Here is a 283,617-nt window from a genome sequence, read left to right on the forward strand (position 1 = left end):
GGAAATGGTCTCCTCAAACAAACCTGATAGGATTTCGCATACAGACGAGTCCGAAACAGCATTTGAGAGACTTAAACAGTGCCTAACACAGGCACCAGCACTAGGTATGCCAGACTATGGAAAACCCTTTGAACTATACGGAACAGAAAGTGCTGGTTGCGCGGCAGGTGTACTAACCCAAAAACACGGTGATGCCAGTAGGCCAGTTGCATACTACAGCGCTCAGCTAGACACGGTAGCGCGATCCCTCCCCACATGCTTGCGAAGCGTTGCTGCGATAGCATTGCTAGTGACAAAAAGCGAAGATGTCGTGCTAGGCCACAACCTCACAATCCATACGCCACATGCAGTATCAGCCTTATTGAATTCTGCCCAAACCAGACACGTCTCATCAGCGAGGTTTACAAGATGGGAATTGGCACTAATGGCCCCCGTAAACATCACCATAAGGAGATGCAGTGCATTAAATCCTGCAACGTATCTCCCAGGTGTGCCTGGTCAGGCACAAAGGGTGGAAGGTGAGAGTGATGGGGAAGGAGGATTTAATATAAAGGAAGATACACATGATTGTATGGAATATTTGACCCAAAATTTTACCGCAAGGCCTGACATCAGTGACAACCCACTGGAAGATGCAGAACTCACGTTCTACACGGACGGTAGTTGTCATAGACAGTCAGACTCGGGAGACTTGTGTACTGGATACGCAGTCGTAGATGACCAAGACACCATAGAAGCGGAACCGCTAGGCCCACCTCACTCAGCCCAGGTTGCTGAACTGGTCGCCCTAACCAGAGCATGTGAATTGGCTAAGGGTAAGTCAGCCAATATCTACACCGATTCTAGATACGCATTCGGGGTAGTCCATGATTTCGGAGCCCTATGGCGTCTCAGAAATTTCATGACGGCCGCTGGTACACCGGTAGCGCATGCAGCTCACATAAAAAGGCTTCTAACAGCGATACAGGAACCCGACAGAGTGGCTGTTATCAAATGTAAAGCACACACATATAGCCAAGACCCGGTATCACTTGGTAACAGCCGAGCAGACGAAGCTGCTAAGTTAGCAGCTGCTACCCCCATACAGACAGACACCACACAATTGATGGTATTTAATACCATTAACACACAGAAGTTGTGTGAAATGCAAAATTTGTGTTCCACACAGGAAAAGGCAGTCTGGAAGGCAAAGGGATATGGCCAGGAGTCCTCAGGACTCTGGACGGATGGACATGGTAAACCAGTGGCCCCCAGAGCATATCTTCCATGTCTGGCTGAAGCAGCTCACGGGCTGACTCATCTAGGCAAGGAAGGGATGTGCAAATTGGTGAGGGCATATTGGTGCGCCCCAGGATTCTCCTCTCATGCGAGTAAAAGAGCAATGTCATGCCTTACCTGTTTGAGAAAGAATATTGGAAAGGCAATACCTACAGAACCATCCCATATCCCACCTGCCGGCGGCCCTTTCCAGGTAATACAAATTGACTTTATACAATTACCCCCTTGTCGGAATTTGAAATATGTACTTGTTTGTATAGATGTTTTCTCAAATTGGGTCGAAGCATTTCCTGCGGCTACAAATACCGCTATGTTTACTGCTAAGAAAATTGTGCAGGAATTTGTATGTAGATATGGTATCCCTAGAATAATCGAAAGTGATAGGGGTACCCATTTTACAGGTGATGTCTTTCAAGGAATGTGTAAGTTGATGGGAATTGATAGCAAGCTGCACACTCCGTACCGTCCACAGGCGAGTGCGAAGGTCGAAAGAGTGAACAGCACTATTAAAAATAAATTGAGTAAAGTGATGGCAGAGACAGGATTGACATGGCCAGAAGCTTTACCCATTGTATTGTACAGTATCAGAACCACTCCCAGGTCCCCCCTTAATCTGTCTCCCTTTGAAATCTTGTTTGGTCGACAACCGCATGTCATGATTAACCCTCAGGATGATTTGAAGTGTAACAATGAAGTAACTGTAAAGTACTTGATTAACATGAGTAAACAGTTAAGGAATCAAAATGATAATCTGAAGTTGGTGATTCCTGATCTACCTGATAGTAATTGTCATGACATTGAACCTGGGGATTATGTAATGATACGGAATTTTCTACGCTCAGGTTGCCTTATTGACAGATGGGAAGGACCATACCAGGTCTTATTGACTAGTACTACAGCATTGAAGGTTGCTGAGAGAGAGACTTGGGTCCATTCATCCCACTGCAAGAAGGTTGCTGATCCAGAGAAGTCCCGTGATAAGGAACAGACGGTAGAGGTTGTATCACTGGAGTGTCTGTTCCAGGAGGACTGAGGCGGCACCTGAGCCTTGAAGACCGAGAGCTGTTGTCGACTCCCCACTCCCTTTTATTGTTTTTCTCCACTTCCCATCCCCTCTCCCTCAAATTTCTTTTTCCTCCTTCTCATTCTTCTCCGTTTCCTCCTATAAGATGGACTTGCCCCAAGAGACTGTGATCCGGATTTTCCTGTTAACCATGATGTTGACCAGAGCAGTCTGTTCCGGCGAGAGTACCATGGAGGTCGATAGAGGTTCTGGAATGGGTTCTGATGATAAAGATGGAGGCGTAGTTTTCCAAGATCAACCTAACCAACAAGCAAAGGCGAGTATCAGAAAACGATCCAATAGCATTGACCATAGAAGGAATTGTGACGGATTGTTAGCTGAGGAAAACTGTATCTGTAGGCTCTGTAACAATGTCATTGAAGATGGGTGCATTAAGAAATGCCAATCCAGTTTTAATATCCATATGGACCGGCATCCATTGAGTGACTATCACTCCTTAGTGGGTAATGTGCTAAACAAAACAGATTGTTGGGTATGCTCTCAAGTACCTCAAGGTCATAGCAAATCAGGGCTAGTACCATTTCCTTTAACGATAGGGGAGGTACTTGGGTTAAATGGTGGGAGACCGGTGGACAGGAGGTTTAATATCTCCAGCCCTCCTAGTTTGAAGCTCCACCAATACCATGTGGATAGGTCCCTATTATGTTTCAACATCTCTAATCCCAGAAAGCCGGGAAATTGGGAAGTGTCATGGAGTAACCACACCATGACCTTTTCGCATAGAGCAGATAGAATGCCTACAGATACAGAGCTTGTACGCCACATAGCTAGTAGAGAAAAATCTTTCCGGTATAGGTACACCTTAGGAAATAGGATTACGAGAGTTGGAGAAGTATCACCAGGATACTGTGCACATATCGTACAACCTGATACGTGTATTAAGCAGATGGAAGAATTAGGGTTAGGAGATTTCACCTGGAAGGTGTGTAATATGGTTATGTCCTTCTCCGTCCCATATGTTCTCCCCGATGATGCATATTTCATATGCGGGAGAAAGGCGTACAAGTGGCTTGCCCCAAACTCTGAAGGATTGTGTTATATTGGAAAAGTATTGCCTGAAGTAATGACTGTAACACATGATAAAATGAAAGACATACATCGTGGTGCCCAAGCTCCTTATACTCACACCCATTACGAGCACGTTGTTAAAAGGCACCTGATAGAGAAGACAGAGCATCCGGCCTCTGATCTGATAAGTGAATCCACCGGGATTCAATTCTTAATCGCGTTAGATTTCACCCGCACCGCTAGAGGAGTGCTAAATTATAAATACATATCGGCGCTCGCAAATTTGTTGGATAATATCACTGAAATGTATGATGACACGTTTAGATATACTGGAAGGGAACTTCAAGCTTATAAAACAGAACTGGTGCAGCATAGAATGGTTCTTAATTACCTCACAGCAGTGACAGGCGGATATTGTGTTACATTGGCAACACAGTACGGCGTGAAGTGTTGCACGTATATCACAAATAGCACCGAGGATCCGGTCGAGGTCATAGACCAAAAGATGGACGATATTCTCCAATTGAAGTGGGAATTTCGCCGAAAACACCATCTCACTCTTGCTGCTGTAGGTAATGAGCTGACTGGTTGGGTGTCATGGTTGAACCCGCGAAATTGGTTCTCCGGTTTGGGAGACTGGGCTCAAGGAGTCATAATGGATGTTGGGAAGTTTCTCCTATGTATCTTAGGTGTTGTCATATCGATTGGATTGATATTTAGATGCGGTCAGGCTTTAATGAAGTGCAAACATCGTACAAGGGTAATGAGTTTGAGGAGTGAGGAAACTGTAATTAACCTGGATTTGATTTATGACCCAATGATAGAAACAATGATGTAATGAAAATGCGATTATACGGTCCGTTTCTTTCACCTGTTTTTCTGGCTTTTCCCCAAGATAAAAAGACCCCCTTGGACGAGGAAGTTGACAAGACGCTATACAGACAACGGATAGACCAAAGAAGAAGTTTTGACCACTTGAGATACGGACATTTGATGAACTTTGCCATGGATCCCCAGTTTCCCTAGAATTCTTAAACTTACGCTAGCCCAACATTTTTTGTAAATCTAATGGCATTGACAAAGCTTTTTGCTCACACCTAATGGGCAACACAGCGCAAAGAAGACGACTTTCAACTGATACCGAACAAAACTTCAACCGACAGATGTACATTAACCTGACATAGAATACTACTGCATTTTCCATAAGTGTTCTTTATCTTTATCTCTACAACCCTCAGGTAATGACACACATAGTCGATAGGGAATACAGGTACAAATATCAGCGACCACATACCTCCCCTGATCATGTATCATCAACTAAAATGTGCTTCCCCATTTTGTTACAACCACAGCCGAAAAGAGCTCGGTAGAGTTTGACAGCCCATCCACAGACCCTTAATACGGGATAAGAAGGAATTCAAATGTATACTTCGCAATACCTCGAAGCTTGATTTACAACACGTACGGCACGATGATACATGACCCCCCAAACATGGACTCATACACACATGCTTCTGCTATCTCACTAGGTCATACCCTCTTCCCACCTACTCCTCTCTCCTCCCTTACCCAACCATGGAAATGAATTAACCCCTGATATATATTTTTCTCCTTTTGAAATGTTTTAGAAGGTGGCAGTTATTATTGACTGCCAAAGGGTGGACTGTCAAAGTCAGAAAAATATCTCTATGCACACTGCCATATTTGCACCTCATTCAGGTCCGCGCTGCGCATGCGTGCGCTCTCCCGTGAGTGCGCATACCCGCTGTTGCGTGCACCCGCTGGTGCTCGGTATGCGTATTTACGGTAAAGTTTGTGTAGTCGTAGCGTGCGACTCAATCGTTACATATTTTCACTAATAAGGTATTTTATAGATCATGGTCCCTTTGATAGATTCTGAAAGTTTGGTTAACATAGCATGTTCCTGAACGGAGAGATTCCTCTTTGTATTGTACGAAGGGTCTAACAGGGGTCATACAGTAGTGTTTGGTACCCATCGGAAGAGTATTTAAATAGCAATATTCCGGTGTTGGTTTGGAGCGGATTAATCGCTCGTGCGAATAGTTATGGACATATGAAGTTTATGTCCATTTACTATTATTTGTTCTTACTTAGTCATGCGGCGGGAAACCCAGTATCCCACCCACCTGAACAGTTGGAAACAGTCACAGCCCACCTGTATGAATCAACCTATGACCTTTTGTTATAATGCGAAGCCGAATTCCTGTGTCCAATGGACAATGAGATTGTAGGGACCATTGAATTGTATTGTGTGTGGGGCATAAATAGGCAGGCCGACCATATCCAGATTCACTCTCATCAACGGTTCTCATTGCTGATAATCGGGAGCTGGATATCGAGGCGCATGCGATCGTTCCCCTTGTGCGTAAGTTTTCTCCGTAATCATATTGTCTTACTGTGAGCCATCTCTCTCTCTCTCTCCCTACTCTTTCTCTCGTATATTCCTTTAATTGTATTGTATTGTATTTCCTGTGTAGTTATCTGGTTAGTTAGTCTATGTTATATTGTAGTGTATCATTTGTACTGTGATTCCTTTTGCAAGTATAATAGTTATAATACATATAATAGGTTTTGGACCCTAAGCCCAGGTATCTGTGTATTCTTTATAGTGTTAAGTATTCTCTGAGCGTCGGTGACGCTCAAGCAGCTTTGTAGTTAATCAGGTTACACCAGGTTGCACTTACACTCTGTCTCTACACTAAGGTATACTGTGTATCTCAGTGTTAAAGGTATAGATATAAAGGTTTTAACGTTGTAAGCGTCTGCACCGCTGGTGATCTCCTCGTGGTCCCGAGCGTACGCTACGCTATAGCGAATCATTACGTTAGTCGGCAGCCAATAGCGTGCCTGCCTGTGATCACTGGGCCGTAAGCGAACGTGACGCTTGAGCGTCTCGACTACGGTTGAGCGATCGCTACGCAACTTGCGTACCCTTACGGTACTTCTTACGTAGATAGCGTACAGTGTTCTTAGACCTCTTGAAGTGTTTTATATACGATAAATATTTAGCTTTATCACTTTACGCACGTTGTGTGAACACGCCATGTGCGTATGTCTTTACGTAGCGTACGCAGTCTCGTACTCTGTCCGAGACACGTGTACAAAGACCGTACGTCCGCAGTAGTACAAATCCCACACTTCTCTAAATGTAAGCGATATTAACTACAATTGCTCACTTAACACCACACACAGTTTCTTCTGCATAAACCTTTACAACTAGGCCAGGCTGCGTGTGCGTCTTACACTTACTTCCTTAAATATTAACTCTATATTTTAACTAAATAGCAACAAATTTTTCAGTACAGGTCTAAATGAATCTAGTAATCACTACTTATGGCAACAATGCGAGCAGATATGCAAAGTACAAAATACAGGTGTATGCGTGTGTTGTGTGCGCATTTGGCGCCAAACAGAAACTTACAGACTTTAAAAATAGCTTTGCGTTCTTACCTTACGGATCCCACCAGCATCCCTACAAACCATGCAGAGCAGACGCCATCATATCAGCAATTGAGGTAGGGTTTATCAGTGTATTCCATGACCAGAAAAAGGCTTACGTGGGATACCTGGATACCTTTCTGCCCTTTGCTGATAGATGATGTCTGCTTTAACCTGTTAGGTTGTGGGTATGAGGAAAAACTGGACGATGCCCCCAATTGATGTCGATATTATCTTAAACCATAAAGCTATACCTCTAATTACACTTTTACTTTAGAGCCGCTACGGCCGCTAGACTGAATATACACGCTACACACTTTGTATGCTATTTGCATACAGAGTCCCATAAGTTGTACGGTCTTAGCGTACAAACGCCGCGCTGGGGGTACAAAGTACACACTCAATTGATAACCTTTTAACCTTATTAGTAATACAATGTAATGATATAATTACACTTTAAACCTTTATGCAGCAAAGTACTGCAACTATGTTATACCTTAAACCTTAAGTAGCGCTAAAGTACCCGCAGTGCGTACACCTTATCAATATACTCTTAAACCTTATACAGTTAAATACACTTTAAACCCTAGCAGGGAAATGAGAACACAACACCGATAATAAGATTTTACTCACCGGTAAATCTATTTCTCGTAGTCCGTAGTGGATGCTGGGAACTCCGTAAGGACCATGGGGAATAGTGGCTCCGCAGGAGACTGGGCACAACTAAAGAAAGCTTTAGGACTACCTGGTGTGCACTGGCTCCTCCCTCTATGACCCTCCTCCAGACCTCAGTTAAGATACTGTGCCCGGAAGAGCTGACACAATAAGGAAAGGATTTTGAATCCCGGGTAAGACTCATACCAGCCACACCAATCACACCGTATAACTCCTGATATTATACCCAGTTAACAGTATGAAATATACAGATGGCTCATAACAATAATCTTTTAGTTAAGCAATAACTATATACAAGTATTGCAGACAATCCGCACTTGGGATGGGCGCCCAGCATCCACTACGGACTACGAGAAATAGATTTACCGGTGAGTAAAATCTTATTTTCTCTGACGTCCTAGTGGATGCTGGGAACTCCGTAAGGACCATGGGGATTATACCAAAGCTCCCAAACAGGCGGGAGAGTGCGGATGACTCTGCAGCACCGAATGAACAAACTCAAGGTCCTCCTCAGCCCGGGTATCAAACTTGTAGACTCTTGCAAAAGTGTTTGAACCCGACCAAGTAGCAGCTCGTCAAAGTTGTAAAGCCGAGACCCCTCGGGCAGCCGCCCAAGAAGAGCCCACTTTCCTCGTGGAATGGGCTTTTACAGATTTAGGATGCGGCAGTCCAGCCGCAGAAAGTGCAAGTTGAATCGTGCTACAGTTCCAGCGAGCAATAGTCTGCTTAGAAGCAGAAGCACCCAGCTTGTTGGGTGCATACAGGATAAACAGCGAGTCAGTTTTCCTGACTTCAGCCGTCCTGGAAACATATATTTTCAGGGCCCTGACTACGTCCAGTAACTTGGAGTCCTCCAAGTCCCAAGTAGCCACATGGAACCACAATAGGTTGGTTCTCATGAAAAGCTGATACCACCTTAGGAAGGAATTGGGAATGAGTCCTCAATTCCGCCCTATCCATATGAAAAATCAGATAAGGGCTTTTGCATGACAAAACCGCCAATTCTGATACACGCCTGGCCGACGCCAAGGCCAACAGCATGACCACTTTCCACGTGAGGTATTTTAGCTCTACGGATTTAAGTGGCTCAAAACAATGAGACTTCAGGGAATCCAACACCACGTTGAGATTCCACGGTGCCACTGGAGGCACAAACGGGGGCTGAATATGCAGCACTCCCTTAACAAAAGTCTGAACTGCAGGCAGTGAAGCCAGTTCTTTTTGGAAGAAAATGTACAGAGCCGAAATCTGGACCTTAATGGAAACCAAGTTTAGGCCCATAGTCACTCCTGACTGTAGGAAGTGCAGAAATCGACCCAGTTGAAATTCCACCGTTGGGGCCTTCCTGGCCTCACACCAAGCAACATATTTTCGCCATATGTGGTGATAATGTTTTGCGGTCACATCTTTCCTAGCCTTAATCAGCGTAGGAATGACTTTCTTCGGAATGCTTTTTTCCTTTAGGATCCGGCGTTCAACCGCCATGCCATCAAGGTGTTACCAGAGCGTCCACAGCTATCGCCTGAGGGTCCCTTGACCTGGCGCAATATAATTTTAGCTTTTTGTTGAGGCGGGACGCCATCATGTCCACCTGTTGCCTTTCCCAAAAGTGTACAATCATTTGGAAGACTTCTGGATGAAGTCCCCACTCTCCCGGGTGGAGGTCGTGCCTGCTGAGAAAGTCTGCTTCCCAGTTGTCTACTCCGGGAATGAACACTGCTGACAGTGCTAACACATGATTTTCCGCCCATCGGAAAATCCTTGAGGCTTCTGCCATCGCCATCCTGCTTCTTGTGCCGCCCTGTTGGTTTACATGGGCGACCGCCGTGATGTTGTCTGACTGGATCAGCACCGGCTGGTGTTGAAGCAGGGGTCTTGCCTGACTTAGGGCATTGTAAATGGCCCTTAGTTCCAGAATATTTATGTGTAGGGAAGTCTCCTGACTCGACCATAGTCTTTGGAAGTTTCTTCCCTGTGTGACTGCCCCCCAGCCTCGTAGGCTGGCATCCGTGGTCACCAGGACCCAGTCCTGTATGCCGAATCTGCGGCCCTCTAGAAGATGAGCACTCTGCAGCCACCACAACAGCGACACCCTGGCCCTTGGAGACAGGGTTATCAGCCGATGCATCCAAAGATGCGACCCGGACCACTTGTCCAACAGATCCCACTGGAAGATCCTTGCATGGAACCTGCCGAATGGAATTTCTTCGTAAGAAGCTACCATCTTTTCCAGGACTCGCGTGCATTGATGCACCGACACCTGTATTTGTTTTAGGAGGTCTCTGACTAGAGATGACAACTCCTTGGCCTTTTCCTCCGGGAGAAACACTTTTTTCTGTTCTGTGTCCAGAACCATACCCAGGAACAGTAGACGCGTCGTAGGAACCAGCTGCGACTTTGGAATATTCAGAATCCAGCCGTGCTGTTGTAGCACTTCCCGAGATAGTGCTACTCCGACCAACAACTGCTCCCTGGACTCCGCCTTTATAAGGAGATCGTCCAAGTACGGGATAATTATAACTCCCTTTTTTCGAAGGAGTATCATCATTTCGGTCATTACCTTGGTAAATACCCTCGGTGCCGGGGACAGACCAACGGCAACGTCTGGAATTGGTAATGACAGTCCTGTACCACAATTTTGAGGTACTCCTGGTGAGGAGGGTAAATGGGGACATGCAGGTAAGCATCCTTGATGTCCAGTGATACCATGTAATCCCCTTCGTCCAGGCTTGCAATAACCGCCCTAAGCGATTCCATTTTGAACTTGAATCTTCGTATATAAGTGTTCAAGGATTTCAATTTTAGAATGGGTCACACCGAACCGTCTGGTTTCGGTACCACAAACATTGTGGAATAGTAACCCTGGCCTTGTTGAAGGAGGGGTACCTTGATTATCACCTGCTGGAAGTACAGCTTGTGAATTTGCCGCCAGTACTACCTCCCTTTCTCTGAGGGCAGCAGGCAAGGCTGATTTGAGGTAACGGCGAGGGAGAGTCGCCTCGAACTCCAGCTTGTATCCCTGTGATACTACTTGTAGAACCCAGGGATCCACCTGTGAGCGAGCCCACTGGTCGCTGAAGTTCCCGAGACGCGCCCCCACCGCACCTGGCTCCACCTGTAGAGCCCCAGCATCATGCGGTGGACTCGGAGGAAGCGGGGGAAGATTTTTGATCCTGGGAACTGGCTGTCTGGTGCAGCTTTTTCCCTCTTCCCTTTTTTCTGTGCAGAAAGGAAGCCCCTTTGACCCGCTTGCTTTCCTGAAGCCGAAAGGACTGTACCTGATAATACGGTGCTTTCTTAGGTTGAGAGGAAACCTGAGGTAATTTTTTTTTCTTCCCAGCTGTTGCTGTGGATACGAGGTCCCAGAGACCATCCCCAAACAATTCCTCACCCTTATAAGGCAGACTCTCCATGTGCCTTTTAAAATCAGCATCACCTGTTCACTGCCGGGTCCCTAATACCCTCCTGGCAGAATGGACATTGCCTTAATTCTGGATGCCAGCCGGCAAATATCCCCCTGTGCATCCCTTATATATAAGACGACGTCTTTAATATGCTCTATGGTTAGCCAAATAGTATCCCTGTCGAGGTAACAATCTGACAGGGTAACAGACCACGCTGCAGCAGCACTATCCATGCTGAGGCAATTTTAAGGTCTCAGTATAGTACCTGAGTGTGTAAATACAGACTTCAGGATAGCCTCCTGCTTTTTATCAGCAGGCTCCTTCAAAGTGTCCGTATCCTAAGACGGCAGTGCCACCCTTTTTTTTACAAACGTGTGAGCGCCTTATCCACCCTAGGGGATATCTCCCCACGTGACCTATCCTCTATGCTTCTTCACACACTTCATTCACTCATCTGATGGGGGAACAAAACACTGGCTGCTTTTTCTCCCCAAACATAAAACCCTTTTTTAGTGGTACTTGGGTTAATGTCAGAAATGTGTAACACATTTTTAATTGCCGAGATCATGCTACGGATGTTCCTAGTGGATTGTGTGTATATGTCTCAACCTCGTTGACACTGGAGTCAGACTCCGTGTCGACATCTGTGTCTGCCATCTGAGGTAACGGGCGTTTTTGAGCCCCTGATGACCTTTGAGACGCCTGGGCAGGCGCGGGCTGAGAAGCCGGCTGTCCCACAGCTGTTACGTCATCCAGCCTTTTATGTAAGGAGTTGACACTGTCGGTTAATACCTTCCACCTATCCATCCACTGTGGTGTCGGCCCCACAGGGGGCGACATCACATTTATCGGCCTCTGCTCCGCCTCCACATAACCTTCCTCCTCAAACATGTCGACACAGCCGTACCGACACACCACACACACACAGGGAATGCTCTGACCGAGGACAGGACCTCACAAAGTCCTTTGGGGATACAGAGAGAGAGAGTATGCCAGCACACACCAGAGCGCTATATAATGCAGGGATTAACACTATAACTGAGTGATTTTTCCCAATAGCTGCTTGTATACACAATATTGCGCCTAAATTTAGTGCCCCCCCCCCCCTCTCTCTTTTTCACCCTTTGAGCCTGAAAACTACAGGGGAGAGCCTGGGGAGCTGTCTTCCAGCTGCACTGTGAAGAGAAAATGGCACCAGTGTGCTGAGGGAGATAGCCCCGCCCCTTTTTTGGCGGACTTCTCCCGCTTTTTTATGGATCTCTGGCTGGGGTATTTTACACATATATAGCCTGTATGACTATATATTGTGTAGATTTGCCAGCCAAGGTGTTTAATATTGCTGCTCAAGGCGCCCCCCCCAGCGCCCTGCACCCATCAGTGACCGGAGTGTGAGGTGTGCATGAGGAGCCATGGCGCACAGCTGCAGTGCTGTGCGCTACCTTGGTGAAGACCGAAGTCTTCTGCCGACGATTTCCAGGACCGTCTTCTTGCTTCTGGCTCTGTAAGGGGGACGGCGGCGCGGCTCCGGGACCGGACGCTCGAGGTCGGGCCCTGTGTTCGATCCCTCTGGAGCTAATGGTGTCCAGTAGCTGAAGAAGCCCAAGCTAGCTGCAAGCAGGTAGGTTCGCATCTTCTCCCCTTAGTCCCTCGTAGCAGTGAGTCTGTTGCCAGCAGATCTCACTGAAAAGAAAAAACCTAAAATATGCTTTCTTTTTCTAGGAGCTCAGGAGAGCCCCTAGTGTGCATTCAGCTCAGCCGGGCACACGATTCTAACTGAGGTCTGGAGGAGGGTCATAGAGGGAGGAGCCAGTGCACACCAGGTAGTCCTAAAGCTTTCTTTAGTTGTGCCCAGTCTCCTGCGGAGCCGCTATTCCCCATGGTCCTTACGGAGTTCCCAGCATCCACTAGGACGTCGGAGAAATGTAGTTAACCACAGGGTTCTAAGGCCACAGTGGATTATTTCAAAAGGGATAACAGTACAAATTATACACTACAGGCTAACAAGATAAATCTACAACAGAATAATGGCTACAGAAAATGTACATACGTGAGAATGTTCGCTTACGCAACCTGGACCAGTCCTCCGCTCATCAGGTAGATGGCGTTCAGAGTCTTCTGGCCGGCCAGGCAACAACGGGCTCTTTATACACAACTTCCATACACAATACAATGGTTACTGTAATCTCATTGTCCATTGGACACAGGGATGCATCTTTACATTACAGGAGAGGTCATAGGTTGATTTGAAAAGGTGGGCAATGTCTTTCTCAACTGCTCTTGGGAGTGGTATCCTCTGGATTCCCGCCGCATACATAATATACAGTAAATACAGTTTATATCTATATTCTACTTCTGCACATAACTATACGCTGGAACATGCGATCTTATGCATACCAACACCGGAATGTTACCCTTAAAATACCCTACAGCTGGATACTAGACATCACCTTCTAACCTTAGTCTGTCCCTTCCTATCATGCAAAGGCGAATCCCTTATCCCTGGAATCATTTAAACTGTTGATACTTGCTGATGTGGTGCGGGCTATGTGTAAAATGTGCACTATTTGGGTTAAATATGTAATATTCTGATAACCCTCTATGCGCTCACAAACCCCGCTGTAAATACCCATACCACGCGCAAGAACGCGGGAGCGATCGTACGTAAATTGCGGATACGTGCACGCACGGCAGAACAAGTGCACGCGCAGCATTACAATATTTTTCGACTTTGACATTCTTTCACCCATGCAGGCTCTTGGTGTGCCGGCAGCGCCACCACATTACACTTCTGTGTCCCTAAAATGGTTTCCTCCGGGGAGGAACTGCCTGCCTCTAACATGTCTTACACATGTGTACAACACACACACAGACACACTGGGACTTATAGGGGACAGACCCACAGTAAAATCTGTCATAGGGACACAGTTTAGGAGCAGCCAGTTCACAACCCCAGTGCTAGTATCTAATGCCTGTGAACACAGAATACCCACTGAGATGCGCTTTTTACACAGTAAAACACACTTGTAAAGCACCAAATTCGCTCAGAAGTGAAGGAGGACCAGCGATGTCTCTGCAGCCTGAGAGAGAAAATGGCACTGAGCAGTGTGCTGGCTGCCTGAGGAAGAAGCTCCGCCCTTTTTACCTCAGACACTTTTCATAATATTTATACTGGTGGGGGCAGGGCTGTGGCTGGGCATCTTATGCCCCCTTTTTGCCAGTTTAAAGCGGTGTTTTTGCTGCCCAGGGCGCCCCCCCCCTCCCTGTGCCCTGCACCCTGCAGTGCCTGTGTGGGCAGCAATGGCGCGCTGCGCACCTGCCAGCCGTGCTGTACCTCAGCCGTCACTTTTCTTGATAGAAGATATGTCTTCTTCTACTCACCTGTCTTCTGACTTCTGGCTCTGTGAGGGGGGTGACGGCGTGCTGTGGGAGTGAGCATCTAGACACGGATAGCGTTCAGTACCCTTCAGGAGCTAATGGTGTTCTGTCAGCCAGAAGCAGAGCCATGAAACTCTTCAGGAAGTTGGTTCCTACTTCTGCCACCTCAGTCCCACGAAGCAGGGAGACTGTTGCCAGCAGTTCTCCCTGACAACAAAAAACCTAACATAAGCATACTTGCCTACTCTCCCGGAATGGCCGGGAGGCTCCAGAAAATCGGGTGACCCTCCCGGCCCCCCGGAAGAGCAGGCAAGTCTCCCGATTTGCGGGGTCCCCCTTGCCCGTCCGCCCACTTAGTGTGTAAAGTGGGCGGTCCGGGCAGTTAATGACACGATTCTTGCTGAATCGCGTCATCATAGCCACGCCCCCTGCAGTGTAATGCCGGTGATCGCGGCATTACAGAGCGGGGGCGTGGCTTAAAGGTATCACCTTGACCCCACCCTTTTCACCCGCCCCACCCTTTCTCCACCCCATCCCGCCTCCGGCCCACCCCCTCCTCTACGTCACAGCCTCCCCTGCCCGCCCTCTGAGCCGACCTGGCTGCTCTCTCCCGCAGAGAGCAGCCAGAATGTCGGTAAGCATGAACATAAGTCTTTTCAGAGAAGCTCAGTAGAGCTCCCCTAGAGTGCATCCAGTCTGCCTGGGCACCTGTCTACAACTGAGGTCTGGAGGAGCCAGTTCACAGCGATTGAAAAGTCTTGGGTGCTCATGGCTCCTGCGGAACCATCTATACCCCATGGTCATAAAGTGGACCCCAGCATCCTCTAGGACGTATTAGAAATATACATTAAATACTGCTAATGCATGCATGATAGTGTACCAGAAAGGCAAGGTAACATATGTATAATGTATAATTCAAGTGCTCAATCTGGAACCTGATCCCAAGATGAGGAGGAGGGCCCACAGGCAGTAGGGCCCACCGGGGTTTCCCCCTGTACCTCTGTGGGCCAGTCCAACACGGCCTGCAGTCCTGGAGAGCAGACGCAGCTACTGTAAGAAGATGGCGCACAGCAACTCAGTCAGGGAGTGAGGGAGAGTGTGAGGCAGCTCCAGGGCGGGAACACCAGCAGCAGATGGCGCCTGGAGCTGGGGAAGGGCCTACAGGTCAAGCGCCTTATCCCCTATGTTGTACCTCACCACCCGGTACTATGGAGCCTTATTAAAAATGGATAATGTATTATTCGACCTGTGCTTCCCTGCCCCGGTGGATATATTGGGGTCCCTGTACGGCCACAGCGTCCACGCCAGCGTCGCGGTCCATCTCCTAAGACCGCGACTGGAACACAAATTAATGGTGGGTCCCGTCCGGGAGACCCTCTTACATCCTCCCTGAGAAGCAGCCAAGCGATCCAGGAGAGCGTCTGCAGTGTTGTACCTAGGAACTGGCGCAAGTACCAGGGAACAGAGCCAGCGGGAGTATGCGACGCCGCTGGGGAGGTGATGGAGCCGTAGCACAGTATGTCACACTGACATATGAAGTGCTGCAGCCCTTGAAGTCTTCTAAATAGATTTTTCAGGGCTTATGCAGGCACCAACTCTAAATTTGAGCTCACAGTGCCTGGAGGCAGGGTTATATAGAGGAGGCCCTGCAATGCATCCTGGTACAGTCTAAAGCTTTAGCCTGTTGGACCCATCTCTACACCCCAATGTATTCCCTGTGGAAGACAGTGTACCCCGCTGCAGAAAATAATGTTTCACACTACCAATACACTATTACTGGGGGTACAGGGGAATATATGGGTGAGACACAGCTTTGGCCCTATTATATACATATATAATATGCCTATGTATAATAATATATCACACTACCATCATACCCTCCAACATTTTACACAGAAAAATCGGTACAAATCCGAAAAGGGGCGTTGCCGCGTGCAAAGGGGGCGTGGCCATGCCCCTTTTCCTATACTTTCAATGGAAGTTTGGAAAGGCAAAAATCGGTACAGACCATGAAAAAAAGGTACTGTACCTATTAAAAAGGTACAGTTGGTATGTACCATTACACTGTTACTGGGGTTACAGGGGAATATACAGAGCCGGCCTTAGGTATAGGCAAACTAGGCAATTGCCTAGGGCATTTGATATGCTTAGGGGCACCAGCAGCTTCTGCTGATTAAAATGATATGCGGCATGCCTATATTCTGTGTGTGACTGAGGCTGTATCTGCATACGAAATGCTACGTTGCAGTGTATTCCTGCAAATCACTGTAATGTAGTATTTCATATGCAGATACAGCCGCAGTCACACACAGAATATAGGCATGCTGCATATCATTTTAATCAGCAGAAGCTGCTTGTGCATCTTAGCCACATAGTAATGCAAATAAGATGTATTTTCATAAACAAAAGGCACCCGACGTTAGCAGAGCTGCCAGCTGACTCATGCCAGGCATCTCCTGCAGAACTAGCGGCGGTGCTAGGGGGCACCAGCCAAAATCTTGCCTAGGGCATCATATTGGTTAGGGCCGGCTCTGGGAATATATGGGCGAGACACAGCTGTGCACCCTGTTATATTACACACACACACACACCATAGTTGCCTACCCTCCCTCATTCTGCAGGAGACTCCCTGAAATAGCAGCAATCTCCCTCACTCCCTGAAAAGTCCATCAATCTCCCTCATTCTTGGGGGAAAAATAAATCAGAGATACATACATTCAAATGGGATCCTTAGTGCCATTTCCCTGCATTGGTTATAAGGCACAATGGATCCCTATGGCCACATACAATATATGGAACCTCTTGTAAGACACAATACACAAACAAATCCTGCAAAATATCACTGTCTTTTCTTCAACAAATAGATCTTTCTAACTTTGGGGCTCATTTACATTTGGATGTAAGTCATTTTCATGACACGCCTCCCCGCGCTGTTAGGTGTTACTTTCACAATCTCCCTGAAATGCTTTTTCAAAAGTAGGCAAGTATGACACACACACACACACACACACACACACACACACACACACACACACACACACATAATATGCCTATGTATACTAATGTATCGCACTACCATCACACACACATAATATGCCTATGTATACTAATGTATCGCACTACCATCACACTGCCACTGGGGGTACAGGAGGAATATATGGGTGAAACACAGCAGACATCACAAGCAAGGGTGTAGCAAGTGCAGGGTATTGGGTGCCAGTCAGTGACTGTGGGGCCAGTCAGTGACTGTGGGGCCAGTCAGTGACTGTGGGGCCAGTCAGTGACTGTGGGGCCAGTCAGTGACTGTGGGGCCAGTCAGTGACTGTGGGGCCAGTCAGTGACTGTGGGGCCAGTCAGTGACTGTGGGGCCAGTCAGTGACTGTGGGGCCAGTCAGTGACTGTGGGGCCAGTCAGTGACTGTGGGGCCAGTCAGTGACTGTGGGGTGAGGTTTCCTCAGTTGCTCTGTCAGTGGCTTGCTGTCTCTATGTAGCTATGGTTACTGCCTCTCCTCACAGTGATACAGCCGTCCCGTCCCTCACATATTCCACTTCAACCAATCGTATGTTCAGACTTAAAGGAGGCTCCTCCCACCTACTGTCACTGGTTGTTTTGCTGTTGCCTAATCCCTCTTCAAGGTAATGATTGACGCTCCGAGTAGCCAATCAGGACGCGTTATTAATCGTAGCAGGTCTAGTACATTGCAAAAACGGTATCTGACTGGTCATAGCTTTATCACTAGAGGAAAAGTGGTGCTTAACTTCACTGTCCATAGTGTCAACGGCGGCCATGTTCTTATGTTTCCAAAGACTTTAACATCATTTCCTCTGCTTCTACCAAGTGACGCTCTGGAGGGGGCGGGATAACAGTTTTCAGCCGCCATTTGAGAGACACGTCCAGAAATACAGGAATACAGGTAACTTGTTCAATAATGTGTTATTGTCATATACATATAGAGTACAGTTATATATGATGGGGATAACACAGTCCACACTGATATGTGGTATTATATAGGGGAGAGGGGACTGTAGTGTACAGTGATATATGATGGGAAATAACACAGCTCCCAGCACACACTGATATGTGGTATTATTATATAGGGGAGAGGGGACTGTGCAGTGATATATGATGGGGGATGACACAGCTCCCAGCACACACTGATATGTGGTATTATTATATAGAGGAGAGGGGACTGTACAGTGATATATGATGGGGGATAACACAGCTCCCAGCACACACTATGTGGTATTATATAGGGGAGAGGGGACTGTAGTGTACAGTGATATATGATGGGGATAACACAGCTCCCAGCACACACTGATATGTGGTATTATTATATAGAGGAGAGGGGACTGTACAGTGATATATGATGGGGGATAACACAGCTCCCAGCACACACTGATATGTGGTATTATATAGGGGAGAGGGGACTGTAGTGTACAGTGATATATGATGGGGATAACACAGCTCCCAGCACACACTGATATGTGGTATTATTATATAGGGGAGAGGGGCAGTGGCGTAAGTTTGTCCCAGTTGCCCGGAAGCAAGATAAATATTGGTGCCCCCCTCCTTATATTTCAATAAGTGTGTGTGTGTGTGTGTGTGTGTGTGTGTGTGTGTAATGTTCTGAAAAAAATGTATATACTGTGTATATATATACATTTCATTGTCTTTTATTTTAAATCACACATTTCTTAGCAGTCATACCCAGGATTAGAACCCATGACCTGTTACACTGACAACAGACACTACACTGATGGAGCTCTTTGCTCCTGTAGAGGAAGCATGAGAATACTAACTATATGAAGTTACATGTAATTGTCAGAGAAGTAACTTCATATAGTTAGAATTGTCATTTCTCTATCGTCCTAGTGGATGCTGGGGTTCCTGAAAGGACCATGGGGATTAGCGGCTCCGCAGGAGACAGGGCACAAAAAGTAAAGCTTTAGGATCAGGTGGTGTGCACTGGCTCCTCCCCCTATGACCCTCCTCCAAGCCAGTTAGATTTTGTGCCCGGCCGAGAAGGGTGCAATCTAGGTGGCTCTCCTAAAGAGCTGCTTAGGAAAGTTTAGCTTAGGTTTTTTTATTTTACAGTGAGTCCTGCTGGCAACAGGATCACTGCAACGAGGGACTTAGGGGAGAAGAAGTGAACTCACCTGCGTGCAGGATGGATTGGCTTCTTGGCTACTGGACATCAGCTCCAGAGGGACGATCACAGGTACAGCCTGGATGGTCACCGGAGCCTTGCCGCCGGCCCCCTTGCAGATGCTGAAGTAAGAAGAGGTCCAGAATCGGCGGCAGAAGACTCCTCAGTCTTCTAAAGGTAGCGCACAGCACTGCAGCTGTGCGCCATTTTCCTCTCAGCACACTTCACACGGCAGTCACTGAGGGTGCAGGGCGCTGGGAGGGGGGCGCCCTGGGAGGCAAATGAATACCTATTTTGGCTAAAAATACCTCACATATAGCCTCCGGAGGCTATATGGAGATATTTAACCCCTGCCAGAATCCGTTAAGAGCGGGAGACGAGGCCGCCCGAAAAAGGGGCGGGGCCTATCTCCTCAGCACACAGCGCCATTTTCCCTCACAGAAAGGCTGGAGGGAAGGCTCCCAGGCTCTCCCCTGCACTGCACTACAGAAACAGGGTTAAAACAGAGAGGGGGGGCACTAATTTGGCGATATGCTTATATATATATTAAGATGCTATAAGGGAAAACACTTATATAAGGTTGTCCCTATATAATTATAGCGTTTTTGGTGTGTGCTGGCAAACTCTCCCTCTGTCTCTCCAAAGGGCTAGTGGGTCCTGTCCTCTATCAGAGCATTCCCTGTGTGTGTGCTGTGTGTCGGTACGTGTGTGTCGACAGGTAGGAGGACGATGTTGGTGAGGAGGCGGAGCAATTGCCTGTAATGGTGATGTCACTCTCTAGGGAGTCGACACCGGAATGGATGGCTTATTTAGGAAATTACGTGATAATGTCAACACGCTGCAAGGTCGGTTGACGACATGAGACGGCCGACAAACAATTAGTACGGTCCAGACGTCTCAAAAACACCGTCAAGGGTTTTTAAAACGCCCGTTTACTTTAGTCGGTCGACACAGACACAGACAGGGACACTGAATCCAGTGTCGACGGTGAATAAACAAACGTATTCCTTATTAGGGCCACACGTTAAAGGCAATGAAGGAGGTGTTACGTATTTCTGATACTACAAGTACCACAAAAGAGGGTATTATGTGGGATGTGAAAAAACTACCATAGTTTTTCCTGAATCAGATAAATTAAATAAAGTGTGTGATGATGCGTGGGTTCCCCCCGATAGAAAATTATGGGCGGTATACCCTTTCCCGCCAGAAGTTAGGGCGCGTTGGGAAACACCCCTTAAGGTGGATAAGGCGCTCACACGCTTATCAAAACAAGTGGCGGTACCGTCTATAGATAGGGCCGTCCTCAAGGACCAGCTGACAAGGCTGGAAAATATAATAAAAAGTATATACACACATACTGGTGTTATACTGCGGCCAGCGATCGCCTCAGCCTGGATGTGCAGAGCTAGGGTGGCTTGGTCGGATTCCCTGACTAAAAATATTGATACCCTTGACAGGGACAGTATTTTATTGACTATAGAGCATTTCTATATATGCGAGATGCACAGAGGGATATTTGCACTCTGGCATCATGAATAAACGCGATGTCCATAACTGCCAGAAGATGTTATGGACACGACAGTGGTCAGGTGATGCAGATTCCAAACGGCACAGTATGGCCGTATAAAGGAAGAGGACTTGTTTGGGGTCGGTCCATCGGACCTGGTGGTCACGGCAACTGCTGGAAAATCCACCGTTTTTTACCCTAAGTCACATCTCTGCAGAAAAAGACACCGTCTTTTCAGCCTCAGTCCTCTCGTCCCTATAAGATCATATCTGCCCAGGGATAGAGGAAAGGGAAGAAGACTGCAACAGGCAGCCTATTCCCAGGAACAGAAGCGTTCCACCGCGTCTGACAAGTTCTCAGCATGGCGCTGAGACCGTACAGGACCCCTGGATCCTACATGTAGTATCCCGGGGGTACAGATGGGAATGTCGAGACGTTTCCCCTTCGCAGGCTCCTGAAGTCTGCTTTACCAAGTCTCCCTCCGACAAGGAGGTAGTATGGGAAAAAATTCACAAGCTGTGTTCCCAGCAGGTGACAATTAAATTACCCCTCCTACTACAGAAAAGGGGTATTATTCCACACTATATTGTGGTACTGAAGCCAGAAGGCTAGGTGAGACTTATTCTAAAAAAAAATTTTTTTTTGAACACTTACAAAGGTTCAAATTAAGATGAAGTCACTCAGAGCAGTGATAACGAACCAGGAAGAAGGGGACTATATAGTGTCCCGGGACATCAGGGATGCTTACCTCTATGTCCCAAATTTGCCCTTCTCACTAAGGGTACCTCAGGTTCGTGGTGCAGAACTGTCACTATCAGTTTCAGACGCTGCCGTTTGGATTGTCCACGGCACCCCGGGGTCTTTACCAAGGTAATGGCCGAATTGATGATTCTTCTTCGAAGAAAAGGCGTCTTAATTATCCCTTACTTGGACGATCTCCTGATAGGGGCATAGTCCAGGGAACAGTTGGAGGTCGGAGTAGCACTATCTCGGATACTGCTACAATCAGCACGGGTGGATTCTAAATATTCCAAAATCGCAGCTGATCCCGACGACACGTCTGCTGTGCCTAGGGATGATTCTGGACACAGTCCAGAAAAAGGTGTTTCTCCCGGAAGAGAAAGCCAGGGAGTTATCCGAGCAAGTCAGGAACCTCCTAAAAACAGTGCATCATTGCACAAGGGTCCTGGTAAAAATGGTGGCTTCCTACGAAGCAATTCCATTCGGCAGATTTCACGTAAGAACTTTTCAGTGGGATCTGCTGGACAAATGGTCCGGATCGCATCTTCAGATGCATCAGCGGATAACCCAATATCCAAGGACAAGGGTGTCTCTCCTGTGGTGGTTATAGAGTGCTCATCTTCTAGAGGGCCGCAGATTCGGCATTCAGGATTGGATGCTGGTAACCACGGAGCCCAGCCTGAGAGGCTGGGGAGCAGTCACACAAGGGAAAAATTTCCAGGGAGTGTGATCAAGTATGGAGACTTTTCTCCACATAAATATACTGGAGCTAAGGGTAAATTTATAATGCTCTAAGCTTAGCAAGACCTCTGCTTCAAGGTCAGCCGGTATTGATCCAGTGGGAAAAACATCACGGCAGTCGCCCACGTAAACAGACAGGGCGACACAAGAAGCAGGAGGGCAATGGCAGAAACTGCAAGGACTTTTCGCTGGGCGGAAAATCATGTGATAACACTGTCAGCAGTTTTTCATCCCGGGAATGGAAACTGGGAAGCAGACTTCCTCAGCACGACCTCCACCCGGGAGAGTGGAAACTTCATTGAGAAGTTTTTTCCACATGATTGTAAACCGTTGGGAAATACCAAAGGTGGACATGATGGCGTCCCGTCTGAACAAAAAATGGGACAGGTATTGCGCCAGGTCAAGGGACCCTCAGGCAATAGATGTGGACGTTCTGGTAACACCGTGGGTGTACCAGTCGGTGTATGTGTTCCCTCCTCTGCTTCTCATACCTAAGGTGCTGAGAATTATAAGACGTAGAGGAGTAAGAACTATACTCATGGCTCCGGATTGGCCAAGAAGGACTTGGTACCCGGAACTTCAAGAGATGCTTACAGAGGTCTTATGGCCTCTGCCGCTAAGAAGGGACTTGCTTCAGCAAGTACCATGTCTGTTCCAAGACTTACCGCAGCTGCGTTTGTCGGCATGGCGATGGAAAGCCGGATCCTAAGGGAAAAAAGGCATTCCGGAAGAGGTCATTCCTACCCTGGTCAAAGCCAGAAAGGAGGTGACCGCACAACATTATCACCACGTGTGGCAAAAATTTGTTGCGTGGTGTGAGGCCAGGAAGGCCCCACAAAGAAATTTCAACTCGGTCGTTTCCTGCATTTCCTGCAAACAGGAGTGTCTATGGGCCTCAAATTGGGGTCCATTAAGGTTCAAATTCGGCCCTGTAAATTTTCTTCCAGAAAGAATTGGCTTCAGTTCCTGAAGTCCAGAAGTTTGTCAAGGGAGTATTGCATATACAAACCCCTTTTTTGTGCCTCCAGTGGCACTGTGGGATCTCAACGTAGTTCTGGGATTTCTCAAATCACATTGGTTTAAAACCAGTCAAATATGTGGATTTGCAGCATCTCACATAAAAAGTGACCATGCTCTTGGCCCTGGCCTGGACCAGGCGAGTGTCAAATTGGTGGTTTTTTCTCAAAAAAGCCCATATCTGTTTGTCCATTCGGACAGGGCAGAGCTGCGGACTCGTCCCCAGTTCTCTCCCTAAGGTGGTGTCAGTGTTTCACCTGAACCAGCTTATTGTGGTGCCTTGCACCTACTAGGGACTTGGAGGAATCCAAGTTGCTAGAAGTTGTCAGGGCCCTGAAAATATATTCCAGGACAGCTGGAGTCAGAAAATCTGACTCGCTGTTTATACTGTATGCACCCAACAAGTTGGGTGCGCCTGCTTCTAAGCAGTCGATTGCTCGTTGGATTTGTAACACAATTCAACTTGCACATTCTGAGGCAGGCCTGCCACAGTCTAAATCGGTTAAGGCCCATTCCACAAGGAAGGTGGGCTCATCTTGGGCGGCTGCCCGAGAGGTCTCGGCATTACAACTCTGCCGAGCAGCTACGTGGTCAGGGGAGAACACGTTTGTAAAATTCTACAAATTTGATATCCTGGCAAAAGAGGACCTGGAGTTCTCTCATTCGGTGCTGCAGAGTCATCCGCACTCTCCCGCCCGTTTGGGAGCTTTGGTATAATCCCCATGGTCCTTTCAGGAACCCCAGCATCCACTAGGACGATAGAGAAAATAAGAATTTACTTACCGATAATTCTATTTCTCGGAGTCCGTAGTGGATGCTGGGCGCCCATCCCAAGTGCGGATTATCTGCAATACTTGTACATAGTTACAAAAAATAAGAATTTACTTACCGATAATTCTATTTCTCGGAGTCCGTAGTGGATGCTGGGGTTCCTGAAAGGACCATGGGGAATAGCGGCTCCGCAGGAGACAGGGCACAAAAAGTAAAGCTTTCCGATCAGGTGGTGTGCACTGGCTCCTCCCCCTATGACCCTCCTCCAGACTCCAGTTAGGTACTGTGCCCGGACGAGCGTACACAATAAGGGAGGAATTTTGAATCCCGGGTAAGACTCATACCAGCCACACCAATCACACTGTACAACCTGTGATCTGAACCCAGTTAACAGTATGATAACAGCGGAGCCTCTGAAAAGATGGCTCACAACAACAATAACCCGATTTAGTTAGCAATAACTATGTACAAGTATTGCAGATAATCCGCACTTGGGATGGGCGCCCAGCATCCACTACGGACTCCGAGAAATAGAATTATCGGTAAGTAAATTCTTATTTTCTCTATCGTCCTTGTGGATGCTGGGGTTCCTGAAAGGACCATGGGGATTATACCAAAGCTCCCAAACGGGCGGGAGAGTGCGGATGACTCTGCAGCACCGAATGAGAGAACTCCAGGTCCTCTTTTGCCAGGGTATCAAATTTGTAGAATTTTACAAACGTGTTCTCCCCCGACCACGTAGCTGCTCGGCAAAGTTGTAATGCCGAGACCCCTCGGGCAGCCGCCCAAGATGAGCCCACCTTCCTTGTGGAATGGGCCTTAACAGATTTAGACTGTGGCAGGCCTGCCACAGAATGTGCAAGTTGAATTGTGCTACCAATCCCACGAGCAATCGACTGCTTAGAAGCAGAAGCACCCAGCATTGTTGGGTGCATACAGGATAAACAGCAAGTCAGATTTCCTGACTCCAGCCAACCTGGAAACTATATTTTCAGGGCCCTGATAACATCCAGCAACTTGGAGTCCTCCAAGTCCCTAGTAGCCGCAGGTACCACAATAAGCTGGTTCAGGTGAAACGCTGACACCACCTTAAGGAGAAACTGGGGACGAGTCCGCAGCTTTGCTCTGTCCGAATGGACAATCAGATATGGCTTTGTGAGATAAAGCCGCCAATTCTGACACTCGCCTGGCCGAGGCCAGTACCAACAGCATGGTCATTTTCCATGTGAGATATATCAAATCCACAGATTTGAGTTGTTTAAACCAATGTGATTTTTTAGGAATCCCAAAACTACGTTGAGATCGCCCAGTGCCACTGGAGACATCAAAGGGGCTGTATATGCAGTACTCCCTTAACAACTTCTGGACTTCAGGAACTGAAGCCAATTTCTTTCTGGAAGAAAATCAACAGGCCGAAATTTGAACCTTAATGGACCCAATTTGAGACCCATAGACACTCCTGTTTGCAGGAAATGTAGAAATTAACCTAGTTGAAATTCTTCCGTGGAGCCTTCCTGGACTCACACCCTGGCACATATTTTCACCTAAGTGGTGATAATGTTGTGCGGTCACCTCCTTCCTGGCTCTGACCAGGGTAGGGATGACCTCTTCCGGAATGCCTCTTTCCCTTAGGATCCGGCGTTCACCCGCCTTGGCGTCAACGCAGCTGCGGTAAGTCCCGGAACAGACACGGTTCTTGCCGAATCAAGACCCTTCTTAGTATCTCTTTAAGTTCCGGGAACCAAGTCCTTCTTGGCCAAACCGGAGCCACGAGTATAGTTCTTACTCCTCTCCTTCCTATCATTTTCAATACATTGGGTATGAAAAGCAGAGGATGGAACACATACACCGACTGGTACACCGACGGTGTTACCAGAGCGTCCCAGCTATTGCCTGAGTGTCTCTTGACCTGGCGCTTCAGGTGGGACGCCATCATAACCACCTTTGGTCTTTCCCAACGGTTTACAATCATGTGGAAACTTCCAGATTAAGTTTCCACTTTTCCGGGTGGAATTCATTTATGCTGAGGAAATCTTCCCAGTTGCCCACTCCCGGAATGAACACTGCTGACAGTGTTATCACATGATTTTCCGCCCAGCGAAGAATCCTTGCTGTCATTGCCCTCCTGCTTCTTGTGTCGCCCCGTCTGATAACGTGGGCGACCGCCATGATGATGTCCTACTGGATCAGCACCGGTTGACTTTGAAGCAGGAGTCTTCCTAGGCTCAGAGCATTGTAAATTGCCCTTAGCTCCAGTATATTCATGTGGAGAGAAGTCTCCAGACTTGACCACACTTCCTTGGAAATTTTTTCCCTGTGTGACTACTCCCCAGCCTCTCAGGCTGGTATCCGTGGTCCCCAGAACACAGTCCTGAATGCTGAGTGTGCTGCCCTCTAAAAGATGAGCACTCTGCAGCCCCCACAGAAGAGACACCCTTGTCCTTGGAGACAGGATTATCCGCTGATGCATCTGAAAATGCGATCCGGACCATTCGTCCAGCAAATCCCCTGAGATCTGCCGAATGGAATCGCTTCGTAAGAAGCCACCATTTTTCCCAGGACTCCTGTGCATTGATGCACTGATACTTGGCCTGGTTTTAGGAGGTTTCTGACTAGGTCGAATAACTCCTTGGCTTTTTCCTCCCGGAGGAACACCTTTTTCTGGACTATGCCCAGAATCATTCCTAGGAACAGCAGACGTATCGTCGGAAAACAGCTGCGATTCTTGGAATATTTAGAATCCAGTCGTGCTGTCGTAGAACTACTTTAGATAGTGCTCTTCCGACCTCCAACTGTTCTCTGGAACTTGCCCTTTTCAGGATATCGTCCAAGTAAGGGATAATTTAGATGCCTTTTTTCTTTGAAGAAACATCTTTTCGGCCATTACCTTGGTAAAAGGCCCGGGGTGCCGTGGATAATTCAAACGGCATCGTCTGAAACTGATATTGACAGTTCTGTACCACGAACCAGAGGTACCCTTGTTGAGAAGGGCAAATTTGGACATGGAGGTAATCCTTGATGTCCAGGGACACCATATAGTCCCCTTTTTTCCGGTTCGCTATCACTGCTCTGAGTGACTCCATCTCGATTTGAACCTTTTATGTAAGTGTTCAAAGATTTCAGTTTAGACTATGTCTCACCAAGCCGTCTGGCGTCAGTACCACAATATAGTGTGGAAAAATAATACCCTTTTCCTTGTTGTAGGAGGGGTACTTTGATTATCACCTGCTGGATATACAGCTTGTGAATTGTTTCCAATGCTGCCTCCCTGTCGGAGGGAGCCGTTGGTAAAGCAGACTTCAGAAACCTGCGAGGAGAAGATGTCTCGACTCTCCAATCTGTACCCCTGGGATAATACTTGTACTATCTAGGGGTCAACCTGCGAGTGATCCCACTGCGCGCTGAGACTCTTGAGACTACCCCCCCACCTTGAGTCCGCTTGCATGGCCCCAGCGTCATGCTGAGGACTTGGCAGACGCGGTGGAGGGCTTCTTTTCCTGGGAAGGGGCTGCCTGCTGCAGTCTACTTCCCTTACCTCTATGTCTGGGCAGATATGACTGGCCTTTTGCCTGCATGCCCTCATGGGAAAGGAAGGATTGAGGCTGAAAAGACGGTGTCTTTTTCAGCTGAGATGTAACTTGGGGTAAAAAGGTTGGATTTCCCAGCTGTTGCCGTGGTCCCCAGGTCCGATGGACCGACCCCAACTAACTCCTTCCCTTTATACGGCAATACTTCCATGTGCCGTATGGGATCTGTATCACCTGACCACTGTCGTGTCCATGACATCTTCTGGGTGATATGGACAACGTACTTATCTTGATGCCAGAGAGCAAATATCCCTCTGTGCATCTCACGTACATATATATAGAATGCATCCTATTAAATGCTCTATATGAATAAAATATTTTCAGTCAGGGAATCCGACCAAGCCAACCCAGCACTGCATCTCCAGGCTGATGGCGATCGCTGGTCGCAGTATAACCACCGTATGTGTGTATATACTTTTTAGGATATCTTTCCAGCTTCCTATCAGCTGGCTCCTTGAGGGCGGCCGTATCTGGAGACGGTAACGCCACTTGATAAGCGTGTGAGCGCCTTATCACCCTAAGGGGTGTTTCCCAACGCGCCCTAATTTCTGGCGGGAAAGGGTATAACGCCAATATTTGCTATCGGGGTAACCCCACGCATCATCACACACTTCATTTTATTTTATCTGATTCAGGAAAAACTACCGGTAGTTTTTTCACTCCCACATAATACCCTTTTTTGTGGTACTTGTAGTATCAGAAATATGCAACACCTCCTTCATTGCCCTTAACGTGTGGCCCTAATGAGAAATACGTTTGTTTATTCACCGTCGACACTGGATTCAGTGTCCGTGTCTGTGTCTGTGTCGACCGACTGAGGTAAATGGGCGTTTTTAACGCCCCTGACGGTGTTTCTGAGACGCCTGGACCGGTACTAATAGTTTGTCGGCCGTCTCACGTCGTCAACCGACCTTGCAGCGTGTTGACATTCTCACGTAATTCCCTAAATAAGCCATCCATTCCGGTGTCGACTCCCTAGAGAGTGACATCACCATTACAGGCAATTTCTCCGCCTCCTCACCAACATCGTCCTCATACATGTCGACACACACGTACCGACACACAGCACACACACCGGGAATGCTCTGACAGAGGACAGGACCCACACTAGCCCTTTGGGGAGACAGAGGGAGAGTTTGCCAGCACACACCAAAACGCTATAATTATATAGGGACAACCTTATATAAGTGTTTTCCCTTATAGCATCTTTATATATATCTCAATATCGCCAAAATCAGTGCCCCCCCTCTCTGTTTTAACCCTGTTTCTGTAGTGCAGTGCAGGGGAGAGCCTGGGAGCCTTCTCTCCAGGCTTTCTGTGAGAGAAAATGGCGCTGTGTGCTGAGGAGATAGGCCCCGCCCCTTTTTCGGCGGGCTCGTCTCCCGCTATTTAGTGAATCTTGGCAGGGGTTAAATATCTCCATATAGCCTCTGGGGGCTATATGTGAGGTATTTTTCGCCAAAAAAGGTTTTCATTTGCCTCCCAGGGCGCCCCCCTCCCAGCGCCCTGCACCCTCAGTGACTGCCGTGTGAAGTGTGCTGAGAGGAAAATGGCGCACAGCTGCAGTGCTGTGCGCTACCTTTAGAAGACTGCAGGAGTCTTCAGCCGCCGATTCTGGACCTCTTCTTACTTCAGCATCTGCAAGGGGGCCGGCGGCGCGGCTCCGGTGACCATCCAGGCTGTACCTGTGATCGTCCCTCTGGAGCTGATGTCCAGTAGCCAAGAAGCCAATCCATCCTGCACGCAGGTGAGTTCACTCCTTCTCCCCTAAGTCCCTCGTTGCAGTGATCCTGTTGCCAGCAGGACTCACTGTAAAATAAAAAACCTAAGCTAAACTTTCTCTAAGCAGCTCTTTAGGAGAGCCACCTAGATTGCACCCTTCTCGGCCGGGCACAAAAATCTAACTGGAGTCTGGAGGAGGGTCATAGGGGGAGGAGCCAGTGCACACCACCTGATCGGAAAGCTTTACTTTTTGTGCCCTGTCTCCTGCGGAGCCGCTATTCCCCATGGTCCTTTCAGGAACCCCAGCATCCACAAGGACGATAGAGAAATCGGGTTATTATTGTTGTGAGCCATCTTTTCAGAGGCTCCGCTGTTATCATACTGTTAACTGGGTTTAGATCACAAGTTGTACGGTGTGATTGGTGTGGCTGGTATGAGTCTTACCCGGGATTCAAAATTCCTCCCTTATTGTGTACGCTCGTCCGGGCACAGTACCTAACTGGCTTGGAGGAGGGTCATAGGGGGAGGAGCCAGTGCACACCACCTGATCCTAAAGCTTTACTTTTTGTGCCCTGTCTCCTGCGGAGCCGCTAATCCCCATGGTCCTTTCAGGAACCCCAGCATCCACTACGGACTCCGAGAAATAGAATTATCGGTAAGTAAATTCTTATTATTTCTTACACAGGAGCAAATAGCTCCCATTCTGGTGTCACAGAATGGGAGGAGAGGTGCCCCCCTTCAGAGCAGGAGCCCGGCGGCAGATGACTCCGTTGCCTCCCAGAGTTACGCCCCTGGAGAGGGGACTGTACAGTGATATATGATGGGGAATAACACAGCTCCCAGCACACACTGATATGTGGTATTATATAGGGGAGAGGGGACTGTAGTGTACAGTGATATATGATGGGGGATAACACAGCTCCCAGCACACACTGATATGTGGTATTATTATATAGGGGAGAGGGGACTGTACAGACAGTACAGTGATATATGATGGGGGATAACACAGCTCCCAGCATGCATAGATATGTGGGATCATTATTAATATAAAGACAAGCAGGATCTGTATAGTCTAATGATCAAATATAAGACAAGTACACATATCCTGCCAAATTCTGTATCCAGACCTTAATTTTCCACTTCTTGGCTTAATTCACAAGACCAAGATAACCTATCGGTGTTCAAAAATACCTCATATGTGGCACAAACTTCAATCCATAAATAGGCCCAAATGGAGAAGGCCAGAGAATGAGGACAGTGTATGGTTGGCCACCGATGGTTTGATACCCATGGTGACTAGTTTTATCATCAGTGATAGACCACAGATAGTGTACTTTGGATGGCACCAGCAGTGGGCACCATTGATGGTAGAACCGTTAATGAACAACTCTAGAACAGTGTGTAGCACATAGAGAGTAACTAAATGGTGGACGATTGGTATAGTCCCAGAAGCTCATAGAGCATCAACAGACTAGATGCTTGCACAAGTCAGTATTAACTGATACATGGGCACTTCATGTCTTTATAGAGGACCCAGCTGATAATTCAGCTTGATGATGAATGGGCCAGAGGAGAAAAAGTAGAGCCAGCTGTCAGCAGAGATGGAAGTATAAATGACTGTGTGAGCTTTACAGAGGCAGTTGGGTTGGTGAGTTGGTGTATAATGATGTGCGGGAATTGTTGGAGGTAGCACTGACATGCAGCAGTAGTGATGGACATGGGAGACTGTCTGGAGTCATTGGGACGGAGTACTTGGAACATATGTGTATTGTAGGTGTGCTAATTGTCATAAGTGTGCACGTGCTTGTGTGATTAGTGTGCCTGTATTAGGAGATAGGTATCCATAAGCTTCTGTATTGGTTACAATTTGCCATTTAAACACCTGACATTATAAAGTGTAATATAAGCTCTCTGTGTAGGGTCTTGGTGTAACCTTGGGCTGGTGTAGTGTTTGGGGTACCGATGTGCAGGACATGTGTTACAGTGTGTGTATATGGATAGTAATCTGGCAGTGTGATGCCCTCCAACTCTCCTTCAGCGTCACATTGTCTGCTCCAGCAAGATGATTGGTTGGTGGGTGCAGGGTGCCGTGCTCGGCTCCTGGGTAACACCTATCACCCTCCCCCCACGGGTCCTAACCCTTACATTAGCCCCGATACTTACCTTTGGCATGTCTGTGTTTTCCAGCCCCAGGATTCCGAGTGGTGTCGGGATTTTGGTGCCGTTCACATGACTGCTGGCATCCCAAATGATGGGATGCTAACCGCATCCCGGTGAAACAATATCCTTCAATTCTTTCACTGCACTTGTCCCCACCACACCTGCTGGGGGACTATTCCATTGATAATATGTACTAGTATTAGGGGGCAGATGTATTAAGCCTGGATAAGTGATAAAGCGTTAATAAGTGCAAGATGATAACGCACCAGCCAATCAACTCATAACTGCCAATTTACATATTGAAGCTGATTGGCTGGTGCGTTATCACCTTGCACTTGTCATTGCTTTATCACTTCTCCAGTCTTAATACATCTGCCCCTAGGTGTTTACTTTTTATAGGGTGAGTCAAAACTTACCTGCGCTGTAGTTCTTTAACCACTTAACTTGCATGGTCAGATTTCATGCAACTGTGCCGTCCCACCGTTTTTGACGAGGAGATCCGTTCTGCAGGGGTGGTCTTCAGGTTGCCGGCTGTCGGGATCCTGGCGCACAGTATACCGCCGCCGGAATCCCGACAACCGGCATACCGACACTTTTTCTCCCTCGTGGGGGTCCACGACCTCCCTGGAGGGAGAATAAACAGCGTGGCGCTCGTAGCGCGCCACCACGTCCGCAAGGGGCTAATTTGCGTTCGCCACGCTGTTATGCCGACGGTCGGGCTTCCGGCGCTCTTATGCTGGTCGCCGGCATACCATACTATACCTGTTCTGCAGATGTGCATAATGTAATGTTTAAATATTTAAAAAAATACTTTTTCAACTTTATTAAATAAAATACATTTTAAAAAACAATGTTAAAGCTTTTGAAGGTAAAAATCGTCAAGTTAAGTGGTTAAAACTTCTGTTGTTCGCACTGTCTTATAAGCGTTTTCTGTAGTAGGTCGCTGTCTCGCCAGTCACCGCGGTTCAGGTTTGAACGTGTTACGTCAGTTAATTTGTGGCAAGAAAAAAAATGTCTGCCCCACTTGTGATTTGCACGAAAGAAAAGCAGCGTGCAGTGATCGTTTTTTGTGGTCTGAGGGTGTGTCTGGTGCCGATATTTATCAAAGACTGTGCACAGTACAGAAAAAGTGTTCTGTCGCGAAGAAGTGTGTATGAATGGATAGAGACGTTCAAAGAAGGTCACACAAGGGTCAGCCATGAAGAAGGAGCCGGACGTGAACTGATTCTGTTAGATAGACGTGTGACAGTGGATTATGTTGCTAATCAGCCATGGTTTTGCTTATGCAATAATCCATGACAGACTTGGGTTTCGAAACATTTGTGGTAGATGGGTATCGAAGCAACCCACGGAATGAGGGAATACGAAAGATTGTTGACAGATGGATAAAGTGTATTTAAAAGCAGGGAGAATACGTTGAAAAATAATGTTTTTATTTTTTCCGAAAGGTGATCAAAATAAATTCTACAGCCAGAGTGCGGATAATTTTTGATTCTCCCTCGTATGTATTCTAAGGGGTCAATCCAGTCAGGTGCGAGTTGGGTACTACAAGCCATTCACCCAGCGACTTGCAATTCATTTCTAAACCCACACTGCTTTTTCAGAGGAAAGTTTTAGATTTCTCTTACGTCCTAGAGGATGCTGGGGTCCACATTAGTACCTTGGGGTATAGATGGGTCCCTTGGGAGCCATGTGCACTTTAAGATTTTAATAGTGTGGTCTGGCTCCTCCCTCTATGCCCCTCCTACCAGACTCAGTTTAGAAAATGTGCCCGGAGGAGCCAGTCACAGCTTTTATTATTTTTTAAGAGATGTTAGGTACAGGGAGGCTGCTGGCAGTAGGAGTAGGACCTAACCCTAGAGGTTAAGGGCTCCTATCTCCGCTGACAGGACACTGAGCTCCTGAGGGTGATGATCGCAAGCTCCCGAGGCGACCGCTTGCTTCCGCAGCACTGCCGCCACCCCCTGACAGAGCCAGAAGGTGCGGTGGTGAGTATGACGCCGGCGTCCCGGTAAGCGTGGCACCGGTGGGAATGGCGGCACAAGGGTGGGAGCTCAGCTCTGAAGCTGCGCTCCAGAGGGCTCAGAGGTACACGTTGTGCAGTGCTGTGAGGGGCACCCTATGCCAGCGCAATACCCTAACACTGGTCAACTAAGCTAACAGGGGCTAATCCCACTGTTAGCTGCAAGCACACCTCAGGCCAGTACAAAATAATAAATGCGGGAAGACGCGCCATTGCAGGGGGAGGGGCTTCTCAGAGCGGATCCAGCACTCGCCAGCGCCATTTTTCTCCCTGCAGATCACACTACAGAGACGCTGACAGGGAGCGCTGCCCTCCACTTGTCTCCAGTTATCCTCTGCGGTACCAGGGTGTTATAGAAGGGGGGGGGAAGCGTGTTATTAACTGTTTGCGCTATTAAGCTTACTCAGTCAGCGCCAGGCATTTATTGTAATAACTGCCTACTGGGGCGCTGTGTGTGCTGGCTCCTTATACTGTGTCTCTCTGAAGGTACTTTGGGGGAAACTGTGTCTGACATTTTCCCGCGTGTATGTGTATATATCTCACATTACCATGTCTAGGGACTCTGTATCTTGTGCTGCAACGTGTATGTTTTCTCCAGAGGAGTCTGCTCCATGTACTCAGGAATGCAATATACTGTCTCAGCCTTTTAAATCCGAACCCCCATAGGGTGGCTTCTATTAAGGGAATGATATCCCAGATTTCATCTAGAATTGCTCATAATGAGACTGAAACACGGGTTTTGAAAAGATCTGTAGAGGTTTTGTCGTATTCAGCTCCAGCTACTTCATCCAAGACCCCTGCTATATATCCTAAAAAGCGTGCTCTTGCCCCAATAATGCAAGCCGACACGGATACCGACGGTGAGGAGGATATACTGGGGGTGAGGCATCCCTTGCTAAGGGGGTGCAACTCATGAATGAGGCCATTAGGGACATTTTACATATTTCTGAGAAGGTACCTGAGAAAAAATTCCAGATCCCTAAAAGGGTTCTCATTGCTTTTCCTTATCCTGAGGAGGATAGGAAAAAGTGGAAAAATCCGCCGGTAGTAGACGCTTCTGTTTCTAGGTTGTCTAAGAAAGTGGTTTTACCTGTCCCTGGGTCCACCGCTTTAAAAGAGCCGGCCGACCGCAAGATTGAGACTACACTCAAATCTTTATACACAGCAAATGGCGTAGCTTTAAGACCCACTATTGCTTGTGCATGGATTTCTAAAGCCATAGTAAAGTGGTCAGGCACCTTACTAGAGGAGTTAGATTCTATGGATAGAAGTGACATTGAATTGTTTTTACGTCACATACAGGATTCTGCAGGTTTCCTGGTGGAATCCATGAAAGACCTTAAACATCTGAATGCGAGGGCTTCTTTTGTGGCTGTCTCGGCACGCAAAGGACTCTGGCTGCGCCAATGGTCTGCGGATGCGGAATCCAAGAAGAGTGTGGAGAACCTACCCTTCACAGGTAAGGCTCTGTTTGGGGAAGCGTTAGATGCTTGGATCTCCACAGCAACTGCGGGTAAGTTAACTTTTCTTCCCTCTGCTACACCACCGACTAGGAAATCATATCCTACGTCTGCGATGCAGTCCTTTCGGACGGCTAAAGTTAAAAAGTCCAAATCCCCCTCCACTTTCTTAAGAGGTGGTTGGGAGAAATTCCGAAAACCTGCACCCGCAGGTTCCCAGGAACAGAAACCTGGTTCTGTTTCCTCAATATTCTCGGCATGACGGTGTACATCCTAGCCTGGAGATTGGGCAGGTGGGAGCAAGACTAAGAAATTTCAGTCATGTCTGGGCGTCCTCATGCCTGGATCCCTGGGTACAAGATATTGTTACCCAGGGGTACAGACTGGAGTTTCAAGAACTCCCACCTCACAGATTCTTCAATTCAGACTTGCCAGCTTCGCTGACAGAAAGTGCTATCCTACAGGAAGCCATTCAGAAATTGCTAAGATCAAATGTCATTGTTCCAGTTCCACCTCTCCTACAACTCAAGGGTTATTACTCAAACTACCTGTTTGTGGTGCTGAAACTGGACGGTTTGGTTTGACCGATATTAAACCTAAAGTCATTGAACTCCTACTTGAGTGAATTCAAATTCAAGATGGAATCTCTGAGAGCAGTGATCTCAGGTCTGAAAGAGGGGGAATTCCTGGTATCCCTGTATATCAAGGATGCGTATCTTCACATCCCGATCTGGCCGCCTCACCAGGCTTATCTCACATTTGCACTGCTGGAATGTCACTATCTGTTCCAGGCACTGCCGTTTGGCCTCTCCACAGCACCAACGGTGTTCACCAAGGTAATGGCGGAGATGGTGCTACTCCTCCGCAAGCAGGGTATGAACATAATTCCTTATTTGGACGATCTACTAATAAAAGCATCTTCCAGGGAAAAGCTGTTACAGAGTATTGCTCTCTTAACTCGACTGCTCCAGGATCATGAATGGATCCTGAACCTTCCAAAGTCAAATTTTGAGCCGACAAGGAGGCTGTCCTTCCTGAGGATGATCCTCGACACGGAGGTACAGAGGGTGTTTCTGCCGGAAGAGCAGGCGTTGGTGATACAAGCAATGGTCCGGGTTGTTTTGAAGCCAACCCGGGTATCGCCTTCTGGGGAAGATGGTAGCCTCCTACGAGGCTCTACAGTATGGAAGATTTCATGCACAATTTTTTCAACTGGATCTCCTGGACAAATGGTCGAGATCTCACCTTCACATGCACCAGTGGATACGTCTGTCACCGAAGGCTAGAATCTTGCTGCTCTGGTGGCTGCAAACCTCTCACCTACTAGAGGGCTGCAGGTTCGGGATTCGGAATTGGATCCTAACCACGGATGCAAGTCTCAGAGGTTGGGGGGCAGTCACCTAAGGCGAAAACTTCCAAGGTAGGTGGTCAAATCTGGAATCCATCCTTCCGATAAACATTATGGAACTAAGAGCCGTGTACATCTGGCTTCTACAAGCGGCACATCTTTTGCAAGATCAGGCCATTCAGGTTCAGTCGGACATTGTAACAACAGTGCAAAAAAAGTTTTTGTATGTGTATTCTGGCGCAGTGTACAGGTATCAGCCCAATCTCACTCCTCTTGTGATCCGCCCAACCCCGGATCACACAAAATGGTATCAAGCAAAAGGGTGATGAGGCGCTACTCAACAAAATATAATGATAAAAAGATTAAATATACATCACATGAGTTCTTTGTGTAAATTTCTCTTTCACCAATGTCAAAGATGATTTCTCTGACGTCCTAGTGGATGCTGTGGACTCCGTAAGGACAATGGGGAATAGACGGGCTCCGCAGGAGACTGGGCACTCTAAAAGAAAGATTAGGTACTATCTGGTGTGCACTGGCTCCTCCCTCTATGCCCCTCCTCCAGACCTCAGTTAGGGAAACTGTGCCCGGCCAGAGCTGGGTGCTCCTAGTGGGCTCTCCTGAGCCTGCTAGTTAAAGAAAGTATTTGTTAGGTTTTTTATTTTCAGTGAGCTTCTGCTGGCAACAGACTCACTGCTACGTGGGACCGAGGGGAGAGAAGCAAACGTACCTGTTCACAGCTAGGTTGCGCTTCTAAGGCTACTGGACACCATTAGCTCCAGAGGGTTCGAACACAGGCAGCTGTCCTCGATCGTCCGTTCCCGACCCCGTGCCGTCGTCCCCCTCGCAGAGCCAGAAGATCAGAAGCTGGAAGACGGTCAAATCGGCGGCTGAAGACTCCTGTCTTCATTTAAGGTAGCGCACAGCACCGCAGCTGTGCGCCATTGCTCCCACTGCACACCACACACTCCGGTCACTGTAGGGTGCAGGGCGCTGCAGGGGGGGGGGGGGGCGCCCTGGGCAGCAATTAGAGTACCTTTGGCAAAATCTACACATAATACAGTCTGGTGCTGTTTATGTGAAAAATCCCCCGCCATTTTCCTGTCACAGACAGCGGGAGAAGCCTGCCGCTGAGGGGGCGGGGCCTTCTTCCTCAGCACACCAGCGCCATTTTTCTTCACAGCTCCGCTGGAAGGATGGTCCCCAGGCTCTCCCCTGCAGTCTCCTGGAAGCTAGAAGGGTAAAAAGAGAGGGGGGGGGGGGGGGGGCACATAAATTTAGGCACAAAAGGTGTTTATTAAGCAGCTATTGGGAAATCACTTCTTGTGCTGTATATCCCTGAGTTATATAGCGCTGTGGTGTGTGCTGGCATACTCTTTCTCTGTCTCCCCAAAGACCTTGTGGGGTCCTGTCCTCAGTCTGAGCATTCCCTGTGTGTGTGCTGTGTGTCGGTACGGCTGTGTCGACATGTTTGATGAGGAGGGTTACGTGGAGGCGGAGCAAGGGCAGATAGATGTGGTGTCGCCGCCGTCGGTGCCGACCCCTGATTGGATGGTTATGTGGAAGGTCTTAAATGACAATGTAAACTCATTACACAAAAGGTTTGATGATGTTGCTGCCTGGGGACAGCTGGGCACTCAACCCGGGCCTACCCAGGCGCCTCAGAGGCCGGCAGGATCTCAAAAACGCCCACTATCTCAGTTGACACGGATGCCGACATGGAGTCCGACTCCAGTGTCGACGATGATGAGGCACAATTACAGCCTAAAATGACCAAGGCCATCCGATACATGATTATTGCAATGAAAAATGTATTACACATTTCAGAGGTTGACCCTGTCCCTGACAAGATGGTAAATATGTTTGGGGAGAAAAAGCAGCCATTGACTTTTCCCCCGTCACATGAATTAAATGAGTTATGTGAAGAAGCGTGGTCTTCCCCTGATAAGAAAGTGGTGATTCCCAAAAGAATACTAATGGCGTACCCTTTCCCGCCAACGGATAGGTTACGTTGGGAATCCTCCCCTAGGGTAGACAAGGCCCTGACGCGCTTATCTAAGAGGGTGGCCTTGCCGTCTCGGGAAACGGACGCCTTAAAAGAGCCTGCGGATAGGAAGCAGGAAGGTATCCTGAAGTCAGTGTATACACACTGGACAGGGATACCGTATTACTAACCCTTGGCCACATTAAAGACGTTGTCTTGTATATGCGGGATGCCCAGAGGGACATTTGCCTGCTGGGCTCTAGAATAAATGCAATGTCCATTTCTGCCAGGCGGGTCTTATGGACTCGGCAATGGACAGGGGATGCCGACTCTAAAAAAAACACATGGAGGTTTTGCCTTATAAGGGTGAGGAGTTGTTTGGGGACGGTCTCTCGGACCTCGTATCCACAGTAACAGCTGGAAAGTCAACTTTCTTGCCACAGGTTTCCTCACAGCCTAAGAAAGCACCGTATTACCAAATGCAGTCCTTTCGTTCTCAAAAAAGCAAGAAGGTCAGAGGGGCGTCCTTTCTTGAGGCAGGGGTAGAGGAAAGAAGCTGCACCATGCAGCCAGTTCCCAGGAACAAAAGTCCTCCCCGGCTTCCACTAAGTCCACCGCATGACGCTGGAGCTCCACTTCAGCAATCGGTGGGTTCGCTCACAGGTGGATCCTTGGGCTATACAGATTGTATCGCAGGGATACAAGCTGGAGTTCGATGTGACCCCCCTCCCCTCACCGTTAGCTAAAATCTGCCTTGCCAGCTTCTCCCACGGAGAGGGAGGTAGTCCTGGCGGCAATTCACAAGCTGTACCTCCAGCAAGTGATAATAATGGTACCCCCCCTTCAGCAGGGAAAGGGTTACTATTCCACACTGTTCGTGGTACCGAAACCGGACGGTTCGGTAAGACCCATTCTAAATGTCAAATCCTTGAAAATTTACATGAAAAAGTTCAAGTTCAAAATGGAATCGCTCAGAGCGGTCATTGCGAGCCTGGAAGAGGGGGATTTTATGGTATCTCTGGACATCAAGGATGCGTACTTGCATGTCCCCATTTATCCACCTCACCAGGAGTACCTCAGGTTTGTGGTACAGGACTGTAATTTCCAATTCCAGACGTTGCCGTTTGGTCTGTCCACGGCACCGAGAGTTTTTACCAAGGTAATGGCGGAAATGATGGTACTCCTTCGGAAGCAAGGAGTTAGTTATCCCGTACTTGGACGATCTCCTCATAAAGGCGAGGTCCAGGGAGCAGTTGTTGATCAGCGTAGCATACTCTCAGAAAGTGTTGCTACGGCACGGCTGGATTCTGAATATTCCAAAGTCGCAGCTGTGTCCTACGACGCGTCTGCCCTTCCTGGGTATGATTCTGGACACAGAACAGAAGAAGGTGTTTCTCCCGGAGGAAAAGGCTCAGGAGTTAGTGACACTGCACGCGAGTGCTGGGAAAGATGGTGGCGTCATACGAAGCCATTCCCTTCGGCAGGTTCCATGCCAGGATCTTTCAGTGGGATCTGTTGGACAAGTGGTCCGGATCGCATCTTCAGAAGCATCGGCTGATCACCCTGTCCCCGAGGGCCAGGATGTCTCTTCTGTGGTGGCTGCAGAGTGCTCATCTTCTTCAGGGCCGCAGGTTCGGCATACAGGACTGGGTCCTGGTGACCACGGATGCAAGCCTCCGCAGATGGGGGGCAGTCACTCGAGGAAGAAACTTCCAGGGCCTGTGGTCAAGTCAGGAGACTTGTCTGCACATAAACATACTGGAATTAAGGGCCATATACAATGCCCTGAGTCAAGCGGAGCCCCTGCTTCGAGACCAACCAGTGCTGATTCAGTCAGACAACATCACGGCAGTCGCCCATGTAAACCGCCAGGGCGGCACAAGAAGCAGGGTGGCAATGGCGGAAGCCACAAGGATTCTGCGTTGGGCGGAGAATCACGTGCAAGCACTGTCAGCGGTGTTCATTCCGGGAGTGGACAACTGGGAAGCAGACTTCCTCAGCAGACACGACCTCCACACGGGAGAGTGGGGACTTCATCAAGAAGTCTTCGAGCAGATTGTAAATCGGTGGGAACGGCCACAGGTGGACATGATGGCGTCCCGCCTAAACAAAAAGCTAAAAAAATATTGCGCCAGGTCAAGGGACCCTCAGGCGATAGCTGTGGACGCACTAGTAACACCGTGGGTGTTCCAGTCGGTATATGTGTTTCCTCCTCTTCCTCTCATTCCCAAGGTGCTGAGAATAGTAAGAAAAAGTGGAGTGAGAACAATACTCATCGTTCCGGATTGGCCAAGACGGTCTTGGTACCCGGAGCTACAAGAGTTGATTACAGAGGACCCATGGCCTCTGCCTCTCAGACGGGACCTGTTGCAACAGGGACCCTGTCTGTTTCAAGACTTAACGCGGCTGCGTTTGACGGCATGGCGGTTGAATGCCAGATCCTAGCGGAAAAGGGTATGCCGGATGAAGTAATTCCTACGCTTATAAGAGCTAGGAAGGATGTGACAGCAAAGCATTATCACCGCATATGGCGGAAATATGTTGCTTGGTGTGAGGCCAGGAAGGCCCCTACAGAAGAATTCCAGTTGGGTTGTTTTCTGCATTTCCTACAGTCAGGTGTGACTATGGGCCCCAAATTAGGGTCCATAAAGGTTCAGATCTCGGCCCTATCCATTTTCTTTCAAAAAGAACTGGCTTCACTGCCTGAGGTTCAGACGTTTGTAAAGAGAGTGCTGCATATTCAGCCTCCTTTTGTGCCACCAGTGGCATCTTGGGATCTTAACGTTGGGTCGGATTTCCTGAAATCCCACTGGTTTGAGCCACTTAAGACCGTGGAGCTAAAATATCTCACGTGGAAAGTGGTCATGCTGCTGGCCTTAGCTTCGGCTAGGCGTGTGTCAGAATTGGTGGCTTTGTCATGTAAAAGCCCCTATCTGATCTTCCATATGGACAGGGCAGAATTGAGCACTCGTCCCCAATTTCTCCCTAAGGTGGTGTCATCGTTTCATTTGAACCAACCTATTGTGGTGCCTGCGGCTACTAGGGACTTGGAGGATTCCAAGTTGCTGGACGTAGTCCGGGCTTTAAAAATGTATGTTTCCAGAACGGCGGGAGGCAGAAAGTCTGACTCGCTGTTTATTCTGTATGCAGCCAACAAGGTTGGCGCTCCTGCTTCGAAGCAGACTATTGCTCGCTGGATCTGTAGCACGATTCAGCTGGCTCACTCTGCGGCTGGATTGCCGCATCCAAAATCAGTAAAAGCCCATTCCACAGGGAAGGTGGGCTCTTCTTGGGCGGCTGCCCAAGGGGTCTCGGATTTACAGCTTTGCAGAGCTGCTACTTGGTCGGGTTCAAACACATTAGCTAAGTTCTACAAGTTTGATACCCTGGCTGAGGAGGACCTTGAGTTTGCTCATTCGGTGCTGCAGAGTCATCCGCACTCTCCCGCCCGTTTGGGAGCTTTGGTATAATCCCCATGGTCCTTACGGAGTCCCCAGCATCCACTAGGACATCAGAGAAAAAAATAATTTACTCACCGGTAATTCTATTTCTTGTAGTCCTTAGTGGATGCTGGGCGCCCGTCCCAAGTGCGGGCTTCTTCTGCAATACGTGTATATAGTTATTGCTTACTAAAGGGTTATTGTTATGAGCCATCTGTTGATTGAGGCTCAGTTGTTGTTCATACTGTTAACTGTGTATGGTTATCACAAGTTGTACGGTTTGATTGGTGTGGCTGGTATGAGTCTTACCCTGGATTCCAAATCCTTTCCTTGTAGTGTCAGCTCTTCCGGGCACAGTTTCCCTAACTGAGGTCTGCAGGAGGAGCATAGAGGGAGGAGCCAGTGCACACCAGATAGTACCTAATCTTTCTTTTAGAGTGCCCAGTCACCTGTGGAGCCCATCTATTCCCCATGGTCCTTACGGAGTCACCAGCATCCACTATGGACTATGAGAAATAGAATTACCGGTGAGTAAATTCTTATTTTTTCCTTTTTTGGTTTTCAATTCAGCAACTCCCAGATGTTACATGAATAGAGAAAACAACAGAAGCACAGAATGTGTAGTATTGTTTGCCACAGTATAATGATTAAAATGTCCCGTGACTTCCTCCAATGGAAACGGAGCCCTGTATGGTGGGGATCTTGATAGTAGAGAAAAGGATAGTTCCTCACCACCTCCTCATATCAACGTAAACGTACCAAGACTTACTTAAAGGGATATAAAATCATGTCTATCAAGGTATCTTTTATGTTTCTCAATGGCACCAGCAAAATAGAATTATGCTGTTTTCAGATTGCAAATGCCGGATCCTACCCGGTAAGAGAAACGTGTACTTTGCGCTCCGTTGCTGGCTTTCCGACCCGGTATATTGCAATATACCGGGTCGGTTGCATTAGCAGCGGGGGGCGCAGCAGGGGCGGGGGTGGAGGCGGCGCTGGGAGATGAGCTCATCTCCTGCGCCGCCTCTGCCTATGCTGTGAATGGGAGCCGTGTCGCATCGGAACGGCTCCAATTCACACTGCACCTGACCCGGTAATAACCCTTCTTTTTTACCGGGTTGAATTACCAGGTCAGGCGACCCGCTAATTCAGAAAAGGACCTTTCACATCGCACACTGACCCGTTTCGACACGGCAATATGCCGTGTCGATACCGGGTTTTAGTGCGATGTGAAAGGGGTATATGATTCGTTCAAATTGAACGTACCACACTTGCGTTCTTGGTAGATGGATATCCACACGTAGCGGTTTCTTTGAAATGGATACAAAAGAACTTTTCTCCAAAAAATAATTTATTATCATAAATACATCAGTTATACAAGGTAATAAATTCTCCTTAAAAGATTCCACAAAATGGTATAAACAAATACTGTGGGTCAGATGTAAAAAGACTGCCACAGGTGAATTCCGGACTAACACCTATGTACCACACATGAGATATACCTTGGGAACTTTTGAAGATAAAAAACACGAATGGATCACTGTCTGGAAGCTCCAACGCCGTTTCGACACAAGGTCTTTTTCAAGGTGTATGTCCAGACAGTGAAAAGCAGGAAATTTATACCATGAGACAGGAAGTATAGGGGGAATGTGGGTAAATGTTTTAAAATGGCAAATAAAGTTCCAATATGCCATTATGACTTGTAAACACACATACGTTCATTATAAAGTAAAAAAACACACCGAAGAATAGTGGTATGTTCATAGGGAGCCGCACTTCCGTGTTCCATTTGCGTTTCACGAAACCGGAAGTACGGCACCAGCATGCCTGCTCGCGTCCCTCTCAACTCCAAAGTCTAACAACTATCCACCGCCCACCCGGAGACACCGCCAAAGCACTTCAAGCGGCACATACAGTGAGGACACACCACGGGACTGGGCAGAGACATAACCGCGATTGCACTCACTTCCGCGTTCCAACTTGCGTTTCACGCAACCGGAAGTGAGCCGCGATTATGTCATACTGAATCCTCTCCCACTAAAGGAAGCTTTCTAGGCAATCTAAACCCGGAAGTATGCGTTCCACGGGTTCTGCCGTTGTGGGTCAATGAATGAAATGGAAATTTACTACTGCATATTGCAAAATGAGAGTAACACAAAAAATATACTAATAAAAAAATAAATATAAAACGTAATTTCTATATGCTATCCTATACAGGTTGCCCCATAAGAGTTAAAGTCATGATAGTAACAATGAAAAATAAAATAAATAATGATAAAGAGAAATAAAGAGTGATAAAGAAAAATAAATGAATATCTCTTCAGGGTGCGGATATGAAAACATTTTTTTTTACATCTGCCCATATAGACACCCACCTGTCACAATAAAACTTGTAACGAGAATAATTTCACATAAACCATTTTAGCTCAAAATTTCAGCATTTCATTTTAGAAAGCATCCAATTTGTACTTGAGAATAATTTTTTCTTTTTTAATGGGGATTATTTTCTGCAAAAAATAGGAACAGCAATGGGCACCAAGTTCGCACAAAGCTACGCAAACCTCTTCATGTCAAGATGGGAGGAGGAGCATGTGTGGAATCACACTATGGCAGGTGCGTACTTGGTGTCATGGTGCAGGTACATAGACGACATCATATTTATGTGGAAAGGGGAACGTCAAAATCTGGAGGATTTTTGCTCCAATTTCTCTGACGTCCTAGTGGATGCTGGGAACTGCGTAAGGACCATGGGGAATAGCGGCTCCGCAGGAGACTGGGCACAAAAGTAAAGCTTTAGGACTACCTGGTGTGCACTGGCTCCTCCCCCTATGACCCTCCTCCAAGCCTCAGTTAGATTTTTGTGCCCGGCCGAGAAGGGTGCACACTAGGGGCTCTCCTGAGCTTCTTAGTGAAAGTTTAGTTTTAGGTTTTTTATTTTCAGTGAGACCTGCTGGCAACAGGCTCACTGCATCGAGGGACTAAGGGGAGAAGAAGCGAACTCACCTGCTTGCAGAGTGGATTGGGCTTCTTAGGCTACTGGACACCATTAGCTCCAGAGGGATCGAACACAGGCCCAGCCTCGGAGTTCGGTCCCAGAGCCGCGCCGCCGGCCCCCTTACAGAGCCAGAAGCAAGAAGAGGTCCGGAAAATCGGCGGCAGAAGACATCCTGTCTTCACCAAGGTAGTGCACAGCACTGCAGCTGTGCGCCATTGCTCCTCAGCACACTTTGGTCACTGAGGGTGCAGGGCGCTAGGGGGGGGCGCCCTGAGCAGCAATAAAAACACCTTGGCTGGCGAAAATACATCACATATAGCCCCCAGGGCTATATGGATGAATTTTAACCCCTGCCAGAATCCATAAAAAAGCAGGAGAAAAGTCCGCAAAAAAGGGGCGGAGCCTATCTCCTCAGCACACTGGCGCCATTTTCCCTCACAGCTCCGTTGGAGGGAAGCTCCCTGGCTCTCCCCTGCAGTTACTACACTACAGAAAGGGGTTAAAAAAGAGAGGGGGGCACTAATTAGGCGCAGTATTAATAAAACAGCAGCTATAAGGGGAAAAACACTTCTATAAGGTTATCCCTGAATATATATAGCGCTCTGGTGTGTGCTGGCATACTCTCCCTCTGTCTCCCCAAAGGGCTAGTGGGGTCCTGTCCTCTATCAGAGCATTCCCTGTGTGTGTGCTGTGTGTCGGTACGATTGTGTCGACATATATTAGGAGGAAAATGGTGTGGAGGCGGAGCAAATTGCCTGTAATGGAGATGTCACCCCCTAGGGAGTCGACACCTGAGTGGCTGAGCTTATGGAAGGAATTACGTGACAGTGTCAGCTCTTTACAAAAGATTGATGACATGAGACAGCCGGCTACTTAGCCTGTGCCTGTCCAGGTGTCTCAAAAGCCATCAGGGGCTCTAAAACGCCCGTTACCTCAGATGGCAGATACAGACGCCGACACGGATACTGACTCCAGTGTCGACGATTAAGAGACGAATGTGACTTCCAGTAGGGCCACACGTTACATGATTGAGGCTATGAAAAATGTTTTACATATTTCTGATAATACAAGTACCACTAAAAAGGGTATTATGTTGGGTGAGAAAAAACTGCCTGTAGTTTTTCCTGCATCTGAGGAATTAAATGAAGTGTGTGATGATGCGTGGGTTTCCCCCGATAAAAACTGTTAATTCCTAAAAAGTTATTAGCATCATACCCCTTCCCGCCAGAGTATAGGGCACGTTGGAAAACACCCCTTAGGGTGGATAAAGCGCTCACACGCTTGTCTAAACAGGTGGCACTACCGTCCCCGGATACGGCCGCCCTTAAGGAACCTGCTGACAGAAAGCAGGAAAATATCCTAAAAATAAGAATTTACTTACCGATAATTCTATTTCTCGTAGTCCGTAGTGGATGCTGGGGACTCCGTCAGGACCATGGGGAATAGCGGCTCCGCAGGAGACAGGGCACAAAAATAAAGCTTTAGGATCAGGTGGTGTGTACTGGCTCCTCCCCCTATGACCCTCCTCCAAGCCTCAGTTAGGATATTGTGCCCGGACGAGCGTACACAATAAGGAAGGATATTGAACCCCGGGTAAGACTCATACCAGCCACACCAATCACACCGTATAACTTGTGATCTGAACCCAGTTAACAGTATGACAAACGTAGGAGCCTCTGAACAGACGGCTCACAACAATTAACAACCCGATTTTTTTGTAACAATAACTATGTACAAGTATTGCAGACAATCCGCACTTGGGATGGGCGCCCAGCATCCACTACGGACTACGAGAAATAGAATTATCGGTAAGTAAATTCTTATTTTCTCTAACGTCCTAAGTGGATGCTGGGGACTCCGTCAGGACCATGGGGATTATACCAAAGCTCCCAAACGGGCGGGAGAGTGCGGATGACTCTGCAGCACCGAATGAGAGAACTCAAGGTCCTCCTCAGCCAGGGTATCAAATTTGTAGAATTTTGCAAACGTATTTGCCCCTGACCAAGTAGCAGCTCGGCAGAGTTGTAATGCCGAGACTCCCCGGGCAGCCGCCCAGGATGAGCCCACTTTCCTTGTGGAATGGGCCTTGACAGATTTAGGTTGTGGCAAGCCTGCCACAGAATGTGCAAGTTGAATTGTGCTACAAATCCAACGAGCAATCGTCTGCTTAGAAGCAGGAGCACCCATCTTGTTGGGTGCATACAATATAAGCAGTGAGTCAGACTTTCTGACTCCCGCCGTTCTTGAAATATATATTTTCAATGCCCGGACCACGTCCAACAACTTGGAATCCTCCAACTCGTTAGTAGCCGCAGGCACCACAATAGGCTGGTTCAGGTGAAACGCTGACACCACCTTAGGCAGAAAATGAGGACGCGTCCGCAGTTCTGCCCTGTCCGTATGGAAAATCAGATATGGGCTCTTATATGATAAAGCCGCCAATTCTGATACTCTCCTGGCTGAAGCCAGGGCCAGTAGCATGGTTACTTTCCATGTGAGATACTTCAGCTCCACCGATTTGAGCGGCTCAAACCAATGGGATTTGAGAAAATCCAAGACTACATTAAGATCCCACGGTGCCACTGGGGGCACAACCGGGGGCTGTATATGTAGTACTCCTTTTACAAAAGTCTGGACTTCAGGAACTGAAGCCAATTCTTTCTGGAAGAAAATCGACAGGGCCGAAATTTGAACCTTAATGGACCCCAATTTGAGGCCCATAGACAATCCTGTTTGCAGGAAATGTAGGAATCGACCCAGTTGAAATTCCTCCGTGGGGGCCTTCCTGGCCTCACACCACGCAACATATTTTCTCCAAATGCGGTGATAATGTTGTGCAGTCACCTCCTTCCTGGCTTTTACCAGTGTAGGAATGACCTCTTCCGGAATGCCTTTTTCCTTTAGAATTCGGCGTTCAACCGCCATGCCGTCAAACGCAGCCGCGGTAAGTCTTGGAATAGACACGGTCCCTGCTGAAGCAGGTCCCGTCTTAGAGGTAGAGGCCACGGATCCTCCGTGAGCATCTCTTGAAGTTCCGGGTACCAAGTTCTTCTTGGCCAATCCGGAGCCACTAGTATCGTTCTTACTCCCTTCTGCCGTATAATTCTCAGTACTTTTGGTATGAGAGGCAGAGGAGGGAACACATACACTGACTGGAACACCCACGGTGTTACCAGAGCGTCCACAGCTATTGCCTGAGGATCTCTTGACCTGGCGCAATACCTGTCCAGTTTTTTGTTGAGGCGGGACGCCATCATATCCACCATTGGTTTTTCCCAATGGTTCACAATCATGTGGAAGACTTCTGGATGAAGTCCCCACTCTCCCGGGTGTAGATCGTGTCTGCTGAGGAAGTCTGCTTCCCAGTTGTCCACTCCCGGAATGAATACTGCTGACAGTGCTATCACATGATCTTCCGCCCAGCGAAGAATCCTTGCAGCTTCTGCCATTGCTGTCCTGCTTCTTGTGCCGCCCTGTCTGTTTACGTGGGCGACTGCCGTGATGTTGTCCGACTGGATCAACACCGGCTGACCCTGAAGCAGGGGTTTTGCCAGACTTAGAGCATTGTAAATCGCTCTTAGCTCCAGTATATTTATGTGAAGAGACATCTCCAGGCTTGACCATACTCCCTGGAAGTTTCTTCCTTGTGTGACCGCTCCCCAGCCTCTCAGACTGGCATCCGTGGTCACCAGGACCCAGTCCTGTATGCCGAATCTGCGGCCCTCTAACAGATGAGCACTCTGCAACCACCACAGAAGAGACACCCTTGTCCGTGGCGATAAGGTTATCCGCTGATGCATCTGCAGATGCGATCCGGACCATTTGTCCAGCAGATCCCACTGAAAAGTTCGTGCGTGGAATCTGCCGAATGGAATCTCTTCGTAAGAAGCCACCATCTTTCCCAGGACTCTTGTGCATTGATGTACAGACACTGTCCCTGGTTTTAGGAGGTTCCTGACAAGTTCGGATAACTCCCTGGCTTTCTCCTCCGGAAGAAACACCTTTTTCTGAACCGTGTCCAGAATCATTCCCAGGAACAGCAGACGTGTTGTCGGGGTCAACTGAGATTTTGGAAAATTCAGAATCCACCCGTGTTGTTGCAGCACTACTTGGGTTAGTGCTACTCCGTCCTCCAGCTGTTCTCTGGACCTAGCCCTTATCAGGAGATCGTCCAAGTAAGGGATAATTAATACGCCTCTTCTTCGCAGAAGAATCATCATTTCGGCCATTACCTTGGTAAAGACCCGAGGTGCCGTGGACGGGTTCACTACGGCTGGCCGGCGGTCGGGCTCCCGGCGACCAGCATCCCGGCGCCGGGAGCCCGACCGCCGGCTTACCGACAGCTTGGCGAGCGCAAATGAGCCCCTTGCGGGCTCGCTGCGCTCGCCACGCTACGGGCACGGTGGCGCGCTACGCGCGCCACACTATTTTATTCTCCCTCTATGGGGGTCGTGGACCCCCACGAGGGAAAATAATTGTCGGTATGCCGGCTGTCGGGCTCCCGGCGCCGGTATACTGAGCGCCGGTAGCCCGACCGCCGGCAAACAGAAGACCACCCGCCGTGGACAATCCAAACGGCAGCGTCTGAAACTGATAATGACAGTTTTGCACCACGAACCTGAGGTACCCTTGATGTGAAGGGCAAATTGGGACATGCAGGTAAGCATCCTTTATGTCCAGGGACACCATAAAGTCCCCTTCTTCCAGATTCGCTATCACTGCTCTGAGTGACTCCATCTTGAACTTGAATTTTTGTATGTACAGGTTCAAAGATTTCAGATTTAGAATAGGTCTTACCGAGCCGTCCGGCTTCGGTACCACAAATAGCGTGGAGTAATACCCCTTTCCCTGTTGTAGGAGGGGTACCTTGACTATCACCTGCTGAGCAAACAGCTTGTGAATGGCTTCCAATACTGTCTCCCTGTCTGAGGGAGACGTTGGCAAAGCAGACTTTAGGAACCGGCGAGGGGGAGACTTCTCGAATTCCAACCTGTAACCCTGAGATACTACCTGCAGAATCCAGGGGTCCACCTGTGAGCAAGCCCACTGTGCGCTGAAATTCTTGAGTCGACCCCCCACCGTTCCTGAGTCCGCTTGTAAGGCCCCAGCGTCATGCTGAGGGCTTTGCAGAACCCTGGGAGGGCTTCTGTTCCTGGGCAGGGGCTGCTTGCTGCCCTCTCTTACCCCTTCCTCTGCCCCTAGGCAGATATGGCTGTCCTTTTGTCCGCTTGTTCTTATAGGACCGAAAGGACTGCGGCTGAAAAGACGGTGTCTTTTTCTGTTGGGAGGGGGTCTGAGGTAAAAAGGTGGATTTTCCGGCAGTTGCCGTGGCCACCAGATCCGATAGACCGACGCCAAATAATTCCTCCCCTTTATACGGCAATACTTCCATATGTCGTTTGGAATCCGCATCACCTGACCACTGTCGCGTCCATAAACTCCTTCTGGCAGATATGGACATCGCATTTACTCTCGATGCCAGAGTGCAAATATCTCTCTGCGCATCTCGCATATAAAGGAAAGCATCCTTTAATTGCTCTATAGTCAATAAAATACTGTCCCTATCCAGGGTATCAATATTTTCAGTCAGGGAATCCAACCAGACGACCCCAGCACTGCACATCCAGGCTGAGGCGATGGCCGGTCGCAGTATAACACCAGTATGTGTGTATATACTTTTTAGGGTAGTTTCCAGTCTCCTATCTGCTGGATCCTTGAGGGCGGCCGTATCCGGAGACGGTAACGCCACTTGTTTTGATAAGCGTGTGAGCGCCTTATCCACCCTAGGGGGTGTTTCCCAGCGCGCCCTAACCTCTGGCGGGAAAGGGTATAATGCTAATAACTTTTTTGAAATTAGCATTTTTCTATCTGGGTTAAACCACGCTTCATCACATACATCATTTAATTCCTCTGATTCAGGAAAAACTACAGGTAGTTTTTTCACCCCCCACATAATACCCCTTTTTGTGGTACTTGCAGCATCAGAGATATGCAAAGCCTCCTTCATTGCCGTGATCATATAACGTGTGGCCCTACTTGAAAATACGTTTGTTTCATCACCGTCGACACTAGATTCAGTGTCTGTGTCTGGGTCTGTGTCGACCGACTGAGGTAAAGGGCGCTTTACAGCCCCTGACGGTGTCTGAGACGCCTGGGCAGGTACTAACTGGTTTGCCGGCCGTCTCATGTCGTCAACTGATTTTTGTAATGTGCTGACATTATCACGTAATTCCATAAACAAAGCCATCCATTCCGGTGTCGACTCCCTGGGGGGTGACATCACCATTATCGGCAATTGCTCTGCCTCCACGCCAACATCGTCCTCATACATGTCGACACACACGTACCGACACACAGCAGACACACAGGGAATGCTCTTATCGAAGACAGGACCCCACTAGCCCTTTGGGGAGACAGAGGGAGAGTTTGCCAGCACACACCCAAGCGCTATAATATATATGGGAACAACCTTATATACGGTAAGTGTTGTTCCTTTATAGCAGCTTAAATATATCCAGTATATCGCCAAAAAATGCCCCCCCTCTCTGTTTTACCCTGTTTCTGTAGTGCAGTGCAGGGGAGAGTCCTGGGAGCCTTCCTCACAGCGGAGCTGAGCAGGAAAATGGCGCTGTGTGCTGAGGAGAATAAGCCCCGCCCCCTATTTCGGCGGGCTTTCCTCCCGTGGATTTAGATAAGTGGCATGGGTTAAATACATACATATAGCCTTAATGGCTATATGTGATGTATTCTTTTGCCTTAAGGTAATAAAATATTGCTGCCCAGGGCGCCCCCAGCAGCGCCCTGCACCCTCCGTGACCGCTTGGTGTGAAGTGTGTGACAACAATGGCGCACAGCTGCAGTGCTGTGCGCTACCTTCATGAAGACTGAAAAGCCTTCTGCCGCCTGTTTCCGGACCTTCAATCTTCAGCATCTGTAAGGGGGGTCGGCGGCGCGGCTCCGGGACGAACCCCAGGGCGAGACCTGTGTTCCGACTCCCTCTGGAGCTAATGGTGTCCAGTAGCCTAAGAATCCAATCCATCCTGCACGCAGGTGAGTTGAAATTCTCTCCCCTAAGTCCCTCGATGCAGTGAGCCTGTTGCCAGCAGGACTCACTGAAAATAAAAAACCTAAAAAACTTTTTCTAAGCAGCTCTTTAAGAGAGCCACCTAGATTGCACCCTGCTCGGACGGGCACAAAAACCTAACTGAGGCTTGGAGGAGGGTCATAGGGGGAGGAGCCAGTACACACCACCTGATCCTAAAGCTTTATTTTTGTGCCCTGTCTCCTGCGGAGCTGCTATTCCCCATGGTCCTGACGGAGTCCCCAGCATCCACTTAGGACGTTAGAGAAATGTATATACACTCACACGGGTGTGATACTGCGACCAGCAATCGCCTCAGCCTGGATGTGCAGTGCTGGGGTGGCTTGGTCGGATTCCCTGACTGACAATATTGATACCCTAGATAGGGACAGTATATTACTGACTATAGAGCATTTAAAAGATGCATTTCTATATATGCGTGATGCACAGAGGGATATTTGCCGACTGGCATCAAGAGTAAGTGCGCTGTCCATTTCTGCCAGAAGAGGGTTATGGACAAGACAGTGGTCAGGTGATGCTGATTCCAAAAGGCATATGGAAGTATCGCCTTATAAAAGGGAGGAGTTATTTGGGGTAGGTCTAACAGACCTGGTGGCCACGGCAACGGCTGGGAAATCCACATTTTTACCCCAGGTAGCCTCTCAACATAAGAAGACGCCGTATTATCAGGCGCAGTCCTTTCGGCCCCATAAGGGCAAGCGGGCAAAAGGCTCCTCATTTCTGCCCCGTGGCAGAGGGAGAGGAAAAAGGCTACAGCAAACAGCCAGTTCCCAGGAACAGAAGCCCTCTCCCGTTTCGGCCAAGTCCTCAGCATGACGCTGGGGCTTTACAAGCGGACTCAGGCACGGTGGGGGCCCGTCTCAAAAATTTCAGCGTGCAGTGGGCTCACTCACAGGTGGACCCCTGGATCCTTCAGGTGGTATCTCAGGGGTACAAATTGGAATTCGAGACGTCTCCCCTTCGCCGTTTCCTAAAGTCTGCTTTACCGACGTCTCCCTCCGACAGGGAGGCGGTATTGGAAGCCATTCACAAGCTGTATTCCCAGCAGGTGATAATCAAGGTACCCCTCCTACAACAGGGTAAGGGGTATTATTCCACGCTTTTTGTGGTACCGAAGCCGGACGGCTCGGTGAGACCTATTTAAAATCTGAAATCCTTGAACACTTACATAAAAAGGTTCAAATTCAAGATGGAGTCACTCAGAGCGGTGATTGCGAACCTGGAAGAAGGGTTATATGGTGTCTCGGGACATCAAGGATGCTTATCTCCATGTCCCAATTTACCCTTCACACCAAGGGTACCTCAGGTTTGTGGTACAGAACTGTCACTATCAGTTTCAGACGCTGCCGTTTGGTTTGTCCACGGCACCCCCGGTCTTTTACCAAAGTAATGGCCGAAAGGATGATACTCCTTCGAAGGAAGGGAGTTTTAGTTATCCCTTACTTGGACGATCTCCTGTTAAGGGCAAGATCCAGGGAACAGTTGGTAGTCGGGGTAGCACTATCTCAAGTAGTGTTGCGGCAGCACGGTTGGATTCTCAATATTCCAAAATCGCAGCTGATCCCGACGACACGTCTTCTATTCCTAGGGATGATCCTGGACACAGTCCAGAAAAAGGTGTTTCTACCGGAGGAGAAAGCCAGGGAGTTATCCGAACTAGTCAGAAACCTCCTAAAACCAGGCCAAGTGTCAGTGCATCAGTGCACAAGGGTCCTGGGAAAAATGGTGGCTTCCTACGAAGCAATTCCATTCGGCAGATTCCACGCAAGAATGCTGGACAAATGGTCCGGATCGCATCTTCAGATGCATGAGCGGATAACCCTGTCACCAAAGACAAGGGTGTCTCTCCTGTGGTGGTTGCAGAGTGCTCATCTTCTAGAGGGCCGCAGATTCGGCATTCAGGACTGGGTCCTGGTAACCACGGATGCCAGCCTGCGAGGCTGGGGAGCAGTCACACAGGAAAGAAATTTCCAGGGCTTGTGGTCAAGCCTGGAGACATCACTTCACATAAATATCTTGGAGCTAAGGGCCATTTACAATGCCCTAAGCCAAGCAAGACCTCTGCTTCAAGGTCAGCCGGTGCTGATCCAGTCGGACAACATCACGGCAGTCGCCCACGTAAACAGACAGGGCGGCACAAGAAGCAGGAGGGCAATGGCAGAAGCTGCAAGGATTTTTCGCTGGGCGGAAAATCATGTGATAGCATTGTCAGCAGTGTTCATTCCGGGGGTGGACAACTGGGAAGCAGACTTCCTCAGCAGGCACGACATCCACCCGGGAGAGTGGGGACTTCACCCAGAAGTCTTCCACATGATTGTAAACCGTTGGGAAAAAGCAAAGGTGGACATGATGGCGTCCCGCCTAAACAAAAAAATTGGACAGGTATTGCGCAAGGTCAAGGGACCCTCAGGCAATAGCTGTGGACGCTCTGGTAACACCGTGGGTGTACCAGTCAGTGTAGGTGTTCCCTCCTCTTCCTCTCATACCAAAAGTACTGAGAATTATAAGACGGAGGGGAGTAAGAACTATACTCGTGGTTCCGGATTGGCCAAGAAGGTCTTGGTACCCGGAATTTCAAGAGATGCTCACGGAGGACCCGTGGCCTCTACCTCTAAGAAGGGACCTGCTCCAGCAAGGACCCTGTCTATTCCAAGACTTACCGCGGCTGCGTTTGACGGCAGGGCGGTTGAACGCCGGATCCTGAAGGAAAAAGGCATTCCGGATGAAGTCATCCCTACCCTGATCAAAGCCAGGAAGGATGTAACCGCAAAGCATTATCACCGCATTTGGCGAAAATATGTTGCGCGGTGCGAGGCCAGTAAGGCCCCGATGGAGGAATTTCAACTAGGTCGATTCCTGCATTTCCTGCAAACAGGAGTGTCTATGGGCCTAAAATTGGGGTCCATTAAGGTTCAAATTTCGGCCCTGTAAATTTTCTTCCAGAAAGAACTAGCTTCAGTTCCAGAAGTTCAGACGTTTGTAAAAGGGGTACTGCATATACAGCCTCCTTTTGTGCCTCCAGTGGCACCTTTGGATCTCAATGTAGTTTTGGGGTTCCTAAAGTCACATTGGTTTGAACCACTTGAATCTGTGGAGATAAAATATCTCACATGGAAAGTGGCCATGCTGTTGGCCCTGGCCTCGGCCAGGCGCGTGTCAGAATTGGCGGCTTTATCCTGCAAAAGCCCTTATCTGATCTTCCATTCAGACAGGGCGGAATTGAGGACTCGTCCTCATTTTCTCCCTAAGGTGGTTTCAGCGTTTCATCTGAACCAACCTATTGTGGTACCTGCGGCTACTAGTGACTTGGAGGACCAGTGATCGCAAAAACGCGGCATAGCGCGTATTTTACCCAATATTAAGGTCCAAGGACTCACTTTTTCTAAATGGGTGGGTCCCCGGGGACGCGCTGCACTGGGATTGGCTGCAGGTGTAATGATTGATTTCTACCTTGTCCGGCTGCAGAGAGAACTAAATATGTGGAGAAGGAGCCTCTTGGTCAAGGGAGACATCAATCATTACACCTCTAGCCAATGTGAGTAGAGCGCGTCCCCAGGGACACACCCCTTCAGAAAAAGTGTATTTGACTCTTCCCTGCTTCCCGGGCGCTCTGGCCGCGACAGTGAGTGACCGTCTGTGTATTCATAACCCAGCAGCTACCAGCATGTTCAGTGCTGGCGCTGCTGCAGTTCTGATCGGCTGCTGCAGTGTTTTAGATACGAATCACATGGGGGAGGGGGCCACGCACCTCTGATGTCCTGCATGCTTCAGTAAGCGCAGCAGCAGCGGGGATGGGGTTGGGGAGTATGTCCAGGAGCACACCGCACAGGAGGATCTGGCAGTGAAGGGGGGAAAGGGCGGCTACAGTGCACTACCGCACGTCATTGCTAGTGTTCACATTCCCTAGCAAAGTCCGTCCTTGATCCTCTCCATGTAATCCATCACGAAGCTCTCACTGTACACACTCCCTTACCACCCGTGATTTATGTAGATCAGCGGCAGCCTCTGCTTGATTTATTAGGCTGTGCTGGGAACGGAGCTCGGAGGTGCTGGGGGAGGGCTGCAGTGTCCATACAGTTATTACTGTGTGCAGCCAGCTCCCAGCATAGGACAGGTCTAGGCACAAGCCAGGGGTGAGGGCTGCTCTGAACATTCAGCTCATGGAGCCCAAGAGGCTGAGCTGCAGGGAGACATGTAATAGTAGCCAGTAGCAACAGCAGGTTGGATCCTGTCCCCTCTCTCTCCCTGGTGATATTACACCATCTCTAGCCTGCACAGCCAGTAGTGGGGGTCTGAGGTGGTGTCTGCAGTGTGTAAGTGATCCTCTACCTGGTGCAATGTGTATAACGTGCTCTACCTGCTGCAATGTGTATAACGTGCTCTACCTGCTGCAATGTGTATAACGTGCTCTACCTGGTGCAATGTGTATAACGTGCTCTACCTGGTGCAATGTGTATAACGTGCTCTACCTGCTGCAATGTGTATAACGTGCTCTACCTGGTGCAATGTGTATAACGTGCTCTACCTGCTGCAATGTGTATAACGTGCTCTACCTGGTGCAATGTGTATAACGTGCTCTACCTGCTGCAATGTGTATAACGTGCTCTACCTGCTGCAATGTGTATAACGTGCTCTACCTGCTGCAATGTGTATAACGTGCTCTACCTGCTGCAATGTGTATAACGTGCTCTACCTGCTGCAATGTGTATAACGTGCTCTACCTGCTGCAATGTGTATAACGTGCTCTACCTGGTGCAATGTGTATAACGTGCTCTACCTGCTGCAATGTGTATAACGTGCTCTACCTGGTGCAATGTGTATAACGTGCTCTACCTGCTGCAATGTGTATAACGTGCTCTACCTGCTGCAATGTGTATAACGTGCTCTACCTGCTGCAATGTGTATAACGTGCTCTACTTGGTGCAATGTGTATAACGTGCTCTACCTGGTGCAATGTGTATAACGTGCTCTACCTGCTGCAATGTGTATAACGTGCTCTACCTGGTGCAATGTGTATAACGTGCTCTACCTGCTGCAATGTGTAAGTGATCCTCTACCTGGCGCACTGTGTGTAACGTGCTCTATCTGGCGCAATGTGTGTAACGTGCTCTACCTGTCGCATTGTGTATAATGTGCTCTATCTGGCGCAATCTGTATAACGTGCTCTATCTGGTGCAATGTGTGTAATGTGCTCTACCTGTCACATTGTGTATGATGTGTTCTATCTGGAGCAATGTGTATAACGTGCTCTAACTGGGGCAGTGTGTATAGGAGGTTCTACCTGGTGCAATGTGTATAATCGGCAATACTGTGTGGCGTAATGTGAATTGGCACTATTATGTGGCCGCGCCCCTTCCCCGTGAAGCCACGCCCCTAAATTTTTGCGGCGCGCACTGCCTGTACTCTGGGATCTTGGAGGTGGGGCAGCATTTCACTTTCTGCCAAAGGGCACCAAAATGTCTAGTTACAGCTCTGGTGCAGGGTGTCCTGCATGCTACACAACCCAGCAGCATTGTCACCCCAACCCCCCCCCCCCCCCCCCCCTTCCCCCTTGCAACTCTATTTTGTGGTGTCCAAATAAGATTAAGATCAATAAGAACCTTTAACCCAATGGGACCCAGAAAAGGACCGGTTGGACCCCAATTTTTAAAAGTGAGGGGTCCCTGGGACCCACTTTTTGGGGGGCTCAGCGCGATCACTGAGGACTCCAAGTTGTTGGACATAGTCAGGGCCCTGAAAATATATGTTTCCAGGACGGCTGGAGTCAGAAAATCTGACTCGCTGTTTATCCTGTATGCACCCAACAAGCTGGGTGCTCCTGCTTCTAAGCAGACTATTGCTCGTTGGATTTGTAGTACAATTCAGCTTGCACATTCTGTGGCAGGCCTGCCACAGCCAAAATCTGTAAAAGCCCATTCCACAAGGAAGGTGGGCTCATCTTGGGCGGCTGCCTGAGGGGTCTCGGCTTTACAACTTTGCCGAGCAGCTACTTGGTCAGGGGCAAACACGTTTGCTAAATTCTACAAATTTGATACCCTGGCTAAGGAGGACCTGGAGTTCTCTCATTCGGTGCTGCAGAGTCATCCGCACTCTCCCGCCCGTTTGGGAGCTTTGGTATAATCCCCATGGTCCTTACGGAGTTCCCAGCATCCACTAGGACGTCAGAGAAAATAAGAATTTACTTACCGATAATTCTATTTCTCGTAGTCCGTAGTGGATGCTGGGCGCCCATCCCAAGTGCGGATTGTCTGCAATACTTGTACATAGTTATTGTTAACTAAATCGGGTTATTGTTGTTGTGAGCCATCTATCCAGAGGCGCCTCTGTTATCATGCTGTTAACTGGGTTCAGATCACAGGTTGTACGGTGTGATTGGTGTGGCTGGTATGAGTCTTACCCGGGATTCATAAATCCTTCCTTTATTGTGTACGCTCGTCCGGGCACAGTATCCTAACTGAGGCTTGGAGGAGGGTCATAGGGGGAGGAGCCAGTGCACACCAGGTAGTCCTAAAGCTTTACTTTTGTGCCCAGTCTCCTGCGGAGCCGCTATTCCCCATGGTCCTTACGGAGTTCCCAGCATCCACTACGGACTACGAGAAATAGAATTATCGGTAAGTAAATTCTTATTTTAAACTCCAATGACAAGAATATCAAATTGACATTTAACATAAGCCAAGAAGAAATCAATTTTCTTGATCTGACTGTATATATTAAGGATAATATTATACACACTAAGGGGTATACAAAACCCATTGACTCCAACAGCTTTATTCCATTTACGAGCCAACATCATCCACACTGGCTAAGAGGCATTCCAAAAGGAAAAAGCAGAAGAAGAAGTTGAAGGTATGGACAGAAAACATATTCTAAAAAAGGAAAATAGCAATATAAAGTCCAATCAAGCCGAATGGGCCTTCATTTCAGAGTTTGGAGCTGATTATAAAAAACGAGCGCATTATTCGACAACACTGGCATCTTTTATTACGATACCTAGTTTTGAAAGAAATTATTCCAGCTCAACCCAAATTCATTTATAGGAAAGGTAGAAACCTTAAAAGTGCCCTAGTAAAAAGTGCTTTATCTGTGGATTCCATCAACCCTATACGTACAAAGGGGTTTCGCAGGTGCGGTACATGCATAGCATGCTGAACTATACCGTCAGAAACTTCTAAAATCACAAATTTTCACAGTTAATAATGTTGAATAAAAAGTAAATTCCTTCATTACCTGTCACACAACTAATGTGTATTTAATTAAATGTGACTGCAGTCTAATTTATGTAGGTAGGACCAGTAGATCACTTAAAACCAGAATTGCAGAACATATACGTAATGTAAAAAAAGGTCTGCAGACACACTCTCTTTCTGAACATTTAAAAAAAAAAAACACAACTGCTCAACCTCAAAAATATCATGCTTTTTGGGTATCTGACAGATAAGATCAAATTGGAGGGATACAGATAAAGAAACTAATCTAGCAAAAGCTGAAATGCACTGGATTTTCAAGCTAAATACCCTCTCCCCGGGCGGTCTGAATTCAGATTTTGAGCTAAAATGGTTTATGTGAAATTATTCTCATTACAAGTTTTATTGTGACAGGTGGGTGTCTATATGAGCAGATGTAAAATTTAAAAAAATGTTTTTTTCATATCCGCACCCTGAAGAGATATTCATTTATTTTTCTTTATCACTCTCTTTATTTCTCTTTATCATTATTTATTTTATTTTTATTTATTTTTCTTTGTTACTATCGTGATTTTAACTCTTATGGGGCAACCTGTATAGGATAGCGTATAGAAATTTACGTTTTATATTTATTTTTTATTAGTATATTTTTTCCGTTACTCTCATTTTGTAATATGCAGTAATAAATTTCCATTTCATTCATTGCTCCACAACGGCAGAACCCGTGGAACGCAAACTTCCGGGTTCAGATTGCCTAGAAAGCTTCCTTTAGTAGGAGAGGATTCCGTATGACATAATCGCGGCTCACTTCCGGTTGCGTGAAACGCAAGTTGGAACGCGGAAGTGAGTGCAATCGCGGTTATGTCTCTGCCCGGTCCCGTGGTGTGTCCTCACTGTATGTGCCGCTTGGAGTGCTTTGGCGGGGTCTCCAGGTGGGCGGTGGATAGTTGTTGGACTTTGGAGTTGAGAGGGACGCGAGCGGGCATGCTGGTGCCGCACTTCCGGTTTCATGGAACGCGGAAGTGCGGCTCCCTATGAACATACCACTATTCTTCGGTGTGTTTTTTGTACTTTATAATTATCAGGATTGAATAATGGATGTGTTTTATACAAAATGTATGTGTGTTTACAAGTCCTAATGGCATATTGGAACTTTATTTGCCATTTTAAAACGTTTACCCACATTCCCCCTATACTTCCTGTCTCATGGTATAAATTTCCTGCTTTTCACTGTCTGGACATACACCTTGAAAAAGACCTTGTGTCGAAACGGCGTTGGTGCTTCCAGACAGTGATCCATTCGTGTTTTTTATCTTCAAAAGTTCCCAAGGTATATCTCATGTGTGGTACATAGGTGTTAGTCCGGAATTCACATGTGGCAGTCTTTTTACATCTGACCCACAGTATTTGTATATACCATTTTGTGGAATCTTTTAAGGAGAATTTTTTACCTTGTATAACTGATGTATTTATAATAATAAATTATTTTTTGGAGAAAAGTTCTTTTGCATCCATTCCAAAGAAACCGCTACGTGTGGATATCCATCTACCAAGAACATGAATGTGGTACGTTTAATTTGAACAAATCTAATTCTATTTTGCTGGTGCCATTAAGAAACATAAAAGATACCTTGATAGACATGATGTTATATCCCTTTTAAGTGAGTCTTGGTACGTTTTACGTTGATATGAGGAACTATCCTTTTCTCTACTATCAAGATCCCCACCATATAGGGCTCTCTTTCCATTGGAGGAAGTCACGGGACATTTTAATCATTATACTGTGGCAAACAATACTACACATTCTGTGTTTCTGTTGTTTTCTCTATGCATGTAACATCTCGGAGTTGCTGAATTGAAAATCATCTTTGACATTGGTGAAAGAGAAATTCACACAAAGAACTCGTGATGTATATTTAATCTTTTTATCATTATATTTTGTTGAGTAGCGCCTTTGATCTCTCCTCATCACCCTTTTGAATGTAACAATAGTGGCCTACATAAACCAACAAGGCGGAATGAAGAGCAGAGCTGCAATGTCAGAGGTAACAAAAATCATCCTCTGGGCGGAAAAGCACGCGGTGGCGCTGTCGGCAATCTTCATTCCGGGAGTGGACAACTGGGAAGCGGACTTCCTCAGCAGACGTGATCTCCATCTGGGAGAGTGGGGTCTCCACCCAGAGGTGTTTGAAGAGGTGACAAGTCTTTGGGGCGTACCTCAAATAGACATGATGGCCTCACGCCTCAACAAGAAGCTTCGGAGGTATTGTTCCAGGTCGAGGATCCACAGGCAGTGGCGGTGAACGCCCTGGTAACTCCGTTTGTGTTCAGGTCAGTGTATGTGTTCCCTCCACTTCCACTCATCCCAAGGAGTCTCAAAATAATCAAAAGAACAAGAGTTCAGGCGATACTCATTGCTCCGGACTGGCCAAGAAAGGCTTGGTACGCGGATCTTCTGGCGTTACTGCTGTAGGATCCGAGGCCTCTTCCTCTTCGAGAGGACCTTCTGCAACAGGGGCCGTTCGCTTATCAAGACTTGCTACGTTTGACGGCATGGAGGTTGAACGCCAGATCTTGGCTCGGAAGGGCATTCCGAACAAAGTTATAACTACCCTGATACAAGCTAGGAAAGGAGTAACGTCAAAACATTAACCATCGGATTTGGAAAAAGTACGTGTCTTGGTGTGAATCCTAGAAGTTTCCTATGGTGGAGTTTCAACTTGTACGGTTTATGCTCTTCCTGCAAGCAGGGGTGGATGTGGGCCTGCGCCTGAGCTCCATAAAAGTCCAGATTTCGGCCTTGTCCATTTTCTTTCAGAAACAATTGGCTGCCCTCCCTGGGGTTCAGACTTTCTTGAAAGGGGTTCTGCACATCCAACCTCCCTTTGTGCCTCCCAAGGCACCTTGGGATCTTAACCTGGTACTGCAGTTCTGCAATCGGATTGGTTCGAGCCTTTACAGGAGGTTGAGGTCAAGTTTCTTACTTGAAAGACTGTCACACTGTTGGCATTGGCATCTGCTAGACATGTGTCAGAATTGGGGACATTGTCCTACAAGACCCCCTACTTGATTTTCCATGAATATAGAGCTGAGCTCAGGACGCGTCATCAATTTATTTCAAAGGTTGTCGGCTTTTCATATCAACCAACCTATTGTGGTGTCAGTGGCTACTGACTCCTCAATTACCTCAAAGTCCTTGGATGTTGTACGGGCTTTGAAGATTTATGTGAAGAGAACCTCTCATCACAGGAAGTCGGACGCTCTGTTTGTCCTTTATGATCCTAATAAGGTTGGGTGTCCTGCTTCTAAGCAGACGATTTCTCGCTGGATCAGGTTTACTATACAGCATGCTTATTCTACGGCAGGCCTGCCGTGTCAAAAATCTGTTCAGGCGCACACTACCCGTAAAGTGGGTTCTTCCTTGGCGGCTGCCCGGGGTATCTCGGCGTACAGCTTTGCCGAGCAGCTACTTGGTCAGGATCGAACATGTTTACCAAGTTCTACAAGTTCGATACTTTGTCCTCTGAGGACCTAAAGTTTGGTCAATTGGTTCTGCAGGAGCCTCCGCTCTCTCCCTCCCGTACTGGGAGCTTTGATTCATCCCCATGGTACTAATGTGGACCCCAGCATCCTCTAGGACGCAAGAGTAAATAGGATTTTAATTGCCTACCAGTAAATCCTTTTTCTCGTAGTCCGTAGAGGATGCTGGGCGCCCGCCCAGCGCTTCGTTTCCCTGCATTTGTTACTTGGTTCAGTACTGCCTTGTTACTTTGTTTTTCGTTGAGTACTGCATTGTTACTTGGTTAAGTACTGTTGATCAGCCGTTGCTGACTTGTTTCAAGCTGGTTGCTTGATTTTCTGTTATGTGTGAGCTGGTGTGAATCTCGCCACTATCTGTGTAATTTCCTTCTCTTGAAGTATGTCCGTCTCCTCGGGCACAGTTTCTAGACCGAGTCTGGTAGGAAGGGCATAGAGGGAGGATCCAGCCCACTCTATTAAACTCTTAAAGTGCCCATGGCTTCCAAGGGACCTGTCTATACCACATTGTACTAATGTGGACCCCAGCATGCTCTACGGCAGTGTTTCCCAACCTCGGTCCTCAAGGCACACTAACAGTCCTGGTTTTAGTGATATCCAGGCTTTAACACAGGTGACTTAATTAGTAGCTCAGTGATTTTGATTTAACCATTGTGCTGAAGCCTGGATATCACTAAAACCTGCACTGTTGGTGTGCCTTGAGGACCGTGGTTGGGAATGCCTGCTCTACGGACTACGCGAAAAGGATTTACCGGTAGGTAATTAAAATCCAATTTTTTTCGTGCACATACACCTGAGAGTGTATAAAGGTAGGAAAAACTTTATTTTATGGTAAAAAATATTGTAACTTGCCTCCGAACCCCTTCGGACACCACCCATAATGACTAATTTGGCGTTTTGGAAGTTTTCAGTAGGCTTAATTGAACCAATAATTGCATGTTATTCTTGGGATTTAAATAAAAAAAAAAATACCCCAAAGTCAACTTATTTCGTTGTGTTTTTCCTGCACCCCAAGTTTAATCAAAGTGATTATTTAAATGAAAAATAATAGCTTTCTAGCATTTAAAAAAATAAATAAAAAAAATAGCCGACCTGACGGAAAAACAGCAGCCTCATTGAATAGGTCGGAAATCTGAAAATGCTGTCTTTCTGACAAGACGGCCGTCCCGACTTCAATTGAATACCCCCCTAAATGTAAAAAAAAATCCGCCATTTGACAACTTTTAAGAACATCCAGTACTTTCCTTATGACCACTAACAGCCTTCTTGATTCTGCTGACACTTTTTTGAAGGTCCAGGAAGGTTTCCCCACTGTTTCAAACACTTTCAAAACCGGGTCTTATTTAGTAGAAAATTTGCTAATGCTCGCCGTGAGTACAGCAAATTGGCATTTCTAATTGGATCTCTCATTTCACCTGTGTACAATGATCAGTGTGTATCAGGGGTGTTATATCCATGTGACCTGTGTACAATGATCAGTGTGTACCAGGGGTGTGATATCCGTGTGACCTGTGTACAATGATCAGTGTGCATCAGGGGTGTTATATCCGTGTGACCTGTGTACAATGATCAGTGTGTATCAGGGGTGTTATATCCATGTGACCTGTGTACAATGATCAGTGTGTATCAGGGGTGTGATATCCGTGTGACCTGTGTACAATGATCGGTGTGTATTAGGGGTGTTATATCCGTGTGACCTGTGTACAATGATCAGTGTGTATCAGGGGTGTGATATCCGTGTGACCTGTGTACAATGATCGGTGTGATATCCGTGTGACCTGTGTACAATGATCAGTGTGTATCAGGGGTGTGATATCCGTGTGACCTGTGTACAATGATCAGTGTGTATTAGGGGTGTTATATCCGTGTGACCTGTGTACAATGATCAGTGTGTATCAGGGGTGTGATATCCGTGTGACCTGTGTACAATGATCAGTGTATATCAGGGGTGTGATAGTGTAACTATTGTATAGAGTGACCTGTGTATAGGGGATCCGGATTGAAAGTCGACAGTAACTAGGTCGACAATGTCTAGGTCGACCACTATTGGTCGACAGTAACTAGGTCGACAATGTCTAGGTCGACCACTATTGGTCGACAGTAACTAGGTCGACAGGGTCAAAAGGTCGACAGGGTCAAAAGGTCGACATGTTCTCGGTCGACAGGTCAAAAGGTCGACATGAGTTTTTCACCATTTTTTTCTTTTTTTTGAACCTTTTCATACTTAACGATCCACGTGGACTACGATTGGAACGGTAATCTGTGCCGAGCGAAGCGGTAGCGGAGCGAAGGCACCATGCCCGAAGCATGGCGAGCGAAGCGAGCCATGCGAGGGGACGCGGTGCACTAATTGGGGTTCCCGGTCACTCTACGAAGAAAATGACACCAAAATAACATTAAAAATTCATGTCGACCTTTTGACCTGTCGACCTAGAACATGTCGACCTTTTGACCCTGTCGACCTAGTTACTGTCGACCAATAGTGGTCGACCTAGACATTGTCGACCTAGTTACTGTCGACTTTCAATACCACACCCGTGTATAGTAATCATTTTATTAGAAGAACAGAAACCTATACATTTCATGTAATTGTCTGGACTATACTGATCTCTTGAGCTGGGTACACACTATACGATATATTGGCTGGTCCACAATAGATCACATCCACCATTGCATAGTGTGTACCCTCATATCCACCCAGTTCTTTGATGCATTGGGTGGTCACTTTGTCACAATTTATGTGCTGCACGTCCAGTGAGACGATTCCACAGGCGTCGTGGTAAATGATGTATCACATTGTTGTACAGCGGATTGTGCAGTGTGTATGGTGATGCAATATATCATTATATCGCATCACTGGGTCATTCAGTTGTGTATCCAGCTTTAGTTTCTAGAATGAAATTGAAATTGATTCCAAATCCCCCGTCCAGGCATTTGTAACAGATTTCTATTGGCGCATATGGCAATTGGTTTAACCTTGACCAATATGACCTTGTGACATATGACATCATGACATTGTGTGATGGCCCCTGTTGAGTCTTATACAGCTGGATCAGAAGAACCTCTGAGATACACTGACCAGTACTATGTGGCTCAGGGAAAAGAGGAGGACGTACAGTCACCAATTGTTTCATATTTGAATGTTACATGTGTACTCTGTAATGATTACTATATTTATTCCTAGAGTGTTGAACTGCGAGGAATCTTGACTAGAAATCACGTGACAATGGGATGCCTCCTGTATAAATCACTGATCACTGAGGATGGACAAGGACAGGAGTCACATAAATGAAAGGATATTAAAGCTTACCCTTGAGATCATCTACCTGCTGACTGGGGAGGTGAGGGAGTCTAAGAATCACAGTGACATCACAGGAACCTGACTAGGGAGGTGAGGGGGTCTGGGAATGTCAGACTTCACTCTTATCTCTGTTACTAATACAGGGACATAACTGGGGAGGTGAGGGGGTCTGGGAGTGTCACAGGGACATTACTCTTATCTCTATTACTAACACAGGGACCTGACTGGGGAGGTGAGGGAGTGTCACAGTGACATCACTCTTATCTCTATTACAAACACAGGGACCTGACTGGGGAGGTGAGGGGGTCTGGTAGTGTCAGTGTTTGCTATGGCTCATGTGTGAAAGTTGTATTATTAGTACATGGGTGGTCATTCCGAGTTGTTCGCTCGGTAAATTTCATCGCATCGATTTTCCGCTTAGTGCGCATGCGCAATGTCCGCACTGCGACTGCGCCAAGTAAATTTGCTATGAAGTTAGGAATTTTACTCACGGCTTTTTCATCGCTCAGGCGATCGTAGTGTGATTGACAGGAAATGGGTGTTTCTGGGCGGAAACAGGCCGTTTTATGGGCAAGTGGGAAAAAACGCTACCGTTTCCGGAAAAAACGCAGGAGTGGCTGGAGAAACGGGGGAGTGTCTGGGCGAACGCTGGGTGTGTTTGTGACGTCAAACCAGGAACGACAAGCACTGAACTGATCGCAGATGCCGAGTAAGTCTGAAGCTACTCTGAAATTGCTAAGAAGTTTGTAATCGCAATATTGCGAATACATCGTTCGCAATTTTGAGATGCTAAGATTCACTCCCAGTAGGCGGCGGCTTAGCGTGAGCAACTCTGCTAAAATCGCCTTGCGAGCGAACAACTCGGAATGACCACCATAGTGTCTTGCTGTATGTGTGGAGCAGGTCCCAGTGTTGTAAAATGGACAGCTAGACTGGTTTCTTGATTGGATGTTATTTCTAATTACATACGACCCACTGGTTTAATATCTGATTATTGAATGCCAGTTTTTAGTGCATGGCGGTGCAATAAACATCCTTGCAGCTGCTGTGGGACTACATATCCCAGTATTCCTTGCCAGTTTTAGCATGCACTGATGGCAAAACTGTGGCAGGCCATGCTGGGATGTGTAGTATCACAGGAGCTGCAGAGCCCCTTATTGCCTAACCCTGGTTTACTGGGTAATTGTGGATCTCCATTCTTGATCGTAAACAATTTGACAATCATGCTGTAGAATTATACATCCAAGCATGCCCTGACACGGTTTTGCTATGTTGCCATGATAAAACTGGGCATGCTGGAATGTGTAGTTCAAAAGCAGCTGGTGGTCCACTTATTGCCCACCCCTTGCTCTAGTCTCATCAAATGATGAAAAGAAAATAGAATAATAATAAACTAATACGGGTCAAATATACAGTAGGAGTATGATAAACAGTGTAGGTGTCATTTATACATTTGCTCTGTGGTTTCCATCATGGTTTTCCTTATGAGCATAACTACATATGTTCACTCCCCCCCCCCCCCCCCTTTGTTTATTTTAATACATAGCAATAAAGATTACATTTTTTGATCTGCATACTCTGTAAGGGCTCTCTGACAGACATCCCATTCTTCTCTTTTCTTTTGAAGTACTTTCTTCGGGTTGGGTATGTGTGACCGACGGTCACCATGGCGACGCCGAGATCCTTTCTTCGAGATGTCTTGGCGGGGCAACAAAGCCCCTTGCGGCCTCAGGATCTATTCCCACTCTATGGGCGTTGTGGAAACCCAGGGGTGGGAATAGTCCCTGTTAGTCGGCATGCCAACTATCAAAATTGTATTGGGTGCGGGATCTCGACGTCGGTATTGTGACCGCCGGCCACACAACTACATCCTCTTTCTTCTACAGTTTAAGATGAAAGGAGCTTCAGGAGAGGTGCTATATGCTCACCACTTTCCTCTATGTACTATGTCATAGCCTAGGGGTCGTATTTGTATTTCTCTGACGTCCTAGTGGATGCTGGGACTCCGTCAGGACCATGGGGATTAGCGGCTCCGCAGGAGACAGGGCACAAAAATAAAGCTTTAGGATCAGGTGGTGTGCACTGGCTCCTCCCCCTATGACCCTCCTCCAAGCCTCAGTTAGGTTTTTGTGCCCCTCCGAGCAGGGTGCAATCTAGGTGGCTCTCATAAAGAGCTGCTTAGAAAAAGTTTTTAGGTTTTTTATTTTACAGTGAGTCCTGCTGGCAACAGGCTCATTGCAACGAGGGACTTAGGGGAGAAGAAGTGAACTCACCTGCGTGCAGGATGGATTGGCTTCTTAGGCTACTGGACACCATTAGCTCCAGAGGGATCGAACACAGGCCCAGCCATGGAGTCCGGTCCCGGAGCCGCGCCGCCGACCCCCTTGCAGATGCCGAAAAGTGAAGAGGTCCAGAAACCGGCGGCAGAAGACTTTTCAGTCTTCATGAGGTAGCGCACAGCACTGCAGCTGTGCGCCATTGTTGTCACACACTTCACACCAGCGGGGCGCCCTGGGCAGCAATGATAATACCTCGTTTGGCTAAAGAATACATCACATATAGCCCCTGGGGCTATATGGATGTATTTAACCCCTGCCAGGTCTCACAAACTCCGGAGAAGAGCCCGCCGAAATAGGGGGCGGGGCCTATCTCCTCAGCACACAGCGCCATTTTCCTGCTCAGCTCCGCTGCGAGGAAGGCTCCCAGGACTCTCCCCTGCACTGCACTACAGAAACAGGGTAAAACAGAGAGGGGGGGGGGCACTTTTTTGGCGATTTTTATATATATATTAAGCTGCTATAAAGGAGACAACACTTCTATAGGGTTGTTCCTATATATTTATAGCGCTTGGGTGTGTGCTGGCAAACTCTCCCTCTGTCTCCCCAAAGGGCTTGTGGGGTCCTGTCTTCGATAAGAGCATTCCCTGTGTGTCTGCTGTGTGTCGGTACGTGTGTGTCGACATGTATGAGGACGATGTTGGTGTGGAGGCGGAGCAATTGCCGGTAATGGTGATGTCACCCCCTAGGGAGTCGACACCGGAATGGATGGCTTTGTTTATGGAATTACGTGATAATGTCAGCACATTACAAAAATCAGTTGACGACATGAGACGGCCGGCAAATCAGTTAGTACCTGTACAGGCGTCTCAGACACCGTCAGGGGCTGTAAAACGCCCTTTACCTCAGTCGGTCGACACAGACCCAGACACGGACACCGAATCTAGTGTCGACGGTGAAGAAACAAACGTATTTTCCAGTAGGGCCACACGTTATATGATCACGGCAATGAAGGAGGCTTTACATATCTCTGATACTGCATGTACCACAAAAAGGGGTATTATGTGGGGTCTGAAAAAACTACCTGTAGTTTTTCCTGAATCAGACGAATTGAATGAAGTGTGTGATGAAGCGTGGGTTAACCCCGATAGAAAACTGCTAATTTCAAAGAAGTTATTGGCATTATATCCTTTCCCGCCGGAGGTTAGGGCGCGCTGGGAAACACCCCCTAGGGTGGATAAGGCGCTCACACGCTTATCAAAACAAGTGGCGTTACCGTCTCCTGAAACGGCCGCCCTCAAGGATCCAGCGGATAGGAGGCTGGAAACTACCCTGAAAAGTATATACACTCATACTGGTGTTATACTGCGACCAGCCATCGCCTCTGCATGGATGTGCAGTGCTGGGGTGGTGTGGTCGGATTCCCTGACTGAAAATATTGATACCCTGGATAGGGACAGTATTTTATTGACTTTAGAGCAATTAAAGGATGCTTTTCTTTATATGCGAGATGCTCAGAGGGATATTTGCACTCTGGCATCGAGAGTAAGTGCGATGTCCTTATCTGCCAGAAGAAGTTTATGGACGCGACAATGGTCAGGTGATGCGGATTCCAAACGGCATATGGAAGTATTGCCGTATAAGGGGGAGGAATTATTTGGGGTCGGTCTATCGGATTTGGTGGCCACGGCAACAGCCGGGAAATCCACCTTTTTACCTCAGGTCCCCTCCCAACAGAAAAAGACACCGTCTTTTCAGCCGCAGTCCTTTCGTTCCTATAGGAACAAGCGGGCGAAAGGACAGTCTTATCTGCCCCGAGGCAAAGGAAAGGGTAAGAGAGTGCACCAAGCAGCTTCTTCCCAGGAGCAGAAGCCCTCCCCGGCTTCTGCAAAGCCCTCAGCATGACGTTGGGGCTTTACAAGCGGACTCAGGGGCGGTGGGGGGTCGACTCAAGAATTTCAGCGCACAGTGGGCTCACTCACAGGTGGACCCCTGGATACTGCAGATAGTATCTCAGGGTTACAGGTTGGAATTCGAGAAGTCTCCCCCTCGCCGGTTCCTAAAGTCTGCTCTGCCAACGTCTCCCTCAGACAGGGCGATGGTATTGGAAGCCATTCACAAGCTGTATTCTCAGCAGGTGATAGTCAAGGTACCCCTCCTACAACAGGGAAAGGGGTATTATTCCACTCTATTTGTGGTACCGAAGCCGGACGGCTCGGTAAGACCTATTCTAAATCTGAAATCTTTGAACCTGTACATACAAAAATTCAAGTTCAAGATGGAGTCACTCAGAGCAGTGATAGCGAATCTGGAAGAAGGGGACTTTATGGTGTCCCTGGACATCAAGGATGCTTACCTGCATGTCCCAATTTGCCCTTCACACCAAGGGTACCTCAGGTTCGTGGTGCAAAACTGTCATTATCAGTTTCAGACGCTGCCGTTTGGATTGTCCACGGCACCTCGGGTCTTTACCAAGGTAATGGCCGAGATGATGTTTCTTCTGCGAAGAAAAGGCGTATTAATTATCCCTTACTTGGACGATCTCCTGATAAGGGCAAGGTCCAGAGAACAGCTGGAGGACGTAGTAGCACTAACCCAAGTAGTGCTGCAACAACACGGGTGGATTCTGAATTTTCCAAAATCTCAATTGAACCCGACGACACGTCTGCTGTTCCTGGGAATGATTCTGGACACGGTTCAGAAAAAGGTGTTTCTTCCGGAGGAGAAAGCCAGGGAGTTATCCGAACTTGTCAGGAACCTCCTAAAACCAGGAAAAGTGTCTGTGCATCAATGCACAAGAGTACTGGGAAAGATGGTGGCTTCTTACGAAGCGATTCCATTCGGCAGATTCCACGCACGAACTTTTCAGTGGGATCTGCTGGACAAATGGTCCGGATCGCATCTGCAGATGCATCAGCGGATAACCTTATCGCCACGGACAAGGGTGTCTCTTCTGTGGTGGTTGCAGAGTGCTCATCTGTTAGAGGGCCGCAGATTCGGCATACAGGACTGGGTCCTGGTGACCACGGATGCCAGTCTGAGAGGCTGGGGAGCGGTCACACAGGGAAGAAACTTCCAGGGAGTATGGTCAAGCCTGGAGATGTCTCTTCACATAAATATACTGGAGCTAAGAGCGATTTACAATGCTCTAAGCCTGGCAAAACCCCTGCTTCAGGGTCAGCCGGTGTTGATCCAGTCGGACAACATCACGGCAGTCGCCCACGTAAACAGACAGGGCGGCACAAGAAGCAGGAGAGCAATGGCAGAAGCTGCAAGGATTCTTCGCTGGGCGGAAGATCATGTGATAGCACTGTCAGCAGTGTTCATTCCGGGAGTGGACAACTGGGAAGCAGATTTCCTCAGCAGACACGATCTACACCCGGGAGAGTGGGGACTTCATCCAGAAGTCTTCCACATGATTGTGAACCGTTGGGAAAAACCAAAGGTGGATATGATGGCGTCTCGCCTCAACAAAAAACTGGACAGGTATTGCGCCAGGTCAAGAGACCCTCAGGCAATAGCTGTGGACGCTCTGGTAACACCGTGGGTGTTCCAGTCAGTGTATGTGTTTCCTCCTCTGCCTCTCATACCAAAAGTACTGAGAATTATACGGCAAAGGGGAGTAAGAACGATACTCGTGGCTCCGGATTGGCCAAGAAGAACTTGGTACCCGGAACTTCAGGAGATGCTCACGGAAGATCCGTGGCCTCTACCTCTAAGACGGGACCTACTTCAGCAGGGACCGTGTCTATTCCAAGACTTACCGCGGCTGCGTTTGACGGCATGGCGGTTGAACGCCGAATTCTAAAGGAAAAAGGCATTCCGGAAGAGGTCATTCCTACACTGGTAAAAGCCAGGAAGGAGGTGACTGCACAACATTATCACCGCATTTGGAGAAAATATGTTGCGTGGTGTGAGGCCAGGAAGGCCCCCACGGAGGAATTTCAACTGGGTCGATTCCTACATTTCCTGCAAACAGGATTGTCTATGGGCCTAAAATTGGGGTCCATTAAGGTTCAAATTTCGGCCCTGTCGATTTTCTTCCAGAAAGAATTGGCTTCAGTTCCTGAAGTTCAGACTTTTGTAAAAGGAGTACTACATATACAGCCCCCGGTTGTGCCCCCAGTGACTCCGTGGGACCTTTAATGTAGTTTTGGATTTTCTCAAATCCCATTGGTTTGAGCCTCTCAAATCGGTGGATTTGAAATATCTTACATGGAAAGTAACCATGCTACTGGCCCTGGCTTCAGCCAGGAGAGTATCAGAATTGGCGGCTTTATCGTATAAGAGCCCATATCTGATTTTCCATTCGGACAGGGCAGAACTGCGGACGCGTCCTCAGTTTCTGCCTAAGGTGGTGTCAGCGTTTCACCTGAACCAGCCTATTGTGGTGCCTGCGGCTACTAGCGATTTGGAGGATTCCAAGTTGCTGGACGTTGTCCGGGCATTGAAAATATATATTTCAAGGACGGCTGGAGTCAGAAAATCTGACTCGCTGTTTATACTGTATGCACCCAACAAGCTGGGTGCTCCTGCTTCTAAGCAGACGATTGCTCGTTGGATTTGTAGCACAATTCAACTTGCACATTCTGTGGCAGGCCTGCCACAGCCTAAATCTGTCAAGGCCCATTCCACAAGGAAGGTGGGCTCATCCTGGGCGGCTGCCCGAGGGGTCTCGGCATTACAACTCTGCCGAGCAGCTACGTGGTCGGGGGAGAACACGTTTGTAAAATTCTACAAATTTGATACCCTGGCTAAAGAGGACCTGGAGTTCTCATTCGGTGCTGCAGAGTCATCCGCACTCTCCCGCCCGTTTGGGAGCTTTGGTATAATCCCCATGTTCCTGACGGAGTCCCAGCATCCACTAGGACGTCAGAGAAAATAAGATTTTACTTACCGATAAATCTATTTCTCGTAGTCCGTAGTGGATGCTGGGCGCCCATCCCAAGTGCGGATTGTCTGCAATACTTGTACATAGTTATTGTTACAAAAAAATCGGGTTGTTATTGTTGTGAGCCGTCTGTTCAGAGGCTCCTACGTTTGTCATACTGTTAACTGGGTTCAGATCACAAGTTGTACGGTGTGATTGGTGTGGCTGGTATGAGTCTTACCCGGGATTCAAAATCCTTCCTTATTGTGTATGCTCGTCCGGGCACAGTATCCTAACTGAGGCTTGGAGGAGGGAGCCAGTGCACACCACCTGATCCTAAAGCTTTATTTTTGTGCCCTGTCTCCTGCGGAGCCGCTAATCCCCATGGTCCTGACGGAGTCCCAGCATCCACTACGGACTACGAGAAATAGATTTATCGGTAAGTAAAATCTTATTATTATGCATATGGAACTATTATTTAAAAAGAAAAATGCCATGTTGCAGCTTTCTCCTGCAGGGTCCACAGGTTATACAAACGATAACATTTGGATATGAGGTAGCGACAGCAGATTGGCACCAAACGAACAAAGCTTTCGGCCTCTGCAACGGGCCCGTCCCTATATCCCTCGCCTCCTGGCTCAGACAAATCAGTTTTTTGTTTGGTGCGGCAGGAGCCGGACCATGGTAAGTGGGCTGCTGGGTGTTAGCAACCATAAGCTTTTTTTATTTTATTTTTATAGTCCTTAATATTTTTTGTATTTTTTTTTTGAGCGATCTTTCTAAAAACCGTCTTATATGTACCTTAGAAAGAGTCACTCCAACAACTCCTCGCCGGGTTTCGACAATGCTTACCCACGTGTACAGTGCTGTTTTGGCGGGAATCTGTGTAGGATGTACTAGCCAGTCCAGCAGACGTTACCAGGCTGTGGCCGGAGCACGTGGTGAAGGCAAGGCATCGTTTCCGCCTAGTAGGGGAAACGCGAGACACATCCACACTGTTTCGGGATGGAGACTACTGAACAGTCGTTGACACGGCTGCCACCTCAGGGATCATAGGCTCCAGGGGTAGTATGAGGCCGCGATCCCTAGGGTTGATGTCAGCAGTGGGGAGTAAGACGCTCCCTTGGTCGCCCCTCCCCCCCCGGTTCATGACCAGTTTCCTCCGAGTTTCCTGCCATGAAATGAGTTCCCGCTTCCGTCTGAGATGTGTATCTAAAAGGACCCTGTCGCAGCATAGGCGGCTGTATGACTGGTGCGTCGGTGTTCACTTGGGCATGTGTGTTCACTATAGGTTCACGAGGCGGTTGTCTACACTAATAGCGTCTGGATCCACTCAATGTTCACTAACATATTGATCGATCGTGGAAGAGGGGTGAAGTCTCCCAATATCCCACTCTCCTCAGCCAGGTGATACAGCACTATGGGGGTAATTCCAAGTTGATCGCAGCAGGAAATATTTTAGCAGTTGGGCAAAACCATGTGCACTGCAGATTTAACATGTGCAGAGAGAGTTAGATTTGGGTGGGTTATTTTGTTTCTGTGCAGGGTAAATTCTGGTTACTTTATTTTTACACTGCAATTTAGATTGCAGATTGAACACACCACACCCAAATCTAACTCTCTCTGCACATGTTAAATCTGCCTCCCCTGCAGTGCACATGGTTTTGCCCAACTGCTAAAAAAATTCCTGCTGCGATTAACTTGGAATTACCCCCTAAGTCTTTATCTACCTTTGAGTACGAATAGTTGGATAAATGCCTGATGCATACGAGTCTGTAAACTATTGCTGTTGTTTCTTTTGCTGTGCGACTGAAAACTGTTAAACTCCTATATAAGGTAATGTTTCTCCTACATACATGAAATGCATCTGTAGTTGATTATGTGCTCATATAGCTTATTATACTAATGTATAACCTGTGACTGATTGCTAGTGTGATTGCTGACTTTACTATAATTCTGTCAGTTTCTGTGTTTTCCGATCCTCAATGCTGGTGCAAGGCTATCACTTTTAACAATGTTAAACATATGTCACTTTAACAAATTTTAAAGTGATTGCAGTCACAAATTGTGTAGTAAACCCTGTACAGGTGTGTGATTTATTTATCATGTCTAAGCTTAGGTACACACTAAACAATTATCTGTCGGATAATCTGCCAGAATCAGATGGTTGGAATGAAAATTTGGTAATGGATGAGAGCAAATGGCAATCAACCATTTGCAGCCAAAAACTGCAAAATAGACAAAAACAGTCGTTCATCCAAGTTGGTTAAATTTGTGTTTATCCAATATGTATGAATGACAGGTTTTGTTAGTTTTCCAGTGTTTGGGAGCAAATGGTCGATTGTCATTTGCTCTCATCCATTACCAGATTTTCATTCCAAACAGCTAGATCTGGCAGATTGTCTGCCAGATAATTGTATATTGTGTACCTAGCTTAAAAGAGACCTAGCTTAAAAGAGACACGGGTGAGGAGGATACACTCTCCACAGCAGCAACTACACTCATTTCATGTTTGTCTTGCAAAGCTGGGTTAACCTCTCGGGATCTTGTTCAAAATGGATAATGTGCAAATTGTTTTAGCTTTCACCAAAGCCTCTTGACTAATCCAAGGCAGGCACAGGTTCAAGTTGAACCACCATGGGCTACTTTTGCGCAGACCTTATCCAGTATAGCTGAGCGGATAATGCCAGCTCCTATACCAGGAATAGGTTACCCTATTAACCCTTACATGCAACATTCCACCTGGGGTTTATCACATCCAGTACAGGATACGGCAGCCTCTCCACAAAAACAGGCTGAAAGGCTGGTGGTAAGTAAATCATATAGACATGAAACAACATCTTCACAGTCTACACATGTTTCAGATGAGGACTCGTCGGAGGATGAGGACTTATCGCACTCCGGGTGTGCATACAGAGACGAGGCTGAAGGCCTCAGCTCAGTAGACATACCTGAGCTAATTAGTGCTATGAAAGCCATTTTATCCGTAGAGTAGGCAGCAGAGCCTTTGGTAAAATCTCTGGCACCTGTGTTTAAACGTCCTAAAACAGTTAGGACTGAGTTTCCTGGGTCAGAACAGCTGACGGAGATTATGCAAGAGGTTTAGAATTCCAAAGAAATTGAATTCCCATTATCCTCTTCCGGCTGGGGACTGTTTAAAAAGTGAAATGGCTCCCAAAGTAGATATGCATGTCATTCAACTGGTGTGAAAATCGACATTACCTCTGCCTTCAACATCATTAAATGATGTCACGGATAGGAAAATAGATGTTTTTTTAAAAAGGGTGGGAGGCTGACTTCTTCATTTTGCACAGATCTGGCAGCAGTCCACCACAAATGCCTGGGTGCAAGAAGCCGTATATCACGGTTATGCGTTTGCTTTCAATAAACACCCTCCTCAAAGGTTTTTTCTCTGATGTCCTAGTGGATGCTGGGAACTCCGTAAGGACCATGGGGAATAGCGGTTCCGCAGGAGACTGGGCACAAAAGTAAAGCTTTAGGACTACCTGGTGTGCACTGGCTCCTCCCCCTATGACCCTCCTCCAAGCCTCAGTTAGATTTTTGTGCCCGGCCGAGAAGGGTGCACACTAGGGGCTCTCCTGAGCTTCTTAGTGAAAGTTTAGTTTTAGGTTTTTTATTTTCAGTGAGACCTGCTGGCAACAGGCTCACTGCATCGAGGGACTAAGGGGAGAAGAAGCGAACTCACCTGTGTGCAGAGTGGATTGGGCTTCTTAGGCTACTGGACACCATTAGCTCCAGAGGGACCGAACACAGGCCCAGCCTCGGAGTCCGGTCCCAGAGCCGCGCCGCCGGCCCCCTTACAGAGCCAGAAGCAAGAAGAGGTCCGGAAAATCGGCGGCAGAAGACATCCTGTCTTCACCAAGGTAGCGCACAGCACTGCAGCTGTGCGCCATTGCTCCTCAGCACACTTCACACTTCGGTCACTGAGGGTGCAGGGCGCTAGGGGGGGGCGCCCTGAGCAGCAATAAAAACACCTTGGCTGGCGAAAATACATCACATATAGCCCCCAGGCTATATGGATGAATTTTAACCCCTGCCAGATTCCACATAAAAGCGGGAGAAAAGGCCGCCGAGAAGGGAGCGGAGCCTATCTCCTCAGCACACAGGCGCCATTTTCCCTCACAGCTCCGTTGGAGGGAAGCTCCCTGGCTCTCCCCTGCAGTCCTGCACTACAGAAACAGGGTACAAAAGAGAGGGGGGCACTAATTGGCGTGATATTAACAATATAGCAGCTATAAGGGGGAAAAACACTTCTATAAGGTTATCCCTGTATATATATAGCGCTCTGGTGTGTGCTGGCATACTCTCCCTCTGTCTCCCCAAAGGGCTAGTGGGGTCCTGTCCTCTATCAGAGCATTCCCTGTGTGTGTGTGCTGTGTGTCGGTACCTTGTGTCGACATGTATGAGGAGGAAAATGATGTGGAGGCGGAGCAATTGCCTATAATAGAGATGTCACCCCCTAGGGAGTCGACACCTGAGTGGATGAGATTCTGGAAGGAATTACGTGACAGTGTCAGCTCTTTGCAAAAGACAGTTGACGACATGAGACAGCCGGCTACTCAGCTTGTGCCTGTCCAGGCGTCTCAAAAGCCATCAGGGGCTCTAAAACGCCCGTTACCTCAGATGGTAGATACAGACGTCGACACGGATACTGACTCCAGTGTCGACGGGGAAGAGACAAACGTGACTTCCAGTAGGGCCACACGTTACATGATTGAGGCAATGAAAAATGTTTTACATATTTCTGATAATACCAGTACCACTAAAAGGGGTATTATGTTCGGTGAGAAAAAACTACCTGTAGTTTTTCCTGAATCTGAGGAATTAAATGAGGTGTGTGATGAAGCGTGGGTTTCCCCCGATAAAAAACTGATAATTTCTAAAAAATTATTGGCATTATATCCTTTCCCGCCAGAGGTTAGGGCGCGTTGGGAAACGCCCCCTAGGGTGGATAAAGCACTCACACGCTTATCAAAACAAGTGGCTCTACCCTCTCCTGAGACGGCCGCCCTTAAGGATCCTGCTGATAGAAAGCAGGAGGGTATCCTAAAATGTATTTACACACATACTGGTGTTATACTGCGACCAGCAATCGCCTCAGCCTGGATGTGCAGTGCTGGGTTGGCTTGGTCGGATTCCCTGACTGAAAATATTGATACCCTAGACAGGGACAGTATATTACTGACTATAGAGCATTTAAAAGATGCATTTCTATATATGCGTGATGCACAGCGGGATATTTGCCGACTGGCATCAAGAGTAAGTGCGCTGTCCATTTCTGCCAGAAGAGGGTTATGGACGCGACAGTGGTCAGGTGATGCGGATTCCAAACGGCATATGGAAGTATTGCCTTTATAAAGGGGAGGAGTTATTTGGGGTAGGTCTTTCAGACCTGGTGGCCACGGCAACGGCTGGGAAATCCACATTTTTACCCCAGGTCGCCTCTCAACATAAGACGCCGTATTATCAGGCGCAGTCCTTTCGTCCCCATAAGGGCAAGCGAGCGAAAGGCTCCTCATTTCTGCCCCGGGGCAGAGGAAGGAGAAAAAGGCTGCAACAGACAGCCAATTCCCAGGAACAGAAGCCCTCTCCCGCTTCTGCCAAGTCCTCAGCATGACGCTGGGGCTTTACAAGCGGACTTAGGCACGGTGGGGGCACGTCTCAAGAATTTCAGCGCGCAGTGGGCTCACTCGCAAGTAGATCCCTGGGTCCTTCAGGTGGTATCTCAGGGGTACAGATTGGAATTCGAGACCTCTCCCCCTCGCCGTTTCCTAAAGTCTGCTTTACCGACGTCTCCCTCCGACAGGGAGGCGGTATTGGAGGCCATTCACAAGCTGTATTCTCAGCAGGTGATAATCAAGGTACCCCTCCTGCAACAGGGCAAGGGGTATTATTCAACACTGTGGTACCGAAGCCGGACGGCTCGGTGAGACCTATTTTAAATCTGAAATCCTTGAACACTTGCATACAAAGGTTCAAGTTCAAGATGGAGTCACTCAGAGCAGTGATCGCGAACCTGGAAGAAGGGGACTATATGGTGTCTCTGGACATCAAGGATGCTTACCTCCATGTCCCAATTTACCCTTCTCACCAAGGGTACCTCAGGTTTGTGGTACAGAACTGTCACTATCGGTTTCAGACGCTGCCATTTGGATTGTCCACGGCACCCCGGGTCTTTACCAAGGTAATGGCCGAAATGATGATACTACTTCGAAGAAAAGGCGTCTTAATTATCCCTTACTTGGACGATCTCCTGATAAGGGCAAGATCCAAGGAACAGTTAGAGGTCGGAGTAGCACTATCTCAAGTAGTGTTACGGCAGCACGGGTGGATTCTAAATATCCCAAAATCGCAGCTGATTCCGACGACACGTCTGCTGTTCCTGGGGATGATTCTGGACACAGTCCAGAAAAAGGTGTTTCTCCCGGAGGAGAAAGCCAGGGAGTTATCCGAGCTAGTCAGAAACCTCCTAAAACCAGGCCAAGTGTCAGTGCATCAATGCACAAGGGTCCTGGGGAAAATGGTGGCTTCTTACGAAGCGATTCCATTCGGCAGATTCCACGCAAGAACATTTCAGTGGGATCTGCTGGACAAATGGTCCGGATCGCATCTTCACATGCATCAGCGGATAACCCTGTCCCCAAGGACAAGGGTGTCTCTCCTGTGGTGGTTGCAGAGTGCTCATCTTCTAGAGGGCCGCAGATTCGGCATTCAGGACTGGGTCCTGGTGACCACGGATGCCAGCCTGAGAGGCTGGGGAGCAGTCACACAGGGAAAAAATTTCCAGGGCTTGTGGTCAAGCCTGGAAACGTCACTTCACATAAATATCCTGGAACTAAGGGCCATTTACAATGCTCTAAGCCAAGCAAGACCTCTGCTTCAGGGTCAGCCGGTGTTGATCCAGGCAGACAACATCACGGCAGTCGCCCACGTAAACAGACAGGGCGGCACAAGAAGCAGGAGGGCAATGGCAGAAGCTGCAAGGATTCTTCGCTGGGCAGAAAATCATGTGATAGCACTGTCAGCAGTGTTCATTCCGGGAGTGGACAACTGGGAAGCAGACTTCCTCAGCAGGCACGACCTCCACCCGGGAGAGTGGGGACTTCATCCAGAAGTCTTCCACATGATTGTAAACCGTTGGGAAAAACCAAAGGTGGACATGATGGCGTCCCGCCTCAACAAAAAACTAGACAGGTATTGCGCCAGGTCAAGGGACCCTCAGGCAATAGCGGTGGACGCTCTGGTAACACCGTGGGTGTACCAGTCAGTTTATGTGTTCCCTCCTCTGCCTCTCATACCCAAGGTACTGAGAATTATAAGACGGAGAGGAGTAAGAACTATACTCGTGGCTCCGGATTGGCCAAGAAGGACTTGGTACCCGGAACTTCAAGAGATGCTCACAGAGGACCCGTGGCCTCTACCTCTAAGAAGGGACCTGCTCCAGCAGGGACCCTGTCTGTTCCAAGACTTACCGCGACTACGTTTGACGGCATGGCGGTTGAACGCCGGATCCTGAAGGAAAAAGGCATTCCGGATGAAGTCATCCCTACCCTGATCAAAGCCAGGAAGGATGTAACCGCAAAACATTATCACCGTATTTGGCGTAAATATGTTGCGTGGTGCGAGGCCAGGAAGGCCCCTACAGAGGAATTTCAACTGGGTCGTTTCCTGCATTTCCTGCAAACAGGACTGTCTATGGGCCTAAAATTAGGGTCCATTAAGGTTCAAATTTCGGCCCTGTCGATTTTCTTCCAGAAAGAACTGGCTTCAGTTCCTGAAGTTCAGACGTTTGTCAAGGGGGTACTGCATATACAGCCTCCTTTTGTGCCTCCAGTGGCACCCTGGGATCTCAATGTGGTTTTGGGGTTCCTAAAATCACATTGGTTTGAACCACTTACCACTGTGGACTTAAAATATTTCACATGGAAAGTGGTAATGCTGTTGGCCCTGGCTTCAGCCAGGCGCGTGTCAGAATTGGCGGCTTTGTCCTATAAAAGCCCTTACCTGATTTTTCATACGGATAGGGCAGAATTGAGGACTCGTCCTCAATTTCTCCCTAAGGTGGTTTCAGCGTTTCACCTGAACCAGCCTATTGTGGTACCTGCGGCTACTAGGGACTTGGAGGACTCCAAGTTGCTGGACGTAGTCAGGGCCCTGAAAATATGTTTCCAGGACGGCTGGAGTCAGAAAATCTGACTCGCTGTTTATACTGTATGCACCCAACAAGCTGGGTGCTCCTGCTTCTAAGCAGACTATTGCTCGTTGGATTTGTAGTACAATTCAGCTTGCACATTCTGTGGCAGGCCTGCCACAGCCAAAATCTGTAAATGCCCACTCCACAAGGAAGGTGGGCTCATCTTGGGCGGCTGCCCGAGGGGTCTCGGCTTTACAACTTTGCCGAGCAGCTACTTGGTCAGGGGCAAACACGTTTGCAAAATTCTACAAATTTGATACCCTGGCTGAGGAGGACCTGGAGTTCCCTCTTTCGGTGCTGCAGAGTCATCCGCACTCTCCCGCCCGTTTGGGAGCTTTGGTATAATCCCCATGGTCCTTACGGAGTTCCCAGCATCCACTAGGACGTCAGAGAAAATAAGAATTTACTCACCGGTAATTCTATTTCTCGTAGTCCGTAGTGGATGCTGGGCGCCCATCCCAAGTGCGGATTATCTGCAATACTTGTACATAGTTATTGTTAACTAATCGGGTTATTATTGTAGTGAGCCATCCTTCGAGAGGCTCCTCTGTTATCATACTGTTAACTGGGTTCAGATCACAAGTTGTACGTTGTGATTGGTGTGGCTGGTATGAGTCTTACCCGGGATTCATAAATCCTTCCTTATTGTGTACGCTCGTCCGGGCACAGTATCCTAACTGAGGCTTGGAGGAGGGTCATAGGGGGAGGAGCCAGTGCACACCAGGTAGTCCTAAACTTTACTTTTGTGCCCAGTCTCCTGCGGAGCCACTATTCCCCATGGTCCTTACGGAGTTCCCAGCATCCACTACGGACTACGAGAAATAGAATTACCGGTGAGTAAATTCTTATTTTTTTTTTTTGTACCAGCTGTCTTCAGTGAAAACGAAGGTCAGGGCTTTGCAAGAAGCAGTTCAGAAGTTACTTCAGTCAGGAGTGATAATTCCAGTTCCTCTTGGGCAACAAGGACAAGGTTTTTATTCCATCCTGTTTCTAGTCCAGAAGCCAACTAAGTCGTTCCGGCGCATACTCAATCTCAAAGTACTGAACCAGTACATTTGGGTGCCCCTGTTTCATATGGAGACTTTACGTTCTTCAGCAAGAAGAGTTTCAGATTTAGGGGCATTATGTCTCCCTCCTTTTCTGATCCTTTTTTTTTTTTTTTTTTAAATCCAGATAGAGCGATTCTCAGAGCCAGATCTGGGTATCTTCCTAAGGTGGTGTCTAAATTCCACCTTAACAAAGAAATTGTAGTCCCGGCCTTCCAAGGGCCGGACCTTTCTGCGGGAGATGCATCGTTGGACGTAGTCCGTGCTTTAAGTATCTACGTGAATCGTACCAGTGCCATCAGAAAAACAGACACTCTCTTCATTCTCTACGGATTTCACAAGACAGGATGGCCTGCTGACAAGCAGACACTGGCGAGGTGGCTTCAAATGATGATTTCAGAAGCATATTCTGAAGCTGATCTCCCTGTTCCGGCTAATGTCTCTGCTCACTCTACTCGTAAGGTAGGTCCATCATGGGCAGCACAACGTGGTGCTTCAGCAGAACAGATGTGTAAGGCAGCCACATGGTCTTCGATTAACACATTCATTAGACAGTATGCCTTTGATACCTTTGCCTTCAGGACGCTGAATTCGGTTGAAGGATTCTACTGTCCAATCGGGAGCGTCCCCACCACTAAATAGCTTTGGGACATCCCATTGCTATCCTGTGGATAACCTGTGGACCGTGCAGGAGAAATAATCATTATGGTAGACTTACCGTTGATAACTCTTTCTCTTAAGTCCACGGGATCCACAGGAATCCTACCCTGACGCACCTGATTTGAGGATCCTTTCCCTCACTAACCTTTTCCTTCTTGTACGGAAGGGTATGCATGTGTGTTCTTCTCGCCTGATTAGGGCTCTCTATGATGCTCCTGCCTTGAGCTTTGGAATAACTGATTTGCCTGATCCAGGAGGCGGGGATTTAGAGATGGGCCCGTTGCATTCTGGGAGGCCGAAACCTTTTTATTGTTTGGTGCCAATCCGCTGTCGCTACCTCATATCCCAATGTTATCCTGTGGACTTAGGAGAAAGAGTTATGAACGGTAAGTCTACCATAACGATTATTTTTATTGATGCATCTGTCCATACACAGGATTACACAGTAGTGAAGAAGACGTCTTCTAAGTATATAACCTCCAGTAGCCATCCCAGTGAGTCAAGAGGACTGAGCAGGACCTGGAGCCCCATCACTGTGCCTCCACCTCACTCACTGATACACGAGAGAGACAATGAGCAGAAGATCCTAGAACTCACCAAGAAGATCATTCAGCTGCTGACTGGAGAGGTGACTGCTGGGAATGGGACATTATACAGTAACACCAGGGGAGGTGTCTGGGTGATGACTGGAGAGGTGACTGCTGGGAATGGGACATTATACAGTAACACCAGGGGATGTGTCTGGGTGATGACTGGAGAGATGACTGCTGGGAATGGGACATTATACAGTAACACCAGGGGAGGTGTCTGGGTGATGACTGGAGAGGTGACTGCTGGGAATGGGGCATTATACAGTAACACCAGGGGAGGTGTCTGGGTGATGACTAGAGAGGTGACTGCTGGGAATGGGGCATTATACAGTAACACCAGGGGAGGTGTCTGGGTGATGACTGGAGAGGTGATTGCTGGGAATGGGGCATTATACAGTAACACCAGGGGAGGTGTCTGGGTGATGACTGGAGAGGTGACTGCTGGGAATGGGGCATTATACAGTAACACCAGGGGAGGTGTCTGGGTGATGACTGGAGAGGTGACTGCTGGGAATGGGACATTATACAGTAACACCAGGGGAGGTGTCTGGGTGATGACTGGAGAGGTGACTGCTGGGAATGGGGCATTATACAGTAACACCAGGGGAGGTGTCTGGGTGATGACTGGAGAGGTGACTGCTGGGAATGGGACATTATACAGTAACACCAGGGGAGGTGTCTGGGTGATGACTGGAGATGTGACTGCTGGGAATGGGGCATTATACAGTAACACCAGGGGAGGTGTCTGGGTGATGACTGGAGAGGTGACTGCTGGGAATGGGGCATTATACAGTAACACCAGGGGAGGTGTCTGGGTAATGACTGGAGAGGTGACTGCTGGGAATGGGGCATTTTTCAGTAACACCAGGGGATGTGTCTGGGTGATGACTGGAGAGGTGACTGCTGGGAATGGGGCATTATACAGTAACACCAGGGGAGGTGTCTGGGTGATGACTGGAGAGGTGACTGCTGGGAATGGGACATTATACAGTAACACCAGGGGAGGTGTCTGGGTGATGACTGGAGAGGTGACTGCTGGGAATGGGACATTATACAGTAACACCAGGGGAGGTGTCTGGGTGATGACTGGAGAGGTGACTGCTGGGAATGGGACATTATACAGTAACACCAGGGGAGGTGTCTGGGTGATAACTATATCACTGTGTGTCAGGTTCCTATAAGGTGTCAGGATGTCATTGGCTGTCTCTCCATGCAGGAGGGAGAGTATTTAAAAGAACACAAGGGTCTGTACAAGGACATCATGATGGAGAATTACTGGCATCTCACATCACTGGGTAAGAGCAGACTTTCATTCATTGTAATATGGAGATCAGTGTTAAGTGCCTCCTAGATATTTACATCATCTGCTAATAACATATACACAATGTACTCAGTCACTGTATGATTCCTACAGATGGACCCAGTAACACAAATACCCCAGAGAGATGTCCCCGTCCTCTTTATTCACAGGACTGTGCAGCTGTAAACTCCAATATCCCACAGGAGTATCAGGTAGATATAATGTATGGTCTCCAGTTACCGCTAATTCATTGTTTCTGTGTACCATCATAATGTATGGTTTTGCCCCTTAAACTTCTGTCACACATCTCTGCATACTATCAGATCTATCAACATGCCACTGATTTTTCACTATATGATCTGTAGCGCAGCTGTGTGCATCTTATTCACTGGTATTCTATTGTTTCATCTTCATCAGTGACGTACTTAAAGGGTTAAATCTATCTTGGTTAATTAGGCTCAAGACATGACTAGTCTTAAGTTAGAAGAGGGAGAAGAAGAGACGTATGTGAGGGGTTATCAGCAGTGTAAGGAGGAGGAAATCCCTACAGATATCAGCACAGGTGAGTAATAACCACTTATTACAGAAGACACATGTGACTCGGAAGCACTGGTAAACATAGAGATGGAAATTCTACCCCAGGGGACTGTATTCGTAAATGGCAAAATAGTGTCAAAGATGTAAGTCCAGAATGATGAAGCTGCACAGATCTCAGAAATGCTCCTTATTGCTGTATTGTTCTCTCCCAGACATCAGAGAAGCTGTAGTTGCAAACCTCTCCTGTCAGCCTCATAGAAACAGGGAATTTGAAAGCAGATAAGAATCTCTGGGCCCTTCTAGCCTTTTTGATAATTTCTATTCCAAGCGTGTTTAAATTGCTGTACTGTATCAGCCTCTACCACCTCTGATGGAAGGCTATTCCACTTAACCACTACCCTTTCTGTGAAGTCATTTGTCGTTAAATTTCCCCTGAACCTGCTTCCCTCCAGTCTCAGTGCATGTCCTCGTGTTCTAGTATTTCTCTTCCTTTGAAGAATGTCTTCCTCTGGACCTTGTCTAAAACCCTTGATCTATTTGAAAGTTTCTGTTATGTCTCCCCTTTCCCTTCTCTGCTCCAAACTATACATGTTAAGATCTTTCAGTCTTTCCAGGTATGTTTTGTGATGTAGACCATGCAACATTTTATTTGTCTTCTTTGTACGCTGTCTAATTTATTTCTTCCTGGGAATATGGCTGGAAGAATTGAGCACCGTGTTCTAGATCAGGCCGTACCAATTACCTATACAGTGGCATTATTACTTCTTTCTGCTGTTGATTCCTTTCCCTATGAAACCAAGCATCTAACTTGCCTTTCTCATTGCTTTGTTACATTGCTTACCTGCCTTTAAGTCACCTGAAATAGTGACTCCTAGATCCTTTTCCTCCTGTGTAGTTTCCATTATAGTGCCGTTAATACTATATTTAGCCTTTGGGTTTTTAAAACCCAAGTATATGATTTAAATAATTTTGGCATTAAACTGTAATTTCCATGCTCTTGCCCATTCTTCTAGACTACCTAGATCCATATTCATTTGTTTTACCCCTCCTAGTGTGTCTACCCTGTTGCATACCTTTTGTGTCATCTAAAAAAGTATGCTTTCCCTACAATACCATTTGCAATGTCCCCAACAGAGATACTGAAAAGCACTGACCCAGGTATAGATCCCTGGGGTACTTGATAGTCAGTTTTCTACCTTTTTAACACAAGCTATTTACTAATACCTTCAAGCCGTAATGGCCGTTAAACCACGTGCACGTGCTACGCACTTCATACGCTATTTGCGTACAAAGACCTCGCACGTGGCACGCAAGTCACGTACAAACGCTGCGCTGAGTGTACGGAATACACACAGCGAGCGTACACACAGATAATAACCTGTTAAACCTTAAACACAGAGTATGATTATACTGTAAGTCTTAGTATTGAGATACTATAATGATATACCACTGGTTAACCTGGATATTTAAGCAAGCTGTTTGAGTGATTGAGATACTCAGAAACCCTTTGTACTAGCTAGAGAAACACAGACACCTTGCTGAGGTTCCAACACCCTTACTAACGAGATTTAGCTATGTAAAAGGGAAAATACAGTTAACGGCTTATACACTACAGCACTAACATAAAACACCTACACAGAATACTAGACATAAATATACAATAGCGTCTTAATCCTAAACAATAACAGTGAGAGAGAGAGAGAGTATGGCAAATACAGACAGAGATTAAGTTGGTCACAGGGAAAAACTTACACACTGGGGAATGATCGCTGCGCAGTCCTGGGAACCAGCTCTTTAGTTAGTCAATGATGAAAACCTTTTGTGGAGAGTAGACTGAGCTGGCCCAGCCTGGCTTGTTCTTATATACACTAAGTACAGTACACTACAAAGGGCCCCACAATCTTATTGTTCATTGGACACAGGAATCTGTCTTCGCATTATAACCAAAGGTCATAGGTTAGTTTGAACAGGTGGGTTGTGACTATTCCAAAATGCTCAGCTGGCAGGGATTCTCAGGACTCACACCACATGTGTAATAAAACAGCAAATACTTTTAAAGTCCATAAACTTCTTTTAAACATAACTATACGCTGGAGCGACCGATCTCTTCCTAACCAACACCGGAATGTTTCTAATAAAATACTCTTCGGTTAGGTACTAAACACCACTGTTCAGACCCTGTCTGACCCTTCGTATCATGCAAAGAGGAATTCCTTTGTTCATGAACCAGTTACACTAAACATACTTACAGATATTATTAAAGGGACCATAACCTATAAAATATACTATTTGGATTAACTATGTAACGATCGAGTCGCCCGCCAGGTGCACACAAACTCTACCGTAAAAATGCACATACCACGCGCCTGAGCGCACGACCGTGCAACTGCGAACATGCGCACGCACGGGAGAGAATGTGCACGTGCAGCGGGCAAGCGCATGGGGTTAGTACAAGGCAGCATAGGTCGCTATATTTTTTGACTTTGACATACTCTACGGGTAACATTCCCCACCCGTCAGTGCACTCCATTTACTACAATTGTCTCCTGCAGCCAAGATCTTATTCAGTCAACCATCTTACATCCAGTCCTAAACATTCAAGTATATTTAACAGTCTACAATATGTGACAGTGTCAAAAGCCTTACTAATATCTAGTTAAGCTACATTTACGGCCAAAAGTCATGAGATAGGTGCCTAGTATTGTGTAGAACCCCCTTTATCCTGGTGAAGTGCAGCAACTCGACATGACATCGATTGGAACTGTCCAGAATGCTTCTTGAACCAATTCTAGACAACTTGGGACCGGTGGCGGTCTGCATTATCCTGCTGAAATACTCCTTCGTTGTGGGGGTAGTGGTTAACGGTCAATGATGTTTTCAGGTCTCACTGCCACCCCCCTCCATAAATTCTTGCTGTTTGGGATCCTGTAAATTGCTGTATTTGAGATATTCTATCATGAAACAAAACAATCGGAGGATAGATCAAAGGCGATAACAAAAATATATAGTTATATAGGTATACGTCACTTATGTGGTATGGAGTCCTTCTCGGAATTGCCACTCTTTTGATCGTCTCACAATATCCAGATATTAAACATGTAAAACAGAGAAAGTATACAAACATGGGTGGTATTGCATAGTACAAATAATTTAAACAGCCCGTGAATGTCCAGAAAGGGAAAGCCTAAGGTGCCGGACCAAATTTGATAGAAGATGAGGATAGTTTCTCGCCACCACTTAATTATGTTTGTGGATGTACCGAAACTCACATCAAAATTCACAGGAACAGGTGTATAAAGGTATCTTTAGTACTATGTCCCACGTGATAAAGAGCAGAAAGGAGACTGCTGCGGATAACGTATCCCACTCACTTGTAAAGGGGGGTTAGTCCCACGTATCAAGGTATCTTTAAACCAGGATCAAAAATGACGTCCAAGACGATTCAACAGGTTTATTCATAAAAAAGTCCATAAAACGACAATCTGATACTTCCACTCTCCAGTTTGTACAATAACATGCAGGCCAGATATAATAGACAAAAGCTGATGTAATCCGGTTTTACACCAGTACTGTCATGTTAGACATGCTTCTAAAGTGGTATCCCATGAAAAAAACAGATTGTCAGATTAAAATGGTAAAAACTCACTGTCTGGTAGCACCAACCACTTGGGTCTTTTTCAAGGTGATATTCTATCAGTTTCCTTACAACTGATGTATGGCTCAGTGGTCGGTAGTTACTTGCCTATTCCTTGCTTTCACTTTTGTGCAGTGGGCTTACATTTGTGCAATGCGATTACAAGGCAATGTCAGACCATCTAATAATTATCTTTGCACAGCATTCACTACAGAAAGAGATGGGAAGGGTACGGTGGTAACATCCTGTCACGGAAACAGGTTTGAGTTTGGTGCACTGCCTTTGATAAGGCAACTGTGGTTTAGGAAAAAGTATTCACGCTGGCTACCGAAGCAACTCACAAGTTCACAAAACCAGTCGGATGGGGTTGTCGTACGTGCACTAGATGCTGTACCATGAGGAGGGAGTGCAGTTCCTGGATCATATTGTCACAGGCAATGGAAACATGGGTGCATCATGTGACATCGGAGACGAAGCAAGCATCCAGGTCTTGGGATCCTGGCATTACCACAGTCTCCAGTTGCCAATGTCCTTTGCAAGATCAGTTGATTTCCCGTACGATGCAGAGGAGATTTACTTCTGTTTGCGTCCACCATGAAAAATCGTACATTTAGGGGCTGATTCTAAGTCGTACGCTCCTACAGCCGTGGCATTGTACAGTACTTGCTTTCATATGTTCATGACAGTCGGCCAAATTAAGTCACAAATCTGTGCTCTTGGAAGTGCAAGACTCTCCAGCCCAATGTTCTAGCATCCTCAGAAGCAACAACCTTAGTAGGGGCACATGCACCAGCCCCATGCCATGAGCAGCTCAACTGAGTCCACACACCTAAATGAATCATGGAAGTATCGATACGACCAAGGAACATCTATTTCACTTAAGTCTCCGTTCACACAAGGTGCGACTTGGGGTGGTCTTCTGTTTGCCGGCGGTCGGGCTCCCGGCGCTCAGTATACCGGCGCCGGGAGCCCGACAGCCGGAATACCGACAATTATTTTCCCTCGTGGGGGTCCACGACCCCCATAGAGGGAGAATAAAATAGTGTAGCGCGCCACCGTGCCCGTAGCGTGGCGAGCGCAGCGAGCCCGCAAGGGGCTCATTTGCGCTCGCCAAGCTGTCGGTAAGCCGGCGGTCGGGCTCCCGGCGCCGGGAGCCCGACCGCCGGCCAGCCGTAGTGAACCCGCGACTTGGACACAACTACAGGATGCAATTTTCGGCACATGTTGTGTTTCAGGCGCATACACAGTCAGCTTTAAATTAGGAGCTATGTCCGTTTTCAAAGACGCACCCATTTCTGAATTGCCCCCTTAATAAATAGTGCCATTGCTCACACAGTAGAAGTTTGTCACTTTGAAGAGATCACCATGACCTTGTGATCACATTTTGGTAGGATTACGGGAACAAGATGTCTTTTTTTTATTTTTTTCACAAGGAGTTCAAGTGATACACATCAACACTACCTGCCTACAAATGGGAAACTTGGAAATGGGCGCCTATTGGCCACTTGGGGAAATGTATCAAACCTTCTAAAGAGTTGTTGCCCATAATAACCAATCAGCTTCTAGCTAGCATTTTCAAGTACATTCTTTAAAATGTTAGGTTAAAGCTAATTGTTTACTATGGCCAACTTCTCCACTGGTACACTTCTCCGCTCTTTAGAAGGATACATTTTTCCCCTATATTAGTGTGTGAAGGCTTTGTTATACCCCTTTTAGACCGCCAGCAATAACCTGGGTTTTTGCATGTAAGTGCGCCGTAGCAGTCTCAAAGGGGTCAGTTGAAAGAATCCGGGTCGAGCGACCCGGTATTTCAACTTGGGTAGCAAGCAGGGTTCAACACGTGTTCAACCCGGCTCACAGTGCGGTGTAAACGGGTAAGCCAGGTCGATGCAATCCGGCACCCGTTCACTCTATAGAAGAGGCGGCGCTTAGAGAGCATCTCATCTCCAAGCGCCGCCTCCGGACATGGTGGTGATGTCACAACCCGGCATTAAGCCTGGTCGGGCCGTCTGTCTGAAAGGGGTCTCTGCCGGGTCACACCAAGGAAGGAGCCGGGTGCAACCCGGCTAAAGCGGTGTGAAAACGGTATTAATCTACTGATGTAGTACAAGTGTACATGCTAATACTGTCATGCAATTACATGGTGTTATCTAATTTCTAAAACTTGCGTTTGGGAAACTGTTTCCTATATTATAACTCCATGTCTATCAATTAGATAAGGGAGTATTTTTTTGACAGATTAAACCTCCAGGCACATTGAAATAGGTTAATACCGTATGCTACTAATTGCACATCTTCTCGTGAGATGATTGCAGTTATATACATGGACACCAAAGAAATGTATTTACAGAGACTTTAGGACAGTCTTATTACCAATAGAAGGGCTTTAGAATAGATCCATTTGAAGGAGGATCAGACAACTTTAATGATATGAATGGTGTGCAAGAAGTTTCATGACGTGCAGTGCATAGGTAGTAGACACAATTTGACTGGTTGTGAATTGTAATATCTGACTAAAGCTCTTGTGAAATGTCAAGGCACAGAACCATACAAAAGCAGCACTGCACACCAAAGAAGTCAGCATGTTCACAAACTCGCTATGGGGCTCAACAGAGGCCACTGGAGAGCCATAATCTTCTACAACTACAAGAGTGGTCTGCAACAGCTGGAATGCTTTGACCGACTGTGAGCTGCTTTTGGGGAGGGAGCAAACCACTGTGTGTGAATGGTGGCGCGGGAGACGGTCCCTGGAAGACTAGCTCTGCGGCTGAGTGTGTCCGCCATCACCGAGGACAACATTGCTTCCGGGCGGGCCATAATTGAGGCGGACGCCAGGGTGACCGTGGCCCAGTTACGCCACAAAAAGCTTGGTTTGTGAATGGTTTCTGCACACTGGGTGCCCCATCAGCTGACTCGAGAGCAGATGGAGGCTCAAGTGACTTGGTGCCACAACATGCTGGTCAGGTTTAATGGCAGTTGTTCAAACTGTCTGGAAGATCATCAGTGGTGATGAATCCTGGATCTACAGTTTCAATCCAGAGACCAAACAACAGTTAGCCCAGTGGACCCCAGTTGGAGGTGCGCAGCTACAGAAGTCCTGTTGTGAGCACAGTGTGGCCAAGCAGATGGTGGCTGTTTTTGTGGCTAAGTCATGTAGCTACCGCACCACTCGCGCAGCAGCGCACCATCACTAAGGGCTGATACGCCAACCAATGCCTACCGCAAGCCATTTGCAGGTGCCCTTGATGCCCTTCTCTATCACTGCAATGCACCTGCCCACAAATGGTGGATTTTCTGGCCCATGAATGTGTCCGGGAGCTTGGTCATCCTCTGTACAGTCTAGAACTGGCCCCATGCGACTTTGTGTTCCCACAAATCAAGCTCAAGATGCATGGTATTCATTTTGAGTCACCAGAAGCTGCAGGTGGAGACCTTCATCCAGCGTGTAGAAGACATACTTGTTTCGGACTGGTCCAGCTGCTTTACCTAGTGGTGTGAGCGCATGCTACTTTGCAGACTCCTTGCGAATACTGTGAAGAAATGTATTGTTCACTTTGTAACTATACTTTTTGTGCAACCAGAAACGTATTGCACATTCCACCTGAGAAGCTCAAGTTGTATTGCAATTGAAAAGTGAACAGCAGCATCCAATTTTTATATTCATATAACCTCTATTCTTTGTGTACTGTTTTATTATTTCACAAAATTTGAAAACAAAATTCTGTTCATACATGGAACCTGAAAGATTTGCCCTTTTTAGAGAAACCAAGGTTTATCGTCTTCACAGGCACTATGAAATGGAGACTATAGTTTAAAACATTTGGCTTCCATCGCCTCAACCCTCGTTAAATTGATTCATTTATTTGAATATTTTTTAGAATGTAATGGTCCGTCACGTTTCTCCATCTGCTTACTAGTATGTTTATGATATTTCCCAATATTATATGTGTAATCTGTTTTTTTGATTGTGTGTTTATTTCCCCTTCCTAGTATATTTCTCTGCATTTGCCAGATTTTACATTCAAAAGTCATGTGTCCCTTCCCTTATTTGTAGCTACTGTAGTCCTATTTCATAATCTGTACTGATAGATATATATATAGACACACACGCGCGCGCGCGCGAAAGCCCTCAATCAGTCACTGACTGACATACTTGTCACTAATTCTCTTACTTCCCGATGCATGGCTTGCATTGTGTGAACGATGAAGCCCAAATGGACAATCGAATCAAAATTTAGATTGCACCTCCAGTGTGTAGAATTTCATAAACTACAAAAATGGTCCTTTCACTTTTTACCATATCTGCTACGGGTGCTCCTCGGGTAACGCCAAGAACCATGGATTAATATTTATTTACATTGTCATCTCAAATTTACATCTTTATAGCTTTACCAAATTATAAACACATTTATATGTATAACCGTGAAATCAGAAACTCCTGTGCCCCGCATGTCAGGCCGCCCCCCGCACAAGTACAAAAGCATCGCACAGCGGCGATGCTTTTGTACTTGTAGAGTAACTCGCAGCCAGCGCAGCTCCTGCGGCTGGCCGGGAGCTACTCGTTGCTGCCCGGCTCGTAGCAGCTGTGTGTGACTTCACGCAGCCGCTGCGGGCCGCCCTACCCCCGCACGGTCTGGCCACGCCTGCGTTGGGCGAACGGCGCCCACAAAACGATGGCCAAATGCCGCCGTGCCACCCAGCGACTGCCTCTGCCTGTCAATCAGGCAGAGGCGATCGCTAGGTGATGACAGCCGTCGGCTGTCAGCCATGTGCTGGCGCACTGTGGCGCATGCACAGTTCTGACCTGAACGCTGCAAAGAACTGCAGCAAGCGTTCAGATCAGAATGACCCCCTTAGTCTTCATCTTATATTATCTGTATATTGTGTACTGCACAGAGGACTCCGAAATTCTGTGTTGATGAAAGTCTGTGCAATGCTCTAAGTGGGTGTAGTAGGGTATGCCGGCGGCCGGGCTCCCGACCGCCGGCATACCGACAGCTGGGCGAGCGCAAATGAGCCCCTTGCGGGCTCGCTGCGCTCGCCTTGCTGCGGGCACGGGTGCCACGCTATCTATTCTGCCTCCAGAGGGGTCGTGGACCCCCAAGAGGGAGAAAAGGTGTTGGTATGCCTGCTGTCGGGATTCCGGCGCCGGTATACTGTGCGCCGGGATCCCGACAGCTGGCAAAGTGAAGACCACCCCTCTAAGTAACCAATGGGTAAAGTATTGACTTAAATTGTTGCTTTGTAAATAGAATTACCCCCAGACTCAGTCAAGAATTGTAACCTTTCAATAACTCATTAACATTGAAATGCAAATTTCGAGTATTTTATCATTACTCTCCCAGCTTCTCGTTTTTTTCCTGTGTCGTCCTCTTTTTGCTTCAGGCCAGGGTTGGCTGGTTTAAACCAAATGGTTGGTGGTTTGTTTTTGTTTTTTTAAAAAACACAGAAATTGAAAATAAGAATAAGCTAATTATTATAATTAAATTAATCTGAATAGTAATACAAAATGGAAAATGCAAAAGCACTTTGCAGAGAAACACACACAAAAAAGAGAAGTTAAGTATTAGCGCTGGGCATTGCCACTGGCATTAAACATTTTGAATAAAAAACATTTTTTTTAAAAAGAAATTACAGCACTGTGCCTGTATTTACAGCATCCATTAAAACATAAAAACCACAGTGGTGTGTTTCAATTTCATTTATTTCAGAGTGTACTTTGTATGTATTAATATGTTTAGTCTATCTACATATATTCATATGTAATAGGAATAATAAAGCTGTAAAAAAAAATTGGTTTTATTGAAAGATGTAAAATAAATCAAATCAAAGCCTAATGACTGTGTTAATGTTAGAAAGTATTAACACGGTTGATCAAGGTTTCTAATACACGATTCACTCTTTTTTTTTTTTTTTTTCACTAAAACATTAATGTAAAAAAAAAAAAACTGGTTTACACTAAAAACAAATGGTTTAAACCAAAAAAGTGTGTGTGGTTGGTATTATTATTATTATTTATTATTATTATTATTATTATTTTTATATTTTTTTATTTTATTTTTAAACCTTTTTTTTTTTTCCCCAACCCTGCTTCAAGATGTCAGGGAAATAATTGGGCATCCAGATATCATCTGACCACTCCCAACTTTGGGGGTAATTCAGAGTTGATTGCAGCAGCAAATTTGTTAGCAGTTGTGCAAAACCATGTGCACTGCAGGGGAGGCAGATATAACATGTGCAGAGAGAGTTAGATTTGGGTGGGTTATTTTGTTTCTGTGCAGGGTAAATACTGGCTGCTTTATTTTTACACTGCAATTTAGATTTCAGATTGAACCCAAATCTTAAGCCCACTACCCACGGGCTTATGTGGCAGAGATGTGTGCTGAGCGTGCGGGGGGAGACGGGGGGGCCGCTCATTTCACCAAGCGGGTGAAATGAGCGACCCGCTAGATTGGCCTGCACGGCAGGCCAATCTAGCAGCAGCGATAGCGATGCGCGGGGCTGAGCATCGCTATCGCTGTATGGGGTACACACGGAGCGATCCTGCTTAAATTCTAAGCAATCTAGTCAGATTGCTTAGAATATCGCTCCTTGAGTAACATAGTAACATGGTATCTAAGGTTGAAAAAAGACAATTGTCCATCGGGTTCAACCTATTTGTGGTCTCCTCCTATGCACGATTATTTTGTATAACATTTTGACTGAAGTTGCTAACTGCCGTTCCGATTAACCCCTCTTTTTTATAATAACCATAGTGCGTGACTATGCCCGGTAACCCTGGATATCCTTATCCATTAGGAATTTATCTAACCCATTCTTAAAGGTGTTGACTGAGTTGGCCATTACAACTCCCTCTGGCAGGGAATTCCAAACACGTATCGTCCTTACCGTAAAAAAGCCTTTATGCCGTATTGTGTGGAATCTCCTCTCCTCTAACCTGAGCGAGTGTCCACGAGTTCTCTGTTTTGATCTAACCAAAAACAGGTCCTGCGCAAGATCTGTATATTGTCCCCTTATATATTTGTAAATGTTGATCATGTCCCCTCTTAATCTCCTCTTTTCCAGTGTAAACATGCCTAGTCTTGCAAGCCTTTCCTCGTATTACAGCGTCTCCATACCCTTAATTAGTTTGGTCGCCCGCCTTTGAACCTTTTCTAGCTCCAGGATATCTTTTTTTGTAGTAAGGTGCCTAGAATTGTACACAGTATTCAAGGTGTGGCCTCACAAGTGATTTATATAACGGGAGTATAATACTCTCGTCCCTAGCATCAATTCCCCGTTTTATGCATGCTAATATCTTTTTAGCCTTCTTTGCTGCAGTCCTACTTTGGGTACTACTGCCTAGTTTGCTATCTATGAGGACACCTAAGTCCTTTTCCAGTACAGAATCCCCTAATTTTACCCCATTTAGTAGGTTGGTGTTATTTTTGTTCTTGTTACCACAGTGCATTACCTTACACTTGTCTGTATTGAAGCGCATTCTCCATTTCGCTGCCCAAGCTTCTAATTTAACTAAGTCATTCTGAAGCGACTCAGCATCCCCCTCCGCATTTCTAACTTTACACAATTTGGTATCATCTGCAAAAATTGACACCATGCTCTCTAGACCTTCTATTGAACAATAGTGAATATTGAACAATAGTGGTCCTAATACTGAGCCTTGCGGCACACCACTTAGCACTTCAGTCCAAGTTGAAAAAGATCCATTAACCACAACACGCTGCTCCCTATTATCTAACCAGTTTTTGACCCAAGTGCATATTGTGCTTCCTAGCCCTGATTCTTGTAGCTTGTAGATAAGTCTTGTGTGGTACAGTATCGAACGCTTTGGCAAAATCTAAAAAGATTACATCCACCTCTTTACCCTGATCTAGGTTTGCGCTTACTGTTTCATAAAAGCCAAGTAAGTTGGTTTGACAGGATCTGTCCTTCATAAACCCATGTTGATTCCTTTAAATGACCTTATTGACTTCAAGGAACTTCTGAATACTATCTCTTAGAATACCTTCCAATACTTTCCCCACTATAGATGTAAGACTAACTGGTCTATAATTACCTGGTTCAGCTTCCCTTCCCTTTTTGAATATAGGCACTACTTCCGCTATATGCCGGTCTTTGGGAACCATACCTGATATTACTGAATCCTTAAAGATCAAAAATAGCGGTTTTTTGCAAGTTCAGAATGAAGCTCCATTAGAACCCTTGGGTGAATACCATCGGGACCTGGTGACTTATTAGTGCAAAATATGTTTATTGAAAAAATTAGTAGCAATAACAAACGGTTAACATACAGACAGTCGCAATAAAAAATAGTGTCGTAATACAACTGCAGGCCTGTCTAGCTCCCGTGGCCAATAACAGGAGAGCATGTACTCAATGTTTTATAACAGCTCGAACACATAGAATGGTATAATTTAATAGTCAAACATATCTTGTTAACCTTATTAACCCAAAACAAGAACAAAATAAAGAAGAAGCAGAAAGAAAAGATACAGAAAGAGGTAGAGGAGAAAAAGAAGGGGGAAAGGATAAGAACAAAAATCAGAATCACCCGGTCCACAGCGCTAGTCTCTTGCTTACCACACAACAGGAAGCAGTACATTGAGGTGGGGAAGTGTCTAAGAGGACGTGGGCGAACTGGAGGCGAGGATGGACCTAAAGGTTGGGGAATCTTTAAAAAGTAGCCATTGAGCCCACGTATCCCTGAAGGATGAATAGCCCCCATCAGCAGATGCCATTATATCATCCAAATCCATATAAAGATCTACTCTATTCAACCAATCTCTAACAGTTGGAGGGGAGGAGGATCGCCAGCGGACAGGAATCACCGCCTTGGCGGCATTGTTGAGATGGCATAATAAGGAGTGTTTATAGCTCGAGATGGGTTTGGACGAGTAGTGAAACAGCCAAAACAGGGCGTCCGTTGGTACTCTTCAACCATAATTTCAGCAGAAAGTGAAAGTATCTCCTTCCAGTAGGGTTGGAGCAAGGGTCACGACCACCATATATGGAGCGGGTTCCCGGGGCCAGAAGAGCAGCGCCAACAGGTATTAGGGAGTCCAAGACCCATCTTAGAATATCAGGGCATCTATACCACCGAGAGATCAATTTGTACTGGGTCTCTACTACCAGTGTACTAGGGGAGCAAGCATGAGCCAGTTTGAATATTTTCTCCCAAACGTCTTCACCAAGCTCCCTGCCGAGATTTCTATCCCACGTCTCAGTAAAGGGAGGGAGAGTTGAGCTGGAGTCTGTCAATAGAAGGTTGTATATCAAGGAGATAGAGTGGGGCGGGGGCGACGGGCTGTCGCAGAGGCGTTCAAACGGCGTGAGGGCTGGGGGCCTCCCTCCAGGATAGCCCTGAGACACCAAAAAGTGGCGAACTTGCAGATAACGCCAAAAGTCTCTGGGCGGCAAATGCCATTTTTCTTGTAGATTCGAAAAGGAGACAACCCCACCCCCATCCATCAGCTGTCCGACCCTCCAGAGTCCTAAGTGATACCAAGACTGGAAGGCCCGCGTGGCCATACCAGGGGGAAATCGTTCATTAAATAAAAAGGACATGTAAGCGGAAGTCGGCGCGGAAACAGAGGGGGATTTTCTAATCGCTTTCCAACACGTCAAAGTGGGGCCTACAGTGGGATGGGAAATGGCAGGGACGGTATGCAACCACGGAGTGATAGAGAGTCAGGTGCTACCGTCACCAATTGCTATCTGCACCCATTGTTTCGATGGTACAGCTCTAGACCACCAAAGAATCCTTTGGAGATGGCAGGCTCGATAGTAGCCTTGTATATCTGGCAGGCGAAGGCCACCTTTGTCTCTCTGCCTAACCATCATGGAAAATTTCAAGCGCGGCCTCTTGCTTCCCCAGATAATTTCTCTAAATAGCAGTTGGACCTCCCGAAACCATGTTGGAGAAATTTTGATCGGTAGGGTCTGCAATAGATACAAGATTTTAGGGAGGGAATTCATCTTGAGAATACCCAGTCTGCCTAGCCAGGAGAAAGACTTGGAAGTCCAGGACTGGAGGTCTGCACGAAGTTTAGTTAGGAGGGGGGTAAAGTTAGAATCGAAAAGACGTGAAAGATCCCTGGTAATGATAGTCCCCAAGTATTTCAATTGAGAGGTGTGCCAGGTGAAGGGGAGTGCCGCTTTAAGTCCTGATACCATGGCAGGCGGGGCATTAAGATTCAGGGCCACTGATTTTGAATAATTTATTTTATAATTAGAGAGCTCGCCAAAGAGCTTTAAACTCATCCATTAAATTAGGCAATGAAACTGTAGGGTTTGTGATTGTAGCCAGTAAATCATCGGCGAAGAGGGCAAGTTTGTATTCATTATCCTGGAGCCTGATCCCAGAAATATTTGGATTAAGCCTAATCGCCCTAGCTAAGGCCTCCATGCAGGGAATAAAAATCATGGGGGACAGGGGGCAGCCCTGCCTAGTCCCATTATTAATATCGAACGATCCGGACAAGGAACCGTTAATCACAATTCTGGCCGAAGGGGAGGCGTAAAGGGCTAGGACGCGGTGCAAGCAAGTCGGACCCAGTTCCATGTGTCTCAACACCCCAGCCATAAAACCCCAGTCAATTCTATCGAACGCCTTTTCAGCGTTAGTAGATGGTAAGATCGTCGGGGAGTCCTTTGAGGAAACGTAGTGTATAAGAGCTATGATCTTAGACGTATTGTCCTTCGCCTCTCGACCAGGGACAAACCCCACTTGGTCATTATGTATAAGGGAGGGTAGGAGGGACCTGAGCCTATTAGCAAGTAGCTTGGCGAAGAGCTTAACGTCAACATTGAGAAGGGATATAGGCCGGTAGCTGGGACACAGAGAGGGGTCCTTGCCTTCCTTAGGGATGACCGTGATGTGGGCCTCAAGGGATTGCCTAGAAAAAGGGTTAGTATCGGAGACTGTGTTGCATGCGTCTAAGAGGAGAGGGGACAATTTATCCCTAAAGGCTTTATAATAATTGATGGTAAAACCGTCAGGGCCAGGACTCTTTCCAGAAGGAGTGGATTTAATGGCATCATCGAGTTCTTGGGAAGTAAAGGGCTTTTCCAACTCCTTCCCGGCATCTTCCGAGAGTTTAGGGAAGCCGATCTTTGTAAGGTAAGCGTCCACGTTGCGCGACCGATCACTAGTCGAATCGGGGGAGGGGAGATTGCAGAGGGAGGTGTAGTATGAACAGAATGTCTCCGCAATTTGGTCCGTGTCGTGGAAAAGACGGCCTTGTGCGTCCTTTATGGAGGGGATAAATGAGAGCGCCCTCTGGGTACGTAAAGCCCTGGCAAGCATTTTGCCCGGCTTGTTGCCCCAGTGGTAATACCGATTGCGACACTTCCGAAAGGAGAATTTCACTTTATCTAATAGCAATTTATTCAAGGACGAACGGGCCGCGACCAAATCTACATAGGTGTCAGGGGAGAGAGAGGCCTTATGGGCGGTTTCTAGGGATTCAATTTGCCGCAAAAGTCCCTCAATTTGGCCCAAACGTTGTTTCTTTAAGTAGGAGCCCAATTGAATGCACTTTCCCCGGATTACACATTTATGAGCCTCCCAAATTGTCAAGTCAGAGACATCAGGGGAGACATTTCAATCAATATACATATCAATGGCATCCTCAAGTTGGGCTTTACAGTACGGGTCGTGCAATAGAGACTCGTTAAAGCGCCACGAGCGTCGCTGAGCAGGAGGGGGTCCGATGGAAATGTCCAGTCTGACCGGAGCGTGATCGGACCATGTCATCTGGCCTATGGAAGCATCGCAAGCCAGGTACAGGTGTCTGTGGTCAAGTAGAATATAGTCTAGCCTAGAGTATGAACAATGAGGAACCGAATAATATGTATAATCCCGGTCAGACGGGTGAAATATGCGCCAGACGTCGGACAGCTGATGGACGTGAAGGAGGCGTCGCATCTTCCTGGACAAGCGGTGACGAACCAACAGTGACTCGGAGGAGGTGTCTAGGGTGTAATAGAGGGCCCAGTTGAAGTCTCCCCCCACAATCAGGATTCCCTGTTTCAGCGCATCAACCCTGTCCATAATAGCCTCGAGGAAGGCAGGTTGACCTTGATTGGGAGCATATATATTAACAATTGTAAAGGTCGTGTTAAAAATAGAGCATATAAGTAAGAGGCATCTCCCCTTCTCCAACCTGTGGGCCATCACATTGGAAACAGGTAAATGTTTAGCAAAAAGGATGGCCACACCTTTAGATTTAGATTGGGAATAATTACAATAATACGAAGTGGGAAAGAACCTATTCCTAAGGTGGGGTGCAGAGGGGGAGTGTCGGAAATGGGTCTCCTGCACAAGGACAATATCAGCCCTCTCCGCGTGAAACGAACGGAGAGCACCGGCCCTCTTCTCAGGGACGTTCAAACCCCTGGCGTTTATGGAGATTATCCTAAGTGTAGAAGCCATATGTCGGGGTGTTGTAGGACCTCAAAGATCGTACACTGTGGACCAGGTGACGAGAGGAAAAAAAGGAAGGATGGGACTAGGGAGAAAAGAGAAAATAGAAGAGAATCCATGAACAAGAAAGAGAGAAAGCGACATACCTGAGTAAGTCGAACAGTAAGATACCGCAACAGGACAGGAAAGGGACCGTAAGGGTGCCTCTGTCTCGGGAAAACCGTAGCGGTAGGGTGCCGCAGCCCCGCCACCCTAAAATCATTCATTTCAAGTGGAGCGTAAGCAACAAAGATAACCGGTGTTGGTTGTGCATTTCAAAAACAGTAACATGAATAACAATAATAATAGCAATAATAATAATGGGAATGGTCCTTCCAGGGCAAGGGAAAAAAAAAAAAAAAAGGGGGGAGGAGGGGTTCAAGCGGCACCAATAAGGGCCAAAACTGCGTGAAGAAAATGCGTAAAAGTAAGGTCCTAGGTCTAAAAACAAATTAGTAGTTGACAGCTATGACATGATACAATGATGAAATACAAGATACGAATATTGTCAAGCACCTAGGGGGACCGGGGGAGAGGGAGAAAAGAAAAAAAAAGACCCCACAAAGCTGAAGTCATGAAGCAGAAACAACAGAAATGAAGCAAATAAGTCTCACAGAGGGGTCCATCTGCAAACTCGACACGGGAGCCTGTAGAATCAGAACTGGAAAAAGGACTAGCAAAGTCCTTCAGCCGCACTCCCATCAAGTGGCATCCACCAAGTGGAGAGGGTCTTCGCCTTTGGATTTCCGTTTTGGATTCTGGACCTTGTGCCACCTCTCTCTTCTGGTTGGATTGGTAGAGGCCAGGGTGGGGAGAGTAAAAGCTCGCCAATCAGGGAGGGAAATATCTTCTAGTCCCAAAGCAGAGCAAAATCCAGGCAAATCCACCGGGGATTGGAGAGAGAGGACCCTACCAGCATGGGATACTTGCAAGGAAAACGGGAAACCCCATCTGTACTTCAGGTCACGTTTGCCCAGCGTTTCTGTCAGAGGCTTCAGCAACCTCCGCTGTTGGAGCGTGCGCCAGGAGAGGTCTTGGAAAATTTGGATCCGAGTACTATTAAAATCAACTCCTTCCAAGTCTCGTACCTTGCGAAGAATCTCCTCTCTCTGTGAGACATAATGGAGTCTGCAAATAACGTCCCTTGGGCGTTCTGGCCCTTTAGGTCTGAGGCCTCTGTGAGCCCGGTCGAATTCAATCGAGTCAGAGGAGTCCAGGCCCAGGATTTTGCCGAATATTTTGGTTAGAGCGTCAACAAGGCCGGATGAAGGAACCTCTTCAGGGAGGCCCAGAACTCTAATATTATTCCGACGGCCTCTGTTGTCCAAGTCGACTAATTTATTCTGCATCAGTTCCGTGTCCGACCCCATTGAGCGACCGTGTCATGAAGCTGGAGTAATTGGTCCTCCACTGTGTCCCTTTCCTCCTCTAGGGAGACAATTCTGGATCCCAAATGTTATATCAGATTGTACCGACGAGATCTGGGTTTGAATAGAGTCCTGAAGTCGGCATTCCAGAGCTTGCATGTCTTGTTTAGAAGGAAGGGAGCAGACGTGGGTCAGAATTTACCCAATTTCGCCCTGCATTTGCGACATTTGAGCCCGTAGATCTCCAGTCGGGGGAGAGGAAGCCATCGTGGGTGGGGCAATACCTGTATCAGGCGCAGTAGGAGGGGGATCAACAACAGCCGCTATGGATAGGTAGGATCGGAGATTCGATTGAGATGAAGTACTACGTGTAGACTGGGCGGATTTTCCCTGTTGGTTTTTCTTGCCTCTGGCCATCAGAAGAGGGTGAATGAAAGGACCATTTCAAAAGGACAACACCATAGTCTTAGAAGGATGACGGGGGAAACATTCCCCTACTAGTTAGACAGCATAGCCGGTGGAGAGCAGCCGTGCTCGCATCCCGTCAGCGACCCCGGGGTAGACGCCCGGGAGTATGTAAATGAGGAAGACTCCAGCAATATAGTGCACCGCTGTCGGAGAGGCAGGGTCAGAGTAGCGCAAAAGTCACTGCGTAGTATCTCGTGAAAGTTCCCAGGCACTGAGGGGCGCGGGTAGCGGGGCAGTGCGGAGCCCGCAGCTCAGGAATACAAGGCAACAGTAGCTATCACCAAGCGGGGGGGGGGAGTTACTCACAGCACAGGTGCAGATCACAGGGAACTCCCATGAGCGGTAGCAGGATAGGGACACTGACCCCCACCAAGTCACCAGGAGCAGGAGCCAGGTGCAGAGAGGCAATCAGCCAAGCAGCAGGGGTGGAGATAGCGCACACGGGCCCACCGACCCAGCAAGATGACTGACAGGAGGGGTACTGCAGGGCAAAGTGGGTGGCAGAGAGGAAGTTCCAGCCAGATGAGACAGCTCTGGCCGCAAGTGGACTCCCGGTCCCTGGAGGTACACAGACGGACCCTGGTAGCCAGAGGAGCACTCGGTCCAGCCCCACCAGCGCAAGTAGGCACCCCCAGGACCAGCGCCTGCATTCCGGGGATCCCTGGCTCAGCTGCGGCCCCTGTCCACGGAACTCCGGCGCTTATAGCAGGGAGAAAGCAGGAGGAAAGCGGGCGCCGGCGGGGAGGAAAGCGGGGTCCGGTCAGCTTACCGCACAGCGTTGCGGGCCTCCGGCTGCAGGGGAGATGAAGGAGGTACGTTGGTGGGGATGCGGTCAGCGGCTCGGCGGCTCCAGGAGGAGGCAGGCAAGATGGCCGCTGCTTAAGCTCCGGTCCCGGTATAACCTCTCCCTCACGTCCAGATTCAGCACCCAGCCTCCAGACGAGGGTGCGGGGGACCTGGACGAGGTGACGGAAGACTGGTGGTGCCTGTGGAGATCAAACGGCGGCGAGATCCCGCTTCCGGACCCCCGGCCCGGGCCGTCTCCAAACTTGAGGACCCGGCTTCACGCTGGGGGAAGGACGCAATCCGCAGGAGTGCTTAAAAGCACTCCCCGACTCCGCGGGTCCCCCACAGCGGCAACAGCATCTCAGGAGGGGTCACAGAGGGTAACCTGGAGCATCCAGGTATAAGGCAGGAAGGGAAAAAGGCTTTATTAAGGGCTATGCCTGCAGGAGCTGGGAAGAGCACGTCCACTCTCCAGAACGGCCAGGCCACGCCCCCCACCCACCCTGGTGACTTATTAATCTTTAAATGTTTTAATCGGTCACAGACTACTTCCTCGCTTAAATAAGTACCTATCAGTGGGATATTCTCATTATTGAGATTATATGTTAGTCCCTGAATTGGGTCCTCTCTAGTAAATACTGTTGAAAAAAACTAATTTAGTGTGTCCGCTATGTCATTATCATTTTTGCTGAAGACGCCCAACTTGTCTTTTAAAGGGCCTATACTCTCCTTCTTTAATCTCTTGCTATTAATGTATTTAAAGAATTTTCTCTATCGTCCTAGTGGATGCTGGGGTTCCTGAAAGGACCATGGGGAATAGCGGCTCCGCAGGAGACAGGGCACAAAAAGTAAAGCTTTACGATCAGGTGGTGTGTACTGGCTCCTCCCCCCATGACCCTCCTCCAAGCCTCAGTTAGATTTTTGTGCCCGGCCGAGAAGGGTGCAATCTAGGTGGCTCTCCTAAAGAGCTGCTTAGAAAAGTTTAGCTTAGGTTTTTTATTTTACAGTGAGTCCTGCTGGCAACAGGATCACTGCAACGAGGGACTTAGGGGAGAAGAAGTGAACTCACCTGCGTGCAGGATGGATTGGCTTCTTGGCTACTGGACATCAGCTCCAGAGGGACGATCACAGGTACAGCCTGGATGGTCACCGGAGCCTTGCCGCCGGCCCCCTTGCAGATGCTGAAGTAAGAAGAGGTCCAGAATCGGCGGCAGAAGACTCCTCAGTCTTCTAAAGGTAGCGCACAGCACTGCAGCTGTGCGCCATTTTCCTCTCAGCACACTTCACACGGCAGTCACTGAGGGTGCAGGGCGCTGGGAGGGGGGCGCCCTGGGAGGCAAATGAAAACCTATTTTGGCTAAAAATACCTCACATATAGCCTCCGGAGGCTATATGGAGATATTTAACCCCTGCCAGAATCCGTTAAGAGCGGGAGACGAGGCCGCCGAAAAAGGGGCGGGGCCTATCTCCTCAGCACACAGCGCCATTTTCCCTCACAGAAAGGCTGGAGGGAAGGCTCCCAGGCTCTCCCCTGCACTGCACTACAGAAACAGGGTTAAAACAGAGAGGGGGGGCACTAATTTGGCGTTAGAAATATATAAAAAAGATGCTATAAGGGAAAACACTTATATAAGGTTGTCCCTATATAATTATAGCGTTTTTGGTGTGTGCTGGCAAACTCTCCCTCTGTCTCTCCAAAGGGCTAGTGGGTCCTGTCCTCTATCAGAGCATTCCCTGTGTGTGTGCTGTGTGTCGGTACGTGTGTGTCGACATGTATGAGGACGATGTTGGTGAGGAGGCGGAGCAATTGCCTGTAATGGTGATGTCACTCTCTAGGGAGTCGACACCGGAATGGATGGCTTATTTAGGGAATTACGTGATAATGTCAACACGCTGCAAGGTCGGTTGACGACATGAGACGGCCGACAAACAATTAGTACCGGTCCAGACGTCTCAAAAACACCGTCAGGGGTTTTAAAACGCCCGTTTACTTTAGTCGGTCGACACAGACACAGACAGGGACACTGAATCCAGTGTCGACGGTGAATAAACAAACGTATTCCTTATTAGGGCCACACGTTAAAGGCAATGAAGGAGGTGTTACATATTTCTGATACTACAAGTACCACAAAAGAGGGTATTATGTGGGATGTGAAAAAACTACCGTAGTTTTTCCTGAATCAGATAAATTAAATGAAGTGTGTGATGATGCGTGGGTTCCCCCCGATAGAAAATTATGGGCGGTATACCCTTTCCCGCCAGAAGTTAGGGCGCGTTGGGAAACACCCCTTAGGGTGGATAAGGCGCTCACACGCTTATCAAAACAAGTGGCGGTACCGTCTATAGATAGGGCCGTCCTCAAGGACCAGCTGACAGGAGGCTGGAAAATATCATAAAAAGTATATACACACATACTGGTGTTATACTGCGACCAGCGATCGCCTCAGCCTGGATGTGCAGAGCTGGGGTGGCTTGGTCGGATTCCCTGACTAAAAATATTGATACCCTTGACAGGGACAGTATTTTATTGACTATAGAGCATTTAAAGGATGCATTTCTATATATGCGAGATGCACAGAGGGATATTTGCACTCTGGCATCAAGAGTAAATGCGATGTCCATATCTGCCAGAAGATGTTATGGACACGACAGTGGTCAGGTGATGCAGATTCCAAACGGCACAAAGGTGTATTGCCGTATAAAGGAAGAGGAGTTATTTGGGGTCGGTCCATCGGACCTGGTGGCCACGGCAACTGCTGGAAAATCCACCGTTTTTACCCTAAGTCACATCTCTGCAGAAAAAGACACCGTCTTTTCAGCCTCAGTCCTTTCGTCCCTATAAGATCATATCTGCCCAGGGATAGAGGAAAGGGAAGAAGACTGCAGCAGGCAGCCCATTCCCAGGAACAGAAGCGTTCCACCGCTTCTGACAAGTTCTCAGCATGGCGCTGAGACTGTACAGGACCCCTGGATCCTACAAGTAGTATCCCAGGGGTACAGATTGGAATGTCGAGACGTTTCCCCTTCGCAGGCTCCTGAAGTCTGCTTTACCAAGGTCTCCCTCCGACAAGGAGGCAGTATGGGAAAAAATTCACAAGCTGTATTCCCAGCAGGTGATAATTAAATTACCCCTCCTACTACAAGAAAAGGGGTATTATTCCACACTATATTGTGGTACTGAAGCCAGAAGGCTAGGTGAGACTTATTCTAAAAAAAATTTTGAACACTTACAAAGGTTCAAATCAAGATGGAGTCACTCAGAGCAGTGATAACGAACCAGGAAGAAGGGGACTATATAGTGTCCCGGGACATCAGGGATGCTTACCTCTATGTCCCAAATTTGCCCTTCTCACTAAGGGTACCTCAGGTTCGTGGTGCAGAACTGTCACTATCAGTTTCAGACGCTGCCGTTTGGATTGTCCACGGCACCCCGGGTCTTTACCAAGGTAATGGCCGAAATGATGATTCTTCTTCGAAGAAAAGGCGTCTTAATTACCCCTTACTTGGACGATCTCCTGATAAGGGCATAGTCCAGGGAACAGTTGGAGGTCGGAGTAGCACTATCTCGGATACTGCTACAACAGCACGGGTGGATTCTAAATATTCCAAAATCGCAGCTGATCCCGACGACACGTCTGCTGTGCCTAGGGATGATTCTGGACACAGTCCAGAAAAAGGTGTTTCTCCCGGAAGAGAAAGCCAGGGAGTTATCCGAGCTAGTCAGGAACCTCCTAAAAACAGTGCATCATTGCACAAGGGTCCTGGTAAAAATGGTGGCTTCCTACGAAGCAATTCCATTCGGCAGATTTCACGCAAGAACTTTTCAGTGGGATCTGCTGGACAAATGGTCCGGATCGCATCTTCAGATGCATCAGCGGATAACCGTATATCCAAGGACAAGGGTGTCTCTCCTGTGGTGGTTATAGAGTGCTCATCTTCTAGAGGGCCGCAGATTCGGCATTCAGGATTGGATGCTGGTGACCACGGAGCCCAGCCCGAGAGGCTGGGGAGCAGTCACACAAGGAAAAAATTTCCAGGGAGTGTGATCAAGTCTGGAGACTTTTCTCCACATAAATATACTGGAGCTAAGGGTAAATTTATAATGCTCTAAGCTTAGCAAGACCTCTGCTTCAAGGTCAGCCGGTATTGATCCAGTGGGAAAAACATCACGGCAGTCGCCCACGTAAACAGACAGGGCGACACAAGAAGCAGGAGGGCAATGGCAAAAACTGCAAGGACTTTTCGCTGGGCGGAAAATCATGTGATAGCACTGTCAGCAGTGTTTCATCCCGGGAATGGAAACTGGGAAGCAGACTTCCTCAGCAGGCACGACCTCCACCCGGGAGAGTGGAAACTTCATTGGGAAGTTTTTTCCACATGATTGTAAACCGTTGGGAAATACCAAAGGTGGACATGATGGCGTCCCGTCTAAACAAAAAACGGGACAGGTATTGCGCCAGGTCAAGAGACCCTCAGGCAATAGCTGTGGACGTTCTGGTAACACCGTGGGTGTACCAGTCGGTGTATGTGTTCCCTCCTCTGCTTCTCATACCTAAGGTGCTGAGAATTATAAGACGTAGAGGAGTAAGAACTATACTCATGGCTCCGGATTGGCCAAGAAGGACTTGGTACCCGGAACTTCAAGAGATGCTTACAGAGGTCTTATGGCCTCTGCCGCTAAGAAGGGACTTGCTTCAGCAAGTACCATGTCTGTTCCAAGACTTACCGCAGCTGCGTTTGTCGGCATGGCGGTGGAACGCCGGATCCTAAGGGAAAAAGGCATTCCGGAAGAGGTCATTCCTACCCTGGTCAAAGCCAGAAAGGAGGTGACCGCACAACATTATCACCACATGTGGCGAAAATATGTTGCGTGGTGTGAGGCCAGGAAGGCCCCACAAAGAAATTTCAACTCGGTCGTTTCCTGCATTTCCTGCAAACAGGAGTGTCTATGGGCCTCAAATTGGGGTCCATTAAGGTTCAAATTTCGGCCCTGTCGATTTTCTTCCAGAAAGAATTGGCTTCAGTTCCTGAAGTCCAGAAGTTTGTCAAGGGAGTATTGCATATACAACCCCCTTTTGTGCCTCCAGTGGCACTGTGGGATCTCAACGTAGTTCTGGGATTCCTCAAATCACATTGGTTTAAAACCAGTCAAATCTGTGGATTTGAAGCATCTCACATGAAAAGTGACCATGCTCTTGGCCCTGGCCTGGACCAGGCGAGTGTCAAATTGGTGGTTTTTTCTCAAAAAAGCCCATATCTGTTTGTCCATTCGGACAGGGCAGAGCTGCGGACTCGTCCCCAGTTCTCTCCCTAAGGTGGTGTCAGTGTTTCACCTGAACCAGCTTATTGTGGTGCCTTGCACCTACTAGGGACTTGGAGGACTCCAAGTTGCTAGATGTTGTCAGGGCCCTGAAAATATGTTCCAGGACGGCTGGAGTCAGGAAAACTGACTTGCTGTTATCCTGTATGCACCCAACAAACTGGGTGCTCTTGCTTCTAAGCAGACTATTGCTAGTTGGATGTGTAATACAATTCAGCTTGCACATTCTGTGGCAGGCCTGCCACAGCCAAAATATGTAAATGCCCATTCCACAAGGAAGGTGGGCTCATCTTGGGCGGCTGCCCGAGGGGTCTCGGCTTTACAACTTTGCCGAGCGGTTATTTAGTCAGGGGCAAACACGTTTGTAAAATCCTACAAATTTGATACCCTGGCTAAGGAGGACCTGGAGTTCTCTCATTCGGTGCTGCAGAGTCATCCGCACTCTCCCGCCCGTTTGGGAGCTTTGGTATTATCCCCATGGTCCTTTCAGGAACCCCAGCATCCACTAGGACGATAGAGAAAATAAGAATTTACTTACCGATAATTCTATTTCTCGGAGTCCGTAGTGGATGCTGGGCGCCCATCCCAAGTGCGGATTGTCTGCAATACTTGTACATAGTTACAAAAATCGGGTTATTATTGTTGTGAGCCATCTTTTCAGAGGCTCCGCTGTTATCATACTGTTAACTGGGTTCAGATCACAGGTTGTACAGTGTGATTGGTGTGGCTGGTATGAGTCTTACCCGGGATTCAAAATCCTTCCTTATTGTGTACGCTCGTCCGGGCACAGTACCTAACTGAGGCTTGGAGGAGGGTCATGGGGGGAGGAGCCAGTACACACCACCTGATCGTAAAGCTTTACTTTTTGTGCCCTGTCTCCTGCGGAGCCGCTATTCCCCATGGTCCTTTCAGGAACCCCAGCATCCACTACGGACTCCGAGAAATAGAATTATCGGTAAGTAAATTCTTATTTTTTGGGATTCGCTTTGCTTTCCTTTGCTACTAGTTTTTCAGTTTCTACTTTAGCCACTCTTATTTCCTTTTTGCATATTTTGTTACATTCCTTATAGTGCTGAAATGACTCTGCTTCCCCGTCAGATTTGTATTTTTTAAATGCTCGCCTTTTCATGCCCATAAGTTCCTTAATCTTTTTGTTAAGCCACATCGGCTTATGATTTTTATGCCTTTTTTTGCTGCTCGTAGGAATAAATTTGAGTGTATTTTTAGCTAGCAGGAATTTTAGTACCTCCCATTTCTCCGTAGTATTTTTTCCTAAAAACAAACCTTCCCATTCAATATCCCTGAAAAATACCCTCATCTTATCAAAATTTGCTTTGCTAAAGTTTAGAGTTCTAGTTGAGCCAGTATAGGGCTATTTATGGAAACGGATGTTTTATGTGACCATATTGTGGTCGCAGTTTCCTATGGGTTCCCCTACTATAATACCTGATACCAAATCCCCATTGTTTGTTAATACCAGGTCTAAGATTGCATTGTACCTAGTTGGTTCCTCAATTAGTTGAACTAAGTAGTTATCATTAAGTGTGTTTAAAAACATATTGCCCCTAGCAGTATCACATGATTCGTTTTTCCAGTTTATCTCTGGATAGTTAAAATCTCCCATCACTACTATGTCTCTTACTCCTGCTGCTCTTTCAATTTGCTTTAGTAACAATTCCTCATCAGATGCGTTGATACCAGGCGGCCTATAGCATACACCCAATACTAACTTTTTTATTCCTTTTTTTTATTCCTTTTTTCCCGCATGCAATTTCTACCCCCCTTAACTCTCTCTGCACGTTATATCTGCCTCCCCCGCAGTGCACATGGTTTTGCCCAACTGCTAACAAATTTGCTGCTGCGATCAACTGTGAATTAGGCCCCTTATACTGTAACCTTCTAAGGTAGATCTTCTTGTACAGCACCCGCCCACAGTCGCCTGCCAGGTGTCAAGTGATTACAATTAGATCTTTTTACACTACTTAATTGAATTTTCCAGAATGTTCCTTATCTGGTTCACTCTTACTTTTTCCTGTATTTATGTATGAGTAAATGAAGCATTTTTGGAGAATCCATTTCAGATCAACAATTGCCGGAGATGTCCTTATTAATACATATGCGCCTGATTTAGAGATGCATAAAAACGTGCACGCAGCAGCATCCACTGGCGGACGCCTGTCTGCAAGTTTATGCAGATGGTCTACAGACTCCTCCCCTTGTATGCACCTATGCAGTTAAATGAGCAAGGACTGAGACTCCCACTTCTAGTACCTGTGCGTGCTGTATTACCGATTGTGCGACCGATGGTGGCGTATAAGAATGCCCCAATCAAAGCTTTCACCAGCAGATTGATTGTCTTATCATGACCTCCTATGCTTGCGTCTGTGCATCTGTGAAAGCAGCCGCTTGCATTGACACGCTACAAGACTCCCATAATACTTGCTTAAAAAGGAACATTTGTGTCTGCACTACTAGCCACATGCCAATCACTGCTCAGGATCGTCCCATCGCTTTTCCACAACATTTCTGATGCTGCCGCAGCCACACTGCAGGATATGTACAGATTTTGGCAATACATGACACATTTTTTAAGACTGTCCTAAAATCAAGCCATTTCTAAAGTTATTAATGCCATTATTTAGTGAGATTATTGCATTCCTGCTTTACCTGTGAAGTTATGGGTTACTCACAACATATACGCATTGTACTCAGTCACTGTTTGTCTCCTACAGATGTACCCAGTAACAGAGATACCCCAGAGAGATGTCCCCGTCCTCTATATACACAGGACTGTACAGAAGAGAATCACAGGACCCCACAGGATGATCGGGTAGGTGGGATTTATTAAATATTTTCCAGATAGTGAAATAGCAAATTATTTTTTTCACTATATGATCTGTAGAGAAGCTGTGTGTGTTGTCCAGGGATGTTCTACGGTTTACTCTCAAGTATGCTAAAGTGTTATTTTATTGTTTGGGGGTTATTTAGGGTGTACATCTGACTAATGTTAAGGTAGAAGATATAGAGGGAGAAGAGGAGACGTATGTGAGAGGTGATCAGCAGTGTAAGGAGGAGGAAATCCCTACAGATATCAGCACAGGTGAGTAATAATCACTTATTACAGAGCAGAGTCACATATTCTCCTTGTCCTATAACTACATCAATCTCTTAATCTACACCCTCCCCAGTACATGAAGACACTTTGTATCATATTAGCCACCTGCGCTTCACCCTGTTACCAGCCCAGAGATCTGACCAGTCTCCTCCCCCACCATATATGGTGTTTCTCATACGGACATCAGCATGGCGCAGCTTTTGCTACTGAGGTGCATTCTGTGTATCCGGCAAGTGGGGGCAGTATCTGGGCTGATTATCAGTCAAGCCAACAAGTGGGGACTGTATCTGGAAGCTGTGAAAACAATTATTTGCATCCACAAAGCAACCGGGCAGTATCTGGGAGCTCTTTAAATATGCATGTGTCTACAGAGCAAGAGGCAGTCCTCCTTGCCCCCCCAGTGCTGACTCAACTGCAACTGCAATCTACACTTACTCCTCCCTACTCCCAGTACTGCCTGCCCCTAACCCTCTCCTTTCCCCCCCGTACTTCCCCGACTGCTGTCTGCACTTCCTCTCCTACCCCCGCACCCCACTACCTGCCATCAGTCCCCTCTAACCCCAGCTCTACCCCAACTTCTTCCTCCCTTTACCCTCAGTAGCTACCCCAACTGCTGCTTGCACTAAACCCTTTGCAGCTGCTACCTGCCTCTAGCACTGCCCAAGCTGCCACCTGACCCCAGCACTGTCCCAACTGCCCTCACCCCCCATAATATGGGATGGGACCCAGTAATGGTTGAGTAGAACCCCTTTTTGTATAAAGTGAGAGGTCCCTGGGACCCACAATTTTTTATTTTTCCACCCAGCGCGATCACGGTCAGTGATGAGTAGTTTCCCTTCGATCTCCGTGCTTAGATGCGCTGTGCTGTTGCTCTTCATCACCTGATCTGTCTGTATATCCTGCTCTGGCCTAATGCTTTATTGCCACTTGCTGCTCTTCCCCACTCTGAGCCATCATCATTCTGTGTTGCTATGCCCTACTTTGCCTTACTCGTCTGTCCTGCTACTCTCTCTTCTGTGCTTGTCTACATCACAGCTTCTACCAAAATTAGCAGCATGCCTGTAGTTGCTGTGCTAGGGTTAACCAGAATGGCATAGGTAGCAAAAGAAAATCATGAAGCAGTCTATGTGCCCATCTGGAGAACTGAGAGTTATATAAGATCAGCACAGAGGACACGTGGACACTCGCTTAGGTTAGAGGAGAGGAGTTTCCGCACATTGAGGCAAAAAGGTTTCTCTAATGTCCTAGTGGATGCTGGGGACTCCGTAAGGACCATGGGAATAGACTGGCTCCGCAGGAGACATGGGCACTTTAAGAAAGAATTTAGATTCTGGTGTGCTCTGGCTCCTCCCTCTATGTCCCTCCTCCAGACCTCAGTTTGAATCTGTGCCCGGACGAGCTGGGTGCTGTTTAGTGAGCTATCCTGAGCTTGCTATAAGAAAGTATTTTGTCAGGTTTTTTTATTTTCAGGGAGCTCTGCTGGCAACAGGCTCCCTGCATCGTGGGATTGAGGGGAGAGAAGCAGCCCTACTCTCTGCAGATAGGTCCTGCTTCTTAGGCTACTGGACACCATTAGCTCCAGAGGGATCGTACACAGGATCTCACCCTAGTCGTCCGATCCCGGAGCCGCGCCGCCGTCCCCCTCGCAGAGCCGGAAGACAGAAGCCGGGTGAAAGAAGCAAGAAGACTTCGAAATCGGCGGCAGAAGACTCCAGTTCACTGAGGTAGCGCACAGCACTGCAGCTGTGCACCATTGCTCCCACACTACACCCACATAATCCGGTCACTATAAGGGTGCAGGGCGCAGGGGGGGGAGCCCTGGGCAGCAATTAGAGACCTCTTTGGCAAAAGTTTGCATATATACAGTTGGGCACTGTATATATGTATGAGCCCCCACCAAAAATTGTACATGAAAGCGGGACAGAAGCCCGCCGTCGAGGGGGCGGGGCTTCTTCCTCAGCACTCACCAGCGCCATGTTTTTTCTCCACAGCACCGCTGAGAGGAAGCTCCCCAGCAGTTACACGGTAGAAGAGGGTAAAAAGAGAGGGGGGGCACATATAGGTGCAAAATCAATATAAACAGCAGCTACTGGGTTAACATTAAGTTACTGTGTTATTCCTGGGTTAATAGCGCTGGGGTGTGTGCTGGCATACTCTCTCTCTGTCTCTCCAAAGGGCCTTATGGGGGAATTGTCTTCAGATGAGCATTCCCTGAGTGTGTGGTGTGTCGGTACGTGTGTGTCGACATGTCTGAGGTAAAAGGCTCCCCTACGGAGGAGATGGAGCAAATGTGTGTGAGAGGGTGTCTCCGTCGACAACGCCGACACCTGTTTGGATATGTGTAATTAAGTGCTAAGGTGAATTTATTGCACAAAAGATTAGAGAACAGACAGGAAATCTACCCATGTCTGTCCCTATGTCGCAGAGCCCTTCAGAGTCTCTCAATGATCACTATCCAAAATAATAGACACTGATATCGACACGGAGTCTGACTCCAGTGTCGACTACGATAATGCAAAGTTACAGCCAAAATGGCAGAAAAGTATTCAATATATGATTATTGTAATAAAAGATGATTTGCATATCACGGATGACTCATCTGTCCCTGACACAAGGGTACACATGTTTCAGGGAAGACAGCTGAGGTAAATTTCCCTCCTCTCATGATGAAAAAGAGCGGGAATCTCCAGACAAGAGACTGCAGTTTCCCACAAAGAATTCTCAGGGAGTATCCTTTCCCCACTAGGGCCAGGATACGATGGGAATCTTCTCCTAGGGTGTCACGTTTGCCCAAAAGGTAGCCCTGACGTAACCGCTATTCTCAGGGATCCTGCAGATAGCGTGCACATTCTGGTACACTACTCAGACCGGCGATTGTGTCGGCATGGGTTTATAGCGCTGTGGCAGTGTGGACAGGTACCTTATCAGCAGAGATTGAGACCCTAGTATGTGTATGTATGTATGTATGTATGTATGTGTGTATATATATATATATATATATATATATATTAAAGATGCTGTCTTAAGAGGAGAGATATATATATATATATATATATATATATATATATATATATAAAACATGCCCAAATAGACATGAGTCTATTGGGTCCTAGAGTCAAAGCTATGTCGATTTCTGCTTGACGTGTCCTGTAGAATATGCAATGGACATATGATGCCGACTTAAGAGGCATATGGAAGACTGAGGATTGTGTGGAGAAGGGTTCTCGGACCTGGTCTCCACAGCTATAGCTGGTAATTCTGATATTTTGCCTTATATTCCTGCACAGCCTAGGAAAGCACAACATTATCAAATGCAGCCTTTCGAACAAAGAAACAAGAAAGTCCGAGGTGCGTCCTTTCTTGCCAGAGGCGGGGGCAGAGGAAAGAAGCTGCACAACACAGCTATTTCCCAGGAACAGAAGTCCTCCCCAGCCTCTACAAAATCCACCGCATGTTGCTGGGGCTCCACAGGCGGAGCTAGGCCCGGTGGGGGCACGCCTTCGTAAGTTCAGCCACAAGTGGGTTCACTCCCTGTTAGATCCCTGGGCAATAGATATTGTGTCTCAGGGATACAAGCTGGACTTTGAGGAGATGCCCCCTCACCGACGGCCCTGCCGGCTTCCCCCCACGAGAGGGAAACAGTGTTAACTGCAATTCACAAATTGTATCTTCAACAGGTGGTGGTCAAGGTTCCCCTCCTTCAACAAGGAGGGGGTTATTATTCGACCATGTTGTAGTCCCGAAACCAGACTGTTCGGGTAGACCCATATTGAATTTAAAATCCTTGAACGTATACCTGAAAAGGTTCAAGTTCAAGATGGAATCGCTAAGACGGTCATTGCAAGCCTGAAAGGGGGAGATTTTATGGTGACTCTGGACATAAAGGATGCATACCTTCATGTCCCCATTTATCCACCTCATCAGGCGTACCTCAGAATTGCGGTACGGTATTGTCATTACCAATTTCAGACGTTGCCGTTTGGTCTCTCCACGGCCCCGAGAATATTCACCAAGGTAATGGCGGAAATGATGGTGCTCCTGCGGAAGCAAGGTGTCACTATTATCACGTACTTGGACGATCTCCTCATAAAAGCGAGATCAAGAGAGCAGTTGCTGAACAGCGTATCACTTTCTCTGGAAGTGTAACGGCAACACGGCTGGATTCTATATATTCCAAAGTCGCAGTTGGTTCCTACAGCTCATCTGCCTCTCCTAGGCATGATCCTAGACACAGACCAGAAAAGGGTTTATCTCCCGATAGAGAGAGCTCAGGAGCTCATGACACTGGTCAGGAATCTATTAAAACCAAAACAGGTGTCAGTGCATCACTGCACTCGAGTCCTGGGAAGGATGGTGGCATCATATGAGGCCATTCCCTTTCGGCAGGTTCCATGCGAGGACCTTCCAATGGGACTTACTGGACAAGTGGTCCGGATCACATCTTCAGATGCATCGGTTAATCACCCTATCCCCCAGGGCCAGGGTGTCTCTCCTGTGGTGGCTGCAGAGTGCTCACCTTCTCGAAGGTCGCAGATTCGGCATTCAGGACTGTGTCCTGGTGACCACGGATGCAAGCCTCCGAGGGTGGGGGGCAGTCGCACAGGGAAGAAATTTCCAAGGGCTGTGGTCAAGTCAGGAGACTTGCCTTCACATCAACATCCTTGAACTAAGGGCCATATACAACGCCCTACGTCAAGCGGAGTCCCTGCTTCACGACCAACCGGTTCTGATTCAGTCAGACAACATCACTGCAGTGGCTCATGTAAACCACCAAGGCGGCACAAGGAGCAGGGTGGCGATGGTAGAAGCCACCAGAATTCTTCGCTGTGCGGAGAATCACATAAGCGCACTGTCAGCAGTGTTCATTCCGGGAGTGGACAACTGGGAAGCAGACTTCCTCAGCAGGCACGACCTCCACCCGGGAGAGTGGGGACTTCATCAAGAAGTCTTCACGCAGATTGCAAGTCGGGGGGAACTGCCACAGGTGGACATGATGGCATCCCGCCTCAACAAAAAGCTGCAGAGATATTGCGCCAGGTCAAGAGACCCTCAGGCGATAGCTGTGGACGCACTGGTGACACTGTGGGTGTTCCAGTCGGTCTATGTATTTCCTCCTCTTCCTCTCATACCCAAGGTGCTGAGAATCATAAGAAAAAAAGGAGTGAGAACAATACTCATTGTTCCGGATTGGCCAAGAAGGACTTGGTATCCAGATCTGCCAGAAATGCTCACAGAGGACCCGTGGCCTCTGCCTCTAAGACAGGACTTGTGCAACAGGGGCAGTGTCTGTTCCAAGACTTACCGCGGCTGCGTTTGACGGCATGGCGGTTGAACGCCGGATCCTAGCAGAAAAAGGCATTCCGGATAAGGTCATTCCTACGCTGATAGAGGCTAGGAAGGATGTGACGGCTCAACATTATCACCGTATATGGCGAAAATATGTGGCTTGGTGTGAGGCCAGGAATGCCCCTACGGAGGATTTCCAGCTGGGCCGTTTTCTTCACTTCCTACAGTCGGGAGTGACTTTGGGCCTTAAATTGGGTTCCATTAAGGTTCAGATTTCGGCCTTATCCATTTTCTTTCAAAAAGAACTGGCTTCTCTGCCTGAAGTTCAGACGTTTGTAAAGGGAGTGCTGCATATTCAGCCCCCTTTTGTGCCTCCAGTGGCACCTTGGGATCTTAACGTGGTGTTGAGTTTCCTGAAATCACACTGGTTTGAACCACTCAAAACGGTGGAAGTAAAATATCTCACGTGGAAGGTGGTCATGCTATTAACCTTGGCTTCGGCTAGGCGTGTGTCAGAATTGGCGGCTTTGTCACATAAAAGCCCTTATCTGGTTTTCCATGCGGATAGAGCAGAATTGCGGACCCGCCCACAATTTCTGCCGAAAGTGGTTTTATCCTTTCATATAAACCAACCTATTGTGGTGCCTGTGGCTACTACTGACTTGGAGGATTCCGAGTCACTGGATGTGGTCGGGGCTTTGAAGGTTTATGTAGCCAGAACGGCTAAGGTCAGGAAAACAGAATCTTTGTTTATCCTGTATGCTTCCAACAAGCTTGGGGCGCCTGCTTTAAAGCAAACTATTGCCCGCTGGTTCTGTAACACGATTCAGCAGGCTCATTCTGCGGCTGGGTTGCCGCTGCCTAAATCAGTTAAGGCACATTCCACAAGGAAGGGGGGCTCTTCTTGGGCGGCTGCCCGAGGGGTCTCTGCATTACAGCTTTGCCGAGCGGCTACTTGGTCAGGTTCAAACACCGTTGCAAAGTTCTACAAGTTTGATACCCTGGCTGAGGAGGACCTTGTGTTTGCTCATTCGGTGCTGCAGTCATCCGCACTCTCCCGCCCGTTTGGGAGCTTTGGTATAATCCCCATGGTCCTTACGGAGTCCCCAGCATCCACTAGGACGTTAGAGAAAATTAGATTTTACTTACCGGTAAATCTATTTCTCGTAGTCCGTAGTGGATGCTGGGCGCCCGTCCCAAGTGCGGACTTCTTCTGCAATGCTTGTATATAGTTATTGCTTAAATAAGGGTTATGTTATAGTTGCATCAGAGTTTATCTGATGCTCTGTGATTGTTCATACTGTTAATTGGGTAAAGTTACCACAAGTTATACGGTGTGATTGGTGTGGCTGGTATGAGTCTTGCCCTGGATTCACAAAATCCTTTCCTTGTACTGTCAGCCCTTCCGGGCACAGTTTCTCTAACTGAGGTCTGGAGGAGGGACATAGAGGGAGGAGCCAGAGCACACCAGAATCTAAATTCTTTCTTAAAGTGTCCATCTCTCCTGCGGAGCCCGTCTATTGCCATGGTCCTTACGGAGTCCCCAGCATCCACTACGGACTACGAGAAATAGATTTACCGGTATGTAAAATCTTATTTTTTTCACAGTAAGGACAATACGTGTTTGGAATTCGCTGGCTGAGAGAGTACTCAGTCAACACCTTTAAGAATGGGTTAGATAAATTCCTATTGGATAAAGATATTGAAGGTTATGGTGCGTAGGCACGCATTATAGTTAATATAACTAGTCCTAACATAAAAATAAGTAGTCCTATAATAAGACTGCATAGGAGACCACAAATAGGTTGAACTCCATGGACAATTGTCTTTTTTTCAACCTTGGTTACTATGTTACTATGAGTAGAATAGATGTATTGATAGGATGTGCTGCTACTTTACTCCATGATTGTTCTTTGTGTGTTGGAATAGTCTCTGTTTGCTGGGTCTTGTCATTGTGATTGGTAATATGATTGTATTATATTGTATTTTCACATCCAATTTGGGGACACTGGATAGTGTAGATGATAATAGTTTGTTGACACTGGATAGTGTAGATGATGATAGTTTGTTGTGAAGGGGGCCCTAATTTGCACACCTTAAGTGTGCTCATTCTACATATGCAGGCAAAGTGCTAGACTATTTAAAATCAGTGAGGGTAGGTGGGGCAGGGTGCTAAATTAGGATGAAGGTGTCTCCTACCTTCAGAAATATGTATAAATACATCAGTTACAAAGGGAAGGGGGCCCTAATTTGCACACCTTAAGTAGGTAATGAGGTGCTACTCTGCTTGAGACTTAATACAATGTACAGAGGGAAAAAGTAGCAGGTGCACTGTCTCACACTAGCTCAACCTGTAATAACCAGAGGCACTTAGCATATTCCTGGCCAGGGCTATGAGCTTACCCACCGCATCAAGGTAGCCTCTCAATGAGTGAAAGTGTTACATATATATAAGTCTCAAGCAGAGTAGCACCTCATTACCTAATTAAGGTGTGCAAATTAGGGCCCCCTTCCCTTTGTAACTGATGTATTTATACATATTTCTGAAGGTAGGAGACACCTTCATCCTAATTTAGCACCCTGCCCCACCTACCCTCACTGATTTTAAATAGTTTAGCACTTTGCCTGCATATGTAGAATGAGCACACTGAGGTAAGACTCCTACATTTTGGTTTACTATGGCAGTCAATATTGGGGGGATTCTCTGGGGTGCGGGGCTCCCTGTTCCTGCCGTGGCTGGACGTCCCTGTGGCATCGCAATTTAACACTTTCATTACACTATGGCACTTAGTTTCACATTATTTTCTTTTACTCCTCACATTACTCACACATGCAGCAGCTGCTCCTACCTCTTTAACTCTTTATTTGTATCACTCTTGCGATGCCCTGGGGTTGTCTGGCTGGGTGGCTCTGGGGTGTCCTGCCCCCCGGACCTGAACCCCTATAGTTAGTGTTAGGGACTTGCCCAATGAGAGGCTACCTTGATGCGGTGGCCCTGGCCAGGAATATGCTAAGTGCCTCTGGTTATTACAGGTTGAGCTAGTGTGAGACAGTGCACCTGCTACTTTTTCCCTCTGTACATGATAATAGTTTGTTGACTGGAGCTTGGTCACATTAAATTCCCTACTGGCTGCCAGGGTCTTCAGTGCAAAATGTCCAGGACTGGGCACTATTTTTATGGCTGCTGGTGGGAGCTATTTTTTTATTTTATCATGAGCTTTATTTTGTTCTTTCTTTGGCTCCTTTCTTAAGCATCCCTCAACTGCATCTTGGGATGAGTAGAATGGGCTGTGGAGGTACTGCGTCCTGTACATCCACCTGCCTAGGCTCATTTCTGCCTGGGATTGCCTCTGGGGGTGAGTGTTCACTGCCGCCAGCTGGGAAGGACATCGAGCTGTGCACCAGATATGTAGCAGTTAGGTAAGTGGCTCCCCATTACTCCTGAGAAGTGGGTTTAATAGCTGCTGTTTAGTCCCTGACACTGGGTCCTACATAGTGGATATAAATGAAGATAGAAGGGGCAGCCTTGAGTAGTCTGTCATGCCAGTCTCACCCTAGGCACAGGATGTCTGAGGGGTCCATCATTCCTTCTCATTCCTGGAAAGGATTTATCATCCCACTTAGCAAGGCCACCAGTATGGTCATAGCAGCCAGCAGCAATTGGTGTTTTCCATCTTACCTGCAGGGATGTATGAGATAGATGTGTTTAGATGCTGGGTAATCGGTGGGCATGTCCCTGCCTATGGTCTGTGTCTTTTGCATCTCCACCTCCTCCAGTTTTCTTGTTTTGTTCCCTGATCTTTCTCTATATCTGGAATGGTAGTATGTGCATGGCTAAACCTGGAGTAGGGACAGTGTCAAAAAATGTTTTCCTACACTAGATGGCACTCCGAATAGTATCTTGACTAATCCGGGATAGATGTCATGTGCATAGCCTATGAGATGGAGTGTTAACTGCTGCAGTCAGCTATAAGTGCACTCCTTTAGATGTCTGAACCAGCTTTCCCAAGATCTCTTGCCCAGGCTAATGAAGGTCTTCATGCCGGTCGCCACATGCCTTAGGGGGCTAAGCAGGGATTCTAGCTCCTTTGTTCTCTTCCTGTGAGTTACGGGAGTCACTGAATATTACTTCACATGGGGGTCTCCAAAAGGTCCCTTTAGCCTCTACCCAGAAAAATTGCTACATTCATCCCTACAGAAAAGCAAGTAAACAGAAGTTGGCTGTCCTCTCCCTGAGTTGTGCAGCTCCCAAGCTCTCTGACAAGCAGTCAGATAATTCCTGTTCCTTGGGGCAAGTCTGTTTTTGTTATGGAACCAGAGTCCACCACAAATGCCTTAGTGATCTCATGAAGATCTCTATCTGGTTCCTTTTTTCAACTAGAGTAGCTAGTCCAGTCCTGGACATGATCCTAGAAGAACTGCTAATGTCCCTGTTAGGTCAAGGACAGATGTCTGTCCACCCTTGCATGAAGCAAGTTTTAGTTCTATTCAAGGCCATTCCAGAAGTAACAAGTCTCAAAAGCAATGGTGAATCTATTTCTTTGCTGATAGCTGTGAAGCAACAATATGAACAGAAGCTTCACATTCTCCATTTTGGACTCCCATCTAAGCCTTTCATGCTCAGGACTTTTGCTGTTTAATCCTGGTTACAGGATCTTTGAACTCCAATGCAATTTTCTATGCTCTGGTCAGTGGACATGTTTTTGCGATAAAGGGTCAGTTATGTAAATTATCAGGGGTTACCTAGGGCTATATTTATTAAAGTGCGCTTTTAGAAATGGAGATGTTGCCCATAGCAACCAATCAGATTTTAGCTATTATCTTCTAGAAAATGCTAGATAAATGAGATGTAGAATCTAAAAGTTGTTTTCTAAAAACTTGCACTTTAGTAAATATACTCCCTAGGATGCCTTCCACATGAGGGAAACCAGCATGATAATGTGTTAAGTGAAGCGAAATGTTCCAGCCATTAAAGCTCTTTTCATCTCTGTGGAAAATTTTTAAGCAGATTTCTTCAGCAGACCATGGCCCTCATTCCGAGTTGATCGCTAGCTGCCGTTGTTCGCTGCGTAGCGATCATCTAAAAAAATGGCAAAACTGCGCAATGTTAACGGCGTACGGGTACAACGAGCATCGTGGTTTTGCAACGGTTCTAGCAATGCTTTCAGTCGCACTGGCGGATGCAGGGAGATTGACAGGAAATGGGAGTTTCTGGGTGCCAACTGACCGTTTTCTGGGAGTGTTTAGAAAAACGCAGGCGTGGCCGGGCATTTGCTGGGCGAGTATCTCACGTCAATATCGTGTCATTCGTCGCAGCAATGATCGCACAGAATAAGTAACTACAGGGCTGGTCTTGTTCTGCACAAAATGTGTTTGCAGCTGCACTGCTGCACAGGCGTTCGCACTCTTGCTATTCTAAAATACACTCCCCCGTGGGTGGCGACTATGCGTTTGCATGGCTGCTAAAAGTAGCTAGCAAGCGATCCACTCGGAATGAGGGCCCATACCCTTAAATCTGGAAGTATTTCTCTAGCTAGTGGGCCTGTGGGGGGAATATCAGGTGATGGCCTCTCAGTTGAACCACAAGGTGAAATACTTCTGCTCCTGATAGGAGTCAGCAGGCAGTTCTGCCATCTTTTTACTTTGGAAAATCCAACTGATTTACCTGTTCTGTTAGTGATTCTTCCAGGGGTTCCCAAAAGGATAAAAATACTTTGGGTGATTCTTTTAGCACCCAGTTGGACTAGATATTCTTAGTAAACTAAGTGTGGCAGAAGGCCCAGTATAGTCCATGCTATACCTCCACAACACAATCTCTTAAGTCATGGCTACTTCCTCCTTCCTGCAGTGGCTTTAAAGAAAAAGGATTTCCAGGTTGGTTACTTTAGAGGGAGTTTTAGACTAAAGCCTGTTTCAGCCAGGAGTTGCCGCAATTTCGATTTTTACATTTCTGGCTCTGAAGTGAAGGGGTTTCCTACATCCTCCTTTCAATTGGACTGATCACTAGTGTTCTCGTGGAGAGGGTATGGAAGCGAGTTGTCCTGATGCATACTTAGATTTATGCTCTGAGTTGCTCAGCAAAGTTCATCTGCCTGTATCATTTGGAAAGTATGTTACCTCATGATAGTTCTCTATGGTGAAGCTAACCTGTGAAAAGTCTGCTGAGTATCTTCCTTGATATGATTTGTTCATATGGAAAATAACTGTGTGGCATTTCATTATAGTGCAGTTAATCTGGAGTATTCTGAAGATCTACTTAATAGCTTGCTGCTGTGCAAATAACTTGTGCTGTTAGAATTGTGCAGTATTTCTCTACAAGGCACTTATTTATGCAATAAGAATTTATTTTTTATTTTAGGTGAATATGCAAATCGTGATTATAAAAGAAGATGCATAGATTTCAAGCACTCCTATAAAAACAAATTCACCATTACACACCCATAGGTGGCAAAATGTATAAAGTACCGTTTTGTTTTTTTGTTTTTTTTTAGGTCTTTCACATATATGCAGATAGGACCAGATACATCAGACCTTTCTCAAATGGACCTACAACAAAAGGTGTCCCCCTTTCATATAGTTGAAAGAGCTAGAATACTAGAATAGCTCATAACGGGGTACACCAAAAAAGGAAATGGAATAGTGCACGTTATCTTTTTAAAAAGCACAGGTTTAATAGTACGTCAAACTTACAATAAAAAGACGAATTTTGCACATATATATCTCCCCACTGGCAAAACAGCAGGCATGGCGTGGAGTCACCCAGATGGACCTAGGCTGTCTTGGACACAAGCTCCGGAACCGGCATCCAGACCAAAAGCACGTCACCAGCTTACAGTCACCAGCTTGTTCTTTGGGTACATACAGGAGAGAGTTTTTACGCCTAACGCGTTTTGGATTGTAGTCCTTCCTCAGAGGCGTATAATAAACTCCCCCATCAATCCTATATTTATACCCTATCTAATACATACACCATCTGTTCTAAAATGCTGCTAAACGGCATCTGTCCATTCTGCGCAGTCACAGGGTTTTGGGTTTATGACCGTTTATGACCGAATGTAGCATTTTTTATCCCATCTCCTAAACAAGAAAATGTTACACCCCCAGACTCATTTTGAGGTTCTGTGTATTGAATCAGGAGCTTTTTGATCATGTGACTGATGGCATAAGATAAACATGGACATAATTAGTAGGTGACGCATTTGTGAGAATGGTTCAAGACTAGACAATAAAATGAAACCATAAGGTTCCAGATGTGGCTATTTCTGCACGGCATGGTAATAATTGTAAATTAACTATGTAAGCTAATGAGTGTATTACTAAACTCAATACAACCCGAGAGACTATGGGGTGTATTCAATAACTGTCGGAAGCTGTTGTCTTGTCGAAAAGACTGCAGCTTCCGACAGAAATGGTTCGGAAGGGGTTCCGACCTATTCAATAGGGGCTGATTTATTCCGACAAGTCAGGAATTCCCGACTTGTCGGAAAACACATGGATCGGCGGAATAGACGCCGATCCACGTGCTTCTGTCGGAAATGGGGCCAAATCCGACAGGTTTTGGTCCCCTTTCCGACAAACTCAATCCGACTTGAAAACAAGTCGGATTGAGGTGAGGAGACAACCAGTGCTGTGGGTGGCTGGGGAGCCGAGATCGACGACCAGCGGGGGGGGGGGGGGGGGGGGGAGCTGGCTACGGGGGGTGTAGTATGCCGGGAGCCCGACCGCCGGCATACCGACAGTGTGGCGAGATTCTCCCTCCAGGGGTGTCGTGGACCCCCACGAGGGAGAATAAGTGTCGGGTGGATCCCGACAGCCGGCATACTGAAGACCACCTGGCTGCGGGGGGACATGTCTGCGGCGGCGGGGGGAGGCGCTGCAGGGAGAGAGGTGCCTAACCGTCCCCCGGCCAGGCACCTCTCTCCCTGCAGCGCCCCCTCTGCAGACATGTCTCCCCGCAGCCAGCCCCTACCGCCGGCCACCTATCTCTGCTCCCCCTGCCTCCCGCAAGCACCTCTCTCCCTGCAGCGCCTCCCCCCGCCACCCCACACATGTACCCTGCAGCCAGCCCTTCTCGCTCACGGACGCCGTTCTCTGCTCCCCTGGCCGCTGCTACGGGACCCTGTATACGGCCAAATCCGTCTGACAGTCTGATTTGGCCGTCCATTGAATAGGGGTTGTCAGATCCATTCCGACAACTGCATGTCGGAATGGATCCAACTCTTATTGAATATACCCCTATGTATAACACTGCTGTATTGGTCGGATCAGCCTGTGGTAGTCATCAAGTCAGTTAATCATGTATATCTGCAGTAATGAAAATGGGAAGGTCCTCTAGCTTTGTAAAAGGTGCCCATTATGAATTTGTAACCTTATCCCCTTAGCTGAAGAGAACAAGTCCCACTTGTACTCTTCAGTGGTGGATATAATGCCCGCTCCCTCCCAAGCATACATGTGCAAAAGTTACCTTGTCCAGATGACCGGTGGGAACTCCCTGCAGCCGTGCTGCTGGATCTGGAAATACCGCCAACGTGCACATTTGTTTTTTTGTTATGTCCTTTTGTGTTACGCCATAAGGCTTCAGTTCTTTACCGCAAACTCAGTCTCAATGCAAGTGCTTTTTAGTTTAAATAAAGAATTCACAGCCTTGTGCTGACACCTCTTGAGTTGCTCACTGCTTGCGACAATAAGGTACCCTGTCACTGGAATCCTTCCCCAGAATACGAAAAGGTAACTATACATTATACACAATGCCTCCGTAACTAGCTAAGTGCAAGAGGCCAAGTACATGGTTCTAACTAGATGCTCCCATATTTCTCTAACGTCCTTGAGGATGCTGGGCCTCCGTAAGGACCATGGGGAATAGACGGGCTCCGCAGGAGATAGGGCACTTTAAGAAAGCTTTGGACTCTCGGTGTGCACTGGCTCCTCCCTCTATGCCCCTCCTCCAGACCTCAGTTTTACACAGTGCCCAGAGCAGGATGGGTGCACTGCAGAGAGCTCTCCTGAATTCTCTGCCGAGAAGCATTTTTGTTTGGATTTTTTCTCTACTTTTTTACAGGGAGCACTGCTGGCAACAGGCTCCCTACATCGTGGGACTGGGGAGAGAGGGGCAGACCTTCTTGTCTAAGATAGGCTCTGCTTCCTCGGCTACTGGACACCATTAGCTCCAGAGGGGGTGAACACAGGTTCTTACTGGGCGTCCACCCCCGGAGCCGCGCCGCCGTTCTCCTCACAGAGCCAGAAGAACCGAAGTCAGAAGACGTCAGGCGGCAGAAGCCTTCAGCTTCACTGAGGTAACGCACAGCACTGCAGCTATGCGTCATTGCTCCCATACACCTCACATACTCCGGTCACTGTAAGGGTGCAGGGCGCAGGGGGGGGGGCGCCCTGGGCAGCAACATAACTCCTCTATTATGGCAAAAGACAATATACATGTACAGGTGGGCACTGTACATGTATATAAAAGAGCTTCCGCCATATTTTAGTAAGTTTGAGCGGGACAGAAGCCCTCCGCCGAGGGGGCGGGGCTTCTCCCTCAGCACTCACCAGCACCATTTTCTCTCCACAGCACCACTGAGAGGAAGCTCCCCGGACTCTCCCCTGCTTACACACGGTGAAGGGGTGTTTAAAAGAGTGTGGGGGGGGGGGCACATAATTGGCGGATAACATATTATACAGCGCGGCTGGGGGAAAAACATTTTGTGTTGGTCTCCAGGGTCATTGCGCTGGGGTGTGTGCTGGCATACTCTCTCTCTGTCTCTCCAAAGGGCCTTGAAGGGGATACTGTCTTCAGAAAAGAGGTTCCCTGTGTGTGTGAAGTGTCGGTATGCGTGTGTCGACATGTTTGACGAGGAAGGCTTGCTTAATGTGGAGAGGGAGTGCTTGAATGTCAGGTCGCCGTCGGCAACGCCGACACCGGAATGGGTGGATATGCTGAATGTCTTGAATGCAAATGTCAATCTATTGCATAAAAGGTTAGACAAGGCTGAAGCTAGGGATCAGTCAGGTAGCCAGTCCATGCCTGTCCCTGTGGCGCCAGGACCTTCGGGGTCTCAGAAGCGCACCATATCCCAGATCGATGACACAGATACCGACACGGATACTGACTCTAGTGTCGACTATGAAGATGCAAAATTACAGCCGAGTGTGGCAAAAGGTATTCGGTACATGATTATTGCCATTAAAGAGGTTTTGCATATTACTGACACGAGGGTACACATGTATAAAGGGAAAAGGCCTGAAGTCACCTTTCAGTCCTCATTTGAACTGAGTGAATTGTGCGAAAAGACTTGGGAATCTCCGGATAGGAGACCACAAGTTCCCAAAAGGATTCTTATGGCGTATCCTTTTCCACAAACGGATAGGATACAATGGGAATCTTCGCCTAAAGTAGACAAGGCGCTGACACGCTTGTCCAAAAAGGTGGCACTGCCTTCTCAGGATACGGCTTCCCTCAAGGATCCTGCTGATCGCAGGCAGGAAATTACCATAAAGCACATTTACACTCATTCAGGTACTATTGTTAGACCGGCTATGGCGTCGGCCTGGGTTTGTAGTGCGGTTGTGGCATGGGCAGATTCCTTATCTACGGAGATTGACACCTTAGATAGGGATGCCATTCAAATGACCATAGAGCATATCAGAGATGCTTCCTTGTATATGAGAGATACTCAGAGACATTTGTTTATTAAGCTCCAGAATAAATGCTATGTCTATTTCTGCTAGGCGGCTCTTGTGGACCCGACAGTGGATGGGAGACGCCGATTCAAAGCGACATATGGAGTCCTTGCCTTACAAAGGGGAGGAGTTGTTTGGAGACGGCCTCTCAGATTTTGTCTCTACTGCTACGGCTGGTAAGTCGAATTTCTTACCTTATGTCCCACCGCAGCATACAAAAAAGGCACCTCATTATCAAATGCAGTTCTTTCGTTCCAATAAAAACAAAAAGGTACAGGGATCGTCCTTTGTTGCCAGAGGGAAAGGCAGGGGAAAGAAGCTGCACACAGCTAGTTCCCAAGAGCAGAAGTCCTCGCCTGCGTCTGCAAAGTCCACCGCATGACGCTGGGGCTTCCCGGGGGGAGGCAGATCTAGTGGGGCTCGTCTTCGGTTTTTCAGCCACGTCTGGGTTCACTCGCAGGTGGATCCCTGGGCATTAGAGATTGTTTCTCAAGGATACAGGCTGGAATTCGAAGACTTGCCTCCTCGCCGTTTTTTCAAATCGGCTCTGCCGGCTTCCCCATCAGAGAGGGAGCTAGTGTTGGCAGCAATCCAAAAATTGTATATTCAACAGGTGATTGTCACAGTTCCTCATCTCCAGCAAGGAGAGGGATGTTACTCAACCCTGTTTGTGGTACTGAAACCGGACGGTTCGGTCAGACCCATTTTAAACCTAAAATCCCTGAACATGTACTTGAAGAGGTTCAAGTTCAAAATGGAATCACTCAGGGCGGTCATCGCCCGCCTTTACGGGGGGATTGAATGGTGTCCCTGGACATAAAGGATGCTTACCTTCATGTTCCGGTATTCCCCCTCATCAGGCGTTCCTGAGATTTGCAGTGCAGGACTGTCACTACCAATTTCAGACGTTGCCGTTTGGGCTTTCCACGGCCCCGAGAATTTTCACCAAGGTAATGGCGGAAATGATGGTGCTCCTGCGCAGGCAGGGGGTCACAATAATCCCATACTTGGACGATCTCCCCATAAAGGCGAGATCTCGGGAGAAGTTGCTGGACAGCGTGTTTCTGTCCATGAAGACGTTGCAGTTACACGGCTGGATTCTCAATATACTGAAGTCCCAGCTAGTCCCTACAACGCATCTAACTTTTTTGGGCCTGATTCTAGACACAGACCAGAAAAAGGTTTTTCTTCCGGTCGAAAAGGTTCAGGAGCTCATAGCCCTGGTCAGGAACCTATTAAAACCAAAACAGGTTTCAGTGCATCATTGCACGCGGGTCCTGGGGAAGATGGTGGCTGCATACGAGGCCATCCCTTTCGGCAGGTTCCATGCGAGGACTTTTCAATGGGACCTCTTGGACAAGTGGTCCGGGTCCCATTTACAAATGCATCGAAGGATCACCCTGTCTCCCAGGACCAGGGTATCTCTCCTGTGGTGGCTGCACAGTGCTCACCTACTAGAGGGTCGCAGGTTCGGCATTCAGGACTGGGTCCTGGTGACCACGGACGCAAGCCTCCGATGCTGGGGAGCAGTCACACTGGGAAGAAATTTCCAATGACTCTGGTCAGATCTAGAGACTTGTCTCCACATCAACGTCCTGGAGTTGAGGGCCATATACAACGCCCTGCGTCAAGCGGAGGAATTGCTTCGGGAAAAAACGGTTCTGATTCAGTCAGACAATGTCACAGCAGTGGCTCATATAAACTGCCAAGGCGGAACATGGAGCAGAGTGGCCATGGCAGAAGCGACCAGGATTCTACGCTGGGTGGAAGGCCATGTAAGCACGCTATCAGCAGTGTTCATCCTGGGGGTGGACAACTGGGAGGCGGACTTACTCAGCAGGCACGACCTGTATCCGGGAGAGTGGGGACTTCGTCAAGAAGTCTTTGCACAGATCACGGGTTGGTGGGGACTGCCTCAAATAGACATGATGGCATCCCGTCTCAACAAAAAGCTAAAGCGGTATTGCGCCAGGTCAAGTGACCCTCAGGCGGCAGCGGTAGGCGCTCTGGTGACACCTTGGGTGTTCAGATCGGTCTATGTGTTTCCTCCTCTTCCTCTCATACCCAAAGTGTTGAGAATAATAAGAATAAGCAGGGTCAGAACAATCCTCATTGTTCCAGATTGGCCACAGAGGACTTGGTATCCGGAGCTGCAAGAGTTGCTCACAGAAGATACGTGGCCTCTTCCTCTTAGGCAGGACCTGCTGCGGCAGGGGCCCTGTCTGTTCCAAGACTTACCGCGGCTGCGTTTGACGGCATGGCGGTTGAACGCCGGATCCTAGCGGAAAAAGGGATTCCGGAGGAGGTCATTTCTACCCTGATCAAGGCTAGGAAAGACGTGACGTTAAAACATTATCACCGTATATGGCGAAAATATGTTTCTTGGTGTGAGGCCAGAGCTGCTCCTACGGAGGAGTTCCATTTGAGCCGTCTACTTCACTTCCTTCAAACAGGAGTGACTTTGGGCCTAAAATTAGGGTCCATAAAGGTCCAAATTTTGGCCTTATCCATTTTCTTTCAAAGAGAATTAGCCTCTCTTCCTGAAGTACAGACTTTTGTGAAGGGTGTGCTGCATATTCAGCCTCCCTTTGTGCCTCCGGTGGCGCCTTGGGATCTTAACGTGGTGTTACGTTTCCTCAAGTCACCTTGGTTTGAACCACTCAAAACTGTGGAGTTGAAGTACCTCACGTGGAAAGTGGTCATGTTGTTGGCATTGGCTTCGGCAAGACGTGTTTCAGAATTGGCGGCTTTATCACATAAAAGCCCATACTTGGTTTTTCACGTGGATAGGGCAGAGTTGAGGACTCGTCCTCACTTTCTGCCAAAAGTGGTCTCATCTTTTCATGTGTACCAACCTATTGTCGTGCCTGTGGCTTCACGGGACTTGGAGGATTCCGAGTCCCTGGATGTGGTCAGGGCTTTGAAGATTTATGTGACCAGAACGGCTAGAATCAGGAAGACTGAAGCGCTGTTTGTTCTGTATGCGGCCAACAAGGTTGGCGCTCCTGCTTCAAAGCAGACTATTGCTCGCTGGATCTGTAATACGATTCAGCAGGCGCATTCTACGGCAGGTTTGTCATTGCTTAAATCGGGTAAGGCCCATTCCACTAGGAAAGTGGGCTCTTCTTGGGCGGCTGCCCGAGGGGTCTCGGCATTACAGTTGTGCCGAGCAGCTACTTGGTCGGGGTCTAGCACCTGTCAAAGTCGAAAAATATCATGATGCATACCCCTTGTACTAACCCCTCATGCACATGCACGCTGCTCGTGCACCTGTTCCCCCGTGCGTGCACATACCCGCAAGTTGCGTAAGATCGCTCCGGCGATCGTGTGCATGAGATGTGTAATTATGGCGGAGTTTGTGAGCGTGTAGCGTGCGACTCGATCGTAGCATATTTAACCCAAATAGTGCATTTTATAGTTAATATTCCCCTAGACCATGTCAGCGAGTATGATTAGTTTAAACTGTTCCTGGACAGAGAGATTCCTCTTTGCATGATAGGAAGGGTCAGATAAAGGTTGAAAGGTGGTGTCTAGTATCCAGCTGTAGAGTATTTTAAGAGTAACATTCCGGTGTTAGTTAGGAAAGGATCGCCTGCTCCTGCGTATAGTTATGTACAGAAGTAGATTATGAACATTAACTGTATTTGCTGTAAATTACACATGCGGCTGGAATCCTGAGGATACCACCCACAAGAGCAGTTGGGGAAAGACGCAGCCCACCTGTTCAAATCCACCTATGACCTTTGCTGTAATGTAGAGACACATCCCTGTGTCCAATGAACAATGAGATTACAGGTACCATTGTATTGTGAATGTATGTTGTGTATATAAAGACCACTGTTGCCTGGCCAGCCTCATGTCTCTGAAGGCTTTCTACCTGAATAGCTGAGGACTGGATTCCAGGTCGCACATGCAAAAGATTCCCCACGTATGTATATTCTCTGTAGCCATTGTTCGTCTTATTCTCTGTTATTCTGTTAGATTTCTGTGTTAGCTTGTAGTGTATAACTTGTATTGTTTTCCCCTTTTTCTCTGAATAATCCACGGCAGTGTTAGAGCTGCTGTGGTTTTTAACCAAACCCGGTGTTGTGTTTTCACTTTCCTGCAAAGGGCTCTCTTATCGTCTCAATCGCTCAAACAGCATACACATTGTTAAGGTTTTTAAGCGTTACATCATTACAGTATTTGACTACTAAGGTTTAGAGTATAAGTATATTCTTACTGTGTTTTATTAACAAGGTTTAAAGGTTATCAACTGTGTGTGCGCCCGCTGTGTGTATTCCGTACACTCAGCGGAGCGCGTGTACGCCGAGTGCGTACCACATGCGGGACTCTGTACGCAAATAGCGTACAAAGTGCGTAGCACGTGCACGTGGTCTGGCGGCCATAGCGGCTCCACGGTAATAGTGTATAGCTTTATGTTTAAAGATAATAATTGACTTTATCACACCTTTGCAAAGTTCTATAAGTTTGATACCCTGGCTGAGGAGGACCTCCTGTTTGCTCAATCGGTGCTGCAGAGTCATCCGCACTCTCCCGCCCGTTTGGGAGCTTTGGTATAATCCCCATGGTCCTTACGGAGTCCCAGCATCCTCAAGGACGTTAGAGAAAATAAGATTTTACTTACCGGTAAATCTATTTCTCGTAATCCGTAGAGGATGCTGGGCGCCCGTCCCAAGTGCGGACTTCTTCTGCAAGACTTGTATATAGTTGTTGCTTACATAAGGGTTATGTTATAGTTTATCGGTTGAACCGAGGCTATGTTGTTGTTCATACTGTTGACTGGGTAGTGTATCACAAGTTATACGGTGTGATTGGTGTGGCTGGTATGGATCTCGCCCTTAGATTTACAAAAATCCTTCCTCGTACTGTCCATCTCCTCTGGGCACAGTTTCCCTAACTGAGGTCTGGAGGAGGGGCATAGAGGGAGGAGCCAGTGCACACCCAGAGTCCAAAGCTTTCTTAAAGGGCCCTATCTCCTGCGGAGCCCGTCTATTCCCCATGGTCCTTACGGAGGCCCAGCATCCTCTACGGACTACGAGAAATAGATTTACCGGCAAGTAAAATCTTATTTTTTATGGCGCTGCTCAAAATATTTCACGCTGTTAGATATGTGGAGACACTAGACATACATTGTTCCATATCTTTTTGAAATGTCCTAAAATCATTATTGGTAGACCTATCCTATTATTCAAAGAGATTACTGGTCTTTACATACCCACTGATCCTGCCTACTCATTGCTCTATTACAAGAACTTTAAGGTTTGAACATGCAACAATTGCTTGGCTATATATTGTACATAGTAAATGCAGCATATTTGTCTCAAATTATGGCTTGCATAGGATACTGTCCACATAATGTGAATCGCATAAAGAGAATGTAATCAGTCACTGTGTGTCTCCTACAGATGGACCCAGTAACAGAGATACCGCAGAGAGATGTCCCCGTCCTCTTTATTCCCAGGACTGTACAGAGGAGAATCATTGGATTCCACAGGAAGATCAGGTAGATGGGCTTTAGGGACTCACAAACTACCAAAGTGACTTATCATTATTATATGATGGTTAGAAAAGCTGTATGTCTTATGCACTGTTATACTGGTTCATCTTGCCTAATGAAACCAAACATTACTTTATTGTTTTATGGGTTGTATAGGGTGATGACCTGACTGATATCAATATAAAATATATAAAGAGAGAAGAAGAGACGTATGTGTGGGGTGACCAGCAGTGTAAGGAGGAGGAAATCCTTACAGATACCAACACAGGTGAGTAATAAACACTTACTTACTACAGCAGTCTCTTATTCTATACCCTCGTCTGTCAGTACAAAGTAATGAGGAAAAACTATGTGCACAGTGGGGGAGTCAGGAGCAATCGCAGAGTCATAATCTCTTCTCTTTACGTCATTTCATGATCTGCTACAAGCCAAGAGATCTATCCAGATTCCCTAAGATTACTAACTGCCTATCACAACACACAAACTCCAGCTTCTTGTGCCCCCACACACAAATTTAACCCCACACTCATTGCACAATAGCTCACCATCTGTACCATGCTGCATTCTCCTGCTTTCTCTTGAAACTGTACTCTATTATCTGCCCTCGCCATTCTAGATATTTCCTACTTTGCTCTACTGCTTTGCCCTGGTAATGTCATCTCCCCTCTTAGTGCCTTCCTGCAAAGACGCTTCAGCCTGAGTAGTAGCTTGACTCTGTCTACTTGGCTGTGGCATATAGAGGCTATTTTCTAAAGTTCAAGGGGTTAGTGTGGGGGCAGCGACAGCATTGGGCTCAGTCACTGATTAAGAAAGTCAGCTGCCCCATAATACTGGTTTGGCAACGTGTGGTTTTGACATGTTATCATTCTGCATGTTGGGTGGAGTTGTACAAAGTGGCGTGCGATCTACAAGTCATTGTCCATGCAGTGCGCTTGGTATTGTCCTTGCGTTATATTTTAAGCCAATGTTAAATCTGTGCAAGTGGGGTGTGGTATGAAAAGTCAACATTCAGAATGTCAACTTGGGCTTTAGGTCAACACCACTGTTAAAAAAAATAAAAAATTATCAACATAATGTCGACACCAGAATGTCAACATAGTTTCTCTATCGTCCTAGTGGATGCTGGGGTTCCTGAAAGGACCATGGGGAATAGCGGCTCCGCAGGAGACAGGGCACAAAAAAAGTAAAGCTTTAGGATCAGGTGGTGTGCACTGGCTCCTCCCCCTATGACCCTCCTCCAAGCCAGTTAGATTTTTGTGCCCGGCCGAGAAGGGTGCAATCTAGGTGGCTCTCCTAAAGAGCTGCTTAGGAAAGTTTAGCTTAGGTTTTTTATTTTACAGTGAGTCCTGCTGGCAACAGGATCACTGCAACGAGGGACTTAGGGGAGAAGAAGTGAACTCACCTGCGTGCAGGATGGATTGGCTTCTTGGCTACTGGACATCAGCTCCAGAGGGACGATCACAGGTACAGCCTGGATGGTCACCGGAGCCTTGCCGCCGGCCCCCTTGCAGATGCTGAAGTAAGAAGAGGTCCAGAATCGGCGGCAGAAGACTCCTCAGTCTTCTAAAGGTAGCGCACAGCACTGCAGCTGTGCGCCATTTTCCTCTCAGCACACTTCACACGGCAGTCACTGAGGGTGCAGGGCGCTGGGAGGGGGGCGCCCTGGGAGGCAAATGAATACCTATTTTGGCTAAAAATACCTCACATATAGCCTCCGGAGGCTATATGGAGATATTTAACCCCTGCCAGAATCCGTTAAGAGATGGAGACGAGGCCGCCGAAAAAGGGGCGGGGCCTATCTCCTCAGCACACAGCGCCATTTTCCCTCACAGAAAGGCTGGAGGGAAGGCTCCCAGGCTCTCCCCTGCACTGCACTACAGAAACAGGGTTAAAACAGAGAGGGGGGGCACTAATTTGGCGATATGCTTATATATATATTAAGATGCTATAAGGGAAAACACTTATATAAGGTTGTCCCTATATAATTATAGCGTTTTTGGTGTGTGCTGGCAAACTCTCCCTCTGTCTCTCCAAAGGGCTAGTGGGTCCTGTCCTCTATCAGAGCATTCCCTGTGTGTGTGCTGTGTGTCTGTACGTGTGTGTCGACAGGTAGGAGGACGATGTTGGTGAGGAGGCGGAGCAATTGCCTGTAATGGTGATGTCACTCTCTAGGGAGTCGACACCGGAATGGATGGCTTATTTAGGAAATTACGTGATAATGTCAACACGCTGCAAGGTCGGTTGACGACATGAGACGGCCGACAAACAATTAGTACGGTCCAGACGTCTCAAAAACACCGTCAAGGGTTTTAAAACGCCCGTTTACTTTAGTCGGTCGACACAGACACAGACACGGACACTGAATCCAGTGTCGACGGTGAATAAACAAACGTATTCCTTATTAGGGCCACACGTTAAAGGCAATGAAGGAGGTGTTACGTATTTCTGATACTACAAGTACCACAAAAGAGGGTATTATGTGGGATGTGAAAAAACTACCATAGTTTTTCCTGAATCAGATAAATTAAATAAAGTGTGTGATGATGCGTGGGTTCCCCCCGATAGAAAATTATGGGCGGTATACCCTTTCCCGCCAGAAGTTAGGGCGCGTTGGGAAACACCCCTTAAGGTGGATAAGGCGCTCACACGCTTATCAAAACAAGTGGCGGTACCGTCTATAGATAGGGCCGTCCTCAAGGACCAGCTGACAAGGCTGGAAAATATAATAAAAAGTATATACACACATACTGGTGTTATACTGCGGCCAGCGATCGCCTCAGCCTGGATGTGCAGAGCTAGGGTGGCTTGGTCGGATTCCCTGACTAAAAATATTGATACCCTTGACAGGGACAGTATTTTATTGACTATAGAGCATTTCTATATATGCGAGATGCACAGAGGGATATTTGCACTCTGGCATCATGAATAAACGCGATGTCCATAACTGCCAGAAGATGTTATGGACACGACAGTGGTCAGGTGATGCAGATTCCAAACGGCACAGTATGGCCGTATAAAGGAAGAGGACTTGTTTGGGGTCGGTCCTTCGGACCTGGTGGTCACGGCAACTGCTGGAAAATCCACCGTTTTTTACCCTAAGTCACATCTCTGCAGAAAAAGACACCGTCTTTTCAGCCTCAGTCCTCTCGTCCCTATAAGATCATATCTGCCCAGGGATAGAGGAAAGGGAAGAAGACTGCAGCAGGCAGCCTATTCCCAGGAACAGAAGCGTTTCACCGCGTCTGACAAGTTCTCAGCATGGCGCTGAGACCGTACAGGACCCCTGGATCCTACAAGTAGTATCCCGGGGGTACAGATGGGAATGTCGAGACGTTTCCCCTTCGCAGGCTCCTGAAGTCTGCTTTACCAAGTCTCCCTCCGACAAGGAGGTAGTATGGGAAAAAATTCACAAGCTGTATTCCCAGCAGGTGACAATTAAATTACCCCTCCTACTACAGAAAAGGGGTATTATTCCACACTATATTGTGGTACTGAAGCCAGAAGGCTAGGTGAGACTTATTCTAAAAAAAATTTTTTGAACACTTACAAAGGTTCAAATTAAGATGAAGTCACTCAGAGCAGTGATAACGAACCAGGAAGAAGGGGACTATATAGTGTCCCGGGACATCAGGGATGCTTACCTCTATGTCCCAAATTTGCCCTTCTCACTAAGGGTACCTCAGGTTCGTGGTGCAGAACTGTCACTATCAGTTTCAGACGCTGCCGTTTGGATTGTCCACGGCACCCCGGGGTCTTTACCAAGGTAATGGCCGAATTGATGATTCTTCTTCGAAGAAAAGGCGTCTAAATTATCCCTTACTTGGACGATCTCCTGATAGGGGCATAGTCCAGGGAACAGTTGGAGGTCGGAGTAGCACTATCTCGGATACTGCTACAATCAGCACGGGTGGATTCTAAATATTCCAAAATCGCAGCTGATCCCGACGACACGTCTGCTGTGCCTAGGGATGATTCTGGACACAGTCCAGAAAAAGGTGTTTCTCCCGGAAGAGAAAGCCAGGGAGTTATCCGAGCAAGTCAGGAACCTCCTAAAAAAAAAACAGTGCATCATTGCACAAGGGTCCTGGTAAAAATGGTGGCTTCCTACGAAGCAATTCCATTCGGCAGATTTCACGTAAGAACTTTTCAGTGGGATCTGCTGGACAAATGGTCCGGATCGCATCTTCAGATGCATCAGCGGATAACCCAATATCCAAGGACAAGGGTGTCTCTCCTGTGGTGGTTATAGAGTGCTCATCTTCTAGAGGGCCGCAGATTCGGCATTCAGGATTGGATGCTGGTAACCACGGAGCCCAGCCTGAGAGGCTGGGTAGCAGTCACACAAGGGAAAAATTTCCAGGGAGTGTGATCAAGTATGGAGACTTTTCTCCACATAAATATACTGGAGCTAAGGGTAAATTTATAATGCTCTAAGCTTAGCAAGACCTCTGCTTCAAGGTCAGCCGGTATTGATCCAGTGGGAAAAACATCACGGCAGTCGCCCACGTAAACAGACAGGGCGACACAAGAAGCAGGAGGGCAATGGCAGAAACTGCAAGGACTTTTCGCTGGGCGGAAAATCATGTGATAACACTGTCAGCAGTTTTTCATCCCGGGAATGGAAACTGGGAAGCAGACTTCCTCAGCACGACCTCCACCCGGGAGAGTGGAAACTTCATTGAGAAGTTTTTTCCACATGATTGTAAACCGTTGGGAAATACCAAAGGTGGACATGATGGCGTCCCGGCTGAACAAAAAACGGGACAGGTATTGCGCCAGGTCAAGAGACCCTCAGGCAATAGATGTGGACGTTCTGGTAACACCGTGGGTGTACCAGTCGGTGTATGTGTTCCCTCCTCTGCTTCTCATACCTAAGGTGCTGAGAATTATAAGACGTAGAGGAGTAAGAACTATACTCATGGCTCCGGATTGGCCAAGGAGGACTTGGTACCCGGAACTTCAAGAGATGCTTACAGAGGTCTTATGGCCTCTGCCGCTAAGAAGGGACTTGCTTCAGCAAGTACCATGTCTGTTCCAAGACTTACCGCAGCTGCGTTTGTCGGCATGGAGATGGAAAGCCGGATCCTAAGGGAAAAAAGGCATTCCGGAAGAGGTCATTCCTACCCTGGTCAAAGCCAGAAAGGAGGTGACCGCACAACATTATCACCACGTGTGGCGAAAATATGTTGCGTGGTGTGAGGCCAGGAAGGCCCCACAAAGAAATTTCAACTCGGTCGTTTCCTGCATTTCCTGCAAACAGGAGTGTCTATGGGTCTCAAATTGGGGTCCATTAAGGTTCAAATTCGGCCCTGTAAATTTTCTTCCAGAAAGAATTGGCTTCAGTTCCTGAAGTCCAGAAGTTTGTCAAGGGAGTATTGCATATACAAAACCCTTTTTTGTGCCTCTAGTGGCACTGTGGGATCTCAACGTAGTTCTGGGATTCCTCAAATCACATTGGTTTAAAACCAGTCAAATATGTGGATTTGAAGCATCTCACATAAAAAGTGACCATGCTCTTGGCCCTGGCCTGGACCAGGCGAGTGTCAAATTGGTGTTTTTTTCTCAAAAAAGCCCATATCTGTTTGTCCATTCGGACAGGGCAGAGCTGCGGACTCGTCCCCAGTTCTCTCCCTAAGGTGGTGTCAGTGTTTCACCTGAACCAGCTTATTGTGTGTGGTGCCTTGCACCTACTAGGGACTTGGAGGACTCCAAGTTGCTAGAAGTTGTCAGGGCCCTGAAAATATGTTCCAGGACAGCTGGAGTCAGAAAATCTGACTCGCTGTTTATACTGTATGCACCCAACAAGTTGGGTGCGCCTGCTTCTAAGCAGTCGATTGCTCGTTGGATTTGTAACACAATTCAACTTGCACATTCTGAGGCAGGCCTGCCACAGTCTAAATCGGTTAAGGCCCATTCCACAAGGAAGGTGGGCTCATCTTGGGCGGCTGCCCGAGAGGTCTCGGCATTACAACTCTGCCGAGCAGCTACGTGGTCAGGGGAGAACACGTTTGTAAATTTCTACAAATTTGATATCCTGGCAAAAGAGGACCTGGAGTTCTCTCATTCGGTGCTGCAGAGTCATCCGCACTCTCCCGCCCGTTTGGGAGCTTTGGTATAATCCCCATGGTCCTTTCAGGAACCCCAGCATCCACTAGGACGATAGAGAAAATAAGAATTTACTTACCGATAATTCTATTTCTCGGAGTCCGTAGTGGATGCTGGGCGCCCATCCCAAGTGCGGATTATCTGCAATACTTGTACATAGTTACAAAAATCGGGTTATTATTGTTGTGAGCCATCTTTTCAGAGGCTCCGCTGTTATCATACTGTTAACTGGGTTTAGATCACAAGTTGTACGGTGTGATTGGTGTGGCTGGTATGAGTCTTACCCGGGATTCAAAATTCCTCCCTTATTGTGTACGCTCGTCCGGGCACAGTACCTAACTGGCTTGGAGGAGGGTCATAGGGGGAGGAGCCAGTGCACACCACCTGATCCTAAAGCTTTACTTTTTTTGTGCCCTGTCTCCTGCGGAGCCGCTATTCCCCATGGTCCTTTCAGGAACCCCAGCATCCACTACGGACTCCGAGAAATAGAATTATCGGTAAGTAAATTCTTATTTTTCTGCTTATTTTAGCCTGACCCTTAATCCAAACCTAACCCTAAAAATGTGCGAAAACAAAAGCTAATTCTAAAACTGTGCAAAACCTAAACACAAACCTAACCCTAAAACTGTACAAAATCTAAACCAAAACCTAACCCTGAAAATGTGCAAAACACAAACCTAACCCTGAAAATGTGCAAAATCTAAACCAAAATCTCACCCTAAAAATGTGCAAAACCTAATCACAAACCAAAACATAACCCTAAAAATGTGCAAAACACAAACCTAACTCTAAACCAAAATCTAACCACAGAAAATGTGCAAAACCTAACCCTAAAAATGTGCAAAACACAATCCTAACCCTGAAATGTGCAAAATATAAACCAAAACCTAACCCTGAAAAATGTGCAAAACCTAATTCTAAATAATGTGCAAAACCTAACCCTAAAAAATGTGCAAAACCAAACCCTAACCCTAAAAATGTGCAAACGTAAACACAAACTAAAACTTTACCCTAAAAATTTGCAAACCTAACACTAAAAAAGTGCAAAGTCAACCCAAAAATCAAATCCTAACCCTAAAAATGTGCAAAAAGTCCATGTCGATATTCTGACTGTCGGCATTAAGAACCTGTCATACCCGATACCCAGCAAAAGTCCTATGCGCTATATGTACATTTAAAATTGTAATGACGTGTTTTGTAGTTTGCAAATTGAACTAAAACACTTGAACATCGTTAACTCACTAATAGTATGAGAATGTGCTCCTCAGTGTAGAAAAATTATCTATTTCTCTAGCATCCATAAGGGATATTGGGGAGACTTAGTACGATGGGGGTATAGACGGGGTCCATAGGAGCCGGTGCACTTTAAATTTCTTCAATGGGTGTGCTGGCTCCTCCCCTTTATGCCCCCTCCCACAGGCGGTTTAGAAAAAGTGCCCTCAGGAGAGGATGCACATCTCTGCAGCTCCAGAGAGTTTTCTTCAATTTCTTTTAAACTTTTATTTTCGGTATGCTGTTTCGGCAACAGCATACCTGCACTGTGGGAGTTAGGAAGGGGGCGGTCACCGGCCTTGGGAGGTGTCAGAGCTGCTTCCGCTGCTGCAGGACCACCGTCTTGAGAGGTTGTTTGTTCAGCGGGGCACAACGCCTTACTTGTCGCAGCACGCCACACACCCCTAACACTAGCCTGAAGGTGACTACAGTGGTGAGTACAAACCGGGGGGGGCCCCGCTAGGGGGGACCCCCCCCGGTTCAAGGTGTGGCTAACAAGCAGGGGAGGACACAGGACCCTCCTAGGGGGGACCCACTATAGCCCCCCTGTGTAGACTGGCTAGAGGTGGCTTAAACTAGCACTTGTGTGATGTTTATAAGCACTTTAGGAGACATTGCTAGTATAAAAAACTCTGTAGCTCCGACGCCATTGGGAAGGGGGGGTGGAGCTACCTCAGAGCGGGACCAGTGGCATTTTGGCGCCTTCCTCTGCTTACTGCAGCAGGCTCACACATTTCCTGACACACAAGACACGCTGGAAAACTGGTACAGGGTGTAGCAAAGGGGGGGAGCCACTATTGTACACTATCTGTGTCCTATGCAGGACAGAAATCCAGAGGTTTTCACTGTGACATAATAAGCTGACAGCCTCACTGGGGCTGTGTATCTGGGGTGTGCTGGTCTTCTCTCTGTATCTCCTCTCACATACAGTAGGGGCAGGCTTGCTAGGTATTACTGTCTGTGTGCATGTGTATGTCATTGTAATTTACAGTGAACATGGGTAAACACAAGCTATGCAGTGTATGACACAACAGATTATCTCCCTTATCTGATTCTATTCATGTGAACAATGCAGCCAATCTTCATAACTCGGTAAGGGGGCTGGGGGGGGGGGGGGGGGGGAGTTACGAGCCTTCCTGGCTAGGGGCTCTTAAAAATATGATGTCTGATAGGTCATCACAACTCACTGCTAATGTTAAAAAAAAAACAACTCGGCTACTACAGCAGGCTGTTGCAGACTTGCCTGCCAGGGCAGATGTTACACAGCCCCCCCTCTCTCACTCAGGACCACAAAAGCGTGGTTTACCTGCTCTACTCTCTGATTCAGATGAAGAGGTACAGGAGGATGGGGAGGACTTGGATCCCTTTAGTGGGGATTCCACTTCTGCTCAGGGTATTGAACCCCTCATTCTGGCTTGATGGGATGAGTTAAAGCTCCCTTTAGAGGAAGCTGCGTCACAGCAGTCGTTTCTCTTTACACAGAACAAGCCTAATGTCACTTTCCCTGTTTCTGCAGCATTAGATGACCTGTTTAAGTTAGCCTGGAAAAATCCAGACAAAAAATACCAGTTGTCAAAAAGATTTTTGCACACTTTCCCATTTGCTCCTGAAGGTAGGAAATTCTGGGGAGAACCCCCGGGGGTTGATGTATCAGCCTCTCGACTGTCTAAAAAGGCGGTGCTGCCTGCCTCGGGCTTCTTTACCATATAGGACCCTGGGGACAGAAAAATAGAGACTACACTAAAGTCTATCTACACAGCAGCAGGTGTATCGCAAAGGTTGGTCATAGTGGGTTGCTGGATGACCCATGCCATTCACACGTGGGCTTCTCAAATTCACGAGGGCCTCCGGGGATATGCCTCTGGTCACTATGGTGACTCTCCTGAAGCACATTCAGGACACTGCACACATCCTGTGTGACTCGCTCAAGGAGATGGGCGATATTAATACTAGGACCTCTGCCATGGCAGTGTCGTAGCGCAGGGCCTTGTGGTTGTGTCAATGGATAGCAGACGCTGAGTCCAAGCGCAGTGTGGAATCTCTCCCCTTTTCTGGGGAATGTCTCTTTTGGGTTGAGTTGGATACATGGATTTCTAAAGTTACTGCGGGGAAATCCACGTTTCTCCCCTCTGGGGCCTCGCCGGTTAGTCGTTCCTACCCGGGGCCGTCTGTTCAGTACTTTAGGTCTAACAGATTTCGATCTAGAGCCAGAGGTGCCTCCAATGCGGCTAGAGGCACCAGAGGTAAGACCAGAAGACCTGCAAACACCGGTTCTCAGGAACAGAGCACCAGTTCAGCTTCCACTAAGTCCTCAGCATGACTGTGCCCACCCACCCCGAGGGTATCTCGAGGTGGGAGCTCGACTGTGTCACTTCAGCCGCATCTAGGAAAGCTCCTGCCAGGATACCTGGGTAAAGGACCTAATTTCCCAGGGCTACAAGCTGGAGTTCGACGGTGCTCCTCCCCAACGATTTTTCAAATCAAGCTTGCCAGCTTTGGAGGATACGCAAGTTACGTTGCAACAGGCCATCCAAAAGTTGGTCCAGTCCCACGTCATTGTTCCAGTGCCAATACAACAACGGGGAAAGGGTTATTACTCCAACCTGGTTGTGGTACCGAAGCCGGACGGTTCGATAAGGCCCATTTTGAATCTAAAGTCCTTGAACCCTTATCTCAGTGTTTCCAAGTTCAAGATAGAATCCTTGAGAGCAGTGGTTGTGGGCCTGGAAGAACAGGAATTCATGGTTTCCTTGGATATCAAGGATGCCTACCTTAATATTCCAATTTGGCCACCTCATCAGGCTTATCTGAGGTTTGCCCTACTGGACAAACACTACCAGTTCCAGGTACTACCGTTCGGCCTGTCCACAGCTCCGAGGGTATTCACAAAGGTAATGGCGGAGAGGATGTTCCAGCTATCCCTTACCTGGACGATCTCTGACAAAAAGCAGAGCCTGCATACAAGAGGTGTCAGATACTCCTCTGGGTGGAAAGAAATACAAGAGCAATGTCAGCAATCTTCATTCCGGGAGTGGACAACTGGGAAGTGGACTTCCTGAGTCATCACGATCTCCACCCGGGGGAGTGTGGGGGCTCCACCATCAGGTGTGTCAGCAGATCACCGATCAGTGGGGCTGCCCACAAATAGACACAATGGCTTCTCGACTCAACAAGAAGCTTCACTGGTATTGCTCACGAACCAGGGACCCTCAGACGAGGGCAGTGGATGCACTGACGTTGCCTTGGCCTTACTGGCTGGTCTACCTGGTTCCTCTGATTCCGTTGCTCCTAAGGGTGCTCAAGCGAATCGGAAATCAAGGATTCCAGGCAATTCTGATTGCCCCAGATTGGCGTCGGAGGGCGTGGTACGCGGATCTTCTGGACATGTCCGTCGAAGACCCTTGGCCTCTACCACTAAGAAAAGATGTTCTTCAACAAGGACCGTTCGTCTACCCGGACTTATGGCGACTTCATTTGACGGCATGGAGGTTCAGCAGAACATCCTAGCTCATAAGGGCCTTTCCAAAGAGGTTATTGCTACCATGGTTCAGGCCAGGAAACCTGTGACGTTGAAACACTATCATCATATCTGGAGAAAATATGTCTCTTGGTGCGAGGAACACACGGAATCCGCCTGCAGAGTTCCCCTTGGGATATTTCTTACATTTCCTGCAGGCTGGTGTGGATAAGGGCTTAGGTCTGGGTTCCATTAAGGTCCAGATTTCAGCTCTCTCGATTTTCTTCCAGAAGAAATTGGCAGTGTTGCCAGAAGTTCAGACCTTCTTGCAAGGGGTACTCCACATACAACCTCCTTTTGTGCCACCTACAGCACCCTGGGATTTCAATGTAGTGTTGGAATTTCTACAGTCCTCCTGGTTTGAACCTCTGATAACGCTAGAAGACAAGTACCTCACATGGAAGACGGTGATGTTACTGGCCCTGGCCTCTGCTAGACGTGTCTCAGTATTTGGGGCCTTATCGTGTAAAAGTCCATACTTGGTCTTTTACAAGGACAAAGCGGAGCTCAGGACTAGGCAGCAGTTCCTGCCGAAAGTTGTCTCTGTGTTCCACCTCAATCAACCTATTGTGGTTCTGACACTTCTGCTCCTCCGGAGGCATTGGATGCTGTGCAAGCCTTAAAGATCTATGTCAAGCGAACGGCTCAGATCATAAAGACGGATTTCTTGTTCATGCTCTATGATGCGCACAAAAAGGGTTGTCCTGCTTCGAAGTAGTCCATTGCTCATTGGCTTAGGCTTACTATCCAACAGGCCTATGCGTCGGCAGCCTTACCTGTTCCTAAGTCTCTGAAGGCCCACTCTACAAGATCGGTGGGCTTTTCTTGGGCGGCTGCCCGTGGAGTCTCGGCCTTGCAACTGTGCCGAGCTGCTACATGGTGGGGGAAGAACACTTTTGTAAAATTTTACAAGTTTGATACCCTGGCCAAAGAGGATTCCCAGTTTGGGCAGGCGGTGCTGCAGCAGTCTCTGCACATTCCCGCCCGTTCTGAAAGCTTTGGGACGTCCCCATCGTACTAAGTCTCCCCAATATCCCTTATGGATGCTAGAGAAAATAGGATTTTAATTACCTACCTGTAAATCCTTTTCTCGTAGTCCATAAGGGATATTGGGCGCCCGCCTCAGTGCGTTGACTTTTCTGCATGTTCTGTTTTATATGGTTACCTGTTCAGCTGTTGCTGTTTGTTGTGTCTAGCTGTTGGTGGTTGTTTTATGTTCGTGGTGTATAAATCTCACCACTTGTTATGTTCCTTATCTCAAGTATGTCCTTTCTCCTTCTGGCATTGTTTTACCTATAACTGCCTCTGGGAGGGGGCATAGAGGGGAGGAGTCAGCACACCTAGTGAAGAAATTTGAAGTGCACCGGCTCCTTTGGACCCCGTCTATACCCCCATCGTACTAAGTCTCCCCAATATCTCTTATGGACTACGAGAAAAGGATTTACCGGTAGGTAATTACAATTCTATTTTCCTTACATTTATTTCCAACAGATGGGCGCACAAACAGGAATATCTCTGATGAAATTCTTATTTTATCTCCAGATGTTAAGAAAGAAGATAGAAACAGCACACAAGGTTCTGCAGGAGAAAATCAAATCACTCTAAATACACATCCAGTACATCAGAGTGCAGATAGATCATCTGATCCCTCTAATCATGAGAAATGTTCTCCTGGTAACTCCGATTTTGCTGGACATAGTACAGCTCATAATGATGATAAATTATTTTCTTGTTCTGTATGTAGCAAGAGTTTTATACATCAGTCTGCCTTGGTTAGACATCAGAAAACTCACACAGCTGGGAAACCATTTCAATGTCCTGAGTGTGGGAAATGTTTTACAAAGAGATATATTCTTGTTAGACATCAGAGGCTTCACACAGGCGAGAAGTTATTTTCATGCTCTCAGTGTGGAAAATGTTTTACAAGTAAATCTATTCTTATTACACATCAGAAATTTCACACAGGGGAGAAACCGTTTCCGTGCTCTGATTGTGGGAAATGTTTTGCACGGAAATCAAATCTCATTGAACATCAGACACTTCACACAGGTGTGACACCTTTTCCATGCTCTGAGTGCGGGAAATATTTTACACGGAAATCAAATCTCGTTGAACATCAGAGACTTCACACAGGTGAGAAACCATTTCCATGCTCCGAGTGTGGCAAATGCTTTACTTATAAATCAAGTCTTGTGGAACATCAGAGAACGCACACGGGTGAGAAACCGTTTCCATGTTCTGAGTGTGGAAAATGTTTTACATATAGATCAGCTCTTGCTATACATCAAAGAAGTCACGCAGTGGAGAATCAGTTTCCGTGTTCTGAGTGTGGGAAAGGTTTCACACAGAATTCAGATCTTGCTAAACATCAGAGACTCCACACAGGTGAGAAACCATTTGAATGCTCTGAGTGTGGTAAATGCTTTACATATGAATCACGTCTAATTCTACATCAGAGCATTCACGCACCTGAGAAACAATTTCCATGTTCTGAGTGTGGGAAAAAATTTACACAAAAAACAGATCTTGTTGAACACCAAAGAGTTCACACAGGTGAGAAACCCTTTCTGTGCTCGGAGTGTGGGAAATGCTTTACATATAAATCAAGTCTTATAGAACATCACAGAACTCACACAGGTGAGAAGCCATTTGCATGCTCCGAGTGTGACAAATGTTTCACGTGGAAATCAAATCTTGTTGAACATCAGAGACTTCACACAGGAGAGAAGCCATTTCCATGTACTGAGTGTGGGAAATGTTTTGCGCATAAATTAGCTCTCATTGTACATCGGAGACGTCACACGGGTGAGAAACCATTTTCATGTCCTGTGTGTGGCAGATGTTTTGCTCATAAATCCCATCTTACTGAACATCGTATTACTCACACAGGTGAGAAACCGTTTCCATGTTCTGAGTGTGCGCAATGTTTTACACGCAAGTCATCTCTTGTTAAGCATCTGAGACTCCACACAGGTGAGAAACCATTCCCATGCGCAGAGTGTGGGAAATGCTTTACATATAAAGCAAGTCTTATGGAACATCAGAGAATTCACACAGGTGAAAAACCGTTCTCATGTTCTGAGTGTGGGACCAGTTTCACATATAGATCAGCTCTGGTTACACATCAGAGAACTTGCACAGTTGAGAAACAATTTCCATGTAAGTGACTTGGGACGGTTATGATGGGCATTCTAAGATTTCCTATCGACGTGTGCTGAGGTCTGAGTGGCAAGCAGGGGAGTTTTTACTGTACCTGTGGGATCTGAGGTCTTGTGGATGCAGTTTATGGCAACTAGGATACTCTGGAGCAAATTAGTGGAATTTTGGATGGAATAATGTGAGCATGCAGAGGTCATTTTGAGACGGTGGTTTCATTTTTTTGTAAATCATGGTTAATTTGTGGCCCTTTTAAGGTTAAAGGGCCGCACAATGCAGTTCTTGAAGTATATCAAATTGCCTGTCATAGTGTCAAACTGAAGAAAGTTAATGATAAAAATTAGTAACTTAATGGTTAAAAAAAAAAATTATATCTATTAGACTGATTGTGAAATGTTCAAAATGGAACAATAAAATGCAAATAATGAAAAGTGAAAGCAGAAATGGGTACAAGACTGAAGGCAAGTGTAGTACAAATGAACCTTTAGAAAAGCTGTATGTGGGTTACGTCCAGTGCATTGTAAGGTGAAGACGGAAACAGTAGATTAGTGTGTGAGCCACTAAGTCTTATGAGAGGATGAAAATACTGTTTGAAGGAACAAGGTAAGAGGAGGGCAAACTTGAAGCAATGAAACGCGTAATAATATGGCGTGCACATGTGATAGATATATATATATATATATACATACAGTATGGATCTCTCTGTTGCAATTCTTGTTACTTAGAAGTGAAACCAGTCTGTATTGAACAGGAGTTAAAAAAAAAAAAAAAGGTGAATGAGATAATAGGAGCTGAAAGTGAAAGAGGGAAATGTATTTAAGTGCTTTCTACAGTATTTTCTGGCTGCACATTGCTTCATTTTTGCAACTGATATGTAATGATTTGAATATGTTGATAGGTTTCTTCATCCTTTATATATTGGGATTAGAACAGGGCTATTTATCCTTCTGAGGAACATGCAAGTCTGTACTGAAACGCGTCAAGGTCCCTTAACTTGTTCACACTGTTGCAGCAAAGGCTTTTCTTCATCTAACATCAAGAATTACCACCACCCAGACTCACCGTTACTGATTTAACATGGGACAGTAAAAACTGACTGTATCGGATAATCCAGCTATTAGTGCAATAGGATGTGTTAAACAGCACAGCTTTGCAGTCAACCTCTTCCTGGACATTAAAGGATCTTTTACGTGTTCACTGCCATAGACATGTTTCTCTACATATGATCTCTAATGATAGACATTTTGTTCCATAGAAGCTGTGATTTCATTTAAGAGCCTCCTGATTTTATGACTCTTTAATTCCCTCTTAGCTGCTAACAGATTCACAGAAGTCTCTTTATTATGTTGATTTTTTTTTCTTTTAATAAATTTATGTAAAAGAAATGTCCTGTGATTAAGTGTGTTTAATTGTGGAGAGCAGACAATTTTTGTTTAGTTTTTGTTTTGTGTTCTTGGATATCTCACACATTCACACCCAGGTGCTTCACAGTTTTTGACACTTTAAGGGGGGAATCCATTTACCCGTGAAGGGTGCAAGTTTTGTTGCAGAGGCCCCTTCTAGTGCTTGACGCAAACATTTTTGCTAGTGTACAAATAATATTGATATTCCTAACAAAGCAAAATCAATACAGGTGCTTATGGTAAAAATTCTAATATAAATTAATTTAATAAATGTCACTGACCTAGGTTGGGGGTGTTGTGAACTCGGGGGTTCTCCCGATGGTAGGGGAGAGGAACCACAGTTGGGTCGGAACTGGGATGGCTTGATATAGGTCTTCCTCATACAGGACTCTGACAGTAAAGCTTGGTGAAAATATTAAAGGACTTTATTGCAGGAAGGGGGCAACACAATGTCACATAACAAAGAAGGAGCGTATGGAGAAATGTCCAGAAAGTACTTGTGAGTGATGGTAAAAGATACTGGTGACTGAAGAACTTGAGAGCGGTGGTTAAAGACACTGATGATTTAAAGAACTTGAGAGCGGTGGTTAAAGACACTGATGATTTAAAGAACTTGAGAGCGGGGATTAAAGACACTGATGATTTGAAGAACTTGAGAGCGGGGGTTAAAGACACTGATGATTTGAAGAACTTGAGAACGGTGGTTAAAGACACTGATGATTTGAAGAACTTGAGAGCGGTGGTTAAAGACACTGATTTGAAGAACTTGAGAGCGGTGGTTAAAGACAATGATGATTTGAAGAACTTGAGAGCGGTGGTTAAAGACACTGAGGATTTGTATAACTTGGGAGCGAGGGTTAAAGACACTGAGGACTTGTATAACTTGAGAGCGAGGGTTAAAGACACTGAGGACTTGTATAACTTGAGAGCGAGGGTTAAAGACACTGAGGACTTGTATAACTTGAGAGCGAGGGTTAAAGACACTGAGGACTTGTATAACTTGGGAGCGAGGGTTAAAGACACTGAGGACTTGTATAACTTGAGAGCGAGGGTTAAAGACACTGAGGACTTGTATAACTTGGGAGCGAGGGTTAAAGACACTGAGGACTTGTATAACTTGGGAGCGAGGGTTAAAGACACTGAGGACTTGTATAACTTGAGAGCGAGGGTTAAAGACACTGAGGACTTGTATAACTTGGGAGCGAGGGTTAAAGACACTGAGGACTTGTATAACTTGGGAGCGAGGGTTAAAGACACTGAGGACTTGTATAACTTGAGAGCGACGTTTAACCTGCAGCCCACGCTGACTCCAAGAAGCACTGGTGACAAGAGCGCAGTGGAACCCAGCAGCGGCTGGGAACGCTGGAAGCTGTGCAACAACTGACACCTGGAAATGCCGGAGACACTGGGGTATGCTGCAGAGAGACCCGCCGAGAACAGAAGCACTGGCATCCACTTCAGAGGAAAAGACGATACTCAGGCGCCGAGGCGCTGCCCGGCGTCTGCCTTTGAATCTCCCGCCTCCGCTGGATTGGCGGAACAGTCTGATGACGTCACCTGCTCCCCGCCCATGTGACGCCGGGTGTCATGGCGGCGCCCCTGCCCCGGAGAACCGCCGGGAGCCGCGACAGCCAGGCGCCGGAGCCCGTGGACCAACGAAGGCGGAGGCCGCAACACAGACCAGCAGGCACGCAGGGGTGAACGCCGCCTATGGCGTGTGACAATAAATAGCTGCAGCTCCCATAAGGGATTTCTGTAATCCCCTGATGAACAATATATAATATAGATATAAATATATAACTATACAAGAGAGCGCAAGATAGTATAGTAGTAAAAACAATTTTTCTCTGACGTCCTAGTGGATGCTGGGGACTCCGTAAGGACCATGGGGAATAGCGGCTCCGCAGGAGACTGGGCACAAAAGTAAAGCTTTAGAACTACCTGGTGTGCACTGGCTCCTCCCCCTATGACCCTTCTCCAAGCCTCGGTTAGATTTTTGTGCCCGAACGAGAAGGATGCAGACTAGGTGGCTCTCCTGAGCTGCTTTGGGAAAAGTTTAGTTTTAGGTTTTTTATGTTCAGTGAGACCTGCTGGCAACAGGCTCACTGCATCGAGGGACTAAGGGGAGAAGAAGCGAACTCACCTGCGTGCAGAGTGGATTGGGCTTCTTAGGCTACTGGACATTAGCTCCAGAGGGACCGATCACAGGCCCAGCCATGGATAGGTCCCAGAGCCGCGCCGCCGGCCCCCTTACAGAGCCAGAAGACAGAAGAGGTCCGGAAAATCGGCGGCAGAAGACGTCCTGTCTTCAACAAGGTAGCGCACAGCACTGCAGCTGTGCGCCATTGCTCTCAGCACACTTCACACTCCGGTCACTGAGGGTGCAGGGCGCTGGGGGGGGGGGGGCGCACTGAGATGCAATAAAAACACCTTGGATGGCAAAAAATGCATCACATATAGCTTCTGGGCTATATGGATGAATTTAACCCCTGCCAGAATTCACAGAAAAACGTGAGATAAGGCCGCCGAGAAGGGGGCGGAGCCTATCTCCTCAGCACACTGGCGCCATTTTCCCTCACAGCTCCGTTGGAGGGAAGCTCCCTGGCTCTCCCCTGCAGTCACTACACTACAGAAAGGGTTAAAAAAGAGAGGGGGGCACTAATTACGCGCAGTATTAAAAATACAGCAGCTATAAGGGGAAAAACACTTATATAAGGTTATCCCTGTATATATATATAGCGCTCTGGTGTGTGCTGGCAAACTCTCCCTCTGTCTCCCCAAAGGGCTAGTGGGGTCCTGTCCTCTATCAGAGCATTCCCTGTATGTGTGCTGTGTGTCGGTACGTTTGTGTCGACATGTATGAGGAGAAAAATGATGTGGAGACGGAGCAGATTGCCTGTAATAGTGATGTCACCCCCTAGGGGGTCGACACCTGAGTGGATGAACTGTTGGAAGGAATTACGTGACAGTGTCAGCTCTGTATAAAAGACAGTGGTTGACATGAGACAGCCGGCTACTCAGCTTGTGCCTGTCCAGACGTCTCATAGGCCGTCAGGGGCTCTAAAGCGCCCGTTACCTCAGATGGCAGATATAGACGCCGACACGGATACTGACTCCAGTGTCGACGGTGAAGAGACAAATGTGACTTCCAGTAGGGCCACACGTTACATGATTGAGGCAATGAAAAATGTTTTACACATTTCTGATAATACGAGTACCACCAAAAGGGGTATTATGTTCGGTGAGGAAAAACTACCTGTAGTTTTCCTGAATCTGAGAAATTAAATGAGGTGTGTGATGATGCGTGGGTTTCCCCCGATAACAACTGATAATTTCTAAAATGTTATTGGCATTATATCCTTTCCCGCCAGAGGTTAGGGTGCGTTGGGAAACATCCCCTAGGGTGGATAAAGCGCTCACACGCTTGTAAGAACAAGGGCTCTACCCTCTCCTGAGATGGCCGCCCTTAAGGATCCTGCTGATAGAAAGCAGGAGGGTATCCTAAAATGTATTTACTCACATACTGGTGTTATACTGCGACCAGCAATCGCCTCAGCCTGGATGTGCAGTGCTGGGTTGGTGTGGTCTGATTCCCTGACTGAAAATATTGATACCCTATATAGGGACAGTATATTATTGCCTATAGAACATTTAAAAGATGTATTTCTATATATGCGTGATGCACAGCGGAATATTTGCCGACTGGCATCAAGTCTAAGTGCGTTGTCCATTTCTGCCAGTAGAGGGTTATGGACACGACAGTGGTCAGGTGATGCGGATTCCAAACGACATTTGGAAGTATTGCCTTATTAAAGGGAGGAGTTATTTGGGGTCGGTCTTTCAGACCTGGTGGCCACGGCAACAGCTGGGAAATCCACGTTTGTACCCCAGGTCGCCTCTCAACATAAGAAGACGCCGTATTATCAGGCGCTGTCTTTTCGTGGGCAAGCGGGCAAAAGGTTCCTCATTTCTGCCCCGTGACAGAGGGAGAGGAAAAAGGCTGCAGAAATCAGCCAGTTCCCAGGAACAGAAGCCCTCTCCCGCCTCTGCCAAGCCCTCAGTATGACGCTGGGGCTTTACAAGCAGAATCAGGCACGTTGGGGGCCCGTCTCAATGAATTTCAGCGCGCAGTGGGCTCACTCGCAAGTAGACCCCTGGATCCTTCAAGGGATATCTCAGGGGTACAAATTGGAATTCGAGACGTCTCCCCCTCGCCGTTTCCTAAAGTCGGCTTACCGATGTCTCCCTCTGACAGGGAGGCAGTTTTGGAAGCCATTCACAAGCTGTATTCCCAGCAGGTGATAATCAAGGTACCCCTCCTGCAACAGGGAACGGGGTATTATTCCACACTGTTGTGGTACCGAAGCCGGACGGCTCGGTGAGACCGATTCTAAATCTAAAATCTTGAACACTTACATACGGAGGTTCAAATTCAAGATTGAGTCACTCAGAGCAATGATTGCGAACCTGGAAGAAGGGGACTACATGATGTCTCGGGACATCAAGGATGCTTACCTTCATGTCCCAATTTACCTTTCTCAAGGGTACCTCAGGTTTGTGGTACAGAACTGTCACTATCGGTTCAGACGCTGCCGTATGGATGGTCCACGGCAACCCGGGTCTTTACCAAGGTAATGGCCGAAATGATGATACTCCTTCGAAGGAAGGGAATTTTAGTTATCCCTTACTTGGACAATTCCCTGATAAGGGTAAGATCCAGGGAACAGTTGGAGGTCGGTGTAGCACTATCTCAGGTAGTGTTGCGGCAGCACGATTGGATTCTCAATATTCCAAAATCGCAGCTGATTCCGACGACTCGTTTTCTGTTCCTAGGGGATGATCCTGGACACAGTCCAGAAAAAGGTGTTTCTCCCGGAGGAGAAAGTCAGGGAGTTATCCGAGCTAGTCGGGAACCTCCTATAACCGAGCCAAGTCTCAGTACATCAATGAAAGGGTTCTGGGAAAAATGGTGGCTTCCTACGAAGCAATCCCATTCGGCAGATTCCACGCAAGAACTTTCCAGTGGGACCTGCTGGACAAATGGTCCGGGTCGCATCTTCAGATGCATCAGCGGATAACCCTGTCACCAAGGACAAGGGTGTCTCTCCTGTGGTGGTTGCAGAGTGCTCATCTTCTAGAGGGACGCAGATTCGGCATTCAGGACTGGGTCCTGGTGACCACGGATGCCAGCCTGCGAGGCTGGGGGGGCAGTCACACAGGGAAGGAATTTCCAGGGCTTATGGTCAAGCCTGGAGACATCACTTCACATAAATATCCTGAAGCTAAGGGCCATTTACAATGCTCTAAGCTTAGCAAGACCTCTGCTTCAAGGTCAGCCGGGGTTGATCCAGTCGGACAACATCACGGCAGTCACCCACGTAAACAGACAGGGTGGCACAAGAAGCAGGAGGGCAATGGCAGAAGCTGCAAGGATTCTTCGCTGGGCGGAAAATCATGTGATAGCACTGTCAGCAGTATTCATTCCGGGAGTGGACAACTGGGAAGCAGACTTCCTCAGCAGACACGACCTCCACCCGGGAGAGTGGGGACTTCACCCAGAAGTCTTCCACATGATTATAAACCATTGGGAAAAACTCGACAGGTATTGCGCCAGGTCAAGGGACCCTCAGGCAATAGCTGTAGACGCTCTGGTAACACCATGGGTGTACCAGTCAGTGTATGTGTTCCCTCCTCTGCCTCTCATACCCAAGGTACTGAGAATTATAAGATGGAGAGGAGTAAGCACTATATTCGTGGCTCCGGATTGGCCAAGAAGGACTTGGTAACCGGAACTTCAAGAGATGCTCACGGAGGATCCGTGGCCTCTACCTCTAAGAAGGGACCTGCTCCAGCAAGGACCCTGTCTGTTCCAAGACTTACCGCGGCTGCGTTTGACGGCATGGCGGTTGAACGCCGGATCCTGAAGGAAAAAGGCATTCCGGATGAAGTCATCCCTATCCTGATCAAAGCCAGGAAGGATGTAACCGCAAAACATTATCACCGCATTTGGCGAAAATATGTTGCGTGGTGCGAGGCCAGTACGGCCCGACGGAGGAAATTCAACTGGGTCGATTCCTACATTCCTACAAACAGGAGTGTCTATGGGCCTGAAATTGGGGTCCATTAAGGTTCAAATTTCGGCCCTGTCAATTTTCTTCCAAAAAGAACTAGCTTCAGTCCCTGAAGTTCAGACGTTTGTAAAAGGGGTACTGCATATACAGCCTCCTTTTGTGCCTCCAGTGGCACCTTGGGATCTCAATGTAGTTTTTTTGGGTTCCAAAAGTCACATTGGTTTGAACCACTTAAATCTGTGGAGTTAAAATATCTCACATGGAAAGTGGTCATGCTGTTGGCCCTGGCCTGGGCCAGGCGCGTGTCAGAATTGGCGGCTTTATCCTGTAAAAGCCCTTATCTGATTTTCCATTCGGACAGGGTGGAATTGAGGACTCGTCCTCAGTTTCTCCCTAAGGTGGTTTCAGCGTTTCATCTGAACCAACCTATGGTGGTGCCTGCGGCTACTAGGGACTTGGAGGACTCCAAGTTGCTAGACGTTGTCAGGGCCCTGAAAATATATGTTTCCAGGACGGCTGGAGTCAGAAAATCTGACTCGCTGTTTATCCTGTATGCACCCAACAAGCTGGGTGCTCCTGCTTCTAAGCAGACTATTGCTCGTTGGATTTGTAGTACAATTCAGCTTGCACATTCTGTGGCAGGCCTGCCACAGCCAAAAATCTGTAAATGCCCACTCCACAAGGAAGGTGGGCTCATTTTGGGCGGCTGCCCGAGGGGTCTCGGCTTTACAACTTTGCCGAGCAGCTACTTGGTCAGGAGCAAATATGTTTGTAAAATTCTACAAATTTGATACCCTGGCTGAGGAGGACCTGGAGTTCTCTCATTTGGTGCTGCAGAGTCATCCGCACTCTCCCGCCCGTTTTGGGAGCTTTGGTATAATCCCCATGGTCCTTACGGAGTCCCCAGCATCCACTAGGACGTCAGAGAAAATAAGAATTTACTTACCGATAATTCTATTTCTCGTCGTCCGTAGTGGATCCTGGGCGCCCATCCCAAGTGCTGATTGTCTGCAATACTGGTACATAGTTATTGTTACCAAAAATCGGGTTATTGCTGTAGTGAGCCATCTTTTCTAGAGGCTCCTCTGTTATCATGCTGTTAACTGGGTTTAGATCACAAGTTATACGGTGTGATTGGTGTGGCTGGTATGAGTCTTACCCGGGATTCAAAATCCTTCCTTATTGTGTACGCTCGTCCGGGCACAGTATCCTAACTGAGGCTTGGAGGAGGGTCATAGGGGGAGGAGCCAGTGCACACCAGGTAGTTCTAAAGCTTTACTTTTGTGCCCAGTCTCCTGCGGAGCCGCTATTCCCCATGGTCCTTACGGAGTCCCCAGCATCCACTACGGACTACGAGAAATAGAATTATCGGTAAGTAAATTCTTATTATTAAAATATTGACCATATAAAATATATAAGCAACAATATTGCTGAATAAGCAGAGCTTTAAAATCCACTGACCACCACTAATATAATGTTGGATCAATATAAATGTCCCAAGATGATGCAGTTGACATAAGGGCAGTCTGTTTCATCAGAGTAAGTTTCAACTTATTCTGATGAAACCGACTGCCCTTACGTTGGAGAAACGCGTCAATTAGGGCTGGAGCCGAATGATCCACGCTTCTGACTGCCTTGCACACTTGGGTCAGACTTACAGCTGATCTTCCTTGCTACACCTGAGCAGTGCCTGCTTCCCCCTGGGACCTGCTAACGTCCACACACTGACATGCTTGGGACCTGCCATCGTCTCCACATTGCTGCTCCCGCACTGCCTGGTTGTCCTTGTGCTATAGGACACGGCAACTGCATCATCTTATCTGCGGTGAGCGTTAGTGTCATATTGATGGATGTGGGGGTTGAGCAGTGAAGTAAGAAGCTGACTAGGAGAATCTGAAAACCAGACTCCTTCAGGTGGCTACTAATTAACACCACAAGCATGCTTTTGTGAACACGTCATTTACAGAGGGATCTCCAAATTACCATTGTTTTTCTTCTAAATACTCTCTTTTTGAACTTGAAATGGTGAACTTTTTATAGGATTACAAAGTCTCATTCTAGTGGAAACAACTGGACACTAATATAAAAATAAATGGGACACTTATATTGATCCAACATTATATTAGTGGTGGTCAGTGGATTTTAAAGCTCTGCTTATTCAGCAATATTGTCGCTTATATATTTTATATGGTCAATATTTTAATAAATTGTTTTTACTACTATATTATCTTGCGCTCTCTTGTACAGTTATATATTTATATCTATATTATATATTTTTGCTAGTGGCCTTAGAGGGTGGGAACACAAATCTGTGAGTAGGCTTTACCATAAGTGCGGTATACAGGCCCACTTACTCGTACCTGTGAAGATATTGCAGATAATTGGATTCCAACCTCAGAATCATTGGCATTTTTCTTCCATCTTAGCAAGATGTATATTGTAGTACAAAATGATCATGGAAACTAGAGTATTGTGAATGGTAGAAGCAGGAAAATTAAAAGGGAAAATGCATACAAATCATGACCAGGCTGGCGACACTATAGCAAAGAAAACACGCACCATGGGTTCCTCCTGCAACAGTCAACTGGCTTTCAGCTTGTTCAGTGCAGAGCCGAATTACCTATTGAAATCTGGGCCCATGGAAGTGCAGCTCTACTCAGATGAAAACAGCCAGATACTGAGAGCACTAGGGCTCCTCCCACAACCCTGCTACTGTGAGTGTGCTGGTAATAGTTTATTTTTAACAATTGACAAAATGCAAGTGAATGAACAGGAGAGAAATCTAAAATCAAATCAATATTTGGTGTGACCATACTTTGCCTTCAAAACAGCATAAATTCTTCTAGGTACACTTGCACACAGTTTTTAAGGTAACTCGGCAGGGAGGTTGTTCCAAACATCTTCGAGAACTAACCACAGATCTTCTGTGGATGTAGGATTGCTCAAATCCTTTTGTCTCTCCATGTAATCCCAGACAGACTTGATGTTGAGATCAGGTCTCTGTGGGGGCCATATCATCACTTCCAGGACTGCTTGTTGTTGTTTACACTGAAGATAGTTCTTAATGACATGGACTGTATGTTTGGGGTCATTGTCCTGCTGCATAATAAATTTGGAGCCAATCAGGTGCCTCCCTGATGGTATTGCATGATTGATAAGTACCTGCCTGTATTAAGGGTTTAAATACCCCTCAAAAACACTCCTCCCTGTTCCGAATCATCCATAGTCTCAAGGTTGGGATTGTTCTGATAAAAGAGACTCGCTTTGAAGCCCAATCACATCCATCTCTCAACGTTTTCCTATTGCATTCTAGTCAATCCAAACATAATGGGATGGCGATTTTAATAAGTAGTAGGGTTCCCTTTGTTCCCCTTTCTGTATACACGGATTCTGATGGGTAGTATATCATTTTAACTGGAAAAATGGGTCACTTAAAATGTACGATAGCTAATGTATATGCCCCTAATTCGGGACAGGTCTCCTTCAAGGCTTTTTTCTCAGAACTGAACAAATGAAGAAGGAGCTACCTCATTGTGGGAGGAGACTTCAGTGCCATCCTTGATTGCACCCATGATGCATTTTTCTCCCCTTCTAGCATACAACCCAGCCCCATAACCCGCTCTCTGAACAAGCATATCAGGGACTCTGGACTTTTTGACATCTGGCGCTCGCTTAACCCTACGTCTCTAGACTACACTTTCTTCCTGATTCCACAACAGTCTAAAGCCGTGTACACACGACGCGATTCGCTGTTTGCCCGACACTGACTATTCGACGGGGCCGGCCAATATAGTCAATGTTGGGCTGCCTGTGCAGTCTATTTTTTTCTTGCGATGCCGATCCTGCGGGACTTGGCATCGCAAGCTGTGTACACATTGTGCAATATGCACTAACTTTCCTTACGATTTTGACTATATAGTCAAAATTGTAAGGAAAGTTAAGTGCATATCTCACCGTGTGTACACACCTTTACTTCAGGATAGACCTTTTTCTCTGTTGCACTCTGGCCTCTAAGCATCCTTCAGGTTCCTCCATCATCACCAACTCATGGTCTGAACATTCTGTCATTACTGCATCATTTGACTTTTTGGCCTTTGAATGAAACCTTATTAAAGATCCCACAATTTCTGGATAAAATGAAACTAGCCCTTGCAAACTGTTTTTCCCTTAATGTCACTGTTTCCTCCTGCAACCTCTTTGGTTTTGGAGGCACTTAAAGCTGTAATTTGAAGGCACATCATCAGTTACGTCTCTCATAGATATAGAAAACATACATCAAAACTGACCTCTATGATTGAAGAGGTTCATCGATTGGAAACTTCCCATAAACACCACCCCTCTCGTACCCTCTATAATCAACTCATGTCTGCTAGGATGTCTCTCAACGCCCTCCTAGCTGAAAAAAACTGAATGGTCTCTCCGCTGGCTTAGCCAACGTTTTTACAAAAAAAGTAATAAAGCAGACACTATGTTAGCGAATAGATTGAAGGCCCAGAAAGCCTTAACCGCCATTCCAGCTGTATGAGATGACAGAACCCTGCAATATAACCCAACTACTATTCATTCTCTCTTTAAGACTTATTATGAGCATCTATACAATCTTCCCGACCCCACCAACTCAACGCTTTCTGCTGACCCTTCAACCCCTGACTACTTGACCTCCTGTGATCTACCTCATATAGACCCTGTCTGCCCTTGACTTCATTGAGGTGGAAATCAGCCTAGCTGTTAAAGTCCCCCTCTCCCGTTAACTTGCTCTGCACTCCAATTGAACTCATCCTAACAAAAAAATAAATTGACCCTTCACATATCCTGCGCAGCCTAGTAACAAATAGCCCGCAATTGAAAAGTATCAAACGCTCCCAGCTACCAGGAACTCATCATAATGTACTTCCGGGTCTTGATTGATACTCCCCATACCATGTAATTACCATCCATATGTTTCTACCCTCCCAACCCCGACTCGCTTCCCAGTACCCCTCTCTAGCCCCCCTTTATACCCCCCTATAATCTTCACCCGTCTACTTTACATGATTCATTCTTTCAACTATCTACAGTTACACTAGCTCAGATTAATCAGACAGAGGCGTTCGCAGGGCGGGAGGGGGACGGCAACCCTATTTCCAATATGGAGACTGAGCATTGTGGGGGCGGAACGAACGGGGGGCGTGATTGGGGTGGCTGTGTAACATCACACGCAGCCGCTCCGATCACGAAGATGGCGGCGGGCCTCCTGTGGTCGCAGCCAGGCTGTGCCGGCAGGAGGCTTCCCTACTTTCTGTGATCACACTGAAATTGCAGTGCATCCGCAATTTCAGCGTGGTGGCAGAGGGGAGGCGGCAGGTAGCATCCTGGGCGGCCTTGCCCTGCGATGGGCAGCTCCCAGCATGCAAACAAAAGGATTGCAAATTCTGCTTATAAGCAGAATTTGCAATCCTTACTGAATAGGGTCCTAAAGCCAGTCAGATTATTTATTTTTTTGTTTGGGAGACAATTGGGACAATTATTCGCCTAGAGCAGGCATTCCCAACCACAGTCCTCAAGGCACACTAACAGTGCAGGTTTTAGTGATATCCAGGCTGCAGCACAAATGGTTAAATCAAAATAACTGAGGTGCTAATTAAGTCACCTGTGCTCAAGCCTGGATAGCACTAAAACCTGCACTGTTAGCGTGCCTTGAGGACCATTGTTGGAAATGCCTGGCCTAGAGGAAGGTCCCGATTATCTGTGCTACACAATTTATTTCTCATCCGTCCTAGAGGATGCTGGGGTCCACTTCATGACCATGGGGTATAGACTGTTCCGCAGGAGCCATGGGCACTCTTAAGACTTTTCAATGGGTGTGAACTGGCTCCTCCCTCTATGCCCCTTCTCCAGACCTCAGTTTTAGAAATGTGCCCAGGCAGACTGGATGCACTCTGAGGAGCTCTACTGAGTTTCTCTGAAAAGACTAATGTTAGGTTTTTTATTTTCAGGGAGAACTGCTGGCAACAGTCTCCCTGCTTCGTGGGACTGAGGGGGCAGAAGTAGGAACCAACTTCCTGAAGAGTTTTATGGCTCTGCTTCTGGCTGATAGGACACCATTAGCTCCTGAAGGGAACTGAACGCTAGCCGTGTCTAGATGCTCACTCCCACAGCACGCCGTCACCCCCCTCACAGAGCCAGAAGTCAGAAGACAGGTGAGTGTATGAAAACCGATCTTTAATCGAGCAAAGTGATGGCTGAGGTACCGCGCGGCTGGCGGGAGCGCAGCGCGCCATTGCGGCCCACACATACACAAACACTGTAGGGTGCAGGGCGCTGAAGGGGGCGCCCTGGGCAGCAAATAACCTCGTAAACTGGATAAAAGGGGGCATAAGATGCCAAGGCACAGCCCTAACCCCGCCAGTATAAATATGTGAAAAATCTCTGAGGAGAAACGCGCCATTGCAGGGGGCGGAGCTTCCTCAGGCAGCCAGCACACTGTTCAGCGCCATTTTCTCTCATTCACAGACTGCAGAGATGAAGCTGGTCCTCCACTTCTGAACAAGTATCAGGGTGAAAAAGGGGGGGGGGGGGCTGGGTGCTAATACATATTGTGCTCAATATAATAGCGCTTAAAGGTTTCTGTGTACAGAGTACGCGACACAGGGATTTTGTCTCTGTGTACAAAGTATGCGGCACAGGGATTTTTTCTTTGGCGCTGGGTTGTAAACTGGCTGCTCCTAAACTGTGTTCCTCTGACAGATTTTACTGTGGGTCTGTCCCCTATAAGTCCCAGTGTGTCTGTGAGTGTATGTTGTACTCGTGTGTAAGACATGTCTGAGGCAGGGAGTTCCTCCCTGGAGGAAGGCAATTTAGGGACACAGAGTTATGTGGTGGCGCTGCCGGCACACCAAGAGCCTGCATGAGTGAAAGAAATACGTGATAGTATGCATCATATCAATAGGAGATTAGTTAAGTCTGAATCTCATGCTGAGTGCTGGAGACAATCTGTGGAGGATGTGATTTTTCAGGGCTCTGTTCTTTCATCCGCAGGCGACCCCTCTGGGTCACATATGAGACCATTTGCGAATATTGTGAATACTGATACCGACACGGACACTGATTCTTGTGTCGACGATAGTGACTCCAGAGAAATAGATCATAAATTGTCAAAAAATATACAATATATGATTGTAGCTATAAGGGAAGTTCTGGAAGTCACGGAAGCCACTCCTGTACCTCAAGAGAAGACTTATTTCTATAAAGAAAAGAAATCCAAGGTCACTTTCCCTCCTTCCCATGAGCTTAATACTCTCTTTGAAGGGATGTGGGTGAATCCCGAAAATAAATTTTGTATTCCCAAGAGAATTCAGATAGCTTATCCTTTCCCGGTGGAGGACAGGAAAAAATGGGAGTCACCCCCTGTGTTAGACAGTGCACTGTCCAGGTTGACAAGATAATTCTCCCTGCACCTGGCATGGCTTCACTAAAGGAGCCAGCAGACTGCGAAATGGAGACCACATTAAAATCCATTTATGTTGCCAATGGTACGCTGCTCAGGCCCACAATTGCTTGCACGTGGGTGAGTCGCGCTATTGAAAAATGGTCAGAAAGCGTGTCATCAGAAATTGACACGATTGATAAAGATGAGATACTCCTTAAGTTAGGGAATATCAAAGACGCTGCCGCATACATGCTAGAAGCGATGAAAGATATTGGACTCATGAGTTCACAAACTGCTACCATGGCAGTATCGGCTCGGCGGGCGTTGTGGATTTGCCAGTGGAACGCGGATGCAGATTCCAAAAGAAATATGGAGGCTCTCCCATATAAAGGTGAGGCCTTATTTGGCGATGGACTGGATGCGTTAGTCTCGGCGGCTACCGCAGGTAAGTCGACATTTTTGCCCTCTGCGCCTGCACCGGCAAAAAAGACATATCACCCGCACATGCAGTCCTTTCGGCTCAATAAATACAAAAAAGCGAGAGGTTCCCCCTTCTTTGCAGGTAGGGGAAAGGGAAAGAAGTCCACAGCGGCTTCAGGTTCCCAGGAGCAGAAGTCTACCCCTACTTCTGCCAAATCTTCAGCATGACGCTGGGGCTCCTTTGCGGGAGGCTGCTCGGGTGGGGCCACGTCTCAAACTGTTCAGCCAAGACTGGATTCTGTCTGGCCTGGACCCCTGGGTTTTGCAGATAGTATCCCAGGGATACAAGCTGGAGTTTCAAGACGTTCCCCCATGCCGATTTTTCAAATCGACCTTGCCAGCTTCTCTTCCGGAAAGGGAAGCGGTAACAGTGACAACCCAAAAATTATGTCAGGATCAGGTCATAGTCCTGGTATCTTTGTCACAACAAGGGAAGGGGTTTTATTCAAGACTTTTTGTGGTTCCGAAGCCGGACGGCTCGGTCAGACCGATCCTAAACCTGAAAAATCTGAAACTCTACTTGAAACGATTCAAGTTCAAAATGGAATCACTGAGGGCAGTGATTTCCAGCCTGGAGGAGGGGGACTGCATGGTGTCAGTAGACATAAAATAAGATTTTAAACCTACCGGTAAATCTCTTTCTCCTAGTCCGTAGAGGATGCTGGGGACTCCGTAATGACCAAGGGGTATAGACGGGCTCCACAGGAGACATGGGCACTATAAAGAAGTTTAGATGGGTGTGCACTGGCTCCTCCCTCTATGCCCCTCCTCCAGACCTCAGTTAGAGAAACTGTGCCCAGAGGAGACGGACAGTACGAGGAAAGGATTTTTGTTAATCTAAGGGCAAGATTCATACCAGCCCACACCATCCACACCGTATAACCTGGAATATACGCAACCAGTTAACAGTATGAAACAAAACAGCATCAGCCAACGACTGATCTTAACTGTAACATAACCCTTATGTAAGCAACAACTATATACAAGCCTTGCAGAAATATGTCCGCACTGTGACGGGCGCCCAGCATCCTCTACGGACTAGGAGAAAAAGATTTACCGGTAGGTTTAAAATCTTATTTTCTCTTACGTCCTAGAGCAGGGGTGGGCAATTATTTCAGCTGAGGGGCCACTTGACATTTCCTGTCAGTATACGAGGGCCACTTACAAAATAGCAGCTCTCCCCACTTGCCAAAAATATAGGGATGTGCTTCATGTGGAAAGGGTGTGGGCAAAAAATAATACAGATTCATATTAGGCTGCACAAAAGTCTCCATTATTTAAATTGCGCCACACAGCGCCACTTACTCACACTACACCAGATAGAGCCCCTTTTACACAGTATGGAAGGTAGAGCCCCTTTTACACATTACAGTAGGTAGAGCCCCCTTTTACACATTAACATTTTATTTAGGATAATTATTGTGCAGCAAGCAAATTATCCAGTGTCTTATGACCCCTGGGGAAAGGTGTGACACAGTGACAGAACACGGGGAGGGGGGGTGACAGTGACAGAACACGGGGTGTGTGACAAGGTGACAGAACACGGTGGGGGTGACACGTTGACAGAACACGGGGTGTGTGACACGGTGGGGGTGACACGGTGACAGAACACGGGGGGGGTGACACGGTGACAGAACACGGGGGGGGGGTGACACGGTGACAGAACACGGGGGTGTGACACAGTGACAGAACACGGGGGGGGGTGACAGTGACAGAACACGGGGGGGGGTTATACGTGACAGAACACGGGGGTGACATGGTGACAGAACACGGGAGGGGTTGGTACAGCGAGAGCTAAAGATCTCTCCCCCAAACCTAAAAACAGACTGACGCCACTGCCCGCACACAAATATACGCACACTATCTCACACACACACACACACACACACACTCCCTCCCCTTTCTCTCACTCACTTTTCCCATTAACTTTACTGGGCTGGCTGGCAGTGGCAGGAAGGATGGATCTATTCTGTACAAGTCTGGCTCTTGTCCCATGTAGCTCCGCCCCCTGAGGTCCCGTGTAGCCCCGCCCCCTCCTCGGCACAGCTCCGCCCCTTTTCGGCTGAACCCAGCCGTTGTCACTGGTGACTCGGGAGGAGGCTGCTACAACGCAGCAGCAGGGGAGAGAGGCGCCGGCGGCAGCTTGGAGGTACTGCAGCTCAGAGCAATGACAAGCAGCTCAGCCGTCCGGGCCGCTTGTCATTGCTCGCTGGTGGGAGGCAGTGGGCCGGACAGGATCGGTTTGCGGGCCGCATCCGGCCCGCGGGCCATATTTTGCCCACCCCTATCCTAGAGGATGCTGGGGACTCCGTAAGGACCATGGGGATTATACCAAAGCTCCAGACCGGGCGGGAGAGTGCGGATGACTCTGCAGCACCGATTGAGCAAACATGAGGTCCTCCTCAGCCAAAGTATCAAACTTGTAGAATTTAGCAAAAGTGTTTGACCCGACCAAGTCACCGCTCGGCAAAGCTGTAATGCCGAGACGCCTCGTGGAGCCGCCCAGGAAGAGCCCACCTTTCTAGTGGAATGGGCCTTTACCGAATTTGGTAACAGACATCCAGCCGTAGAATGAGCCTGCTGAATCGTGTTACAGATCCAGCGAGCAATAGTCTGCTTAGAAGCAGGAGCGCCAACCTTGTTGGCTGCATACAGGATAAACCGTGCCTCTGTTTTCCTAACCCGAGCCGTCCTGGCTACATACATTTTTAAGGCCCTGACTACATCAAGGGACTTGGAATCCTCCAAGACCCCCGTAGCCAACGGTACCACAATTGGTTGGTTCATATGAAACGATGAAACCACTTTAGGCAAGAATTGAGGACGAGTCCTTAATTCTGCTCTATCCACATGGAAAATCAGATAGGGGCTCTTGTGAGACAAGGCCGCCAATTCGGACACCCGCCTTGCAGATGCCAAGGCCAACAACATGACCACCTTCCAAGTGAGAAATTTTAATTCAACCGTTTGAAGAGGTTCAAACCAGTGAGATTTTAGGAACTGTAACACCACGTTAAGGTCCCATGGTGCCACTGGAGGCACAAAAGGAGGCTGTATGTGCAGCACTCCCTTTACAAAAGTCCGGACTTCTGGGAGAGAAGTCAATTCCTTCTGAAAGAAAATTGATAAGGCCGAAATCTGTACCTTAATGGAGCCTAATTTTAGGCCCATATCCACTCCTGTTTGTAGAAAGTGGAGAAAACGGCCTAGATGGAATTCCTCAGTAGGAGCATTCTTGGCTTCACACCAAGATACATACTTTCTCCAGATACGGTGATAATGTTTCGCCGTCACCTCCTTCCTAGCCTTTATCAGAGTAGGGATGACTTCTTCCGGAATGCCTTTCCCAGCTAGGATTCGGTGTTCAACCGCCATGCCGTCAAACGTAACCGCGGTAAGTCTTGGAACACGCAGGGCCCCTGCTGCAACAGGTCCTCTCTGAGAGGAAGAGGCCACGGATCTTCTGTGAGCATTTCCTGAAGATCCGAATACCAGGCCCTTCAAGGCCAATCTGGAACAATGAGTATTGTCCGCACGCTTTTTCGTCTTATGATTCTCAATATCTTTGAGATGAGTGGAAGAGGAGGGAACACATAGACCGACTGATACACCCACGGTGTCACCAGGGCGTCTACTGCTACTGCCTGAGGGTCCCTTGACCTGGCACAATACCTCCGAAGCTTCTTGTTGTGGCGTGACGCCATCATGTCTATCTGAGGAAGTCCCCAATGACTTGTTATCTCTGCAAAAACTTCCTGATGAAGTCCCCACTCTCCTGGATGGAGATCGTGTCTGCTGAGGAAGTCTGCTTCCCAGTTGTCCACTCCCGGAATGAAGACCGCTGCCAACGCACTTACGTGATTTTCCGCCCAGCGAAGAATCCTGGTGGCTTCCGCCATTGCCGTTCTGCTCCTTGTCCCGCCTTGGCGGTTTACATGAGCCACGGCTGTGACGTCTGATTGACTCAGAACCGGTAGGTCGCGAAGAAGATTCTCCGCTTGACGTAGGCCGTTGTATATGGCCCTCAATTCCAGTATGTTGATGTGTAGACAAGCCTCCTGGCTTGACCACCATAGTCCCTGAAAGTTTTTTCCTTGTGTGACTACTCCCCAACCTCGGAGGCTCGCGTCCGTGGTCACCAGAACCCAGTCCTGAATGCCAAACCTGCGTCTCTCTAGAAGGTGAGCACTCCGCAGCTACCACAGGAGAGACACCCTGGCCCTGGGGGACAGGCTTATTTTCTGATGAGTTTGAAGATGGAACCCGGACCACTTGTCCAGAAGGTCCCACTGAAACATCCTTGCATGAAACCTGCCGAAGGGGATGGCCTCGTAGGTCGCCACCATTTTTCCCAGTACTCGAGTGCATTGATGGACTGACACTCTTTTCGGTTTTAACAGGTCTCTGACCATGTTCTTGAGTTCCTGGGCTTTTTCCATTGGGAGAAAGACCCTCTTTTGTTCCGTGTCCAGAATCATGCCTAAAAAAGATAGCCGAGTTGTTGGAACCAACTGTGACTTTGGTAGATTCAGAATCCAGCCATGTTGCTGCAGCACTCTCAGGGAGAGCACCACGCTTTTCAGCAACAGATCTCTCGATCTCGCTTTTATCAGGAGATCGTCCAAGTACGGGATAATTGTGACTTCCTGCCGGCGCAGGAGCACCATCATTTCCGCCATTACCTTGGTGAAAATCCTCGGGCCGTGGAAAGCCCAAACGGCAACGTCTGAAACTGGTAATGACAGTCCTGTACAGCGAATCTCAGGTACACCTGATGAGGGGGATATAGGGGACATGAAGATATGCGTCCTTTATGTCCAGTGACACCATTAAATCCCCCCCTTCCAGGCTGGAGATAACTGCCCGGAGCGATTCCATCTTGAATTTGAACTTTGTCAAGTACAGGTTTAGGGATTTTAAATTTAGAATGGGTCTGACCGAGCCATCCGGTTTCGGGACCACAAATAGGGTTGAATAGTACCCCTTCCCCTGTTGAACTAGGGGAACCTGGACAACCACTTGTTGTTGACACAATTTTTGAATTGCAGCTAAAATTATCTCCCTTTCTGGGGAAGAAGCTGGTAAAGCCGATTTGAAAAACCGGCGAGGAGGCATGTCTTCGAATTCCAGCTTGTAACCTTGGGATACAGTTTCCAATGCCCAAGGATCCACGTCTGACTGAACCCAGACGTGGCTGAAGAGTCGAAGACGTGCCCCCACCGGCGCAGACTCCCTCAGTGGAGCCCCAGCGTCATGCGGTGGATTTAGTAGAAGCCAGGGAGGACTTCTGCTCCTGGGAACTAGCCGTAGCAGGCATTCTTTTCCCTCTACCCTTACCTCAGGCGAGGAAGGAAGAGCCCCGACCTCTTCTGGACTTATGCGACTGAAAGGACTGCATCTGATATTGCGGCGTTTTCTTTTGCTGTGGGAAAACAAAAGGTAAAAAGGTAGATTTACCCGCGGTAGCTGTGGAAACCAGGTCCGCGAGACCTTCCCCAAATAAATCCTCACCTTTGTAAGGTAAAACTTCCATATGCTTCTTTGAGTCGGCATCACCCGTCCATTAGCGGGTCCACAGGGCTCGCCTCGCAGAAATCGCCATGGCGTTGGCTCTCGAACCTAGCAGACCAACGTCTCTCTGAGCGTCTCTCTTATATAAGACTGCGTCTTTAATGTGACTTAAGGTCAATAAAATGTTATCCCTATCCAGGGTATCAATATCAGCTGACAAGGTATCTGTCAAAGCTGCTACCGCGCTACAAACCCAAGCCGATGCTATTGCCGGTCTGAGCAAAGCACCCGTATGTGTATAAATTGATTTTAAAGTAGTTTCCTGTCTGCGATCAGCAGGATCCTTGAGGGCTGCCGTGTCTGGAGACTGTAGCGCCACCTTTTTGGACAAGCGCGTTAACGCCTTGTCCACCCTGGGTGAGGATTCCCACCGTAACCTGTCCTGCGCAGGGAAAGGATATGCCATAAGAATTCTTTTGGGAATCTGCAGTTTCTTTTCTGGAGTTTCCCAAGCCTTTTCAAATAACGCGTTCAGCTTATGAGATGGGGGAAAGGTTACCTCAGGTTTATTTTCCTTAAACATGCATACCCTCGTGTCAGGGACAGAGGGGTCATCTGTGATATGCAAAACATCTTTTATTGCAATAATCATATAATGAATACTTTTGGCCACCCTTGGGTGTAACCTCGCATCATCATAGTCGACACTGGAGTCAGAATCCGTGTCGGTATCAGTGTCTGCTATTTGGGATAGGGGACGTTTTTGAGATCCTGAAGGGCCCTGTGACACCGTCAAAGCCATTGATTGACTCCCTGTATTATCCCTGAACTCAGCTTTGTCTAATCTCTTATGTATTAAAGCCACATTTGCATTTAAAACATTCCACATGTCCAACCAATCAGGTGTCGGCGTTGCCGATGGAGACACCACAATCATCTGCTCCACCTCCTCCTTAGATGAGCCTTCCGCTTCAGACATGCCGACACACGCGTACCGACACCCCCACTCAGGGATATATCTATATGGAGACAGTTCCCCCAATAAGGCCCTTTGGAGAGACAGAGAGAGAGTATGCCAGCACACACCCAGCGCCAACTGACACTGGAAACAAAATTCCCAGATAAACAGCGCTTTTATATAACTATATATATATATATATATATATACACTCACTGCGCCAATTACAAGTGCCCCTTCCCCTCTTTTTTGCCCTCTGTCACCTTGTTCAGCAGGGGAGAGTCCGGGGAGCCAGCTTCTCTACAGTGTGCTGTGGAGAAAATGGCGCTGGTTAGTGCTGGAGGATCAAGCTCCACCCCCTCAGCGGCGGGCTTCGGTCCCGCTCAAATTTTCAATACTGGCGGGGGATTTTGTAATATACTACCTCCGCAGCCTATATATGTATGTTAGCCAGTCCCTAGAGGTTTATTATTGCTACCCAGGGCGCCCCCCCTACGCCCTGCATCCATCAGTGCCCGTTGTGTGTGTGTGAGCAATGGCTGCGCGTTACCTCAGAGAAGATCTGAAGTCTTCTTTCTTATACTCACCCGGCTTCTATCTTCCGGCTCTGTGAGGAGGACGGCGGCGCGGCTCCGGGACGAACGGCGAGGGTGAGACCTGCGTTCCGACCCTCTGGAGCTAATGGTGTCCAGTAGCCTAAGAAGCAGAGCCTATCATTTAAGTAGGTCTGCTTCTCTCTCCTCAGTCCCACGATGCAGGGAGCCTGTTGCCAGCAGTGCTCACTGAAAATAAAAAACCCAACAAAATTCTTTTTCAGAGAAACTCAGGAGAGCTCCCCTGTAATGCACCCAGTCTCCTCTGGGCACAGGTTCTAACTGAGGTCTGGAGGAGGGGCATAGAGGGAGGAGCCAGTGCACACCCATCTAAAGTTCTTTATAGTGCCCATGTCTCCTGCGGAGCCCGTCTATACCCCTTGGTCCTTACGGAGTCCCCAGCATCCTCTAGGACGTAAGAGAAAGGATGCTTACCTGCATGTTCCCATTTATCCTCCTCACCAGGCTTATTTGAGATTCGCTGTTCAGGATTGCCATTACCAATTCCAGACATTACCTTTCGGTCTCTCCACGGCGCCGAGGGTATTCACCAAGGTGATGGCGGAGATGATGGTTCTCCTGCGTCAAAAAGGAGTCCGTATAATTCCTTATCTAGACGATCTCCTGATAAAGGCGAGATCCAGGGAGCAGTTGTTACAAAACATTACACTCTCCCTGTCAATACTCCAACAACACGGTTGGATCATAAATTATCCAAAGTCACAGTTGGAACCGACGACAAGTTGTCTTTTCTCGGGATGATTCTGGACACAGAAGTTCAGAGAGTATTTCTTCAGGTGCAAAAGGCTCTGGAAATCCAGAAAATGGTAAAACAGATATTGAAACCATCAAGTGTGTCGATTGTTGGGGAAGATGGTGGCGGCCTACGAGGCCATACAGTTTAGCAGGTTCCATGCCAGAGTTTTCCAGTGGGACCTGTTGGACAAGTGGTCGGGATCCTACCTACACATGCACCGGAAGATAATCCTGTCGTCAAAAGCCAGGATTTCGCTCCTGGGGTGGCTACACAGTTCTCACCTACTAGAGGGACGCAGGTTCGGAATTCAGGACTGGGTCCTGGTAACCACGGATGCAAGTCTCCGAGGCTGGGGAGCTGTCACTCAGGGGGAAAGCTTCCAAGGAAAATGGTCAAGTCAGGAAGCCTGCCTACACATAAACGTGCTGGAATTGAGAGCCATTTACAACAGCCTTCAACAAGCGGTACATCTTCAAGATCATCCCGTGCATAAACAGGCAGGGTGGAATGAAAAGCAGAGCGGCAATGGCAGAGGTGACGAAGATCCTCCTCTGGGCAGAAAGACAGGTAAAGGCTCTGTCTTTATTTTTCATTCCGGGAGTAGACAACTGGGAAGCAGACTTCCTCAGCAGACACTATCTCCATCCAAGAGAATGGGGCCTCCACCAAGAAGTCTTTGCAGAGGTGACAAGTTCCTCAAGTAGACATGATGGCATATCGTCTCAACAAGAAGCTTCAGAAATATTGTTCCAGGTCGAGCGACCCTCAAGCAATAGCAGTGGATGCGCTAGTGACCCAGTGGGTATTCCGGTCAGTGTATGTCTTCCCTCCACTACCGCTGATCCCAAAAGTTCTAAGGATCATAAGAAGAACAAGGGTTCGAGCAATCTTCATTGCCCCAGACTGGCCAAGGAGGGCTTGGTACCCAGATCTTCAGAAGTTGTTTATATAAGATCCTCAGCCTCTTCTTCTTCGCGAGGACCTGCTGCAGCAGGGGCCGTGCGTGTATCAAGACTTACCGCGGCTACGTTTGACGGCATGGCTGTTGAGTGCCGGATCCTAGCCCGAAAGGGTATTCCCAAGGAAGTCATCTTAACCCTTATTCAGGCCAGGAAAGGAGTAACGTCTAAACATTACCACCGTATTTGGAGAAAATATGTGTCTTGGTGTGAATCCAAGAAAGCTCCTACAGAAGAGTTTCAGTTGGGACGTTTTCTCCATTTTCTGCAGGCTGGTGTGGAGGCAGGCCTCCGATTGGGGTCAATCAAGGTCCAGATTTTGGCCTTGTCAGTGTTCTTCCAAAAATAATTGGCCTCTCTTTTAGAGGTTCAGACCTTCGTGAAAGGGGTTCTGCACATCCAGCCTCCATTTGTGCCTCCAGTGGCACCATGGGACCTTAACGGTGTGTTGCAGTTCCTTCAATCGGATTGGTTTGAGCCTCTACAAGAGATAGAGTTGAAGTTTCTCACTTGGAAAGTGGTGATGCTTTTGGCGTTGGCATCCGCACGGCGGGTGTCAGACTTAGGGGTCTTGTCTCACAAGAGCCCTTACCTGATCTTCCATGAAGATAGGGCAGAGTTGAGAACTCGTCAACATTTTCGTACGAAGGTGGTTTCATCTTTCCACATAAACCAACCTATTGTGGTGCCAGTGGCTACTGACACGTTCACCGAGTCAAAGTCTCTAGATGTGGTTAGAGCTTTGAAGATTTATGTCGCTAGAACAAATCTGATACGGAAAACAGAGTCTTTGTCCTGTATGCTCCCAACAAGATTGGGTGTCCTGCTTCCAAGCAGACTATTGCGCGTTGGATAAGATGTACGATTCAGCACGCTCATACTACGGCTGGATTGCCGTTACCGACGTCTGTGAAGGCCCATTCCACTAGGAAGGTGGGCTCATCCTGGGCAGCTGCCCGGGGGGGTCTCTGCATTACAACTTTGCCGAGCAGCTACTTGGTCGGGGTCAAACACATTTGCAAAATTCTACAAGTTTGACACCTTGGCCGATGAAGACCTCAAGTTCGGTCAATCGGTGCTGCAGGGTCATCCGCACTCTCCCGTCCGTACTGGAGCTTTGGTATAAACCTCATGGTCATGAAGTGGACCCCAGCATCCTCTAGGACGTATGAGAAAACAGGATTTTGATACCTACCGGTAAATCCTTTTCTCCTAGTCCGTAGACTAGAGGATGCTGGGCGCCCGCCCCAGTGCGTACTTTACCTGCAATTTTGTTATTACAGTTAGACAAGTTGTGTTATATTAGTTTTAGCATGTTGCTGTAATTAGTTCATGCCTGTTGACGTGTGTGATGTTGAATGACATGTTGTGCGGCATGGTTGAGGTGTGAGCTGGTATGTATCTCACCACTCGTATTAAAGTAAATCCTTTCCTCCAAATGTCCGTCTCCCTGGGCACAGTTCCTATAACTGAGGTTTGGAGGAGGGGTATAGAGGGAGGAGCCAGTTCACACCCATTGAAAAGTCTTAAGAGTGCCCATGGCTCCTGCGGAACCGTCTATACCTCATGGTCATTAAGTGGACCCCAGCATCCTCTACGGACTAGGAGAAAGGATTTACCGGTAGGTATCAAAATCCTGTTTTGTTTTATAAACAGACAATTTCTCTTGACATCGGCTGAGGGAAAAAATCAGGTTTACCCACATACTACCTGATTTTTATACCTGGACATACTGTATGGTCTTATTATTGAGAATGCACACACACTGGTCGATATTGGGAGATTGAAACTGAGATTTTCGGTCCTGCCTAACAGATCTGAGAACTGAATGGTCATGTTTGGGGGCAACATTTGTCTGAGTTATCGGCAAAACACTGAAGTGATCGTTCATAATAGGCAAAACCAGTGCTGGTGGCTGCTAATTATAAAATATTGGGGGGGGGGGGGGTAACAGAAGCACTCATGTCATAACATTGTAATGCCCTTAATAATTTTACAACCTAAGAGTCAATAGAAAATTTAAAAAATATTTATTTTTCATAAAAAAGTCAATAAAAAACACTTTCTTTAAAAATCGCTCATATATAATGCACAATGGCCCTCATTCCGAGTTGTTCGCTCGCTACCTGCTTTTAGCAGCTTTGCACACGCTAAGCCGCCGCCCTCTGGGAGTGAATCTTAGCATAGCAGAATTGCGAACGAAAGATTAGCAGAATTGCGAATAGAAATTTCTTAGCAGTTTCTGAGTAGCTCGAGACTTACTCCTACACTGCGATCAGTTCAGTCAGTTTCGTTCCTGGTTTGACGTCACAAACACACCCAACATTCGCCCAGACACTCCCCCGTTTCTTCAGACACTCCCGCGTTTTTCCCAGAAACGCCAGCGTTTTTCCGCACACACCTATAAAACGGCCAGTTTCCGCCCAGAAACACCCACTTCCTGTCAATCACACTACGATCACCAGAACGATAAAAAATCTTCGTTAGGCCGTGAGTAAAATACCAAACTTTTGTGCTAATTTACTTGGCGCAGGCGCACTGTGAACATTGCCCATGCGCAGTTTGCGACTAATCGCTCCGTAGCAAAAAAATCTAGCGAGCGAACAACTCTGAATCACCCCCAATGTGCTATCCCTATTTTCACTGAAAAGCCACAAATATATAGGTATAAGAAATTCACATGAATACGGTTTATAATAATCAAATAACCAGTTAGGGCCGTAAAGTTGACTAAATGACTGATTACAGTCCAAATGTAACGGGCTGTATGCAACAATCATGAATCACTGTAGCAAAAACTGCTGTGGAATAATGTTTCCAGTTGTAATAACCACAGTTACTTTGTATATAACAGTTGCTGATGGCAAGTGCACAGGCTCTTGTATATAATGTTAGCCGTTATGAGAGAACCTCCGTGTTCAAAGAGCCGGTGTGTAGACAACAGTTAGAGTGATTATTTACCTCTCCAAAGGGGCTGGTAAACCCGAGCCTCCTCGGGTGAGCCCAACGTGTGCCCAATCTAATGTGATGCTGGAGAGTGTAGCTTGTGTGCCCGTGAGTGGCCACAGGGATCCCGCTGTCGATGGTCTCAATTTCCCTGGGCATGCGCCGCCCGCTGCAGAATCACGGTAGAGAAGCAGGTGTGCGGCTGGCCAGCTGAGTTCAGCCGCGAGGGTCCCACTATGTGTGAGTCTCCTCCGGCTCTCCCTGGATGTGCGTCATCCGTTGATGATTACAGGGAGAGAGGCTGATAATGAGTGGCTGGCTTGTTACAGCCGCGTGGATACCGTAAACCGAACGTTTCCTTTCTTAGGACGTATGTCGCCCGCTGCTGTATCCGATGGAGAGGGGCAATTGTAAATGCGTCCAAGAACATGTGGTCAGTTCAGTGAATGAAGGGGAGGAGTACTGACGCGTTTCGTCACGCAACCCGTGACTTTTTCAAAGGACTCCTAAAACCAAATGTGCTCTATTTAAAGAGCTCACAATAGAGCACTAACATGTGCAATTAATAAAATGAATAATACACCGATTGTTAAAAATCAATTAGCCATGACTCCTTTGGTTGTTTTTTGATCCATTAGCTAGACAGGTATATGGACCAAGGAACATTCTATCAAAGAATAAGACACTTTTATAAATCAATGGCGGAGCTAACAAATTACAACTAAATGATCCTCAATGGAGGAATTATAATAAAATGAGATAAAGTAGCTTAGATGAATTCTAGTGCTACAGCCAGCTTCAGTCATCAATCGGCAATATGGATTCAATGAACCCTGAACACGCTATAGAATAAATATATAATTAAACAGTAAAAAAACATGAGAAAAAGAGAGACAAAAGGAAATAAAAATTAATAAAATAAAAATAATATATTAAACATAAAAATGATATTTATTGGATTATGTCAAAATTCTTAATAATAATTTTCTAATGGTGACATATATTTACTTAATTTAATATTTAATTCTAAATTTCTATGTAAGAAACTTTTGGCCTATAGGTGCCATCAAAAAAATTCTGATACTCTAGGGCACCGGGATTCAAAAAAGCTTGAGAACCACTGGCCTAATGTATATTGTGTACTTAGTTAAATTAAATAAACATTCCTAAGCTAGGTACACATTGTCTGTTTTTATTGGGAGTTACTGCACTATTGTCTTTTTCCTTTCCGTGCCTTATCCCCACCTAAATGGTGTGGAAGATACTTTCTGTATTTTAGATAAAGACTATAGAAAGGACTACATCTGGAAAGTCCTCAGGATAAATGAATATCCCTGGAATTTTACTGTGACCATTTAAGTTCAGTACTCTGTGTGCATTTGGTTGTGGGCAAACATTTTGTGCTACTCCGTCCACCTGGGTGTAATATATAGGTTTAAGTAGGAAGTGCAGGAGACTCGCACAGTTCTCTGTCTAAGGTTTTTTTTGGGGTTGTCCCAACAATCAGGGCAATATTTGGCCAAATTGAACGCTCCAATATCTGAGCTACACACTAAGCAATTTTTCTTTTTCATCCACTAGGAGTCACTGGAGTACTCTTGGGATATGGACGGTGCTATAGCAGGGATAGGCACATTTAAATATTTAAATATGTAACCCTCCTTCCCCTCCATACTCCCCAGATGCCTCAGTGTTTTTTGTGCCTTTACCAGGGAAGAGCACTTTCTGGATGATTCCACACTGTACTTTTTAATTTTTCAAAAGACTTTCTTTTTTCTTTCACAGTCCCTTCCCAGCTTACTAAAAAGCGTGGGTCTGGGACTGTGTGTGCTGCTATCGTAGCAGAAGGCTTGTCGGCGCTTAATAAGAGAAGCCTCGCCATAGACCTTTATCAGCCATGGCTGCAGGAGCAGGATGGAGCGTACAAAGAAGCCCCATCATTGCCTCCAGATTCTGGCAGGTGTGGTAAGGAGCGGGTGGTCAGCTCATGCTGCCGCTACTCCGTGTGTGTACTTTCGCTATTGGGGGGTGGGGGGGTTACAGGCACTGCGCCCGACACCCTCTCCCCAGAGCCGCTGCTGTGGAACTGCTCGGCGGTCAGCTCCAGCTGTTGCCGTCCTGTCTGTTATGGGAGTGCAAGCACACTCTTCCCCCTGCACTGTTCACTGACCGCGGCGGTCAGCTTCCGCTGCCGCCATTCGGTCTGTACGGGGAATGTACAGAGGAGGCTCCCGCACACTCTCCCCTCTATATCATAAGTACTTAGACGTGGCGGTCAGCTCCCACTGCCGCCGCTACGTTCAGAGTGGTGGGGGTAATCTAGCATGATCACTGGGCATATATGCGGCGGTCAGCTCCCACTGCTGCCGCTTGCTGTGTTCCAGCTGGGTGTAAGCCGCAGACTACTCCCCTCACTTAGCTGCTTCCAGAGAAGCAACGAGCATGGCGGACAGCTCCCGCTGCTGCCGTTCTGTGGGGTCTGCGCCCGCTCGCTCTCTCTCCTTGAATCAGGCTCTGCAGTGACATTCTTATACGCGGCGGTCAGTTCCTGCTGCCGTCGTTAGGTGAGGGTCTGTGCCAACTCAGTCTCCCCACATCAGGCTGAATGACTATGTACGGCGGTCAGCTGCCGCCGCCACTTAGTGAAATAGATAGCCAGGGCTTCCTGGTGTCGGCAGGAAGCCGCTGCTCACGGCACTGTGCACCTAAGTGGTGGGGGAATATATAATGCCTCCCCCAGCCAGTGTTTTCATTTGCAAAGTGGTCCTGGCAGGGTGCTTCCTATTGTTATATGTGTTTCTATGCATAGCTAACAAGCCAGGCTATTAAGCAACTAAAATTGATGTTACTATTAAAGCAAAATCAATACAGGCGCTATAATAAAATAAGATTAGAATTTTATCCACTATATTAGATGAGAAACCGTGTATAACATTCAAAAGAGCTGCAAATTTACAAACGTATCTTGCCCCCAGTCATTTTAAAACCTTGGACACTAACTTAATAGCTAGTAAGAATATGTGGATACAGAGATCAAAAAGGCCTCATGGGTGCTATAAATGTAAGAAACTGAGGTGTAATACTTGCTTATTCATTATGGATAAGACTACTAAAGTTTATTCACATACGTATGGCACACAATTTGAGATACGGGGCAGCATTGATTGTAGAACAGATTATGTTGTTTATGCTATAAGCTGTATCTGTGGGGTACAATATGTGGGTCGGACAACACGTTTGTTAAACATTAGGTTTCTGGAATATAAGAACAATATTAAAAGAGGCACTAGTCAACACAGTCTAGTTTGACATATTTTAGATACCCATGATGGTGATGTTAAATGTATAAGTATACAGGGTATAGAACATATTGAACTTACCGCTAGGGGAGGTGATGGATATAATTGCCTATGTAAGCAAGAGGCCTTTTAGATACATACGCTTGGTACTCTCTTTCCAGATGGTCTAAATGACTGTATCGAAATGAATAACATCTGATTTAGGGGATCCAATATATAAACATGATGAAGTGGTTGTCATTGGTCGTATCTATACTAATGATCTCCCTTAATTTATGTGTGGGAGCCATGGGATGAATATCAGTTAACTTATAAGTTCAAGGTTTCAAATATATCTGCATTGCGAGTTGTATCAATATGGTGGACATTATATTAAGTAAATAGTATTTATGTATATATATTTTCATTTAAAGGTGTTATGCATCATCATTTTCATAAAATATCCTTCTCATGTGTCCTTTCTGAATTGTAATGGACAATGGATTATGACTCTCTAGGGGGGTTAATTTAATTAATTCAACAGAACTTATGTTCTATATTTTTATTTTTTGTTTTTTATTAATAATAATAATAAAAATAAAGAATAAAATAATAATAATTAATTACAATTGTCTTTGTGGTGGTACTTGAACCCGGGTCTGTGCGGTTGGGGGCTCAGGGGATTAGTGTGGTGAGCCACACGGACCTATACCAACCAGTGCTTCTAATAGTTATATTTCACTAATATATAAGAATTATGTATGCTATTTATCTCTCCGTGCTGCCTGCTAGATTTAATTATTTATTTAATTAATTATTAGACCGTTACATTTGTTTAGTTAGAAAGTATAAGATATTATCTAATAATTGTTCATGGTTTTGCCATATATTTGAAAGTACAATTGTTATGGTCTGTATATTGGATTATATGTATTAAGGTTCACACTAGGTTCACACTGGTATTAATTGATTCAGGTGCTTTTAATAGAAAGTAAGTGCTTAGGAGGCGTTTTAATTGGATAATGATCCCTTTAAATATCAGCTACTCCTAAAGCACAGGAACTTATTCTGATGAAACCGACTGCCCTTAAGTCGGAGAAACGCGTTAATTAGGGCTGGAGCTACAACTTTATGGTCCTGCCCATCTCCACATTTGCTACTGGGCTGACTGTCGACCATCTCCGCCACCTACAGCCGCGTCTGCTTCCCCACCGGGACCTGCCAACGTCCGCTTATTGCCACACCTGAGACCTGCCATCGTCTCCACACCGTTACTCCCGCATTGCCTGGCCTCCTGAGTGCTACAGGATACGGCTTCTGTCTATCATCACACTTGCGGTGTTGCAGACACCTGAGACCTGCCATCGTCTCCACACCGCTGCTCCCGCACTGCCTGGCCTCCTGAGTGCTACAGGACACGGCTTCTGTTCATCATTACATCTGCGGTGAGCCTCTAGTTGTTATGTGTGGGGGTTGAAAAGTGAAGCAGTACGTTGGCTTGGAGATATTAATATCATTCTCAATAAGGGTGGCGTCTTAATTCCTTTTCAAAGCATACTTTTTCCAGTACAACATATACGGAGGCATTTGCAATCCACGGTGGACTTTGTTCTCTAAACAGAGTTTGAAGTGAGACGTCTCTTCATTAATACTCTGCATTGGTTCCATTAATACTAATTGGATACTCCATGCTTCACAAAATATGGGACATTCTTATTAGTTACTAGCGATGGTCAGTCGATCTTATGCTCCATGATCAGCAATTTTCTTGTTTAATTGATTATATGTATCTTTTAAATATTTTAATAAATTGTATTTATCTATTCAGAACCTTGCGCTCTCTTATATAGTTATAATTATAATTATATTTACAAATATACAGGCTATTAAGCCTCTGCTAACAATATCTATCTATCTATTATATATATATTTCTCTAACGTCCTAGTGGATGCTGGGGACTCCGTAAGGACCATGGGGATATACGGGCTCTGGGTGCTTTTCAGTGAGCTCTCCTGAGTTTGCTGAGAGAAAGTATTTTGTTAGGTTTTTTATTTTCAGGGAGCTCTGCTGGCAACAGACTCCCTGCATCGTGGGACTGAGGGGAGAGAAGCAGCCCTACTCTCTGAAGCTAGGTCCTGCTTCTTAGGCTACTGGACACCATTAGATCCAGAGGGATCGTACGCAGGATCTCACCCTCGCCGTCCGATCCCAGAGCCGCGCCGCCGTCCCCCTCGCAGAGCCGGAAGACAGAAGCCGGGTGAGTATGAGAAGCAAAGAAGACTTCACAGGCGGCAGAAAACTCCGTTCTTCACTGAGGTAATGCACAGCACTGCAGCTGTCCGCCATTGCTCCCACACACCTCACATACTCCGGTCACTGTAAGGGTGCAGGGCGCGGGGAGGGGGGGGGTGCCCTGGGCAGCATTTGGGACCTCTTTTGGCAAAAGTTAAACATATATACAGCTGGGCACTGTATACATGTATGAGCCCCCGCCAAAAAATTGCATATTTAAGCGGGACAGAAGCCCGCCACCGAGGGGGCGGAGCTTCTACCTCAGCATCCACCAGCGCCATTTTTTCTCCACAGCTCCGCTGAGAGGAAGCTCCCCAGGCTCTCCCCTGCAGATACACGGTAGAAGAGGGTAAAAAGAGAGGGGGGGGGGCACATAATTAGGCGCAAAAAACAATATATAAACAGCAGCTACTGGGTTAACATTAAGTTACTGTGTTATGAATGCACAGCACTGCAGCTGTCCGCCATTGCTCCCACACACCTCACATACTCCGGTCACTGTAAGGGTGCAGGGGGCGGGGGGCGGGGGTGCCCTGGGCAGCATTTGGGACCTCTTTTGGCAAAAGTTAAACATATATACAGCTGGGCACTGTATATATGTATGAGCCCCCGCCAAAAAATTGCATATTTAAGCGGGACAGAAGCCCGCCACCGAGGGGGCGGAGCTTCTACCTCAGCACCCACCAGCGCCATTTTTTCTCCACAGCTCCGCTGAGAGGAAGCTCCCCAGGCTCTCCCCTGCAGATACACGGTAGAAGAGGGTAAAAAGAGAGGGGGGGCACATAATTAGGCGCAAAAAACAATATATAAACAGCAGCTACTGGGTTAACATTAAGTTACTTCCTGGGTTTATAGCGCTGGGGTGTGTGCTGGCATACTCTCTCTCTGTCTCTCCTAAGGGCCTTGTGGGGGAACTGTCTACAAAAAGGGCATTCCCTGTGTGTGTGGTGTGTCGGTACGCTTGTGTCGACATGTCTGATGAGGAAGGCTATGTGGAAGCAGAGCGGGAGCAAGTGAATGTGGTGTCTCCGCCGACGGCGCCGACACCTGATTGGATGGATATGTGGAAGGTTTTAAATGATAATGTTAATTCCTTGCATAAAAGGTTAGAAAAAGCTGAAGCCTCAGGACAGTCAGGGTCCCAACCCGTGCCTGATCCTATGTCGCAGAGGCCGTCAGGGTCTCGGAAGCGCCCACTATCCCAAATTGTTGACACAGATACCGACATGGATTCTGACTCCAGTGTCGATTACGATGATGCAAAGTTACAGCCAAAATTGGCTAAATCCATCCGTTATATGATTATAGCAATTAAGGATGTGTTGCACATCACAGAGGAAATCCCAGTCCCTGACAAAAGGGTACATATGTATGGGGAAAAGAAGCCGGACGTAACCTTTCCCCCCTCACACGAGCTAAATGAGTTGTGTGAAAAGGCTTGGGAATCTCCAGATAAAAAACTGCAGATTTCCAAAAGGATTCTTATGGCGTATCCTTTCCCGCCAACGGACAGGTTACGCTGGGAATCCTCCCCTAAGGTGGACAAAGCTTTAACACGCTTATCCAAGAAGGTAGCCCTGCCGTCACAGGATACGGCTACCCTCAAAGAACTTGTGGATCGCAAACAGGAGGTTACCCTGAAGTCCATTTATACACATTCAGGTACCTTACTGAGGCCGGCGATCGCGTCGGCCTGGGTGTGTAGTGCTGTAGCAGCATGGACGGATACCGTGTCTGAGGAAATTGATACCTTAGACAAGGATACTATATTGTTGACCTTGGGGCATATTAAAGACGCTGTCCTATATATGAGAGATGCTCAAAGAGACATTAGTCTACTGGGTTCTAGAATAAATGCTATGTCAATTTGTGCCAGAAGGGTCCTGGGGACTCGGCAATGGACAGGTGATGCCGACTCAAAAAGGCATATGGAGGTTTTACCTTACAAGGGTGAGGAATTGTTTGGGGAGGGTCTCTCGGATCTGGTCTCCACAGCTACTGCTGGAAAGTCATATTTTTTGCCGTATGTTTCCTCACAGCCTAAGAGAACACTGTATTATCAAATGCAGTCCTTTTGATCACAGAAAAACAAGAAAGTCCGAGGTGCGTCCTTTCTTGCCAGAGGCAGGGGCAGAGGAAAGAAGCTACACAACACATCTAGTTCCCAGGAACAGAAGTCCTCCCCGGCCTCTAAAAAATCCACTGCATGACGCTGGGGCTCCACAAGCGGAGCTAGGCCCGGTGGGGGCACGTCTTCGAAACTTCAGCCACAAGTGGGTTCACTCCCAGTTGGATCCCTGGGCAATAGATATTCTGTCTCAGGGATACAAGCTGGAATTCGAGGAGATGCCCCCTCACCGATACCTCAAATCGGCCCTGCCAGCTTCCTCCCACGAGAGGGAAATAGTGTTAACTGCAATTCACAAATTGTATCTTCAACAGGTGGTAGTCAAGGTTCCCCTCCTTCAACAAGGAAGGGGTTATTATTCGACCATGTTTGTAGTCCCAAGACCGGACGGTTCGGTCAGACCCATATTGAATTTAAAATCCCTGAACATATACCTGAAAAGGTTCAAGTTCAAGATGGAATCGCTGAGAGCGGTCATCGCAAGCCTGGAAGGGGGGGATTTTATGGTATCTCTGGACATAAAGGATGCATACCTTCATGTCCCCATTTATCCACCTCATCAGGCGTACCTCAGATTTGTGGTACAGGATTGTCATTACCAATTTCAGACGTTGCCGTTTGGTCTCTCCACGGCACCGAGAATATTTACCAAGGTAATGGCGGAAATGATGGTACTCCTGCGGAAGCAAGGAGTCACAATTATCCCATACTTGGACGATCTCCTCATAAAAGCGAGATCAAGAGAGCAGTTGCTGATCAGCGTAGCACTTTCTCTGGAAGTGTTACGGCAACACGGCTGGATTCTAAATATTCCAAAGTCGCAGTTGGTTCCTACGACTCGTCTGCCTTTCCTGGGCATGATTCTAGACACAGACCAGAAAAGGGTTTATCTCCTGATGTAGAAAGCTCAGGAACTCATGACACTGGTCAGGAACCTATTAAAACCACAACAGGTGTCAGTGCATCACTGCACTCGTGTTCTGGGAAAGATGGTGGCATCATACGAGGCCATTCCCTTCGGCAGGTTCCATGCGAGGACTTTTCAATGGGACTTACTGGACAAGTGGTCCGGATCACATCTTCAGATGCATCGGTTAATCACCATATCCCCCAGGGCCAGGGTGTCACTCCTGTGGTGGCTACAGAGCGCTCACCTTTTCGAGGGCCGCAGATTCGGCATTCAGGACTGGGTCCTAGTGACCACGGACACAAGCCTCCGAGGTTGGGGTGCAATCACACAGGGAAGAAATTTCCAAGGTCTGTGGTCAAGTCAAGAGACTTGCCTTCACATCAACATCCTGGAACTAAGGGCCATATACAACGCACTACGTCAAGTGGAGACCCTGCTTCGCGACCAACCGGTTCTGATTCAGTCAGACAACATCACCGCAGTGGCTCATGTAAACCGCCAAGGCGGCACAAGGAGCAGAGTGGCGATGGCGGAAGCCACCAGAATTCTTCGCTGGGCGGAGAATCACGTAAGCGCACTGTCAGCAGTGTTCATCCCGGGAGTGGACAACTGGGAAGCAGACTTCCTCAGCAGACACGACCTCCACCCGGGAGAGTGGGGACTTCATCAGGAAGTCTTCGCACAGATTACAAGTCGGTGGGAACTGCCACAGGTGGACATGATGGCATCCTGCCTCAACAAAAATCTACAGAGGTATTGCGCCAGGTCAAGAGACCCTCAGGCGATAGCTGTAGACGCCGTGGTGACACCGTGGGTGTTCCAGTTGGTCTATGTATTTCCTCCTCTTGCTCTCATACTCAAGGTGCTGAGGATAATAAGAAAAAGAGGAGTGAGAACAATACTCATTGTTCCAGATTGGCCATGAAGGACTTGGTATCCAGATCTGCAAGAAATGCTCACAGAGGACCCGTGGCCTCTTCCTCTAAGACAGGACTTGTTGCAACAGGGGCCCTGTCTGTTCCAAGACTTACCGCGGCTGCTTTTGACGGCATGGCGGTTGAACGCCGGATCCTAGCAGAGAAAGGCATTCCGGATGAGGTTATTCCTACGCTGATAAAGGCTAGGAAGGACGTGACAGCTCAACATTATCACTGTATATGCCGAAAATATGTTGCTTGGTGTGAGGCCAGGAATGCTCCTATGGAGGAATTCCAGCTGGGCCGTTTCCTTCACTTCCTACAGTCCGGAGTGAATTTGGGCCTAAAATTGGGTTCCATTAAGGTCCAGATTTCGGCCCTATCCATTTTCTTTCAAAAGGAGTTGGCTTCTCTACCTGAAGTTCAGACGTTTGTAAAGGGAGTGCTGCATATGCAGCCCCCTTTTGTGCCTCCAGTGGCACCTTGGGATCTTAACATGGTGTTGAGTTTCCTGAAATCCCACTGGTTTGAACCACTCAAAACGGTAGAGTTGAAATATCTCACGTGGAAGGTGGTCATGCTATTAGCCTTGGCTTCGGCTAGGCGTGTGTCAGAGTTGGCGGCTTTGTCACATAAAAGCCCCTATCTGGTTTTCCATGCGGATAGAGCAGAATTGCGGACCCGTCCACAATTTCTACCGAAAGTGGTTTCATCCTTTCATATAAACCAACCTATTGTGGTGCCTGTGGCTACTACTGACTTGGAGGATTCCGAGTTACTTGATGTGGTCAGGGCTTTGAAGGTTTATGTAGCCAGAACGGCTAGGGTTAGGAAAACAGAGTCTTTGTTTATCCTGTATGCTTCCAACAAGCTTGGTGTTCCTGCTTCAAAGCAAACTATTGCTCGCTGGATCTGTAACACGATTCAGCAGGCTCATTCTGCGGCTGGATTGCCGCTGCCAAAATCAGTTAAGGCCCATTCCACTAGGAAGGTGGGCTCTTGGGCGGCTGCCCGAGGGGTCTCGGCATTACAGCTTTGCCGAGCGGCTACTTGGTCAGGTTCAAACACTTTTGCAAAGTTCTACAAGTTTGATACCCTGGCTGAGGAGGACCTTGTGTTTGCTCAAGCGGTGCTGCAGAGTCATCCGCACTCTCCCGCCCGTTTGGGAGCTTTGGTATAATCCCCATGGTCCTTACGGAGTCCCCAGCATCCACTAGGACGTTAGAGAAAATAAGATTTTACTTACCGGTAAATTTATTTCTCGTAGTCCGTAGTGGATGCTGGGTGCCCTTTCCCAAGTGCGGACTTCTTCTGCAATACTTGTATATAGTTATTGCTTCAATAAGGGTTAAGTTATGGTTGCATCAGGCTTTGACCTGATGCTCTGTTATTTGTCATACTGTTAACTGGTTGTTATCACATGTTATACGGTGTGATTGGTGTGGCTGGTATGAATCTTGCCCTGTATTACCAAAATCCTTTCCTTGTACTGTCAGCTCTTCTGGGCACAGTTTTTCTAACTGAGGTCTGGAGGAGGGGCATAGAGGGAGGGGCCAGTGCACACCAGAACCTAAATTCTTTCTTAAAGTGCCCATGTCTCCTGCGGAGCCCGTCTATCCCCATGGTCCTTACGGAGTCCCCAGCATCCACTACGGACTACGAGAAATAGATTTACCGGTAAGTAAAATCTTATTATATATAGATATATAGATAGATAGATAGATATATCTATCTATCTATCTATCTATCTATCTCTCTCTCTCTCTCTCTCTCTCTTTCTCTCTCTATATATATATATATATATATATATATATGTGATGGAATCCACTACTACAGTGTGTCTTGCAAATACGAGTCCAAATACGGACCTCTGCTCTGATCCTCCTAGGCGATTGAGGGCAAGTGTGAGGGCTGTTTAGCAGTGTCCGCTACACGACAAGGCGGCTATGTCTCATTCACGGAAAGGCCATCTAAGCAGCCAGAGTGGGCTCTGGATATTTCAAGAACTTTGTATAGTTCAATCCTAAAAGTAGTCATCGTTTGTCATAATTTACCCGTTTCCTCTGTTACATTCTGACAATTCCAGGCCAGTCCTGATATCTCAGGGAAAAGGAGAATTGGCCCATGTGTCAGATAGTGTGGTTACTAATAGCCCGGGCATTGATGATCTCATTAGAGCAGTACTCCAGATTAAGTTTTATTAGAGGGCGACTGTGTGTTTTCCTTATTCAGATTTTCTTAATAAGCAATTGACGGCAGCATGCGTGAATCCTGATTAACGCTTTACCGGGCCAAGAAGTTTTCTGTCTAATTACCCCTTCCCACAGGTTATGACAATTTAAATGGGAACATTTGCAACCTGTGGCTTCTTCTGTTTTAACAAAGAAGTTAACTATTCCAGTCACAGCTGCAAAGGCGCTTAAGTAGTCATCGGAGCGTAAGATGGAGGTCCATGTATACAGCAGCAAAGGTGTTGCTTGGAACTGCTTTAGTTGGAGTTTGGGTTAACACGGCGGTAGTTGCATCACCAAAACAGCTCAGGTTAGGCATACAAGTCTTTCATCAGACCAGCTTATAATTCTTACTGATCACATTGGTGAATTGGCTGAGTATTAGGTATGGCCTCTATTAATGTCGGACAATATGTTCTCGGTTTTCCGCTTCAATAATGACGGCCCAATGGGTGCTTTGGATGCGTTCTTGTAAGGCAGCGGCTAAGTCAATAAATAGAGACGTTCCCTTATACTGGCAATATGTTATTTTGTCCTAAATTGGACAAACACATTTATCAGGCTACTGGGGGAAAGTCTGTTTTCCTACCATTGCCCGCACCAGTTCCTTAAAGAAAATACGCTGGACCAGCATTCAAATGTTTTAGCCCTCAGTCCTTTCGAGGACGTGCTCAAGAAACAACTGTACATAGTAGACGTGGTAGAGGCCGTAGTTGGCAACAAACCACTAACCGTCGTCAACACACAAGGCCAGCTGACAAAGCGGTGCCATGACGGGCTTCCAGCCCATCTCGGATCTTCAGTTGTAGGACCACGCCTTCACAAGTTTCACTTGGCGTGGTTTCAGTCATCCACAGATAGGTGGATCCGCAATTTAGTGTTCAAAGTTTACAAAGTGCATCACCAATGCGGTTTTGTCTAGACAGGTCTGCAGAGTCAGGAGACAAGAAAGCAGTTCTGCAGACCACTATTCAGTTTCTCGTACAGGTACCAGTACACCAACAAAAGGGTTTTATTCCAATCTTTTTGTAGTACCAAAGCCGGACGGCCACACCGATATTGACCCTAACTGGGCTCAATCAGTACGTCACTTACTACACATTCCAGATGGAATCCCTGCTTGCAGGTTTACAACGACGGAAATTCATGATTTCTCTGGCTATCAACAATGCGTACTGACATCAATTCTAGGAATGAGTTTGAATAAGGTCAACAAATGCCTGCTAGAAAAGAAAGTACAAAGTATTTGTCATCTCGTACAGTTAGTGCTCAAATCGCAGACGGTCTCTGTGCATTTGTACATTCGGCTGTTAGGAAAGATGGTGGCGTCTTTCGAAGACTCCAGTTTGGAAGTTTTCACTTACGTCCTTTTCAGCTAGGTGTTCTCGCAGTTGTCAGACTCATCTACAAATTCATCACATGGTGCGGTTGTTTCCAAGAGCCAGAGTATCGCTACTCTGGTGGTTCCAGATAAAATAATCTCACAGCGGGAAAAAGGTTCAGAGTCTGGAATTGCATAATTCTGAAGATGGCTGCAAGTCTCAGAGGTTGGGGAGCAGTGGTCCTCCATTGTCCGCTTCAGGGTCTATGGTCAGACCAAGAAAGATTACTGTCAATAAATGTCCAGGAACTCAGGGCAATTTACAACGCGCTGCGACAGGCAGTTCACATGCTCCAGTCTCAGACTGTTTGGGTTCAGTCAGACAACGTGACGGCAGTCGCATACATCAACAACCAAGGAGGGACTCGAAGTCGTATGCCCATGCGAGAAGTTGCTTAAATCGTAAATTGGGCCGAGCATCACCAAGTGATATTGTCGGCAGTGTTCATTCCAGGAGTGGACAACTGGGAAGCAGATTATCTCAGCCGTCAGGATTTTCATCAGGCGTACGTAAAGTTTGCAGTACAACAAAACCATTATCAATTTCAGGCACTACCGTTTGGCCTCTCATCAGCGCCTCGGGTATTCACAAAGGAGATGTCTGTGATGATGGCTCATCTCAGATCACTGGGAGTAATAATAGTTCTGTACTTAGACGACTTTCTCATCAAGGCTCCGTCTCAAAAAATACTCCTTCAACATGCTTTACTGACGTACAATGTACTAGTTCAGCACGGTTGGATTGTCAAGGAGAATGGCCTTTACATCCAGAGGTATTCCAGTTGTTGGTCCAGCGGTAGTTACCCACAGGTGGATCTAATGGCATCTTGCCAAAATCATCAAACACCTCAGTATGTGTCCAGAACAAGAGATCCAAGGGCAGTGGCCGTGGATACTCTCACAATAGCATGGCCGTAGAGCCTTCTGTATCTATTTCCACCATTTCCGCTGCTTCCTCGGTGCTAAATCGGATCAATAGAGAGTGCACAACCGTCATACTAGTGGCGCCTCATTGGCTCAGATCGTAGTTCTCGGATCTCCGCGGTCTACTCGCGGACTATCCGTGGCCGCTTCCGCTAAGTCCAGACCTTCTGCAACAGGGCCGTTCCATAACCCCGATTTCTCTGACGTCCTAGTGGATGCTGGGGACTCCGTCAGGACCATGGGGAATAGCGGCTCCGCAGGAGACAGGGCACAAAATTTAAAAGTTTGACCACTAGGTGGTGTGTACTGGCTCCTCCCCCTATGACCCTCCTCCAAGCCTCAGTTAGGTTTTTGTGCCCGTCCGAGCAGGGTGCAATCTAGGTGGCTCTCATAAAGAGCTGCTTAGAGTAAAAGTTTTGATAGTTTTATTATTTTCAGTGAGTCCTGCTGGCAACAGGCTCACTGCAACGAGGGACCTAGGGGAGAAGAAGTGAACTCACCTGCGTGCAGGATGGATTTGCTTCTTAGGCTACTGGACACTAGCTCCAGAGGGACGATCACAGGTACAGCCTGGATGGGTCACCGGAGCCGCGCCGCCGACCCCCTTGCAGATGCCGAAATAAGAAGAGGTCCAGAAACCGGCGGCTGAAGGCTTTTCAGTCTTCATGAGGTAGCGCACAGCACTGCAGCTGTGCGCCATTGCGCTCAGGCACACTTCACACCGGCGGTCACTGAGGGTGCAGGGCGCTGGGGGGGGCGCCCTGGGCAGCAATGTTAATACCTTTCTGGCTAAAAAGAATACATCACATATAGTCCATGAGGCTATATGGATGTATTTCACCCCTGCCAGGTCTCAGAAAAACCGGGAGAAGAGCCCGCCGGAATAGGGGGCGGGGCCTATCTCCTCAGCACACAGCGCCATTTTCCTACACAGCTCCGCTGCTAGGAAGGCTCCCAGGCTCTCCCCTGCACTGCACTACAGAAACAGGGTAAAAAACAGAGAGGGGGGGCATTTTTTGGCGATATTATATATATTTAAGCAGCTATAAGGAAACAACACTTATATAAGGTTGTTCCTATATAATTATAGCGCTTTGGTGTGTGCTGGCAAACTCTCCCTCTGTCTCCCCAAAGGGCTAGTGGGGTCCTGTCTTCAATCAGAGCATTCCCTGTGTGTCTGCTGTGTGTCGGTACGTGTGTGTCGACATGTATGAGGACGATGTTGGTGTGGAGGCGGAGCAATTGCCGGTAATGGTGATGTCACCCCCTAGGGAGTCGACACCGGAATGGATGGCTTTGTTTATGGAATTACGTGATAATGTCAGCACGCTGCAAAAGTCGGTTGACGACATGAGACGACCGGCAAACCAGTTAGTACCTGTACAGGCGTCTCAAACACCGTCAGGGGCTGTAAAACGCCCTTTGCCTCAGTCGGTCGACACAGACCCAGACACCGAATCTAGTGTCGACGGTGAAGAAACGAACGTATTTTCCAGTAGGGCCACACGTTATATGATCACGGCAATGAAGGAGGCTTTGCATATCTCTGATACTGCAAGTACCACAAAAAGGGGTATTATGTGGGGTCTGAAAAAACTACCTGTAGTTTTTCCTGAATCAGAGGAATTGAATGACGTGTGTGATGAAGCGTGGGTTACCCCTGATAAAAAACTGCTAATTTCAAAGAAGTTATTGGCGTTATACCCTTTCCCGCCAGAGGTTAGGGCGCGCTGGGAAACACCCCCTAGGGTGGACAAGGCGCTCACACGTTTATCCAAACAAGTGGCGTTACCGTCTCCTGATACGGCCGCCCTCAAGGATCCAGCTGATAGGAGGCTGGAAAATACTCTAAAAAGTATATACACACATACTGGTGTTATACTGCGACCAGCAATCGCCTCAGCCTGGATGTGCAGTGCTGGGGTGGCTTGGTCGGATTCCCTGACTGAAAATATTGATACCCTGGATAGGGACAGTATTTTATTGACTATAGAGCAATTAAAGGATGCATTCCTTTATATGCGAGATGCACAGAGGGATATCTGCACTCTGGCATCAAGAGTAAGTGCGATGTCCATATCTGCCAGAAGAAGTCTATGGACACGACAGTGGTCAGGCGATGCGGATTCCAAACGGCATATGGAAGTATTGCCGTATAAGGGGGAGGAATTATTTGGGGTCGGTCTATCGGATTTGGTAGCCACGGCAACAGCCGGGAAGTCCACCTTTTTACCTCAAGTCCCCTCCCAGCAGAAAAAGACGCAGTCTTTTCAGCCGCAGTCCTTTCGTTCCTATAAGAACAAGCGAGCAAAAGGACATTCATATTTGCCCCGAGGCAAAGGAAAGGGTAAGAGACTGCAGCAAGCAGCCTCTTCCCAGGAGCAGAAGTCCTCCCCGGCTTCTGCAAAGGCCTCAGCATGACGCTGGGACCTTACAAGCGGACTCAGGGGCGGTGGGGGGTCGCCTCAAGAATTTCAGCGTACAGTGGGCTCACTCGCAGGTGGACCCCTGGATCCTGCAGGTAGTATCTCAGGGTTACAGGTTGGAATTCGAGAGGTCTCCCCCTCGCCGGTTCCTAAAATCTGCTTTGCCAACGTCTCCCTCAGACAGGGCGACGGTATTGGAAGCCATTCACAAGCTGTATTCTCAGCAGGTGATAATCAAGGTACCCCTTCTACAACAGGGAAAGGGGTATTACTCCACGCTATTTGTGGTACCGAAGCCGGACGGCTCGGTAAGACCTATTCTAAATCTGAAATCTCTGAACCTGTACATACAAAAATTCAAGTTCAAGATGGAGTCACTCAGAGCAGTGATAGCGAATCTGGAAGAAGGTGATTTTATGGTGTCCTTGGACATCAAGGATGCTTACCTTCATGTCCCAATTTGCCCTTCACACCAAGGGTACCTCAGGTTCGTGGTACAAAACTGTCATTATCAGTTTCAGACGCTGCCGTTTGGATTGTCCACGGCACCCAGGGTCTTTACCAAGGTAATGGCCGAAATGATGATCCTTCTTCGAAGAGAAGGCGTATTAATTATCCCTTACTTGGACGATCTCCTGATAAGGGCAAGATCCAGAGAACAGCTGGAGGTCGGAGTAGCACTAACTCAAGTAGTGCTCCAACAGCACGGGTGGATTCTGAATTTTCCAAAATCCCAACTGATCCCGACGACACGTCTGCTGTTCCTAGGGATGATTCTGGACACTGTTCAGAAAAAGGTATTTCTTCCGGAGGAGAAAGCCAGGGAGTTATCCGAACTCGTCAGGAACCTCCTAAAACCAGGGACAGTGTCTGTGCATCAATGCACAAGAGTCCTGGGAAAAATGGTGGCTTCTTACGAAGCGATTCCATTCGGCAGATTCCATGCACGAATTTTTCAGTGGGATCTGCTACACAAATGGTCCGGATCGCATCTGCAGATGCATCAGCGGATAAAATTGTCGACAAGGACAAGGGTCTCTCTGCTATGGTGGTTGCAGAGTGCTCATCTGTTAGAGGGCCGCAGATTCGGCATACAGAACTGGGTCCTAGTGACCACGGATGCCAGCCTGAGAGGCTGGGGAGCGGTCACACAAGGAAGAAACTTCCAGGGCGTGTGGTCAAGCCTGGAAACGTCTCTTCACATAAATATACTGGAACTAAGCGCAATCTACAATGCTCTAAGCCTGGCAAAACCTCTGCTTCAGGGTCAGCCGGTGTTGATCCAGTCGGACAACATCACGGCAGTCGCCCACGTAAACAGACAGGGCGGCACAAGAAGCAGGAGGGCAATGGCAGAAGCTGCAAGGATTCTTCGCTGGGCGGAAAATCATGTGATAGCACTGTCAGCAGTGTTCATCCCGGGAGTGGACAACTGGGAAGCAGACTTCCTCAGCAGACACGAGCTTCACCCGGGAGAGTGGGGACTTCATCCAGAAGTCTTCCACATGATTGTAGTCCATTGGGAAAGACCAATGGTGGACATGATGGCGTCCCGCCTCAACAAAAAACTGGACAGGTATTGCGCCAGGTCAAGAGACCCTCAGGCAATAGCTGTGGACGCTCTGGTAACACCATGGGTGTACCAGTCAGTGTATGTGTTCCCTCCTCTGCCTCTCATACCCAAGGTACTGAGAATTATACGGCAAAGGGGAGTAAGAACGATACTAGTGGCTCCGGACTGGCCAAGAAGGACTTGGTACCCGGAACTTCAGGAGATGCTCACGGAAGATCCGTGGCCTCTACCTCTAAGAAGGGATCTGCTTCAGCAGGGACCGTGTCTATTCCAAGACTTACCGCGGCTGCGTTTGACGGCATGGCGGTTGAACGCCGGATCCTAAGGGAAAAAGGCATTCCGGAAGAGGTCATCCCTACCCTGGTCAAAGCCAGGAAGGAGGTGACTGCACAACATTATCACCACATTTGGAGAAAATATGTTGCATGGTGTGAGGCCAGGAAGGCCCCGACAGAGGAATTTCAACTGGGTCGATTCCTACATTTCCTGCAAACAGGATTATCTATGGGCCTCAAATTAGGGTCCATTAAGGTTCAAATTTCGGCCCTGTCGATTTTCTTCCAGAAAGAATTGGCTTCAGTTCCTGAAGTCCAGACTTTTGTAAAAGGAGTACTACATATACAGCCCCCGGTTGTGCCCCCAGTGGCACCGTGGGATCTCAATGTAGTTTTGGATTTTCTCAAATCCCATTGGTTTGAGCCACTCAAATCGGTAGATTTGAAATATCTTACATGGAAAGTAACCATGCTACTGGCCCTGGCTTCAGCCAGGAGAGTGTCGGAATTGGCGGCTTTATCGTATAAAAGCCCATATCTGATTTTCCATTCGGACAGGGCAGAATTGAGGACGTGTCCTCATTTTCTGCCTAAGGTGGTATCAGCGTTTCACCTGAACCAGCCTATTGTGGTGCCTGCGGCTACTAGCGATTTGGAGGATTCCAAGTTGCTGGACGTTGTCAGAGCATTGAAAATCTGTCAATGCCCACTCCACAAGGAAGGTGGGCTCATCTTGGGCGGCTGCCCGAGGGGTCTCGGCATTACAACTCTGCCGAGCAGCTACGTGGTCAGGGGAGAACACGTTTGTAAAATTCTACAAATTTGATACCCTGGCTAAGGAGGACCTGGAGTTCTCTCATTCGGTGCTGCAGAGTCATCCGCACTCTCCCGCCCGTTTGGGAGCTTTGGTATAATCCCCATGGTCCTGACGGAGTCCCCAGCATCCACTAGGACGTCAGAGAAAATAAGAATTTACTCACCGGTAATTCTATTTCTCGTAGTCCGTAGTGGATGCTGGGAGCCCATCCCAAGTGCGGATTGTCTGCAATACTTGTACATAGTTATTGTTACAAAAAAATCGGGTTGTTTATTGTTGTGAGCCATCTTTTCAGAGGCTCCTACGTTATCATACTGTTAACTGGGTTCAGATCACAAGTTGTACGGTGTGATTGGTGTGGCTGGTATGAGTCTTACCCGGGATTCAAAATCCTTCCTTATTGTGTACGCTCGTCCGGGCACAGTATCCTAACTGAGGCTTGGAGGAGGGTCATAGGGGGAGGAGCCAGTACACACCACCTAGTGGTCAAACTTTTAAATTTTGTGCCCTGTCTCCTGCGGAGCCGGTATTCCCCATGGTCCTGACGGAGTCCCCAGCATCCACTACGGACTACGAGAAATAGAATTACCGGTGAGCAAATTCTTATTTTAGTGCGGCTGCTGTTGATGGGGTGGCTGTTGAAACTGCTCTTTTAGGGGGCGTGGTTTGGCTAGCAGGGAAGGTGGCTGTGTTTCACCTCAGCTCCTCTGGTGAACACGAGACCAAAGCCCTTATAACCCCTCTACCTACCCCATATACAGCTAAGAGGCAACCCAGCAGGCCCCTTTATCCCACTACCACAGCCTGGGGAGTCCCGCGGAGTCGGGAAGCGCTTTTAAGCGCTTCTGCGGACTGCGGCCTTCTCCCCGGACGGAAGCAGGGGCCTAGAGTTGAAGGGGAGCCCGGATCGCTCCATCCGGAAGTGGACATCCGCTACGTGAGGGCGCCCGGCGGTTCCCACCACACCACCCGGACTCGCCAAGCCTCGGCTGAGGAGCAGAAGACGGGTCCTGCATCCGGGGGTAAGTCCGCTCCACGCACGGAGCTCGGGCTGAGACTGATGTGACGGTCCTCGTCGGCCGTGACCCCCGTGCTCCCGCTGATCCATCCGCGGCCCTGCAGCGCAGCATTGTGCACGGACCGCCCGGCGACCTCGCTGACGGCTGGCAGCACTCGCTCCCCCCTACGTCCTACAGACGCTAGAGCTCTCCCCTCAGCCCTGGGTTGCACCACTCCAGGAGGCCTCACCCTGTTACACGAGGCAGAAGCTCTGGTGGGATTGTCACTATCCCCACACTCCCCCTTTACCCCAGCGCCCACTCATACCCTACTACTACAGGGGTATTATTTGCATAATAAGAACTGGGTTCGCGGAGCCGGGGGGGGGCCTTAAAACCCCCCTGCAGGTTGCGGCCTAGCCCCTCTTCAGAAGCCGGGGACTCAATTATTCACTGCGCCCGAGAAAGGCTCTCTCATAAATCCTGAGCCATTGCTCACACAGAAAACTCCCCCTGGTGGCTACTTTAAGATAATTCACCAAAGAAGTGCATTTAAACCCACTCAAGTGAAACCATTTGCATGTCTTTTTGTAACTTTGAGTAAATGACGCTACCAGTCATGCACCACATCTGGCTGTTGTTGCTACTGATACCGTAATGCACTGCTGATGCTAAACCACAGGGAGCTGCACTGCTGAAGGCATTCTTATGCGAGCTATGTAAACAAATTCAACCTCGTTAATCCGATTTCAGGGAATTTAAATCCCCCTCCGCTGGTTAAGTGATGACCAGGAACAAAAGACCTACTAAAAAGGCTGACACGTCAACCCCCCGAGGAAATATGTCACAATCCGCTATGAGATCCTTTCTACAACCCACCCCACCTGTCCTGGTTGATAACCCTCCTGGTGCGGATTCCCCCGCCCCCCCACAGATCTCTCACCCATCTCCTCCAGGTGTGGAAACACCACACGCTTGCCCCCCAGGAAGTAAAGATCTACAAGATATTCTAGCTTACATGAAAAGCTACCCACTAAGAAAGATCTGCAAGATACAGTGCGACGGGAGCTGGCGGCCGTGAGACAAGATATCTCTCACATCTCAGACCGGGTGACGAGCTTAGAAGATCACCAAGACTCCGCCGACACATTTCTAAAGTCGTTGACAACCATCATTGAAGCTCAGTCCACAGAGATCCGTTCACTCCAAACACGATTGACAGATTTGGACAACAGAGGGAGAAGAAACAATATCCGTGTACGGGGTATACCGGAGGATGTCCCCCAGACGGGTCTAATAGACGCCCTCACAAAAATCTTTAACGAGATCCTGGGCAACGACCCCAATGACATCATTACTTTCGATAGGGCCCACAGAGCCCTGAAACCAAGGAGTCTCTCAGCAGATAGACCACGCGATGTAATCTGCAGATTGCATTACTTCTCCCAAAAGGATGACATGCGCAAAGTCCGTCAACTTGACGGGGTTGATTTTAACGGCTCACCAATCCAAATATATCAAGATTTGTCCTGGCACACACTCCAACAGCGAAAGGCCCTCAAGCCCCTAACGGATGAACTTCGTAAACGCCAATTGAAATATCGATGGGGCTTCCCTTTTAATCTCCAAGTCTCCTTGTCGGGGAAAACCCACACCCTCAACTCATTCTCGGATCTCCCGGAATTTTGTACAGCGCTGGGCATTCCGACATCTAACCTGCGTGATTGGGACTTCCCTACCCCAGAGCTACCATCTTTCCAACCCCTGCACTCCGGAGCTCCCTGGACAGAGGTGCGGAGGAATGGGAAAAGAAGTTCCAAAGGCCCCCCTCCTGATGAGGACTCACGCGTCACCTGATAGAATGACTACGGCGGGATACGGTTTCCTGGAACACAGCTTGATACCATTTCCCACTACTGATGGACCTTCATTTGATATCTCGCTGATGCTGGGGCTCGACCCCCTCCCCCCTACTATGTCTCGAGTCGTTGACTGCAAACTCGTGCTCCATGATCATGAGACTTATTGCAGCCGGCCACTCGACATAATCCACATATTAACGAGGTTTACAGTTTACAATCTACAGTTTAAAGTTTACAAATAGCTAACACTATGTATGTATGTTTATTGATTCTTGCTCTACTTCTGCCTATTGACAAGATGCCCTAGGCGGAGGCTCCCTTATCCGCCCCACACCCGCCCTTGGCAGTAATGCCTCTTGGGTTTCCAATCCTCAGCAGGATTGGTAACCTCAACGCGGGTTCTTTGAAAGTTACTGTTGTTTTTTTTCTCTCTATGTTCAACCCTTCTCATACTTTTCCCAACTCCTCACCCCTCCCTTTCACTGACCATACTGGAATTGCAACCCCCCACCATGACCTACGCCCCCCATGACAGCTCCTGGCAGAGTTAAGATAACATCGATCAATGCGAAAGGCCTTAATGTCCCGGAGAAGAGGGCATCCCTGTTGAGGTCCCTATGGGCTGATAGAGTGGATGTCGCGCTAGTCCAGGAATCACATTTTAAAATTTCTGCCAAGAACCCACCCTTGACTAACTACCGCTTCCCCCAGGCTTTTTATAACAACAATCCAGACGCCAAGTCCAAGGAAGTGGCGATAATATTCTCTAGGACTCTCCAGCTGTCAGACATAACAGTCCACAAACCGATCCCAGGTCGCCTTTTGATAGTCGGCTGTAAAATATGTACGTGCCCATACACATTTGTTGTACTATATGCCCCAAATAAGGACCAGATCCCATTTCTCCGTTCTGCCCTTACCTTAGTGGAACCATTACTATCAGGGGTTGTGGTTGTGGGAGGAGATCTGAATTGGATAATGGATCCATCACTGGACTCATCCTCCGGCTCTCCCCGGACGTCCCAACGTCAACATCGACAGGTTAGGCGACTATTTCACGACCTCCAACTGGCGGACTCCTGGAGAGTCCTCCACCCCTCTGATCGAGACTACTCATTCTACTCGGGCCCGCACTATGCTTACTCTCGCCTAGATTATCTATTTCTGAGTCATAGACATCTCCCTCAACTAATAGATTCCTCCATAGGCTCAATAACCTGGTCCGACCACGCCCCAGTACATATGAGCCTCTCAACTCCCCAGGCAGCCCCGGGCCAATGGACTTGGCGCCTTAATGAGTTACTACTACAGGACCAATATTGCACAGGCGAAATAGAAAAGGCCCTGACGGAATTTTTCTCCTTTAATGACACCGATGAGGTCTCTAAGGTCACTCTGTGGGAAGCACATAAATGTACCATACGAGGCAAACTCATACAGCTGGGGACGTTTATGAAGAAACAGAGGTCAGCACTAATCACTAAATTACTAGAACGACTTCGCCACCTCGAGTCCTCACACAAAACGTCCCTTTCGGAAACCGATTATCTAGAACTAATTGACACCCGTGCCCAATTGAAAAAAACCCTCACAGATAGTATCCAGCTCTCCGTCCGCAAATGTAACTCTAAATACTACCAGTGGGGCAACAAACCTGGCCGCCTCCTGGCCCAGGCTCTTAGAGCTCAACGCTCATCTCTGTACATTAACAACATAAAAGACAATGGAGGAACCCCCCGATTCAAGACCCCTGAAATTGCTGCGTGCTTTAAACAATATTATTCCCTCCTATATAATCTAGAGAACCGAGCCGACGATACAGCCACTCCATATAACTTCCTACAGGCGAAAGCATACTTAGAAAAGGTGTCCTATCCTGTCCTAACTCCTGCGGACAGAGAGGCACTGGAACAACCCTTTACCCAGCTAGAGTTGGAGAATGCCCTGGCCTCGACGTCCACTGGTAAGAGCCCGGGGCCGGACGGCTTCACACTCGCATACTAAAACAATTCAAAGACCTCCTCTCCTCCTACCTTCTCCAGGCCTTTAACTCCATCTCCGCTGATACCCATTTTTCAAGCCAATCCCTGGAGGCCCACATCTCTGTACTGCCCAAGCCCGGCAAAGACCCCTCGGTGTGCTCCAGCTATAGACCCATATCTCTCCTAAACGTCGATGCCAAGCTGTTTGCAAAATTAATGGCGAACAGACTAAATGCTCTCCTGCCCTCCCTGATCCATAACGATCAGGTGGGTTTTGTCCCGAATCGCGAGGCCAAAGACAATACCACTAAGGTTCTGAGCCTAATTCATATAGCATCCCAGGGGGGTCCCCCTACCGTGTTATTGTCTACCGACGCCGAAAAGGCTTTCGATAGAGTTAGCTGGGGCTTTATGAGGTCTGTGTTGGGGCACATCGGACTAGGTCCACTAGCACTTGGCAGAATTATGGGACTCTACAGATCACCCACAGCCCGAGTCCGAATCAATGGATCCTTATCCGAACCCTTCTGTATAAGTAATGGGACACGACAGGGATGCCCACTATCCCCTCTACTTTTTGTCCTCTGTATTGAAGCCTTCGCGAGGGCTATTAGGGCTAATGATTACATCACAGGCCTGAAGGTTGGAGATACAGATCACAAACTCTCCCTGTTTGCTGACGACCTATTGGCCACAATAACACACCCGATCACCTCCCTTCCCCACTTCATGCAAGAACTGACCCATTTTGGGCAACTCTCCAACTTTAAGATTAACATGTCCAAATCCTGCGCCCTGAACATCTCCGCACCCCCCGACACTGTGACTCAACTTAAACGATCCTTCCCCTTCACTTGGAACACCTCTCACCTATCCTATCTGGGTATACAACTGCCGAGAGACTTGACCTGTTTGTTTAATTTGAACTTCGCACCTCTTCTCCGGTCACTCAGGGCTGATTATAGCAGATGGTATCTTAAACCACTCTCATGGCTGGGGAGAGTGAGCGTTGTAAAAATGAATACTCTCCCTAAGCTGCTATATAAATTACAAGCACTCCCCATACGGATCCCAGACTCCTGGTTCAAGTCCATACAACTCTTGATACAACAATTTATATGGTCTCGGAGACGACCCAGAATTAGCAGATCCACTATGACCCGTCCCACTTGGAGTGGCGGTTTCCAATTACCAGATATTAGAAGATACCATTGGGCAATTCTGCTTAATAGGGTTCTGGATTGGACGAGGAGTCGAGATACCAAACAGTGGGTGGCTCTAGAGGGGCTATACATGCAGCAATTCCCAGAGATCTTCCCTTGGCTCCCCTTCCTGCCCAGGACCCCCCCCCCCCCCACCCACCCGACTATCAACGCAACCCTCTCTTTCTGGAAAAAAGCACGCAATTGGCCCTTCCTTCCGCTTTTGGCCCGTTGACCTCTTTTTCTAGCAAACCCCGACTTCTTGCCCGGCTTAACGCCCTCCCACTTTAGCGACTGGGCCCTTGCGGGCCTCTTTAGGGTGGGCCAGTTGGCGACCCCCTCAGGAGTTAAACAGTTTTCAGAGGTGCGATTAAAATGGGACGTCCCACAACGTGACTTCTGGAAATATCTACAGCTTAGGCATTTTTTGCATTCCAGACAGATACCTCCAGGCTTCAAGGGAACTAACACAATTTGAGAGTATGTGTTTCCAGGTGTACCCCCCAGCATACTGTCTCTACACTCTACAAACTGCTACAAAGCACTGATGCTCAAACACCTACATCCTTTCAGAAGGCCTGGGAGAAAGACCTGGGAATTCAATTGACGGATAAGGAATGGCGGATGATATTCCTCAAATCCCACAAAAGTTCAGTGTGCATACAAGTTAGGGAAACCCAATATAAACTACTAATGCGATGGTACAGACACCCCTCTCTCCTTCACTTCATGTATCCTGGAGTGACGGACAGATGCTGGAGATGCCTTAGCGCCACCGGCTCCCTAATGCACATTTGGTGGAGCTGCCCCCTACTTCGCCCTTTTTGGGATGAGGTCATCTCCACCTCTCAAGATATACTCCATGCCCCTGTCCCTACTGACCCGGCCTTCTGGTTGCTTTCCCACTCCCCTATCCCATTGGCCCAGCATAAAACATCATTGCTCCGCCACTTATCCAACGCAGCACGGGCGATTGTCCCCACTCTATGGAGGTCCCCAACCCCGCCCACAAGAAAACTATTGTTCACCAGAATTAACTACTACATGAACATGGAGAACATTCTCCTGGTTTCTAGAGACAAACTCTCGGAGTTCATGGCCACGTGGCTACCATGGGTAGAATACACCACCTCCAAGGACTACAAGGATTACATCTATGCAACCAAGTGATTTAGCATCGCATCGATCGATCACAATGACGGCACCACACCCACTTCCTAACTTGCAAGTCCCCCAGTACTGGTCACCCTCTGTCTCTTCCCCCTCCTTTTCCTTACTATATCCCTCACCCACCCTATAATTATTCTACTAACCTCACCCAGATACTATGATTGTTATTATTGTTTAGACAGAAAGCAAGTGGATACTGTATTGATGCCATAGGATGATGTACCGATGCCTTCACTTTTACAGACCCCCAGGGTCTGCTGCAACCCAATCCTCTGCTACCATAGGCAAAAGTGTACTTAATCCTAACCTTACTCATAGTTGCTTTTGTGTCTGAAAGTGATGTAATCTTTATATTTTTCTGAATAAAAACAGATTATACAAAAAAGAAACTGCTCTTTTAAGACGAGAGGGCATTCCACAGTCGGTCATACCAACCATGTTACGTGCTAGAAAGCTAGTTACAGCAGCTCATTATCACAAGATTTGGCAAGCTTATATAGGTTGGTGTGAAGTTCGGAAGTTTCCGACATCTTTTTTCAAGTTATCCCGTCTTTTGCTATTTTTACAGACTGGGTTAGATGGAGGACTACGTTTAGCTACACTAAAGGTCCAGGTTTCTGCCTAGTCAATCTTCTTTCAAAGGCGTTTGGCCCTTTTGCCAACAGTTCACACTTTCCCGCAAGGTGCCCTTAGAGTTCAGTCTCCATTTATAACACCTACAGCGCCATGGGACTTGAATCTAGTTTTAGATTTTTTTGCAGTCTTCAATTTTTTAACCCGTACAACAAGTGGATGTTAAGTTTCTAACTTGGAAAACAGTGTTTCTCCTAGCCTTAGCTTCGGCAAGGCATGTTTCAGAAATGGGTGCCTTATCATGCAAGCCACTGTATCTGGTGTTTCATGATAACACAGCGGAACTTTGGACGGATCCCAGTTTTCTACCAAAGATAGTAACATCAATCAACCAATCGTAGTTCCTGTTTTATCAGAAGGTTCAGGAACTCCAGCTACTTTGGATGTGGTACGCGCACTCCGCGTTTATGTGACCCGATCAACAAACGGATACATTGTTTGTTCTCTATGATGCAGTCAAGATAGGTTGGCCAGCTTCCAAGCAGACATTGGCTAGATGGATTAAGCTGACCATTCGTCAGGCTTACTTTCATGTTAGTCTACAACCGCCTGCATCCGTTTCAGCCCATTCCACACGTTCTGTGGGAATGTCTTGGGCAGCAGGTTGTGGAGCTTCTACGACGCAACTTTGCTGTGCAGCTACATGGACATCAGTGCACACGTTTGTACGCTTTTACAGGTTTGATATGGTTGCGGCATCAGCATCTAGCTTTGGCCGTCTACTGTTACAGGTGCCAACCAGCTCTCCCGCCCACGGGGGAAACTTTGGACACTGCCCTCATTGATGCGAAGGAACTACATCAGACCATCTCGTTTCCAACATTCCATTAATCAGACTCCTCATAGCTCTGACACTGGTACAGAGACACCCACACACCAGATCCTGACAGGAATGTATGGTCAGATTATTGAGAATGTTCACACACTGCAGGATATCGGTAGATTGTGGACAAAATGCCACCCCTGACCAATCAAGCTGGTTATCGAACAGTCATGTTTGTGGGCAAGATTTACCTGATTTTTCGCCAAAACGATCATTTGTACAAACTGTACGAGAAATCAGGCGGATGCCCCGATTGTTGGTAAATTGGTTCAATTACTGTATGGTGTGTACCTAGCATAAGTCAGAGAATGAATATAAACCAAAGGACAGGGTGACATTTTGAATTAATGCCACTAAAGACAAAGATTTAAAAGGAACATCCCAAGAATTGACACACTGATCATTATGGGCCTGCTTATTCTTTTTCTGCAGTCTGTGTCTTCCTATTGAGATGGCCACCGGCTGCGGTGCTAATGCACTGCTGTGTGTATTAAGATACACCATTGGTCGTACTATTGAAGACTGCACCAGCAATTTCGCTGTCTGAACATGGCCACCTGTGTCAGTGTTGATGAGTGCATACGTTTGCATTACTGCTGTCCTCACAGCAGTCAAGCTAACATTATATATATATATATATATATATATATATATACACACACACACACACGTGAGACACAGCTAGGCCCCTGTTATATTACACACATATAATATGCCTATGTGTAATATATCACACTACCATTACACTGTTACTGGGGGTACAGGGTAAGATATGGGTGAGACACAGCTGTGCATCCTGTTATATTACACCCATATATAATATGCCCATAGTTGCCTACCCTCCCTCATTCTGCAGAAGACTCCCTGAAATAGTAACAATCCCCCTAACTCCCTGAATAGTCCAGCAATCTCCCTGATTGCACCTTATCCCCATTATGCAGCAATTATATTCTTGGGGAAAATAAGAGATACATACATTTAAATAGGATCATCAGTGCCATTTCCCTGCACTGGTTCTAAGGCACAATGATCTCTATGGCTACATGCATTTTAAATAAGGTTTTTTTGTGCCCACTTACAGTATATGGAACTTCTTGTAAAACACAATACACAACAAATCCTACAAAATATCAGTGTCTTTTCTTCAACAAGTCGATCTTACTAACTTTGGGGCTCATTTACATTTGGATGCAAGTAATTTTTATGACACGCCTGTCAGATATAGCAGTACACGTCTGCGCTGATAGGTGTTACTTTCACATCTCCCTGAATTGCTTTTTCAAAGGTAGCAAGTATGAATATTCCTATAATTCTATATCACATTACTATTACACTGTTACTGCAGGTACAGGGGAATATATGGGTGAGACACAGTTGTGCCCCTGTTATATTACATATATAATATGCTTATGTATAATTCTATATTGCACTACCATTACACTGTTACTGGGGGTAGATGAGAATAATAGGAATTTAATACCTACCGGTAATTCCTTTTCTCCTTGTCCGTAGTGGATACTGGGGTCTTGTACTTTAGTACCATACGGGTATAGATCAGGTCCACTGGAGCCTGGCACTTTAAAACTTTTAGTGTGTGTATGTGTGTGCTGGCTCCTCCCCTCTATGCCCTCCTACCAGACAGTCTAGGAAAACTGTGCCCGAGAAGACGGACATAATATGAGAGAAGAACAAAACAACAGCGGTGTGTCAACATGTCAACACACAACCATGAACGAAAGGGGGTTGCTATCCCGAACAGAGGGCAGCCACACCAACCTAAACCAGATAGCATGGCTATCCCAGCAACAAAATGGGACCGCAACACCGGTCCAACCAAATACTTAAACAGGTAAGCAGGAACGAAGCACTGAGGCGGGCGCCCAGCATCCACTACGGACTAGGAAAAAAGGAATTACCGTTAGGTATTAAATTCCTATTTTCTCTTACGTTCTAGTGGATACTGGGGTCTTGTACTTTAGTACCATGGGGAAGTCCCAAAGCACCCAAATGGGTGGGAGAGTGCTGAGACCCCTTTAAAACCGCCTGACCAAACCGAAGGTCATCCTTGGCCAAGGTATCGAACCTATAGAATTTAACAAAGGTGTTCAAACCAGACCAAGTTGTAGCTCAGCACAACTGTAGGGCTGATACACCCTGGGCAGCTGCCCAGGAAGAGCCCACCGACCGCGTTGAGTGGGCCTGAATAGACGTTGGCAAAGGCAGACCGCCGAAGTATAGGCCTGTTGAATGGTCAACCTGAGCCAACGAGCAATAGATTGCTTAGAAGCTGGCCGACCAGTCTTGGAGGCATCATAAAGGACGTACAGCGAGTCAGATTTCCAATAACGGGACGTCCTTTTGACATAAGTCTTCAGAGCCCTGAACACATCCAAGGACTCGGGACCAACGGAAGCGTCAGACAACACACAAACCATAATAGGCTGATTCACATGAAAAGCTGACACCACTTTCGGCAAAAACTGAGGATGAGTCCTAAGTTGCGCCTTGTCTTCATGAAAAATCAAATAAGGACTCTTACAGGATAAGGCCCCTAATTCAGAGACACGCCTGGCTGACGCCAATGCCAATAACATCACCATCTTCCAGGTGAGAAATTTCAACTCCACCCTATGTAAGGGTTCAAACCAATCTGATTGGAGAAAAGACAGAACCACATTGAGGTCCCACAGAGCCGTGGGAGGTACAAAGGGCGGTTGCATATGAAGAACACCCTTCAGGAAACCCTTGTACTTTAGGCAACAAGGCAAGCTGTTTCTGGAAGAAAACAGAGCGCAACGAAATTTGGACTTTGATGGAGCCTAAGTGTAGGCCCATATCTACTCCCGCTTGAAGGAAAAGTAGAAAACGACCAATTCTAAATTCCATAGGAGGAACCTTTCTACTTTCACACCAGGAAACATACTTTTTCCAGATATGATGATAATGTTTTGACGTAACCATCTTCCTGGCCTGAACCATGGTGGAAATAACCCGGGAGGGAAGACCTTTTCTTGCTAGAATCTCCCTCTCAACTTCCAAGCCGTCAAACGTAGCCGCTGTAAGTCTGGATAGATAAACGGACCTTGCTGAAGAAGATTGTCTTGGAGTGGCAGAGGCCAGGGATCCTCCAGAGCCATGGCCCCCAGGTCCGAGTACCACACCTGATGAGGCCAATCCGGAGCAATGAGAATTGCCAGAACGTTTTCCCTTCTTAGCCTTTTTAGCACCCTTGGGATCAGTGGTAGAGGAGGGAACAGGTACACAAACTGGTACGTCCACGGTGTCGTCAGCACGTCCACTGCTGCAGCCTGCGGATCCCTCGTTCTGGAAGAGTAATGGCATAGCTTCTTGTTGAGATGAGAAGCCATCAGATCTATCTGCGGACAGCCCCACCGGTGGATTAACTGTTGAAACACCTGGGGATGTAGGCCCCATTCCCCCGGATGGAGGTCGTGCCTGCTGCGGAAGTCTGCTTCCCAGTTGTCCACTCCTGGAATGAATATGGCTGAGATGGCCCTTGCGTTGGCCTCCGCCCAGAGGAGGGTTTTTGACATTTCTCGCATCGCCGCTCTGCTTCTTGTTCCCCCTTGTCGGTTTATGTACGCCACTACCGTAGCGTTGTCCGATTGAACCTCGATCACCTGACCCTTCAGGAGTTGGGAGGCTTGTAGAAGAGCATTGTAAACTGCCCTGATTCCAAGATGGTTATCAGTAAAGTCGTTTCCTGAACTGACCATAACCCTTGGAACTGGTTCACCGCTCCCCAACCCCAAAGGTTGGCATCCGTTGTCAGTAGAATCCACAAGTAAATATTGAAACATCTGCCCTCTACCAGGTGAGGAATTTTAAGTTACCATGATAGTTAAATCTGGGCTTTCGGAGATAGGGTCACTTCCTGATGCATATGCAGGTGAGAACCCAACCACTTGTCCAGTGGAAATGGCCGTGTCACGATCCGGGTATCTGGACGCCATTTCTTACCCATCAGATGCCTCCTAAGGCTGGCTCAGCGCTCCAGGACCGGATCCCATCTGTTATCCTGATGTGTACATTCCTGTATCCTCTCCTGTCACTCTGGGACGCTGTCACAGTAAACGCCATATTACACCTGGCATGGCGTCTCCCGCGGCCTCCGCCGCCGTCCCTGAACTTCTGCATGCAGAGTGTCTGAGTGGCGATTACGTCAGCCGCGGCCTCCGCTGTGTCCGCGTGGTTGGATGTGCATCTGTCAGCCTGGCGCCTCCTGTCTCCGGTGGCCGGCGCCGCCATTACTGTTTTCATTACCACATGGATTACAAACCAAACTTCCCTCCAAGTGTCTGCATGGGCGCAGCCATCTTGGATTCTGTCAGCTGATCATTTCCACCAATCTGTTCTCAGTATTGATAATCTGCATAATTGCCTAGCCAATCCCTTCCTTGCTGCAGGTATAAATACACTGTGCCTGAGCAAGGAAGGCGTCAGTGCTTTGGTTGTCAAACCTAGTTCCTGTTTGTCTCTCTCCTGTGATTGTCTTCCAGGTTCCAGCTCCTGTCTCAAGACTTCCACCATAGAGACCCGCACCAGCATTCCACCTGTGGTGTAGCCTGACTCTCCAATCCATTGTGGATTCATCTGTTTCCAGCTACAACATTACCTGCTTCCAGCTCAGCTTCCAGCAGAGTACAGCTTCCCTTAAAGGGCCGGTGTCCTTTCTACACTTTACCACTCTCCACCGGTATTATTATTTCTCCGCTCTCAAGTTCTACATTTCAGTTCATATTTCATCGCTCCCAAGTTCATTTATTATTTAACTGGTTCCAGCCAGTATCCACTCCGTGCTAACAACAGTCTGGTTCCAGCCAGTATCCACAGCAGCTGTTTTATCTTCAGCAACCCAGCTTTTCCTGGAACACCAGCTGGCACAATCCTGGGTTATCTCCATTGCTACAGTCGGGCCTGGTAAGGACTTTCCATCTAGAAGATCATAAGAACTATCTCACACTACCAGTGCCCTGTGGCTCCTGCCATCCTGTAGTACCCAGGAACTGTATTTATTCTTTGCTGACTTTTACGTTTTCTTTTACTGCTGCTGTGTTGCGGAGTTGTCATAATAAACATCATTGACTTTTATCCAAGTTGTCGTGGTCACGCCTTCGGGCAGTTATTATTCATGTTACTTACATGTCCAGGGGTCTGATACAACCTCCCAGGTTCCGGTACATCTCAGCCCCTACAACTGAGGCTGCCTCCCGTCAGCTCAGGCCCTCAGTTGTGACAGTAAGCACTGACCTAATGAATCCAGCCGGAGACCAGGATCAAGCGGCCAGGCCGATGCAAGAACTGGCAGCCCGACTAGAACATCAGGAGGCTGCACAGGGCCACATCATCCGCTGTCTCCAGGATCTCTCTACTCGGCTGGATGGGATTCAGACAACTCTCCGTGGATCAGGCGCGTCTGGTGCGTCAACCACAGTGACTCCAGCTATAACCCCACCCACCTTACCCATTTCTGCTCCACGTCTTCATCTTCCAACGCCAGCAAAATTTGACGGATCTCCAAGATTCTGCAGGGGATTTCTCAACCAGTGTGAGATTCAGTTTGAGCTACAACCTGGCAATTTTCCCAGTGACCGTACAAAAATTGCCTACATTATTTCTCTTCTCAGTGGCTCAGCCCTTGATTGGGCATCACCGTTATGGGAGAGGTCCGACACCCTGCTATCTTCCTACACTGCCTTCGTGTCAACATTCAGGCGCATCTTCGACGAGCCAGGCCGGGTAACCTCAGCTTCATCCGAGATTCTCCGTTTACGCCAGGGGTCACGTACTGTAGGACAATATCTGATACAGTTCCAGATCCTGGCATCCGAACTGGCATGGAACGACGAGGCCCTGTATGCTGCATTCTGGCATGGCTTATCTGAGCGTATTAAAGATGAGTTAGCTACCAGAGACTTACCTTCTAAGTTAGATGAGCTAATCTCACTCTGCACGAAAGTTGATTTACGTTTCAGAGAGAGAGCAACTGAGCGTGGAAGATCATCTGCTCCAAAATCTTCTGCTCCTCCTCCTCGTCAACTGTCACCATCTAAAGATGAGCCCATGCAACTTGGCCGTTCCCGTTTAACTCCTGCTGAGCGCCGAAGACGTCTCTCCGAGTTTCTCTGTCTCTATTGTGCAGCTCCGTCTCACACCATTAATGCCTGTCCCAAACGTCCGGGAAAACTCCAAACCCTAGCTCGCCCAGGAGAGGGCCGGCTAGGAATAATGATCTCCTCTCCATCTCCTCATGATTGTAATCTCCCAGTGTCGCTCCAAATTGCTCAACGTTATCGGAACGTCATTGCCCTTCTTGATTCCGGAGCAGCTGGGAACTTTATTACCGAAGCCTATGTTAAACGGTGGTCCCTACCCACCGAGAGACTTCCTTCGTCCATCTCCTTAACTGCCGTGGATGGCAGTAAAATTTTTGATACAGTTATTGCTCTAAGGACTCTACCAGTTCGTCTGAGAGTGGGAGTTCTTCATTCCGAACTTATTTCTTTTTTAGTGATTCCAAGAGCCACACATCCTGTGGTCCTGGGCCTTCCATGGCTCCGTCTTCACAATCCTACAATTGATTGGACGACTACGCAAATCCTGGCATGGGGTTCCTCCTGTGCTGAGACATGTTTGTTTAAAGTATTGCCTGTCTGTTCTTCCTCCCCCCAGGTCGTCTGATGTTCCACCTCCTCCATATCAAGATTTCACGGATGTGTTCAGTAAAGCTTCTGCTGATATCCTTCCTCCTCATAGAGAATGGGACTGTCCGATTGATCTCGTTCCAGGGAAGGTTCCACCTCGAGGCCGAACTTATCCGTTGTCTCTGCCTGAGACGCATTCTATGGAGGAATATATTAAAGAGAACCTAGCAAAGGGGTTCATTCGACCTTCTTCTTCTCCAGCCGGCGCAGGCTTCTTTTTTGTAAAAAAGAAAGATGGTGGTCTGCGGCCGTGCATCGACTACAGAGGTTTGAACGACATTACCATCAAGAACCGTTACCCTTTACCCCTGATTACTGAGCTCTTTGACAGAGTTAGCGGAGCTACCATCTTTACAAAGCTGGACTTGCGAGGTGCATACAATCTCATCCGGATCCGTGAGGGTGACGAGTGGAAGACCGCCTTTAACACCCGTGACGGACATTATGAGTACCTCGTCATGCCCTTCGGATTGAGCAATGCTCCAGCTGTCTTCCAGCATTTTGTCAATGAGATCTTCAGAGACATTCTATACCGTCATGTCGTGGTCTATCTAGACGATATCCTCATTTTTGCCAACGATTTAGAGGAACATCGTTTTTGGGTTAAAGAGGTTCTGTCCCGTCTCCGTGTCAATCATCTCTATTGCAAATTAGAAAAATGCGTCTTTGAAGTCAAGTCCATTCCGTTTCTAGGGTACATTGTGTCCGGTTCCGGACTAGAGATGGATCCTGAGAAACTACAAGCAATCCAAAATTGGCCGGTACCCTTAACCCTCAAAGGGGTCCAGAGGTTCTTAGGGTTCGCCAACTATTACCGAAAGTTTATACGAGACTTTTCCACCATTGTGGCGCCTATTACTGCTTTCACTAAGAAGGGTGCTAACCCGTCCAAGTGGTCTGAAGAAGCCATGCAAGCATTTCATCTTTTAAAACAAAGGTTCATCTCTGCGCCTGTTCTGAAACAGCCTGACATCGACTCTCCTTTCATCTTAGAGGTGGATGCCTCCTCCGTTGGAGTAGGAGCGGTGTTATCTCAGAGGGCTAAAGATGGCCATTTACACCCTTGCAGTTTCTTCTCCCGGAAGTTCTCCCCAGCTGAGCGCAACTATGCCATTGGCGACCAGGAGTTGCTAGCCATCAAGCTGGCTCTAGAAGAGTGGAGGTATCTGTTGGAGGGAGCTTCTCATTCAATCACCATACTTACAGACCACAAGAACCTTTTATACCTGAAGGGCGCACAATGTCTCAACCCTCGTCAGGCCAGATGGGCACTTTTCTTTTCCAGGTTCGACTTTAAACTCCAGTTCTGTCCGGGCTCTCAGAATCGCAAGGCCGATGCCCTTTCCCGCTCATGGGAGCAAGAAAATGAGTCAGAGTCTTCAGACAAGCATCCTATTATAAATCCGTTGGCATTCTCCACGGTAGGGATGGACTCTACGCCCCCATCAGGGAAAAGTTTTGTGAAGCCGATGCTAAGGAAGAAGCTCATGCATTGGGCCCATGCTTCCCGTTTTGCCGGACATACAGGTATCCAAAAAACCCTGGAGTTTATCTCTAGGTCCTATTGGTGGCCAACTCTAAAAAAGGACGTCTTGGAGTTTATTGCATCTTGCCCAAAGTGTGCCCAACATAAAGTATCCCGCCAGTCGCCTGCGGGGCAACTGGTTCCACTATCCGTTCCCCGTCGACCATGGACCCACTTGTCGATGGATTTCATTACAGACTTACCCATGTGTAACAAGTTCAATACCATCTGGGTGGTAGTTGACCGGTTCACCAAGATGGCACACTTCATTCCTCTCACCGGTCTTCCGTCAGCTTCCAAGTTGGCTCAAGTATTCATACAAGAGATCTTCCGACTCCACGGTCTTCCTGAAGAAATTATCTCAGATCGAGGAGTTCAATTCACAGCCAAATTCTGGCGAAGTTTATGTCAAGTCCTCCAAGTCAAGCTAAAGTTTTCCACGGCTTACCATCCTCAGACCAATGGTCAAACCGAGAGGGTGAATCAGGACTTGGAGGCCTTCCTCCGCATCTATGTGTCCTCCTCTCAAGATGACTGGGTTCAATTACTTCCCTGGGCCGAGTTCTGTCATAACAACCAGTATCATTCTTCATCTGCTTCAACACCATTCTTCACTAACTTTGGATTCCACCCTAAAGTCCCTGAGTTCCAACCGCTTCCAGCAACTTCTGTTCCCGCAGTGGATATCACCTTGCATCAGTTTGCCAATATCTGGAAGAGCGTACGATCAGCTCTGCTCAAGGCATCGTTCAGGTACAAGAAGTTTGCGGATAAGAAGCGTCGAGCAGTTCCTGCTCTCAAGGTGGGTGATCGGGTATGGTTATCCACGAAGAATTTGAGGTTAAGAGTTCCCAGTATGAAGTTTGCACCTCGCTATATCGGTCCTTTCAAGATTGAACAAGTCATCAATCCTGTTGCTTACAGACTCCAGTTGCCTCCCTTCTTAAAAATACCCAGGACATTCCATGTTTCCCTGTTGAAACCGCTGATCTTGAATCGGTTTCATTCCTCACTTCCTCCAACTCCGAAAGTCCAAACTCAACGAGGCGTTGAGTATGAAGTGGCCAAGATCCTGGACTCACGTCACAGTTACGGTCAACTACAATATCTTATTGACTGGAAGGGTTATGGTCCTGAGGAACGTTCATGGACCAATGCTTCTGATGTCCATGCTCCTGCCTTGGTCCGGAGATTCCATTCCAAGTTTCCTCAAAAGCCAAAGAAGTGTCCTGGGGCCACTCCTAAAGGGGGGGGTGCTGTCACGATCCGGGTATCTGGACGCCATTTCTTACCCATCAGATGCCTCCTAAGGCTGGCTCAGCGCTCCAGGACCGGATCCCATCTGTTATCCTGATGTGTACATTCCTGTATCCTCTCCTGTCACTCTGGGACGCTGTCACAGTAAACGCCATATTACACCTGGCATGGCGTCTCCCGCGGCCTCCGCCGCCGTCCCTGAACTTCTGCATGCAGAGTGTCTGAGTGGCGATTACGTCAGCCGCGGCCTCCGCTGTGTCCGCGTGGTTGGATGTGCATCTGTCAGCCTGGCGCCTCCTGTCTCCGGTGGCCGGCGCCGCCATTACTGTTTTCATTACCACATGGATTACAAACCAAACTTCCCTCCAAGTGTCTGCATGGGCGCAGCCATCTTGGATTCTGTCAGCTGATCATTTCCACCAATCTGTTCTCAGTATTGATAATCTGCATAATTGCCTAGCCAATCCCTTCCTTGCTGCAGGTATAAATACACTGTGCCTGAGCAAGGAAGGCGTCAGTGCTTTGGTTGTCAAACCTAGTTCCAGTTTGTCTCTCTCCTGTGATTGTCTTCCAGGTTCCAGCTCCTGTCTCAAGACTTCCACCATAGAGACCCGCACCAGCATTCCACCTGCGGTGTAGCCTGACTCTCCAATCCATTGTGGATTCATCTGTTTCCAGCTACAACATTACCTGCTTCCAGCTCAGCTTCCAGCAGAGTACAGCTTCCCTTAAAGGGCCGGTGTCCTTTCTACACTTTACCACTCTCCACCGGTATTATTATTTCTCCGCTCTCAAGTTCTACATTTCAGTTCATATTTCATCGCTCCCAAGTTCATTTATTATTTAACTGGTTCCAGCCAGTATCCACTCCGTGCTAACAACAGTCTGGTTCCAGCCAGTATCCACAGCAGCTGTTTTATCTTCAGCAACCCAGCTTTTCCTGGAACACCAGCTGGCACAATCCTGGGTTATCTTAATTGCTACAGTCGGGCCTGGTAAGGACTTTCCATCTAGAAGATCATAAGAACTATCTCACACTACCAGTGCCCTGTGGCTCCTGCCATCCTGTAGTACCCAGGAACTGTATTTATTCTTTGCTGACTTTTACGTTTTCTTTTACTGCTGCTGTGTTGCGGAGTTGTCATAATAAACATCATTGACTTTTATCCAAGTTGTCGTGGTCACGCCTTCGGGCAGTTATTATTCATGTTACTTACATGTCCAGGGGTCTGATACAACCTCCCAGGTTACGGTACATCTCAGCCACTACAACTGAGGCTGCCTCCCGTCAGCTCAGGCCCTCAGTTGTGACAGGCCGGGCATGAAACCTGCCGTGTAGGATTGCCTCGTAAGCAGTCACCGTCTTGCCCAGTAATCTGATGCAAAGATGGATAGACACCCGGCGAGGACTGAGCGGACCATAGCCTGGTTAGCCGAGGCCTTGTCCGTCGGGAGAAACACCTTTTGAGATACCGTGTCCAGTATCATTCCGAGGAACTGAAGATGCTGGGTTGGTTCCAGATGAGATTTCTGGAAATTTAGGATCCACCCATGATCCGTGAGTAGGCGAGTAGTCAGATCGATGCTGTGGAGCAGACTTTCCCTGGACACAGCCTTTATTAGGAGATCGTCCAAGTAGGGGACTATGTTTACTCCCATCATGCGCAGTTGCAGCATCATCTCTGGGGAATTTGCCAAGATCAACAAGTCGTCCTTGTACGGTAGGATCCTGACCCCTTGACGACAGAGTACAGCCGGCATCTCCGCCATGACCTTGGTGAAGACCCTCAGAGTTGTGGATAATCCGAAGGGTAAGGTCTAAAACTGGAAATGATCGTCCAATATGGCGAACCTGAGGTAAGCCTGATGAGGCCACATGGGAATGTAAAGGTAAGCATCCTTGACATCCAGAGACACCAGGAACTTCCCCCTCCTCCAGAACGGACACCACCACCCTCAGGGACTCCCATCATGAATTTGGACACCCGTATATACGGGTTGAGAGACTTCAGGTTCAAGATGGGGCGCACCGAACAGTCTGGTTTGGGAACGACAAAAAGACTGGAGTAAAAACCCCTGTTGCGTAATGGAGGAGGTACAGGAACTACCCCCCTGTCTGCAAAAGTTTTTGAATAGCCTCTTGCAATGTAACTTTTGCTGCGAGTAAAGCTGGTAAGCCCGACTTGAAAAACCTGTGCGGAGGTAGTGTTTGAAATTCCAGCCCGTATCCGTGAGAAATGAGGTCCCTCACCCAAGGATCCCGGTAGGACTCCGCCCACACGCGGGCGAAGTGTTGAAGGCGAGTACCTACCTGAAAGTCGCCTTGTCGCTGGGGCCAACCGTCACGCGGAGGGTTTAGCAGCAGGGGATCCGGTGGTGGTCCAGGGAAGACAGCAGGTGTAGGTTTACGGGACTTACCACGAGATTCTCTAAGTGGTGGAGACCCCTCAGCCCACGCTTCTGAACCTTACCACACAAAAGGACTGTAAGGAGGGTCTGGTGTAAGAGCGTCTATCAGGTGGCGCAGCCGACGGCAGATAGGTAGACTTTCCCACCATTGCTTGGGAGATCCACTTATTCAGTTCGTCTCCAAACAAGGCATCTCCTTTAAAGAGAAGATTTTCTACACCCTTTTTGGAATCAGCGTCCGCCACCCATTGACGTAACCACAGAACTCTGCGCTCTGAGACCGCCATAGCAGTAGTGCGGCCATTAATCTTACACAACTCCTTTATAGCCTCGCTCATAAAATTTGCAGCATCCGGTGTATGTTGCAGCAGGGTAACAACCTCATCCCGGGGCAGAGCATCTAAACCATCAATAACATTATCAGACCACTTTACCACAGCCCTGGATATTCACCCGCAATCTGTTGTGGGGCGCTGTGCTGCGTCTGCTGCTGTATAAATGGCCTTGAGCGTTGTCTCAATTTTACGGTCAGCAGGCTCCTTCAGGGATAGAGCCCCAGGGACAGCCAGTACCAATTTTTTTTGTCTGGATACAGATGTATCGACCGACAGGGTTTTTTCCCAGGCATTCCTATACTCAGCTGGAAGGGGAAAGGTACATAAAAACCTCTGAGTAATTAAAAAATTTTTTATCAGGGTTTAACCAAGCCTCCATGGCCAGGGAGTTTAGATACCGGAAAAGTATCTGAACTCTTGGGTCTTACATTAAAGTATAACTCCTCGTCTGGTTCCGTCTCTGGTTCCAGTATGTGAAGGACCTCTCATGGCAAAAATGAGGGCCTCCACCCCAGGGGCCAGAGAGCTGTACTCGTCCATGTCCTGTAGCAGTGAGTGTTTGTGTGAAGCCAGTAGAGGGGGCTTCGAAGCCTTCCTGGAATCATCTGCCTTAGCTACACAATCAATTGAGTGTTTTAACACCTGTCTCTCCCTTTTAGCTGCAGCTAGTTCAGAATTGACATTTTGAATCATGCTCTTAAGGCTGTCCAACCAGTCAGGTGCCTGTGAGATGGGCCCTTGAGGAGCCAAGGAACATTGCTCACACGTGAGAGACCCCGCTGAAGACGGGGTAGAATTACAAGCAGCACACATAACCAAGTCTTCAGACATTGGCGGTCATTCCGAGTTGATCGCACGTAGCAACTTTTTGCTGCTCGTGCGATCAACTAGATGCCGCCTATGGGGGAGTGGATTTTAGCATAGCAGGGCTGCGTTTGCTTGTGCAGCCCTGCTATGCTAAAAACATTTTGTGCAGAACAAGACTAGTCCTGCAGTTACTTACCCTGTGCGATGGATCTAGCGATGAAGGTCCCGGAATTGAGGTCAGATATCCGCCCTCCAAACGCCTGGACATGCCAGCGTTCGGATCTCCACGTCCGGAAAACGGTGAGTATCCGCTCAGGAGCGCCTCCCCGCTGTCAATCTTCTTGCAATCGCACTAGCGATCACTTTCTTCTGGTCATTTCCTGGCGACGGCAGTCGCTGGGCAACGACACGCGTGCGCAGTTCCGACCTGTTCGCACCGCAGCGTGCGAATGGGTCCGAATGACCTCCATTATACAGTAAACAGCGCAGCCCTTTGCCCAACACCCCACACAGACCCTAGAGAGCCCTTTGGAGTGACACAGAGGAGCGGACCCAGCACACAGAACACAGCAGCACAATGTGTGAAAATAAGTGTATGTAAAATCAGTGCAGCGGTGTTACCGCTGACGAGCTCCCCCCTGTCTATGACCCCCTGGTACCAGTACCGACAGCCTGTAACAGCGTGGGTTCTGGAGGAGCAGTGTGCATGCAGCCATAATGATCCACAGCAGCAGGAAAATGGTGCCTTCCCGCCGCTGGTCCCGCTTCGGGAAGCCCCACCCCTTGCAATGGCACGCTGTCCCTGAAAAGATTATACTGGCCCCTAGTGTAAAACACATTGGAAAAAAAGCCTTAGATGACAGTGAGCACTGCAGGGCAATAGCCCTGAGCCAGTTCCATCCGTGGCGGGCACCGCAGCGCCAGACCCGTGACCGCTGTGTGACATGCTGCCAAACTGCACCGGGTGCCTGCTAACCGGGACCACGGTGTAACACTCACCGCACCTGGTCTTTGGCATGTTAGAGGGTGGCGGCTAGCTGCTGGTGTGGGCATACATACTGACGATGAGTGATCAGCACCTCAGGAGCTCAGTGTCCTGTCAGCTGGGATTATGAACCATTAACCCTCAGGAGGTTGGTTCGGTCCCCCCTCTAAGTCCCATGAAGCTACCTGAAAATAATAAACTAAATTACATTTAAAAGAAAAATCTCTGGAGCTCCAGAGAAGTGCACCCGGCTCCTTGGGCACATTTTTCTAAACTGAGTCTGGTAGGAGGGGCATAGAGGGGAGGAGCCAGCACACACATACATACACTAAAAGTTTTAAAGTGCCAGGCTCCAGTGGACCTGATCTATACCCCCATGTTACTAAAGTACAAGACCCAGTATCCACTAAGACGTTAGAGAAATATAGGCGAGACATAGCTGCGCCCATGTTATATTACACACATATATAATATGCCTATGTATAACGAGATTTATGGTAAGAACTTACCGTTGTTAAATCTCTTTTTGCGAGGTACACTGGGCTCCACAAGGATTAACATCGGGGTGTAGAGTAGGATCTTGATCTGAGGCACCAACAGGGTCAAAGCTTTGACTGTTCCCAAGATGCACAGTGCCGTCTCCTCTGTAACCCCACCTCCGTGCACAGGAGCTCAGTTTCATTAACCAGCCCAATGCAGTAGCAGGTACTAGAGACGACAATTGCTCGTAGCCAATTACACCACACACTCACCACAGGAGAGGGTGTCAGCGGCTATGCCATATCAACCCAAAGAAGCTAAGTGCGTCAGGGTGGGCGCCTTGTGGAGCCCAGTGTACATCGCAGAAAGAGATTTAACAACTGTAAGTTCTTACCATAAATCTCGTTTTCTGCTGCGGGGTACACTGGGCTCCACAAGGATTAACATCGGGGATGTCCTAAAGCAGTTCCTTATGGGAGCGGACGCACTGTAGCAGGCACAAGAACCCGGCGTCCAAAGGAAGCATCCTGGGAGGCGGAAGTATCAAAGGCATAGAACCTTATGAACGTGTTCCCTGAGGACCATGTAGACGCCTTTCACAATTGTTCAAGGGTCGCACCACGGTGGGCCGCCCAAGAAGGTCCAACCGACCAAGTGGAATGGGCTTTGATGGTAGCAGGAGCTGGACGACCAGCCTGTACATAAGCATGTGCAATCACCATTCTACTCCATCTGGCCAGAGTCTGCTTGGAAGCAGGCCAGCTACATTTGTGAAAACCAAACGGTACAAACAGAGAATCAGATTTCCTAATGGAGGATGTTCTCTTCACATAGATACGGAGAGCCCGTACCACATCCAAAGACCGCTCTTTGGAAGACAACTCAGGAGAATTAAAGGCCGGAACCACAATCTCCTGGTTAAGGTGAAATCAAGACACCACCTTGGGTAAATAACCCGGTCGCGTTCTAAGAACCGCCCGGTCATGATGAAAAATTAAATGGGGGACTTACAGGATAAGGCACCCAAGTCCGAGACCCTTCTAGCTTAAGCAACAGTCAGCAAAAATAGCAACTTAAGGGACAGCCACTTAAGGTCAGCAGAGGCAAGAGGTTCAAATGGAGACTCTTGCAAGGCCTCCAGTACCACCGACACATCCCAAGGGGCCACAGGAGGTACATAAGGAGGCTGAATCCGCAACACGCCCTGAGTGAATGTATAATCATCCGGAAGGGCAGCAATCTTTCTCTGAAACCAAGCCAACAAGGCAGAAATGTGAATCTTGAGGGAGGCCAGATGCAGGCCTAAGTCCAGGCCCTGTTGTAGGAAGGCCAACAGTTTGGCCGTGCTAAACTTGAAAACGTCATGATTGTGAAACGCACACCAAGTAAAGTAAGCATTTCAGATCCTATGTTAAATCCGAGCAGAAGCCGGCTTACGGGCCTTCAACATAGTTTGAACGACCGCCTCAGAAAAACCCTTGGCCCTCAGGGCGGAAGCTTCAAGAGCCATGCCGTCAAAGCCAGATGGGCCAAGTCCTAGTAAACACAAAGGCTCTGAACGAGGAGGTCTGGTCGTTGTGGAAGTAGAAGGGTGCGATCTAGCGAGAGGACCTGTAGATCGGAGAACCAGTGCCGTCTGGGCCATGCTGGAGTGATCAGAAGTAGGTTTCCTCCTTCTTGCTTGAACTTCCGTATTACTCTGGGCAGGAGTGACACCGGAGGGAACACGTACGGCAGCCGAAAGTTTCATGGGATTGACAGAGCATCCACAAACGCTGCTTGAGGATCCCTTGTCCTTGCTCTGAAGACCGGAACCTTGTGATTGTGTCGAGATGCCATCAGGTCCACATCTAGAACGCCCCACTTGTCCACGAGAAGTTGAAACACCTCTGGATGGAGGCTCCATTCTCCGGTGTGTACGTCCTGACGACTGAGAAAGTCCGCTTCCCAGTTTAGGACCCCCGGAATGAACACTGCGGATATGGCCGGCAGATGGCGTTCTGCCCACTGAAGAATCCGTGATACTTCCCTCATTGCCATGCGGCTTCGAGTGCCGCTTTAATGATTGCTGTATGCCACCGTGGTGGCGTTGTCCGATTGTACTCGAACAGGTCTGTTCTGTATTAGATGCTGGGCCATTGTCAATGCATTGAACACTGCCCACAGTTCCAGAATATTTATCGGGAGTAGAGACTCCTACTTGGTCCACCGGCCCTGAAGAGAGTGTTGTTCCAACACCGTGCCCCAACCTCTTAGACTGGCATTCGTCCTCAGCAGGACCCAGTTGGGTATCCAGAAGGGACGGCCTCTGCTCAGTCGTTGGTCCTGAAGCCACCAGCTTAGGGACAGGTGGACCTCCGGAGACAAGGAGATCATGTGAGATCTGATCCAGTGGTCAGAATTAACTTCTGTAGAGGGCGAGAATGGAATTGAGCATACTCCACCATGTCGAAAGCCGACACCATGAGACCTAGCACTTGAATTGCCGAATGTATCGACACTTGTGGATGAGATAGGAAGCATCGAATCCTGTCCTGAAGCTTCAGGACTTTCTCCTGAAACAAGAACAACCGTTGGCTGTGAGTGTGCAATAACGATCCCAGGTGTACCATGCTCCGAGCAGGAACCAGGGAGGATTTCTTCCAGTTGATCAGCCACCCATGGGCTGTCATGAACTGGACCGTCAGATCTAGATGACACCGGAGAAGTTTTGGGGAATTTGCCAGAATCAACAAAACGTCCAAGTACGGTAGGATCCTGATCCCTTGATGAGTGTAGCCGTCATGACCACCATTACATTGGTGAAAACTCGTGGAGCCATTGTCAAACCAAAGGGTAACGCCCGAAATTGGTAATGAAGGTTGCCCACCGCAAATCTCAGGTACTGCTAATGAGACACTGCAATAGGAATACGCAGGTAGGTATCCTGTATGTCCAGGGAGACCATATAGTCCCCAGGCTCCAAGGCCAGCACAATAGAGTGCAGAGTTTCCATACGAAACTTGGAGACCCGCACATACTTGTTCAAGGACTTCAGATTGAGAATGGCCCGCGAGGACCCGTTCAGTTTCGGGTCCTAGAAACAGCTGTGAATAGTACCCCTTGTCTCTCTGAGCCAGAGGCACCTGTACTACCACTCCTGTGGACAGGAGGGAATAATGTACTACCGAATGCAGAGTGTTTGCCTTCATCGGGTCCAGAGGAACATCTGTCAGGCAAAATGAGGGGGACGATTCTTGAAGGAGACGGCGTAACCTCAGGGCTAGGAAGCACAATATGCACTTGGGTCAAAAACTGGTTAGATAATAGGGAGCAGCGCGTTGTGGTTAATGGATCTTTTTCAACTTGGACTGAAGTGCTAAGTGGTGTGCCGGAAGGCTCAGTATTAGGACCGCTATTGTTCAATATTTTCATTAACGACCTAACAGAAGGTCTAGAGAGCATGGTGTCAATTTTTGCAGATGATACCAAATTGTGTAAAGTTATAAATGCGGAGGGAGATGCTGAGTCGCTTCAGAACGACTTAGTTAAATTAGAAGCTTGGGCAGTGAAATGGAGAATGCGCTTCAATACAGACAAGTGTAAGGTAATGCATTGTGGTAACAAGAACAAAAATAACACCTACCTACTAAATGGGGTAAAATTAGGGGATTCTGTACTGGAAAAGGACTTGGGTGTTCTCATAGATAGCAAACTAAGCAGTAGTACCCAAAGTAGGACTGCAGCAAAGAAGGCTAATTTTCGACTTTGACAACACTCGCTCAGGTTAGAGGAGAGGGGATTCCGCACAATACGGCGGAAAGGCTTTTTTACGGTAAGGACGATAAATGTTTGGAATTCCCTGCCTGAGGGAGTTGTAATGGCCGACTCAGTCAACACCTTTAAGAATGGGTTAGATAAATTCCTAATGGATAAGGATATCCAGGGTTACGGGGCATAGTCACACACTATGGTTATTATAAAAAAAAAGGGGTAAAACGTAACGGCAGTCATCGACTTCAGTCAAAATTTTATACAAAATAATCGTGCATAGGAGACCACAAATAGGTTGAACTCGATGGACAATTGTCTTTTTTCAACCTTAGATACTATGTTACTACTTCCCTTACACAGGCATCGGAAATGGTCTTCAACCATTCCTGGGCAAAACCTAGAAGTCGGCCACCCACCCTGGGATCTCCCAGAGGGAGGCCCGCCCCATCATGCGGCAGGCTTGTCAGTTTTGGAAGCAGGCTGACGGGCAGCCCATGCTCGCTTCGGTCTGGGCTTGGCAGGTCTGGAAGCATGAGCTTGCTTTGGGTACGCCTGACCTTTTGCTTTACCTACAGGACGAAAGGGCCGGGGGAAAGTACTTTTAGCCTTCTGCGTGGAAGGAACCGTACTAGGTAGGCAAGCTGTTTTAGCAGTAGCCATATCAGCCACAATCTTATTGAGGTCTTCTCCAAAGAAAATGTCTCCCTTGAATGGAAGCACCTCCAGGGTTTTCTTGGATTACATATCAACCGACCAGGATCTCAACAAAAGGATACGTTTGGCCAAGACGGACGTAGTAGCAGCCTTGGCCGCCAGCACCCCGGCATCGGAGGCCGCCTCCTTCACAGTAGCGGATCTTGCCACGGGCAAGCAGGACTTTTGCCCGGGGCGCCGCCTTACGGAGGGCGCCGGCGCCCTCTGGAGGGCGCCGCACCATGGCAAGATCTGCTGCTGCTGTGGTGCCCCCCGCTGCCGCTGCCCGCTGTCCTGTGAAGGGAAACTAGACGCTACGCGTCTAGTTTCCCTTCGTGGGCTGCCCGATGTGAAGGGAAACTAGACGCTACGCGACTAGTTTCCCTTCCTGGAGAGGACCTTAACTGTAATGATGTGCGGTGCGCGTTGACGGCATTGCGCACCGCACAGCAAAGGTCCTCTCCTCGAAGGGAACTAGACGCTTAGCGTCTATTGTTCCTTCGTGGAGGGGACCTTTGCTGTGCACATCCTACTACAGTACAGGGGGCGTAACTGACCACGCCCCCTGTATGAAGCCACACCCCCTAATGCCGCCCGGGGCGCAAGAAGCCCCGGAACCGGCCCTGCTCCTTAAGGTACAGAGAAGCCGTGGTAATATACGAGAGACATTGTCAAGCATACTCAGATGCATTAGAAGGCAGCTCCGCCTCTAGCTCCTGAGCCCACGCCTCAACAGCCCAAGTTGCTGCAATGGTTGGCCTATGCACAGCACCCGTTAGGGTGTAAATCGCTTTCAAACAACCCTCCACACGGCTATCCGTCGGTTCCTTTAGAGAGGTGACGGTAGTTACTGGCAGAGCAGAGGAAACTACCATACGAGCCACATGAGAATCTATGGGCGGAGGAGTTTCCCAATTTTTATATAGCTCCGCAGATAGAGGATAGCGAGCCAACAGTCTCTTATTCGGTGCGAATTTTGTCCCCACTGTCAATCTTCTTGCAATTGCGCTAGCGATCACTTTCTTCCGGTCGTTTCCTGGCGACGGCTGTCGCTGGGCAACGACGCGCGTGCGCAGTTCCGACCCGTTCGCACCGCAGCATGCGAATGGGTCGGAATGACCCCCATTATACAGTAAACAACAGCGCAGCCCTTTGCCCAACACCCCACACAGACCCTAGAGAGCCCTTTGGAGTGACACAGAGGAGCGGATCCAGCACACAGAACACAGCAGCACAATGTGTGAAAATAAGTGTATGTAAAATCAGTGCAGCGGTGTTACCGCTGACGCGCTCCCCCCTGTCTATGACCCCCTGGTACCAGTTCCGACAGCCTGTAACAGCGTGGGTTCTGGAGGAGCAGTGTGCATGCAGCCGTGATGATCCGCAGCAGCAGGAAAATTGTGCCTTCCCGCCGCTGGTCCCGCTTCGGGAAGCCCCACCCCTTGCAATGGCACGCTGTCCCTGACAAGATTATACTGGCCCCTAGTGTAAAACACATTGGAAATGTCATTTACAGTCCACACAAAGCTTTAGATGACAGTGAGCACTGCAGGGCAATGGTCCTGAGTCAGTTCCATCCGTGGCGGGCACCGCAGCGCCAGACCCGTGACTGCTGTGTGACATGCTGCCAAACTGCACTGGGGACCCGCTAACCGGGACCCCGGTGTAACACTCACCGCACCTGGTCTTCGGCATCTGTTAGAGGGTGGCGGCTAGCTGCTGGTGTGGGCACACATACTGACGATGAGTGATCAGTACCTCAGGAGCTCAGTGTCCTGCCAGCTGGGTTTACGAACCATTAACCCTCAGGAGGTTGGTTCGGTCCTCCCTCTAAGTCCCACGAAGCAGGTAGTCTGTCTGCCAAGCAGAGCTACCTGAAAATAATAAACTAAATTACATTTAAAAGAAAAATCTCTGGAGCTCCAGAGAAGTGCACCTGGCTCCTTGGGCACATTTTTCTAAACTGAGTCTGGTAGGAGGGGCATAGAGGGGAGGAGCCAGCACACACATACATATACTAAAAGGTTTAAAGTGCCAGGCTCCAGTGGACCTGATCTATACCCCTATGGTACTAAAGTACAAAACCCCAGTATCCACTAGGTAGGGTGTTAGAGAAATATGGGCGAGACATAACCTCGCCCATGTTATATTACACACATATATAATATGCCTATGTATAACAATATATTACAATGCCACTGGGGGTACAGGGGAATATATGGGTGAAACACAGCAGATATTACATACAAGAGTGTAGTAAGTACAGGGTATTGATTGATTGATTGATTGATTGATTGACAGTCAGTGACTGTGGGGTGAGGTCTCCTCTATTGCTCTGACGGTCTGGCTGTCTCTCTGTAGCTATGGTTACTGCCTCTAATGTACTTTGTAGCGACACAGCCGTCAAACAGCTGACTCCTCCCACCCATTCCACCCTGTTATAGTACACACATATATAACAGTCCAATGTAAATAACGCGTTTTATGGTAAGAACTTACCTTTGTTAAAACTCTTTCTGCGAGGTACACTGGGCTCCACAAGTCTGGACAATGGGGTGTAGAGTAGGATCTTGATCCGAGGCACCAACAGACTCAAAGCTTTGACTGTTCCCAGAATGCACAGTGCCGCCTCCTATATCGCCCTGCCTCCCAGCACAGGAGCTCAGTTTTAGTTAACCAGCCCAATGCAGTAGCAGGAAAAGAGACGACAACGGTTAGTAGCCACATATACCACACTCTCAGGACAAGAGAAGTGTCAGCGGCTAATGCCATATCAACCCAAAGAAGCTAAGTGCGTCAGGGTGGGCGCCTTGTGGAGCCCAGTGTACCTCGCAGAAAGAGTTTTAACAAAGGTAAGTTCTTACCATAAAACTCGTTTTCTGCTGCTGGGTACACTGGGCTCCACAAATCTGGACAATGGGGATGTCCTAAAGCAGTTCCTTATGGGAGGGGACGCACTGTAGCGGGCACTAGAACCCGGCGTCCAAAGGAAGCATCCTGAGATTCGGCAGTATCGAAGGCATAGAACCTTATGAACGTGTTCCCGGAGGACCACGTAGCCGCCTTGCACAATTGATCAAGGGTCGCACCACGGTGGGCCGCCCAAGAAGGTCCAACAGACCGAGTAGAATGGGCCGTAATGTGATCAGGAGCTGACAGACCAGCCTTCACATAAGCATGTGCAATCACCATACTAATCCATCTGGCCAAGGTCTGCTTGTGAGCAGGCCAGCCATGTTTGTGAAATCCAAACAAAACAAAGAGAGAATCAGATTTTCGAATAGAAGCAGTTCTTTTCACATAGATACGGAGAGCCCGTACCACATCCAAAGACCGCTCTTTGGGAGACAGATCAGGAGAAACAAGTGCCGGAACCACAATCTCCTGATTAAGGTGGAACGAAGAAACCACCTTAGGTAAATATCCGGGACGAGTCCTAAGAACCGCCCGGTCACGGTGAAAAATCAGATATGGGGAACTACAAGACAAGGCACCCAGATCCGACACTCTTCTAGCAGAGGCAATAGCCAGAAAGAACACCACCTTAAGGAAAGCCACTTAAGGTCAGCTGAACCAAGAGGTTCAAATAGAGGCTCCTGCAACGCCTCCAAAACCACCGACAAGTCCCAAGGAGCCACAGGCGGGACATAGGGAGGTTGGATATGCAACACACCCTGAGTGAAAGTATGAACATCAGGTAAAGTCGCAATTTTTCTCTGAAACCACACAGACAAGGCAGAAATATGAACATTGAGGGAGGCCAGACGCAGGCCTAAATCTAGGCCCTGCTGCAGAAAAGCCAAAAGTTTGGCTGTATTAAACTTAGAAGCATCATAATTGTTAGATGCGCACCAAACAAAGTAAGAATGCCAGACCCTATGGTAAATCCGAGCAGAATCTGGTTTCCGTGCCCGCAACATAGTTTTAATGACCTCTTCAGAAAAACCCTTAGCCCTCAAGACGGAAGCTTCAAGAGCCACGCCGTCAAAGATAGCCGGGCTAGGTCCTGGTAGACACAAGGGCCCTGAACGAGGAGGTCTGGGCGTTGTGGAAGTAGAAGTGGATGCTCTGACGATAGGCCTTGCAGGTCTGAGAACCAGTGCCGTCTGGGCCACGCCGGAGCTATGAGAAGCAGATTTCCTTTTTCTTGCTTGAACTTCCAAATTACCCTGGGCAGGAGTGACACTGGAGGGAACACGTAGGGCAGCCGAAACCTCCACGGCACTGCCAGCGCATCCACGAATGCTGCTTGAGGATCCCTTGTCCTTGCTCCGAAGACCGGAACCTTGTGATTGTGTCGAGACGCCATCAGATCCACATCTGGGAGACCCCACCTTTCCACGAGGAGTTGAAACACTTCTGGATGGAGGCCCCACTCGCCGGCATGCACGTCCTGACGACTGAGAAAGTCCGCTTCCCAATTCAGGACTCCCGGAATGAATATTGCCGATATTGCCGGTAGATGGCGTTCTGCCCACTGTAGAATCCGTGAGGCTTCCTTCATTGCCAAACGGCTTCGAGTGCCGCCTTGATGATTTATGTAAGCCACTGTGGTGGCGTTGTCCGACTGTACTTGAACAGGACGGTTCTGAATTAAATGCTGGGCCAGGTTCAACGCATTGAAGACCGCCCGCAACGCCAGAATGTTGATCGAGAGGAGCGATTCCTCCTTGGTCCACCGACCCTGTAAGGAGTGCTGCTCCAGCACCGCGCCCCAACCTCTTAGACTGGCATCTGTCGTCAACAGGACCCAGTTGGATATCCAGAACGGACGGCCCCTGCACAATTGTTGGTCCTGGAGCCACCAGAGCAGCGACAGACGGACCTCCGGAGTCAATGAGATCATGTGAGACCTGATCCGGTGAGGCAGGCCGTCCCACTTGGCTAGAATCAGCTTCTGGAGGGGGCGAGAATGGAATTAAGCATACTCCACCATGTCGAATGCTGACACCATGAGGCCCAGCACCTGCATAGCCGAATGTATCGACACTTGCGGACGAGAAAGGAAGCAACGTATCCTGTCCTGAAGCTTCAGGACTTTCTCCTGAGACAAGAACAACCTCTGGTTGTGAGTGTCTAACAGCGCTCCCATGTGCACCATGCTCTGAGCAGGGACCAGGGAGGATTTCTTCCAGTTGATGAGCCACCCATGGGCTTTTAGAAACCGGACCGTCATATCCAGATGACACAGGAGAAGATCTGGGGAATTTGCCAGGATTAACAAGTCGTCCAGATAAGGCAGTATCCTGACCCCTTGACGGCGGAGTACCACCGTCATCACCGCCATAACTTTGGTGAAGACTCGCGGAGCCGTTGTTAAACCAAAAAGGTAACGCCTGAAACTGGTAATGGATGTTGCCAATAGCAAACCTCAGGTATTGTTGATGTGACACTGCTATAGGAATATGCAGGTCAGCATCCTGTATGTCCAAGGAGACCATGTAGTCCCCAGGTTCCAAGGCCAGAACTACAGAGGGAAGGGTTTCCATACGGAACTTGGAAATCTTCACAAACCTGTTCAATGCCTTGAGGTTGAGAATGGGCCGGGAGGACCCATTCGGTTTCGGAACTAGAAACAGCGGAGAATAGTACCCCCAGCCCCTCTGAGCAAGAGGTACCTGTACTACGACTCCTGTATCCAGGAGGGTCTATACCACCGAGTGTAGAGTTTTTGCCTTTGTCCGGTCCAAAGGGACGTCTGTCTGGCAAAATCGATGAGGGGGTCGGTTTTTTAAGGCAATGGCGTAACCTCGAGTGACGACTTCCCGTACCCAGGCATCTGAAGTGGTCTTCAACCATTCCTGGGTGTACCCTAGAAGCCGGCCTCCCACCCTGGGATCCCCCAGGGGGAGGCCCGCCCCGTCATGCGGCAGGCTTATCGTCTTGGCAGCTGGCTGACGGGCAGCCCATGCTCTTTTGGGCTTTGGCTTACCAGGTTTTAAGTGCGGGCCTGCTTATGGTATGCCTGACCTTTTGCTTTACCTGAAGGACGAAAGGGTCGAAAGGACGTACCTTTAGCCTTCGACACAGAAGGAGCGGTATTAGGTAGACAGGCAGTTTTGGCAGTAGCCAAGTCAGCCACTATCTCATTTAAGTCCTCCCCAAACAGAATATCTCCCTTGAAAGGGAGTACCTCCAGGGTTTTTCTAGAGTCCAGATCCACAGACCAGGATCTCAGCCACAATATCCAGCAAGCCAGGACTGACGTAGTAGAGGCCTTGGCTGCCAGGATACCGGCATCAGAAGCCGCCTCTTTAATATATCGAGAAGCTGTGACAATATATGACAAGCATTGTCTAGCATGGTCAGAGGAGATTTCAGCTTCTAACTCCAAGGCCCATGCTTCAATAGCCTCAGCAGCCCATGAAGCTGCAATAGTAGGCCTTTGTGCAGCACCCGTGAGGGTGTAAAACGCTTTTAGACAACCCTCCACATGTTTTTCCATAGGCTCTTTCAGAGACGTGACGGTAGTGACAGTTACAGCTCAGGAAACCACCATCCTAGCCACATGTGAGTCCACTGGAGGAGGTGTTTCCCAATTCTTAGACAGCTCTGGCGCGAGGGGATAGCGAGCCAGCATCCTCTTTTGAAGCACAAACTTCGTACCAGGGTTTTCCCAGGGTTCCTGATGTATATCCACTACGTGATCAGAGTGAGGTAAAACCTGTTTAACCACCTTCTGACGCTTGAACCTATCTGGTTTCTTAGGAAGCACGGATGGCTCGGGATCATTCGTAATCTGCAGAATTAACTTAATAGCCTCCAAAAGGTCAGGAACATCCACATGTGAACTACCCTCCCCATCAGCCGTATCTGAGTCAGAACCTATGGGGTCAGTGTAAGTGCCGTCCTCATCAGACGAGGTGTCAGTGACAGCAGTGGATTGTGAGGAGACGAGCGCTGGCTTAGAGGACCTCTTGGACTTAGGCGAGCGTTGGTCAGACTTTTTAGTAGTCAAGGACTGGTTCAACTTCTTTAATTGAGCAGATAAATCGTCCGCCCACGGCGGGTTAGCTGCAGGGCCCACATACGGTTGTACCGGCATTGGGGGTCCCATAGGGGGTGTTAGTTTATGAACTAGCGTATGCAGAAGCGTGGAAAAAGCGGCCCACGGTGGGTCAGTATGTGCCTCCGTTGCCACAGTCCCACTGGGGGGCAAGGAGCCCCCAGAACCAGAGCCCACAGCTGCTATATTCTCCTCATATGTGCCTGTGGCTTCAGCAACACCAGCAGTGTGTTCCGCCCCAGAACCGTTACCCTCAGAAGCAGACATGATATAACTTGCAGTATGAGGTAACATAGTACAATTATCAGCAGCACAATATCCCAAACCCCTGCGCAGTGTAGTCAGCACTAGCAGAGATAAAGGAGAGATATGGTGACTAAATCACAGAGAAAAATACGTAATACAGTATATCTTTGTGAAAATCCTATATTAGATAACACCTGACGCACCAAGCCCCCTCAGGTTATGGAATATAGGGATAGCAAGTTGAGTGAAAGACACGAGATGGACAACACTCAGCTATCAAATGCACACACAGAAGGTCACAGTTTGTACAATGCAGAGGTTATTACAGACAATAATACTGCACTGGACTAGCTTACACAGCTATATAACAGTTGATACAACAGTACACAGTAAGAACTGGATGTATATCACAGGGTAATTGTACTATAAAACCCTGACTAAATGCACTCTTTCTTAACTATCACTGTCTAAAAAGGCAGGTAGAATACTTAAGTGTCATTTAAAGGCACAGCGCTGACAACCAGGTGGCTTTACATAGGAGGATTTGCCCAAGCAGTCCCAGGAACAGTGAGCTGAGGGATAATGGCGCCGCGGACACTGACTGGGAGTGAGGAAAAGACAGATATGCAGCTCCAGGGCGGGAACATTTGCGGGAAATGGCGCCCTGGGGCTGGAGGAGGGACTTCAGGTCTAAGCCTTGCTGGCAAAACCACCGGGTACTGTGGGCGATATAAGAAGTGGTTTAGAGAGAAAACCCGACCTGCGCCCATGCCATGGTGATCTAGTGGGATCGCCTGTACTGCCACAGTTTCCACCGCCAGCGCACGCGGCCCGCCTCCCACTGACCGCGCCCGATCGCGATAAAGACCGGGTCCCGTGAGCGGGACCCACTTACCAACTCCCGAAGCGCGGCCACGCGATCCTGGAGAGCCCCATCCGTGTGTGTCTAACATGAAGAAAACCGGAGCCTCCACTGTAGGTACCCGGCAACCAGGGCTCGGGAGTGTACAGCGCCGCTGGGGAGAGCTGGAGCTGCAGCAATGAATGTCACAAAACATTTACCACCGCTGCTGCCCTTGAAGTCTTCACTTTTTACCTCATAAAAAGCTTTTCTCAGGGCTGCTTGTAGCAGCCCCTCTGTTAAGTGCCTGCTTACTGCAGCACCAACTGACAAACTGAGCTCCTATGCTGGGAGGCGGGGTGATATAGGAGGCGGCGCTGTGCATTCTGGGAACAGTCAAAGCTTTGAGTCTGTTGGTGCCTCGGATCAAGATCCTACTCTACACCCCATTGTCCAGACTTGTGGAGCCCAGTGTACCCCGCAGCAGAAATATCACTGCCATTACACTGTTACTGGGGGTACAGGAGAATATATGGGTGAGACATAGCTGTTCACCCTATTGTACTACACACATATATAATATGCCTATGTATAATAATATATCACACTGCCATTACACTGTTACTGGGGGTACAGGGGAATATATGGGTGAGACACAGCAGACATTACATACAAGGGTGTGTAGTAAGTGCTGGGTATAGGGTGACAGTCAGTGACTGTGGGTGGGGGTGAGGTCTCCTCTATTGCTCTGTCTGGCTGTCTCTCTGTAGCTATGGTTACTGCCCCTCCTGTACTTCGTAGTGACACAGCCATCATTCAGCTGACTCCTCCCACACATTCCACTTTAACCAATCGTATGTCCAGACTAAACAGGTTGCTCCATCCACCACCAGTCACTAGGGCTTCTGTGGTCGCTCGTCCGCCTCAATGTAATGATTGACGAGCCCAATAGCCAATCGGGTGGAGCAATATATGAGGGAGGTCTTCTAAATAGCAGACGCTGCATCTGACTGGTCACACACCAATCACTAGAGTAAAACATTTGATAAACGGCGGCCATTTTGTCATGGCCTCCCTACCGCACTTCCCTGTTGTACTTCATGATTTCCTGTGTGACTGCGGAGGAGGTGGGGCCACGGAGAACAGGAGCAGCCGCCATTTTGGAGACGTGACATCGTGAGGTAACGGCAGCAGGCGGATTCAAGCCAGGTAACCCGTGTCTTGGGTTTGTGTGTTGTTGGGTGCCTTGTGCTGCAGTGACCTCCATGCATCTGTATATGTGGGGTTATTATTATTAGTGGAGGATGTTATTTGACTGAAATAATGCAGGAGCCCTCATGGTGCATGTCTGTAAGATATGTCTGTGGGGACATTTGCCCATAGGGTGTAATTCAGATCTGATCGTAGATGTGCTAAATTTAGCACATCTGCAATCAGTTTCTCAGACATCGCTGAGGCTTTTGCGCCCGCTGAGTAGCTCCCTGCCAGCGCAGCTCCTGTGCGCTGGCAGGCTGCTACTCGCCGCGTCCCAGGTTGCAGCAGCTTCATGTGATGTCACGCAGCCACCACGGCCTGTCCCCACAATGGTCCGGACACACCTGTGTTCGGACCACGCCCCGCCAACGGCGTTCTAACATCATTGGCACACTCCCTCCCGCAACCGCAACCACCTCTGCCTGTCGACCTACACCATGTCGACCTAGAGACCCTGTCGACCTAGTTACTTTCAATCAATAGTGGTCGACTTAGTTACTGTCGACCTTGCATACCACACCCAATATACCATACCACCGAACACCGACTGTGTTCCAAGCATCTGTTTCCGTTCATTCACGGAGGTTTACCTGTGTCATAAAGTCGATACACCAGCACTGGACAGACGCATTTCGTCACTATGGTACTTCCACGGTGGGCGTGTTGGGAAGCCCCAACACTTAATTCCTGGGTCGTAGCTACTCAAGTAAACATTGTAAACAGGAGATCATCAATACCATGGTACAACTTTCCATATTATTATTACAATCTTCTAACAATACATAGAAGAAAGATGTCTCATCTCGGTCTGGTGAGCCTTAAAAAGTCTCTGCCATCTTTTTATTTATAAAAATGGCGACATTCTGATACAGTGTAATTCTCACTGATCTGTTGTCTGGTACAGCGCTATTTGAATAATTATCCTTATATTGTATCTTTTAATTTTACAGATGCTACACAGTAATGATACCACTTTACATATAAAAATATGTAACTACATGCTAGTGTAAAGAACAGTAGCTGTTAGTAACAGTTTTAATCACAACTATAAAACCGGAATGCAGAAATTTAAAATACATACACATATATATATATATATATATATATATATATATATAAAAACACAAAATTCCCAAGTGCGCTAAAGTGGAACGTAATTACGCAATCCTTCTAGTATTCATAGGAATGTAGACTGGAGGATGTTTAAATCCTCCAGTCTACATTCCTATGAATACTAGAAGGATTACGTAATTACGTTCCACTTTAGCGCACTTGGGAATTTTGTGTTTTTTCTGTATGCCTTTGAGGTCTCCCAACAAGGATCTCTCCCGTTGTGCTGCTCCCAGGTTGGCGCGAGATAAAGATACTATTGTGTTTACAGTGGGGATATATATACAGTGGGGATCGAAAGTTTGGGCACCCCAGGCAAAAATTCATTTTAATGTGCAAAAAGAAGCCAGGGAAAGATGGAAATATCTCCAAAAGGCATCAAATTACAGATTAGACATTCTTATAACATGTCAAAAAAAGTTTGATTTTATTTCCATCATTTACACTATCAAAATAACAGAAAACAAAAAATGGCGTCTGCAAAAGTTTGGGCACCCTGCAGAGTTAGTACCTTGTACTGGCCCTTTGGACAGCTGAGACCTGGCAGTGTCATGGATTGTTCTCAATCATCGTCTGGAAAGACCAGGTGATGTCAATCTCAAAGGTTTTAAAAGCCCAGACTCATCTGACCTTGCTCCAACAATCAGCACCATGGGTTCCTCTAAGCAGTTGTGTAGAACACTGAAACTGAGAATAGTTGACGCTCACAAAAAGCAGGAGAAGGCTATAAGAAGATAGCAAAGCATTATCAGATGCCCATATCCTCTGTTCGGAATGTAATTAAGAAATGGCAGTCATCGGGAACAGTGGAAGTAAAAGCAAGATCTGGAAGACCAAGAAAAATGTCAGACAGAACAGCTTGCAGGATTGTGAGAAAAGCAAGTCAAAATCCACATTTGAGTGCACGATCCCTCCTGGAAGATCTGGCAGACACTGGAGTTGTGGTACACTATTCCACTATAAAGAGATTCTTGTACAAATATGGTCTTCATGGAAGAGTCATCAGATGAAAAAGTCTTCTACGTCCTCACCACAAAAATCAGCGTTTGAAGTTTGCAAATGAACATATAGACAAGCGTGATGCATTTTGGAATAAAGTTCTGTGGACCGATGAGGTTAAAATAGAACTTTTTGGCCGGAATGAGCAAAGGTACGTTTGGAGAAGGAAGGGCACAGAATTTAATGAAAAGAACCTCTGTCCAACTGTTAAGCATGGGGGTGGATCAATCATGCTTTGGGGTTGTATTGCAGCCAGTGGCACAGGGAACATTTCACGAGTAGAAGGAAAAATGGATTCAATAAGATTCCAGCAAATTTTGGACGCTAACTTGATGCCATCTGTGAAAAAGCTGAAGTTAAAGAGAGGCTGGCTTCTACAAATGGATAATGATCCTAAACACACCTCAAAATCCACGGTGGATTACATCAAGAGGTGTAAACTGAAGGTTTTGCCATGGCCTTCACAATCTCCTGACCTCAACATAATTGAAAATCTATGGATAGACCTTAAAAGAGCAGTGCGTCACAGACAGCCCAGGAATCTCCAAGAACTGGAAGACTTTTGTAAGGAAGAATGGGCGAAGATACCTCAAACAAGAATTGAAAGACTCTTGGCTGGCTACAAAAAGCATTTACAAGCTGTGATACTTGCCAAAGGGGGCAGTACAAGGTATTAACTCTGCAGGGTGCCCAAACTTTTGCAGACGCCATTTTTTGTTTTCTGTTCTTCTGAAAGTGTAAATGATGGAAATAAAATCAAACTTTTTTTGACATGTTATAAGAATGTCTAATCTGTAATTTGATGCCTTTTGGAGATTTTTCCATCTTTCCTTGGCTTCTCTTTGCACATTAAAATGAATTTTTGCCTGGGGTGCCCAAACTTTCAATCCCCACTGTATATATGTGTGTATATATATATATATATATATATATATAGATAGATATAGATTACACAAGGAAAATCCTCAGCGCCACGGTATTGTATTCTAGTTATCACAATCTACTTCATCTTAGTACAGCACTCCCCACACTTCTAAAAACTGGGTTGTCTGCCCAGGCCCAAAGTAATTAGTTATGTAAAATGTGGATAGGGTGTTAAGAGCGACCACTGGTCCTGGAAAAAACTATAAAAGAATGTTAAAAATATAAAACATTAATTGATTTAATACAAAGAGAGACAGCAAGTTATTAATAAATGTCAAAAAGGGATAACATTATGTAAAACCGTATAAAAAAGTTGAAAGACACTTTTAAAAACCGTCCATAATACAAAAACAATATATAACATTCAGGAGATAAATAAGATGAGAAAGTGCTTACCGTATTTGCCGGCGTATAAGACGACTTTTTCCCCCTGAAAAACATGCCTCCAAGCGGGGGGTCGTCTTATACGCCTGGCGTCACTGCCCCTGGTGCGGGAAGTCGCGAAACAGGGGCGTGGCCTAGCATAAGGGGGCGTGGCCTCGTGGGCGGACCCCCGTTTTCAGCAATCCAGGGGGTTAAGAAGATGTTGGCTGCCCCCCCCCACTCCCCCCGTGAAGTGCCTCTATCTCACGGTGAGTGTACGGCGCTGCCGGCGGGTGAAGCTGTGTGAAGTCTCTCTCGAATGCAGTGCCGGCTCCTACACAGGGACAGGAGCCAGGTGCTGCACGTATTGTTACAGTGCAGCACCCGGCTCATGTCACTGAGCAGGAGCCGACATTTTGGTGTCACCCCTCGGCGGGTGACACCTGCCCCCCCTTCTTATGCATACCTTGCTACTCCAAATCTCTTATTAGAGACATGTCAGTGCTGCCGCTGTCCTCCCTGCCTAACCGCCTGTCACATTCAGCAGTGACTCCTATGTTTGTGAGTATCATTTTTATCTCTATTTTACGGATCTATTAAAAGGTTATACACGAGGAGGTGGCGCCCGCTGTTTTCTTCTAGTCTTCTACAGTGTGTTGCCAGAGTTCCTCTGGGTTGTGGGCTGCCTGCCTGTGTTCCTGAGAAATCAAATCAAATCTGATGTTCTTTTACGTTTTATTTGGTGTATGGAAGGTGTGCGGAAGAGGGGGTAGTCTTATATGGCGAGTACATAACAAACTCTATATTTTGAGTGGAAATGTTGGGGGGTCGTCTTATACGCCCAGTCGTCTTATACGCCGGCAAATACGGTACCTTTAGAGGTGAGGTATTTTCAGGGTCTCCAACACGTTCTGGGGGGGGGTCATTCCGACCTGATTGCTCGCTGCAGTTTCGCGCAGCGATCGGGTCGGAACTGCGCATGCACCGGCGCCGCAGTTGCCTAGCGATCGCCTCTGAGACAGAGGCGTTTGCTGGGCGGGAGGGGGCTGGACGGCGGCGTTAAGCCGCCGTTTAGGGGGAGCGGTCCGGCCAACGCAGTTGTGGCTGGACCATTAGGGGGACAGGCCGCGGCGGCTGCGTGATGTGACACGCAGCCGCTGCGGGCCGAGCGACGAGTAGCTCCCGGCCAGCACGCTAAAGCTGTGCTGGTTTGGGAGCTACTCTTGAAGTGCAAAGGCATCGCCGCTGTGCGATGCCTTTGCACTTCTGGGGTGGGGGCAGGCACTGACATGCGGGGCGGGATAGCCCTGTGCTGGGCGTCCACCGCATGTCAGTGTGAATGATCGTAACTGTGCTAAATTTAGCACAGCTACGATCAACTCGGACTGACCCCCTTTGTCCTATGGACTTTGACATGATGGAGAACCTTGCCATAAGGCAAAAGTGATAACTAAGTGGCTCGGGTAACAAAACATAAAAATGTCTCTAACGTCCTAGTGGATGCTGGGGACTCCGTAAGGACCATGGGAATAGACGGGCTCCGCAGGAGACTGGGCACTCTAAGAAAGATTTAGTACTACTGGTGTGCACTGGCTCCTCCCTCTATGCCCCTCCTCCAGACCTCAGTTAGAATCTGTGCCCGGACAGAGCTGGGTGCATTTTAGTGAGCTCTCCTGAGCTTGCTAATAAGAAAGTATTTTAGTTAGGTTTTTTATGTTCAGAGAGCTTCTGCTGGCAACAGACTCTCTGCTACGTGGGACTGAGTGGAGAGAAGCAAACCTACTAACTGCGGCTAGGTTGCGCTTCTTAGGTTACTGGACACCATTAGCTCCAGAGGTATCGAACACAGGACCTGACCTTGTCGTCCGTTCCCGGAGCCGCGCCGCCGTCCCCCTCGCAGAGCCAGAAGTCAGAAGCCGGCGGGTTGAAGCATAGAAGACGTCAAAATCGGCGGCAGAAGACTTCTGTCTTCATATGAGGTAGCGCACAGCACTGCAGCTGTGCGCCATTGCGCCCACACTAACCCACACACTCCGGTCACTGCAGGGTGCAGGGGGGGGGGGGGGGCGCCCTGGGCAGCAATTGATTACCTCCTGGCAAAAAGCAGCATATATACAGTTGGACACTTATATGCATGAGCCCCTGCCATTAATTTTACACAAAATCGCGGGAGAAGCCCGCCGCTGAGGGGGCGGGGCCTTCTTCCTCAGCACTCACCAGCGCCATTTTCTCTCCACAGCTCCGCTGAGAGGAAGCTCCCCAGGCTCTCCCCTGCAGAAGCACGATAGAGAGGGTGAAAAAGAGAGGGTGGGGGGCACATAAATTTGGCGTAAAAACAATATATACAGCAGCTACTGGGTTAACACTAAGTTACTGTGTGATTCCTGGGTCATATAGCGCTGGGGTGTGTGCTGGCATACTCTCTCTCTGTCTCTCCAAAGGGCCTTGTGGGGGAACTGTCTTCAAATAGAGCATCCCTTGTGTGTGTGGTGTGTCGGTACGTGTGTGTCGACATGTCTGAGGTAAAAGGCTCCCCTAAGGAGGAGATAGAGCAAATATGTGTGTGAGAGGGTGTCTCCGTCGACAACGCCGACACCTGTTTGGATATGTGTAAGTGCTGAGGTGAATTTATTGCACAAAAGATTAGAGAACAGACAGGAAATCTACCCATGTCTGTCCCTATGTCACAGAGACCTTCAGAGTCTCACAATGCTCACTATCCAAAATAATAAACACTGATATCGACACGGAGTTTGACTCCAGTGTCGACTACGATAATGCAAAGTTACAGTCAAAATGGCTGAAAGGTATTCAATATATGATTATTGTAATAAAAGATGATTTGCATATCACTGATGACTCATTTGTCCCTGACACAAGGGTACACATGTTAAGGGGAAGAAAGCTGAGGTAAATTTCCCTCCTCTCATGAGGAAAAAGAGCGGGAATCTCCAGACAAGAGACTGCAGCTTCCCACAAAAAATTCTCAGGCAGTATCCTTTCCCCACTAGAGCCAGGATGTGATGGGAATCTTCCCCTAGGGTGTCACGTTTGCACAGAAGGTAGCACTAGCTATTCTTAGGGATCCTGCAGATAGCGTGCACATTCTAGTACACTACTCAGACCGGCGATTGTGTCGGCATGGGTTTATAGCGCTGTGGCAGCGTGGACAGGTACCTTATCAGCAGAGATTGAGACCCTAGTATGCATATAGATATATATATGTGTATATATAGAGATATATATATATTAAATATGCTGTCTTAAGAGATAGGTATATATATATAAAACATGCCCAAAGAGACATGAGTATACTGGGTCCTAGAGTCAAAGCTATGTCGATTTCTGCTTGACGGGTCCTGTAGAATGTGCAATGGACAGATGATGCCGACTTAAGAGGCATATGGAAGGCTGAGGATTGTGTAGAGAAGGGTTCTCGGACCTGGTCTCCACAGCTATAGCTGGTAATTCTGATATTTTGCCTTATATTCCTGCACAGCCTAGGAAAGCACGACATTATCAAATGCAGCCTTTCGAATAAAGAAACAAGAAAGTCCGAGGTGCGTCCTTTCTTGCCAGAGGCGGGGGCAGAGGGAAGAAGCTGCACAACACAGCTAGTTCCCAGGAACAGAAGTCCTCCCCGGCCTCTACAAAGATCCACCGCATGTCGCTGGGGCTCCACAGGCAGAGCTAGGCCCGTGGGGGCACGCCTTCGTAAGTTCAGCCACAAGTGGGTTCACTCCCTGTTAGATCCCTGGGCAATAGATATTGTGTCTCAGGGATACAAGCTGGACTTTGAGAAGATGCCCCCTCACCGACGGCCCTGCCGGCTTCCCCCCACGAGAGGGAAACAATGTTAACTGCAATTCACAAATTGTATCTTAAACAGGTGGTGGTCAAGGTTCCCCTCCTTCAACAAGGAGGGGGTTATTATTCGACCATGTTGTAGTCCCGAAACCAGACGGTTCGGTCGGACCCATATTGAATTTAAAATCCCTGAACATATACCTGAAAAGGTTCAAGTTCAAGAAGGAATCGCTAAGAGCGGTTATTGCAAGCCTGAAAGGGGGAGATTTTATGGGCATACCTTCATGTCCCCAATTATCCACCTCATCAGGCGTACCTCATAATTGCAGTACGGGATTGTCATTACCAATTTCAGGGTGCTCCTGCGGAAGCAAGGTGTCACTATTATCACGTACTTGGACGATCTCCTCATAAAAGCGAGATCAAGAGAGCAGTTGCTGAACAGTGTATCACTTTTTCTGGAAGTGTAACGGCAACACGGCTGGATTCTATATATTCCAAAGTCGCAGTTGGTTCTTACAGCTCATCTGCCTCTCCTAGGCATGATCCTAGACACAGACCAGAAAAGGGTTTATCTCCCGATAGAGAGAGCTCAGGAGCTCGTGACACTGGTCAGGAATCTATTAAAACCAAAACAGGTGTCAGTGCATCACTGCACTCGAGTCCGGGGAAGGATGGTGGCATCATACGAGGCCATTCCCTTCGGCAGGTTCCATACGAGGACCTTCCAATGGGACTTACTGGACAAGTGGTCCAGATCACATCTTCAGATGCATCGGTTAATCACCCTATCCCCCAGAGCCAGGGTGTCTCTCCTGTGGTGGCTGCAGAGTGCTCACCTTCTCGAAGGTCGCAGATTCGTCATTCAGGACTGGGTCCTGGTGACCACGGATGCAAGCCTCCGAGGGTGGGGGGCAGTCACAGTCACACAGGGAAGAAATTTCCAAGGGCTGTGGTCAAGGCAGGAAACTTGCCTTCACATCAATATTGATAATGCCGATTGATTACCTTATAACCTTCACTATATACAGGTAAGAGACTCAGTACGCAATTGGCGTATGGAGTACCGTAAGGGTACGCACTTAACGCAGCATACGCTCGGCCGTGATCGAGACGCACATGCGACACGCTCGCTCACAGCTTAATGCGTGGTGTCGAGCACGCTATAGGCGGTCGACTACCGTAATGCTACGCTACCAGCGTAGCGGACGCTCGAGACCACGAGGGGAACACGAGCGGCGCAGACGCTCACGGGATGACACTCAGTAAACCTTGAATGTAACGCACAGAAAGGATACTCTTATGCTGTAAACCTTGTACTGAAATACTGTAGCGATGTAACGCTGCTTAACCTTGTAAATGCTAAAGCTGCTTGAGCGATCGAGATGCTCCGATTACCCACAGTAATGTAATGAACACACGATACTTTACTAAGGTTCCAAAACCTTTACTAGCAAGCTTCTAGTTATATCGAAAAGGGGAAACAGTTGACAAGTCATACACTACAAGCTAACATATAATTCTAACAGAATATCTAGACAGAAATATACACAATAGTAAACAATCACAAATACAAATACATAGACTAAGAATGAATTGCTAACATTACACGGGTAACAACATGGCCACAGAGAAACATATCATACGGGGAACACTCGCAAGCGCAACCGGAATCCAGTCCTCCAATTATCAGAGATAAATGTTGAAGAGAGAGTACTGGCCGGTCTGGGGACAGTGACCCTTATATACACAACATACAGTGTACTACAAAGGGCCCTACAATCTTATTGTTCATTGGACACAGGAATGTCTCTCTGCACTGTAACAAAAGGTCATAGGTGGATTTGAACAGGTGGGCTGTGGCTATTATAAACTGCTCAGGTGGGAGGGAATCGCCGGATTCCCGCCGCATGGATAATGAACTGCAAATATGAGAAATGTCCAGAAACTACTAATGGGCATAACTATATGCAGGAGCGATTAATCTTTACCTAACCAACACCGGATTGTTGCTGTTAAAATACTCTTCGGTTAGGTACCAGACACCACTGTTCAACCTTAATCAGACCCTTTGTACCACGTAAAGAGGGATTCCCAAGTCCGTGAACAAGTCACATTAAACAAACTTACAGTTATCATTAAGGGGAACATTACCTATAAAACATACCATTTGGTTTTATTATTTAACGATTGAGTCGCCCGCTAGACGCACACGAACTCTACCGTAAATGCACATACCATGCGCTCGAGCGCACGCCTGTAGAGGCGCCGTCACGCAACTGCGAATATGTGCACGCACGCCAGAGAAAGTGCATGTGCAGCGGGCAAGCGCATAAGGTGAATATATGGCAACGTGTAGCATGATATTTTTCCGACTTTGACAATATCCTGGAACTAAGGGCTATATACAACGCCCTAAGTCAAGCGGAGACCCTGCTTCGCGACCAAACGGTTCTGATTCAGTCAGACAATATCACCGCAGTGGCTCATGTAAACCGCCTAGGCAGCACAAGGAGCAGGGTGGCGATGGTAGAAGCCACCAGAATTCTTCGCTGGGCAGAGAATCACGTAAGCGCACTGTCAGCAGTGTTCATTCCGGGAGTGGACAACTGGGAAGCAGACTTCCTCAGCAGGCACGACCTCCACACGGGAGAGTGGGGACTTCATCAAGAAGTCTTCGCGCAGCTTGTAGGTCAGTGGGAACTGCCACAGGTGGACATGATGGCATCCCGCCTCAACAAAAAGCTACAGAGGTATTGCGCCAGGTCAAGAGACTCTCAGGCGATAGCTGTAGATGCACTGGTGACACCGTGGATGTTCCAGTCGGTTTATGTGTTTCCTCCTTTTCCTCTCTTACCCAAGTGCTGAGAATCATAAGGAAAAGAGGAGTGAGAACAATACTCATTGTTCCGGATTGGCCAAGAAGGACTTGGTATCCAGAGCTGCAAGAAATGCTCAGAGAGGACTCATGGCCTCTGCCTCTAGGGCAGGATCTGTTGCAGCAGGGACCTTGTATGTTCCAAGACTTACCGCAGCTGCGTTTGACGGCATGGCGGTTGGACGCCGGATCCTAGTAGAAAAGAGGGATTCCGGCTGAGGTTATTCCTACGCTGATAAGGGCTAGGAAGGATGTGACGGCTAAACATTATCACCGTATACGGCGAAAATATGTTGCTGGGTGTGAGGCCAGGAATGCCTCTACAGAGGAGTCCAGCTGGGCCGTTTCCTTCACTTCCTACAGTTGGGAGTGACTTTGGGCCTAGAATTGGGGTCCATTAAGGTCCAGATTTCGGCCCGATCCATTTTCTTTCATACAAAAACTAGCTTCTCTACCTGAAGTTCAGACGTTTGTAAAGGGAGTGCTGCATATTCAGCCCCTTTTTTGTGCCACCAGTGGCACCTTGGGATCATAACGTGGTGTTGAGTTTACTGATATCTCACTGGTTTGAGCCGCTTAAGACCGTGGAGTTAAAATATCTCACGTGGAAAGTGGTCAAAAATTGGCGGTTTTGTCATGTAAAAGCCCCTGTCTGGTTTTCCATATAGACAGGGCAGAATTACGGACTCGTCCGCAATTTCTGCCAAAGGTGGTGTCATCTTTTCATGTGAACCAACCTATTGTGGTGCCTGCGGCTACTCGTGACTTGGAGGATTCCAAGTTACTAGATGTAGTCAGGGCTTTGAAGATTTATGTAGCCAGATCGGCTGGAGTCAGGAAACCTGACTCGCTGTTTATCCTGTATGCATCCAACAAGCTGGGTGCTCTTGCTTCAAAGCAAACTATTGCTCGCTGGATCTGTAACACGATTCAGCAGGCTTATTCTGCGGCTGGCTTGCCGCCTCCAAAATCAGTAAAAGCCCATTCCACAAGGAAGGTGGGCTATTCTTGGGCGGCTGCCCGAGGGGTCTCGGCATTACAGCTTTGCCGAGCAGCTACTTGGTCGGGTTCAAACACTTTTGCAAAGTTCTACAAGTTTGATACCCTGGCTGAGGAGGACCTTGTGTTTGCTCATTCGGGGCTGCAGAGTCATCCGCACTCTCCCGCCCGTTTGGGAGCTTTGGGTTAATCCCCATGGTCCTTACGGAGTCCCCAGCATCCACTAGGACGTTAGAGAAAATAAGATTTTACTCACCGGTAAATCTATTTCTCGTAGTCCGTAGTGGATGCTGGGCGCCCGTCCCAAGTGCGGACTTCTTCTGCAATACTTGTATATAGTTATTGCTTAAATAAGGGTTATGTTATGGTTGCATCAGGTTTGTCTGATGCTCTGTTGTTGTTCATACTGTTGACTGGGTATGTTATCACAAGTTATACGGTGTGATTGGTGTGGCTGGTATGAGTCTTACCCTGGATTCCAAAATCCTTTCCTTGTAATGTCAGCTCTTCCGGGCACAGTTTCCTTAACTGAGGTCTGGAGGAGGGGCATAGAGGGAGGAGCCAGTGCACACCAGTAGTACTAAATCTTTCTTAGAGTGCCCAGTCTCCTGCGGAGCCCGTCTATTCCCCATGGTCCTTACGGAGTCCCCAGCATCCACTACGGACTACGAGAAATAGATTTACCAGTGAGTAAAATCTTATTTTTGGGTCCATGGCCAGGAAACTCCCCAGACCTTAATCCCATTGAGAACTTGTGGTCAATCCTCAAGAGGTGGGTGGACATACAAAACCCACAAATTCTGACAAACCCCAAGCATTGATTAGGCAAGAATGGGCGTCCATCAGTATGTGGCCCAGAAGTTGATTGACAGTGGTGGGTGGACATACAAAACCCACAAATTCTGACAAACCCCAAGCATTGATTAGGCAAGAATGGGCGTCCATCAGTATGTGGCCCAGAAGTTGATTGACAGCATGCCGGGGTGAAATACAGAGGTCTTGAAAAAGAAGGGTCAACTTAATGTAATTGTCAATAAAAGCCTTTGACACTTATGAAATGCTTGTCATTTTACTTCAGTATACCATAGTAGCATCTGACAAAAAGGTCTAAAAACACTGAAGCAGCAAACCAATACTTGTGCCATTCTCAAAACTTTTGGCACGGCTGTACATCTAGCCTCCCTACACATTAAACAGCCTTTCTAGGTGCGTGACTCGGTAGCGCCGAGCGTCTTTACGGGCAGCTTTTTCTATTAAAATGCATCTTAATTGCAAAACGATGCAAATAAGACACACAGGCAGCTTATGCGATATTTTTAGGAAATTCTAGGAAAACACTGTAGCGTAGCATTTTGTATGCAGATATAGAAGCACACAGAATATAGGCATACCATATATTTTAATCAACAGAAGCTGCTTGTGCGTCCTATTCGCACGGCAATGCAGATAAGATGCATTTTCGCCAAACAGACGCCCAATTATAATGGAGTTGCGTGGGACCTGTCAGCTCACTCACGCCAGGCATCTCCGGCTGCATGGTGCATTGAGGCAAGATGTATGACACATCTGTATATTGGTAAGGGGCACTGTAATGTTGTCTAATCTGATATGCTGATTGTAATGCGGAGGAGCTTAAAATGATACATAATAACACGGCCTTCTTAATTGGTTTATATTATAAATAAGCAGTGCACAATAATGGCGATACAAATTAATAACTGTAGCGGAGAGGTATTTGTCAAGTTGCAGACGCCGTATAAATAATCTTAAAAGCCATGCTGGCATTGTGTGAAAACCAATAACTTAAGTGAATTTATGATTCCACCTGTTACCAAGTGTGGAGATCTGCGTGACATCTATTGTTAGGAGGGACAATTTGCCGGTGGCACTGATTTTTACTTACACAGTATGCAAACTTAACATATTTATTTTCCTACTTTACGGGTACATCTTGTGCAGCTACCCCAAGACTGGTGGTGATTGAGCATCTACCAGAAGATCAGAAAATTGTCCTCACCCTGGTTGACCCTCTGATGCCGCCGGAAGACACCACACCAGCTTTTAACATTGAGGTACAGCAGCATAAAACACCTCAACCATCGCCGTCTTTGGAGGAGGAGGTACAGTCACTGGACACTTTCCAGCAACATCAACTGAACGTTATGACCACACAGACGCAGCAAATGAAAAACATTAACAGACAGCTGCGTAAACTAACAAATGCGGCCAGAATGGCTCAGCGTACGCGGTCCCGAATGGCCGACCAGCTGGACACGATGTTCATTGACATTATTCAGTCTATTCGGGCCCAAACAGAAGCCCTTAATGGCTTTACAAGTGAGCTTACAGGCCAAAGGGCTACAGCCACCGTACCAAGTGTGTCATCGGTGAGTGCTCAGACACCCACCCCCCAAACCAAATCAACAACCATTCCCCCCAGGTGCACTGTGCGCACACGCCGTGGTGTGGTCAGATTGGCAGGTAGGGTCAGAGGGAGTTCTAGGGGGAAAAAATAACTGTTTTCTTTTTTGTTAATATTTGTGTATATTTTGTATTTAGTAAAATGTGTAAAAAATAAATTGTGTCCTTATTTTTAAAGTATGTTAAATTTTATGTGTAATTAGTGGTTACATTTTTGGTAATAGGTTTTAAACTTAAATGCGTGTACAGTATTTTTTTTATAATCAAGTATTTTTATACATTTTCAAGTTTCACACACATTCAAAGCAGAAATACAATAAAAAAAAATGAAATAGCAAGTAGAAGAGCATATGCATATATCAACGTCATAAAATGGTATATGAACTGTACATGTACAAAATATAGTGAAATCGAATAAGAATAAATGTCACCGCATTAAATAGTATTTACATGAGAGTAAATAATGAAGCCTGAGCTGTCAGAGGGACACAGGTGAAACAGAAATCTAAGGCCCGAGCAGATGGCCATTAGATGGATCAACAAGGGCATATCGAGACTTCTGCCAGAACGACCAAACCTTATCAAAGTTTGAGGGACATTTTCTCTTCCGATACGTAAACCTCTCATGAGAGACAGTAACGTTAACTAATGCTATCCAGGAGGGGATCAGATGCAAGTAATGCAGACCCTGGCCAACATTAAAAGGTTATTCACATATAGATGTAAAGGAGCAGAAAGGGATTTCTCCAGGCTAAGGCCAAAAATACAAATACATGGAATTAATAAGGGTAAGGTAATACCAGTGATACGTATAGAGGCGACCACTGATATCCAAAAAGAGGCCACTCTAGAACATATCCACAGAAGATGCCAGAAGTCAGCAGAGGGGGCAGAGCACTTAGGACACAGGTCACAAAGCCGAGATGGTGTCCAGTAGACCCTATTCAAAATATATAACTGTATCTGCTGAAATTTGGCATATGCTGTGGCACCCCAAGAGCAACCCAATATAAAATCCTATTCCTCATGGTGTGTACAGTATTTAGGGGTTCCATTTTTGGTAATGGGTTTATTAACTTGTGTGTACACTATTTAGGAGTTAGTAAATATATATTTACTAGGTGCTTCATCGCGACCTACGGGCGCTCTTCACACCGTCGCAAGGGGCTACGCCCCCTTAACCCTTGCATGCCTTTCTGGGGTTTAATATTTGTATTATATGGAGTATTACCTGCATTCCTTTGTTAGTTGTTAAATATTGCACAATGAAAGGGCGTGCGATGGTGAAGGAGGCGCAGCCCCTTGCGACGGCGTGAACAGCACCTGCAGGGCACGATGTACAGAATGTAGCGGGTGTGGGGGGGACTGCGGATGGTGTCTGTAGATGCTGTGGGTGGAGGGAGGCAGAAGTGGGGGTGGGGCCCGGATGGGGAAGGTTCGGGAGGTGCTGTGCGTGGGGGAGGGGCAGAGGAGTGGGGGATGCAGATGGGGGAGGGGTCCGGAGGCACTGAAGGTGGGGGAGGGGCAGGGGTGCCACGGGTGGGAGAGGGGCAGGTGTGGGGATGTTGTGGATGGATTAAGGGTTCCGGAGGTGCTGTTGGATGGGAAGGGACGGGAGTGCCGGGGGTTGGGTAGGGGACCGCAGGCACCATGGGTAGGGTAGGGGCAGGTACGGGTGTTGCGGCGGATGGGAAAGGAGGTCCGGAGGTGCTGCAGGTGGTGGAGGGGCAGGTGCGGGGGTGCCATTGGTGGGGGAGGGGTGGGTGAGGGGGGGACCGCTGATGGAGGAGGGTGTCTGCAGATGCTGCGGGTGGAGGGGAGCAGGTGTTGGGCATACCTCCCAACTGTCCCGTTTTTCGCGGGACAGTCCCATTTTTTGGGGACTGTCCCGCTGTCCCACCCGCGGGCCACAGTGTCCCGCGGTGGGGGGGATCAGTTGGGAGGCTCTGTCAATCGCTGCTCTGCTTAGCAGAGCAGCGGTGAATAGACGCTGTGCGCATGCGCACAGCGTCTGTTCAGTGGAGTTAGAGGGAGAGGGAGCATGCCAGCGGCTCACAGAGCGCTGGGCATGCCCCCTCAGTGACGAAAACATGGGTGTGGCTCGCGATCGCGGATCCTCCTGCGAAGCCACGCCCCCTTTTCATAGGCCACGTCCCCTTTTCGGGAGCGCGCGCGGCGAAGCCGCGTGAGTGTCCCGCTCCACATAGATACAAAGTTGGGAGGTATGGTTGGGGGAGACATATAAGGGGGGTGAATGGTGGAAGGGGCCTGGAGGTGCTGTGGGTGTGTTAAGGGGTGGAGGAGTGGGAGCCACGGGTGGTGTAGGGGGTCTGGAGGCACAGCATGTGGGGGAGGGGTGGAGTGCCGCATGTGGTGGAGGGGAAGGTGCGGAGGTGTGGTGCATTGGGGAGAGGTCTGGAGGCGCTGCGGGTACTGTACATGCCATAAAAGGTAGTTGGAGGGTATGCAGTAACAGAGCCAGGACAGGGGTGACAGGGTCAGTACAGGGTTGACGGGGCCAGGACAGGGGTGACGGGGCCAGGACAGGGGTGACGGGGCCAGGACAGAAATGATAGGGACAGGATAAGGGTGACAGGGCCAGGATAAGGGTGAAAGGGCTAGGATAAGGGTGGCAGGGCAAGGCCAGGGGTGACAGGGACATGACAGAACACAGGGCACGGGAGAGATTGGTATTAGGGACAAAACAGTGGTGACAGACAGATGTGTCTTACCGGAGTCACTGCTGCTGGCTGCTGCTGTTCCACTCCAACCTGTTGGGATCTGCTGCTGCTGGAGACTTGGCATGGCTGACTCTCTCAGGCTGGAGTCCTGCTTCCTCTGCCCGTCCGCATCCCTCCCCCCCTCCTCAGTCACACACCGCAGACCTCGCGCAGCTGCTGGGCACTGTGGTAAGGTGAGACTGGAAATGACTGGTTAGCCCCAGGAGATGCTGCGGCTGGAGGGAGGAGGGGGTCATAGCATGCACGTGGCGCGGACCTCACGGCTTCCGGGCACTGTGGTAAGGGGAGACTGGGAGTGACTGGTTAGCTCCCAGGAGACGCTGCGGCTGGAGGGAGGAGTGGGTCAGAGCCTGCAAGCAGCTCGGATTTCTGCAGCGCTACCCGCCAGCTAAAGTGTGTGAATGAGCTGGGCGCACTCCACTGCGGGTGGCAGCGCTGCAGCTAGCGGTGGGGTTGCCGGGGCTGGAGATAACAGAGGCAGTATGGAACCTGCACAGCAGCAGGTGCCCCACTAAACTGCAGCTAAGAAGCGTGGAGTGTGCCAGAAAGTGACGCTCCTCCGCATCAGAGAGACCCTGCTGAGTATGCCGATGTGGGGGGTCAAGCACACAGTGAGCCGGTGCCCGTCTGTCTGTATGACATACCCCTCACACACCCCCATACCTCCCAAATGTCCAGATTTTCGCGGGACAGTCCCATTTTTTGGGGTCTGTCCCGCTGTCCCACCCGCGGGTCGCAGTGTCCGGCGGTGGGGGGGGGAGGGGGGGGCAGTTGGAAAGCTCCTGTACTCGCTGTTCTGCTTAGCAGAGCAGCGGTGAATAGTGGAGACAGAGGGAGAGGGGGCATCAGGGGGTACGGATTAATGGGGGGGTTCCAGCAGCAGAGCCGGATTAAGGTGGGGGGGGAGGGCAGGGGATACGTACCGTTGGCCCCACAGTTTTAGGGGACCCCCCGGCTGGAGTAGCTCTGTCCCAGCTCAGAAGCTCCCCCCGTCCTGCCAGTAACAGCGGCAGCATTGTGCTACAGGCAGCGCACGCTGCTACGTGTAGGCAGGTCTGTGGTGTTGCAGGGAGGCAGCAGTCTCCCTGCTTTCTTCTGCCTGTGCGGGTGTGTAGGGGGGGAGCGACCACCTCCTCTGGATTTAGCCCTAGCTGAGGGGCCAAAATCCCAGCAAAAAAATAAAAATAAAAATCGAAATTTGCATAAGGGGGCGTGGCCGCGCGGGCCGCGATTAGGCCACGCCCCCAACCCACAGCAGGCACAGCAATGAGATAGGGCTCCCATGTCACAAGTGCCCTGGGCCCCCCGGACTCATAATCAGCCCCTGGGAGCATGCCAGCAGCTCACAGAGCGCTGGGCATGCCCCCTCACTGACGAAAACGGGGACCCTCCCGTGAAGCCACGCCCCCTTTTCGCAGAGTGTGTTTCCCTCCTTCTGCCTGGAGAAAGCTCCTGCAGAAAGCTGGGAGGTCTGCACCCCTGCCTGTGACATGCCCAATGCCCATGCTATCTGCTTCTGCTCCTTGGCCCTCATTCCGAGTTGATCGCTCGCAAGGCGATTTTAGCAGAGTTGCTCACGCTAAGCCGCCGCCTACTGGGAGTGTATCTTAGCATCTTAAAATTGCGAACGATGTATTCGCAATATTGCGATTACAAACTACTTAGCAGTTTCAGAGTAGCTTCACACTTACTCGGCATCTGCGATCAGTTCAGTGCTTGTCGTTCCTGGTTTGACGTCACAAACACACCCAGCGTTCGCCCAGACACTCCTCCGTTTCTCCAGCCACTCCCGCGTTTTTTCCGGAAACGGTAGCGTTTTTTCCCGCACGCCCATAAAACGGCCTGTTTCCGCCCAGTAACACCCATTTCCTGTCAATCACACTACGATCGCCGGAGCGATGAAAAAGCCGTGAGTAAAAATACTATCTCCATTGTAAAATTACTTGGCGCAGTCGCAGTGCGAATATTGCGCATGCGTACTAAGCGGAATTTCACTGCGATGCGATGAAAAATACTGAGCGAACGACTCGGAATGAGGGCCCTAGTCTCCTGTAGATTTGGCCAGATCTCTGTGACTCATTTGACTAACTCCGCCCACTGTTGTAACTGCCCAGCGTTAGCAAATGAATCACAAGGTCACAGAATAGGGCTATTATATAGGAGATAAATGCATTTAGTGTACGAGTTTTACATTTAAAATGGGAAAATATCTGGATGCGAGTTTGCTTCCTGCGAGTACAGTAGTGGAAATGCAATTTACATGCATGTTTGCTTGATCTTGCTGTTTATTACATGTACGAGTTCTGAAAATGTGCGCGGTTGGTGCTAAACCCGCATTTTATTACATTTAGCCAAGGCTCAGTCAGACAAAACAAATAAATAATGTGCTGCTTGGTGTTTACAGAGGCTTCTTAATGTGTATGTAAGGGAATAGGAAAATGTGGGAAGACCAGAACACTGGTTCAAAACTGGTTCGTTCAGCTTTGCATGTGCATTCTTTGGTGTAAGCCAGACTCAGTGTACAGGCCAGTACACACAGGGGGAGATGTGTGCTGAGCGATCTAGCACAGACCGCTCGGCACACAGCTCTCCCCCCGCTCAGCACTCAGTGTGATGTGTGCTGAGCGATTTAGCACAGACCGCTCAGCACACATCTCTCCCCCCGCTCAGCACTCAGCGTGATGTGTGCTGAGCGAGGGGGAGGACGGGGGGCCGCTCATTTCACCCAGCGGTGAAATGAGCGATATGCTAGCTTGTTCCGCGCATCGCTATCGCTGTGGGGCATACACACGGACAGATCCGTGCTTAATTTCTAAGCACTCTAGTCAGATTGCTTAGAATTTAAGCACGGATCTCTCCGTGTGTACCCCCCTTACCTGTGACTACTAGCTCAGCACAGTGTTACAATTGGTTCTAGCCAGATCAAGTTACATAATCTGTTCCAGTCCGACCATTGATTTCAGCCTGATATAAAGTTAAACCATTGGTTCCAGTCAGAGAGCTCTCATCATCGGTTCCAGCCCGATACAAGCACCATTACCATCAGTTCCATTCTGTGAATTATATCATTGCTTCCAGTTTATCACAAGTTCCATCAGTTTTAGCCATTGACAATATCATCAGTTCAATCCAGTGATTTCTATTATTAGTGCCATATCCAAGCTCATAGTCTTTTACTAGTTCTTCCATCTGAGCGCAGTACCAGTAAACCCAGCCAGAGGGCCATAACCTGCACATTGGTCGCAGCCGAGTCTATACCTCCTTGCAGGGGTCCCTAGTGAAGACTGCCGACGTGTTAGATTCCACACCTCTAGTTTGGGTTTTAGCCAACTGATTGGTACTTGCTAAACATTCCATCCTGTCCATGCACAAAAACTGGTTATGGTAGATTTACCTTGGTATACTCTCTTTCTTCGAAGTTCATAGGGTCCACAGGGAACAGCGGGTTGTAGGTGGTGGATGATAGTCTGGGCACCAAACAGTTAAAGCTTTAAGCGTATCCCAGAATGCTCGGCTCTTCTCACCTATAACCCCTCCTCCATTCTCAGGCATCCAGTTTTGTTAACCAGCTCAATACAGTAAGAGGAAAGGAAAGCAGAAAAATTTTAGGCATATAATTAAGAACACATTCTCGCAGACAGGAGAAATGAACCAGAGACCAAAGCCGCAGAATCCAGAGAGGCTAACTGCGTCAGTGTAGACCCTATGAACGTCAAAGAAAGAGCGTTAACCAAGGTAAGTCTACCATAGCTCTCCTTCTCTTCATCAGGGTTCATAGGTTCCACAGGGACCATCGGGTATGTCCTAAACCAGTATTTCAAGGGAGGGGATGTGCCTGAGATGATAAAAGAATCTGGCATCCAAAGGAAGCATCCTGGGAGGTGAATGTATCAAAGGCATAAAACCTAAGAAACGTGTGGACCGAAGACCACGTAGCCACCTTGTATAATTGTTCGGCAGACACACCACAGTGTGCCGCCCATGAGGGTCCTACAGACTTAGTAGAATGGGCTGAAATTAAAGCTGGTACTGGAAGGTCAGCTTGATTGTAAGCATGTGCAATGACCATTCTAATCCATCTGGCTAGCATCTGTATATTAGCAGGCCAACCACACTTGTGAAATTCAAAAAGAATGAACAGGGCATCAGACTGTCTGAAGGAGCTAGTACGGTCAACAAAGACACGTAGAGCACAAACTACATCCAAGAAACGCTCCTTTGTCGACAAGTCTGGTGAGACAAATGCTGGAACCACAATCTCTTGATTAAGGTGGAATAAACAAACCACGTTAGTGTGGTAACCAGGCCTAGTTCGGAGAACCGCCCTGTCTTGATGAAAAATTAGGAAGGGAGGATGACAGGAGAGGGCTCCTGAGTCCGACAACCCTCTAACCAAAGCAATAGCAAGTAAAAACAGCACTTTTGTCATTCGTCATTTGAGATCGGTTGACTTCAAAGGGAGGCTTTCGAAGAGCATCCAGCACAACAGATAGATCCGATGGAGCCACTGGAGGGACATAAGGAGGTTGTATGCAGATGACACCCTGAAGGAATATGCGTACATCGGCAATTGAGGCAATCGTGCGTTAGAACCAGACAGACAATGCAGAAATGTGCACTTTGAGAGAGGCAAGTCGTAAGCTTAAATCCAATCCTCATTGAAGAAATGCAAGTATCCTTGATATGGTAAAGATACCTGCATCATACCACTTGGCAGCACACCACCTGAAGTAAGCATGACACACTAATAGATTCTGGCTGAGACAGGTTTAGGTGCCTGAAGCATAGTTTGAATTACAGCCTTCAAGAATACTTTTGTTCTTGGGATTGATGATTCAAGAGCCACGCCGTCAAAAACATACGGGTTAAGTCCGGATGGAGACACGGACCCTGAGACAGAAGGTCCTGTCGATGAGGAAGTTGAAGGGGTTATCCTACGGAGAGACCCTGGAGAACCAATGCCATCTGGGCCACGCTGGTGCTACCAGAAAGAGGTTTCGTCCTTCTTTATTGAACTTCCGAAGAACTCGAGGTAGAAGAGATACGGGGGGAAGATGTACGGTAGACGAAATGTCCACTGGACTGACAAAGCATCTACGAATGCTGCCTGAGGATCTGAATACCGGAACTTTGTGGTTGTGGCATGAGGCCATGAGAGCTAGATCTGATAGGCCCCACCTGTCCATCAAGAGTTGGAAGACCTCTGGGTGAAGAGCCGATTCTCCGGCGTGAACATCCTGACGACTGAGGAACTCCACTTCCCAGTTGAGTACTCCCGGGATGAACACCGCTGATATGGCCGGAAGATGACGTTCGGTCCACTGGAGGATCTTGGACACTTCTTGCATCACCATCTTGCTGCGAGTGCCACATTGGTAATTGATATACGCCATTGTCGGGGCGTTGTTGGACTGAACCTGAACTGGTCTGCCATGGAGAAGAGTGCAGGCTGGAGTCAACGCATTGTACACTGCTCTCAACTCCAACACATTGATTGGCAATTGGGACTCCGCCATGCTCCAATGTCCCGGAAATGAGTGCTGTTCGGTTACTGCACCCCAGCCTCAAAGGCCGGCATCTGTCATGAGCAGCACCCAGGTGGGGCTCCAGAAGGGTCATCCCCTGTTCAGCTGCTGGTCTCGGAGCCACCAAATTAGGGAAAGCCGAACCTTTGGAGCCAGAGTAAACATTTGTACTTGATGAGATGAGGTTGACCGTTCCACATGGAAAGAATCAGTCGCTGCAGAGGACGAGCATGAAACTGAGCGAATTCAACCAAGTCAAATGTTGACACCATCAGACTGAGAATTTGCATTGCCGTATGCAGAGATATTTGGGAGTGGTGAAGGAAGTGACGTATTTTGCTCTTCAATTTCAAAATCTTGTCCGGTGATACGAAAAGTTGTTGACTTTGAGACTCCAGAAGTGCTCTCAGGTGTAACATCCGCTGTGACGAAGTAAAGGAGGAATTGTTCTTATTTATCAGCCATCCGTGACATTGCAAAACGGTTACTGCAATGTGGAGGTGACTGAGGAGAACGTTGTGTGAGTTTGCCAGGAGTAGAAGATTGTCTAGGTACGGGAGCATCCGAATACCTTGACGACGGAGGTGTGCTGCAATGACAACTATGACTTTGGTAAAGATTCTGGGTGCCTTAGCTAGACCAAATGGCAGTGCCTGGAACTGATAATGTTAGTTGCATATAGCAAATCGCAGGAATCGTTGGTGTGAGAGTGCAATAGGAATATGCAGATATGCATCATGTATGTCCAGTGAAACCATGAAGTCCCCAGGTTCCATGGCCAGACCTATAGATCGCAGGTATAGTAGCCTCTGCCCCATTGGGACAGAGGGACTGGCACTATCACTCCTGAGTGTAGAAGGGAGTTGACCACATTTTTGCAGTATCTGAGCCTTTGCTCTAATGAAAGGCCCGTGGTGAAGAACTGTTGAGGGGAGGAGAGGGGGGGCGTCCCTTGGATGAGACTGCATACTGTGAGAGACTACTTCTTGCACCCAAGCATCTAAAGTAGTCATGGTCCAAACGTGCGCAAAATGCAGAAGTTGGCCTCCCACCCTGAGGTCCCCCAGGGGGAGGCCTGAACGTCAGGCTGCAGGCTTGTTAGCCTTGCGGTAGGTTGCTGTGTGGCCCAGGATTGCTTGGCCTTTGGCTTAGAGGGCTTTGCAGCATGTGTTTGTCTAGGAAACACCTGACCTTTCACTTTTCCTTGTGGACGACAAGTAGCACTTTTGACCCGCTGAGCAAGAGCCGGGGGCAAAAAGGCCATTTTGGCAGCCGCCAATGATGCCACAATCTTGTTCAGCTCTTCACCAAAGAGAATGTCGCCCGTAAAGGGTAGAATTTCCAAAGTTTTATTAGAATCCAAATCTACTTTCCAAGAACATAGCCAAAAGAATACGTTGTGCCAACACAGACGCCTTTGCTACCAAAACGCCAGCCTCAGATAATGCTTACCCAATGTAAGAAGACAATGTCTTAATATGAGTTAAGTACATCCTGCATTCATCAGACATATCTTAAGGCAGTTCCTCTTCAACTTCCTGTAACCATGCTTTGATAGCCTTTGTGGCCTATAAAGTTGCCATGGATAGCCCCTGTGAGTGAATAAATAGAGCTTAGACCGTTTTATATATATCTATCCGTCGGTTCCTTCAGAGAGGAGACTGTTGTGACAGGCAAAGTGGACGTCACAACGAGACGTGCGCCATGAAAATCCACTGGAGGCGGAGTGTCCCACTTTGTACACACTACTGCTGGTAGAGGATAGCGAGCTAACACACACTTAGACAAAGGACATTTTTTTTTACCAGGAGTGTTCCAAGGTTCCTGTCTAATTTCCATTAAATTATCAGAATGTGGGAATTCTGATTTAATTATATTTTGCTTTTTAAACACATCCATTTTCTTAGCAGGTGTGGGTTCTTCTTCAGAGCGTTGAAGAATCTGTTTTAATAGTCTCAAATAAAGCAGGTACATCTACCAGATTGGGGGCTTTTTCCTCTGCTGCACATGAGTCTGACAGAGAGAGCTGTATCCTCCCCCTCCTCTTCAGAAGATGCATCTGATAATACAATGGACTGAGTGGACAAAGTAGCCTGCTTAGAGGGACCAGTGCCATGTCTATGCCCTGTCAGGGCCTTTTGTCTAGTCAGAGTTTTCATCAGGTGTTGAACCTGAATAGACAGGGTATCCACCCAAGGTGGATTCACTATTGGTACTATATTGGGTGGCAGCGAGATAGGGGGAGGGGGGCGCAAGTCGGTCCACCTAATAGGGTAGAGAAAGCCACCCAGGGAGGCTCCTATGTAGGGGCAGGAGGTGTGGACTGACTAGGAGGAGTATAACAGTTAGCACAGAGGCCATCTTGTATAAGATCCTTCACTGATAACCCTGCCAGGCAAACTCTACATGAGAGCAACACTGTGGATTCTGCATGTTTGCGTCCCTTTTTGCTAGACATGTTAGTAAAACAAATATAGGCGCATAACTAGTCAGAGTGAGGTATGTGACTAAAAACAGCCAAATATGTGCTGTGAGAAACAGCCTTGGAAGCACCTGTGCCCAGGGTACAGAAATAACAGAGCTAGGAATATATGATACTGTTGAAAGGAAAATCAAACAGCACACAGCCACATACAATTCAGATAAATAAACAATTTTTTGCAATGAACACTTGAATCAACTACTCGGCTTGTTTTAAAGCAGGTAGGATATAAGTGATTGTAAAGACATGGCTTGCTGCATACGTTTTTACAGGAGACTGAGCCTAGCGTTGCTGCCTTGCTGTAAGATGTCTGCCCAGTTCTCTGTGGGAAGGAAGGAGTGTGAGGCAGCTCAAGAGTGGGAAGTGTGCATTAGACTGGCACCCAGAGCTGGGGGAGGGGCTACAGGTCAAGCACTGTCTCCGAGATGCTGGTCTTCCACCCCAGATACTAAGCAGGCCTTATTAAATAGGTGTTTTACCACCTAGACCTGTGCCCATAGATGCCCTGGTGGTCTAGTAGAGTCCCTGTTCTGTGACAGTATCCACGCCAGCGCTGCGGTTCATCTCCCCAGACATGCGAAGGACTGTGATGTACATACGGGTCCCGGAGGAAGGACCCTCTTACCTGCCCTCTTGTTGCTTGCCACGCTGTTCTAGGGTACCCACAGCAAGCGGTACTTGTCACCGTGTGCGTCCACTGTCGCAAGTTCCCATCTGAGGCTCTGGCCAAGTGGGAGGTTCAGCGCCAGACTTACAGTGCTGACAGACCAGAGAAAGAATCGCTGATAAAAAAGTAAAAGGAAAAAGCTTGGCTGCTTCAGCAGCCCCCTGCCACGGTGCACCTTCTTCCTGCAGGCACCAACTAAAAACTGGATGCCTGAGCATGAAGGCTGGGTTATAGGGGAGAAGAGCCGAGCATTCTGGGGTACGCGTAAAGCTTTAACTGTTTGGTGCCTGGACTCTTATCCACCACCTACAACCCGATGTTCCATGTTGAACCTATGAATCCCGATGAAGAAACAGTTTTAAAAAAAAAAAAAAAAATGTCAATGTAATTACAACGAGCTAAGAAACAAACATTTCTAAGAAAAGGCCCGAATCGCTTTTTCCTGGGAACTGCAATACCGACCCGTAATTTCAGAAAAAGGTTCTAATAAAAATGGGACTTTTTTTTGGGTGTGGTTCATCAAATCGACAGTGTCTAGGTCGACAATGTTTAGGTCGACCACTATAGGTCGACAGTCTCTAGGTCGACATGGATGGAAGGTCGACAGGGTTTCTAGGTCGACATGTGCTAGGTCGACAGGTCTAAAGGTCGACATTAGGATATATTTTTTTGTGTCGTTTTCTTCGTAGAGTGACCGGGATCCCAAATTAGTGCTCCGCGTCGCCTCGCATGGCTCGCTTCGCTCGCCATGCTTCGGGCATGGTGCCTTCGCTTCGCTCGGCACACTTTACCGTTCCAATCGTAGTCCACGTGGATCGTTAAGTATGAAAAAATTAAAAAAAAGAAAAAAATGTGAAAAACTCATGTCGACCTTTAGACCTGTCGACCTAGCACATGTCGACCTAGAAACCCTGTCGACCTTCCATCCATGTCGACCTAGTGACTGTCGACCTATAGTGGTCGACCTAAACATTGTCGACCTAGACACTGTCGATCTTCAGACCGGATCCCCTTTTTTTTATATAAATAGAAAGCTGAAACAATGCTCATTTGGTCTTCTGAAGTACAAAAGTGGTATTGTGAATTATAAAAAAAAAAAAAAAGTTATTTGACAACTTCTGTATAAAATATGAAAATTTTGTTTTTCAAAATTGTGCGGAAGCCTTAAGGTTTAGGAAAAAAAGTGTAATTTCAAAAAAGTTTCTGATTAAAGCCCACTTTTGAACTAAAAAGAAAATGTCAATATTTTCTATACAAGATGTACTACTCTTGTAAATAAATGGGAGTTCTCTATAAAGGTATCATTTTATTTATTCACAAATGCGCACGGGTATAACACAATCTTAATAAACACTATTAATGTTTAAAATTGATATCCAACAAAATATCAATGATTGTTATAAAATGGCCAACTTAAAATGCAGCCTAAAAGACAAGTAATTTCACAGCTGAACTCCTTTAAAGTTTATTTATATAGTAGTAAGATGTGAAATAACTAGCAAATTACTTGGACCCCACAATCTTGACACAATGTGATTTATGGGATCTCGGCAGTCAAAATTCCCGACGCCGGGATCCCGACACATCTGAGAAGACCGGCGCTGGAATCCTGAATGGGATCAGAATCCCGGTGCCGGAATATCGACACCAGGAATCCTGAACATTCCACTACCGGCGAGCAGGACAGGTAAGCTGTGGGAAGAGGGAGGTTAGATTTAGGCTGGGGGGGTAGGGTTAGGCACTCCCGGGGAGGGATAGGGTTAGCCTGGGCGGGGGGGGGGGGGGGGGGGTAGGGTTAGGGGGCCATTGTCGGGAATCTCATTGTCGTCGGGACGCAATGACCTGTATTCTGTCGGCATCCCAACCGCCGGCATAATGATTTATATCCAGACTGTGTTTAGCAGATAGGTCTGCAACTTTGTATCTGACAGCAGTGTCCCGTTAGTTGGACTAATGTTGGGGATTTCCCCATAGTTGTCCCTGGAGTAGTCTTATATGGTAAGCGCTTAACTGAAGCCAGGTAATGAAAGCAGCCACAATCCAGCAACATTGATGGATTGGTACTGTCAGTATCCATTGTAATGTTTATCATCAGCTCCTTCATCGCAGTATGACCACTGTTTTGCAGTTCACAAAGTCTTGTATTTAAAATGGGGTGCAGTATCCCACAAATTATCTCTGGAACCAAAATAAAGACTAATGCGTTTCTCTGAGTGGTAAGAGTCCATACAACCACAATGCAATGTTTATATCGGCAGCTGATATGATACAGCTGTTCAGTGAGTAGAGAACCCGCATTTTCTCCGGCAGGGTCCGCAGGTTATCCGCAGGATAACAATGGGATATGATGAAGCGACAGCGGATTTGCACCAATCGGTCAAAGCTTTTCGGCCTTCCAGCATGCAATGGGCCCGTCCATATATCCCCACCTCCTGGCTCAGGCAAATCAGTTTTTTGTTTGGTGCGGCAGGAGCAGGACCATGCTGGTTTTTAGCAGCCCTAAGCTTTCTTATTTTATTTTTATAGTCTTACTATTTTTTCTTGACTAATCTTTCTAAAAAGCGCCTTATACGTACCTTAGAAAGAGTTGCTCCAACAACTCTCTGCCGGGTCGCGACAACGCTTACCCACAAGTACAGTGCTGTTTCGGCGGGCGTCTGTGTCGGATATACTAGCAGGTCCAGCAGGCATTACCAGGCTGTGGCCGGAGCATGGGGAGAAGGTAAGGCATCGGTTCCGCTTAGAAGGGGAATACGGACACAGCCGCACTGTTTTGGGAGGAGACTACCTAACAGTCGCTGATGCGGCTGCCACCTCGGGTGCACCAGCACTAGGCCTTAGGGATCAGAGGCTCCAGGAATAGTATGAGGCTGCGATCCCTAGGGCTGATGTCAGTAGTGGGGAGTCAGACGCTCTCCTGATCTTCCCTCCCCCCAGTTCATGACCAGTTTCCTCCGAGTCTCCCGCCATGCACTGTTTTCCATCTTCCGTCTCAGACGCTATACACGAGGGGGACCCAGTCGCAGCATAGCGGCTGTGTGACTGGTGCGTCTGTGTTCACTGAGCGTTCACTATAGGTTCATGGGGCGGCAGTGTACACTAGTAGCGTCTGGATCCACTCAGCGTTCGCAAGCGTATTGATCGGTCCTGGAAGCGGGGTGAGTCTCCCTGTATCCCACTCTACTGAGTAAAGGTAATACAGCACTAAGTCTCTATCTATTTTTGAGCACAAATAGTTAGATAAGTGCCTATTGCATATGAGTCTGTATACTATTACTGTTGTTTCTTTCGCCATGTGTCTGAATATGGTAGATCTGTTTAAACATGATTCAGTAATGTTCTCCTACATACTTGAAATGTAGTTGTAGCTGATGATGTGCTCATATTGCTTATTATACTAATGTATAACATGTGACTGACTGCTAGTGTGATTGCTGACTATACTATAATTCTGTCAGTTTTTTTCTCTATTCTGATCCTCAATGCTGGTGCATGGGTAGGGTCGGATTGTATGTCACTTTAAAAAGCTTAAAGTGATTACAGTCACAAATTGTGTAGTACACTGTGGAAGTGTTGATTATTTATCATGTCTAAGAGCGGCAAAGGTGAGGAAGATACACTCACAGCAACACCTACACTCATATCATGTTTGTCTTGCAAGGCTGTGTTAACCTCTCAAGATCTGGTTCAGGATGGTTTGTGTACAAATTGTTTTAGCTTTCACCAGGGTCTCTTGAAAAATACAAGGCAAATTCAGGTGCAGGTTGATCCACCTTGGGCTATGTTTGCACAGACATTATCCAGTATAGCTGAACGGATAATTCCTCCAACTCCTGTATCAGAGATAGGTTACACGATTAACCCTTACATGCAGCTTCCCACCTGCGGTTTATCACTTCCAGCAGCAGCCTCTCAAAAGAAACAGGCTGATAAGCCAGTAGTAAGTAAATCTTCATTCTCACAGGCTACACATGTTTCAGATGAGGATTCATCGGAGGATGAAAGCTCAATAAATTCTACTTCGGCATACGAAGAGGAGGAGGAAGGTCTCAGCTCAGTGGATATAGGTGAGTTAATTAAAGCAATGAAAGTCATTCTATCCTTAGAGGATTCAGCAGAGACTGTGTTAAAAACCAAGGCACCTGTGTTTAAACGTCCCAAAACAGTTAAGACTGAGTTTCCGGGGTCAGATTAGCTGACGGAAATCATGGAAGAGGCTTGTTTTAGAATTCCTTAGAAATGGAATTCCAATTATCCTCTTCCAGCTGGGGATTGTTTAAAAGAGGGAGGTGGTGCCTAAAGTAGATACACATGTGATTCGATTAGTGCGAAAATCTACATTACCTTTGCCTTCAACATCATTAAATGATGTCACGGATAGGAGAGTGGATGGTTTTTTAAAAACCATTTTCCCCCAGTCTGGGGCAGTCATCATAAGGCCAGCCATGGCTTCAGCTTGGATGGCAAAGGCAGTGGCTGCCTGGGCTGATGCACTGGAGGGGGATTTCCTTACAAAGAATTAAGGTTCAAAAAGGGTTGAGATTACCTAAAGGATAAAAAAAAAGGGGCAGACTAGATGGGCCAAGTGGTTCTTATCTGCCGTCAAATTCTATGTTTCTATGATTTTTCAATAGCATCTAGAGAGAAAAAATCCCATATTGTCACGCCTAACTGGGTTTGAGGATCCGGCAGCTGAAACTTGCCCAAGGAAGTAGTTGTCTGCGGATGTAGAAGACGAGGGGGTTGTATATAGTTCCTTCTCATGGGACAAGGGGCAATGGAGAACATAGGTGGGGCTAGGAGTCAGTGAGTTGTAGTTCTTGAGATTGTGGCTGAGGTAGAGAACTGTGGATGGTGAATGGTGACTTAAAGACGTAGTTGAAGACAAAGAACTGCGGACTGTGGCTTGAAAGACGAGGCTGTAGATAATGAACTGCGGAACTGTGAATGGTGGTTTAAAGACGTGGCTGGAGGCAAAGAACTGTGGACTGTGGCTTGAAAGACGAGGCTGTAGATAATGAACTGCGGAACTGTGAATGGTGGTTTAAAGACGTGGCTGGAGGCAAAGAACTGTGGACTGTGGCTTGGAAGACGAGGCTGTAGATACTGGAACCGTCCGGCCCGGAGGACCTTACTGGGTCGGGGTTTCCAGGAGCACTTCCACGGACGGCAGTGGGTTAGCAACGGCAAGACTGCGGCAGCAACTAAAAGACGGCAGGCAAAACCAGGGAGTACCAGGAAGCGGCAAGAATCCTGGGAGCACAGAGCTATAGCACCTACAACTGGGTTGTAACTTGAAGCACTGGCGCCCCTGTCATGAACCAGACCCTTTTATAGGGAGGGATCTCCCTGGATTGGCTGGATACACAGGAAGCTTGCACCTTAGCCTCAGAATTGGTCTCCAACATGGCGGCTCCCAGTACAGCAGACCTTTGCTGGCACCCAGACAATCCCCCGCCCCTGGTCTCCTAGTAACTGCCCATGAGTGGGAGCCGCTGCAGCGGCGTCTGGCCGTCACGAGCGGACCCCTCAGCGCCACCTACCCGCTGCGAGCGGGCTCGCCACAGCAGCCCTCCTACGCCGCTGCCCAGAAGCCGCCCGCACCGCAGCCCCCGTGGACCCGGCGCGCTGGTAAGTCCCCGGGTGCTGACACATATAAAACAGGCTGCAATGTTCTTGGAAGAAGCAGCATTGGATATGAGTACTACTGCCTCCAGGGCATCAGCTTCAACAATAGCTGCTGGCAGAGCAGTTTGGCTACGTACGTGGAAAGCTGATTCAGAATCTAATAAGGTTTTGGAATCTTTGCCTTTTTCTGGAGATATTCTTTTTGGTAAAGAATTTACAGATATTTTGGAGTCAGAAGCAGACTCCAAGGAGGTAAAGATTCCTTCCACATACAATTTCAAATCTAAAGTTCCAGCTTTTCGGCCCTTTCGGTCTCAAGGAAAAGCTAAAGGAAAAAGTGATGGCAGGCAGTCCCAATACAACAAGTCTGGTAAGACTAGATAGCATTGGACTACCAGATGACTGGTTGGTAAAACAGATAAGGCATCAGCCTGATGGTGCGGGCCTTTACCTGGGGGATCCCAGGGTGGGGGGCTGACTTCTTCAGTTTACACAGATCTGGCAGCAGTCTACAACAGATGCCTGGGTGCAGGAAGCGGTATCTCTAGATTATGCTTTTGCCTTCAAGAAGCACCCTCCTCTAAGGTTTTTTTGTACCAGCCATCTCGAGTAGAGAAGAAGGCCAGGGCTTTGCAAGAGGCTGTTCAGAAATTGCTTCAGTCAGGAGTAGTCATTCCAGTTTCTCCTGCACAACGAGGACAGGGTTTTTACTCCAACCTGTTGCCAATTCAGAAACCAAATGGGTCACTCGGGCCCATTCTCAATCTCAAAGTGCTGAACAAGTACATTTGGGTACCTCGGTTTCATATGGAGACTTTACGTTCCATTATTTTGGCCATGGAGCCAAGGGATTATATTGTATCCCTAAATATACAGGATGCTTACCTACATGTTCCTATAGCACTGTCCCATCAGTGCTATCTCAGGTTCGCTATCCTCGAACAGCATTTCCAGTTCCAGGCCCTACCTTTTGGGTTAGCCACAGTCCCCAGAGTATTTACCAAGATTATGGTGGTAATGGCAGCTTATCTCCGCCAGCAGGGGATAAGAATTTTTCCATATATCGACGATCTTTTAATCCTGGCACAGTCGCAGGAATTGCTCCTATGTCATCTGCAACAGACAATAACGTGTCTGCAAGGGCATGGGTGGCTCACAAATTGGGCAAAATCATCTCTGGTTCTGTCACAGCGGATGACTCACTTGGGGGCTGTACTGGATTCAAGTTTTCAGAGAGTAATTTTACCTCTGGACAAGATATCCAAGTTTCAGTCAAGGATTCCGGACTTGCTACACAGTCAAAAGGTATCCATTCACACAGCAATGCGTGTGATGGGATTGATAGTGTCAACATTCGACATGGTGGAGTATGCACAGTTCCACTCGAGGCCCCTGCAGCATCTGATTCTTGCCAAATGGAATGGATTGCATCAGACGATAAAAACACAGACTATGGTTCTTATGATGAAAGTAAGAAGGTCATTAGCCTGGTGGCTGCAGACATCCCATCTAGACAAGGGGAGACCCTTTTGGATATCAGACTGGGAAATTCTGACAACGGATGCCAGTCTCCAGGGCTGGGGAGCAGTGTCAGGAAGGTTGTGTTTCCAGGGGAAATGGATCAAGGAAGAAGGTTGCCTGCCAATAAATATATTGGAACTTCGGGCCATATACATGGCACTGATTCAGGCAAAGGACATTCTTCGGGGAAAACCAGTTCAGATCCGCTAAGACAATGCGACGGCAGTAGCGTACCTCAACCATCAGAGAGGAACTCACAGCCGAAAAGCGATGAAGGAGGTAAAGTGGGCAGAACTTCATCATCCAGCCTTGTCCGCAGTGTTCGTTCCAGGAGTCCTAAACTGGGAAGCGGATTTTCTCAGTCGACACGCCATTCAGGCGATTGGGCTCTACCTCCGGAGGTCTTCCAGACTCTAGTAGATAAGTGTGGGTTGCCAGAGATAGATCTCATGGCGTCCCGTCAGAACAACAAAGTTCTCGCATATGGGTCAAGAACAAAGGATCCCAGAGCGATCTTTGTGGATGCCTTGTTGGTGAGATGGGACTTTTATGTGTTTCCTCCAATCACCCTATTACACAGGGTGGTGAGAAAGATAAAGCAAGGAAAAGGTGCCGTGATACTAATAGCTCCGGCTTGGCCCAGAAGACATTGGTACACAGATCTGCAGAGAATGTCGATGGATGCTCCACTCCTGCTCCCTCAACGTCCAGATCTACTGATGCAGGGTCCTTGTTATCACAGATATCTGGATCGACTGTCTATCCTGAAGTCAAGAGGATTCTCACAACAGGTATTTCAAATAATGCTCAGAACAAGGAAACCTTCCTCAGCTCGCATTTATCACTGAATATAGCAAACCTATATTCGTTGGTGCAGTGAACGGAAAATGGACCCTAAGTCTTTCAGGGTCTCCAGGGTCTTATCATTTCTTTTGGCAGGAATGGATAAAGGTTTGAAGTTGGCTTCATTGAGAGTGCAAGTGTCAGTATTGACTGTATGGTTCCAAAAGAAAATTGCCAACTTACAGGATGTGCGTACTTTTTTCCAGGGAATGTTGCGCATTCAACATCCTTTTGTTCCTCCTACAGTGCCTTGGGACTTAAATTTTGTCCTAAAGGCCCTTCAAGTTGCTCCATTTGAACCACTTAATAAAGTGGATCTTTTTTAAATTCAATAAATTTTTTATTGGGTTTTACATTGATTTAACATTTAAACATTGCCAAGGGCAATACATAACAGACATACAAAATACAAACTAAAACAATAAAGCAAATAGAGAGCAATAAAATAACAACAGGCTTACGGTTGTGTATAAAGCGCATATCGGGACGTGTGGACATGTATCCCAGTCAAATACATATATCAACAGAGCAGTGATGACCCATCGTTACTATATATTTTACCCACAGCGTATTACACGTTGCCACTGCATTAACATTCATCCGAGCCCGGCCGGCCGCGGGCCACACACCCCACAGATCTCCCATAGTAGGCACTCATGACAATTGATTAAATAATTCTAGGGCTCAGCAGTACTTATCCGTGAAATGAAATAGCGAGAACTCATCCACTTTCCCCATATAGCAGTAAACTTTTTTTCCGCATTCCTGGCCAGGTATACAAATTTTTCATGTGTAACAGAAGTGTTAACCAGAGAAATCCAGGATTGTGGGGCTGGGGCTTCATTAGCCAACCACAGTCTGGCTATGCAAACCTTGGCCAAAGCACAGAGGTTCACAACATAGCGTCGACTGGGCAGATCCAGAACCTCCTCATCCATAGTCGCTAATATACAGGAGAGATAGGTGTAAGTACGGAAGAGGGGACACCTGTATTAACTATAGCACGCAAAACCTCCTCCCAAAAAACCGACACCAAGGGACATAGCCAGATCATATGCCAAAAGTCTGCTCCCATACTACCACATTTGGGACATTTTGAGCTATGGGATCCCCCTATATGCGACAGCCTCACCGGGGTCATATATACCCTATGTAGCACAAACAACTGAATTTGCTGATACCGGGCAGATGAAGTTGAAAGCCGGCACGATCCCAGAGCACCCTCCCATATATCATCCGACAATGGACCCAGATCAGACTCCCACTTAATCTTAAGGGAGACAAGGGGGTCTATGTGATGCATTTGAAGTAAACGGGCGTACATTTTGGAGACTAAATGTCCAGGTCCCACTGTTTTCAATAATATTTTGACCGGAGAATCAGTAAGCGCCGGAGGGCCATCAGGGAATTGGGCAGACATAGCATGTCGCAGTTGAAGGAAGCGAAAAAAATATGCAGAGGGGACGTTAAATTCATGTTGAAGCTGTTGAAAGGATCTAAAAAACCTGTCAGTATATAAGTGTCCCAATGAGATCACTCCCCATGGTTCCCATACCCTCCTGACTTGAAGCTGACATAACTCGGGCAATCCATATTTATTGTCCAGTGGAGTGTCAGGGTCAGTGCCCTGTCCTTGCAGTATACGGTGTACCAGCCTCCAAATAGTAATATATTGTTTTATGAGTGGTAGTGCTGACATTTTGACGCTTCCACAAAGAAGCAGTCTCAATGGGGAACCACCTGGGTATTCCTGCAATACCAACTGTGAGTGTAAACTTGAAGTGTCAGAGTCATTAACCCACTCCCAGAGATGTGCTAATTGTGCTGCAAAGTAATAAAAACGAAAATTGGGAAGAGCCAAACCCCCTGAAGTTTTGTATCTGGTCAAAGTATTAAGTTTCAACCGTGCCCGTTTACTAGCCCAGATCAGAGAAGATAGCAAACCATCAATTCGTTTAAAAATCTTCTGAGGGATGTATACAGGGGATTGTTGTAGAATATACAGGAGTTTGGGCTGGAAGACCATTTTCACCATGTTAACCCTCCCTGTAACTGTCAGGGGTAATTTCCCCCAGACCTTCACTTTAGTGCGAAGATAAGTTATTTGCGGTGTAACATTGAGGGAGGTAAATTAGTGAGGGTCATTAGATACCCAAATGCCCAGATATTTAAAGGAGTTCACCCATCTTAATGGGAGAGTAATCAATGGGGAGACAGGGACCTCGCCCTGAAGTGGGATAATGGAGGATTTTTCCCAATTAATTAGGAGCCCAGAGTAACACCCAAACTTGTTAATAATTTCTAAAATCTTAGGCATAGACTCAGCATAACGATCCACAAATAGCAGAACATCATCGGCATATAAAGCTATTTTCTCCTCCCTAGTGCCCACTTTATAACCAAAAATCTCAGAGTTCACCCGTATAAGGCATGCAAGGGGTTCAATGGCCATAGCAAACAGGGTAGGGGACAGTGGGCACCCCTGGCGTGTACCTCTAGACAAAGGGAAGGAGTGTGATACAAAACCATTCACCGCCACTCTGGCCAGGGGAGAGGAATACATCAACCGAACAAATTTAATAAAGTTGGGGCCTATACCAAACTTGCGCATGATGCTCCACAAGTATTCCCACTCCACGGAATCAAAGGCCTTAGCGGCGTCCAATGATACAACTATGGAGGAGGGTGCCTCACGGGGGATCTGTAGATGGGTAAATAAACGTCTGAGGTTAATGGAGGTTGATTTATTGGGCATAAATCCTGTCTGATCGGGGTGTATAAGTTGCGTAATGACTTGATTCAGTCTACATGCCAGGACTTTGGCCAGAATTTTAATGTCGGTCGGTAAAAGGGAGATAGGTCGATAAGAATCAACCTTCCTGTGATCCTTGTCTGGCTTCGGAAGGACAACAATCAATGCCTCCGCCATAGATAATGGGAGGGATTCTTGTGTAAACATCTGATTATATAACTCAAGTAATTGGGGGACAAAAAAATCTAAGTGACGTTTATAGAGCTCAGACGGTATGCCGTCTAGTCCTGAAGCCTTCCCATTGGGAGCAGCATTGATAGCAGCCACAATCTCCTCAGGCGAAATCGGTGCCTCGAGGAAGTCGTGCGCTTCACAAGTCAGTAAGGGGATCTGTATAGACTGTAAATATTCATCTAACTGCATTGGGGTACAGTCTAATTTTGAGCTATATAATCGCCTATAATAGGACACAAATTCAGATGCAATCTGTGGAGTCTGCAATAAAATGGTACCATCTGAGGCCTCAATTTCAACCACGGTGTTAGAGGATCTCTCACCCCGTGCCAGAGAGGCCAAATACGACCCCGGCCTATCCCCAGAAGCATAAAAGGCATGGGAGGAGAAGAGGAGTCTATGCTGAGTCTTTTCCATGAGATATTCCCTCCATTCCCCCTGGGCTGACAACCATGCAGATTTGGAACTATCCAAACAATCCTGTAAGTATTGTGCTTCTGCAGCAATACTTAGGGTCTCCAGTTCGGACTCCCGGTGCCTAAAAAAGGATTTTAGATTAGCCACTCGTTTAATTAAGGTTCCCCGCAAAAAGGCCTTAAACGCATCCCATAAATTAGAGATAGACTGCCCAGCCTTGTTTAACTCAAAAAATTCCCGCCATGCAGACACCAACTCGGAGCCATCGCCCATATGTACAAGCCAGAACGGATTGAACTTCCACACAGTCTGGCCTCTGGAGCATTTGAAATCCAAAATCAAAGTTAAAGGTGAGTGATCCGATATACCTCTAGTCTCATATCTACTATCCCGAACCCTGGGAACCAAGTCGCTCGAGAGAAGGGCCAGGTCAATCCTAGAGAACGAGGAATGGGAATGTGAGAAACATGAGTATTGTTTAACAGATGAATGTCTCAGTCTCCAGGGATCAACCAGGCCCAACCCCGACACAACATCAGCAAAGCCATTCCTTCCAGAGCATGGACCAGAGGGAGCAGTAGAGAATCTATCCATCGCTACATCTAATACATTATTGAAATCCCCCAGATAAACCACAGGTGTTCCCGGTGACAAGGCCATAAACCCTGCAGCTTTTTTTAGGACATCGGAGGAATACGGGGGAGGCACATATACGGCCAATAAAAGCAGAGGGGTACAATGAATTCTACACTTCAAAAACACATATCTCCCCCATGAATCCGATTGTACAGAGTCCAGCATAAAGGGGACGCTCCTCTTTACAAGGATAGAGACCCCCCGAGAGGCAGAAGTGTGTGTAGAGTGGAATGCCCAACCTACCCAAGGTCTCTTAATAGAAAGGGTCCTACTGCCCACCAGGTGAGTCTCCATAAGACATACCACATCAGCAGCATACTGTTTGATTTGTCTAAGCACCAGAGATCGCTTAATTTTATCATTAAGTCCCCTCACATTCCACGACAACATTTTAAGTCCAACCATGAGAAGTCGTTACAATAATAGGGGCCATAGCCCGCAGCCAGCCAGATCCACACTCGCGGCACACAATCGCAAGGTGCCACCGCTCAATGAATAGATTCGTAAGCCACACATACACAAACTTCAAACATCTATACAAAAAATAACCATAGCCTTTAACTTCCCCTCTCCCCCCGCCCTGTACACTACTCCCAACCCGCAGCATACCTGGATCCCCAAACAGAACACTGACTCAGACCCAAAGCACACAATGAGCTATACTCTGGGTGGAGCCAAGAATATAATGGCCCTCAGAAAAGAGAAAACAAAACACAAACAAAAACACTCTCAGCCATTAAACCAGATCACCCCTTGAAAATAGAAAAAGGGGCGAAACATATAAAGTCTCCCCCCGGGACTTAAGAACAAACTACTATCGGATATATTTGAACCACATATATATCCCTCCCCCCCCAACTCCCCCACCCCTCACCACCCATCAATAGAGTTATAATTGGCCTATATGAGAAGGAAAAATCGGGCAAAAATTATCTTTCCCTCCACTCCCACATCCTCAAAAAGCAGCATATAGATAATTAAACATTTCCTTATCCTGCAGTCCCCCAGTAAATATACATATAATCATATCCTGTACAGGAAGTCTCTTGCAACTAGAGTCTCAGGAATTAATCAAGGATCAGCAAGGGCCCGTCCCGCCGGGAAGCGTCTATCCAGCCACATCAACGCCTCACGAGGAGTCGCAAAAAATTTGGTTTCACCGTCAGCCACTACTCGCAGTCTCGATGGAAAGAGCATAGCGTATGGCAGGTCGAGTTCACGGAGTCTTCTCTTAACAGGCAGAAATTGAGCCCTATCCTTCTGCACCTCTACTGCGAAATCCGGGAAGATCGATATCGGTGACCCGTTCCATTTTAGAGGGCCTTTCGTGCGAGCAAGCTTCAGAACAGTGTCCCGGTCACGGAAGTGGAGGAACTTGGCGATGAAGGTACGGGGCGGAGCCCCCGGAGGTAAAGGGCGCATCGGAACTCTATGTGCTCGTTCCACTGTGAAGTGGGGCGAGAATTCTTCGGAACCAAATGCATCCCTGAGCCATTGTTCTAGAAATTCTTCAGGAGATGAGCCTTCCTCCTTCTCAGGCAAACCAATGAAGCGTACATTATTGCGCCGTAAGCGTCCCTCCATATCCGTTAGTTTTTTGCGCACATCAGTCATCTGAGACTCCAAAGTATCAGTGCGTCGTCCCAACGGGGTGATAGTATCCTCGACATTGGATATACGGTTTCGGCCTCACCCACCCTCTCCCTCACCCGTTGAAGGTCTTGATGGATAATGGAGAGGTCAGACTGCACCTGCCCAATTTTATCAGCCAAGCGGGCCTCACTAGCAGTCACGGCATCCAACACTCTCTGTAATGCAGCATCGGGCGGTTCAGACGAAGCAAAGCTGTGTGCAGGAGATGGGGGCGACGCTTCAGACTGTACAGTCTCCCTCCTCTGCTGTTGAGGACCGGGATTGCGGACAAACTTCTCCATCGCGCCCGCCGCCGCATTCTGCTGGCGGCCTTTCCCCATTTTGGATAGCACCCTGCCGCAGCACTCGACCAATTATATCAAAGCAATGCAGGCAGAGAGAAAGGGCCAAGAAGTGCAGGAAAAATATATATATATAAAAGGACCAGTGTTCTTGGGTGTATCGCTGAATGTCGGCACAGAGGATATTGAGTGTTATGGGCTGAAACAGGGAATTAGGCAACTTCCCACCTGGACAGTCTCTATCCCTTTAAGGCACAGTGAGGCAAGTCCCACAATGATCCTGGGCCTGGCGGGGAATCTCAGTTCCTGTATTACTTATGTAGGAGTATATATTTATAATTATAACATAAATAATATCCAGGATAGAGGAAGGGGGAGAGAGGGTATCAATCCTGGCACAGACTCCCAGCAAGGGCACCCCCCGCAGCAGGAAAAACAGACCCCTGTACCTCCGTGGCGTGTGCAGCGTCTGTGTGGATAGAGCGGTAGAGGTCCGGGGAGCGGTCCGCGGGCCAGCGAGATCAGGCACGGCAGGCTGGATAGAACACCGCTCAAAGGGTGCTCCAGGTGTCCCCACAGCTGAACGGAGCGATGTGCCGTGTGCTGCCGCTCCGTATACCCGCCCGCAGCGGCCGTGGCAGGCGGCGGTCAAAGGTGACGGAGCCGAACTTCCGGTTGAAGAGGGAATGTGAGCCCGCGGCGTCACGAGTGGCTTCAGCGCTCACCAGGCCACACATATAACGGCTTCCAAACGGCCGGGGAGACAGCAGCGGTCGGTCCAGGGCACTCCAGGGGGGGCACCAATCATTCACCCAGCCCCAGTCCACAGATCAGTCCCAGGGGGAATCACAGGATAAAGTTGCAGGATAGTTTGGCTGGAGAGTTGCACAATGTGTGTGCTACTCCATGCCCGTCCTGGCCACGCCCCAATAAAGTGGATCTTAAATGGTTGACAGCTAAAGTTCACTTTCTACTGGTCATGGCTTCAGCTAGAAGAGTGTCAGATTTAGGGGCATTGTCATGTCGTTCCCCATTTCTGACTTTTTATCCAGATAAAGCAGTTCTCAGAACTAGATCTGGGTATCTTCCCAAGGTGGTGTCTAAATTCCACCTTAATGAAAAAATTGTCGTCCTGGCTTTCCAGATACTGAGCCTTTCTGCGGGAGATGCATCGCTGGACATGGTCCGTGCCTTAAGGATCTAGGTGGATCATACCAGTGCCATCAGAAAGTCAGATTATCTCTTCATTCTCTACGGATTTCATAAGAGAGGGTGGCCTGCTGATAAGCAGACACTGGCAAGGTGGCTTCGGATGATGATTTCAGTAGCATATTCTCAAGCTGATCTCCCTGTTCCGGCTAATGTCTCTGATCACTCTACTCGTAAGGTAGGTCCTTCATGGGCAGCACAACGTGGTGCTCAGCAGAACATATATGTAAGGCAGCCACATGGTCTTCCATTAACACATTCATTAGACATTATGCCATGGATACCTTTGTCTCTCATGATGCTGAATTCGGGCAACGGATTCTCCTGTCCAATCAGGAGCATCCCCACCACTAAATTGCTTTGGGAAATTCCATTGTTATCCTGTGGATAACCTGTGGACCTTGCCGGAGAAATACACGTTATGGTAAGAACTTACCATTGATAACGGTATTTCTCCTAAGACCACAGGTTCCACAGGGATCCCACCCTGACACACCTGATTTGAGGATTTGTTCTCCTCGCTGGATTAGGGCTATCGATGATGCTCCTGCCTTGAGCTTTGGTAAATACAACTGATTTGCCTGAGCCAGGAGGCGGGGATATGTGGACGGGCCCGTTGCATGCTGCGAGGCCGAAAAGCTTTGATCGATTGGTGCAAATCCGCTGTTGCTTCATCATATCCCATTGTTATACTGTGGAACCTGTGGACTTAGTAGAAATACTGTTATCAATGGTAAGTTCTTACTATAATGTATATTTATCTAAGCAAAGAGTATATAAAATGTGCATTTCTAAGTTGGGTGGCTAAATAAAACCGCAACGTAAAAAAAACATAAAACATTTAAATAATGGTCCAGAATTTTTGACTGTTCCTTAAATGATTCCTTTTTTAAACAAGATGGAAGAAAAACACATAGCAATCTGTTGGTTGAACATTAAAGAGCCACAAAGTAAGACACACAGTAACAATATTAAAATGATACATTTATTTAATGACATATCTAAATAAGGTTACACTATGATCTTATTTTATTTTCTCCACATATGAATAACATGGAAACAAAGATCTACATCAACCTTTAAGGGAAGTGTAACTTTATTTTGCTGTTCTCTCTTTAGGCAGGGCCGGCGCCACCATTAGGCAGCTGCCTATGAGCGCCGGTACTTGAAGGGCGGCGCCGCTGAGCGGAACAAAAAAAATGAAGGCTATGACAGCCAGAATGTGTGCTGCGCAAACTGGAAGGAATGTGAGGCTCCCACAGCCGCTTCATGCTCACCTGGTGACTGCTCTGCTGGGCCGGGGTTGGAGTCGAGACGTATTCCTGGGTCCTGTCCCCGCCTCCCCCTCCCGACCTGCCTTGCTTGCTCCGCCCCTTCCTTGCCCCGACCCGATGACCGGGGAGAAGATCCGCTACCTGTGCCGCCCTGGATTGCATGCAAGCCGCACAAGGAGCTGCTGAGGAGGAGGACATGACTGGGGACGGCACCTTCAGCTGGACGGCAAGAGCTTCCCCAACCACCAACCGATCTGCCCCCTCTCCCTGCTAGCCATGACCAGCAGCTGGAATGTAGAGCACAACTCCAGCAGTCACTACCCCAGCAGGAGTGTCTTCAAGGTATGGCTGATATACAGTATCACACACACACACACACACACACACACACACACACACACACGTATGTATATATATATATATATATATATATATAAATTATATATAGTACTTCCAGGCAGCACACCAACAAAAGGGACAGCTGTAGTCTGGTGCCCTCTATGTAAGCTCCTGATCTGAGCACAATATACAAATTGCAGATCCGGCGGAACTCGGATTAAATATATATATATATATATATATATATAAAAAATACTGTATAGTCTGTGCCATCTGGGGTTTGGGGGAACTGGTGTAGGATGGGTCCAAATTACTATATACAGTATATCTAGCACTCTCTCTCTCTCTCTCTCTCCAAATGGAGCGGCACTCCTCTTTCCCACTGGCAACTGTTCCGATGCCCTCCGGATTAGTGTATATATATGTTCCAATTCAAATAGGCAGTGGCACTCGGAGACTTTCAAATTATTAAATCAAGTGGTGACATAACAACGTTTTTGGGTATAATTATCCCTCTGTCAAGGTGAATTCACCAAGGCAGAGGGGTAATTATGCCCCAAAATGTTGGTATGTCTCCACTTTTTTAATACACTTGAAAATTATTCAAAAGTTTCTGAGTGCAGCTGCCCATTTGAATTGGAACATATATATATATATATATATATATATATATATATTAAAGCAGGAAAGACCGGCTTAGGCTTTTGCATGTACCTTGGTGCCCTCCCTGGAATTGTCAATTCCAAACATTCTTCTGTACTTATTGGTGGCACTCCATGGGTTTCAAAGATGTATGCACATACGCAGAGATAGCTTTTCAACATTTCAGATGCTTTATTATTGCATCTTTTGACAAAAGATGCAATATTAAAGATGCTATATTAAAGTATCTGAAATGTAAAGTTTTTCTGCGTATCTGCATACTTTTTTGAAATCCGTGGAGTGCAGCCCATAAGTAAAGAAGTATACAGTATTTATCAATATCTCCCTAATCATAACCCGGCCCTAACCCTAATACTGTACCTAAACCCAAACTGATAAACTAACCCTAATATTCTATCCTTGATACCCTAACCCCATCCTCCAAACTAACCCTAATACCCTAACTCAAACCACTAAAACAACCCTAATAACCAATCCGTAATATCCTAACCAAATCCAGTTAACTAACCCTATTACCCTAACCCCTAACCAATCCCAAATACTCTAGTCCCTAACCATAAAGGGCAGACTGGATAGGCCATATGGCTCGTATTCCGAGGAAAATATTCTTTGGTGCCTCACTAATTCCCATTTATCAGGCAATTGCTGTGGAACTTGTAAGATGCCACCTCCACGCACTTTTTAACATTTCACCTGAAAGGTTGGCTACTGGAAGGGGGGGGGGGGCGATGCGCTGAAGATTTGCCTATGGTGCTGCGAAACCTTGCACCAGCCCTGTCTTTAGGTCTACACTTTCTCCTATATGACGTTGTTTGACAATTACTTCCCTTCTGACCAGGATCTCTGAAATCACTCCTGATTTGTAGATTCTCAACATAAACTTGTTTTACACACTCTGCAAATAGTCTGCTAGACAGAGCTGTGCACCCTGTAATATTACACCTAACCGTTTGATAGATAGACAGTGTCTAGTTAGACAGTCAATAGAGACACCATATATTAGACAGACATTAGGTCGACAGGGTCAAAAGGTCGACATATCAAAATGTCGACATGGTCAAAAGGTCGACATGGTCAAAAGGTCGACATGAAAATGGTCGACATAAAAAAGATAGACAAATGGTTTTTTTTTAAATGTAACATGTTTTTGGATTATTTCATACTTTCTCTATCCATGTCGGCATAGAGTTGGTTATAAACCTTGTGGCGAGCCACCGTGCCCGAAGCGTGGCGAGCGAAGCGTTTCTACAATTGGGGGTCCCAGATGACAAAACTATCCACACAAACCACAAAAATGCAAAAAACATGGTGTCTAACTTTTTCATGTCGACCATTTTCATGTCGACCTTTTGACCCCGTCGACCTTTTGAGATGTCGACCTTTTGACTTGTCGACCTTTTCCATGTCGACCTTTTGACCCTGTCGACCTTTTGACCCTGTCGACCTAATGTCCATCTAACATACGGTGTCTATCTATTGACTGTCTAACTAGACACTATCTATCTTTCATACCGGAACCAATATTACATACATATACAATATGCCTATGTATAATAATCAGGAGCGGATCTTGGTGCGGGCAAGCAGTGCCTTTGCCCGGGGCGCTGCGGCCTGGGGGCGCGGCCGCTGTCACCCCGCAGGCACCGCCACCTACCCGCACCCAGCTCCACGGCTGCAGCAGACGCCGTGGGCTGTGTGGGCGTCCGCTGCAGCCGGCTCCAGGCACAGACACTAGAGGTCGTTATTGACCTCTAGTGTCTGTGCGGCGCTATGGGAGAGACGTCATTGACGTCTCTCCCATAGAGAGGAGCGGGAGGCCAGACTGACGGAGCAGCAGCAGCAGCAGAAGAAGCAGTCGGGAAGCAGGAACGGGTAAGTATTGTTTTTATTGTGTGTGTGTGTGTGTGTGTGTGTGTGTGTGTGTGTGTTTGTAAGCGACGATAGGGGGCACAGCGACAGGGGGCAAATAAAGAGGGGGCACAACTGCTGGGGCAAATAAAGAGGGTGCACAACTACTGGGGGCAAATAAAGAGGAGGCACAAATACTGGGGGCACATAAAGAGGGGGTACATAAAGAGGGGGCACAACTACTGGGGGCAAATAAAGAGGAGGCACAAATACTGGGGGCAAATAAAGAGGAGGCACAACTACTGGGGGCAAATAAAGAGGAGGCACAAATACTGGGGGCAAATAAAGAGGGGGCACAACTACTGGGGCAAATAGAGGGGGCATATCTACAGGGGCAAATCAACTGGGGGGCACAGCTACTAGGAGCATAACTGGCCACGCCCCTCCCCTATGAAGCCCCCCCCCCCCCGCACACTAACTGTTTTTGCCACTGGGGGGGGAGCCAGTGGAAACTCTGGCACTGGGCGCCACAAGGGGTAGAACCGGCCCTGATAATAATATATCACACTACCATTACACGGTTACTGGGGGTACAGGAGGAATATATGGGTGAGACACAGCTGTGCATATATAATATGCCTATGTATAATAATATATCACACTACCATTGCACTGTTACTGGGGGTACAGGGGAATATATGGGTGAGATGCAACTGTGCACCCTGTAATATTACACACATATATAATATGCCTATATATAATAATAATAATATATCACACTACCATTACACTGTTACTGGGGGTACAGGGAATATACGGGTGAGACACAGCTGTGCCCCTGTTATATTACACACATATACAGTGGCGTAACTAGAAATTTTTCTCCCCCAAGCCAAAAAATTCTTCGCCGCCCCCCCCCCCCTTTCATGCTCCATAATTGGGAGCAAGAAAGGGATAAATATGCGCGCGCCAAGAAAGGGGCGTGGTTTTGTTGGAGTGGGCATGGTTTCGCATAAAGGGGCGTGGCATTGCAGGAAAAGACTACCTTATACCCCAGTTTTGCAACCTGCACGCCCATACGTTGGCCACCACAGGAAAGAAAAATAATCCTGATTCATGCCCCTTACATTATTTGTCATTTTTCCTCCTTATAGTAATGCCCAGTATACATTATGCCACATACTGCAATGGCCCTTAGACATTATGCCGCACACAATAATGCACGACACAATATGCACACAATGTAATGCCCCCGACACATTATGCCACACACCGTAATGTCTGTGACACATTATGCCACACACCGTAATGCCTGTGACACATTATGACAGGAATCGCAATGCCCGTTATACATTATGCTACACACTGCAATGCCCCTGATACATTATAGCACATACAATGTCTGTGACACATTATGACACACACCGCAATGTCCGTGATACATTATGCCACAATGCCCGTGATATAGTATACCATACACCGTAATGCCTGTGACACATACCGCAATGCCCTGCCCGTTATACCCTATGCCACACATCGCAATGCCCGTTATGTATTATGCCACACTGCAATGACCCCGAGACATTATACCACATACCACAATGCCCGTGATATAGTATACCACACACCGTAATACCTGACACATTATGACACACACCGCAATGTCCGTGATACATTATGCCACACACTGCAATGACCCTGAGACATTATACCACATATCACAATGCCCGCGATATAGTATACCATACACCGTAATGCCTGTGACACATTATGACACACACTGCAATGTCCGTGATACATTATGCCACACACCGTAATGCCCATTACACATTAAGTCCTACAGTAAGGCTTCTAATTACTTTTCAATTACCTGCTCGTTGTCAGGGGTTTCATGCACTGGGTGTCATGCTCGTTGCCAGGGGTTTCATGCTCTTGGTTCCATGCACGATGCCAGGGGTTTTCATGCTCAGGGTGTCATGCTCGTTGCCAGGGGTTTCATGCACTGGGTGTCATGCTCGTTGCCAGGTGTTTCATGCACTGGGTGTCATGCTCGTTGCCAGGTGTTTCATGCACTGGGTGTCATGCTCGTTGCTAGGAGGTAGTCCTTGTTGCTAGGGCTGTGCTCCCAGTGCCACATATGTCCCCAGTGCCAGATATTCCCCCACGGTGCCAGGTACTTACATGCCCCAGTGCCAAATATAGTCGTCGTCCCCATGTGCCAGGTACACATATACCCCCCCAGTGCCACATATGCCCCCAGTGCCAGATATTCCCCCCCAGTGCCACATATGCCCCCAGTGCCAGATATGCCCCCAGTGCCAGATATTCCCCCCAGTGCCAGATATTCCCCCCAGTGCCATATATGCCCCAGTGCCAGACATCCCCCCCCCAGTGCCATATATGCCCCCGTGCCATATATGCCCCTAGTGCCAGATATCCCCCCCCCCAGTGCCCTATATGCCCCCAGCGCCAGATATTCCCCCCCAGTGCCATATATGCCCCAGTGCCAGATATCCCCCCCCCCAGTGCCAGATATTCCCCCCAGTGCCAGAAATGCCCCAGTGCCAGATATTCCTCCCTCCCTCCTCCCCCCACCCCCGTGCCATATATGCCCCCAGTGCCAGATATTTACCCCCCCCCCGTCGCTTTTTGGAGGGACACGGAGGGCACAGCTCGTCTCTCCTGTGTACCTCCTGCTGCATCATCTCCGGCGGCCGCGGGTCTAATAGGGGGACGTGCCGGTTCGTGAGCCAATTAGAGCTCACGGACGGCACGTCCCCCTATTAGACCCGCGGCCGCCGGAGATGATGCAGCAGGAGGGACACAGGGAGGCGCGCTGTGCCCTCTGTGTCCCTCCAAAAAGCGGCGGAGGGAAGGAGACTGCAGACTGACATGCGGATGCTCGTCCGCATGTCAGTCTGCTGTAAATCAGTGGCGCCCCCGCAGCCCCTCGCCCCCAAGCCACCGCGAGGACTGCGGGGGCAGTAGTTACGCCACTGCACATATATAATATGCCTATGTATAATAATATATCACACTACCATTACACTGTTACTGGGGGTACAGGAGGAATATATAGCAGGGATGTGCCTCACCCCACCGCACGTCACTGATATATGGGTGAGATGCAACTGTGCATCCTGTAATATTACACACACATATATAATATGCCTATATATAATAATAATAATAATAATAAATAAGAATTTACTTACCGATAATTCTATTTCTCATAGTCCGTAGTGGATGCTGGGGACTCCGTAAGGACCATGGGGAATAGCGGCTCCGCAGGAGACTGGGCACATCTAAAGAAAGCTTTAGGACTATCTGGTGTGAACTGGCTCCTCCCCCTATGACCCTCCTCCAAGCCTCAGTTAGGATACTGTGCCCGGACGAGCGTACACAATAAGGAAGGATTTTGAATCCCGGGTAAGACTCATACCAGCCACACCAATCACACCGTATAACCTGTGATCTCAACCCAGTTAACAGCATGATAACAGAGGAGCCTCTGAAAGATGGCTCACAACAATAATAACCCGATTTTTGTAACAATAACTATGTACAAGTATTGCAGACAATCCGCACTTGGGATGGGCGCCCAGCATCCACTACGGACTATGAGAAATAGAATTATCGGTAAGTAAATTCTTATTTTCTCTAACGTCCTAAGTGGATGCTGGGGACTCCGTAAGGACCATGGGGATTATACCAAAGCTCCCAAACGGGCGGGAGAGTGCGGATGACTCTGCAGCACCAAATGAGAGAACTCCAGGTCCTCCTCAGCCAGGATATCAATTTTGTAGAATTTTACAAACATATTTGCTCCTGACCAAGTAGCTGCTCGGCAAAGTTGTAAAGCCGAGACCCCTCGGGCAGCCGCCCAAGATGAGCCCACCTTCCTTGTGGAGTGGGCATTTACAGATTTTTGGCTGTGGCAGGCCTGCCACAGAATGTGCAAGCTGAATTGTACTACAAATCCAACGAGCAATAGTCTGCTTAGAAGCAGGAGCACCCAGCTTGTTGGGTGCACACAGGATAAACAGCGAGTCAGATTTCCTGACTCCAGCCGTCCTGGAAACATATATTTTCAGGGCACTGACAACGTCTAGCAACTTGGAGGCCTCCAAGTCCCTAGTAGCCGCAGGCACCACCAATAGGTTGGTTCAGGTGAGACGCTGAAACCACCTTGGGGAGAAACTGAGGACGAGTCCTCAATTCCGCCCTGTCCGAATGGAAAATCAGATAAGGGCTTTTTCAGGATAAAGCCGCCAATTCTGACACGCGCCTGGCCCAGGCCAGGGCCAACAGCATGACCACTTTCCATGTGAGATATTTTAACTCCACAGATTTAAGTGGTTCAAACCAATGTGACTTTTGGAACCCAAAACTACATTGAGATCCCAAAGTGCCACTGGAGGCACAAAAGGAGGCTGTATATGCAGTACCCCTTTTACAAACGTCTGAACTTCAGGGACTGAAGCTAGTTCTTTTTGGAAGAAAATTGACAGGGCCGAAATTTGAACCTTAATGGACCCCAATTTCAGGCCCATAGACACTCCTGTTTGCAGGAAATGTAGGAATCGACCCAGTTGAATTTCCTCCGTCGGGCCTTACTGGCCTCGCACCACGCAACATATTTTCGCCAATTGCGGTGATAATGTTTTTGCGGTTACATCCTTCCTGGCTTTGATCAGGATAGGGATGACTTCATCCGGAATGCCTTTTTTCCTTCAGGATCCGGCGTTCAACCGCCATGCCGTCAAACGCAGCCGCGGTAAGTCTTGGAACAGACAGGGTCCTTGCTGGAGCAGGTCCCTTCTTAGAGGTAGAGGCCACGGATCCTCCGTGAGCATCTCTTGAAGTTCCGGTTACCAAGTCCTTCTTGGCCAATACGGAACCAAGAATATAGTGCTTACTCCTCTCCATCTTATCAATCTCAGTACCTTGGGTATGAGAGGCAGAGGAGGGAACACATACCCTGACTGGTACACCCACGGTGTTACCAGAGCGTCTACAGCTTATTGCCTGAGGGTCCCTGGACCTGGCGCAATACCTGTTGAGTTTTTAATCATGTGGAAGACTTCTGGGTGAAGTCCCCACTCTCCCGGGTGGAGGTCGTGCTGAGGAAGTCTGCTTCCCAGTTGTCCACTCCCGGAATGAATACTGCTGACAGTGCTATCACATGATTTTCCGCCCAGCGAAGAATCCTTGCAGCTTCTGCCATTGCCCTCCTGCTTCTTGTGCCACCCTGTCTGTTTACGTGGGTGACTGCCGTGATGTTGTCCGACTGGATCAACACCGGCTGACCTTGAAGCAGAGGTCTTGCTAAGCTTAGAGCATTGTAAATGTCCCTTAGCTTCAGGATATTTATGTGAAGTGATGTCTCCAGGCTTGACCATAAGCCCTGGATATTCCTTCCCTGTGTGACTGCTCCCCAGCCTCGCAGGCTGGCATCCGTGGTCACCAGGACCCAGTCCTGAATGCCTAATCTGCGTCCCTCTAGAAGATGAGCACTCTGCAACCACCACAGGAGGGACACCCTTGTCCTTGGTGACAGGGTTATCCGCTGATGCATCTGAAGATGCGATCCGGACCATTTGTCCAGCAGGTCCCACTGGAAAGTTCTTGCGTGGAATCTGCCGAATGGGATTGCTTCGTAGGAAGCCACCATTTTACCCAGAACCCTTGTGCATTGATGCACTGAGACTTGGCTCGGTTTTAGGAGGTTCCTGACTAGCTCGGATAACTCCCTGGCTTTCTCCTCCGGGAGAAACACCTTTTTCTGGACTGTGTCCAGGATCATCCCTAGGAATAGAAGACACGTCGTCGGAACCAGGTGCGATTTTGGAATATTGAGAATCCAATCGTGCTGCCGCAACACTACCTGAGATAGTGCTACACCGACCTCCAACTGTTCCCTGGATCTTACCCTTATCAGGGAATTGTCCAAGGAAGGGATAACTAAAATTCACTTCCTTCGAAGGAATATCATCATTTCGGCCATTACCTTGGTAAAGACCCGGGGTGCCGTGTACCATCCATACGGCAGCGTCTGAACTGATAGTGACAGTTCTGTACCATAAACCTGAGGTACCCTTGGTGAGAAGGGTAAATTTTGACATGAAGGTAAGCATCCTTGATGTCCCGAGACATCATGTAGTCACCTTCTTCCAGGTTCGCAATCACTGCTCTGAGTGACTCAATCTTGAATTTGAACCTCTGTACGTAAGTGTTCAAAGATTTTAGATTTAGAATCGGTCTCACCGAGCCGTCCGGCTTCGGTACCACAACAGTGTGGAATAATACCCCGTTCCCTGTTGCAGGAGGGGTATCTTGATTATCACCTGCTGGGAATACAGCTTGTGAATGGCTTCCAAAACTGTCTCCCTGTCAGAAGGAGACATCGGTAAAGCCGACTTTAGGAAACGGCGAGGGGGAGACGTCTCGAATTCTAATTTGTACCCCTGAGATATCACTTGAAGGATCCAGGGGTCTACTTGCGAGACGCGCTGAAATTCATTGAGACGGGCCCCCCACCGTGCCTGATTCTGCTTGTAAAGCCCCAGCGTATACTGAGGGCTTGGCAGAGGCGGGAGAGGGTTTCTGTTCCTGGGAACTGGCTGATTTCTGCAGCCTTTTTCCTCTCCCTCTGTCACGGGGCAGAAATGAGGAACCTTTTGCCCGCTTGTCCACGAAAAGACTGCGCCTGATAATATGGCGTCTTCTCATGTTGAGAGGCGACCTGGGGTACAAACGTGGAATTCCCAGCTGTTGCCGTGGCCACCAGGTCTGAAAGACCGACCCCAAATAACTCCTCCCTTAATAAAGCAATACTTCCAAATGCCGTTTGGAATACGCATCACCTGACCACTGACGTGTCCATAACCCTCTACTGGTAGAAATGGACAACGCGCTTAGACTTGATGCCAGTTGGCAAATATTCCGCTGTGCATCACGCATATATAAAAATGCATCTTTTAAATGCTCTATAGGCAAAAATATACTGTCCCTATCTAGGGTATCAATATTTTCAGTCAGGGAATCCGACCACGCCAACCCAGCACTGCACATCCAGGCTGAGGCGATTGCTGGTCGCAGTATAACACCAGTATGTGTGTAAATACCTTTTAGGATACCCTCCTGCTTTCTATCAGCAGGATCCTTAAGGGCGGCCATCTCAGGCGAAGGTAGAGCCCTTACAAGCGTGTGAGCGCTTTATCCCCCCTAGGGGGTGTTTCCCAACGCACCCTAACCTCTGGCGGGAAAGGATATAATGCCAATAACATTTTAGAAATTATCCGTTGTTATCGGGGGAAACCCACGCATCATCACACACCTCATTTAATTTCTCAGATTCAGGAAAACTACAGGTAGTTTTTCCTCACCGAACATAATACCCCTTTTTTTGGTGGTACTCGTATTATCAGAAATGTGTAAAACATTTTTCATTGCCTCAATCATGTAACGTGTGGCCCTACTGGAAGTCACATTCGTCTCTTCACCGTCGACACTGGAGTCAGTATCCGTGTCGGCGTCTATATCTGCCATCTGAGGTAACGGGCGCTCTAGAGCCCCTGACGGCCCATGAGACGTCTGGACAGGCACAAGCTGAGTAGCCGGCTGTCTCATGTCAACCACTGTCTTTTATACAGAGCTGACACTGTCACGTAATTCCTTCCAACAGTTCATCCACACAGGTGTCGACCCCCTAGGGGGTGACATCACTATTACAGGCAATCTGCTCCGTCTCCACATCATTTTTCTCCTCATACATGTCGACACAAAAGTACCGACATACAGCACACACACAGGGAATGCTCTGATAGAGGACAGGACCCCACTAGCCCTTTGGGGAGACAGAGGGAGAGTTTGCCAGCACACACCAGAGCGCTATATATATACAGGGATAACCTTATATAAGTGTTTTTCCCCTTATAGCTGCTGTATAGTTAATACTGCGCCCAA

General features: G+C 47.8%; 1 protein-coding gene across 4 annotated transcripts; it reads left to right on the forward strand.

The window, feature by feature from the left end:
- The first annotated feature begins 17,988 nt into the window (after window positions 1-17,988).
- LOC135054810 (oocyte zinc finger protein XlCOF6-like) lies at window positions 17,989-149,575 on the forward strand. 4 transcript variants are annotated; one of them, XM_063958171.1, is made up of 12 exons: window positions 17,989-18,197; window positions 31,045-31,164; window positions 65,934-66,090; window positions 83,554-83,745; window positions 84,879-85,002; window positions 85,122-85,219; window positions 85,464-85,569; window positions 112,315-112,412; window positions 112,571-112,682; window positions 134,069-134,166; window positions 134,317-134,428; window positions 146,546-149,575. In XM_063958171.1, the coding sequence occupies exons 3-12, from the start codon at window positions 66,013-66,015 to the stop codon at window positions 148,219-148,221; spliced, it is 2,694 nt and encodes an 897-aa protein (XP_063814241.1). In that variant the 5' UTR covers window positions 17,989-18,197; window positions 31,045-31,164; window positions 65,934-66,012; the 3' UTR covers window positions 148,222-149,575. The 4 variants fall into 4 exon arrangements, with proteins under 4 accessions (XP_063814241.1, XP_063814240.1, XP_063814243.1 ...); XM_063958170.1 differs by lacking the exon at window positions 31,045-31,164; XM_063958173.1 differs by lacking the exon at window positions 31,045-31,164 and having other exon boundaries at window positions 17,992-18,197; window positions 146,597-149,575.
- The last annotated feature ends 134,042 nt before the right edge of the window (window positions 149,576-283,617 follow it).

This window comes from Pseudophryne corroboree, chromosome 3 (genome assembly GCF_028390025.1).
Source record: "Pseudophryne corroboree isolate aPseCor3 chromosome 3, aPseCor3.hap2, whole genome shotgun sequence".
Taxonomy (NCBI): domain Eukaryota; kingdom Metazoa; phylum Chordata; class Amphibia; order Anura; family Myobatrachidae; genus Pseudophryne; species Pseudophryne corroboree.

Bases quoted from the DNA above. Each gene is read 5' to 3' on its own strand.
- LOC135054810 (XM_063958171.1), top strand. From the start codon at position 66,013: ATGGACAAGGACAGGAGTCACATAAATGAAAGGATATTAAAGCTTACC. The intron at 66,091-83,553 runs GTGAGGGAGTCT...GTCCATACACAG, and splicing joins TCTACCTGCTGACTGGGGAG to GATTACACAGTAGTGAAGAA. The intron at 134,167-134,316 runs GTAGATGGGCTT...TGGGTTGTATAG, and splicing joins GGATTCCACAGGAAGATCAG to GGTGATGACCTGACTGATAT.